Below are 288,358 nucleotides of genomic sequence, written 5' to 3' on the forward strand. Positions count from 1 at the left end.
AATCCAAAAAAAAAAAATTAACAAAGAAACAAGAAAGCATAATAAAATCTATAAAAATAAAACTACATGATTGGTTAATGAATAATGGGTGAGATACTTTAAGAGCGGGGGTCAGAAGAAGTCTCCTTGAGAACATGACATTTAAACTGAGATCTGAAAGGTAAGAAGAACCTATCAGGGAAAGATCTGGGGAAGGCAGAGGGGCTGCAGAATGTGCTCCCAAAAGCAGGGAGAAGGTTGTGGTCGCCGGAGTGTGAGAGAGGTGGGCAGAGGCCAGGTCATGAGGGCCTCAGGGTCATGATAAAGAACTTGGGTTTTCTTCCAAGTGGGATGATGTCACAGGAAAGCAGGGACCTGAAACTCCACACCTCAGTTCTTGTGTTCCGATGAAAGAAGATTTAAGTCAGACACCAAAATTCATGCAAGAGAACTTTGTTAGAAGTGAAAGTGAGGTGAAAAAAAAAATCAAAGAAAAGTGAGGCGTAAGCAAAATGCACTCTCAAGGGAGAGAGTGGTCGTCTCCAAGCAGAGAGCAACACAGGAGACAACGCTGTCCCCAGTTTTATTACTGTTTGATGTTTACCAGCAGAACTGGGGACAACCTTCGGGGGACCACTCTTTGCCAATCAGGTCTTCCATTCCTCCTTCACTCACCTCAGACGGTGGAGCTTTTGACCTTGTTGGTCCTCTCCAGAATTGTCATGGTGGCCCTCCTATTTAGGGGGGGGGCTTCACAGGTCAACTGGGATCCATAACTGATCAGAAGTTACCTTAGTGCACCTATGCTACCCAAGGTACCTTCCTTCCCAGGTAAATGGAGACAGCGTTAGTCATAATCCCTAGCTCCAGCTCCACACCAACCTCAGTGGACCCTGCCAAGAGTTAGTCCCAGGAATCCTTTTCTCTGGACAGGTCTTCCCACTAGCTCCTTGGCTTCTGTTTATTTTCTACAAATTAACTACCACTCTTTGCTCTCTCATCTACTTTGGAAGTAGTTGAAAGAAGGGCCCTAAATAATTTAAAGAATACTCCTGACCTGGCCTGCATCTCACTGTTTATTGCTAGCTACTCCCTAACAATAAGATCCCAGTGGGTGGCTTTAGATAGACAAATACAGGATCTGGTATATTTTAAAATTAGAGAGAGAACAAAACCAACCAACCAACCAACCCAGGCTATTGAGTGGAGAGTGGGGAGCGGGAATCACTATGGAAGCAGGTGGACCAATGAGGAGGTTGTGCAGCTTTCCAGGTGTCAGGTCCAGCCTTTCCAGCTTGGCCCAGGGCAGAGAGGCTGGAGATGGAAGTTACAGGACTGGCTGATGGGCAGTTGTAGAAGTGAATTAAAGAGATGACTCAAACTGGATGAGGTGGCGCATGCTCGTAATCCCAGCAACTTGGGAGACCGAGGCAGGTGGATCGCAGGTTGGAGGCCAGCTTGGGCAGTGTAGCGATACCTGGTCTCAGTATGAAAAATAAAAAGGGCTGGGGGTGTCCTCAGTGATAAAGCACCCCTAGGTTCAATCCCCAGTATCAAAAAAATTAATTATGATTAAAAAAGTGGGGGCTGGGGTTGTAGTTTGATGGTGATGGTGATGCCCTTGCCTAGCACATGTGAGGCCCTGGGTTCAATCCTCAGCACCACATAAAAAGAAATAAATAAAGTAAGGTCATTGTGTCCATCTACAACTAAAAAAAATATTTTAAAAGAATAAATTAAAAAATAAAGGTATTGTGTTCATCTACAACTAAAAAAAAAAAAAAAAAAAAAATTTTTTTTTTTTTAAATGGAAGAGGTGTGCAGAAGAGGCAGTCCAAGAGATTCCAAGCATGAGAAGGGCTCAGCTGCCATTTTGCTGGCTCAAAAATGGAAGGGGCCATGTGGAAAAGTGTGAAAAGGAAGCAACAACTTGGCCGACAACTCTGATCTTGGGAAAGGAGCCTGAGCCTTAGATGAGAAAGTCAGCCCCAGCCAATGCCTTCATTTGAGTCCAGGAAGCCCCTGTCTGCAGGGTGCCAGACTTTGGACCTACAGAAACAGTTAATTTGCAGTTAGTGCAACAGGGAAAGAACACAGTCCTCAGTGGTCTTGTGTTGCCAGCCCTACAGATTCTTTTCAGTTTTCCTTTCATGATCCCTCTCTGGGATGTAGTAATGCCAACACCTTTCACCTTCTTTGTTTTATTTATTTATGGTTTTGAGGGTTGAACTCAGTGAGTGCCTTCCACATACTAGGCGAGGGCTCTACCACTGAGATACATCCCCAGCCACTTATTTCTTCCTTTTTTAAAATATATATATATATATATATATATATATATATACACACACACACATATATATTTTAAACACTTATTTTTTAGGTGTAGATGGACACAACACAATGCCTTTATTTTTATGTGGTGCTGAGGATATAACCCGGGTCCCACCCATGCTAGGGGAACGCTCTGCTGCTGAGCCACAATCCCAGCCACTTTAATATATATTTTTTTTAAGTTGTAGGAGGACACAATATCTTTATTTATTTATTTTTATGTGGTGCTGAGATTCAAACCCAGTGCTTCACACATGCAAGGCAAGTGATCTACCACTGAGCTACCACCCCAGTCCCCTACCTCTTCCCTTCTGTACAATGTTATCCTGACACTCTGATAGTGCCTTCTCTGTATTTGAGACTCAGTTCTGGCCTGCGGAGCCTTTTATGGACGTATCTCCAAGGTGTCCACCTTGACATATATTTACTTTAATGTTTCCTCTCCTTCAAATTCTGGGTCTAACTGTCCACCTGAATGTCCCACTTGTACCTCCAACTCAACATACCCAAAGGTGAGGCTCTGAGCCAGGGGAGTAGTGATAATGAAGACGAAGAGGTGTGGATCAAGTGGAAAAACATACAAGAAGTAAAATTCATAAGAGGTGATGATTGACTGGATATGGAGACAGTGGGATGGGAGAAACTGAGGATGGCTTCCAGGTTTCTGGTTTGGGCAACTGGAAGGATATTGGTTCTACAAAAAGAGAGGATCACTGGGAGAAGAAGCATTTGGGGCTTGAGGAAAGTGACCCCTGAGTCTTGGACCTGGTGAGGTAGAGGTGTTAGGGAACTCTCAGGTGAGGACACACAGAAGGACATTGTACATTTGCATTTGGAGCCTAAAGGAAGGAATGGAGATTTAAACTTGGGTGCCATGAATACACTGTGGTTGATAAAACTGTAATGCTCCAAGAGACACCATTCCAAGAAACAGAAGCCGAGTGTGGAGGCTCCGTCGGTGGAACAGGAATAGGAAGAGGATTTAGCAGTATTGAAGGCATTCTCAGGAGCAAAAGTACAAGAAATCATGTTGTCATGGAAAGAGATAAGAAGTGTTTTTTCCAGAAAGAGGAAATGGTTGGCCTCATCACAAGCCATGAAGAGGCCAAAAGATAAGCCTGAAGAGATTCACTAGGTCTGGCAACATGAGGTCACAGGAACTTTCTAGCGGGTGTTAAACAAATTGTTGGGGAGGAAGCCAAATTGTAGCCGTTCAGGGTGGTGAGGGGAAGGTGGGCACAGGCCATTCCGTCAAGGAGTGTGGATGGGAGAGGAGAAAAGAGAGAGAGCAGCGGCTGGAGGGAGAGTGGGATGGAAGGTGGCAGTGGATTCCTGGCTGAGTCCCTTCTGCTGCGTGTCTTGAGGTGCAAGGACCACCCAGACGACTTCAGACCCCCAAATCTGCTTCACTTACTTTTTGGGACTTGCTTTTAGTTAACTTTACAAATCGCAAATTTTGGAGGTCATGCCACTGAGCGGGCTCTGTAATGTGACACCTCTGACGTGCAGGTCATGATGGAACAGTTACTCAGGTCATTTTAGGGATTTGAAGGCCATTTTTATCAAAACCACCGACTCTTCCCTGGGGACTGCACAGGTGATCAATAAGTGACCTTTGGAGGTCAGAAGGTGAAAACCCGGTCCTCAGACCACGCTGATGCCTGCATTTTTTGAACCATCTTCTCTTGAAGAGGGAAGATAGATTCCACATGTGTGGCCCACGATGACGTGACCTCCGATCACCTTTCCCCACACCTTAAATCACCCTGCTTCTTTATCCCATAAATGTCCCCAAACCCTATCCTTGGGGAGATGGATTTGAGACTGGAGTCTCCTGTCTTAGTTGCCTTGCAGATAAACTCTGTTGTACAACTCATCGTTTCTGTGACTGCAAAATGGCCTGGCGTGGTCGCCCTCTTTGAGCCCTTGACCCCTGTCCCATGACTGATGTGCCATTGGGTAGATGCCCGTTGGCATCTTGATCTGATGCCAGTGGGCAGCTCCACAGGGGGAGTTCAGCAGGACTCTGACGCCCCCCAGCCTGCTCTTCCTTGACTGCACACCTCCCCAGTTGCTTCACTAAAATCCCAGGAGCCATCAGTCCTTCATATTGCTGTGTTTATTTATTTATTTATTTAACGGTTTTTACACCTTTACTTTATTTATTTATTTTTATGTGGTGCTGAGAATCGAACTCAGGGCCTCACACATGCTAAGTGAGCGCTCTACCACTGAGCCACAAACCCCTCTCCAATTTTGATGCATTTATATCACTGTGGATACCTGATTCTTTCAAAGGACATACGGTCATCTTTTTTGCCTTATTTCCCACTTTGAGGATACTTTTGAAGCCAGATTTAAAGTTAGGTAGTCAGTGTAGTTAGGTAAATCTGGTCTAATATCGAGTAAAGCCGAAAATGGAGGCCATGTTCGGGAAAAGCAAAACAACTCTTGGAATGTTAATGTCCCCAAGGCCCAGAGCCCATCCCAAAGAAGTGTTAATGAAACAGCTCCCAGCAAACTTGAAGATGCTGACTCAAAAGTCCTTCCTGCCCAGATTACTTCTTTGGCCCAGCTGTGCCCCACCCCTCGGGCCTTCCCACCTACATTCCATCACTGAAAGAACTATAAAAAGGGGAGACAACCGCACTTCCACGGATTCCATCTCTTGGGTCCCCTTCTTCCTCTGGGAGAAGTCTTTTCTGCTGTCCTTTAAAAAACTTCTACTTTCCACTCTGACCTTGCCTTGGCGTGCTTCTCTGGTGTTATACTTCAACATTGGGAAAGGAAGGACTCGTCACTGGTCAACAACAGTAACGTATTGTAGGTTCCACCGAGATTCTATACCGAGGTAAGCGTCTCTCCACACACCCCATGTCTGTCTGAGGTGCATCTTTCTCTCTCTTTGTTTCTGGAGGGTAAGGTGGGCACCCGACGGCTACTTAAACACAATTAGTGCAGCCGCCACTCTTCAAAACTCGGGTGAGAGGTTTCCCAGCCTAGGCAGCTCTCAATCACCTGTTCAATCCAGAGCAGGCATGTTGGGTTCTGCCAAAGCCGCTTCCAACTTTTCTGTCTGGGCCCAGAGAGCAATTGGCGTGAGTACACAGTGTCCCCAATCCCGATCTGTCTCGGATGCGTGGAGGTGGAGGAAGGAGTTTGGAACAACTGCGGAATTCCCGTCTGGGCTACACTCAGACGTATTCCTAAGTTTCCTTTCTCTTGAGCCCTCTCCCAACAGCCCTAAGGGGTATCTAGGGTGATCGGTAGATGAATGGTACTGAGGGAAAGCCCCAATCACAGTTGCCTCCGTGTGGGCTATGCAACACTCCCAACCTCGCATCCATTCCTCCTGGATGCTCCCCTTCCTTCGCAGGTCAGAAATGTTAACAATTCAGGTTGTAGGACTGAGAGAAAGGCATGGGATAATTAGTAAAAGCTGCCCAGGTTCCCTAAGGTGCATAGGTAACTTTCACTAGTCTGTTCTACCGCTCTGATGTTTAAAATGTGCTGTGTTCTCTTTAAGCTGCTAGAGAGGCAGTTTTAGAATAAACTCTTCCAGTAGTCTCTCCAATAAAAAGCGCTACCTTACAACCAGTAGAAATCCCTTACCCTCAGGAGGTTCCTTTAGTCTACAGAGCAAAGGCAACAAGATGAGTGCGTGATTTTCTTTTGCTGTGGGTATTTAGGGGCAGGGAGGAAATCAGTAAGGCCCTTAAGTCTGACTCCTCCCAGGGTCTCTGGCACAGGGCAAACTGAGACCCCAGCACTTTGCCAAAGGGGACCAGAAACACCCTTGGCAAAGCAAGGTGAGAGACGGGTTTTCTGGACCATTTAGGAAGCTCAAGCTTAGGGAGACGTCCCTAATGAGAACAAGAACAGTTTTCTCTGGTGCAGGTGCCTGAGTCCTGTTTTTTTCTCTTCTCACTCAGATGGGAGCTTCTTTCTCCAAGATACCAGGTGCATCACTAACCTGAATATTGAAAATTTGGGATAGATTTGACCCTCAGACGCTCAAGAAAAAGTGCCTCATTTTCTTCTGCCGCCAGGCCTAGCCTCAGTACAAACTCCCTGATGGAGAAACCTGGCCACCAGAGAAAAATCAATTTTAATACAATTTTACAGATTGATAAATTTTTTCAAAAAGGAAGGGAAATGGTGGTTTTCTTTGCTCTAAGGGAAACCCCTAAATTATGCCAACAATGTAAAGTAGACTTAGCTATGATATCTGCCATGAAGAGAGAAAATCTTGGGGATTCACCTACTGAGGAAAAAGAATCAGGAGGACCCACAAAATCTCCATCTGCTGTTGGTGTGCAACAACAGCCCTCCTGTCCTCCATATCCTGGCCTCTCAGCGTCTGCCCCAACAGGCAGACCAAATATATTACCTCTCCAGGAGATGCCAGGAGGAGAATTTGGGCCAATCAAAGTACATATCCCCTTCTCCCTTCAAGACCTAAAGCAGATAAAAACAGACTTGGGGAGATTTTTGGAGGACCCAGATAAATATATTGAGATATTTCAAAACTTATGCCAGGTATTTGATCTCACCTGGAAAGATATTATGCTATTACTCAACCAGACCTTGACTTTCAATGAGAAGGAAGCAACCCTGAGAGCAGCTGAGGAATTTGGGGATGATCTACATCTTGCTCCTTCCCCAGCAGAACAGACTAGGAGCAAACCTTGTCATCCATCTGGAGCACAGGCAGTTCCCAGAAATGATTCTGAGTGGGACCCAAATGACGAGCAAGATGCTTGGAAAATTAGCCACTTCCAAGTGTTGGTCCTTGAGGCCCTCAGGAGAATCAAGCAAAAGCCCATTAACTATTCTAAGATTTCAGAAATTACTCAGGGACCTCAGGAAAGCCCTGCTATTTTCATGGAGAAACTCAGAAAGGCAATGAGAAAACACACCACCGTGGATCCTGAATCCACAGAGGGCCAGTTACTTTTAAAGGACAAATTTATCACTCAGTCAGCCCCAGACATTCGGAGGAAGTTACAAAAATTGGCAATTGGAGCTGATCAATCTTTAGTTAACATCCTCCGACTTGCTACTTCGGTTTTTTATAATACAGATTATAGAGGGAAAAAAAGGGAGAAAGAGCTCAGAGACAGAAAAAGAACTGAAGCGCTGGTATTTGCTCTTAGAGGAGTAAGCTCCCAGGGTGAAGGAGGAAGACGAAATGCTCCTCAATCCACAAAAGGGACTTGTTTCCATTGCGGAGAGGAAGGATATTTCAAACGGGATTGCCCAAGAGCCAAGCGACCACCTGAAAGGCCCTGCCCTAAATGTCAAGGCAGTCACTGGAAGAGTGACTGTCCTCAGGGACATAGGTCCTTGAAGCCAGACTCCTCCACACAGGCCTGATAGGGCCCGGGCTCGATTCTGGCTCCCGTAACTCCTATCACCACAGTGAGCCCCGGGTATGCTTCTCCGAAGGGAGCCAAGAGGTCAACTTCCTCTTAGATACTGGTGCCTGTTATTCTGTGCTCACCTCTTACCCTGGACCTCTTTCCTCTAATACTGTAACCATACAAGGAGTGTCTGGATGGCCTATTACCAGAAGGTTTACTCCCCCACTGAGTTGTGAGTGGGACGGGGTGATGTTTTCTCATGCATTTCTGATAATCCCAGAATTTCCTACCCTTTTATTGGGAAGGGACTTACTTTCAAAACTTCAGACGTCCATTACAATGAATTTAGGACCGACAGGACCATTATGTTTGCCTTTATTAGAAAGTAATATAAACCCTGAAGTGTGAGCTACTGAAGGCAAAATTGGAAGGGCAAAAAGTGCAGTTCCAATCAAAATAGTCTTAAAAGACCCTTCTGTCTTTCCACATCAGAGACAATATCCCCTACGCCCAGAGGCAAAAAAGGACTTATTGAAGATCGTTCAGAACCTCAAAAGACAGAAACTTTTAGTGCTCTGCAATAGCCCATGTAACACACTCATTTTAGGAATTCAAAAACCCAATGGGGAATGGCGACTAGTTCAGGACCTGAGAATAATTAATGAAGCCGTTGTTCCTCTCCACCCTATGGTTCCTAATCCATAACCCTGTTATCTGAGATTCCAGCAGCCGCTGCTTGGTTTACTGTGTTAGATTTAATGGATGCCTTTTCCTGTATACCCTTAGACTCCCAATCACAATATCTGTTTTGCCTTTGAGGAACCAGATAGTGGATCTCAACTAACTTGGACTGTATTACTCCAAGGTTTTAGAGACAGCCCTCATTTGTTTGGCCAAACCCTAGCTAAGGATTTAACAGAGGGGCTGGGGATGTGGCTCAAGTGGTAGCGCGCTCGCCTGGCATGCGTGCGGCCCGGGTTCGATCCTCAGCACCACATACAAACAAAGATGTTGTATCCGCCGATAACTAAAAAAATAAAATATTAAAATTCTCTCTCTCTCTCTCTCTCTCTCTCTCTATCTATCTATCTATCTTTAAAAAAAAAAAAGGATTTAACAGAGTTCAGAGATAAAACATCTCTGACTGTCCTACAATATGTAGATGACATAATTGTGTGTGCCTCTACTCAAGGAATATCAAGGCTACTAAAGAGCTTTTAAACTTCCTAGAACTTCCTAGCAGATAAGGGTTATAAATCTCCAAATATAAGGCAGCCAGCAAACTTCCCCAATCTCAAACATAGATGGGGACGATCTGTGTTTCCTTGGTATGATCATCTAGCTTCTCTGTTTATCCCACATACCCCCTTCTCCCTTCAAGACCTAAAGCAGATAAAAACAGACTTGGGGAGATTTTCGGAGGACCCAGATAAATATATTGAGAAGATGTAATGTGGCATGTAGAGACTTTAAACAATTATGCTCAAACTGCCCTCCATGATGTTGAGGAAAGTATCTCTCTCCTTAACACTGAAATAACACTTACGAGGAAGGCCATCTTACAAAACCGGATGGCTTTAGAAGTCCTCACTGCAGCTCAAAATGGTACTTGTGCCATTATTAAAACTGAATGTTGTGTTTACATCCCTGACAATTCTGGCAATGTGACAAATATCCTTAAAGATTTACATGCTCAGATAGAAGCCATGTCCTCTCCAACCTTGTCATGGGAACGATTACTTAGCTCCTGGTTCTCTGGTACTTCCTGGTGGAAAATATTTTTAGTCTCTATCTTTGTCATCATACTCATTGGCATATTCCTGTGCTGTGGCATTTATTGCTGCTTCAATCTGGTTCCAGTACTAATGAATTCTTGTTTCTCTTATAGACCACCCATCACTCAAATGGCCCTCCAGCCTATTACTTCTCAATTGGACTTCTATCATGGACCACTCGATAGACCCGTTTTTTTTTTTTTTTTTTTTTAAAGAAAGAGTGAGAGAGAGTGAGAAAGAGGGAGAGAGAGAGAGAGAGAATTTTAATATTTATTTTTTAGTATTTGGCGGACACAACATCTTTGTCTGTATGTGGTGCTGAGGATCGAACCCGGGCCGCACGCATGCCAGGCGAGCGCGGTACCGCTTGAGCCACATCCCCAGCCCCTAGACCCGATTTTTAAAGGGGGACTCTGCCGCAGTCTGGCTGGGCACAATTCATGAGCCACTTATCAAGCAGGAACGAACTTTATTTTTAGAACACACACACACACACACACACACACACACACACACACACACACGGCACCACACAAGCTCTTCAGGAATTCCCTCAGAGCCCAACTGCCACCACCACCTTCCGGCGAGCCTCTCAACCCCCACTCCTCCCGCTCTTAAGGCCGATTGGCTGGGTTGCGTGCATGGAGCCAAAAGAGTCCCCCAATGAGCAGCTCTGTGGTCTGAAAGGGCAGGGAAACAGCCCAATGAGCATCACCGAAGAGGAGCCAATCAGCTGGCAGCTGGAAGTTTGCTGGGGCCACTGTGAGCCAATCAGCTGGAAGTTAGCTGGGGCCCCTTCGGCTGTGGCTCTCAACAGCACTCCAAACTGCTTGTCCAACATCGTCACCTTTCAGCCTGAAGAAGCCAGAACCATCTTTGCCCTCTTTCCTTACAGCAGTAAGGACTTCCCAAAATTAGATGGGGGAATGAAGCCAGATTTAAAGTTAGGTAGTCAGTGTAGTTAGGTAAATCTGGTCTAATATCGAGTAAAGCTGAAAATGGAGGCCATGTTCGGGAAAAGCAGAACAACTCTTGGAATGTTAATGTCCCCAAGGCCCAGAGCCCATCCCAAAGAAGTGTTAATGAAACAGCTCCCAGCAAACTTGAAGATGCTGACTCAAAAGTCCTTCCTGCCCAGATTACTTCTTTGGCCCAGCTGTGCCCCACCCTTTGGGCCTTCCCACCTACATTCCATCACTGAAAGAACTATAAAATGGGGAGACAACTGCACTTACATGGATTCCATCTCTTGGGTCCCCTTCTTCCTCTGGGAGAAGTCTTTTCTGCTGTCCTTTAATAAACTTCTACTTTCCACTCTGACCTTGCCTTGGCGTGCTTCTCTGGTATTATACTTCAACATTGGGGAAGCAAGGACTCCTCACCCAGCAACAACAGTACACTTTTTCTAATAATAGTAAAGACATTCCACCATAGGACAGTCAAAAAGATACACAGATGGCCATCCCAAAGGGCCATTGGGGGAAAAATGGCAATCAGTCAAAATTCCTCAAAATTAAAATTTTTGGCTCCTCTAAAGGCACTGTTAAGACAGGGCTGGGGCTGGGGCTCAGTGGCATGTGCTTGCCTAGCATGTGTGAGGCACTGGGTTTGATCCTCAGCACCACATGAAAATAAAGCAAATAAAATAAAAGCATTCTGTCCATCTACAACTACAAAAAAAAAATAAATAAAAAAAGATAAAAATAATTTAAAAAGATACTGTTAAAACAAGCCTAGCCTGGGAGAAAAATATTTGCAAATTCCAGATCAAACAAAGGATTGGTGAACAGGATATACGAACAATGCTAACAACTCAGCTTGTGGAGCAGGGAATAGTTCTTTAGGAGTGAAAACAAAACAAAAGCAGTCAAAGAAAAGATACATCATACTTCATCAAAATCAACAATTTATCTGGGTGTGGTGGTCACACCCGCTTGCAATCCCAGCAGCTTTGGAGGCTGAGATAGGAGGATCCCAAATTCAAGGCCATCCTGGGCAACTTATCAAGGCCCTGTCTCAAAACATAGAAAGCACTGAGGATGTGGCTCAGTGGCAAAGTGCCCCTGAGTTAAATCCTCAGTACCCCCCTGAAAAGAAGATTAAAATTAAAAATCTAATCAAAAGCTTTTTTGTTGGGGCTGGTGGTACAGTTCAGTGGTTGAGTGCTTTGGGCTCCATTCTAGCATTGTGAAAAACAAACAATAACAACAATTGTCCTTTTGTGTTAAAGGACAATCATCAAGAAAGTTTGGGGAAAGCCAGTAGTTGTATGGTGCACGCTTGTAATTCCAGCAGCTCAGAAGGCTGAGGCTGAAGAATCACAATTTCAAGGCCAGCCCCAGCAATTTACTGAGGCACTGTCTCAAGATAAAAAATAAAAAGGGGGTAGAGAAAAGAAAAGAAGGTGAGAATATTACTCATAGAATGAGAGAAAATTTGTAAAATCATCTATAAGGGGTTAGTACCTAGAATGTATGAAGAACCCTTACAAATCAACAATACAAAGAAAATTAACTCATTAAAAAGTGAAAAAAAGATTTGAATAGATTCTTCTCCAAAAAGAGGTGCATGAAAATACGCTCATTTTCATTAGGTATCAGAGAAGTGCAAATAAAATCACAATGAGCTACCATTTCATGTCTACTAAGGTTGCTATACTAATAAAAACTATGGGAATATGGAAAAATTGGAACCCTCACATATTACTGATGTGAATATAAAATGGTGCAGCCCATGGGCTGGGGTTGTGGCTCAGTGGGTAGAGTGCTTGCCTCACACATGTGAGGCACTGGGTTTGATTCTCAGCACTACATATAAATAAATAAAATAAAGATCCATTAACAAATAAAAATTTTTTAAAAATGGTGGAGCAGATATGCAACACAGTTTGGCAGTTCCTCAAAATATTAAAAATATAGTTACCAAATGACCCAGTGATTCTATTTCTTGGTATCTACTCAAAAGTGAAAACATGTTCACACTAAATCTTTTTTTTTTTTTTTTTTAAAGAGAGAGTGAGAGAGGGAGAGAGAGAGAGAGAATTTTAATATTTATTTTTTAGTTATCGGCGGACACAACATCTTTGTTTGTATGTGGTGCTGAGGATCGAACCCGGGCCGCACGCATGCCAGGCGAGCGCGCTACCGCTTGAGCCACATCCCCAGCCCTCACACTAAATCTTGTACACCAGTGTTCATTGCAGCATTATTCATAATAGCACAAAGTGGAAACAATCTTAGTATTCATTCACTGATGAATGAACACATAAAATATGGTCTATTCACACAATGGAATATTACTTAGCTATTAGAAAAATAAAGCATCAATACACACTCCATCACAGATGAACCTTGAAAATATCACACTAAGTGAAAGAAGCCAGATACAAAAAAAATACTGTATATGATTCCTCTATATAAAATATCTATGTTTTAATAGTCATTCCACTATTTTTAAAAAGGGGTATGTGTGGCTGGGGATGTAGCTTGCTGGTAGACCACTTGTGGATTGAGGCCCAATAACCCCCCAAAAAATTAAAGAGATGACTCAAACTGGATGAGGTGGCGCATGCTCGTAATCCCAGCAACTTGGGAGACCGAGGCAGGTGGATCGCAGGTTGGAGGCCAGCTTGGGCAGTGTAGTGATACCTGGTCTCAGTATGAAAAATAAAAAGGGCTGGAGGTGTCCTCAGTGATAAAGCACCCCTAGGTTCAATCCCCAGTATCAAAAAAATTAATTAAGATTAAAAAAGTGGGGGCTAGGGTTGTGGTTTGATGGTGATGCTCTCGCCTAGCACATGTGAGGCCCTGGGTTCAATCCTCAGCACCACATAAAAAGAAATAAATAAAATAAGGTCATTGTGTCCATCTACAACTAAAAAAAATATTTTAAAAGAATAAATTTAAAAATAAAGGTATTGTGTTCATCTACAACTAAAAAAAAAAAAAAAAAAAAAAAAAAAAATTTTTTTTTTTAAATGGAAGAGGTGGGCAGAAGAGGCAGTCCAAGAGATTCCAAGCATGAGAAGGACTCAGCCACCATTTTGCTGGCTCAAAAATGGAAGGGGCCCTGTGGAAAAGTGTGAAAAGGAAGAAACTACTTTGATCTTGGGAGAGGAGCCTGAGCCTTAGATGAGAAAGTCAGCCCCAGCCAATACCTTCATTTGAGTCCAGGAAGCCCCTGTCTGCAGGGTGCCAGACTTTGGACCTACAGAAACAGTTAATTTGCAGTTAGTGCAACAGGGAAAGAACATAGTCCTCAGTGGTCTTGTGTTGCCAGCCCTACAGATTCTTTTTAGTTTTCCTTTCATGATCCCTCTCTGGGATGTAGTAATGCCAACACCTTTCACCTTCTTTGTTTTATTTATTTATGGTTTTGAGGGTTGAACTCAGTGAGTGCCTTCCACATACTAGGCGAGTTCTCTACCACTGAGATACATCCCCAGCCACTTATTTCTTCTTAAGAACCTACCTCTTCCTTTAAAAAAAAAAAAAAAAATATATATATATATATATATATATATATATAAGTGTTTTTTGGAAACACTTATTTTTTAGGTGTAGATGGACACAACACAATGCCTTTATTTTTATGTGGTGCAGAGGATCTAACCCAGGTCCTGCCTGCTAAGCCACAATCCCAGCCCCTTTAATATATATTTTTTAAGTTGTAGGAGGACACAATATCTTTATTTATTTATTTTTATGTGGTGCTGAGATTTGAACCCAGTGCCTCATGCATGCAAGGCAAGTGATCTACCACTGAACTGGTGATAGACCCAACCTTATCTTTTCTTAAAATTGGGAGCCATCTCACCAAAAAGCCATGAAAAGATAATTTCGCCTTTACTATAAATTACTGCAAATTCTGAACCTGCTTGGAATGCCTGCCCGTGCCTTGAACTCACCTATGCCTGACTCTCTGATCAGATAGCAGTCCTCTCTGAAACTTTACTGACTTTACCTCATAAATATTGGCCTTCCCTGGACAGACAATGACCCTCTCTGAGGCTCTAATGGTCCTCATAAATTCTGATGTTGGGGCCAGCAAAAAATGTAAAATACCATTAGTGTGATGCTTGTCAGAGTTCTGTTATCTGTAACCCCTCTTTGTGTAACTTTCTGGGCTATAAAGCTGGGCTGCAGGAAAGCTGGGGTGGCTGTCTTGTTCCCATGGTTTTGGGAGGGAGAGGCAGCCTGGCTGGTCAAAATAATAAGCTTGCTTTAATTTTATTTTAATTGGAGTCAGTGGTCTTTTCTTGCGTCCTGGTCCAACATTTTGGAGGCCCCAGCAAGATGACCCTGCCAGACCAGATCACAAGACCAGACTGCTGGAAATTCTGAAGCTGGCCTTCGCTCCAGGGCTCCGGGCTGGAGAGCCACTCTAGGGGGTGCGCACCTTGAGACGTTCCAAGGCCTTGGAGTGAGCCTTTGGTCCCGGGAGCACTGCAGTGAACTGCTGCACTGAAACTATTAGCAAGCACCTGGTGGAGGAGGCCTCCATAGGTAAATGGCGCCTTTAAAACATCTGGTATCCGGTTAAGGGAAATCTCTTCTGATGACAGAGAGGTGGCCTCGCGAGGCTCACATATACTCCTTTCCGGAATAGTAAGGAGAAATTGTTCTGTTCTCTGTTCTGTCCCGACCGGCAGGACACATCAGCGTGGGCAGCGAACCTAGATGGGGAGGAATGAAGGGACAAGAGACACAGAGAGATGACAGCAAGACAGTAGTTCTGATCAAGCTGCAAACTTTTATTGTTCACACAGGGGTATTTATGGGCTGGGGATGGGGAAAGCTCTCTTATCGGCAGTTGCTAGAAGTCTTCACAAGGTGAGATAACGCAGGATGCTTCAGGAAGACAGATGGCCATAGGATGTCTTAGGGAGATAGATGGCTGCAGGGGCGTCTCAGGCAAGATGTCTCCCAAGGGGCTGTTTCTTGTAACTGTCAGGCTATTCTTTGAAGGAGAACTCCCTTTTGGTCCCTGGCACTGTTCTGTTCTGTAGGGAATTCCTCTGGAAAGGTAGAGAGGTGCCCTCGGGCACGTAAGCGCTCCTACCCCGAGCTTTAGCAAGACGTCGCATTGCTCCTCTGTTTTTCTGTTGTTTTGTTCTGTGTTCTATATGTTTTTTGTTTGTTTGTTTTTGTGCCTTTTGTTGTGTGATTTCTGTGGTAAAAACTTAAGGATATTGGACATGAAAATGGGTAAAAAAGCAAGTAAGCCTGACACCCCTTTGGACTGTGTTTTAAGGAACTGCGATGAACTTTACCCCCCTTTGTTAAGCAGGAGGAGAGAAGCCCCTAGCTGGCTGCTGGAGCACACCCACTGCAGAGGGCAATGCCTGCTGGGGATCTAAGAACTGAGTATCTCCCAGGTTAACAAGTGAAACTCCTTTAAAACCCCTTGTCCCCCCAGATCAAGAGAGTCACAACCTTTGGGCAGAGTCCCCTGTGTTTCTCCTTTGTTAGCAAAGCAATAAACCTCCCTTTTTCTTTTTCTCAAAACCCTGTCCTCATTATTAAATTGGCATTAATTGGCTTCAAGGTCAGGAACCGAACTTTCAGTTACAAATTTTGATACCACCACCACCACCCCCCGGAACTTTTTGAGAGCTGACCATTGAAATGTTAGGAGATGGAGCATGCCTGGGGTGGAACCGAACCAGAGGAGCTAATCTTGTAAGTTAAAGGAGGGACTGAGGGACTCCCAGCAGCTGCTGAAGCCCTGTTGCTTCGGGGAATTCCCTTCTTCCTTCCCTGCACTGGAAGGATTATGCCACCTCTGTCTTCTTAAAAAAAGAGAAAAAGAAAAAGGGGACGCTAAATGCAGTAAAGTTGCCATGGAGACCCTTGATTTTACATTTCAGGTTGCCCCTCTGTGAAAACATCTGGTCCCCTTGTGGGGACATCTATGGTGCCACTGGTGTAGGAGATTTTTCTCTTATCTGCTCTGTTTTAAACGTTTCTGTCTGTCAGCCATAGTCTGGAGCTCCTTTCTGTCTGTCTGTCCTGTGTCTTTGTTTCTGGCCCTTTAAGACATGTGCAATAGTGTGTTGATATTATATTGTTTCTTGGGAATGATCTTGGCTGAATGTGTGTCTAAAAGATGATGTTTTATTGTAACAATCTGGTATCTGAATAGGTTTTTGAAGCATTGCACAATCTTGCAGTTAAAAGTTGGGTTTAGGCAATTGTTTAGTTTATGATTTCAGGTAATTCATGCCAGAGAACTTAAATACTTAGGATGGAAAACTAAAGAACTCTACTTCCAAGTTGGCAAGTAACTTCCCAATCATTCAGTTTTGTTTTTTGTTTTTTTTTCACCAATTTTGAATTGGGTAGCCTGGGAAAATGTCACTGTGTGTACCAGTGCATTAATTTGGACAAGGATAGTAAATCATAGTATGGTATCTGTTGACAAAACAAGATGTAAAGATATAAAATTTTGTGAATTATATCTTAAACTTGTATCATAATTTTCAACATCCGAACCTGAAAATTATGACTTATGGTTAAAATGCCTTAGGCCTGAGGTGTCTGCTCAGAATAGCAGTTTTTCCCTGCTCCTCCCAGACCTCAGCCAGGACTTATGTTGAAATGCAAATGAAAGAAGCCTGCAAGCTCAGTAGGAGACTGATCTGAGGCCTAAAAAAAAAAAAAAAAAAAAAGGTAAATTGTATTGTATTTACTAATTACTGGCCAGTCATTTTTTCTAGGACTCTTGTTTTTTTCTTAGATTCTGTATGTTTTTGGGCTCATGATTTTGATCCTACAGACCTAGGTTAATGTGTTTCTGATCAGTTCTATCTTTGACCAACTGTGGAGTTTTTGAAACATTGCAATGGAGATTTCACCTGCAAAAAGCTACAAGGCCTTTACTATTGTTATGTGTGCACACTTGTGTTATGTGTTGTATGTCTATATATACATATGTCCGTATATCATATATATGATATACAAATTAACATATATAAGGAGCGCTCATAAAAACAAATTTTAAAAAGTGGATCCAAAGATCTTTAATTCATGTGATTTAAATGGTTCAATTTAAATTGGATAAATAGATAAAAATAAATGTCTTTAAATTTAAGCTTACAAGTTTTTCTAGGTGTTCTAAAAACTCATAAAATATTAATGTCTATAAAATGTCTAATATGCCTTGGTTCTAGAACTTTTCCTTCAAAAAAAAAAAAAGGCTAGCACTGTTCAATACACTTGTCTAATATTTTGATAAAATAAGTAAAGTAAATTTGATATGGGATTACTCATTCATGAGTACTTTTGTTAGATATCTTATTGATTTACTAAGGTCTATATAAGTTTGTTTTTACAATCAGTCATGTGTTAAAGAGACAAAAATTTCTTAAAACATAAGTTTACCCATAACATTGTGTTTATTTAGTTTTATTTTTTTTCCTAGAGCAAGCAACCATAAAAATTAAACAACTGGTTAAATAAGAACTGTTATTTTAGAGCATTATACTGTCATTTTTTAAAAAGCTAAACTTGGTTAATATAAAAACATCAATGTAATTGTGATGCTATTAATGTGCTCATTATCTTCCAGGTATACAAATCTGTAAGGTAGAAACTTTAAAAGAGCATTATATCAAGCTGGTGTTCTGAAGTTGTATGGTAAAAAAATATATTGGGGATTTATTTACCTGTTATCAATAAGATATGTAAAGTTTTATGTTACTTTTTACATTGGGGAACAATTTAAATGTATTTTTAAGTTAATGAGAGCCTAATCTATGTAAAGGTTAAAAACTTTCAGCCTTTCTTTAATTCATGTTTTATTTTTATTTATTTATTTTTTTTTTTAAAGAAAGAGTGAGAGACAGGAGAGAGAGGGAGAGAGAATTTTAATAATTATTTTTTAGTATTTGGCGGACACAACATCTTTGTCTGTATGTGGTCCTGAGGATCGAACCCAGGCTGCACGCATGCCAGGCGAGCGCGCTACCGCTTGAGCCACATCCCCAGCCCTAATTCATGTTTTAAATGTGATAACATATGGTGTTAGCTAATGTTCATGTGACCTCAAACAATTTATGTAAACTTTGTAAAATGATATTTAAAAAGCAAAGATCAGCTTTAGAACTAGAACACTTAAGATTTATAAAGAGCCCTGCCTTACCTGAGATAAGGCTCTGTGTCCTATCTTACTACATGTGAGAATGACTACGAAAGCAGTAGGCCAGATTTTAGTTCATTTAAAGTTATGTTCAAAAGTTGTTTTTTTCTGTCAAGATTACTAGGATCTCAAACAGGGGATATCATGTATAACTCAGCCAAAATTCAGGGTAGCTATTACACGAATTAAATGTTTTTACTCTTGTTAATTTTATTTTCTAATTTCCTTATAAGTGATCTAAAGATTCCCTGTTAGTGTTTTACAGAAGTGTTGCTTTAAGAACACAACATGGGTTAATTTAAGATAATAAGCCATCACCTACAAGACAGATAGGATAATACAAATCCCAATTAATAAAAAGATAAATAATTATAAAATTATAGACATTGAAGCCCAGTACTCTTAATATAAGGCTGTTAAAATTTATTTGCTGGATGTTTAAGATTGAGTTTTAAAATTAAAGTTAAATTAAAAGGGCCAGAAAAACAATATTTGGCTCTTGCCCTCTGAGTCAGTCTGAATCCAGGGAACAGGGGACTTCTCTAAAGAGCTTTGCAACTCTGGGCCACATAATCCCCTGATCAGGGAGATTAATGAGACCACTGGAGAACAGAAAGTGAATCAGTGAATTTGCTATGAAGAGGAGAGTCATCAGAGAAGGGAGACATCCCTGATGCTTCCGAGGGAAGCCACATGGTCAAGCAAGACCTTGACCCATCCTAGTGCAAATGGCACTAGCAGAACTGTGAAGCTGCTCTCAAGTTTCCCCAGGAATGACTCCCATAAAAGCTCAGCTGACTGTTAACAATAGATAGAAACAAAAGTCAGTTTGACTGCTTCATCTTAAACACTTAGCAAAGATAGTTAAAACCAAAATACAGCCATTCCTGGGCATTTTCAGTAATAATGATAATAATAATAATAATTATTAAGGTATACACTTTACTTTAGCCTCCCAAAATAAGTAAGACTGGAGGCTACAAAGAAGGATTCTCAGACAGAAACGCCTAATAACTATAAAAAGAGACTATCAAGAGGAGCTGCCAGAGACAGAAGTTTTTACTTTAAGGCCTACAGATATTCCTAACCTACACAGGTAGGCTTTGGGTTTGCTAATATGATTATCCAGCCTTGAGTAACAGGTCATACTAGTAAAAGGATTTTGCAAGATCAGATGACATTAAATTATTAAACTGTATCTTATGGGGAGGGACAACTGTAACACTAAAAGTTAAATGTTATGCTTACAGTCCTGATAACCGGGGATGTTAAAGCCTAGTGAGGGAACTTCTATACAGTGACATGTTCTAGCTGCTGCAACATTTATTCAGTACTCATGGTTTTTGTTTCTCTCATAGAAGCACCCATCCCCAGATGACTTTACAACCTGTTCTTCCCCAACCAGACTTCAAACCGAACTAAAAGGAAATTCATGTCCCTCACGCCGTGCCCCCTCACGTCACCCTCTCTCAGCTCAGAAGAAGCCAAAATGAGCGATGCCCCTCTTCTTACAACAATGGAGCCAAAAATAAATAGACTATCAATATAAGTAATCAATTAAGTCAGGTAAAATCAGGGAGTCCCGTTTTGGGTGAGTTCTAAAAAGTTGGAGACTGTTGCCTAAGGGATTAAAATTCCCTCAGTGCTCTTCCCCTACCCTATCAAAGATTTAAAAGGGACACATAAGAAAAGGGGGAAATGATAGAACCAACCTGATCTTTTCTTAAAATTGGGAGCCATCTCGCCAAAAAGCCATGAAAAGATAATTTTGGCTTTACTATAAATTACTGCAAATTCTGAACCTGCTTGGAATGCCTGCCCATGCCTTGAACTCACCCATGCCTGGCTCTCTGATAGCAGTCCTCTCTGAAACTTTACTGACGCCTCATAAATATTGGCCTTCCCTGGCCAGACAACGACCCTCTTAGAGGCTCTAATGGTCCTCATAAATTCTGATGTTGGGGCCAGCAAAAAATGTAAACTACCATTAGTGTGATGCTTGTCAGAGTTCTGTTATCTGTAACCCCCCTTTGTGTAACTTTCTGGGCTATAAAGCTGGGCTGCAGGAAAGCTGGGGGGCTGTCTTGTTCCCGCGGTTTTGGGAGTGAGAGGCAGCCCGGCCGGTCGAAATAATAAGCTTGCTTTAATTTGATTTTAATTGGAGTCAGTGATCTTTTCTTGCGTCCTGGTCTAACACTACCACCCCAGTCCCCTACCTCTTCCCTTCTGTACAATGTTATCCTGACACTCTGATAGTGCCTTCTCTGTATTTGAGACTCAGTTCTGGCCTGCGGAGCCTTTTATGGACGTATCTCCAAGGTGTCCACCTTGACATATATTTACTTTAATGTTTCCTCTCCTTCAAATTCTGGGTCTAACTGTCCACCTGAATGTCCCACTTGTACCTCCAACTCAACATACCCAAAGGTGAGGCTCTGAGCCAGGGGAGTAGTGATAATGAAGACGAAGAGGTGTGGATCAAGTGGAAAAACATACAAGAAGTAAAATTCATAAGAGGTGATGATTGACTGGATATGGAGACAGTGGGATGGGAGAAACTGAGGATGGCTTCCAGGTTTCTGGTTTGGGCAACTGGAGGGATATTGGTTCTACAAAAAGAGAGGATCACTGGGAGAAGAAGCATTTGGGGCTTGAGGAAAGTGACCCCTGAGTCTTGGACCTGGTGAGGTAGAGGTGTTAGGGAACTCTCAGGTGAGGACACACAGAAGGACATTGTACATTTGCATTTGGAGCCTAAAGGAAGGAATGGAGATTTAAACTTGGGTGCCATGAATACACTGTGGTTGATAAAACTGTAATGCTCCAAGAGACACCATTCCAAGAAACAGAAGCCGAGTGTGGAGGCTCCGTCAGTGGAACAGGAATAGGAAGAGGATTTAGCAGTATTGAAGGCATTCTCAGGAGCAAAAGTACAAGAAATCATGTTGTCATGGAAAGAGATAAGAAGTGTTTTTTCCAGAAAGAGGAAATGGTTGGCCTCATCACAAGCCATGAAGAGGTCAAAAGATAAGCCTGAAGAGATTCACTAGGTCTGGCAACATGAGGTCACAGGAACTTTCTAGCGGATGTTAAACAAATTGTTGGGGAGGAAGCCAAATTGTAGCCGTTCAGGGTGGTGAGGGGAAGGTGGGCACAGGCCATTCTGTCAAGGAGTGTGGATGGGAGAGGAGAAAAGAGAGAGAGCAGTGGCTGGAGGGAGAGTGGGATGGAAGGTGGCAGTGGATTCCTGGCTGAGTCCCTTCTGCTGCGTGTCTTGAGGTGCAAGGACCACCCAGGCGACTTCAGACCCCCAAATCTCCTTCACTTACTTTTTGGGACTTGCTTTTAGTTAACTTTACAAATCGCAAATTTTGGAGGTCATGCCACTGAGCGGGCTCTGTGATGTGACACCTCTGACGTGCAGGTCATGATGGAACAGTTACTCAGGTCATTTTAGGGATTTGAAGGCCATTATCAAAACCACTGACTCTTCCTGGGGGACTGCACAGGTGATCAATAAGTGACCTTTGGAGGTCAGAAGGTGAAAACCCCGTCCTCAGACCACGCTGATGCCTGCATTTTTTGAACCATCTTCTCTTGAAGAGGGAAGATAGATTCCACATGTGTGGCCCACGATGACGTGACCTCCGATCACCTTTCCCCACACCTTAAATCACCCTGCTTCTTTATCCCATAAATGTCCCCAAACCCTATCCTTGGGGAGATGGATTTGAGACTGGAGTCTCCTGTCTTAGTTGCCTTGCAGATAAACTGTTGTACAACTCATCGTTTCTGTGACTGCAAAATGGCCTGGCGTGGTCGTCCTCTTTGAGCCCTTGACCCCTGTCCCATGACTGATGTGCCATTGGGTAGATGCCCGTTGGCATCTTGATCTGATGCCAGTGGGCAGCTCCACAGGGGGAGTTCAGCAGGACTGTGACGCCCCCAGCCTGCTCTTCCTTGACTGCACACCTCCCCAGTTGCTTCACTAAAATCCCAGGAGCCATCGGTCCTTCATATTGCTGTGTTTATTTATTTATTTATTTAACGGTTTTTACACCTTTACTTTATTTATTTATTTTTATGTGGTGCTGAGGATTGAACTCAGGGCCTCACACATGCTAAGTGAGTGCTCTACCACTGAGCCACAAACCCCTGTCCAATTTTGATGCATTTATATCACTGTGGATACCTGGGTGTTTATTTGATTCTTTCAAAGGACATATGGTCATTTTTTTTTGCCTTATTTCCCACTTTGAGGATACTTTTTATAATAATAGTAAAGACATTCCGCCATAGGACAGTCAAAAAGATACACAGATGGCCATCCCAAAGGGCCATTGGGGGAAAAATGGCAATCAGTCAAAATTCCTCAAAATTAAAATTTTTGGCTCCTCTAAAGGCACTGTTAAGACAGGGCTGGGGCTGGGACTCAGTGGCATGTGCTTGCCTAGCATGTGTGAGGCACTGGGTTCGATCCTCAGCACCACATGAAAATAAAGCAAATAAAATGAAAGCATTCTGTCCATCTACAACTACAAAAATATTTAAATAAAAAAAAAGATAAAAATAATAAAAAAGATACTGATAAAACAAGACTAGCCTGGGAGAAAAATATTTGCAGGAGCTGGGGTTATGGCTCAAGCGGTAGCGCACTCGCCTGGCATGCGTGTGGCCAGGGTTCGATCCTCAGCACCACATACAAACAAAGATGTTGTGTCCGCCGAAAACTAAAAAAATAAATATTTAAAAATTAAAAAATATATATTTGCAAATTCCAGATCAATCAAAGGATTGGTGAACAGGATATATGAACAAGGCTTACACGTCAGCCTTGTCCAGCAGGGAATAGTTCTTTAGGAGTGAAAACATGTTGAGAGCCACAGCGGAGTTGGGATGGCGCCTAGCATTTTGCCAGTACTTTTGAGTTCTCAAGGAGTTCCCGTTGAGTTCGGTTGAGCTCTCTCAGGGATTCCTGGAGAGTTCGTGTTGGTGGGTGAAGTTCCTGGGGGCCGCGTGGGTGGCGTTCTGGAGAGTTCCCAGGGAGCGTGTGGAGAGTGTGCTGGTGGATTTCGGAAATAAATTTGTTCCTGCTTGAGTGGCTCGTGATTTGTGCCCAGACTGGGGCAAAAACAAAACAAAAGCAGTCAAAGAAAAGATACATTATACTTCATCAAAATCAACAATTTATCTGGGTGTGGTGGCCATGCCTGCAATCCCAGCAGCTCTGGAGGCTGAGATAGGAGGATCCCAAATTCAAGGCCATCCTGGGCAATTTATCAAGGCCCTGTCTCAAAACATAGAAAGCACTGAGGATGTGGCTCAGTGGCAAAATGCCCCTGAGTTAAATCCTCAGTACCCCCTGAAAATTAAAATTAAAAATCTAATCAAAAGCTTTTTTGTTGGGGTTGGCGGTAAAGTTCAGTGGTTGAGTGCTTTGGGCTCCATTCTAGCATTGTGAAAAACAAACAATAACAACAATTGTCCTTTTGTGTTAAAGGACAATCATCAAGAAAGTTTGGGGAAAGCCAGTAGTTGTGTGGTGCACACTTGTAATTCCAGCAGCTCAGAAGGCTGAGGCTGAAGAATCACAACTTCAAGGCCAGCCCCAGCAATTTACTGAGGCACTGTCTCAAGATAAAAAATAAAAAGGGGGTAGAGAAAAGAAGAGAAAGTGAGAATATTACTCATAGAATGAGAGAAAATTTGTAAAATCATCTATAAGGGGTTAGTACCTAGAATGTATGAAGAACCCTTACAAATCAACAATACAAAGAAAATTAACTCATTAAAAAGTGAAAAAAGGATTTGAATAGATTCTTCTCCAAAATGAGGTACATGAAAATATGGTCATTTTCATTAGACGTCAGAGAAGTGCAAATAAAATCACAATGAGCTACCATTTCATGTCTACTAAGGTGGCTATCCTAATAAAAACTATGGGAATATGGAAAAATTGGAACCCTCACATATTACTGATGTGAATATAAAATGGTGCAGCCCATGGGCTGGGGTTGTGGCTCAGTGGGTAGAGTGCTTGCCTCACACATGTGAGGCACTGGGTTTGATTCTCAGCACTACATAAATAAATAAAATAAAGATCCATTAACAAATACAAATTTTTAAAAAATGGTGGAGCAGATATGCAACACAGTTTGGCAGTTCCTCAAAATATTAAAAATATTGTTACCAAATGACCCAATGATTCTATTTCTTGGTATCTACTCAAAAGTGAAAACATGTTCACACTAAATCTTGTACACCAGTGTTCATTGCAGCATTATTCATAATAGCACAAAGTGGAAACAACCTAAGTATCCATTCACTGATGAATGAACACATAAAATATGGTCTATTCACACAATGGAATATTACTTAGCTATAAAAAATGAAGCATCAATACACACTCCATCGAAGATGAACCTTGAAAATATCACACTAAGTGAAAGAAACCAGATACAAAAGAACAATACTGTATATGATTCCTCTATATAAAATATCTATGTTTTAATAGTCATTCCACTATTTTTAAAAAGGGGTGTGTGTGGCTGGGGATGTAGCTTGCTGGTAGACCACTTGTGGATTGAAGCCCAATAACCCCCCCAAAATCACAAATTTGTACACTTTAAATGGATGAGTTTTATGGATATAAATCAAGTCTCAACACAGATGCTGCATTTATCAATTACAGAGAATAGTCAAATTCATGAAGATGGAGAGAGCATTCTTGCCGGAGACTGAGCAGATGCGGATATGGGGTTTTAGTGCTTAATGGGCACAGGGTTCCTTTTAGATTGACGGGAAACGTTGAAAATCATAGCGACGGTTACATTACAAAAACTGTAATATCGTGCATATACAAAAGGTGCTCAGAGCCTGTCACGGTGGCACACACCTATTATCCCAGCAACTGAGGCTGAGGCAGGAGGACCACAAGTTCAAGCCCAGCTTCAGTGCGACCAGAACAATCTGAAACAGTCTCGGGTTCCACAGTGACCCCCTGGCTCCGGGGTCAGAGCGACCTACACTGGAACCCCCCCGACTGGAGATGCGTGACCCTGGGCTCTTTCCGCCTTCCCAGATCTGCCAAAGGCCCTTAATAACCCGCCTCTCCGCTCGGAGCCCCTGGGGGAGAGAGAGGACCGGCGGTCGGTCGCGCCCGCAGCCTCCTGGCCCTGCGTTATCCGTTATCACAGGGTGGGGACAAGAACCAGCCTTGACGCAGGAGGTCGGGGCAGTGCCGGGGGCTGGGGGCTGAGCCGGGTGCGGCGCGCGAGGCGCGTCGGGCGTTGCCTAGCAGCGCGGGCGTGCAGGCGTCGGGCGTTGCCTAGCAGCGCGGGCGTGCAGGCGTCCGGCGTTGCCTAGCAGCGCGGGAAGCTGGCGGCTCCCACCCGCCAGCATGGAGCAGCCCCTGGCCAGCGGCAGCGACAGCGACAGCGGCAGCGGCAGCCGCAGCGCCCCGGAGACCCTGAGCGAGGTGGTGCGGGTGCACCTGCGGAAGCTGTGTCTGCACGAGTTTCCCTGCGGCATTGGCAGCTGGGTGCAAAGGGGGGCTGGGAGGGCCTGGGGGACGGCCGGGGGGACGGCCCTGGACACTGGCAGCGCCCACACACAGCAGGTGGCTGATCCAGACGCCCCAGGAGGGGTAGTTCTTAGTGTTCGGGCGGGGAGGGTGGACTAAGGGGACCCTGAAGCTCAAGGTGTGGGCAGAGGAAGCTCCGCCTGGGCCTGAGGGCACTGACCTCAGGGTGCAGACCTGGCATCTTCCCATCCTGAGCACAGCAGGCCAGTCTGCACCATGCAGGTGCTTCTGACTGGGTGAAGTTTCTAGGCTTCGTGGAGCCCCAGAGCCACGTGTGGGAGATGGTTCCACCTGGGCCCTGAGGCTGCAGAGGCATGGGCCTCCCCTTCTGAGGCTTGGCTGGGAAGGCTCTGCCACTTTCTGTTTGTCTAGAAGCTTCCCTCCTAGAGGAGAACCTGAGGGCTCAAAAGGCTAAGCAGTGCATCCTCTGGCCCACCCTTCCCTGCCGAGGAGAGACAGAGAGCAATGCAGTGTTGAGGAGCCTCGAAACAGGGTGAAAGAGGAAAATTTGGTTTGCTGCCCATGAAGGTCCTTTTCTCTCAAGCTTCAATCTGTACATTGACCCTGCAGACAGAAGCCTGTTCAGTGGGGCCACAGGAACTGTTGTCCTCACCTAGGTGGGGTGTCATCACAGGGTGGGGACAAGAGCCAGTGTGCTCAGGAATGTCTTGAGAGTTCTGAATGGGCCAGAGGCTGGGGCCACCCCATCACTCCATGGAAAGGAGCCTAGGAGGGGTTGGGGATGTGGCTCAAGTGGTAGTGCGCTCGCCTGGCATGCGTGCGGCCCAGGTTCGATCCTCAGCATCACATACAAACAAAGATGTTGTGTCCGCCGAAAACTAAAAAAAATAAATATTAAAAAATTAAAAATAAAAAAAAAAAGAAAGGAGCCTAGGAAAGCTGGTGTTCCCTTTTCATAGGAAAACTGAGAGCATTCATTGATTTGCTTAGTCAGATGTTGGTTGAGCACCTACTATTTGCAAGCTTTAGGGTTTCAAAGATGCATCTTGGACTGGGGCTGTAGTTTGGTGGTAGAGTGCTTGCCTAGCATGTAAGACTCTGGGTTTTATGCACAGACTGCACTATCTCTTCTGGAGATAGGGGTGGGAGAGAGTAAATTCTGGGAAAAGCACTCTTTCATCTTCCACTTCCTGAATTTACCTTTTCCTGGGCTTACCTTTCCAGCCTTGCTACTTCCTCTTGGAAAACTTTTCCTTGATTATATCCTTATGTCCCCCGCCATTGCCTGGTGAGCCTCATGAATTTGCATAGATTGTGTCAAATATGTAATTAATCTCCCAGAGAAGGAATTGGACTTTTATCTGTACTCATATCATGGCTAATCATCAGCCAAAATTACTGGTGGCTCATGGAGATTTCTAAATTCTTTATCCTCAGTCATCTAGTCTTACAACTGAGTTTCTTTACAAGGACATGTCAGACTAATGAAATTCTCCACCTCCAACACTGCAGAACAGGTCGCGTTTTCTTCCTCAAACATGGCGAACCTGGAGGGAGCTGACCCCCAGGGAGGAGGAGACGGTGAGCCCAGGGGAGGAGACTGTGGAGGCCCTGCTGGGACTGGTGCGTAGTCCCCACTCACCCTGGGCTCTGGTGGAGGACTCCAGTGCTGAGGACCATTTTCTGAGAGAACTGGCCATCCAGAATCCACTGATGCTCAAAGACACCTTCTTGTACTCCTATTTCCGGTCACTGAGGATGGTGGACAAGCAGGTGTGTGCTGCAAATGAGCACCAGATTGTAGGGGGATCTCCTGTGAGAGCTGATCCCAAGGTCAGCCCTGACTTCTCATTGAGATTACCAGCTTGTACAACAAACAGGCCGGTATTCAGCCATGCTTTGCTGAAAGTCTTCCTCCTTCACCCTTGGAGGGAGTCCATGTGCCTCTTCTACAGCCAATTCTTAGCATGCCCTGTACTCGGCCCTCCTGGGTCCTAGTAAAGACCTTTCAAAGGACCCATATTGCTTTGGTTTGGTTTGGTTCTAGGAATTGAACCCAGAGGCGCTGAGCCACATCCCCAGCCCTTTTTACTTTTTACCTTTAGACAGGGTCTTGCTAACTTGCTTAGGGCCTTGCTAAATTGCTGAGGCTGGCTTTGAACTCCTGATCCTCCTGCCTCAGCCTCCCAAGTTGCTGGGATTACAGGTGTTGTGTGCCACTGTGCCTGGGATATATATATATATATATATATATATATATATATATATTTTTTTTTTTTTTTTACTTTATTTAAACTGTGGGGGACCTGGATGTAGCTCAGTGGCAAAGTGTCTGCCTTGTATTTGCAAAGCCCTGGGTTCAACCTCCAGTTCCAAAAAAGATAAAAAAAAAAAAAAAAAAAAAAAAAAAAGAACCCCACCAAAAATAAATAAATAAATAAAACAAACCCTTTAAACTGTGGGAATCGAGGTGGGGTGGGCCTGGAGAACATTGGCATAGTATTGACTTATTTATTTCTGTTACTAAAAAATCTTTGCTTAGATCAATAACAGTTCAAAAGTTGCATAGAAACTGAGTCTCACCCTTCCTGAGCCTTTGCTTCCTTTTATGGAGAAACTGGGAAGTTACATGTAACCAGAAAATGAATAGGGTGACCAGTTTGCTTGTGACTTTCCCTGTGTTAGTGCTGCAAGTTTTATGTCCTGGAAAGTCCCTCCATCCTAGGCAAATGGACATTTGGTTGCTCTAGGGAAAAGAAGCCTCGCCAGGAAGGACCCCTGATATCCTTGAGATCACTCAGTTCCTTGGGAACTGAGGATTTATGGGTAGGATGCTAAAGTTTCTCCTCTGACCTTACTCCGTACAAGCCAGGGTGATTTCTAAATACTTTAACCAGCTTTGGTGCCAGGCAGGCAGTAGGTTACCATGGCTCTGCCCTCTCAAGAATCTCACAGTCCAGCAAGGGACATAGGACATTGGCCTGGAAATCCCAGAGCTACTGTCAGTGCGGGGAGGAAGTGGCCCTGGAGCCCTGTGAGTGGATACAGTGAGATGGAAAAGGGATGGAGGGGTTGGCAAGACTGGAAGGACTGTGTGTTCCTGTTGGCTTGTGCTGCGATGTCACCTGGCCCTCTGGAGGCCTCACTTCCTTCCCTTCCTTTCAGGTGAGCCTGGTGGATAAGGACCTCCTAAAATTTGTAAACCTTGAGGAGCTGATCCTGAGTGCCAATAAAATCAAGGAAGTCAATGCTGCTAATCTGCCCCCAACACTCAAGGTACAGGAGCCCCGGAGACCCTGTCTCTGATCTTCCCTGTACAGGTTTGGCCAGGGAGGCTCTGCATTAAGGCCCAACCTCAGGTCTTTAACTGTAGGCCATGTTCCTCAAAAAGTGGACCCACAACACCCAAAAGGACAGAGGGCAGGGTCCCTAACAGTTTTCTATTCATCAGTGTTTAGTAGCCAGAAGTAGAAAGAATCCAGGTGTCTACAACCACACACCCGTGGACAAAAGGTGACCTGTCCACGTAGTGGGATATAATTCATCCAAAGAAAGAAATTCTGATATGTCACTGCAGCGTGAGGGACCCTAGAAAACGGCAAGCTGGGCCCCAGCCCTAAGCTGAACACCGAGAGTAGTGACGACGGAGGAAGAGAGCAGGTCTGGCTCTGGCTCTCCAGGACACCAGGCTCGGCCCTGGGTGACACGTATGAGTGAGGAGGACAGTTTGCACATATCCACTTAGAGGGATCCATTCCTCTTCCATCAGGGTCCCTCGGGGCTTTCCCAGGGACACTTTCCCACTGCATGTCTGCAAGAACTTCCTGCACACCTCCATCACCTCCCCTTCCAAGCTTGGAAGTCACCTTCACAGAAGGGAAAGGAAACTTCCCTCTCTGCTGCAGGAAAAAGTTCCTCCTGCATTTTAAAAAATGCAATCCAGTTGGGCACCGGAAGGCAGGCCCCAAGCAGTCCACGATTCCTTTCCTGAGTTTCCCAGGGCAGGGGGCAGCGGGCAGAGGGCAGGCAGGCAGGTAGGCGGAGCCCTCCAGTCTGGGCCTCCTCGGCTGTCACTAGGTGCTGGAGCTGTATGGCAACGAGATCCGCAGCATGGAATGTCTGTGTGCTCACCCACCCCCTGGGCTCCAGCATCTGGGGCTGGGCCACAACAAACTGCTGGGCCCCTTGGAGAGTCTCTATGTCACCAACAACTACTGGTAACTGGGGAGCTGGGAGGGCAGGTGCCGGAGGGAGGCTTGCTTCTATAACTTCTGGGTGGCTGCAAAGTCGGCTCAGGATCTCAGAATGACTCAATAAAAAATCCCACTGACATCCAGGGAAGGGTAGGGGGAGCCCTGCTTCAGAAGAGGATCTCTCAACATGGGCTCCGTTGACACTTGGGCCTGTCACTCTGTCGTGGGACTGTTCTGGGCATTGTAGCATGGGTAGCATCATCCCTGGCCTGAACCCACTCGATTCCCTCCTGGGACAGTCAGACAGTACCTAGGAGGAGGGGCGGACTCAGCCCAGGCTGAGAACACTGTCCTAGAGACAGTCTTCCCTTGTCACTACAACTCCAGCATCCATCAGAGTTTGTGCAGAACAGTCCCCTCTTGGTTGTTGACATTGGATTTTGACTCCTTGGCGGGGGCGGGGGGTGGGTGACAGTGGAAAACTTAAAATCCCAGACCTGAGAAGTGAGAGGGTCACCCACCATCCCTAAAAGATCGCCACGGAGAGCTGGGGCAAAGGGAGCACCCTGCAAAGAGAACTGGGGTCCAGCACCTTAGCTAGCGGTGCTGTGGGTGCAGCTCCCCTGCTTCCTCTGTCACAGCCTGGAAAGGGCTGGAGGTCAGCACAGAAGGTACCTCCTTCCGTCCCCTAGGTAGCCCTGGGACAGGCCTTGTGCTCCAGCCACACCTGCTTGGAAGGCAGGGTGCAGTGGAGAGGAAAGTCCCTCTCTCATGATTTCCTCCTTCCTCCCCCTGCTCTGTGGCCCCTGACCAGGCTCGGCCCTGTCCAACTGGGATTCCTTTCTTCCATTGCCTGTTGCCATCAGGGAGCGTAGTCAGGAAACCATATACTTTGGACTTCCTAGGACAGCAAATTTAGGCTCTTGCTGTTGACAGAGTACCAAGTGTCCCGATTTTGATTTGGAAAACATGCCCAACCTGGTGCTTCGTGCCGAGTGGGGATCATGTAGAAACCTGTACGTGAGCCTCCGTCTTGGGCTGTTTGGGAATCAAAAGGACATCTGTGCTGATGTTGCCTGGTTCTCTTGAAGGTCGGGTCAAGGTTGTGTGCTGATCCCCACGAACTGTTCCTCTTGCATACTTCCCTCTGACTGGCCTGTGACTATCAAGGGCAGGACAGGCCATCAAAAGAGGCGAGGGAGGAGAGGGAGGAGGCTGAGTTCACCGTATGGAAGGTGCTGCTGATGGGTGTTCCCTGCTCTTTTCCTGGCCTCTGTCTCAGAGCTGAAGTCACTTTGCTTTCTAGTTTGTGACAGTGGGAAAAGCTGCCCCACTCCCTCCTGTGCCTGGCTCATCACCCAGGGTCCTGGGATTCGCCTTTGCCCGCCCTTCCTGCCCTTCACAGGCTGGGATGGGAAACGTCTCCTTTCCGCCTGCTGGCACGGTCTTCACTCTTGTCCCCCAAGAGGTGAACCCAGTGGCCATGTGCCAGTCTGGCTTTGAAGAGTGACCTCCAGCTTGAGACCCCTGGACCCTACAGCTTCACCCCCCCCTCCTCCCAGGTCCCTATTCCAATCCCACTCCTCCCCTTCCTGCTCTTCCCCACAGTGACTTCCTGTCTGTCAATAGGGAGAACCTTCTAGATGCACATGAGGCTGGACTTTTGGCTAGAGAGCTCTGTGTGACTGGGACATGGGGGTAGGTTGTGAGGGCTGTCTCTGGGCTCTGAGGATGGCAGTGTTCCAGAGAGGGGAGAAGCAGGCTTGGGCATTACCCTGTGTCCAGGACAGAACAAAGTGTGTGGGCCGAGCTCTGTTCTGGGTGTAGGGCATGTCCCCTGCTCACCAGGGTCCCTAACTCCTGGGTGGCCTGCCCCACCTTCCAGGCCCAACCTTGTCTCCCTGGATCTGGGCTTCAATGACCTGACAGACCTGCAGGGCATGATGGTCAGCCTCAGCACGCTCAGGCACCTGCGGCTGCTGGTGCTGCAGGGGAACCCGCTGGCCCTGGTGCCCTACTACCGAGGCTTCACCATCGACAGCCTGACCCGGCTGTGCGTGCTGGATGACATCACTGTGTCTCCCAACGAGAAGCATCAGTTCCGGGGATTCAGCCTCAGTGGTGGTGGGTACAGCCATGGAGGGAGGGGGCAGGGACCCGGCTCCACACCTTGAACCTTTGTCTGTGGCTCCCCATTTGACCCGGGCCCTCATAAGATGTAATAAACCTTCTGGATCTGGATTTTCTCCAGATCTTGACCCCTGTGACTGGGCCCTGGGGACAGAAGTGGTAGGAGGGCTTCCACAGCTTTTAGCCAGTTTCTTCACTTTTGAGGTGGCTTGAGTTCACCCCCTTGTGGCCCATCATGCAAGGTGCATCAGAGCCTTCCCAAGGTCAGTCAGAAGCCTGAAAGCTTCAGCATTCCAGGCACAAGCTGAGATGGCAAATATTCCTGACCTCTCACTCCCTCAGAAGTGGCTCTGTAAAGCTTCTATTAGAACCTCCATTTGACAACTGGGAGCAGTGGCACAGGCACGGAGGCTGAGGCAGGAGGATTGTTTGTTCAAGGCTAGCCTCAGTAACTCAGCCAAACCCTGTCTCAAAAATAAAAGATAAAAAGGACTGGGATGTAGCTCAGTGGTAGAGCGTCCCTGGGTTCAATCCCTGAATCCCTAGTACCATACAAACCCCAAATAACTCCCATTTGACAGATCAGGAAACCAAGGCTTCAGAGAAGCCAAATGCCGTATCCTAAATCACTCCCATTGAACTTGGTGGAGCTGGGACTTGAACCTCTGCATGGAGGGGAGGACCCAGGGACGAGTGCCTTCCCGTCCTGTCTTGCTGTCGGCCAACTCCCAGCCCTCCATGTTCCTCAGTCTTGTCACTCCTTCTTGCAGACTTCCTGGCACAAGAAGCACAGTTTGTGGTGTCCATTGGAAGCGTCAAGGGCGTTGTGGACACCTCTATCTGGGACCCGGAGCCAGGCCCCGAAGGCCCTTTCATCACCTACAACTACTACGTGACCTACGACTTTGTGGAAGAGGAGCAAGGCGAGGGGAGCCAGTATGGTGGCGTGCTGGCCAAGGTGCCCGGCTGAGTCAGGGAGTAGGGTGGCTCCTCGTCCAGGCCCACGGGGTTTCCTGTGCAGGCAGAACAGCCCCTGGAGGCCTGGGAAAATCCTTAACATGGATTCACAGCCCTTTTCTGCTTAGGGCCCTGGCTCCAGCCCAGCCCCAGCCAGGATGATTGCCAGCAGTGAGCACCTTGTGTCCCTGTGACATCTGAGCCTGACACGGGAGCAGCCTGGAATTTTATACCCAAGCCCAGAGCTTCTGGCCCCACTCTACAGTTTCCATGATGTCTTTCACCCCTCCACATTCCATGGGGTCAGGAGAAACGTGCTGCCTCCAACTTCTCATGAGGAGGTTGTGCTTGATCTTAGGTCTCCCAAGTGTGCTGCTCACACCTTGGGTTCCTGCAAGGCTGAGGTGTGGCTCAGTGGTGGCCTGCTTACCTAGCATGCGGGAAGCGCAGTGTTCCATTCCAGCACTAAAAAAAGAAAATCCTACCGCCCTGATCTCTGTGTCTGTAGACACTCAGGGAACATCAGAGAGTGTGTCCTTTCTCCCCTGGCAGATTGTCAGGCCCTCCAGCACAGAACTTGTAGGCAATGAGCTGCAGAGGGGGTCAGAGGTGCAGCTGTTGGAGGAGCTTCAAGAGGCCAATGAGTCCCAGGAGTCGGGGGTGACGGAGATGGGAGAGTCAGAGTTGTCCTTCATCTCAGGCCGCTCAGCCCTGCCAATGCCCCTCTCCTCCATCAACTCTGCAGAGGAGCTGGCAAAGCTGCGGCCACGGATGGATCCCCGGCTCTTCCCATCCCCTGGGTAAGGATAGGACCCGGCTAGGAGCAAGGACTGGGGTCTCCATCCAGGGTGACAGCAGACTTAGGCTACACCCACTGCCTCCCCTGAGCATCTTGATGGCTGAGTGCTCCAGCCGAGGCCACAGTCTCTTTAGAGCCATAGCGGGTAGGTGTGGGATTGGCAGTCAGCACTCCTTTCCCAGAACCCTAACCTTCCACTCAAGTGCATCTGAACCTCAGGTCCCTGAAGGGCTAAGCTTTCTAGAATGATCGACTTTCTCGTTGCATTTTAGCCCTGGGATTGGAAGCTTTTCATGCAAGTTTTGAGTCCATCTGGAATGTATTCTGGCATACAAAGTGTGGCAAGGACCTTCCAGTCTGTGCGCCAGGTTCTTCCTTGCCCTCAATAACTCCAGTCTCGTCCCCTCCTCAGGTTTCGCACATGCCACCCGTTCTGCCTTCTTTGTTCTGGAAGCTTCTTTGATGATGGAGAATTTTACTGGAATCCAAGTCAGTTCCCACAGTGTAGGAGCTCCATGAATGGAGTTTGTAGAGTCTCAGAATGTTGAGCACATATAGATTTACTTAGGAATTCCTGTCACAGCTCCCTAATGCTTGTCAGTTGTTTTAACTGTGGCTCTTCTGTTGGTGTTGGGGTCTCCAAGACTAGGCCCAGGTTTGGATCCATTAGGACTCTCAGGGCTCAGCATCCAGCCTTTCTCGTGGCTGAGATTTATTGCAAATTTATTACAAGCCCAGAGGAACTCAGGCATGGCTGCCAAGAGTCCTGTCCCAGAGGACATGCTGTGTTTGGGGGAGTTCCTCTTTGATTCTCTTACCCATTTTTGAAAATGGGTCTTTGCCTGTCTTTTTCTTACTGATTCAGAAGATTTCCTTTTGTGTACAAACGTCTTCTGGATATATACTCTTCTTGGTGACAAGCGCAACAAGTCACTTTCCCCTTTGTCTGGTTTGCCTTTTCACTCCCTACATCGTGTCATTTGATGAACAGAAGTTTTCAATGTTAATGCTTTTGTTTAAGGAATCTTTCTATACTCTGCACTGATTTTTAGTTGTTGAGGATTTCCCATTTCTCCACTGTCTTCTCTGTGCCGTGTTCCTTCCTGGTCTCCTGCTCCCCTGGTCCTCTCTGGTAATAGCCAGACCCCCAATCTTGTGCTATTTTGGGGTACGTAGTCTTTTTTGGAAGTCCCCTTAGAGCCTTGTCCCAGGTTCCCAGCCACAGCCCTGGGTGATGGCGCCCATGTCTGCATCTCCCCCTAATCAAGGACCGTCCTCTTCAGCACCAACCACAAGCCCTGGGCTGATGTCATTTCCTACAACTATGAGATGCAGCACACCTTCAAGGACCTGGTGCCACTCAAGGCCTTCCTACTGTCGGGGACCACTGTGACTATTGTGGAGGAGAAGGTGGGCAGAGGCCTGACTCCCTGGTTAGATGCTTCTCAGCCCCTTTCTAGAAAGAGCGAGGGAGAGGTGACTCTGCTTACTTGAGGCCATGTCATGTTCCCCAGATCATCTCCTGGGCTGTGGTGCCAGTTCCTGTTGAAATTCCCTTGCCTGCCAAGAAAGGAAAAGGGGAGAAAGACAAGAAGGAAACTGATGGGAAAAATAAGAAAGGGAAAGCGGAGAAGGAACCCCGCAAGGTACTGGCACACCCAGCCCACAGCAGGGGACTGCGTTTGGAGGGGACAGATGCCTGGCATGGTCCTTTGCCTGGCCCTGTCCCACCCTCCTGGCCTCCCACGACAGGAACAGAAGGCACCCAAGAAAAAGAAAGAAATTCCCAAGGAGCTCCGCCAGGAACCATCTGTGCTGCGGGTGCTGGGTAGCGACTTGGTGGCCCTGGAGCCATTGCTGGCAGGGGAGCTCCAGGTGTCCACTGTGTGCAATTACGGGGTCATCCGCACCCTGGAGTCTGACAAGATGACATTAACTAGGGTACAGTGGGCCGCAACCATGTCCTCTCCTTCCCCCTCTCCAAGAATGCTTCCCCTGCCAGGAGCCTGGGGAGGATGGAGGAGGGACCTTCCCCTGGGAGTGCGGCTGATGCTCCTCCAATGTGGGCCAGCTCAGGCACCTCCTCACCTGGAGCCCCTTACCCTCCTGGACCAGTCAGAGGCCCTGGGATGGGTGGGAGCCCCCAGGCCTCCTTGGGATCTATATCTGCCCCTTCCCCAGCAGCCCCTGACTCCAGTCAGCATCTTATTTGATTATTCTTTCTTTCAGGATTTAAAGAAGACCAAGAAAGGGGCCAAAAAGGGTAAGAGCCAACGCGTGTGGTGGCTGATGGCAAGAGCTGGTTGCTGAGGGGCCAGCCTTGACTGGAAGCCACAGGGTGGGGGACTGAGAACTGTATCTTCCAGCCAGTAGGGAGGCCACATCCACCCTGAGGACTGGACCCCCATCCTCCCTGCATGTCCCAGAGGCAGCAGCCTGCTGTGCTGCGTGATGGGTGGGGAAGGGCATTGTGGTGCCCTGGAGGAAGGACCGAGCTGAGGTGGCTCAGGGTTCTTTTGGCTTCAGGTATAATTGGTCAGATAAGAAGCCTGGATTTATTCTGAGTGGCCAGTGAAGTTTCTGAACTAGGTAAGCTTCAGATTTGTGTTTTTAAAAGATCAGGGAGGGGGGCTGGGGATGTGGCTCAAGTGGTAGCGCGTGCGGCCCGGGTTCGATTCTCAGCACCACGTACAAACAAAGATGTTGTGTCCGCCGATAACTAAAAAAAAATAAATAGATATTAAAAAATTCTCTCTCTCTCTCTCTCTCTCTCTCTCTCTCTCTCTCTCTCTCCTCTCTCACTCTCTCTTTAAAAAAAAAAAAAAAGATCAGGGAGGGAAAGCAAGACTTGAAAGGATCAAACCTAACTGTATCTTAGGACAAATCTCAATAAGAGTACAAAAAAATATCCCTCAGGTAAAATTTACGATGTCTGTCATCCAATAAAAAATTACTAGGCATGAGTCCGGTGCAGTGGCGCATATCTGTAATCCCAGCGGCTCTGGAGGCTAAGGCTGGAGGATCACGAGTTCAAAGGCAGCCTCAGCAAAAGCGAGGCACTAAGCAACTCAGTGAGACCCTGTCTCTAAATAAAATATAAAATAGGGCTGGGGATGTGGCTCAGTGGTTGAATGCCCCTGAGTTTAATTCCTGGTATCCCCTACTCCCCAACCCCGGCAAATTACACAGCATGGAAAAAAACCCACAGCATGGAAAAAAAAAAAAAAAAACCAAGAAATACAATATATAATGAGAAACCAAAATTGACTCAGAAATGACATATAAGATAGAATCAGTAGACAAGAATATTAAAGCAGTTATTATAATTTATTCCATACACTCAAGAAGCTAGAGGAGCTGGGTGCAGTGACACATCTGCAGTTCCAGTGACTTGGGAGACTGAGGCAGGAGAATCACAAGTGTGAGGCCAGTCTCAGCAACTTAGAAAGGTCCTGTTTCAAAATAAAAAATAAAATTCTCTCTCTCTCTCTCTCTCTCTCTCTCTCTATATATATATATATATATATATATATATATATATATATACACACACACACACACACACACACCAATTAAACAAAGAAAAATAAATAAATAAAAAGAAAACCAATAGACTGGAGGAAGGAGATCAGGGCTTAGAGAAGAGGTTGTGAGAAAAATAGGGAGTATTGGGGATTTAAATTCAGAAAAGTATGTTATGTGCATTTATGACTATGTCAAACCCCACTATAATGTATATCTACAATATACTAAGAGATTAAGAAAGATATAAAAATAAAAAAGAACTGGGAATGTAGCTCAGTGGTAAAGTGTCCTTAGATTCAATATCCAGTACCAAAAAAAAAAAAAAAAAAAAAGAATCTTTCTTGAGGAAAGATTGAATCTGTTAAGTAGCAATAATGAATATAAACTTTTAGAGATGAAAACTATAGTGACATAGGAAAAATACATTCAATGGATTATTGGCATATTAGATAATATAAAAGGAAATATTAGTGAATTTGAGCAGTAGAAATTGTCCAAAGTAAAACTAAGGAGAAAAATCAGTAGGAAAAAATGAAAGAGTATCAATAAATTTTGAGACAAATTTCCAAGGGCCTAATATCCATGTGATTGGAGTTTCTCAAAAGGAAAGAGGCTGGGTTTGGGGCTCAGTGGCAGAGCACTTGCCTAGCATACAAGAGACACTGGGTTCAATCCCCAGCACCACATAAAAATAAGCAAATAAAATAAAGGTATTGTGCCCATCTACAACTTAAAAAATATTTTTTAAAAAATGGGAAAAATGGATAGTGAAGGCATCGATAAATTCCTTAAGACATATGAACTACCCAGATTGAGTCAGGAAGATATAAACAACCTAAACAGACCAATATCAAGTGAGGAAATAGAAGAAGCCATCAAAAGACTACCAACCAAGAAAAGCCCAGGACTGGATGGATATACAGCAGAGTTTTACAAGAACTTTAAAGAAGAACTAATACCAATACTCCACAATCTATTTCAGGAGATAGAAAAAGAGGGAGAACTTCCAAATTCATTCTATGAGGCCAATATCACCCTGATTCCCAAACCAGATAAGGACACCTCAAAGAAAGAAAACTACAGACCAATATCCCTAATGAATTTAGATGCAAAAATCCTCAATAAAATTCTGGCAAATCGTATACAAAAACATATCAAAAAGATCGTGCACCACGATCAAGTAGGATTCAACCCTGGGATGCAAGGCTGGTTCAATATACGGAAATCAATAAACATTATTCACCACATCAATAGACTTAAAGATAAGAAGCATATGATCATCTCGATAGACGCAGAAAAAGCATTCGACAAAGTACAGCATCCCTTTATGTTCAAAACATTAGAAAAACTAGGGATAACAGGAACTTACCTCAAAATTGTAAAAGCTATATATGCAAAGCCTCAGGCTAGCATCATTCTAAATGGAAAAAAACTGAAGGCATTCCCTCTAAATTCTGGAACAAGACAGGGATGCCCTCTCTCACCACTTCTATTCAATATAGTTCTCAAAATACTGGCCAGAGCAATTTGACAGACAAAAGAAATTAAAGGCATTAAGATAGGAAAAGAAGAACTTAAATTATCACTATTTGCGGATGATATGATCCTATACCTAGAAGACACAAAAGGGTCTACAAAGAAACTACTAGAGCTAATAAATGAATTCAGCAAAGTGGCAGGATATAAAATCAACACGCATAAATCAAAGGCATTCCTGTATATCAGCGACAAATCTTCTGAACTGGAAATGAGGAAAACCACTCCATTCACAATATCCTCAAAAAAAATAAAATACTTGGGAATCAACCTAACAAAAGAGGTGAAAGATTTATACAATGAAAACTACAGAACCCTAAAGAGAGAAATAGAAGAAGATCTTAGAAGATGGAAAAATATACCCTGTTCATGGATAGGCAGAACTAACATCATCAAAATGGCGATATTACCAAAAGTTCTCTATAGGTTCAATGCAATGCCAATCAAAATCCCAACGGCATTTCTTGTGGAAATAGATAAAGCAATCATGAAATTCATATGGAAAAATAAAAGACCCAGAATAGCAAAAGCAATTCTAAGCAGGAAGTGTGAATCAGGTGGTATAGTGATACCAGATTTCAAACTGTACTACAAAGCAATAGTAACAAAAACAGCGTGGTACTGGTACCAAAACAGGCAGGTGGACCAATGGTATAGAATAGAGGACACAGAAACCCAATCCACAAAATTACAATTATCTTATATTCGATAAAGGGGCTAAAAGCATGCAATGGAGGAAGGATAGCATCTTCAACAAATGGTGCTGGGAAAATTGGAAATCCATATGCAACAAAATGAAACTGAATCCCCTCCTCTTGCCATGCACAAAAGTTAACTCAAAATGGATCAAGGAGCTTGATATCAAATCAGAGACTCTGCGTCTGATAGAAGAAAAAGTTGGCTCCGATCTACATATTGTGGGGTCGGGCTCCAAATTCCTTAATAGGACACCCATAGCACAAGAGTTAAAAACAAGAATCAACAAATGGGACTTACTTAAACTAAAAAGTTTTTTCTCAGCAAGAGAAACAATAAGAGAGGTAAACAGGGAGCCTACATCATGGGAACAAATTTTTACTCCTCACACTTCAGATAGAGCCCTAATATCCAGAGTATACAAAGAACTCAAAAAATTAAACAATAAGAAAACAAATAACCCAATCAACAAATGGGCCAAAGACCTAAACAGACACTTCTCAGAAGAGGACATACAATCAATCAACAAGTACATGAAAAAATGCTCACCATCTCTAGCAGTCAGAGAAATGCAAATCAAAACCACCCTAAGATACCATCTCACTCCAGTAAGATTGGCAGCCATTATGAAGTCAAACAACAACAAGTGCTGGCGAGGATGTGGGGAAAAGGGTACTCTTGTACGTTGCTGGTGGGACTGCAAATTGGTGCGGCCAATATGGAAAGCAGTATGGAGATTCCTGGGAAAGCTGGGAATGGAACCACCATTTGACCCAGCTATTGCCCTTCTCGGACTATTCCCTGAAGACCTTAAAAGAGCATACTATAGGGATACTGCCACATCGATGTTCATAGCAGCACAATTCACAATAGCTAGACTGTGGAACCAACCCCGATGCCCCTCAATAGATGAATGGATAAAAAAATGTGGCATTTATACACAATGGAGTACTACGCAGCACTAAGAAATGACAAAATCATTGAATTTGCAGGGAAATGGATGGCATTAGAGCAGATTATGCTAAGTGAAGCTAGCCAATCCCTAAAAAACAAATGCCAAATGTCTTCTTTGATATAATGAGAGCAACTAAGAACAGAGCAGGGAGGAAGAACAGGAGGAAAAGATTAACATTAAACAGAGTCATGAGGTTGGAAGGAAAGGGAGAGAAAAGGGAAATTGCATGGAAATGGAAGGAGACCCTCATTGTTATACAAAATTACATATAAGAGGTTGTGAGGGGAATGGGAAAAAAATAAGGAGAGAAATGAATTACAGTAGATGGGGTAGAGAGAGAAGATGGGAGGGGAGGGGAGGCGGCATAGTAGAGGATAGGAAATGTAGCAGAATACAACAGTTACTATTATGGCATTATGTAAAAATGTGGATGTGTAACCGATGTGATTCTGCAATCTTTGTAATGTTTTGAATAACCAATAAAAAAAAATGGGGAAAATGCCTGAAGAAATAATTGCTGATATATTTTAAAAACTTGTTTTTGTTTTGGTACTGATGATTGAACTTGGGGGCACTCGACCACTGAGCCACATCTTCAACCCTTTTTTAAAATTTTATTTAGAGACAGGATCTCACTGCACTGCTAAGTGCCTTGACAAATTGCCGAGGTTGCCTTGTACTCAAGATCCTCCTGTCTCAGCCTCCTGAACTGCTTGGATTGTAGGCGTGCACCACTGTGACCAGCACATTTCAAAATCTGAGCTGTGCTTGGTAGTATGTGCCTGTAGTTCCAGCACTGGGGAGGCTGAGGTGAGAGGATCCCTTGAGTCCAGGATTTCAACACCAGCCTGGACAACACTGCAAAATCGTATAAAATGGGGGGTGGGGTGGGGGGAAGATGAAAACTGAAACTGTAAAATCCTGATCCAAGAAATCCCAAATTTTTTAGAAACTAAGCAACACACTTCTAAATAACCTGTGGGTCAAAGAAGAAATAGCATTGAAAAATATGATATAGGAATAAATGTGACAAAAGATGTGGAAGTCCTGTTCACTGGAAACTATAAAACGTTGTGAACAGAAATTAAAGATCTATATCAATGGAGAGGTATACTATAAGCAGGGATTAGAAGATTCAAATATTGTTAAGATGTAGGTTCTTCTCAAATGATCTATAGATTCCACATAATGGAATGATCCTGGGAAGTCTTTGGTTTATAGAAATCAGCAAGCAGATTTTTTTTAAAACTTAAGTATTGCCCCTCACCACCAATATTAGAGATTGAACCAAGGGGCACTTTACCACTGAGCTATATCCCCAGCCCTTGTTATATCTTGTTTTTGAGAAAGGATCTCAATGAACTTGTGGAGATTGACCTTAAACCTGTGATCCTCCTGCCTCAGCCTCCTGAGTTGCTGGAATTACAGACATGTGCCAATACACCCAGCTCAGCAAGCAGATTCTAAAATTCATAGGAAAAGGACTCAAAACAGTTCTGAGAAAGAATGAATTGGGAGGTTCATACTATTGGACTTTCAAGACCATGCATATATGGACACATGATTTTTGGCATTTATCTGTGGAGATAAGATAGTTTAATTTTTTTTCTGCAGTACTGGAGAGTGAACCTGGGGCGCTGTACCTCTGAGCTACATTCCTAGCCCTTTTTATTTTATTTTTACTTTTGAGAGAGGATCCTGCAAAGTATTGTCCTGAAATTTCTAATCCTCCTGCCTTAGTTTCCTGAGTAGCTGGGATTATGGGCAGGCTGCCTGGTGATAGTTAAATTTTTTTTTTTCAGGTTTGTTTTTAAAGATCTTTTAAATGTCGGGATTAACAGGACAGTAGATTCTCATATCTGCTTCTACAGCAAAACTCTTGATATATTGCTGTTGAAGTGTATGAAGAAAATCCAACCTCATACCAACACATAATTAGAAAAGAGGGGAATATTTTAATAGGCTTTCAAAGAATTATGGATATTCTTCCTTGATGTTACAATGAATTTGACAAGCTAGCTTATTACATTTGTTACAAAGTGAAAACTGAATATATATTGATTTTTTCAATCCAATTAGTCATTAAAGTACATTGGTCTATTTTGATACACACACACACACACACACACACACACACACCAGGAATTGAACTCAGGGGCACTGAACCACTGAGCTACATCCCCAGCCCTATTTTATATTTATTTAGAGACAGGGTCCCACTGGGTTGCTTAGTGCCTGGTTTATTGCTGAGGCTGGCTTTGAACCTGATCCTCCTGTCTCAGCCTCCGGAGCATGCGCCTCCATATCCGTTTTATTTTGCATTTTGAATGGATATTTTAACCATGCACTACTGGTAACACGGTTACTTGTAAGATAACAAACATTGACTTAAACATTCCATTAAAAATCCAAAAGTCACATTCGTTTTTTAAAAAAGCATTTTTAGTTGTAGATGGACACAATACCTTTATTTTATTTATTTTTATGTGGGGCTGAGGATTGAAACCAGTGCCTCACACGTTAGGCAAGCGCTCTACAGCCAAGCCACAACCCCAGCCCCAAAAGTCACGTTCTTAAATATCACCACCCACATCATTAGAAAAGACTTGGAGTATTGGGAACCTTGAGTTCATGGTGGCAGTGTTCCAAAATTCTAATTTCTGCCTGAAAGTTCAAATGTTATAAATTTATCAAAATGCTTTCAGTCCCGTGTTTTCCCCAAAGTGCCATACTTACTTCATTTTAAAGAAAATAATTGTCAAATACCCAAGACTGAACATGCATAGTTCGTCAGAGTTCAACTTAAAATGGTCTAAGAAAGAAACAGCTAATTTTTCTTGTAACTCAAACAGCTGTGACTCATTAAATGCTCCAATTAAACGCAATTCTATTCCCTACTCTATTAACAGAGCTGGATCTAATTCAGAGTTGTGCCTCCCTGGACTTGGGTTTTGGGGATGTATTCAGTGCGTGGACACCACTGTCCCCACATTGCTGCGGACTCATTGCTTATGTTTTTTTTTTTTTTTTAATTTTTATTGTTGGTTGTTCAAAACATTACATAGTTCTTGACATATCATATTTCACACTTTGATTCAAGTGGGTTATGAACTCCCATTTTTCCCCATATACAGATTGCAGAATCACATCGGTTACACATCCACTGTTTTACATATTGCTACACTAGTGTCTGTTGTATTCTGCTGCCTTTCCTATCCTCTACTACCCCCATCCCCTCCCCTCCCCTCCCATCTTCTCTCTCTACCCCATCTACTGTGATTCATTTCTCCCCCTTGTTTTTTTTTTTCCCCCTTTCCCCTCACTTCCTCTTGCATGTAATTTTGTATAACCATGAGGGTCTCCTTCCATTTCCATTCATTGCTTATGTTTTAATTTTCTCAGAAAAGTCAAAACCGCAGATGCCGAGCTTCGACAGCGACTACCAGCCGGAGCCGCTGACGGTGGAGGTCCAGATCCAGCTGAATCAGTACCGCACCGCGGAAGAGGCGCTCCGCTTCTAGGCGCCCGAGTAAAGGCTGTTCTGCGCACTCGCGCCTCCGCGTCCGTCTCGCCGCACATCTGGGCCTCCGGGAGCGCCCCGGGCGGGAGAGCTGCCGCAGGGTAGGGGAGAGCGAGGCGGGGCCGGAGCCCTCGGGCTGCGGAGGCCACCTGGGCGGGCGAGCGGCGGCCCGGCCCCCGGAAGCCCCGCCTCCGCCTGCGACTCAGCCGGCGGCCCGAGCCCCGCGAGCTCGGCTCCCTGAAGCGCTTCATTTTCTGGCTCCGCGGTGCGAGCTTCTCTCCTGTGCCCCGACCCGAAGTCACGCTTAGGTACGTCAGGGGGACAGGTCGTGCAGGGCCTGGGACGGCTGCCACTCTTGCGCTGGGAGGAGGCGTGGGCTGCCCGGCGGCTACCGGCGCCGACTCTGGCCACGCACTTCCCGGCTGGTGGGCGACCTCAGGCTGGCGTGGTGCGGGGCCCCAGGGCCGCTAGGCTTTCGCGCCTCTCAGGGCAGAATGGTGCCCGGGCCCACCTGGGCAATCTGCCCCGCCGCCGCGCGCTACCCGCCGCGCTCCGCCGGGGGACAGTGTGTACCCCTAGCAGTGTTGGTCCTTGCTCTGGCGAGGGCAGTCCTTTTCGTCCTCAGGAAACCCTCGTGTTGGAAGAATGAACCTGACGTTGGCCCTTTCTCACCCGGTAGCGTGTTGAGTCAGTGAGGAACCCAGGCAGCTGTCACCCCAGGAACGCACGCAGTCCCTCAGGACTCTGCATCCCTCTCGCGGGGTGTGAGCACCCTCTGAAGCCCACGCCCGGCTTTGGGGTCAGCAGAGCGATGGGGGAAGACATCAGCTAGCAGGAGTTAAATTAGGATGCGCAGGTGTGTGGGACCAAGGCAGGCCCCCTGGCGAGACCCTGGTTCAGGCCGTTGGCAGCGCTTCTCTACTAGTGGAACCTCCCCGCGTCTGGGGTCCTCCTCTACCGCCGCAGATCCCGCATAACTGAGATCGAGGAGCTGCCACAATGCCACAGCCACGCCTTGAATTCTAATTCATTTTCTAGAGGGTCTCCCTGTCTTATTACTTGGTTTTCTTATAGTCCATCAAAGCAGCATCAGCGACAGGCGTGACCTTAAAACAATGAAAATTCTTTTGCTTCTCTGCCACAGCCTCCAGTGGTGCTCCTCAACCCTTCCCTGACCGCCTCGGGCTGCTGCTTTCACTTCACTTTGGCTTTGCTAGTTTTCCTCCTCCTCATTCATAGCAGATCACACTCGAGCCCACTTCCTCAACCCTGGCTACATTAGCTCTACAATGAACTGTGGCCTCTGCCTGGCATTCACTTCCCCACATTTTTATGTGATCTGACCCCTTGCTTCAAAGGTCTTGCTTGAACGTCCCCTTATCAAGGACAGCGTTCTTGGTTCTTAGGTGAAGCAACCTTCCCCAAGCCACTTCATTCTATTAACTTCTTCTCAGTACATCTCTTGGTATGCATTTTGTGTTGTCTTGACTTAGCACTAGAAATGTTAGGGACAAGGATGTTAATGCAGCTAGACACACTGAAGGAGAAAGATTGGGATGATGTGGCAATGAAGATCAAGGAAAGGGGACTGAGAGTGAAAGGAGAAAAGAGGCAGAGGCACATGACAAGAGAAATTGAAATCTGGCTTTTCTCAACCTTCTCTTTGACAAACTTCACGACAGTCAGAACTCAAAACTCAGTAGTTGTAGGAAGGGCTAAGGTGGCAGGGTAGCCTTAGTGCATATTCCCTGATACAGGTTTTCTTCCTGTCATGCTGTGTGATTCTTGTCCGAAACCTTAGTTCAGCTCATTCCACCAAGAAATCCAGAAGGCTGAGAGAAGATAGGTGGGGAGTGTTTTCTTGCTACCCTGCTGCATAGCTTCCAGTCCCTAACCTCAGTACCTGGGGCTCTGTCATCAGAAACACCCAACACAGTGCCTGCCATTTAACTGGTGCAGTAGTTTTGGATCTGAAGAGCTCTGAATGTCATCTCAAGCTTAGAATGAATTTGACGCAAAGCTAAACTAAGTTTGCCCCATTTCACTGAAACTTTGTCAAGTAGTTTCCTGGAAAGGCTGTGAATGTGACACCGTAAACACTGACCCCAGAGCCCTCCCCTCAGCAGAAAGCAGGCAAAAGCAGGTGTACTTAGTTCATCCTTGGGGGTGGGAAGAAAATCAAAGAGCCAAAGGATATGTTGAGAATAAAAGGCAATCCTGAATGAAGGCCAGCAAAGACTAGCTGCAGGGTTACAGGACTCTTTGCTCAGCTCTCAGGGTCAGGGGTGGGGCATAGGAATGGCTCAGGCACTCTCTTCCTGCAGGGCCCACCATGTTGCACAGGCTGGGCTGGCTGCTGTTCTACAGTCTCGTGGTACTGCTCAGCTGTCTGCTCTTTCTGAAGGAGGAGGCCCCCCTGGCAGGGGACCTCAAGACCCACCAACCCTTCTGGGAACCCTCTGGGGCTCACCACAGCCAGTGCCTACCCAATCGCACAGTGGCTAACACTTCCCTATCCCTGCCTGGTCGTCACCGCCTCTTCTTATCACCACTGCAGAAATTTCTCCATCCTGCTGGAGCCTTCAGGCTGTGCCAAGGACACCTTCCTGCTCTTGGCCATCAAATCACAACCTGGTCACGTGGAGTAACGTGCAGCTATCCGCAGCACTTGGGCAGGGCCCACACCCCCAGCTCAGCTGCTGGCCTATGAGAGTGGAGAGTTTGATGATATCCTACAGTGGGACTTTGTGGAGGATTTCTTCAACCTAACCCTTAAGGAGCTGCACTTACAGTGCTGGGTGGCAAGTGCTTGTCCTCATGCCCACTTCATGCTTAAGGGAGATGATGATGTCTTTGTCCATGTCCCCAATGTGCTAGAGTTCCTGGATGGCTGGGACCCAGCCCAGGACCTCCTGGTGGGAGATGTCATCCACCAGGCCCTGCCCAATAGGAACACCAGAGTCAAATACTTCATCCCACCCTCCATGTATAAGGCACGCCACTACCCACCCTATGCTGGGGGTGGAGGCTATGTCATGTCCAGAGCCACAATGAGGCACCTCCAAGCAGCCGTGGAGGGGACTGAGTGAGCTCTTTCCTATTAATGTTTTTGTGGGCATGTGCCTGAAGAAGCTGGGGGTACACCCCACACACCATGCTGGCTTTAAAACATTTGGAATACGGCAAGCTCTGGACCCTTGCCTATATAGAGGGCTCCTGTTGGTACACTGCCTGAATCCTCTGGAAATGTGGACCATGTGGGCACTGGTGACAGACAAGGGGCTCAAGTGTGCAGCTACCCTCAAGCTTCAGCACTGAGGAGTGAGTGGAGTGACAGCCCTAGAGTTGACTCAGGTGATTCTCTATCATGAAGACAAACTGAAAACCTCAAAAACGGATCCTTGAGGGTCTAAAAGAAATGTCGATTTCATTTTTGCAAACCATTCTTATCTTGTTAGCTCTCATTAACCTATCTTGTTAGCTCTCATTAAAAATGCTAAAATTTGGGGCTGGGGCTCCACTCACAGACATTATACACATACATATATACATATACAAATATACATATATATACATATATATCTCCTCAGCACCACATATAAACAAAGATCAACAAAAAATTAAAAAAAAAAAAAAACATGCTAAAACTTGGTGTATCCAGCATTACTGGATGAGAGCCAAAACTTAGCAAACACTGCCAGAAACCCATGGGGGAATCCCTAGGGCCCTTTGGGGGCTCTGCAATGGGCAATGAAGGAAGGTGACTGCATAGGGCCCCAGAAGAGACACAAAAATTAAGTGGAAAAAAATATATATATTCTCCTTTGGCTACAATAGAGAAACTCAAAGAAGGAAACACAAGAAGCATGTGTTAAGTCAAGTCCTGTTGGGAGCACCAGGCGAACACTCTGCATTCATTCCCTTCACAGTTACACTCTTGGCTCCTTGGCCTTACCTGTCCAAGGAGCTGGTGGTAAGGCCATATCAGAGAAGGCATTACATATGCTTAAAGAGCAATCTTAAAAACCTGACAGTCTCCCCTTCCCCACCAAACTCAAATTCCTATGGAGGGAATAAATACTAAATCATATTTGAAAATCTGAGTAAGCTTGAAACTGAGGTTAAACAGCTATTGAACTTAAGTGACTAAAAGACCCCTCTCTGGCCCTGGCCGGTGAAATACTTTGGGTATAAGGTTAAAAATGAGAAAGCAGGTATGCCGAGGGGGGTGCAAGGTTAAACAGGGCACATACAGTGCCCATGGACTAACAACCAGGTCCAGTAAAAGCTGAGACCATAGGGGAAAGGGCCAGGCATTCAGAGCTCACAAAGGCTTCTGGCCTAATAGGCCAGGGTAGGGCCTGCCGCCTCTTCTCTGTGCAGAGAGAATTGTGCTGTGCTGGGTGGATGGCATCCACCTCTGCTTTCCCCACTGAGTGGGTAGAAAGGGCAGCCAGCTTGGGCCCTCAATCTTCACGCAGGTAGGCCTCCTGTTCCTGGTCGGCCCTCTCGTCCCTTCCCTCTTGTGATTTCTGGTGTAGCTCCTGTGTTTGTGCTTCAGCCAGCTTGGTTTCTGCTTTCTGGGAGAGCTGGCGCACCTCCTGCACCTGCGATTTCACCAGCTGAATGTGGTTCCTGGCAGTTATAGAGGCCTGATCTGCTCCTGCCAAAAGATGGGACAACTGCCTGAGCAGGGTAGAAGGCACACATAGACACAAGGAAAGCCTGGGGCCCTGAGGCTGTCATGTGAGTCCCTCTTGGGGTCATGTTCCCTAATTGGTCTTGCTACAAGGGTGGTCAATTGTCCTAATATGCAAATAAAATATTGGTTATTTTGGAAATGGGGAAGATTCCTCAAAGCTAAATAATGGCCATCAATTACATCATCTAATCTAAATCTCTAATCTTACAGCTAGATGAAAAATCAACTGGTACTTCCCTTATAGAAACAAAACAAAAAAACCCTTCAACCTACCAGATTGGTATGCAGCTTCTGCTGCCATCTCTGAAAGACCAACTGCAGTCATCCAGGTGGTTTCAAGCTTCAAGTATTCTTGTTGTTTTGAAGTCATCTGTAAAGTTAGCAAAAAGCTTTAGGCAATGCAAAGAGTTAAATGGATTTATTCAAACTAGCAGATCTAGAATGAATAGTTTATTAGACACTTTAATCCAATAATTTGGACATCACAATGAGGTAGGAACACTAATACAGAAATGCTTGACAATCTTTTGCTTACCTCAACTCTGGCTCCTATAATCACCTGCCATACTTCATCTTCCTCTTGTGAATTCATTTTCCCAAGTAAACTTGTATATTGTCGGTACAGAGAAATTAAGGTATAAACAGCCTACAAATACAGAATAAATAAATCTGTGTAAAATAAGTGAGGTACATTAGAAGGATTAGTGATATTTATACCTCAAAGAGGTGAAGTCCCATTTTAACAAACTGGCTCTCCAGTCCTTGTGCCTCACTGAAATTACACTACTCTTAAGAAATAAAGGCATCATTCCAGAACAGTTATATCTTTACCTAAAACGTGTGTTTTTAAAAATGTGCTAGCAATTCAGATGCAAAGAGAATATAATGTAGAGGAAAAATCAAAAGGTTGAGGGGGAAAAAAGTACTTACAAAATAAACATGTAAATAAGGCATTTACAAAAAAAAAAAAAAAAGTTTTTTTTTTTGAGATCAGGTCCATGTTATTCATTAGTCAGCCTGGCTTCCAATTCCTCCTGCCTCAGTCCCTTTAGTCGGGACTACAGGTAGATATCACAGTACCTGGCTGCTTTTAAATACCCATATACGCTTTTCTTTTAGCTCTAATCAGTGGTTTTAAAACAATCCTCACAGGGTAACCTCTGATGGTAGACTTTGGGCCCTTTTATCCCTTTTTGAACCAGATTATCTTGGAGCATGTTTTATATATAGGGCTACTATATATCCCCACCACCACGCCCCGCCCCCGGAAAAAAAAAAAGGAGGGGAATTCTACAAAAAGCATTAAAAAAAAAAATTAATGAAGACTCAAGCAGCTTTTTTTTTTTTTTTTTGGTAAAAGCTAGACAGTAAATATTTTAGGCTTCAACAGAGGATTAAAACTACTCAAGAACAATGCATAAATAAATGAGCTGGGCTAAGTTCTGATAAAATAAACATCCCACCAGATTAGGTTGTGAGCCATAATTGCAAACAACTGGTTGAGAATATCAAAGACTTAGCAAGAGACCTACCTTAGTATATTCAGTGATTGCTTCAATCAACGCATATGTGGTTTGAGAGAGAAAGGTGGAGGTGCTATCTGTTACCAAAGACACAGCCCTCCTCATTAATGCTTCATTACTAAGAGAATGAGGCTCTGATTTCTGAAAGACACAAACATCATCATTTGACTTCCAATCTATATAAAATAAAGCTCATGCTGAGAACTTCATTAAGGACAGCCAAGAAAAAACAATTCTCATGGTTGTTTATACACTGCAACTGTGCTATACTTATTTGGGCTAATTTTTATTTTAGGCTTTATGATGGCTATTTTAGGCAATACAGAGAAAAAAAAAGAGTGTGCCTTCTATTTTTTTCCCCCATTTTCCATTCCAGAGAGCAAAGTACTGTGTGTGTGTGTGTGTGTGTGTGTGTGTGTGTGAGAGAGAGAGAGAGAGAGAGAGAGAGAGAGAGAGAGAGAGAGAGAGGGGTGGGGGAGTATCTAACCCAGGGGTACTCTACCACTAAGCAACATCTCCAACCCGTTTTTCATTTTTTTACTTTGAGACAGGGTCTAGCTAAATTGCTGACGATGTTTTCAAACTTGAGATCCTCCTGCCTCAGCCTCCTGAGCCGCTGGAATTACAGGCATGTGCCATCACGTGCAGCTGCAGCCCAAGAAATAATTTTTGATACATGAACAAATGAACAAACATTCTTATAGATAAAATAACAATTTTATCTACATCTTTCAATCAAGTAATTACCATGTACATGTATTGGGAAGCTACAAAGGGAAGAATGATATATTGGCTCACAAGAAGCTAATTTCTTTTTAAAACAATTTTTTGTAGTTGTAGATAGAATGCCTTTATTTTATTTATTTTTACATGTGCCAAGGATTGAATCCAGTGCCTCATACATGCTAGGAAAGTGCTCTGCCACTGAGCCCCAGCTCTAAGAAGCTAATTTTGACAAAATATACAGATTAACTTAAGCCTACAGAATATGCTGGGTTTTTTTTTCTTTTTTTGGTACTGGGGATTAAACCTCGGGATGCTTTATCACTGAGCGACATCCTCAACCCTTTTCATTTTTAAAAATTTTTATTTTTTTTAGTTGTGGACAAAATACTTTCATTTTATTTATTTATATGTAGTGCTGAGGATCGAACTCAGTGCTTCACACGTGCTAGGCAAGTGCTCTACCACTGAGCTACAACCCCAGTCCTTTTTATTTTGAGACAAGGTCTTGATAAGTTGTTTAGGGCCTCGTTAAATTTCCTAGGCTGTCCTTAAACTTGGGATCCTCTGGAGTCACTGGTATTATAGGCATGTGCCACTGCACACAGCCACAGTGTGCTAATTTTACAAGGTGTTTTTGCTTGTTCCTCACAACACTGCAGGTATGACTTCTTTTTCTACAAATGATTAAATGGAAGCTCACAGAACTTACGTAACATTTTCAAAGTCACACATGTAGCCCTCAATCCCTTTCCCTTATGGTCTGCAGACAAAGTAGAATGTCATGGAGACTATCATCAGATATCAAAATATACATGTTAAGTGGCCAGAAAGAGGGATGGTTTTTGGCCAGAAACAAAGACAGGTTAGACAGCTAGGATTAGAATGGTCAAGCATCATAGTGCCGCAGTCTGGCTGGGCACAAAATCACGAGTCACTCAAGCAGGAACAAACTTTATTTCCAAAACTCCCGCGAATGCCACGCACGTGGCATTCTCCCAGGACACACCACCCCAACAGCAAATCCCTTCTCCCGCACTTCCCCAACCAATGGGAACTCTGGGGGGGGGGGGGGGGGGAGTCAGAGAGCTCCAAAGTAGCAGGCCAAGGCGACAGCAGGGGTCTAATCTCCAATTGAATGCACATCTTAACATAATCATTATCATCTCAATGGCTTGCTGGCGTCACCTTTCAACCAAAAATGCCATGTGTCATTCCTACTCGGCTATGGCTCTTAGCATCATAGGAAGAAAAAATGAGGGAAAAAAAAAAAAAAAAAATTTGTTACACATGGAAGGGATTGTCCAGTATCTAGGGCTGGTTGGCATAAGAGAAAAGAGACTGGTCCCAGCGCAGTGGTGTATGCCTGAAATCCCAGAAGCTCAGGAGGCTAAGGCAGGAGGAGCAACAGTTCAAAGCCAGTCTCAGCAACTTAAGGAAGTCCTAAGAAACTCAATAAAATATAAAAAAGGGAGAGGGGATGTGCCTCAGTGGCTAAGTGCCCGGAGTTCAATCCTCCATACCAAAAAGAAAAAGACTAGCTAGGCCACTGGAGTACAGAATGAGTTAGATTTACTGATTGATTTGGTGGTGGGGATTGAACTTGGGGCCTCACATCTGGGTGAGCACTTTATCACTAAGTTATATCCTCAGTCCTAATTTTATTTTCAGTTGTCAACGGACCTTTGTTTTATTTAGTTATATGTGGTGCTAAAGATGGAACCCAGTGCCTCACACATGCTAGGCAAGTGCTCCTCCACTGAGCTACAATCCCAGCCCCAAGGTGCCACTTTCATATCAGCTGCCTATTTGACAGTTCTACCTAAATTTCTACTGAACGTCTCAGACTGAGATTTCTAAAGCAGAACTCTTGTTCTCTTTCCACATCCTTCCTCTTCATCTAGTACATGGCAACTCTATTCTTTCAGATGCTTAGGCATTTTCAAAATCTTAGCCAGGTGTGGTGGTGCATGCCTCAAATCTCAGTGATTTGGGAGGCTGAGGCAAGAGGATCAAAAGTTCAAGGTCAACTGCTACAATTTAGAGAGACTCCCTCTCAAAAAAATAAAAAGGGCTGGGGATGTAGCTCAGGGTTTTTAAAGTGCTCCTGTGTTCAGTCCCCAATACTGCAAAATAAAAAATAAAAATACCCTGTGGCTTTTTCAGAAATAAAATTCAAAGCTTTACAATAGTCCACAAAGTACAAAGCACACGATTTGATCCAAACTTAATCCTGTGGCCTTACGTCCTCATTCTATTCCAGATGACATTAGCATCTTTACTGTTCCTCAAAAATACCAGCATAAGCCCGGTGCAGTGACCTATACCTGTAGTCCCAGCGGCTTGGGAGGCTGAGACAGGAGGATCTTGAGTTCAAAGCCAGCCGCAGCAAAAGGGAGGCACTAAGCAACTCAGTGAAACCCTGTTTATAAATAAAATACAAAATAGGGCTGGGGATTTGGCTTAGTGGTGCCCTTGGGTTCAATCCCTGGTACCAAAACAAACACCCAGTATATTACTGCTTCTAGCCCCCTCCCCCTCCCCCTCCACTTTGGTATATTGGGAATTGAACCCTGGAGTGCTGTACCTCCAAGTTAAAACGCCAGACCTTTTAGTTTTATTTTGAGACAGGGTCTTCCTAAGTTGTTGTGGCTGGCCTCAAAAACTTGCAATATTCCCACCTTAGTCTCCAGAGTAGTTAGGATTATACTTTTAGGTCTTTGCACCTAACAATTCCTTCCACCTGGCAGTCTCTTCCCTCCACTGGATAGTATAATATTCCTAATCTTATTTCTAATCGTAATTCAGATTTCTAATACTTAAATTTTAGCTTATCAGAGTAGCTTTTCGTGACCCATCTGTAAATAATAATAAATAATTCCCTCCTAGTATACTCCCCATTTACTATTTGTTTTCTTCAGAGTGCTTATCACCAGCATACATTTTATATTTCTTTTCTTCTATCTTCCCAGAATGTAAATTTTATGACAACAGGAATTTCAGGGTTTGTTTTTGCTCACTTTTAGATTCCCAGTATATGACATACAAAAGTTTTTCATTAATTTTTTCCTGAATTATTATTTTGTTGACATATTATGATATTCTTTTATTTCACTCTACTCATATGCAACTTGAGGTACTGTTCCTATAAAATGAGACAATAAAAAAATGGTAACATCAATGTACCTGTTCAACACGGAAAAGAAAATGCTGGCACAATAAACAGCATCATGTGGGGGACTGGGAAGACTGGCTGTAACTACAGCAGTTTGTCTGATGTTCACTTGAGTCTTCAAAGGGATACCGCTAAGAAACAGTCACATGATAGTACTTCACCTGAGCAATAGGAACTGCACACAAGGTTACACCAAACGCAGCCGCCACCGTTTTGTGCCATGGTCTTATCAATAAGCGTTTCCTAGAATTAACCACAACAGGAACACACTGTCGGAACCTAGAAATAGAAGCCAAACTTAATAAAGTGCGACCATCAATCTGTTAAAAAGCCTCTATGACTTACTTGTAAGGGTTGGAAACGCAAACCGGGCCAAGCAGGACGCGAAAGTAGCCTAAAAGTGACACTAAGTGTGTCAGAACAGTGGGAGGCTTTGGGCCTGGAAAGCCCCTGCCTTGGCCCAAGGGTCGGGAGCTTTCCATCAGATGTGGAAGTCTGAAATGTAGCTTCAAGGCTGCCACAAACTTGATGCCAAAATAAACTCCTGCAAGCAGGATTTAGCTTTGCCCAAGAGCTCCGGCTAGAATCGCCTGGACAAACTGGCGAGACCTTGTCGCAAAACAGAAAATAACAAGGGCTGTGGCTGAGCGGGAGAGCCCCTGGTTTGGTCCCCAGTACGCAAAAGCAAAGCCCCGAGCGGACAGGTCGGGAGGGCAACGCCGACTTTGAGACGTCGTCTCCCGGCGCGCGCCCGCCGCGGAGACGACGTCCTCCACTTTTCTCTCCCTCCCTCCCGAGTCCTTCTCTCAATCCCCTCGGGACGCCGTCCGACTGATGGGACATCGGCCCGGGCTGGAGGAACTCGCTTTCGGGAGCCGGAGTAAACAGAAAAGGGGAAGGCGAAGCTGGACCCAGGCGCGACCGAAGACGGAGGCGGAGCCCGAGCCCTACTGGGCTTCAAAGTGGGGCGGGACGCCGCGTCCAAAGGAAGAGCGCGCACCAAGGCCGGCGCTTCCGACCCGGCACAGTGCTCTCTGCGTCGCCTGTCCTCCTCCATTTCTGCCCCAGTCCACGACCGCAGCCATACCTGAAGAAAGAGGCTACGCTTCTGGAGAGCCAACTTCTCAGAGTCGCCATCCCGCGGCGGGCGGACGCCGGACGCACACGCCGGAAGTGACGCAGCATCGCGAGCTGTGGGCGGGGCACCGCCTCCTTCACCTGAGAGGACCTGGCCCCCATGGCCACGCCCTCACCCAAGGAAGCAGTTAGGATTGGACAGATGGGGAGCGAGGGGGCGGGGCCCGGGGCAACGGCTGTAACGGCCGCGCAACCGTTGTAGATTCCGCGCGGGGCGGGGAACGCCTTGGGCCAGCAGGCGCTGAGCTGAGTCGCGCGTGGTGACGCGAGCGATGGGTCGGGGTTTGGGTTGAGGCCGCCCCTCGAGGGGCAACCTGGGCGCGCGTGTCAGGCGCAGAGCTCTTTGGCTAGCCGGTCCCGCAGGGCTCAGCCGTCCGCCGAGGGGGGCGGAGCAGCGCCGGGTTCGTGCCCGGTGGGGGCGGGGCGCCGGCGCTGTCACTTCAGCACCAGGAAGTAGGTGGTCCAGCCGGCCAGCAGCAGCGCCCCGATGAGCACCGTGTAGCTGAGGAGAACGAAGGCGAGCAGCTCCCGCAGCACCTGCAGCACGTGGATGGTGGACGACGCCGGCATTGCCCTGCGGGAGCCGTGGAAAGACTCTGAGCTCGTAGAGGACAGCTCCCGAGCCAGCCCCGTCCTGGGCAGGGGTTGTGGCGGAAAACAGGTCCTGGCCCTCAAACTGAGACCCCAATAGTGCCAATTCCTTCAAAACACCCTCTGCTTTGCATTTGCAGTGGAGAGCTGCTTCTAAAGCAAAAGTCGCTCTCCTACTCCTGAATTTTTAATGCCGCGGGTGCCACTAATGGGCTTGTGGAGTAAAGCTTGCTTTTCCCATCACTCAAGCTGCAGCCCTGGGAAGGAAGGGAAGGCACAGGCCCTCACTGTAGCCCCTCTGCCATTTCCCTGGCCCCAAGGCTTCTCAATAGCAGACTTTGAGGATCTTTGCTTTGTAGTCCAGCATGCTTGTCTTCTGGCCAGCCAGGATTGCTGGGGTGCCAAACTGATTCCTGGGGCATCAGTTCGACTGGGCTTGTCTCCCTTCCACCGTGTCTTGTGCACCTGTCCCAGCCCTCCTAACTTCACCTCAGACAGAATCCAGTGGTAAGAATCAAAGCAGCTTTTTACCTTCTTTGCTGCCTGCCCAGCAGCTCCCCTCAGTGCCAGCCATTAGCTTCCCTCTTTCCCCATTTCACTCACTTGGCAAAGTTTCCACGACTCCTCCACTGTCGCAGCTTGTGGCTCCTCTCTGTTCTGGTGCTAAAGGTTGGCTTCTGCACACTCCAGTGATCTGAGCAGAGCTGTGAGGTCTTCAGGCAGCAACCGCTCTCAACAACTAGGTGTGGTCTAGCGACCAATTACAACCTCGGTGTGGTCCCAGAGCTCTCAGGAAGCTGCGCAGGCAATCCCCAGGCCAGGCGTGGCACTGGCAACTCTGTCTGTCCTCGCCTGTGTCACCTCCATGGCCCACAGGGCTCCACAGGAGTTTGCAAAATTCCTGGCTCAAATGGGCTCAATAAGCAATACACTAGGGGGTATTTCAAGCCTCTTCTTGTCTTGCTAGTCTAAACACTTTAGGTGGACTATGGTGCCAATAGTTCTAATAAACAAGTCCCATCTACTCAACCTGGAAAGCCATTGCCTTAAAATACGGGCGAGCATGCAGTGCCTGTGAAAACCAAGCTTAGATGACCAAGAGCTCCAGAGTACTAGATTCTAATTTACGAAGAGTTTAGCAGTTTACAGACTCCTTACACAGGCATCTTCCCAGGCATCTGTTTCCAATTTCAAGCCTCCAAATGTGAGGCTAAAGGAGCCAGGTGGGAAAGCAAAGAGCATTTTCCCAGAGGTAACAAGGAAAAGTATAAACTTTATGCTGCTTCTGATTATTTTGCTTATACTAGATTTTACTTAAAGACTTTTTTGACCTTTGAAAAAGCAGGTACTGTGGATATCAACCATTTTATAAACATCATCATTCAGGAGCAAATGGCTCCTTAATTTAATCAGGATCTCTTATTATCAAATCATTGCCTTGGCCACAGCCTAGCTAAAAACAGGAGCAGAACATTATCAAGCTGCTCAGGAAGTAGTAATCACTCCCCCAGAGAATTGGTCATCTGAAGGGCTTCAATGTCTTACCTAGTCAGAGGAAAGAAAGGATGGCTGAGATTTATAACCTTGCCCCATACCAAATAAGATAAAAAAGTCGGGCTGTTCAAAATAGGACCTATATTCTGTGCACTTTTAAGCTCTTATATCCTTCAAATGGCTGTGTCAAGACAGTTACATGATCTAAACTTTGCAGCCTCTACTCACCCCCCAATTTGGGGTATTTATGTATTTTTAAAGAGAGAGAGAGAGAGAGAGGATTTTAATATTTATTTTTTAGTTTTTCGGCAGACACACATCTTTTTTTTTTTTTTGTATGTGGTGCTGAGGATCGCATGCCAGGCCAGCGCACTACCGCTTGAGCCACATCCCCAGCCCCCAATTTGGGGTATTTACAGAAGTGGAGTAATTGAAGCTAAGAAAGGCCACATGACATGAAATCCACATGAATTTGTTTAAAAGTTAGAATCTGAGAAATTTTATATCATTGCCCTTTCCTTCAATTTTCTGACAAAAAAGCATTCTCTATTTTCATAGTATGTGATTAGACCATAAGACTGCTGGGTTAGGCATTGGAGATATAGCTCAGTGGTAGAGTGCTTGCCTCGCATGTGCAAGGCCCGGCGTTTAAACCCCAGCATATGCACACACAGGGAAAAAAACAAAACAAAACAAAACAAAAACCCTGCTGGGTTTGGTGGTGTATGCTTAAAATCCCAGCCACTTGGGAGGCTGAGGCAGTAAGATCTCAAATTTGAGACCAGTCTTAGCAACTTAGCAAAACCCTATCTCAAAAGTAAAAAATCAAAAAGGGCTGGGTGTGTAACTTAGTGCTACAGCATCCCTGGGTTCAATCCCCGCTAGTGCAAAACAAACAAAACACAGGACTGAATACATCAGATACTATCTAGGGTACAGTTCATCATCTACAGATGGTCTGTGAGGCCTGCTTTCCTGTGCCTTGCTATCTTTATCACAGCCTCTCTTCCTGCCTACTTTAGTCACCTAGTATTTTAGTATTTTCTAAAAAAGTATTTTTGCTTGAATTCAGCTGATGAATACAAACACTTCTGTGCTTCTGTTGAGTGATAGGTCTTTTTTTTGGTGTTGGGGCTTGAACCCAGGGCCTTTTGCATGCTAACACACACTCTACCAATGAGCTTCACTCATCCCCAATCCTTGAATGTCTGGTTTTTAATCTTTCCTTTCTTTTTTTTTTTTTTTTTTTTAAAGAAAGAGTGAGAGAGAGTGAGAAAGAGGGAGAGAGAGAGAATTTTTTAATATTTATTCTTTAGTTTCCGGTGGACACAACATCTTTGTTTGTATGTGGTGCTGAGAATCGAACCCGGGCCGCACGCATTCCAGGCGAGCGCGCTACCGCTTGAGCCACATCCCCAGCCCTAATCTTTCCTTTCTTAACTGTTACACTCTTACTCCACAATTCAATCAGTTAAAATACTTATTTCCCTGTTGGATAAAATTCACAACTGTATAAGACACAAAACAGTAAGCCCAATTAGTCTGTAACGTACAATTGAGAATAAGACATAAACCAGCATGTCATGATTAATGAAAATTCATTTCCAGTGGGAGCAGAATGGAACAAAACTCAACAGACCTTTTCAATTCTCTCCAAGAATGAAAATTACATGTTTTTTGTTTTTTTTTTTTTTTTGGTTTGGTTTGGTGGCTCTGGGGATTGAACCTAGGGTCTTGAGCATGGTAGGCAAGTGCTCTACCAACTGAGCTACACTCTCAGCCCCGACATGTCCAGTTTTTAATCTTTTCCTCTCTTAACCATTTCTCTTTTGCTCCACAATTAAAATACTTATTTCTCTGTTGGGTAAAATTCACAATTGTATAAGAATTATACGTAATTATCTACGTAAGCCAGATGTGGTGGCCTATGCCTATAATCCCAGCAGCTTGGAAGGTGGAAGCAGGAAGATTTCATATTCAGGGCAACTTATAAGACCCTGTCTCAATATGAAAAATAAAAAGGGCTGAGGATGTAACTCAGTGGTAAAGTCCAGTGCCCCTGGACTCAATCCTCAGTACCAAAAACAAAACAAAAACAAACAAAAAACCCCCACAAAAAGTGGTTATCCATGTACACTTCTTTATTAAAGGGACACTGTCTACCCAATAGACAAAAATCCAGACCCGATGTAAATAATCTGCCTCTCTGAGAATAAATGTGCCATTCACATATCCTTTCTCAGACAATTTCAAGTATTAAATAAATGTCCATAAACACATATAATATGTAATTATCCACCACTTTTTCTTTGCATACAAATGAAGTAATTGATGTCTCATCAATGTTGAATGCATTTTTAGATGCTAACTTAGCTATGCTCTGAGTAAGCAAATGCAGAGTCACAAGCGAATGCAGACACATGAGATTACAACTGAGTGTCTGTTCACAGAACAGAACCCCCAGCCAAGGAGACTCGACCAGACCTGAATTGAATCCCATGAACCAAAACCACGAGGGACAAGGTAGATTTCATTCTCTAAAGGAGCTGAGGCTTGGACAACTGTTAGGGCTCCAAAGTATAAACTAATCTCCCTGGAATAACAAGGATTTGAAAAAGGATTTTCTAAAACAAGAATGGTTTTCCATTTCCAAATAATGAACGTCAAGGCCAGATTAATTCCATGAGAAACAAATCTTTTAAAAATCACCTCTGACACCCTTCATTATTTTACTAATTTTTTTTTAAATACAGATTTTCTTTTACGCGTTAACATGCACCATACTCATCAGAATCCTACTACTGAAAAAGGGAAAAACCTATGTGATTAATAATTAATGATAGAAACCACACCAGGGATGGAATCCGGCAAAGCTCCCCAGGTTGGTTTTCTCCTGGTTGACCAAGTAATTTTGCTGGAAACTTGGGCAATGGCAGAAAAGCCACCAACTTGGTCCCCTGCATGGTACCCTTAACTCCCCCAGATGCTGGGACGAGCAGAAGAGAAGCAGGGATCACATATGAACTTGGAACTTCTCCACTCACATCCCTACTCTCCAGCACAGCTAACAGTCCTCAGTAGGAATAGTGGCAGCTGAGGTCACCAGATCTCATCAATGAAATCAACCAGGCGCAGCTGAGGTCACCAGATCAAGGACTGCAACCAAACTGGATATTTTCAAGCAAAATGGATGAAAGTGGCCACTGAGAGCTACAGAAGTACACAGAGTAGTTGGTAACAGGGGTGGAGTTTCAGTATGCTGATGAAGCAAAAGTCACCACTGCTCACGGTGGGACCAACTAGATGTTGGGCCCATGAAGGACAGGGAAGAAAACCAAAACCTCAACCATCTATCATTAAAGTGTCTTGGAGTGTCCTGGAGTGGTTAAATTCTCTGGAAACTGTTCCCCAATTATTATATTCTTCAGTGTAGAAATAGAAAGCCCTTGATAAGTATGGAACCTACACAGATGTAACTGATCAGAGAAAATATAAATTTTGTGTTTTGGGGCAAGAAGCTCCCTAAAATCTCTTGATTTTTAAGAAGGAAACAAAACTTGCCTTAGGAATAAGATAGAAATTGAAAACACAATTATAATGTGCCATTCCTCTACAGGAAAAAGAAATCACTAAGGACAACATTAAGCTCTAGCCCTCAAGACATAACCACTATCCTAGGCCTGATGCGTTTCCTAAAAATATAAAACTGTAGACTAGAAGTTGGACTTCCCCTTCTATTTTCATTTTTACCTCCACAATGTCTGTGTTCTTATTTTAAGAGCTGTCCCCATTTGTGTAGCTATATGGATTATCCAGCCCCACCATCTTTACTGCATTTCCAGAGTCCTATAATGAAGATCCTGAACTTAGAAAATTCAAAACCAAAGTCTCTTTTACCCAGGTTAATTTCCTTCTTCTTTCTTCAAGAAATTATGAACACAGAGGAGCAGAAAGGAGAAAAGGAACAGAAAATAGTATAAGAAGCAAAACACAAAGTAACTTCTGTATTCCTGTTTCTTCTGTGGGTTCATTTCTTTTCAGCAACTTGTTCAAAAGGCAGCTTATTCTGTAGTGCACTTTTGAAGTCTCCTTTGAACACCCTAGAAAGGTTTCTCCATTAGAGCCTCTATCCAGCTAGTTCCATTCATTAGTTTAGTAGTGGCAATTACATACTCTGTACCTCCATCTTCCAACTGGGAGAGAAACCTTAGGGCAGCAATTTCAGCAAAGGTTACACCCCCGAGGAAAAATATCAGAGTAACTCGGTTTTCTCCTGGTTGACCTAAAATGTAAACATTTCAGAATTCAGAAGTAATTATTATTGGTGCCTTTCTTCCTGCCTCTTAATAGATTTTTCAAAACTCATAAGAATAAAAAGGTCAAATATGTCTTAGAAAGACAGCTCATTTGAAACTCAGGAACACTGATTTTAATCTTAATGCTTTTTCAAACTCCAGAGCCTCACTGTGGAGACTGAGAGCTGCTCCTCCCAAGAGAATAACATGGCTCAACTAACAATATACATTAGCAAGTAACAGAAGAGGTACACTTGACTCTGATACCTAAGTACTTTACAAATGTCTTTTACAAAGCAGCGGCACAATACATGAAAACCACACTAATGGCACATAATTTATCTGTAGACACTGGACTGAGACTTACGTTTTTTTTGAAGCCCTGTGGGCAGTGGCTGCCGTTCTTCAAAGTGGGGGCCTGGGAGGATGCGAAGAACCTCCTCAATACTCCGCCAGCCAGGCCTGGAAAGCAGCTGAGCCAGTCGCACACTGAGGGGGGCATAACCACTGTACACATAAGATATGTCTGTAGGATTCTGTCAAATAAATAAATAACACCTGGAGATAGAGATTCAGAGCCACTTGTATCTTTAGAGGCGCCCCAAATTACCTGATTTGAAAGCAGAAACACAACTCTCTCACCCATGCCCTGCTCCAATCCACCCCAAATGGACTTTAGTTTCGTCAGCTAGGACTTCATTTTGACTCAAATTTTGAAAATTCACTCAAAAGAAACTCTGGGTATTGAAGATGAATAAGTATCATTTGATTTGCCAAAAAATTTCTTAGATGGTACCATGACACTTCAGCTAAATAATAATGCCTACAAACCTTTGAACCTAGCAATTATATTTTTAGGCATTTATCCTACAGAGGTGCTTTTAGACCATTAGATATAAACCAAAGGAAAAAAACATATTGATTGTAACACAGTAATTGCAAAAGGCTACAAACTACCAAAATTTCTATTTAGGAATCTGTTAAATCACAAAGTAAGGAATATCCTTAAAACCACCCTGTGGGGACTAGGGATGTAGCTCAGTGGTACAGTGTATTCTCAGCAATGTGCAAAGCTCTGGGTTCAATTCCCAGTACCAAACAAATAACAAATCAAAAGCCCACTAAGTAGCAATTAAAAAGAATGACTGGTGTGATTAGGTCTTGCACATCTGTTCTCTGAGGAAACAGTCATGTATTTTCCATTCTTCTCTCCCACCTAAATGCATGCATGGAAGATTCAATGGACACGAACATGAGCCCCTTGAGGACCCAGAACTATCTTTTCAGCTAAAGGCTGACAAAGATTATCACATTAAGGTGGATACTGATGAAAATGAGCACAGTTTCTCTTGGGGGCTTTGATATTACACCACCTGTGGACTTAAATTGGAAGTGTGGTTTGGGTCCTGTGCATATTAGGGGACAGTACTTCCTAGTTCTGTAGAAGATATTAATGCAAAAATGCAAGCAAATATAGAAAAAGGTGGTTCTCTTCCCAAAGTGGAGAAGCCAAGTTCATCAATTACATGAAGAATTGCTTCTAGATGATGGACTGATCAGGACACTATTTAAGATCTCTGGCAGTAGAGGAATTTTCTTTAAGAAAATAGTTTAAATAGTTTGTTAAAATTTTCCATCTTATTTCATTTCTGCAACAGTTGATATCTGGCTATCCTTTTATAATGCAAAGTGAGAACTTTCCCTACTGTTTGATAAATGTTATCCAGGTTCCACTGCCAAGAATGTGTTGTCCAAAATGCCTGTTTGTTTTTTTAAGATGGAACTCCACCCTCTGCTTGGTTTTTAACTAACTGTATATGGAATGTTATGATAGGACATAGTAGTAGTTGTGCTCAGACATGGAAATAGTTGTGAAACAAAAATATATACATGTGAAATAAACTCAGTATTTTATTTTTTAATATTTTTTTTTTTAGTTGTAGATGGGCATAATATCTTTATTTATTTATTTATGTAGTGCTGAGGATTGAACCCAGTGCCTCGCACATACTATGCAAGTGCTCTACCACCGAGCCACAACCCCAGCCCCTAAACTCAGTATTTTGATAAAGTAAAAATAAAAAAGAACGAGAAAGAACAGGAAGGATCACCAAAGCATCTTCAATATCTCTAGTTAAGTGATAGGTGGGTTTGGAGGGAGGAAGATAAGAATGGTAAGGAGAGCTGAACTAATAGATTATGCACACGATGCAACACAAAAATTAAAGGTATCTATTTTCCCACTGGGGAAAAAATAAGCCAATTTTGCTATTGATGGACAAGACTAGTTATAAGCATTTCTTTTTTCTTTTTTCTTTTTAAAGAGAGAGTGAGAGAGAGAGAGAGAGAGAGAGAGAATTTTTTAATATTTATTTTTTAGTTATTGGCGGGCACAACATCTTTGTTTGTATGTGGTGCTGAGAATCGAACCCGGGCCGCACGCATGCCAGGTGAGCGCGCTACCGCTTGAGCCATATCCCCAGCCCTATAAGCATTTCTTAACAAAGGCAGCCCAAAAAAGTCCCCCAGAAAAAAACAAACAAACAAAAGCCTAGAAAACAAAACCAACCAACCAAATAAAAAAGACAATAAGAAAAAAAATTTCGAACTATTACAAAATACAACAAATGGAAGCCAGGCATGGTAGCACATGCCTGCAATCCCAGCTACGTGGGAGGCTGAGGCAGGAGGATCATTAATTAAAGGTCAGCCTTGGCAACTTAGCAAGACCCTGTCTCAAAATAAAAAATAAAAAATAAAAAGGACTGGGGATACAGTTCAGTGGTAGAGCATCCCTGGGTTCAATCACTAGTAAAAAAAAATAATAATAATAAAAATAAAGCTAACAAATGTAAAGCAAAGTATACACGGGCTGGGGATGTAGCCCAGTTGGTAGAGTGCTTGCCTTGCATGCACAAGGCCCTGGGTTCGATCTCCAGTGCGCTCATGTGTGTGTGCGCATACACACATATACTCACACAAATGTATATGCTACTTTGGAGCATAAAAATGTTTGATGTGCACAGAATCTTTCTGGAAGAGTAGATTACAATTGGTTCCAGTGGTTTTACACTGCAGGAACTGGGTAAGCTGTGGAAGGAAACCTCCCCATCACTGCTTGCCTTACTTCCGTGTGGCTAACTAACTGATTCTTGCTGGTCATTTCCCATCAACACCTCCTGAGGTTCCCCAACCTTCTCCACAGAGCTCTGTGCCCTGGAGATGGCCTGGAGGTGCTATGTCAACACTCTCCCACACCCTGTTTGTGCTTGCACAATTACATGGGGAGGGGTGGAGGAGGGCAGCTGGAGAGTGGGCAGCAGCATGAGGTCAAGGCTTGTACCTCCCTGCCTTCTACCTGTGACACTTCTGGGGGCTGGATATGTCTCTCTACAGTTTTCATCTAGCTTTCTAGAATAACTTCTCTGCCCTTCAGGCCTCAGTTGGTGAGGACGCCCCACTGCACTGCCTACTAGTCTCTACTGGTTCACATCTTTATTTTTTTAGGTACCAGGGATTGAACCCAGGGGGCTTAACCACTGAGCCACATCCTCAGTCCTTTTTATTTTTTGAGACAGGGTCTTGCTAAGTTGCTTAGGGCCTCACTACGTTGAAGCTGGCTTTGAACTTGTGATCCTCCTGACTCAGCCTCCTGAGCCTCTGGGATTATAGGTATGTGCCACTGTGCCTGGTGCCCACATCTTTATTAATCCTCAGGCTCCCCAGTTTGATAGCATTATGTTTCCTCCTGAGATTCTGATGGATACAACACACAAATGCATTACTTTTTCAAAAAATATTAGACAGATGTGTAGATTAAGTAGCATATGTTGTCACAATAAACTATGAAACCAGTAACTGCAGTTAAAGTGGAGGAGTGCATCTTACTTGTTCGTTAACATCATCCATCCAGAGGCGTAATGTTTTCCGAATTGTTGGGTAGTTGTTTCTGCCCCCTGTCTGTGGCTTTAGCAGGCCGGCCTTCTCTAGGTTGTACAAGGTCAGTATGTGCTCATAGCCATAGGTCTGCAAGAGAAATCATTTGGCCTTGATGTCAGATCAGGAAAAGGGCTTCTTCAATTTTCAAAATAGAGCACTTTGAACAAATCGATTTGATCTGTACTTCAGACAAAATAACAGGTCCAGCAGTAACTCCTGATGAGCACAGGGGACAGGGCATGCTTCTCCACTGATATTAAGGCAGCTCATTGTTTCAAAGTAGGATTTAAATATCTTTTTTTAAATAATATATATATTTAGTTGTAGGTGGACACATACCTTTATTTTTTATTTATTTTTTTGTGGTGCTGAGGATGGAACCCAGGGCCTCACACATGCTAGGCAAGTGCTTTTCTACTGACCTACAACCCTAGCCCAGGATTTAAAATTTTTAAAGTCAGAATTTATGGGCTCAACCTAAGTAAGCATCAAATAAATTATATGTGGTGTATGATTAGCTCTAAAAAAGGATGAGGCATATCTACACATTCTAATAAGAAGCTGGAGATGGACACATTTATTTACTTTTATGTGGTGCTGAGGATTAAATCCAGTGCCTCACATATGCTAGGCAAGTGCTCTACTAATGAACCACAACCACAGACCATGAATATATTTTTAAGAATAAAAAAGAGTTAATAATAAAATATTATGCATAGTAGGATTTTATTTCTGCCTTTAAAAAAGATATAAATAGTAGCCAAAACCTGCAAAATACTTTCTCTCAGCTGAGCATGGTTCTGGCCTGAGCACTTCATATTCTTTTATGGCTCAGTCATCCTCATAAACCCATAAGGTAGCTGGGCATGATGGTACACACTTATAATTCTGGCGACTCTGAAGACTGTAGCAGGAGGATCACAAGTTCCAAGCCAGCCTCAGTTTAGTGAGGCCCTAAGTAAGTCAGCAAGACCTGTCTCAAACAAAAAAAATCCCCCAAAACCAGGAGGTAGGTATTATCTCCATTTGAGTTACTTATTTGGTATCTGAGACTGAACCTAGAGGTGCTTAACCACTAAGCCACATCCCTAGCCCTTTTTATTTATTAATTTATTTATTTAAGTTTTGAGTCAGGGTCTATAGTCCACGTCCTGAGTGAGCTATGGAAAGGTCATTCGGGTGAATTTGGGCTGACTCATTCAATTCACACAGACACGGAAAATACCTTTGTCTGGGCATTTAGGACGGCTTCTCTATTTCCAGCTGTAAGCTCCCACAAGGTGGGCAAGAGAAAAACACAGGAGGCTGGTGAGAGAGAAGGAGCATGTCCTGAAGCTCAGCTTTTATTGGGGGAAGCTAGTGGATGGAACATTCTATCCAAAAAAGGGCAAGTGGTAGGTTTTCAACAGGTGGGTGTAACTCAACTCCATTGGGTAACACCCAATTCCAGAGCTGCACCTCTCCTGGCCGAGCAGAGGTAAGTCTACATGCATTGCGGTGGGCACAGTGCCAATCTAGTACCTCTTTACTAAAGACTCAAAGATGCCGGGGCTGGGGATGTGGCTCATGCAGTAGCGCACTCGCCTGGCATGTGTGTGACCCGGGTTCGATCCTCAGCACCACATACAAACAAAGATGTTGTGTCCACCGAAAACTAAAAAGTAGATATTAAAAAATTCTCTCTCTCTCTCTCTCTCTCTCTCTCTCTCTCTCTCAAAAAAAAAAAAAAAAAAAAAAGGACTCAAAGATGTGTGCATAACTCTTGTTCAGGGCAGCCCCCAACAAGGGTCTAAGTTGATGAGGCTGGCCTTGAAATTGTGATCCTCCTGCCTTAGTCTCCCAAGTTTCTGGGATTACCAAGCCTGCACCACCATGCCTGGCTTCATTTGAGACTTTTAAAGAACTTGCCCAAGGTCACACAGCCAGTAAAAGCAGAGCTGAGCCAGGATCCAGCCAGTATCACTCTGACATCTATGTACATAAATGCACTTTGTATACATTTGAAAATAGGAGACTGGAAGGATCCACACCAAATGGTTGATATAGGACACATCTGAGGAGGGACATGGGACTGTGTATGGGTCTGAGGGATGTTCATCTTTTGCTCCATGTATTTCTGCATCCTTGGAATCTTAATGTATATGTGTGCTTTATGTATAACTCAAAAAAAGACAAATGCAAAAAAATTAACGAGTCCTTAATTTTAATGATAATAAATTTAAGAATGACAGGTAACAGCAAATAAATACTGCCTGAGACATTTTTGAACAGGGGGATTTTTTAAAATAGCAGAGAAAGCAAAACAAAAACAAAAACAAAAACAAACAAAAAAACAAGCAAAACCAAAAAATAAAAATACATACATAAATAAAACAATAGTGAACTTCTTCCTTATTATAAAATATTAGGCTTGGGCTGGAGTTGTAGTTCAGTGGCAGAGCGCTTGCCTAGCATGTATGAGACTCTGGGTTTGAGCCTCACAAAGATAAATAAATAAAATAAAGGTACTGTGTCCATCTACAAATTTATATTTATTTATTTATTTATTTTAAAAAATAAAGGAACAGTTTATTTCTGATAACAGTTCCTTGCAGGGAACTGTTATCAGAAATTTGCAAAGTTATCTTCCTCCATCATGCAACTGGCTCATTGAGATGAACAATAGGCCTAAATTACCTGGGTTCTGGCACTGGTTTTGACATTTACTAGCTGGTGACCTTGGGCCAGTTATGAAACTAGTATATCCCTTAGGGGTTTCATCCACAAACAGGGGATGATAAACTCATCGGGCTGTTGTGAGACTTAAACAAACGTGTATTCATAAAGCTTTTCAGATAGGCCCTGGCACACAGTAAATGCTCAGTAAATGCTTGCTACTGTTCTTACTATCAGATACAATAAATAACTATAGTTAATCAGAACAATTCCTCTAGGTGTTAAAAAATTTAAGATTGTGGCAGCAATATATCTATTTTGGTATATTGCCATTTTGTCACTTTCTTTTTGCTTTCCCCATTGACCAATAAAAGATTTTAATATATCTTACCTGGAGAATTTCTCTTTTGTAGTAATCCAAGACTTTTTGTTTGAGTCCACTATTGCACACTGACTGGAGGCAGAGCAGCCTTAAGACCTTGGTCAGTGGATGCTTTTGGGCGATGCAATCCTCTATGTAATTGTTGACCTAGAAATAAAGTATATACATAGACTGCTGCTTTTAGATATTTTTTAAATATCAAAATTAAAGAACTTGATGTTTAGAATTATTTTTCTAAGTTAAAGAAAGGAGATGTGCAGGAGAAAGGCTCATTATTTTTTCTCACTTCTCAACCCTGACTGAGGTAGCTGCCTCAGCCCCTGCCACACACACTCCCAGGCACCACACAGACACACCAGTTCTCAGGTCAAATTACAGGAGCACCAGGCAGTGAAGACAGCTGTGGCCAGTCCCAATGCCTGCCCTGACAGGTTTATTTCTGTGGACAAACTCCTGAGAGATTGCCAAGTGTTTGGGACTTGTGGGACCTAGTCTATCTCAAGAAAAGCAGCAATTTAGTATAAAATAACAGAAATATTTTTAGAAGATGGGAATTTTCACAAATGGAATAATTTAGAAAATTAATAAGGCTGAATTTTGGGGGGGATGGTGGTGCTGGGGATTGAACCCGGGGCCTTGTACATGCTAGGCAAGTGCTCTACCATTGAGCTACACACCAAGCCCCTATGGCTGAATATATAAAGTCATGATATAACAAATTCTCTCGAAAAGTAAATATCTTGTTTTTGCTTTTTGCAGACTGAACCCAGGGCTTCATGCATAACTGGCAAGCCCTCTACCACTGAGCTAAATCCACAGTCCCAAAAGCAAATGTCATTTTTTTTAAGTTTTTTCTTTTTAGTTGTAGATGGACACAATACCTTTATTTTGTTTTTATTTTTATGTGTTGTTGGGATCAAACCCAGTGCCTCACACATGGTAGGCAAGTGCTCTGCCACTGAGTCACAGCCCTGGCTCCCCAAAAGCAAATTTCTTAATTTACTTATTATAGTCTTTAAAAATCTTGGATTTCAGGGACCATATCCCATTTCACCATGTATTGCACAAAGTATCTTACACAGAGTAATGCTAAGTATTTTTACCCGACAAAATCCACATTTTCACATTTTGCGTTTGCTCATAAAATTATTTAGGCAAGGCACAGGTATCAAAGCAATTGTTTATTTGACTACAATCTTACATTTGGTAAACTTTCAACTATTTGTTATAACAGTTTTATTGTCTACATACCTTGTCAGTGTCTATTCCAGACATAAACTCTTGTTCCACTGTTAATTTATCAAAGAAGTCTTCGGAAGCTAAAATATAATTACCAAATTTTCAATTCAGAAATTCAATAAATGTGAATTTGTTTAAGTGGTTTGCTTTTATACACAAGGTGTGATTAAGAAACAGGACATGCAAAAAAGAAAGCAAGCACAAGTTCAAATCATCAGCCAATGAGTGTACTGGGAATTAAACCTGGGGCATTTTACCACTGAGCTACATCCCCACTTTTTCTTTTTTTTTAATTTTGAGACAGGATCTCACTAAGTTGCTTAGGATCTTGGTAAGTTGTTGAGGCTGGCCTCAAACTTATGATCCTCCTGCCTCAGCCTCCTGAGTCACTGGGATTACAGTATGTATCATTAATGTATTATGAGTTAATGAAAACTCATTTCCCAAGAGCATTTCACTTTAGTCATCAGATTCAACCAATTTGATTTTCACTTCTGTTAACATAAAATCAAAGGATTGATTTTCTAATACAATGTTTAATATTCAAAGAATACTTCATAATCGAAGGCACTAAATAGGTTGTAAAAGCTGAGTAGGAGTAGGCACTCCTACTCAGCTTTTACAACCTATTTAAAATTTTTTTTTTAGTTGTAGATGGACATAATACCTCTATTTATTTTTATACGGTGTTGAGGATGGAACCCAGGGCCTCACATGTGCTAGGCTAATGCTCTACCACTGAACCACAACCCCAGCCCCAACAACCCTATTTTTTTTTTTTTTAGAGAGAGAGAGAGAGAATTTTTTTAATATTTATTTTTTAGTTTTCAGTGGACAACATGTGGTGCTGAGGATCGAACCTGGGCCGCACGTATGCCAGGCGAGTGTGCTACTGCTTGAGCCACATCCCCAGCCCAACAACCCTATTTTTTAATGAACAAACTCAGATCCAGTTTAGTATAAATATGAGCTTTTTTCAAAATACTCAACACAGGCTTTCTGTACCAATTTTGCAGAATACTCTCAAGAGAAAATTAAAAAAAAAAAACCCAGAAACACCATATTGTCCTAATTAAGTAATCCTTCACAATAGGAAAAAAAAATAGACTAAAAAAATTAACTACCTATTAATATGAGAGCAATATTATGCATAAATTTGGGACAGGAAGCAGGGTAGGGGGATTGAATCCAGGGCGCTTTACCACTAAGCTACTTCCCCAGACCCCTTTTTTTTTTTTTTACTTTGAGATAGGGTCTTGCTAAGTTGCTGGCCTCCTGTGTGAACCTCCTGCTTCAGTCTCCCAAGTTGCTGAGATCACAGGTGTGTGCCACTGCACCTGGATGCATAAATCTTTTCTCTTATCTATATTCTAAATATTTTGTCATCACTAACTGCTAATGTGCACATTTACTTACTACTGAGAAACACAGGATATTAAAACAACTGACTGGGCTGGGTGTGTAGCTCAATGGTAGAGCACAAGCTTTGTATGAACAAGGCCTTGGGTTGCATCCTCAGTGCAGAAGGAGAAAAAAACGCTGACTTTCCCAAGGAAGCCTCAGTGTGTATGGGAGTCAGCTCCAGGTGGAAGATCATGTCAAAGGATACTTACTAGTGACGTCTTTGATCAACTCTGCAATCGAGGTATGATTTGCAAGTGAGCCCCTTGCTGCCTGCATGTGGGGCAACTGGGAAACAAACTGCTTAATTTCCCCCACGGTCTTGGCGTTGTGCCTTTCCTGAAACAGACAAGAGGGCAGCGGCATCAGCAGCAAAGACATTTCAGAGGACCGCTAATTACGTTACTGCGAAAGAGTGGACACGTACTACTCAGGCCAAACCCGTCCAACATCACCCAGAACAGGAAAGGTAAATATATCACTGAAAGAGGCTGGGGATATAGCTCAGTTGGTAGAGTGCTTTGCCTTGCATGCACAGGGCCCTGGGTTTGATCCCGGCACTAAAAAAAAATTGAAAAAAAAAAAAAAAGCCATAAAAATCTAAAATAATTTGGGCTGGGGATGTGGCTCAAGTGGTAGCGCGCTTGCCTGGCATGCATGAGGCTGGGGTTCGATCCTCAGCACCACATACAAACAAAGATGTTGTGTCCGCCGAAAACTAAAAAATAAATATTAAAAAAAAACAAAAAAAACCTCTCTCTAAAAAAAATTTAAAAAAAATATTAAAAAAATATCACTGAAAGAGTTCATGGAGCCTCTTAACCACATTAGCACTTCTTCATTATTATTATTTTTTAGTTATAGATGAACACAATATCTTTATTTTATTTATTTTTATGTGGTGCTGAGAATTGAACCCAGTGCCTCACATGTGCAAGGTGGGCACTCTACCACTGTGCCACAGCCCCAACCCCAGTACTTCTTTTTTTTTTTAATATTTATTTCTTAGTTGCAGTTGGACATAATACCTTTATTTGATTGTATGTAGTACTGAGGATCGAACCCAGGACCCCGCACCTGCCAGACGAGCGCGCTACCACTGAGCCACAACACTAGCCCCCAGCACTTCTTTTTTAACAACAACAAAAAAAGTATTTCTTTTTTAGTTGTAGTTGGACACAACACCTTTATTTCACTTATTTATTTTTATGTGGTGCTGAGGATCGAACCCAGGGCCTCGCACATGCGAGGTGAGTGCTCTACCGCTGAGCCACAACCCCAGCCTATCACTTCTTTTTAAATAAATAATTAATTATTTTTTTAAACTTCGATTAAACTAGAGGCGTTCTACCACTGGAGCTACCCCAGTCCTTTTTAAGTTTTTATTTTGAGTCAGCTAGACAAGCTAAGTTGCTTATGGTCTCACTAAGATCCTGAGGCTGGTCTCCAACTTTCCAATCCTCCTGCCTCAGCCTCTGGAGTTGCTTGTGCCACTGAGCTTTGCACATTAGCACTTTTTTTAATAGAGAAAGTGCCTATAATTCTCTTTTCCTGTGTATCATCTCATACGTTTCAACAGTATTTTGTGGGCATTCAAGTATTAGTGGACAATATTTGGTAAACCACACAAATTTCTGAGTAAAAAACTAAGATGAAAAAAATTAGGTTTTGCGTAGAGGAGGCTATAAACAGTAAACTGTTTCCTCCCTAATAGAAACAAATCCAGTCCTTCTCTGAATGTCAATCTTGAGTATAACAAAATGAACCTGGTTTAGTGATGAGACTGTTTTTCAAGACAAAATTTGGTAATTCAACTAAAAGTATCCTCAGAAATATAAAAATTAATTAATGAATATAATTCCTAAGACAGAAAAAATTTAGAACTACTCAGTGAAAAAATTTTCTAAAACTTTTCTAATTTATATCTTCTAAGTCTAAATATTCAGAGTTTATCAGCTTACTGATTCCCATATTTCAAAAAGGAGTTTTAACAAGAAGAAACCAGTGGATGGGCAAGAGGAGGCAGGAAGTGATAATGAGGCTCTGGGCTGCCAGGGACTTTAGTCTCATTATCACCCACCACACATGCAGGGTTCCCCTGCCACTGTCACAGTGGCTAGACCTGCAGTTTTCATCATGAATTGCAAGTTCTATCACAAAAGAGCTTTTATTTTTAGTACAGCTGGCTTCCTCTTAAGTAGGAAAAAATTTAAAGGAAGTTATTGAAAATGTTTACACAGAAAACTTATAAACTACAAATGTGTGCCCTATGTCCTCTACAAAAAGAAAAAAACCTAACAGGACCTCTTTTGTCATGGGTCCGAGAAAAAGTCTGAAAAGAAAGAAATCCCTGGGTCCTCAGGAACCTGCAATTACTCAGGGTAGGAAAGTGCGGCTAGCTATTTGGGGCTGTGTGGTTGGAGTTCTTATTCTCCTGTAGGTGGGCACCCTAGCAATGGAAGGTAGCAGGATGACAATCAAAGCTCGTCTCACCTCGAAGGCAGCAGAGATGATCTTTGCCTTCTTGCTGAGCACGGAGCCCACCGCATTGAAATTCTTATCTCGGATCTCAGCATAGAGCTCCTCTGCAGAATTCAGCTGCAGCTTCTTTGCTTCTGTGGGGAGGTCCTTCCCACCATCACCCTGCTTCTTAGGTGCAAATTTCTCTGGGGGTAATTTCACATAACCTGAATGACAATGGGAGGAAATGAGCATCTATGTGCAATTACTGGAAGAAGCAACAATCAAGTACCCAGGCATAAAAGGGAATTTCCAGTTCAATAGAGAATGGAAGATAGCTTAACAAGACAGTGACACATAGCTCTGGGTTTTTATATCCCATGATACAAGTACAGGAAAGAGTGACTCTTGATGGGCATGGTGGTGTACACTGGTAATCCCAGAAGCTCAGGAGGCTGAGGCAGGAGAATTTTAAGTTTAAACCCAGCCTCAGAAATAAATAAATAAATAAATAAATAAATTTAAAAAAAAAAAAAAATAAACCCAGCCTCAGCAACTTAGCGAGACCCTATCTCAAAATAAAAAATAAAAAGGGCTGGGTGTGGCTCAGTGGTTAAGCACTCCTGGATTCAATCCCTGGTACTAAAAAAAAAAAAAAAAAAAAAAAGTAATAGTGACTCTTTAGCATTGATACCATGGTTCCATTTTTCTTTGGGGGCACCTATATATAAGCTACCATAGCAATGTCCAGTTCCTAAACTTCTTGAGGAATTAGGTCCCTTTTCCTCTTCTAAGTTAGGTGTGATTCAGTGGTACAGGAATTGCCTAACATGAGTGAGGCCCTAGGTTTGATGCCTAGCACCATAAAAAAAAACTTACAAGGATCTGCCCAATGTCTTCTATGATTTTCAAACTGTAAGTGATGTCCTGTTAGGTGCCATGAAATCAAGCCACTGGGTGGCAAGAAATATTAAAAAGCAGAAGAAAACAAAACAGCAACAAACAAAAGAGGAAATACCAGAGTGTATCACATGAACTAAGGGCAGGTGGGTTTTTATTATTAATAAAACTTCTGCTTTTGTTTTATATATACATATATGCATATGTGATATAAAATATATTTCTTACTGTGGGGTGCAGATCAAAAATAGTTTGAAAGCCACTCCAGAACAAGGGTCAGAAACTATGGCATGAGGGCCAAATTCTGCCCAATTCATTTTTTTTTTTGGTACCAGTGATTGAATTCAGGGGTGCTTAATAATTGTGCTACATCCCTAAGCCTTTTTCAAATTTTGAGACAGGGTCTAAGTTGCTTAGAGCCTCACTAAATTGCTGAGGCTGGCTTTGAACTCGCAATCTTCCTGCCTCAGCCTCCCCAATTGCTGGGATTACAGGCATGTGCCATTGCATACTTTTACTTCCTGTTTTTGAAAATAAAGTTTTATTGGCACATTGCCACACCCATTCCATATGTAGTATGCATAACAACCCCTCCCGGATCTTCCTCCTCCTCTTCTTTTTGCAGTACTAGGTATCAAACCCGGGGCACGTTACCACTGAGCTACATGCATAGCCCCCTCCCTTTTTTTTTCCCCCCTAAATTTTGAAACAGGGTCTCATTAAATTGCCCAGGCTATCCTTGAGCATGTGCCTCAGCCTCTCAAGTAGCTGGGTTTAATAGGTGTGTACCACCATACCTAGCTTTTCTACTATTTTTCCAGTTTCTCTAATCAATGTTTAATTTGTTAAAAAAAAAAAAAAAAAAAAAAAAAACTACAAAGAGGCTGTGAATTAGCTGGATGTGGTGGCACACACCTATCATTCCAGAAATTTGACAGGCTGAAGCAGGAGGACCACAAGTTCAAAGCTAGCCTTAGCAAGTCCCTAAGCAACTTATCGAGACCCTGTTTCAAAATAAAAAAGATACAAAAGGGTTGCAGATGTAGCTCAGGGGTTAACTACTCTTGGGTTCAATCCAAGGTACCAAAAAAACAAAAACAAAAGAAAAAACAAAGAGGTTGTGAGTTTACACGTATGCTTTATTTTCTTGGAAAATCCCTGCTGACCTTTCACCTTGTTTACACAGCCATCTCCTGCAGCCCTTACAGGTCACCCCTTCCCATACCAAACTCTCTGGGGTGGGGAGTGATGCACACCTGTAATCCCAGCTACTTGGGAGGCTGAGGCAGGAGGATTGTTAAATCTGAGGCCAGCTTCAGCAACTTAGCAAAACCCTGTCTGGCACTTTTTTTTTTTTTTTCTTTTTTGGCAGGTGTTGAGGATCAAACCCAAGGCCTTATGCATGCTAGGCAAGCACTCTACTACTGAGCTACATCCCCAGCCCAAGACCCTAAAGCCTCAGAAATAAAAGGAGCTGGGGATATAGTTCAGTGGTAGAGCATCCTGGATTCAATCCCTAGTGCAAAATAATAATAATAATAATAATAATAATAAATTAATTAATTAAAATCTCTCAGATTTTAAATGCTGACAGAAAATAAGAAGTATCACATGGGCCAAAATCAACCAAACAAAACATGTTTGTGACCGACCTCTAACCTAATAACCTGCTATGCCCCAAACCTAGCAGGCCATCCGATCTTCCACCTAGTGACCCTAACCTTCTATATCAGCCCTGTTCCTGAGGATTTCCCCATCTGTGCTCTCTCCTTTTACGAGCTTGCTGTCACACCACGGGCAGCATTCAGCATGCTGCTCATCCCTCCCCAGAGCCTCCGCCTGAACTCTACCCTTCTTTCCAACCCAGCACAGCCACCTCTTCACAAGCTCTCCAGAACTATCGCCAGCCATGAGGCATGGTCTGGTTATTCCTCCTCCAGTTATTTTCTTCTTTTTGGATGCTCTTATTTGGTCATTTTATGTATACTATTTATATATATATATAAACTACATATTATACACACATAAATAAAATTTATAATTGGCTATGTAGTTACACATGTTCCACATTTATTATTTTATAAAGTTCTCAACCATTTGGATTATTCAGAAAATTCTGGAAAAGAAATGGAAATACAAATTTTTTTGGAAACCTCCTTGATCTCTTTTTTTGGAATGACTCCTCAAGGGACATTAAAGCTTTGGATTTTCTTGAGCCAAGAGTAAAAGTCTTATGAGTTGCCAAACTGCCGCAAAAAAGGTTTATGCTAATCTACACTTTGAAATCACCATTCGAAACTGGATCTTTAAGTTCACATAATGCTTAAGTATGCCACATAAGAATGGCAGCCTCCACAAAAAGAGTATTTTTATCATATTACCTATTAATAAAAATAGATGTCACTTACTGTTCTGAATGCCATAGATTTCATCAATGAGTCCTTCATATGTAAGTTGAGTGGCAAGAGGTGTTAATAAATCCACATTTCGATCAAGCAATAAGAGGTTGTCAAAAACAGGAAATATTGAATTTTGGCTTCCTGTAAACTCTCTCTTCATCCTGATCATCATATTGGCAACTTGCTGGAAATAAAATACTGGATCAGGTGGCGCCTTCCAGAACTAGAAAATTTAAAACTTCAGCTAAAAACAGATATCAAAATAGGAAAAAAACTGCAAGAGTGAGACTGATTAAGAAATAAGCGCTCTCTCTGCTTCCTGGTCACCATGATATGAGCTGCTTCCCTCTGCCACACACGCCCCCATGATGTTCAGCCTATCTCAAGCCCCAAGAAATGGAGCCAGACTTCTATAGACTAAGACCTCTGAAAACACATGGCTGTGACCTTCAGCGCTCTAACTTCACGTGTAGAATTTGGGGCTATAACATAGAAGATAAACAGCAAGTGTCCATGGTTCAGAAGAAAGAAAATGATTTCAGCCAAAAAAAAAAAAAAAGAAAGAAAGAAATAAGCAGCTATTGGGCTGGGGCTGAGGTTCAGTGGCAGAGCACCTGCCTTGCATGTGTGAGGCACTGAGTTTGATCCTCAGCACCACATAAAAATAAATAAAGATATTTAAAAAAAAAATAAGCAGATATCAAAAAGCATTTGCTATTGGCCACCATTTAGAGCCAACAGCAGCCACCAATTCCCAGTAAGGCAGAAAATCAGTTACACTGTGCTTGCTATTTGAGGTTCTACAAAGTCACTGAAGCCACTGAATTTGGCTAGCTGACCCTGACCCACAGCTCCTACGGAAATACAATGGGGTACCTGTGAGCCACTGCACAACTGCTGTCAACTGATCAACACAACATGGTTCCACGTGTGTTTCTGTTTAAAGACTCTGACTTTATATTTATGTATCACTCACAGCCACAGCTCTCTCACTGGCCTGAATGAAGCTTCTCTAACACACTGATTTCTCCACAAGGCATATCGCAGGTTTTCTGTGCCCAGGAACACTAGGTAGCACTTTAGCACTATACTTGAGGGCCTACTTCAAACAGCAAAATCATCAAAGAAAACTATAAAGAGCACAAAAACAGGACACTAACAGACTGGAAGAGATACTTGTAGCCCAAGAGTGGAAACAAGAAGGCAGAGCATCATCTTGTTCAACCTCAGCCAGCAGTGTGTTCAGTGCATGACAAATTTCTCACTTCTCTGTGCACGTCCACAAAGTACCATGAGTGCTAACTTGAGGGTCACGCCCAAATTATAGGGAGGAGGAAAAGTCCAAACACAGAATTTGTGAGTTATGGAGCCTGGCTGTACTTGTGAGGAGTCTCCCCTTCCTCCCCAACTTTGGGTGCCAGGGGCCCCCCTTCACCACCAGAAAACAGCTGGTTCTCACCCGAGCACACTCTCCTTTCCCAAAGATCTGGGGGATTGTTCCATACAGAGCTTGCAGGGTCATCAGTCCCTTCGCAGCATGATACAGGCTTGTCTGGTCACCCTCTAGGTAGCACTCCTATGGGGAAGAAAGGCCAGTTACTATGAATCAGTCTTTTCCCAGGGCCAGCCAGGTGCCTGCCTCTGTTCCAGTGTTAGGGTTCAGCAAGGGACAATAAAACCAATTCCAGGGCTGGGGCAGGGGCTCAGCAGTACAGCAGTTTGCCTCACACTTGTGAGGCACTGGGTTCGATCTTCAGGACCTCATAAAAATAAATAAACAAAGTAAAGATATTTGTCTACCTACAACCAAAAAAACAAAACAAAACAAAAAACAAACCCATTTCCATATATTGTATGCTCTTCCAGTGCTCTAGCCAGCATTGCAAAGCTGCCATGTGGCAGTCTTGTCCCTGAGGCCAGCAGCCCTCCGGAAGGGGGCACCTGTGGAGCAGCTTTCTCAGGCACAGGTGCGGCTCCTGGAAGAGAGGTCTGAGCCCTGCCTGCAGCTCTTCTTTGTTGATCAGTTTTCTAATAAGAGACTAATGAGTAAGGATGTGCCTGGGGGACAGGTTCCCTCCCTCACTAGTGAACGTCAACTCCAGTAGGACGTTCTGGGAGGGCTCCACGTTCTATGGGAATCACCCTCAAAATCACACATGAAATGCAAGAGAATTCTATGCTGCTTTTACAAAGGATGGGGCAGATTTTCACATTCATTAACCTCCATATCTTGACATATAAAAAGAGTGAGCTGAAAGACCTTGAGTATGATCTCACAGAAAATGTTTTACTTTATCAAAGACATAAAGTATGCTTTGTAGAGCATGCAAAACATGACATACATGTGTATACATATGAAGTATGCAAAATATATGTACATACTTTCCGTATATATCATTCACGAATAGACATGCATGTACAATATATATTTTGCATTGAGAAAAGTACCCCCTTCCCAAATACACACGAAACCATCTTTGGGAAGTGGGGGAAGTGACCAGTTTCTCAAAAGAAAATAACTGACATCTTTTGCAAATTGTCAGTAAATAAACAGAAAATCCTTTCTTGGCCCAGGTTTTGTCATGCCAGAGCAAATTTTTCCCATTAATTACATGAATGTGATTAATGTAATTAATTCCCATTAATTACATGAATGTGAATGAATTACTACAGGTTAACTATCACAGACATATGCTAAAGCACACACAGCAGAATGCTGTTTCTGGAATCTAAGTGAGGGGCATTCAGTGAACAATTCAACTATTCTGTATATCTAAATTTTTTCCTGTAACACATAGGTTATAGAAACAGCGTCCCATCACTGGATGAGATTCAGTGTTAAGTATACCTAAGGGAACATAGTAAAAAAGAACCCAGAAGCTTTCCTGGTATAAAATTATTCACTGCCCTAAATGAACCCTTTAAGGGTCATAACCACCAGGGCAATATATAGGGGGAAAAAACATTTCAAAGAATTCTATGTACTGCATATATGGTTCTCAAGGGTTCTAAGTTCAAGACCAGCAGAAGTAGCAACAGCAGCAGAAAACCATAAATTGAAGATGGAAATGTGGATAAATGTGATTATATTAAAAATATAGCAAAACCCAGCCTGATACAGGCTTGTCTGGTCACCCTCTAGGTAGCACTCCTGTGGAGAAGAAAGGCCAGTTACTATGGATCAGTCTTTTCCCAGGGGTCAGCCAGGTGCCTGCCTCTGTTCCAGTGTTGGGGTTCAGCAAGGGACAATAAAACCAGTTCCAGGGCTGGGGCTGGGGCTCAGCGGTACAGCAGTTTGCCTCACACTTGTGAGGCATTGGGTTCGATCCTTAGGACCGAATAAAAATAAATAAACAAAGTAAAGATATTTGTCTACCTACAACCAAAAAAACAAAACAAAACAAAACAAAAAACAAACCCATTTTCATATATTACAAGCTCTATAAACAAAGTCGAAAGACAAATAGCAGCCAGGCATGGTGGCTCATGCCTGTAATTCCAGCTATTTAGGAGGCCAAGGCAGGAGGACTGAAAATTTGAAGCCAGCCTGGGTGACTTATCAAGACCCTGTATCAAGGGCTGGGATGTAGCTCAGTGGTAGAGTGCTTGCCTAGCCATGTGTGAGGCACTGGATTTGATCCTCAGCACTACATATAAATAAATAAAACAAAGGTATTAAAAAAATACAACAACAAAAAAATAAGAGACCCAGAATAGCTAAAGCAATCCTTAGCAAGAAGAGTGGAGCAGGTGGCATCACTATACCAGACATTAAACTATACTACAGAGCAACAATAACAAAAATAGCATGGTATTGGCACCAAAATAGACTTATAGTCCAATGGTACAGAATAGAGGACACAGAGACAAACCCACACAAATATAGTTATCTCATTTTAGACAAAGGCACCAAAAATATATATTGGAGAAAGGATAGCCTCTTCAACAAATGGTGCTGGGAAAACTGGAAATCCAAATGCAACAAAATGAAATTAAGCCCATATCTCTCACCATGCTCAAAACTCAACTCAAAATGGGTCGAATTAAACCAGAGACCCTGTGCCTAATAGAAGAAAAAGTAGGCCCAAATCTTCATCATGTCGGATTAGGTCCCAACTTTCTTAATGAGACTCCTAGAGCACAAGAAATAAAATCAAGAATCAATAAATGGAATGGATTCACACTAAAGAGCTTCTTCTCAGCAAAAGAAACAATTAGTGAGGTGAATAGAGAGCCTACAGAATGGGACCAAATTTTTACCACACGTACATCAGATAGAGCACTCATCTCTAGAATATATAAAGAACTCAAAAATCTTAACACCAAAAAAACAAATAACCCAATCAATAAATGGGCCAATGAACTGAACAGACACTTCTCAGAAGATGATATACAATCAATCAACAAATATATAAAAAAATGTTCAACATCTCTAGCAATTAGAGAAATGCAAATCAAAACTACTCTAAGATTTCATCTCACTCCAGTCAGAATAGCAGCTTTTAAGAATACAAACAGGGGCTGGGGTTGATGCTCAGTGGTAGAGCGCTCACCTAGCATGTGAGAGGCCCTGGGTTCGATCCTCAGCACCACATAAAAACAAATAAACAAAATAAAGGTATTGTGTCCAACTACAACTAAAAAATAAATATTAAAAAAAAAAGAATACAAACAACAATAAGTGTTGGCAAGAATGTGAGGAGAAAGGCACACTCATACATTGCTGGTGGGACTGCAAATTGGAAAGCAGTATGGAGATGCCTTGGAAAACTTGGAAAGAAACCACCATTTGACCCAGCTATCCCACTCCTCGGTTTATACTCAAAGGACTTAAAAACAGCATACTATAGTAATGCAACCACATCAATGTTTACAGCAGCTCAATTCATAATAGCTAAATTGTGGAATCAATCTAGATGCCCTTCAGTAGATGAATGGATAAAGAAACTGTCGTATATATACACAATAAAATATTACTCAGCATTAAAAGACAATAAAATCATGGCATTTGCAGATAAATGGATGGAGTTGGAGAATATTATGCTAAGTGAAGTTAGCCAACCCCAAAAAAACAAATGCCGCGTGTTTTCTCTGATTTGAGGATGCAGATCCATAATGGGGATGGTGGGGGAAGCATGGGAGGAATGGAGGAACTTCAGATAGGGCAAAGGGGAGGGAGGGAAAGAGAGGGGATAGGAGAGATGGTGGAATGAGATGGACATCATTACCCCAAGTATGTGTATGAAGACACGTATGTGACTCTATCCACTTTGTGTACAAACAGAGACATGAAAAGTTGTGCTCTATATGTGTACTATGAATTGAAATGCATTCTGCTGTCATATAAAACAAATTCGAATAAATAAATAATTTTTTTAAATGGTTAAAAAAAAGACCCTGTATCAAAATATATTTTTTTTTTAAAAAAAATGGGTGGGGATGTAGCTCAGTGGTAAAGGCCACATCAGGTACAAGGCCCTGGATGGGATCTCCAATACCACAAGGGGAAAAAAAAAAAAGAAAGACAAAATGGCAAGGGCAGAAGACATCCTGATGGCCTACAGAGCAAGGGCTCCCCATGCACAAAGCCACCTAACAGTGTTAGATGCTTCAAAAGAGGACTGGCTCAATAAATCACGGTACATTCAAATAATGGAACACAATACAGCTTCAACTACAAACACAGCAGCACTTTCATAAATGGTAGAAAATGACTCCCAAATGTCTTATTAAAAGCAATATATCAAGGGCTGGGGCTGGTGCTCAGTGATAGTGCACTTGCCTGTCATGTGTGAGGCACTGGGTTTGATTCTCAGCATCACATCTAAATAAATAAAGTAAAGGTCTATCAACAACAAAAAAATATTTAAAAAGCAAGATATCAAAATGTGTGTGTGCATGTGTGTATATACAACCATGTGTTTAAAAATGAGAATACTATACATGCTGTGAGCTGCAGCTGCATAAAGCACCTAGAGAAAAAAAGAGTTAAACACACACCAAAACACATCCCAGTGTGATGGCACATACCCTTAATCTTAATGATTCAGGAGTCCGAGGCAAAGGATTACAACTTCAAGGCCAGCCTTACCAACTCAGCAAGGTGCTAAGCAACTTTGCAAAAACCTGTCCAAAAATAAAAAAGGGCTGGGGATGTGGCTCAGTGGTTAAGTAACCCTGGGTTCAATCCTTGGTACCCTCCCCCCAAAAAAAAGAAAAAGAAAAAAAAAAAAAAAAGAAAATACACACATACATACACACACAAAGAAAGAGTTAGGAATAGGGATTGTTTCTGGAAAGAACTGGGCAGTCTGAGAACTGGGGTGGAGAGTGGCTTACTCTTCACCCTGTGACCTTTCTGACTCAAAGAAATTCTACCATGAGCATGGATTATGTTCACAAAACATTTTCAAATTATTTTTTAAAAGATAAAGTAATATTCTTATGAGAGAATGTGTTTATTAGAAGAAAAGTGGCAAATAAATACATAAAACACACTGGCAAAAAGACTTGCAGAACCAGAGAGAAAAGATATGTATATTTACTGACAAACCTATGCTAGAAAATAATCAGTGGGCACCAGCAGAGCTGGGCCAGTGGCTGTCCACCTGAAAGAAAACACGTCAACACCATCCGCCACACAGCACACACACAAACCAAGTCAGATTCAAGACCTGTAAAGAGGAGAACTCAAAACTTTTAAAAGAAAATGAAAGATTTTCTGTGTTTTCAGAGTAAAGGATTTATTCAGATACAAAAAGAGCAAAGCAAAGCAAAAAAAAAAGTGAGAGATTTAAGTGAAGAACTCATATACTTCCTCATTTCAAACTTACAGCAAAGCCATAGTAATCAAGACTGTGTTGCAGGCAGGAAGACAGACAGATCAGCCAAAGGACCAGAATCGAGAGACCAGAAATAAGCACACCCTTATACTTATGGACAACTGAGTTTTTGCAAAGGTAACAAGACAATTCAAAGAGGAAAACAAAGTCTTTTCAACAAATAGTGTTGGAACAAATGGATATCCCCATGTTAAAAAAAAAAAAAAAGTTAGACTCCTCTCTCTTACATTATACACAAAATTAATTTAAAATGGGTCAAAGACCTACATGTAAAAAGTAAAGCTACAACACACTTAGAAGGAAACACTGGTATGAATCTTTGTGGCTGGGTTAGGCAACAGTTTCATGAATTTGATACCAAAAGCACAAGTAAAAGAAGAAAAAAAGAAATTGGATTTTATCAAAATTAAAAATATTTGTGCATTAAAGGATCCCACTTTCACTAAGAAAGTGAAAAGAAGCCACAAAATGGAGGAAAATATTTGAAAATCCTGTATCTGATAAGAGATTTGTATCTAGAATACAATAAGAATTCTTGCTAGGTGCAATGGCACTTTACTTCCTGTGTCTCAGAAGGTTGAGGCAAGAGGATCATAAGTTCAAGGCCAGTCTCAGTAACTCAGCAAGACCCTGTCTCAAAAAAGTAAAAATGCCTGGGGATTAGGTTCAGTGGTAGAACACCCTTTGTACAGTGGTAGATCCCCGCGCCCCCCCCCCCAAAAAAAAATTCTTATAACTTTGTGTTAAAAACAGATAAATAACACAAAGTGGGCAAGTGACATAAAAAGACATTTCTCCAATAGATGACATATAAGTGTCCAATAAGCATATGAAAAGATAATCAACATCATTTGTCATCACAGAAATGCAAATTAAAACCACAACGAAAAACCACTCATACCCAGTTGGAAAAGACGAACAATGACAGTATCAGTGAGAAGGTGCAGCAACTGCTAGTGGGAATATGAAATGGCAGCACTACTAGGCAAGAGTTTGGAATTTCTCAAAGTGTTAAACACAGCTGCCATATGACCAGAATAGATCATCTTCAGAATAGGCCAATCCATACAGATAAAATAGATAAGTGGTTTCCAGTGGCTGAAGGAAGGAATGATAGAGAATGACTGCTAATGGGTGTGGGATGTCTTTTGCAGATGATTAAAATGTTCCAAAATTAAAGTGTAGTGATAGTTGCAAAACTCTAAATAAGCTGAAAACCACTAAACTGCATCTTTTAAAGGGATGAATTTTATGATATGTAAATTATAATAAGTAAATCTATTAAAATTTTAATTATTTATAATGAGAAATGTTAACTACATCATCATCATTATTATTACTTTGGTACTGGGGATTGAAGCCAGGGGCACTTATTTAACCACTAAGCCACATTCCGAGCCCTTTTTATTTTGAGACAGGGTCTCATTAAGTTGCTTGGGGCCTCACTGCATTACTGAGGCTGGACTTGAACTTGTGTTCCTCCTGTCTCAGCATCTCAAATAAAGTAGCTGGGATTTACAGGAATGACCCACTACACCCAGCAGAAAATGTTTACATTATAAAAAGCATTATAACTAGACTAAAAGACAATCCACAGACTAGGATAATATACTTGCAGCTTTTATAAACCACAATAATGAGTATACAGAATATAAAAAGGACTCCTAAAAAATAAGCAATGAGCCAAGAAAATGAAAAAGCAATTTGCCAAAGAAAAGATCTTGAACATCAATAAACATGCACAAGCCTCAGCTTCACACTGATCATGAAGTACAAATTAAAACTGTCTTGTGGCACTTGCATGCTCATAAATTTGGCAAAAATTCAAGTCTGATGTCAGGGAAAGCCCAAACTTACTTTGAATGCACCCTCTGATTCCATGGACAAGAGATCTCCATCAAATGGAATGAGATCTAAACTGTACTCCTCTCTGTGGATAAAGGATCCCAAAACACCAAGGTCCTTCAACCGCTGTTCACACAGCAAGCTACGGCGGGGCACAAACAAAATGTGGAAATCTCTTACTGGGCCTCGTCTGTCTTCACTGCAAAGGAAGTAACATCTATTAGCTTATGAGCTCTTAGGGTCAGAGACTATATTGCTTATTTTGACTCCTTTGCCTGGCACAACATGGGCAGTAAATAAACACTGGTTAGATAAATGTAAGAACACTAACTCACAGATCCAAATTGTTCAGAGTTCTATGTTTTCTCTTTTTTAACTCCCAAACAGGAAAGCAGCATTGAATCACAGCTATTACTTTGTGGTATATTTTCTAGAATTCTTTTAAATCATTTATGGGGCATCAAAGCTCTCAGGTTTATTAAAACAGGATATCTATACCTTTCTAAAAACAAATGGTTCTTTAACAAAACCAGTGCAACAACAGTCTGATATTAAGATGAGACATCACTCTTGATTCCCACCTTCTATTCTCCTTGACAATGGACTTCCAAAAATAGCACATATGCTTTTAAGATTTTAGGGGCTGCAGCCATCAATTGTTCCACAGAGTGCAGACTATGCAAGATGACTTCCTCTATAGATTGGATCCATGTTAAATTTTAATCAGTTCTTATTTTGCTTATGAAATTCAACCACATTACATTCAGTATATTGGAAAATTTTAACCATTAGACTTCTATGCCTGTTCTAGTTTTCCAAAAGACCACCTTCTAGTGCACTGGCAAGGGTGGGGGTTTGTAATGACAAGGAGCTCAGTACATTAAAACCATTGTAAAGGGCTAGGGTTGTGGCTTAGTGGCAGAGTGCTTGCCTTGCACATGTGAGGCACTGGGTTCAACCCTCAGTACCACATAAAAATAAGCAAAATAAAGATACTGTGTCCATGTATAACTAACTAAAAAAATATTAAAACAAACAAACAATCAAAAACATTGTAAAGGGCTGGGGTTGTGGTTCAGTGGTAGAGAGCTCGCTGAACATGTGAAGCATTGGATTTGATCCTCAGCACCACATTAAAAAAATAAATTAAATAAAGCTATTTTTTAAAAAAGAAAAGTATTTTAAGGACCAAACCTCTTTTGACCAAACAAAAGCTCTGAGATACCTGAGCACATTTTCAGCGATTATATCCATCAATTCTAGCCTGGGTCTGACAAAAAATATAATATTCTTGACATCTGCTGCTGGCAAACGACTTCCTTTAAGTGTAAACATTTTTTCCACTTCATGTTCCTAGGAAAACACATACACAAAAGGTTAACACAATCCCTGAAATTTATCTATCATTTCCAGACTCAGAAATCATATATACTCCTAATATAATGCATGGTAATGATTTACTATCAAAATTTAGGTCCCCCATAGCCAAATACATAAAGGACGAAGTTTCAGTATGAAACTGGCAATATATCAGCATTCAAATGACTAACACAACAAACTATTGAAAACACCAAGTAATGGTTACCTTATATCATGCACAGAGCATTGCACACAAAATGTTAACCATACTAACCAAAATGTTAGTATTAGTGTTTATAGATCCAATTGTTTGCAAGCCAGTCACTCATGAGGAAATAAAAAATCATATGTTATTATTGCTAAAATTCAGAATTATTAATCCAATAACAAAACCCATTAGCTCATTTACCTTCAGTAGTGAATACTGTGCAATCAGGCCAAAGGGTCCTGTTAGGTACTCATCCCAAACTATTGCCTGAAACGGAGAGAAATTGTCTCAACAGATAATCTCAATTTCAACATTATCAACAGAAAATAGCAGTCATATATAGTAGGAATATTTCTTCAAACTTGGGAGTTAAAATTTTTAATTGGATCACCAAATATGGTAGCACATGCCTGTAATCCCATCTACTCTGGAGGCTAAAGCAGGAGGATTGCAAGTTCAAAGCTAGCCTGGGCTAATTTGTGAGAAATTTTCTAAAAATTATTATTATTTTTTCTGGTATCGATGAGTGAACCCAGGAATGCTTAACCACTGAACCCTTTTTAAATTTTGAGATAGGGTCTCACTAAGTTGCTTAGGGCTACTCTAAATTGTTGAGACTGGTTTTGAACTTGTGATCCCCCTGCCTCAGCCTCCCAAGTTGCTAGGATTACAGGCGTGTGCCACTACACCCAGCTAAAAAATTAAAAATTTAAAAAAGGCCAAGAACACAGCTCAATGGTAGAGAACTTGCACAGAATATGGGAGGCCCTGGGTTCAACCCCCAGTACATAAAAAACAAAAAATTTAATTGGTTCTGATCACATTCATAGCCTAACAATCTAAATGAAAATGGCATATGATGCTAGTGTGGGTCACAGAGAAATTAAAGAGCTAATTACTGTCCTCAACAGAAAGAAGGAGCTATAGAACCTTTATATCTAAATTGTGGTTTTATTAAATTGAACTATACAGAAATTCCAATTATACAGACCTAAAACCTATGATATAAGCATTACAAATCTTATTTGGGCAGAAGAGGAAAATTTTAAAAGTTTAGGAGTTTAAGTAACTATCCAAGGCCATAGAAGCAACTTGGACTTTACCTATAGCACAAAGAAGTCAAGACTGCAACCTAGGACTTTTTGACACCATAAGTCATTGTTCTGGGACCCATGTGAGTATTTCTACCACTAAACTCCAGCTTCATTTCTTTCTTTTTTAATTTAAGTATTTATTTACATAATTGTACATTGTCTACTTGTAAGAACTATGACAATCACTGTGCACTTTGCCTGTTTTCCTCTGATAGTAACAAGTAACTTTATGCGAAACTATAGTATAATATTACATTTCAGTATACTGTCATTGACACAATCTACGATCAGATTCAGATTCCAGTATCATCTGCTGAATTTAAACAAGGGCCCTGTGATTCAGCCCGCTTTCTTCTCTCAAGGGCTGCCAGCCAGCACTCTACCTCTTGGAGTTCTATTCTCTCCAACACTGGTTTCTGAGCTTCCTCAGTTCTAAGGAAAGGGTGGTTACTCAAGGAAACGGACAAATGCTAAGGGGAGAACAGGGCGGATCAGGACAATGTTTCTGGTCTACAGTGTCTGACTCCCTTCTGAGGTGAGTGCTCAGAAGGAGAGAGAATCCTATTTTAAGAAAGCAAAGTTAAAATGACATCATCTCTCATGATGGGTGCGAGCAGGTTACAAGACGTCGGTGCTTCAGAGACTTGGGAAGGTACTATCTGAACTGACACTTGCGGTCGCTGAAACGAGTGGACACTGAGCCACTGCACCCCACGCCCAACTTCAAGCGCTCTCCAGGCGCTGGGCTGCCTATCACGGTGGCTTATCCTGCCGTCACGGGATCACGCCATCTCCGGGTTGGGTGGCCAGGCCCTCCCTGCCTCGTCATTGCCGCCTGCACCTGGACGCAGGGAGAGGGCCCAAAGTTCGCCCCTTGGAAGACGCAGGGGACCTCGTACACCTCGAGCTTAGGAGGTCGGGGAGCGGACAAAACCGGGCCGGCCACGGGAGGAGATGGAGGTGTCGCAGCCTCCGGCCCCTCACCTTGCTTCCCGCGCACTTGTCCAGGAACTCGCGCAGCTCGCGACGCACCGCCTCGCGCAGCACGTTCAAGTTCACTCGTCCGTAGGACAGGTGCGCCGCCATCTTGCCCCCTCCCCTTTCCCTCAGCCCCACCGCGTCCACAGTTCTCCACCCCCGGCCCGCGGTCACGTGGCCGTACGTGCACGTGATCAGAGCAGCTGACGCAGGCCAAACCCGGAAGCCGGAGTCGGCCGGATGCGCTCCTCTCCAGTCGGGTCCTAGAGTCCAACTCTTTTCTTCACCTCTCCGCTTCTTCGTACCCTACCTCGGTCCTGGAGTTGTCCGGCCTTGAAAAGAGACGTTGGAAGTTTGGAAATTGATCTTATTTGACTATTTTAAAAATCACCACCAAGAATAATTGCTGTGTAATGGTAATTTGAAGCTAAATTTGTATGGAAATCTTTTTAAAATTATAAAAATCCGAAGGTCTGCCGGGCAAAGTGGACCACGGTTATAATCCCAGCTTGGTCTCACTGGTAGACTAATAAGGCAACATGGTATTTCACAGGAATACTGTCAAAACCCGGCTGGCTTAACAGCAAAATCCCTGAGTTGTGAAGACGAAAGAGGATGTAAATTACAACTTGTAACTTGCGTAAAAGGATGAGCTCGGTGCCTGAAACTTAACTGCTCAATAAATTATTAAGATATGTTCGTTTCCATACTTTCGGGCAGATACAGGTCATTTTGAGGTAGGATGGAAAATAAAAGGTAGTGAGCTGGGGACTTAGCTCAGTGGTAGAGCACTTGCCTAGCATGCATGAAGCCCTAGGTTCAATCCTCAGTAACACACACACACACACACACACAAATAAAAATTTAAAAAGTAGAAAGGAAACAAAGAAAAACAAGTAAGGTCCTAAAGTTCCTCATAAGTTCCTCATGCCATTTCTCCCCAAGCCAGTTTTCTCTTTAACTGAGAATGTCTCATCTTAAGGCCTGTGATAATGTTGGGCTCAGCAGGCCATGTCATGAGCTATTTAAAAATAGCAGTAAAATGCCCAGGCATTCATGAGTGTAACTAACTGAGGAGAACCAGTATGGTAAACTGTCTCCTAAGCAGGATCAGGATGCCAGAAGATTAATAATAGGTACTTTATTTCCCCATACATACTACTTATTGTGTTAAAAGACTGTGTGTATGTATAAATATATACATATATAAGAGTGAGAAGCACAGGGAGAGAGTGCCTTTTAATCACCTCAGGTCAATACCAAAGTTGAGAACTATTATTGTAGATTATTTAGGTAAGAGTAATGCTTTTCCTCAAGTAGTGTTTTGAAAATAGCTATTTGTTGATAACTGTTCATAAACTGGATGTTCAAAAAACTAGCAGTTGCTTCAGTAATCAGTTTTGTAAATACCCAAGCAACGTTTGAGTTTCTTTCTAAAACCCATCATGGATTAATAAAAATGGTACTATATGGTGCTAATGATGCCACTTATATTTTTGGCAGATAATACAATGTGATACAGCAGTGGGTAAAACCACAGATAATTATTTTGCCGAGTCACAAAACACTCAAAGGCATACCAGTTTATTTTTTTTCTTTTTTTTGGTACTGAGGATTAAACTCAGGGGGCTGTACCAAGGAGTGACATCCCCAGCTCTTTTTGTATTTTGAGTCTGAGTTGAGGAGGCTGGCCTTGAATTTGCAATCCTCCTACCTCAATTCCCCTAGTAGATGGAATTATAGGCGCCAGCCACTGTGCCTGGCCCAATTTATTTTTTTAAGGAAAAAAAAAAAAAGTTTGTTTCTCATGTTGTGAGATGAACAGCCTCAGTTGGTGGAGTAGCCATTTCATGAATTCACTCAAGGGTTCAGGATTCCGGCACGTGATTCCACAATCCTTTAGGACATTATCCTTGGTAGAATTGGAGAGAAGTCATTTCAGTTTCCAATCTTTGTACTCTCTCCTCAATTCTTGGAATCCACAATGTAATCTGAAGGCAAAACAATTTTCTGAGCAATACTGGAGAACAGCATTCTATAGATCAAGGCCTACAAATGCCTCATATCTTTCCACTTTTAAAAATCCTCAGATTCAGTTAATATTCACAAGCACTCAGGACTCAGTCTCCAGATACAGTCAACCTCAGAAAGCTGCAGCTGGTATTTTCTTAGCAGCAGCCAACACTGCCCTTGGTGCTTCCAGGGCCACCTGTTCAGGACATACCAATTTCTTAACTGGTGTTTAGCAACAAGACTGTAGTAGAAATTGGTGTTTGGTGGTGGGCGTGTAGGCTGGTGGTAAAGTGCATGTGAAACATGCATAAGGCCCTGGGTTCGATCCTCAGGACAGAGAGGATGGAAGGAAGGAAATCGCTATTAGGATCTATAGGGCTTTTTCATTTGAAGAAAAACCATATGACAAATGTGAGAATAATGTGAAATTACTAAAACTGGCAAAAAAAAAAATTATTAAAGAAGATACAGAACACTTGTATGCTCAAATTTTAATACTGCTTTACATGTTTTCTTTTTGTGAAACAATTCCTATTATATTAACCAAAAATTTCCACTGGTAACATATTTAATATTCGCTTGTCAAACACAATTGATAATCTTAGGGGAAAATACATCAAAGGCATATATACAATTATAGAATTTCTTATTATACATGTAGCATGGAAGATACATTTTATTACATTTTACATATTCTAGAAGACATTCAAATGAAGATAAATAGATTCAGACTGGTTGATAAACTATTCTGGAGGTTGAGATCCTTCACTTTATTATTTTGTGATAAGAAAATTCAAAATTATTAATGTTGAATTTCTCATCGTACATTCATCTAAGAACAGTTAAAAATCTTGTAAAGGAAGACTGTAGATTGGTTAATTTAGGCATTTTACAGTGGCTTGATAATTCACTGCTGGGGATATTTGCTAGAGAAGAAAAAATAATTACAAGAAATTCTTCCATCTATTTAGATCTGGTAAAGAATCAAAATGGAAACAGAAGATAAAATAACTGTGAAGCTGCAAGATGCTATTTTTGGCCTAGTCTGTTACATCCTGATGATTTACAAGTGTTTTATTTTTCATAAAGGTAAAAATCTGAACAGAAAAACATTGTGTTTTTCCCCAAAATATAGATTTTCTTGAAAAATATATACATATGATATATATATATATATATATATAAGCAAAAAATTATGTAAAACCAAGAAAAAAACACCACAATTGAGTAAGTGGATGCAGCATATAGATTATAAAATGTCCCCACAGCAGTTTGGGGGCTTTCCCCTCCTTCTACCTGTTTCATGATTTATAATCACACCCAGTATTGTCCAGCCTACAAAAAAGGCACTACTGACAACAGGTAGTGCAAAGAGCTCAAATATTATAAAATACTTTAAATTTAGAGTAAATGAAAATGCAAAATGGTACATCTTTTGCAACTCATTCCAGTGTCAATGCTTAACCAAAAAAACCCTCCAAAAAACAAAAACCTAAATATACAAATGCAGCCCAGAAATATTTAGTGCAAATATGAAGAGTAACAGCATAATTTAAAGTTTCTTAAATAAGGTAAGGGAAGGACTTGTTCTAGAGGTCTCTGTAGAACAATAAATGTAATGGCATCTGGTGCAGTCTTAAAACTGAAAAATCAGGAAAACAAAATTAGAGGTGAACTCTCACCTACTAATATTTATTATTCTAACTTATAAGGGGAGACTAAAAGATGATTTGTTGAAGACCAAAATATTTTCTTATATTTCTTGACAGGGGTCAAAAATAACATGAGTTCTCCTGAAGTCTGCGCACGCAGTGCTGGTGTTCAGTTGCTGAGATGCGAGTGCCTCTGAGGGCCCGTGCTGCACGCCACCGCATCAGAAGGTCTCATCATCATTGCAGTTGGTCGCCCAGTGCCCAAACATCTCACAGATCTCACAGTAAGGCCGCTCCTCACTCCGACTGCCATGATGTGTGGAATGGGGTGGGTCCTCGGACATCTGTGCCTGGGTGGGACAGTCCTCTGTGTCATGGAGGTCAAAGCAGTCACAGATATCACAGAAGAGGCGGGGCTTTTTCTTGGTCTGTTTCTCCTGGTCATCGCTACAGATGTCAACGTATAAAATCAGAGATTTTATCATAAGAAATTCAAGAGAAAACATCTCATGTAAAGAATTTTAAAAATAAGTAAGAACTAATTATGGCCAACTCTGAGCCTTCAGGGAAAGTAATACATTCCATATTTTTAAAATGCCAGATCAGACCATTTGTAACCTCTCTCTTTGCCGGATTTATGGCAACCCATTTATGGCAAAGTAACTGCAGAGCAACTGTACCTTTCTGGTTGTTTCACAAGCCCCTGAAGAGCTGAACTTTAAAAACACATTTATCCTGATGCCCTGAGGTTCTAGTCAGTATGGCTCACTACGAAATACCTGTCATAGGTGTTCAGGTCGTCCCCATTGCCATTAAGAGCTGCTTCTGACATCATCTCCACCTTCATTTTGAGGTCTTGATTCTTTCTTTGAAGGTCCACTATTACTGAATTTAGGAAGTCAATCTGATTTGTCAAAAAAGAAAAGAAACAGTGAGGTGGGTAACATGTCTGACATGCACAAGCTGCAATACCAAGAAGTATGCAGATGTCACATAAGGGGCCACAATGCCTGTCACTGGACCCATGTTGTTCAAGCCCCCCAGGAACAGAAGTAATGAGATTCTTTGACAAATAGCTGAATTTAAATGAGGCCATATGGCTAGGTGGTAGGGCTAAGGAGGTTTCCTTTTTCCCCTTTCTATCTCTCAACACTCTTTAAATGTTACTGAGTATTTTATATTGAAAAATACTTTAAATCAAGTCTCACTGAATATATCCCACTGTGAATGCATAAGCTTCACTTGTCATTGAGGCAAATAAAATTATACTTAAATAGCTAAATCTGAGGGTTGTGGAATGCTACTGATTGATGGAAAGTTATTTCTTTCCATAGGGGAAAAAATACAAACTTGCATCATTCAAAAGCATAATCTTAGATTTGTAGATAAATGGGCATGAGTTTTAATTTTTCCTTCTACTACACAAATATATATATATATATATATACATACATACACATACATACAGATTTTACAAAACACTAAATTCTAGAACCCATTCGGGATTGTTCTGGAAGACTTATATGGATTTTCTCTTAAGATAGCCTTTAACCATTGATAATGACGGTAGGGAACATGGAGGGCTGTGAAGGGGACAGCAAGGCTCCCTTCCTACTGAGGAGAGATAGGCACATGCTAACACAGCAATGTTTGGGAACCACACACTAGAAGGGGACCTATGCTGAGGGTCCCTGAGCGGCAAAGACAAGATGACCACCAGAAGGAAACTCTCATCCTAACTCTTCTGTTCAAGCCAAGAGCAATTTAAAACCCAAAGGGTTCTTCAAATAGTGAAAGGTATCCTTTCTCTAAATTGAAAAGATCCCAGTTTATAATATTAAAAATATGTACACACACATACACATACACACACATTTTGTGGGTTTTTTTTTTTTTTTTTTTTGTATCAGGGATAGGACCCAGGGACACTTAACCAATGAGCCACATCCCCAGCCCTTTTTATTTTTTGAGACAGAGCCTTGCTAAGTTGCTGAGGCTGACTTTGAACTTGCAATCCTCCTCCTCAGCCTCTGGATTACAGGTTTGTAACACCGCACCCAGCTACTTTGAAGAAATATCTGGTCTTATTCTCCTGCTGGGAGGGTTATGAGCAATCAGCCCGGTCTTTCTCAGCATTTTATTCCAGCTTCAGCAAGGCCACCTTAGAAAGCGGATGTGCTGGTCTATTTTTCATTTCTCAAAGTGCATTTTCTAAGTCATTTCCATTAGGACCTCCATGTCAGGAAGAAGAAAAAGCCACAGACTGGACGTAAGTATAGTGGGAAACCACACATGCACAGGCACACACAAATTAGGAAACAGAAAACAAACCATTTGCTGATGGGAAGAAAAGTGTTGTCAGCAGCAGCAGAAACGAATGGAAGCAGAAAGAAAAGAAGGGGGGGGGGAGGAAAACAGTGTTAATTATGTGCCACTCCTATGACACACACTAAGCAGACAGTGCTAACCCAGGGTGAATTAGTCTAAGTCTGATAGCTGTCCAAGATAATTCCTTATAGCATCATTAATGATAACGGACCTAAAGGGTCGGAGACATCCAAAGGGAACCGACTTAATTATGGCACATCATATAATGATATACTACATAGCTACATAAAAGACAACTACAGAAGGGTTTATGTTGTATGCACTACTCTTATTTTTAAATTTTTAGTTGTTGGACCTTTATTTTATTTGTTTATATGTGGTGCTGAGAGTTGAACCCAGTGCCCTCATACGTGCTAGGCAAGCGCTCTACTACTGAGCCACAACCCTAGTCCTCATTTTTAAATACAAATCGGGGGTTTTGTTTTAGTATTCACTTGTATATGTATTTTGTTGTTGTTGGAGATGGAGTCCGCTATTTTTCTCAGGCTACTCTCAAACTCCTGGGCTTATGCAGTCTCCCACATCAGCCTTCGATTAATTGGGACTACAAGTGCTTGACACTGTGTCCAGCTATACATTTTTATAAAGCTCTGTAAAGGTGAGATACTAGGAATAGTAATCACCTGTTTAGGGATTTGGGAATTGAACAGAAGAGAGGGTTTGGAGGAAGACTTTTTACTATGCACATTTTAGAACTGTTTACTGTTTGGAACACAGGAACACAATACCTATTAAAAAGATTAAATGATTCTGAAAAGGACGAAGACGACAGAGCAGTGAGGAAGAATGTTACCTGACTCTCCTGGGCTCTCTCGTCCTCTTCTGCCTGAGTGTCAGTATTACCTTGTATTGTGAAAAATAAAAAACAAGCAGAGGCTGGTTAAGAAAAACCATTACAATCTTTTCCTTGTTACTTATGTAGTGAAGAGCCAGGGTAGGAGACTCATTTCCACGTGAACTTCCCCATGCACCTCAGAGAACACAGAGCAAGTTTCCAGTCCCTCAAGCACTGACTGGCCCTCCCTCCCACTTCCAGGGTTCTCTCCCAGACTGGCCACTAGTGGGTGGGAATGTATGTCACCTCACTGTCCATTGTCCTCCAAAGGGACCAGCCCTGCCCTTTACTGCCATGTACTTTCAGACCCTGCGGTTGCCCTGTCTTAAGTGTGTGACAGCACTCACAGATTACAGGAAAGCCCAGGAGCAGCAATGCCAGGCATCCTGGTGTGGGGGGGCCAGGTGTGACTGGCTTCCTTCCATTAGAGAAGAAGACCAGGGACAGGCAGCGGGGGCAGCAAGGGAGGAGGAGCACCAGGAAGGTGGTGTGTTACCTGAGGAGCTGCCGAGCTGCCTCTTGTTTTCTTTGAGTTGAAGCTCCAAGTTCTTTACCTTGAGCTCAAGCTTCACCTTATCAGACTCTAGAGTCTGAACAACTGAATGCAGGGACTTGGCAGAAGCGTTTTCTCCCCTGAGCACTGTGACCTGCAACACAGTGATTGAGCTGAGGCTGGGAGGTGGACAGGCGGTGGCAGACGCAGGCGGACCCCCGGGGTGCCCTACCTCATTCCTCAGCTTTTCCAGTTCTGCATCCTTCTCTGTGAGTAAAGCACTAGTAATACTGATGGATTTCTGTAAGGAAGCTTTCTCTTCATCTGTCTCTTTTATGTACTTGGATTCTCTAAAAGACCAAAGGGTTAAAGAAGTTCCAGAAATCAACCAAGAGTCATCAGCATACAGTTTTAGAGCAAGCACGCAAATAACTTTAGTTGATGTAAAAAAAAAAAAATAATATATATAAGGCTATTTATGCTTGCAAAATTTGAAATTTTACTTACTGTGAGGGTAGAAAAAGTTTACCTATGTATAGACATGCCAGAATCTGCATATCATTGTATCCATTTGAACTTAAAAAGACAAATTAATAAATTTGGAAGATGTAGAATTTTTTAAAAAAATTGTTGCACCCCCCACCCCCCAAAATTATACCAAAATAGAACCCCCAAGTTGATTTTTGTTACTTCTGGAATCAATTATTACCAAGCAATGACAATTAAAATACATACATGCAAAGCAGTTATACAGATGTCATGCAGAGCAGTTTTATGCTGGAAGTATCAGTTGGTTCTCACTAATTTCAGTAACTTCTTAGCAAGTTCCAAGAGCGTATTTTTAAGGTCGTGTGGGCCAAAACAGTAGTAAGATTATCACTATTCAAACTGAAAGATCATGACTTTTCAACCACAGAATCTGAAGAGAACACTGAGTTGCTCATAGAAATTAAATTGCACTTAAAGGCTAGAGTAGAAAACACCAGGAGAGTTCTCCAGGGACAGAATGGAGGCGTGGGGATTCTGAAGGGGAGAGTCAGAGCAAGGCAGAGGGCAGGGCAGGCCTTAGTGAGAAGGAAGCATCGACCTGAGGATCCAGGCAGTGGGTGGAGAAAGGGGAAGAGGAAGGGGAAGGTGAGGGCAAGACACAGAGTTGTGCTGAGGGGCCGGTGTGTGAGTGAATCTTCGTTGTAAAAACTGCATGTGTGCAAAAGTGCTAAGGTCGTGAAAGACAGAAAGAGAGTCAGTGAGGGACCATCACTGGATTGGAGAAGCCTGAGGAGACAGGACACCTAAATGCAGTGGGGTTTCCTAGCTTGGAGCCTGAAAAAAAGATTGACAGCCTGGGAGGGTGGGGACTTGGCTCAGTGGAAGTGCACTTGCCTAGCAAGGCCAGACCCTGGCTTCAACCCCCAGCGGTGCAGAGGGGAAAAAAAGGGAAAGCTGAATGGAGAGGCTGGCTAACAGTCCTATACCTTGTTAATTTCTTGGTTTTGATACATGTGTCACAGCTATGTAAAATGTTCACATGTGGCATCTGGGAGAGGGCATGGGGAATTGGCTTCACTACCTTTTTGTAGCTCTTCCATAAACCTAAAATTAGTTCAAAATGAAAAGTTCTATAAAAAATCACATGCAATGTGAAACCGGAGAGAAAGACCTCGTTTTACAAAAGTATTTTAGGGAAAACAAAACTGAGAGATGTCCCAGGCAAGCCCTAGGGCTACACAGCCTGTCATCTGAGAGAGAAAACTTTCACAACAAGACCACAGCTCCCCTCTGTCAGAAGCAGCTGGGTGAGTGCAGAGTGTATGATGGTTCAGTCTGACTCTGAACCAGCTGGAGGAGCAGGGAATAGAGGCCCAGGTTAGAAATGGCAGAATGTATGTCTGGTTAGTGAGACCCAAGATATCCGGCACACGAATCACAGAATTCTCATGGTTTATGTCAAATTGAATTCTACGTAACAATGAAAACATAAGTGTTTTATTTATCTTCTTGTGTGGCTTACACTTACACTTCAGAATGATAAGTAGTAAGAAAAGAATCTGAGACTTACGGAAGTTTCTTGAATTAAAAACAATGGAAAGAGGTCAGTATTGACATACTGTTAGTTACTGAGTAATAACTTGCTAGCAAATGGGTCTTGTTTAGGTTTAGGTTTAAACAAAACAACTTAAATGGAAAGAATGTTCAGGCACCTTTTGCTATGTAAAGTATGTGATGTCACCCAAAGACTATTAAATATGATATCCTTAACCCATTTTTGCCCCATGGTCCCAGATATAGAACTACAAAAATTTAAATATAGTATATAATATATAACTACATAAAAATATATTATACATGTTAATTACATAATTATATTAATGCTAATATAATGTATATAAATTCTCGATTATTATTTTCCACCTATTTTAATATACCTCTGCCAACTTCACTGAGATATTTGCAGAATTGAAAACATGAGAGTTAATGAGCTGAGTTTATGTGAAACTTATTTGGAAGTTTATTCTACTATAAAAATGATTGCCAGAGCTCAATATCGGGATTGGGGATTGCCAAGGACAGACCCTCCTACACTCAGCTCTGATTGGTCAGGATCCCATGGACTCAGCCTTGGAGAGGGATAAATGCCACCAGCTGGCAGAAGAGAAAGGGAGAGGTGTCCTTCTCTGTGTTCACTGTCACGTATACACACAACCTCTCCACAGGCTGTTTTCTACAAGGGCCATAGGAGCATTTCCTGTATAAGCTACCAGAGGATGCACAGCCAAGAAAGCTCTGCCAAGTGACAGCATAAGCAGCCCGTGGCAGCTGGTCTTTGTGCAGCTCTCCATCGCTGGCCTCTAGGCCATAGCTAAGCCCTGTGCCCACCAGGAGCTGAATTAAACCATTTATGCCAAGATTACTTACATCTGAGCTGCAAATTGTATTGTGTTTAAGCCATGTTGGCTAGAATGGCTTGGTATTACTAACGCTACCAAGAAGGGAAGATAAACACAATATAAAATAAGGGCTATAGGGGCCAAAAATTTCTCTCCCCCATCCCCCAAGGGAACACATCACTCAGATTCTTTTCTTACTACTTACATAAGAAATAAATTCCAGTAATGAAGCAAATACCTTAAAGTGTTACTGGGCAAGCTTTAAAAATGCAAGATAACAAGAACCAAATATTAGAAACATGAAGAGAAATGCAATACAGTAAGGAGAAGTAAATTTGCACTGAAGTCCTGTGCTGAATAGAGATATAAAAAAGAAATGTGTGTGTATATAATATGTATACACTGCTGAGTATATTTTACAAAACAAAAGCAAGACACAGAGGGACAAAGGCAGCCAAAGAATATATACAACAATTTGGTTTACTAAAAATATATGAAATTTATTTATTATAACGTGGATAGACTTTCTTTAGTCTTACCATGAAAGACACACAGATATAGCAAAGGAAGCAAGAGTAGGAAAGGGAAAAGAGAGGAGTGAAATGAGCATTGGTAAGTAGCGCAAGCTCGGAGACAGTCAGACAGTTCCAACCCACAGTGAGCTGAATGAGCGGAGGCAGCGCAGAGGGCTGCAGACCTGGGAGCCAGCATCGCCAAGCCAGTTTCCATTCCTGACACACACCTTGCATTCACATCACAGAATGAATTATGGCTTCAAGGGCTGTCAGTGTCTGAGACTCTGGCATCCCTTCTTTGACATTAAAAAGCCTAGAGAAGGGAGGGCAGTGGAGCCAAGTCCCAGTCTGTGCTGGGCTGCAGCACCACAGAGGAACAGACCCGCCCAGTCCTGGCAGTTTGAACAAGTCAAGTTCTACTCTGTGATTGCTTAGATACCTTGGAACGTGTTCTGAAAAAGCTCTACCCAATCTGAAGACTGGCTTTTCAAATGATTACATCTTTAAGCTTAGAGAAAAACCTTGACCACATATTGCTTGCAACTCAATGTTACAGACACCAAAAAACCATAGCAAATACAGAAGGATGCTACTAATTTCTTTGTATGTTTTTGCAGTGCTGGGGATGGAACCCAGGGCCTCACATATGCTAGGCAAGTGCTCTACCACTAAGCTACACCCCTAGCTCTTTTTGAGACAGGATCTTGATAAATTGCCCAGGCTGGTCTTGAACTTATGGTCCTCCTGCCTTATCCCAGTTGGCTGGGATAATAAGCATGCCTAGTGATGCCTGGCCAGTGCTACTACTGATTTCTTTTCTTTCTTTCTTTCTTTTTTTTTTTTTTTGGTGCTGGGGATTGAACCGAGGGCCTTGTGCATGTGAGGGAAACACTCTACCAACAGAGCTATATCCTCAGCCCCGATACTGATTTCTTAACAATAACTTCTCTCATCCTACAGCCAGAAGTAAGTTCTGCATGTCAATATCAAGACCATTTCAGTGAAGTAATTACATATTATCTTGACTAGGTATGTTCAATGATCACTTCTAAATTAAATTGTTGACTAAGCACTTGGTTCTTAGATGAGTGAATACATTTCAAATACCTTTATGACTTACACTCTTGGACAAGACTTTTAAACGTACAAAATATCAAGCTCTTTTAAATACTCTAGTCTTGATAAACTTACTTACCCATTACACACACAGATCCACATACAAATCCTTTACCAAACTGGCATTTATAAGGCATTTGAGGATCTAACTTATTACATTTACATTCAGATTTTGAAAACAGAAATAACTTTCCATTAAAGTTAATTAACAAACCAAAAAAAATAAATTCTAAATAAGAGAAAAAAGGCTCTAAATTTTTTCACTTCCAGAAAAAGATTGTCATCTTTATCTACATTTGCTCACCAAAATGAGCAATCGTGCTGGGCACGTGCACACCTGTAATCCCAGCAGCTCAGGAGGCTGAGGCAGGAGAATCATGAGTTCAAAGCCAGCCTCAGCAAAAGTGAGGCACTAAGCAATTCAGTGAGACCCTGTCTCTAAATAAAATACAAAATGGGGATGTGGCTCAGTGGTTGAGTGCCCTTGAGTTCAATCCCCAGTACCAAAAAAACAAGCAAATATTTTCAAGAGACACTGTCCTAAATACCCAGGACATAAAATGGGAACAGAGATAGTGAAATGAAGAGAGAGAATTTCCTAGTCCCCAAATTTGTCCCTCCTTTTTAAGCCATGAAAAAAGTCACAGGTCTAATCATATTTTGAAAGGTATGTAAATTTAGTTATAGTCACAAAAATTAGCAAGGACTAGTGAAGCACAGCATCTTTTTAAAATATTTTTTTTAGTTGACAATGGGCCTTTATTTCTTATTTATTTTTATATGGTGCTGAGGATCGAATCCAGGGCCACACTTGCTAAGCAAGTGCTCGACCCCTGAGCCACAACTTAGCCCACAGCACAGCATCTTTTAAAATAATAAATAAAAAGGTTTAAGCTACAGGGAGAAGAGAACCCAGGCAAAAAGCTGAAGGTCTGAGTCTTAAGCCTGCCTCTGCCACTCGCCAGCCTTGCGTCCCTCACAAGCTGCCTGCCTGTTGGGGCTTTAGTGTCATCATTTTAAAACGCGAGCCTCACATCTCTTTCCCTGGGTTGGTTGGAGAGGAGATGAATTTGAGAATCATGAAGTGCTACATAAATGAAGGTGACTGTGTCAGTGCTACGCCAGCCCGGTTTTATATGTTCCTCTGTCAGGAGAGTCACAGGAGCAAGCCCTGGTTATTCTTCACATGTCCTTGGTAACTGCTTACTCAAGATCTTTTAAAGAATCAGATTTCTGCAAAATTAAACACCCTGTGGCCCATGGGGACAATGTAGGGTTGACACACAGGCACAGTCACAGAGGCAGAGGCACAGCCAAGTGGCCACTATTCCTTGTTGTCCTGGGGAGCACTAGTCATGGCATACACATGTGTACTCTAGAGAGCAAACACCACCTTAGTGAAATTTGAAGGAATGAATCTAAGTAGTTTTTTGCGGGGGTTACCAGGAATTGAACTCGGGGGTACTTGACCACTGAGCCACATTCCCCAGCCCTATTTTGGATCTTATTTAGAGACAAGGTCTAAATGAGTTGCTTATGCCTCGCAGTTTCTGAGGCTGGCTTTGAACTCGCGATCCTCTGCCTCAGCCTCCCAAGCTGCTGGGATTACAGGAGCGCGCTACCACGCCCAGCTCTTCTGATTTTTTTTTTTTTTTAAATTGTAGACAGACACAAAATACCTCTATTTTATTTGTTTTTATGTGGTGCTGAGGATCGAACCCAGGGCCTCACACATGCAAAGCAAACGCGCTACCAACTAAGCTACAACCCCAGCCCCCTAAGTGGTTTTTGTATGTTTGTTCGTTGGTACTAGAGATTGAACCCAAGGGCACTTCACCAGAGTCATGTCCCCAGTCCTTTTTTAATATTTTATTTTTAAAGACAGGGTCTTGCTAAGTTGTTTAGTAGGGGCTTTCTAAGTTGCTGTGGCTGGCTTTGAACTTGTGATCCTCCTACCTCAGCTTCCCAAGCTGCTGGGATTACAGGTGTGCGGCGCCACACCGGCTCTAAGTGTTTCTTAACTGAAAACAGAAGGAAAGGCCTCTCTGGACCAAGGCCTAATGTCCCATATAGTTTGTGCAAGGCAAATATCTTTGTGGGCTAAGTATTACGTTCTCAATTCCCAAGCATAAGACACACATGTCAGTTGAGAGTGGGATGAGGAAACCCCCTGTCCTGACAAGAAGGAACAAGATACTTCCTAAGAGCATGGAAGAATTCTTGGGCAGGCTACTCTTGAGAAGGTTTGCTTTTATTTTTAGTTTTTAGTTTAGTTTTGTTTTTTTAATAAGCAAAAAATCATGCCACTGTGTAGCCTGCATCTATTCAGTACTCTGCAGCACCCCCCTGGATGGGATGTGGCTCTTGGTGACTGCACACACTACACTCATTTGGCAGAAGGTGAGTAACAGAATCACCCTAGACAAAAATGGCATCTTTAAAAGAATAAAGACCATCAGGATGTATGAGCGTCAGGCTTCTGACTGTTATTTCTGCAGGCCAAGTTCATCCTTACTCAAAAGTACCAGAAAAATTATACTAGGTTCCATTTGAGTATCATTTTAAATATAATGGAAGGAAATTAAATAATAGAGCTAATTTTTATAAAAAATTAAACAAAACATTTAAACTGGTGTTACCCTATAATTGAAAAATCAACATTTTAATATAATTTATATGCAGAGCAATTACTAAATGTAAAATTACAATGTTTTTAGTTACTGAAACTAGGAGGTAACTAGGAGGTAATATGAGACGTTTGATTTTAGAACATTCTGAATAAATATAACTGAACATGGCTTAAAATTTTAATATCTAAAACTTCTGTAAATGAATTTTCACAAATTATCAATTATCAGTACCAAACTATCACAATGCCATTTTCTGAATATAGAAAGGTAAATTTTTTTTCTATTGCAAGTCCACACACACCATGTTCTGAAATTTTCCTTATTAAACACACACGCACGCACACACACACACACACACACACTCACACATCCAATAAACATATAAGTAAAGCCTACCTCTTTTTCATTTCTAATAACTGATTATTGAGCACAGATCGTTCTTCTTCCAGCTGGGGGGGAATAAAAAAAGAGAGAGAGAGAGTTCAGTTCCCACAGGTCCAGAGAGAGGCCTCTTCTTCACTCTACATGCCACATCCCTGGGCTCCAGGGGAAGAGAAACACTTGGCTCTCCTCACAGGACCTGGGGCCCAGCAAGAAGTCACTGCACATGGGATGCAGTTATTAATCTACAAATCACTTATGACCTGGTGATTCCTTCCTCCTGGACTTCAGATTTAAAAATATTAAACAACAGCACCTTGAACATGGACATCTTAGGCTTTCAATAAGTGTGGCAACAGCTTTAATGAGTGACACAGCTCCACTACTAACATCATCATTCTTTCAGTTAACTCAGAGAGGTCCAGTGTTGCTAGCTAGCAGAGGAAAAGGAGCAGGTCCTCTGCTCTCAGTAGGCTTCACCTGACTTGCCTCTCACTTCAACAAACAGTTGGTAAGGGGCTACTTTGTTCTAAGCACTTGACTATACATTTATAAAACAAGGAGGTCCCAGAATCTCCAGCAGTTCTTTCCTTCTTAAATCCTATTATTATTATTATATGAACCATAAAAAACCAAGATTCATATAATCTGTGAAAGAAGAGAACTGTTCTCAGTATGCACCATGCATCACCATTTTGCCAAATATCAATTTCAACTCACATTGTTAATAAAACAAAAGGTGAAAAGGCTCTTCTGAGTTGTTTTTAACCCATTGATACCTAAAGGTCATGTGATAGTTTCCAATAGTCCACAATTTAAGTTATTAATTCCTCATACAGTTATAATCACAATTAATTATGTATCAGGTATGTATGTGCTTTGTTATGAAGTCATCATATTTAAAATATTCTCACACGTACATACACATATGGATTGAATATAACTGTACATTCATCATGAAGTCTAGAGTCAACATCCAGGCTTTTCACTGTTATCTCTACTTTCCCCATCCATTAAGATATATGCTTTTGCTGCATGAGTAATTCACAGAAATGCTTAGAGGAAGCAAAAAGAGTAGGAGGCAAACTTTAAAAATGAAATGAGAAGCATAACATCTGGAGAGTGGGATGTGGATGGGCTTTCACTTTTGCTTTTTATTCAATTTATAGTTCTATGTTAAACATGAAGCCTATTTGAAAAATTATAACAGGAGCTGGAGAGGGAGCACACACGAGAGGTGCTGGGGATGAGTCCCCAGCACCAAAAAAGTAGAAGAAATACAAACTGCTAAATACAGCTAGAAGATAAAACACTGTTTTTCTATAAAGATCAGTACAATGCTGGGCATGGTGGTGCAGGCCTCCTACTGGGGAGGCTGAGGCTGGAGGATCTTAAGTTCAGGGCCAGCCAGGGCAATTTAGAGGGATCCTGTCTCAAAAAGAACTGGGAATATAGTTCAGTTGTACAGTGCCCCTGGGTTTAATCTCCAGTACAAACAAACAAACATATCAGTAAAGGAGTGGAGCTGTAGTACAGTGCTCGTCTCTCATCATAAAGCAGTGGGTTTGATCCCCAGGTCCACAGAAACAAACAAAAAACCAAAACAGTACTAAACTTCTATAGCTTGGAAATCTGGGCACACTAATCTCCAAGGAGGAGGGAGAATCTCTACACACTGTTTTTTCTTTATTTCATTCATTCATTTTTATGATACTGGGGACTGAACCCAACACCCCTTTTTAATTTTATTTTGAGACAGGGCCTCACTATGTTGATGAAGCTGTCCTTGAACTTGCAATCCTGCCTCAGCCTCCCCAGTGATTGGGACTGTAGGTATGCACCACCATGCCTGGCTTGCATGTTGCTTTTTGTGGTACTGGATGATTTTTTCAAATATTCATTAATAATTCAAATTTTTTCTTTTTGAGTTATGTCGTGTCCTTTATTCATTTATACATTCATTATAAGCATTTTCCAACCTTAAATGTGTTGATTGTAAAAATATTTTACAATCAAATATAAAAATAAAAATATAATAAAAATATTTTTAGGGGCTGGGGTCGTGGCTCAGAGGTCAAGCACTTGCCTATCATGTGAGGCACTGGGATCGATTCTCAGCACCACATAGAGGCAGATAAATAAATAAAGGTCCATTAATAACTAAGAAAAATATTTTTTAAAAATATTTTTACTGGGCTGGGGATGTGGCTCAAGCGGTAGCGTGCTCGCCTGGCATGCGTGTGGCCCGGGTTTGATCCTCAGCACCATATAAAAACAAAGATGTTGTGACCACCGAAAACTAAAAAAAAATAAATAAGTATTAAAAATATATATATATTTTTTTTACTTCTTGGAACCAAAGATCAAACCCAGTGCCTTGTGTGTGCGCTCAAGCACTCCTATTATGATTTCTAACTTCACAATACTGTGGTTAGAGAACATACTTTGCAATGTTTCAAATTCACTAAAAACTATTTTATGGCCTAATATGTATTCTATGTTGGAGAACGTTCCATGTGAGGTGTGAAGAATGTGTCCTCTGCTGTTGGGGGACAGAGCGCTCTACAGGTCACTGCTATGTCTAGCAGTGTTCCATTTCCTTGTTGGTCTTCCGTGTGGTTGCTTATCCATCACTGAAATAGAGGGTACTGAAATCTCCAACTGGCATTGGTGAACTGTTTCTCCTTTATGGTTCTATCAGGTTTGCTTCATGTATCTTGAGGCTTTGTTATGCAGAGCAGGTGTTACATCTTCTTGAGGACTGACCTTTTCGATCATTATCAAAAGTCATCTCGTTTCTAGTAACAACTTTGGCTTTCTAGTCTATTTTGACTATTAGTACAGACTCTTCAGGTTGCTTCTAGTTACCGTTTATGTGGTAGATCTTGTTCCGTCCTTTTAGTTTCAACCTCTTTGGATTTCTAAATATAAACTATGTCTTACAAACAGCTACAGTTAAACCATGGTTTTAAAAAATCCATTCTGCCTGCTGATATTGTGATGCACACTGTAATCTCAGCTTTCAGGAGGCTTAGACAAAAGGATCACAAGTTCAAGGCCAGCCTGGGCAACTTAGAGACTCTGTCTTAAAATAAAATTTAAAAGGGCTGAAAACATAACTCTGAGACAGAGAAACTGTTTTTAAAAAAAATCCATTCTGCCAGTCTGGGGCTGTGGCTCAGTGGCAGAGCACTTGCCTAGCACATGTGAGGCCCTGAGTTCAATCCTCATCACCATATAAAAAATAAATGAATCCATTCTGTCAATCCCTACCCTTTAAATAGTACTTAATCCCTTAACATTTACTGTGGTTATGAATAAGGTTACATACTGTTTGATTCCATTTATAACCTACGAGAAAAGTCAAAAACTATGGGGCCAGAAAAGAGATAAGGGATTTGCAAAGATTAGATGGTGACTACTCTATAGGCAGCATGAGAAAACCTCTTGGGGTGAAGGAAATCTTAATTGTAAGGTCAGTTATATGACTATATATATTCATCAAAACTCACCAAACCACATACTTACGAAGGATGAATTTTATGTAAATTTGACCCCAATAAACAAAACTTGGAGGTAAAACAAGTTCAAATAATTTGCACAATATAACTTTTATTAAAAAAAAATAACTATGTAGGGCTGGGGATGTGGCTCAAGCGATAGCGCACTCGCTCAGCACCACATACAAACAAAGATGTTGTGTGCGCCAAAAACTAAAAAATAAATAAATATTTAAAAAAATAACTATGTATATGTATGCATTTGTAAATGCTGCTAAACACACAGCAAATAGTAAGACGCAGGACATAAAATCAACATAAAAAAAATCAATACTTTTCCTATACACCAATAACAAATTTGCTGAAAAAGAAAACAAATATAATTCACAGTAACCTCAAAACAACAACAATAATAAAAACCCAGGAAACCCCAACCAGGGAGGTTAAAGACCTCTATAATGAAAACTATAGACACTGAAGAAAAGAAATTGAAGAAGACCTTAGAAGATGGAAAGACCTCCCAAGTTCTTGGATAGGTAGAATTAATATTGTTAAAATGACTATATTATTAAAAGCAGTGTACAGATTCAAAGCAATCCCCACTGAAATACCAATGACATTCGTCACAGATTTAGAAAAAAACAGTCTTAAAATTTATTTGGAAAAATAAAAGGCCCAAAAGAGCCAAAGCAATTCTAAGCCAAAAAAGCAATGCTGGAGGCATCACAATACCTGACTTCATATTACATTACAAATATATAGTAACGAGCCGCATGGTACTGGCATAAAAACAGACACACGACCAATGGTACAGAACAGAAGACACGGAAACAAACGGCACAGATAAAAGACATCTGATCCCTGACAAAAAAGACAGCCTTTTCAAAAATGGTGCTGGGAAAACTAGTTACCCATATGTAGGAGAATGAAAGTAGACTTTTCTCTTTTTTAAAACCATGGTTTAACTGTAGCTGTTTGTAAGACATAGTTTATATCTCTCACCCTGCACAAAAATTAACTTGAAATGGACTAAAGACCTAGGAATTGGAGCAGATGCAACTCCTAGAAGGAAATGTAGGGTCAACACTCCAACATATAGACACAGGCATATAGCCTTCCTCAATAGGATCCCTAAGCTCAGGAAATAATACCAAATATAACAAATGGGATGGCATCAAACAAGAAGCTTCTGCACAGCAAAGAAAACAATTTACACATGAAGACAGAACCCACAGGATGGGAGAAAATCTTTGCTAGCTACTCTTCTGACAGCAAAATATAGAGAATATACAAAGAACTCAAACTTAACACCAAAAAAACCTAATCAATAAACAGGCAAATAAACCAGACAGACACTTCTGAAAAGAAGTAAAAGGGCCAACAAATAATGAAGACTTGTTTAATATCTTTAGTAATTAGGGAAACGCAGATCAAAACACTGAAATTTCAGTTGAGTAATAGAGTAAACAAGTAATAATAAATGCTGAAGAGGATGTGGAGAAAAAGGAACATGATCACACTGTTGGTAGAACTGTAAATTTGTACAGCATGGAGGCTCCTCAAAAGACTAGGCCTGAAACCACCCACGAGACCCCGCTACACCATTCCTCAGGATTTATCCTTGAATAATTAAAGTTATACTACAGCGACACACGCACACCCATGTTTAGAGCAGCACGATTCACAATAGCCAAACTATGGAACCTAATGTGTCCACCAGTGGATAAAAAGAAAATGTGGTAGATATACACAATGGAATTTTATTCAGCCATGAAGAAAAATAAAATTATATCATTTCTTTTTCTTTTTGAGAGAGAGAATTTTTTAATGTTTATTTATTTTTTTAGTTTTCGGCGGACACATCTTTGTTTGTATGTGGTGCTGAGGATCGAACCCGGGCATGCCAGGCGAGCGCGCTACCGCTTGAGCCACATCCCCAGCCCATCAGTGCCTGAGCACTGAGGAATTATTTATTTTGTTCTCGAGTTTCAATGATAACCAGGATTTGGGGGATTGTTTTTTGTTTTTCTGGTGTCAACTGTTCTGGATTGACTTTTCCAGTGGGTCCCTATAGGATCTCCATTCAAAGCATCCTGTCCTTTCTGTCTGCAATTCACTTCTTCCTTCACTTGGGGAAAATTCCTTACTCATCTCCCAATACAACCATGACGCCCCTGATCATGTTTTGGTGAACAGTGCACCCCACACATGATGTTGGTCCATGAGATTGCCACAGATCTGGAAAGTCCCTGTCTCCTAGAGATGCCTGGGTTATCCAGCTACTCACATTTGTGGGCATGCTGGCGTAAACAAACCTGCTTAGATGTGCACACATAAAATTACCCGTGTGCTATGCACAGTACATACTGTCATTTGTGAGCCGTAGCTGCACAAAAGGCAGATCTCCAGAATTTGGGAATAAGGTTTAATGTACTTTTTCTGTTTTCGTTTTTGAGATGCTGGGGATTGAACCCTGTGCCCTGCACATGCTAGACAGACACTTTACCAATGAACCACGTCCCCAGCCCCAGCCCTACCACTGTGTTATAACCATAGTCAGTACAGGAACCCTCTGTACAGGATTTATAGCTTTGGAGCAATAAGCTGTACCCTATGACCTATGTGAGCAGGAAGCTATACCATCTAGGTTTTGTTGTTTAGTTTTTTTGTTTTTGTTTTAACACTAGGGATTGAACCTAGGCAAGCCTCTCCTCCTGAACTACAGCCCTAGCTCTTTTATTTTATTTTGGGGCTGGTCATAAACCTACAATCCTCCTGCCTCAGCTTCCCAAGGTGCTGAGATTACAGGTGTGGGCCCTGCGCCTGGCCCCCAGAGTCTGTGGAAGTATGCTTGATGTTGCTAAGGCAACTGCCTAAAGACATTTCTCAGAAAGTGTTCCTGTTGTCAAGCAAAGCAGGACTGTCCTTTTTCCTTACATTTATTGAGCTTGTTACTGCACAGATGCTCATCACATCCATTTGGATTATCTTCACACTTCATCATTATTATCTTTCATCCAATTGCTCCAGTATCTTTGTTTTCTTCCACCCATTTATGATGAATAGGCCAAGCCTTTCCTTGATATATTTGGAAACATTCATAAGGTTCCATTTCTGATTCTTTTCTTTTTTGTAATTTTTCTTTTTCCTGTTTCTGATTTACTTGGTAGTTCTAATATGGCATGGTTTTTGACTAAAATTTCTTTTTTTTCTTCCCTTCAAGACAGGATCTGGCTAAGTTGCTGAGGTTGGCCTTGAACTTGAGATCCTCCTGCCTCAGCCTCCCAAGTCTCTGGGATTACAGGTGTGCACCATGCACCAGGCTTCAATTTGTTTCCTTAACTTTTCATTCTTGGTTACAGTTATGTGGTTGGATCACCTCTGTGAGCACTTGGTTTACTCAAATAATTTAAGTTTTTATAAAACATGAAGCACTATTTAGGTAATGGGTAATGTTTGAGTAATGTTTCCTCATGGCCTGAATTTCTCTTTTCTCATTGGACTCCTATGCTCCTTTCTTTTTACCCTTTTACTATAATGTGTATTCAACTGTTCATCTCATCATAGGCAGGTTTACACCTTAATTTGCTAGGTGCATTTCCCCTGAGACCTTCCAACCAGAAGGCCTTTTCTCTCCACCCCCAAGCTAACCTGAGAAGCTGGGCACTGCAGTCTAGAGTTTCAGCAGCCCGAGGACCCTGGGGTAGAGGAAAGATGGCGGGAATAGGGGCAGTGGAATCTGTTAGAGGTCTCTTTTCTTTAGGGTCCTGTACCTCATTCTTCTGTCTGAACAGAGGTGATCCTGTCCCCACAGGATGCCCTCAGGCATCAGTCTTGGGGCAGAAATTACAGGGAAGCACTTTCAGCATCTGCTCTCTCCTCCCTGGAGAAGGAAGCTGGCCTCCTGTGGCTGGAGGCCATGGTGTGATTAATGCTCTCCTGGAGGTCTGAGCTTTTCTTCCTGAATAAGAAGGTGAAGCTGTGAGGAGAGTCCTTGCCTTCCTGGTGGCCTTCCCCTGCTTCCCTCTGGAAGGCACCATCTCTGGAATAGACAAGAGCCAACGCTGAAGATGGAAGCAAAGCAGAGCGGAAAGGAAGGGCTGCTCCGCGAGGCCATTCCTGAGGGGCTCTTCCTGCTGGATGCCTACCTGTGGACTGACTGTCAGGGCCCACCAGTGTTTGCTGGCTGCAGAAACTGGAAAATGACAACTGGCAGTTTTCCCACTTGTGATAAAGTCCTGAGGTAGGAGGAGAGGACTTCTGCACTCACAAATCTCCCCTGGACCTTCCCCCAAGCTGCCTCCTTGCCTTGGCAGTCTAAGGTTTTCCTACTGGATTGAGCTTGAAGATGGGCAGAATTAAAGCAAAAACTTCCAGAATTTTTCTATCCATCTTCCTTGCCACTCACCACTGGAAACACAAGATCAAACAGTCAAACCACAATTGTGTTTCTCCTCTTGCTTACCAACATTAAAGTTTACAAAGTGAAGTTGATTAGCTTTGCTGGTTTTCTGCTTCCAAAAATATATACTTTCGGTACTGAGATGGAACTCAGGCATCCTTTAACCTTGCTTGGGTTAAAACTTTATAAACCTTTTTGTTCTTTATTTTGAGACAGGTCTTGCTAAACTGCCAAGATTATCTCAAACTAGCAATCCTCCTGTCTCAGGATCCAGAGCAGATGGGATTACAGGCGTACGACACTGTGCCCTACTGGAGATATATTTTTTTAAATATTTATTTCTTAGTTGTAGTTGGACATAATATCTTTATTTGATTCATTTATTTATTTTTCTGTGGTGCTGAGGATTGAACCCAGGGCTGCACACGTACTGCTGAGCCACAACCCCAGCCTGAGATTTATTTTTATAGTTAAAAAAAAGTGTTCATATCATTAGGTGTTGAAGGGGGAGAGATTCTGAGATCCAGCTTGAATCAGTCCTATTTGTGCAGAAGTCCCCCGAGCCCAGACTAAAATTATAATAGCTTATGATCAATATTTTTTCCAAATAATATATGACAAGCTAAAAAGAGCTTTCCTTTCTAACCATTCACGCCTGAGAATTCAATTTGGATGATGAGCCCAGTGGTCTGTGCACAGCCTCTGCTGCGGAAACCACTGGTGAGCTACAGCTGTCTACAGCTGTCTACTTATCTACGCCCACCCCCGTCCCATTTCCAAAAGCAAACTGAGCCTCATCCTGCAAATAACCAGGGGGAAATCAGCACTGTTCCCATAGTGACTGCTCAGTGTATTTGCTTTCTTTACAGGCTGGAAATCTGTGAGGCTTGGAAATGATAAATCAGACATCTAAAGGTGACCGCCCAAGGCGACTACTTCTATTGAAGAACTCACACTATTATTTTTAGCATTCCTTAAGAAAGTAACGCTCTGTGTGGTGTCCATTAATCTTGAAGCTACATGACATAACTGAATTCACACTGACTGTGTCCACCATCCCCACACAGTAGATGCTCCACTGATTTGGTGATCAGGCTTTTGGCAACCACAACTGTGTAACAAAGGTATGGAACCAGCAGTGGCTGAAACCAGGTGCAGAAGAGGAGGCAGAGAATCCACCCCTCATGACGCAAAAGAGGACCCAGGGCCCTGGGTAAAACCAGATACTCATCCAGCTCCACATACCCACCCATGCCTGGGTCCCTCCCTTCACACTCTGTGACGCCCACCTACTCTGCACGGAGAGAGGCACTCACGGCAGCGTTCTAAGGAGCAGAGACAGCTACAGAGCAAAGAAGGCGCAGCTTGCCCTGCTGGAGCACAGTCAGTGACATCAAGGATGGGCCTCTGACGATACAGGACCAAAGAAGGGGAGGACAGACAGAAATGCCCACAGGTGAAGGTTGGCAGCCAGGAGTGCAGGGTGAGCAGAGAAGCAGGCACAGGGGTGGAGTCAGCAGGAAAGCTGGGGTACATCGATGGCAAGGCTAAGGGCTCAGAGAGAGCAGAAGGAAGCCACTCAATTTCGCCATTACTAAGTGATGACTTTAGTCAGAGCCATTTCTGGAGTGCACTGGTGGCTAAGAGCAGGCAGCAGGGGATGGGAAATGGGAGGTGAAAAATAAAGGCAAAAACCAGATTCCTCTCTTAAAGAAAAGAGTATAAAATGGTAAGTGTGAACAGTGTGGCAAGATTTAGAACTGCTGTTAAGGAAAGGAGGATTTCCTGTCCTCTATAAGATTCTAGAGGCAGCTGCTGTAGGATGGGCTGCAGGCAACAGGGACTGGTGACAGTCTGAGTGGAGAAAGGAGGCATACAACACTGACCAAGAGGATGAGCAAACTGTGGTACACCATCCAGCAGAACACGATCCCGCCCTGGGAAGGAAGGGAGCACCCACTCCTAAACAAAGTAGGGACTGACACATGCTTCAATCTGGATAAATGCAAAACATGCTCCGTGAGGGAATCCAGTCACGAAGGGCCACACAGCATGTGCTCCTATTTCTGTGAAATGTCCAGAAGAGGCCAGTCCTCAGAAACAAAAAACTGGCTGCCAGAGGCCAGGGAAGCAGAATGAGAAGGGCCTGCCTCATGGTACAGGGTCTTCTTGGGGTGATGAAAATGTGTTGGAACTAGATAGAGGTGGTGGTCACACAACACTAGAAATGCTCAATTAAACGCCACTGAACTATACACCGTAAAACGATTAAAAGCAACTTTTACGTGTATTTTATCACACACACACACACACACACGCATGCACATAAGCACACATGTACACATACACACAAACCAACCTGAGGTGACAAGAAACATGGGCAGCAAACAATCAGGGCAACCTTAATTCAAGCTTCATCACTTTGGAGTCATCAAGAGGGGCTAAGTTATGCCTACTGTTAGGCTGCTGAAGAAAATAATTTCATACAGTTCGATCTAATATATTCTCTCTTAAAAGACAACGCACTCTGTGCAACACTAAAAGACTGCTGTCACTGTTGATACCAGATATATCAAACACTTCTGCTGCTCATAATCCTATCTGATCCTGGCTATTGCCCTTCTCTCCACCTAAAATGAAAAAGCCAACTTGGAAAGGAGACCTAATTTTAGTTGGAGCCAGGAACAGTGGTGCATGCCTGAAATCCTAGCAACTTGGGAGGCCAAGGCAAGAGGATCACAAGTTCAAGGACAGCCTTGGCAATTTAATGAGACTGTGTCTCAAAATAAAATATAAAAAAGGCTTTGGAAGGGCTGGGGCTGTAGCTCAGTGGCAGAGCGCTTGCCTAGCATGGGTGAGGCACTGGGTCTGATCCTTAACACCACATACAAAAAAATAAGCAAATAAAATTAAGGCATGCTGTCCATTTATAACTACAAAAAATTCTTTTTTAAAAAAAGGGCTATGGATGTGGCTTAATGGTTAAGTGCCCCTGGGCTCAATCCCTGGTACAAAAAACAAAACAAAAAACACCCCCTCACAAAAGAAGGTCTGGGGATACATCTCTGTGGGTAGAGAGTCCTGGGGTTCAATACCCAGTACTTCCCCGCCACCCCACCAAAAAAGTTTTAGCTGGAGAGAACTGTCTGATAGAGAAAGCAGGCCACACAGAATGCACACAGGTAGATTGTTTCTGGCTTAGCCAGCTCCTTTCCAGAGGACAATGGATAAGCAGTTGATTCCCCTCCAATTGCAAAAGTACCCGCTTCACGCAGCTCCTCGGCAGTCAGGTCACATGAGGTTTCTAATGCAGAACAACAATGGCTACTATCACTCTCCAACTTTTTGTTTCTTTACTTGTTTTTTGGCATGATACTAGGAATTGAACTCTGGGCTCTGCAGATGCTGGGCATGTAATCCTAGCTACTCAGGCAGGAGGATTGCAAGTTCAAGGACAGCCTGGTCAACTCAGCAAGATCCTGTCTCAAAACAAAATAAAAACTGCTTTGGATGTAGCTCAGTGGTACAGTGCTTGCCTAGCACACATGAGGCTCTGGCTTCAATCCTCAGCAACACACACACACACACACACACACACACATTTTGAAAGTATAATAGAGCCTAATGAATTAATTTTTTATAAACTAAGGGTGCTTCTAAGTTATTTTAAGTGAATGAGTCTCACTTGGAAAGTCAAAGGTCATGTTTTCTCTTCTATGTGGAGGTTAGAGAGAAAATAGGGGGAAAAGGGCAAGGTAACTCTTGAAAATAGAAAGGATACCAAATGAATAGAGGAAGGGGACCAGGAGAGGAAAAGGGGAGGTACTGGGGAATGAACTTGACTAAATTACATTATGTGCACATATGAGTATGTAACAATGGATCTCACTAGGGTCTCCTGAGCTCCTTCTAGCACTAAGCAAGAGACAAGCAATCTGTCAGTCCAGTTAAGCTCAAAACATAAGAGGATGATTTCTGTTCTGATTTATAGAATCTATTCTTTCTAACAAGATATTAAATGAAATGAGAAAAAAAAAAAAGGAGAAGGGAACAGACTCAGCACTTGACTGAAATCCTTCTCTTCCAAGTCTTGGTGGACACACTGGTATTTAAATGTCAAATGTTTTAGATGTTCTAGCTAGTGCCAGGAAAAAAAAGAACCTCTGCTGGTCAAAGGGCTGCTATTTTTCATGAACTCCAATTTCTCACTCGCTGATCAAAAGACATGCACTGACTCTACATAGTCAACACACTTTGATTCTTTTCCAGATCCAAATCAGAAGATGACAAGTATCTCTTGACACTACTTGCTGAATAATATTGAGCAAATGCTTATGTTCCCTGTGGTTCCATTTCCTCTTTCATGAACAGGATAACATTAGTGCCCCCATGCAGAATTGTGGTAATGACTGAGATGATAGCTGTCATCTATTTGTGCCTGCCACACAGTAAGAGCCTGTAAAGCTACTATCACCAGCACGAGCATCACCATCTTGGGCTCTGGAGAGACATGGCACTTCTTTCATGAAATAAGAAAACTGTGGAATGCTATAATGAAGACTTTAAAGGACTTAGTACTGGAAGGAGCTCAGGAGACCCCGTGACTCCTTTAAAGTCTGAAATCGACTTTCCTAAAAATGCTTTCACCACAAACTGCACTGTATCAATGAGCACTCAATACAATGACCCCAAACTCCTCCATCCCAAGTGAAAATTAACGTTTGCAAGACACAATGGGGAAAAATTTCTTTTTCCCTTTGTATTATCAAAGTAAGAATGAATGACTATACAAAAAAAGTCTCCTAAAAAATTTAAAGCTCCTGCTCTGACAGCAGAAGTGACTTAACAATTCAACACTCTGATTCAACTGTTAGCAAGGAATACAAAGCAGAATACAGCGTCCTTTTTTTTTCTTAATACTTTTAATTGTAGATAAACACAATACCCTGGTGCTGAGGATCAAACCCAGTGTCTCCCACATACCATGAACCACAATCTCTGCCCAGAATACAGCATCCTTTATAATCAATTTTATTCCCATGGCTAATCAACTTCTGTCAGGAACCTCTGTAATTTAAATATAGAAGCAAATGGCTATATAGATCCAATATATATATATATATATATATATATATATATATCTCCATCCAACTATATATATATATATGTATATCAAATGCACACTAGTGCACATATATTCAATTTCATTAGGAAATGCTTGAACAATTCTTGAAAAGCAGAGTTCTATTTAAAATCAACTGTCAACTCTCCCACAAAAATCCATATATCTTTTTTTTTTTAAAGAGAGAGAGAGAGAGAGAGAGGAGAGAAAATTTTTCAATATTTATTTTTTTAGTTCTCGGTGGACACAACATCTTTATTTTTTATGTGGTGCTGAGGATCGAACCCAGCGCCCCGTGCATGCCAGGCGAGCGTGCTACCGCTTGAGCCACATCCCCAGCCCCGGACACAATATCTTTATTCATTTATTTTTTATTGTGGTGCTAAGGATCGAACCCAGTGCCTCACACATGTGAGGCAGGCCCTCTACCACTGAACTATAGCCCCAGCCCCAAAATCCATATTCTTAAAGTCTGCTTCCTTAAAACCAATTCTGATGAAAAAAAATCTTGAGAAAAATAATTTTGAAATCCAAGCAATGGTAAGAAGATATTGTCCCCTTCCATTTAAATGCTTTGCTACAATCACCTAATAAGGACCTTTTTTTCCTACTTGCTTGCGAGATCAAGTGTCTTGTGTTCTTTTATTTTATTTTTGTTAGTGGATCTGTCAGTTCACTTCTGACCTGAATTTTACACAGCACACTTGAAAGCAAGGAGACACACAGCACAGGTAGCCGGAAATCCCACTTGAAATGGGCGCGACCACACTGAGGAGACCTGAGCAGCCTCCAGGAGCACTGCAACAGCAGTAGATGTCAGCACAGCAGATCCAGAAACCCCACCAAAGGTCTACTGACCTTTTGATGACTTGTGACTTCGTCCCTGCTTCTCCCCAGCTCCTCGGCAAGTTTGACGTTCTCTTCTTGCAGTGCCGAAAGCTGCTGGGACTTCTGAGCTGCCGCCTGCTTTAGGGTTTCTCTGCAAGGACAGTGAGTGCAGGGTTACCATAGAAACAAGACAGGCAAGGAAACTGTGGGAGACAACCAGCTTCATAAGCACTGAGGAAAATAGACCTGGGTCACGTGCCCCATAAGCTCTATAATAACAGGAGACAGTGTTATCTACACACAGGAGGGGCCTCATGGCTTTAACCTCTAAAAGGAGGGCAGCTGTCCACAATTTACTGTTTTTTAAAACCTAATAAACACTATAGCCATTCTCCCACCAATCACACTTACTCCACATGAAAGGGAATTTTGCAATGAAATAAATGAGAAGGTCAGTATAGTCCTCCCATCTTTAGGAATATGTCCATTAATGTTAATAAAGTGGTTTAATTTGCTGCCAAGGCTTTCTGTTCTACCTGCACAGATCTATAATCTGTTTTTCTCTGTTAGTCATAAAAATCTAATGGTTCCATTTGCCAGTAACTGTCAGAGTCAAGTACTGATGTGAATCTGAACAGACTTTTAGGACGCCTAGAAATGAAATGCCTAAGGAAATGGCTTCCCAATTAAGCATTAGGTATTTTATTTCATGGTACTCTTTTCATTAATGCTAATAATTTTTTTAAAAGCAAATTAAAATATAATATAGCCTGCTAACCCATACCACAAGTATTTTTACCTAGGCAGGTATTTACAGGGAAGGTATGTTTAGTAAATATCTTCTCACTATTAAAATTAAACCAAAATACACATTCTAAATTATTATCCTCAACACATGGATATTTAAAATGTTTTACTTGATTGCTGGGTATTAATTTTGTGCCATGGAAGGTTTTGATGCAATTGTGAATTTTAAATAAGCCTGTGCTGGTGAATCTCCACTCAAAGGCTGTCATATGTGGCTGAATTCTGAATCCAGTCATCTGGGCATGAATCCATCTGCTGATGCATGAACACATCTATTTTTAACTTCATTGTCTAATGGGTGGCAGTGCTTGGCATCTTCAATCTCTGGGTTTTTAATTCTCCACCTACCTATAATATGCATACTGTGAGGACTTCATGAAGATTTGGGGGAAATCAATCTACACAAAAATTCTCTTAGAACACTAAATTAGACCTAGAGATATTTAGCAAATGAAGAAAAAGTGAGAAGGAATTTTAGTTTCAGGTAATTAGTGACTCAAAAGCTAGAAGGCATGATTTTAATTATGGATCTATCTATTGCTGTATCATTCACTCACACAGACATATATAAACATGCCCACACTACACACTGCAGTTGAAGTTCATCTGGCCAAAGTCCAAAAATCCTTGATAAATCGGAAGATTTTACTTCTGATTAAATCATAAGTCAAACATTGCACTTCTCAGGTGGTTACTACCTTCAAGAGGCCTTCTGGTCTCAGCATTTGTGTGCCTGTCACATCACAGTGATATCTGTGCTGCTCCTCTCTTTCTTCCCTCTTAAAAATCCCCCCTGCTTTTTTTTGGGGGGGCGGGTACTGGAAATTGAACCTAAGGCCTTGCACATGTTAGATAAGTGCTCTACCACTGAGCCACAGCTCCAGCTTTTTTCATTTTATTTTGAGACAGAATCTCAGTAAGTTGCCCAGGTGGGCCTCTAACTTGTGATCCCCCTGCCCCAGTTTCCTGAGTAGCTGGGATTACAGGCATGCACCACTGTGCCTAGTGATTTTATCTTTTAAAATTTTTTAAACTCTTGGTTTATATTAAGAGGCTACAGTAAGGAAAATTAAAACAAGGAGTCAAAGAAGTAATCTAAAATACTTGAAGTCAAAATATCCTCAAGTATTGATCTATGAAAATGGAACTTACACTTTTATAATTTAAAAAATGCTTTCATGTACATTTTCTCATTTAACCCTCAACGCACAGGAAGGATAATATATACTTATATTTTAAGATTATAAAACTAAAACTGAGAGAAGATTTGCTCTAAATCATGTCATTAAGTCATAGAACCAAAAGAATTGGAAGCAATTCAAATAAAAGGACACCATTTAGTTCGTCTCTAGTAAAGACATAAATTTCATAGAAGGAACTCCCACATCCCTAACTGTGGAGATACTCAGGCAGGATTCCGAAAACACCCATGAAAACATTTCTAACAATTTTTAAAGAAGCTACTTTTCTGTGGGACAAGATGTCTTGAAACAGAAAGGATTCTACATCTTTACAACCGAGAGGCAGGCATCCAGGGGAGGTGGCGCTCGCCTGTAATCCCAGCAGGCCGAGGCAGGAGGACCTCAATTTCAAAGCCAGTTTCAGCAACTTAGTGAGATCCTGTCTCAAAATAAAAAGGTTGAGGATATGGCTCAGTGGTTAAGCGCCCCTGGGTTCAGTCCCCAGTAACACCAAAAAAACAAAAACACCCAAGAAACAAAATAAACATTGTTAATATTGACTTGTAAACTTTTTTCTCATGAATCCATCATAAATCTATTCATGCTAAATAAATCCTAATTTATTACTAAATAAAAATTATATTGCTTATAGCATTTTTTCTAAGATACAAAGTTACATATCAGTGAGAGACCATTTTATTAACATATTCCCTAGCTAAAATTAAGGGTTTTCCTAAAATCAGTCTAGTAAGTAGCACAGTGGAGAAAATCATTCAATTACCAGTGCTGGTTTCCCATAGGCCAATGTCCTATAGGAGAGTTTCCTGGGAGAACTCCCATCTATACTGGAATCCCCACCTTTTTTCCTTTTGAGACAGGGTCTGGCTGGGGGCCCAGGCTGGTCTCAAAGTTCCTATTCTTCTGCCTCAGTCTCTGAGTCACTGGGATTACAGGTGCATACCCCACAACCAGCTGGCAACCCTTTTTCTCTAGGGAGCTCAGTCCTATCGGGTGAAGAAAGATGCCAGGACAGCTTTGGAAGACATGTCCAACCTCAGGGAAACGGGCAGCTGCTCATTCTCCAGCTTTGAGCACCGAGGAATGCAACTAAGGGGCACAAAACCACCACGCTGCTTTGAGAAGTGCTGCTCACATTACATGGTCTTTTGATAGCAGATGGTCTTGAAGTGTGGCCCAGTCTAGGACAGGGAACAATGAGTACTGGGACAGGGTTTGAGCAGACTCCCTGGGCCTCCCTCCTGAAGCATCTATGGAAAATTGCAATCTGGCCCCAGAAGCACAATCAGATTAGGGTTCACAGGGTGCACAAAAGATGGAGTTTCCTCAAGCTTGGTGGGACAGCCTGGGCTCAGTCTGCACTGGGACCTTCTTCTTCCTCAGGGAGCAGCAATAGGGAGGACAGGCTCCGGTTACTGTGATAACAGCTAGAGCCAAAGTCTTTTACCCCCAATCCTTTGCTTCCACAGGCACGAAGCAAGATTGTCATTAGCAGAACAATACAAAAGGGGCAAAAAGACAAACACAATTTTGCTTTCTTCCTTTTTGAACATAGAGAGGGAACTCAGGGCCTCTTGCATGCTAGGGAAGTGCTCTACCACTGAGCCATACCCAGCCCCAAAATTTATATCTTAATGGGAGAAACCAACCCCACATTGATTGGGGTAGGTAGGTGATATGACAGGGCTTAGGACTCTGACCATTGAAGGGTAATCTCACTGAAAGACTAGACCAACGTAATAACCACTACAATATTTCTAAATACTATTGCAGGAATGTTATCTAAATTCCAAGAGCTCTCTTGGGTAGATCCACTCTGGCCCTGCCCCCTCCATTACCTAGTGTGGCCCAGAGAGCTCAGGAGTGGGACTATGGCAGTGGGAGGTTGGTGAGGGAATCTTCTGCAGCTCACATCCTCCCTCACTAGCTGCCTGTGTGACACAAATGAACTAAAGTCAACTCAGTGTTCCAAAACGCTCAAGGTTAACATAACTACTTGTGTCACAAGGGAAAATCCTAGACTAAATAATCCCATCTTCTTTGAATCCAATTAAATTGCCATACTGTAATGAAGGCTTTTTTCCTGTCACAGTGTCCAATAGTCTATTTGTGTTACTTGGCTTTGGCAATTTAAGACTCCCCCAATGGCCATAATCATAATTATAAACATGTAATAAACTGTGTGGATGGAATTGGTGGGAACTGCTGAAACACAAGGTAAAAGAACACTGTCAACCCTGAGGCTGAAGAGGGGAATCAGTCACCAACAGCTTGAGGTGCATGATCCTGAGGTGAGGAGAATGGATCAAACTATTCCTTGGAGAATCTGAAGAATTCCTAGAAGAACTAGACATGCACTAATTTAATCCAAGCCTCATGAACAAAGAGTATTGAGGAATGGATCTGTTTGTTTTATTAGAACTGGAAATAAGTGATATAAACCCTTAAAGGGCAGGACTCACATCTAATTTATCTGTGTGTCCTTCCTAGCTTTTTGTACCTAGCATGAAGGACACACACACTCACATATTCACCAGATTAACTTTTAGATTTTTAGGTTCATACAGTTGATACAGTATAGTCATCAAATAGAAGACTAAATGAGATCTACACTGTAACCATCACTTAAAATGCCAGGTAAACACCAATCTCTGATAATTACAATAAATCAAACATGAAAAACCAGGACTAGGCTGGTGTTAAAGGAAACATGAATGGTCTGGCAGCCTAAGCCAAGGGGCAGGCTGAGGACACATCCTAAACTGAAGTCCTCTAAAATGCTGGCCATTTAGTGTCCATGCCAAATTTGATACTGAAAGTCTTGCAAGTGACGTGCTACTGTTTATTTTCTATAGAAAAATCTTGCAGGAGTTCTAAATAAAGGATCTGATGTTCAAAACATTAAGACTGGCTGTCACGTAAGCAGACTACTCTAAATGTCTGATTCTACTTGGGTATTTTTTAGCTTTACAAAGTCACATTTGAATCTAAAACATCTTAACTCATCAGGCAGCACATGGTTCCCTATGATCCTTTAATTTAACTGTCATTCTGACTTACCCCTGGTTACTGAGGTGGCCTCTGGGGGTGAAATAGTATTTGGGATACAGAAGGGCATATCTATTTTTGCTTTATGTGCTTTTCAAATATTTTCTAAATAACTGTTTTCACTTTTGCAATTTAAAATAAGTTATGTGATTTCTCTCAAGGAGATTAACTTACATTTCTTTCCTGAATTCTTCCATTTTTTGATTCTCTACAGTCAGAAGTTCTTTTGATTTGTTCAGCTCTTCCACATTTTTCAAGTTGTTTTCTTTAAGCGTGTCCAACTTAAAGACCAAAAGAAAAAGTCTTGTGAAATATTTTCATTTTCCAATGGTATGGTTGGATAGACAAATTATTCATGAAAATGCATATTTTTAAAAATAGATGAAAATAGTCACTTGCAAAAAAAAAAAAAAAGTGTCACAGGGGTAAAGAAATCATAAATGGGACTGGGGTTGTAGCTCAGTGGTTGAGTGCTTGCCACGCACGTGAGGCACTGGATTCGATCCTCAGCACCACATTAAAATAAATAAATAAAACAAAGATATTGTGTCCATATTAAAAAAAAAAAAAAAAAGAAATCACAAATGATGGATGCATCTATTATAAACTGCAATCCTTCTTACAGTGAGTCCGACCATTTTGTGTACACCTGACCAAAATGTCAAACTGATTTGCTACATAAATTAAAACAAAAGTTTTCCTTCATCTTGTGCACAATTCTCAGTAATTATTACTGAGCATACTATTCAAGTATGATTCATTTTTAAAAAACAAGAAAGAAATTGTAAAGCACATCGACATCAGCAAGGGTTATTCCTTATATTGAAATGAAATCCCTTTTCTTCCCCCACAGAATAGTAACATATGATATGACATAGTTTAATATCAGGACCAAATTTACACAGTCCTTGTTACAAAAGCATTTATTTGAACAAAATATATATAGACTGGAAAAAAATTAGTCATCAATCTGAACCTCAACCTGAAAGGGGACCAAGCATACAGGAAGACTGCGGGCACTCTCACCCCTCAGCCCCACCACTGCCCACAGCACTCATAGCCAGGTTAGAGCCTGAGCCCTGGTGGAGAGCCAGATATGCCAGGGAACAGAGGGGATGTGACTGGTCCTGGATCTGGACCCCTGGTGGGAGAACCAGCAGGGATGGGCCATGCTGGCTCTCTCCTTGTGTTCTTGTTTCCCATAGTCAGGGAGAAATGTCAGACTCCTTTTGCCATGTCACCTGCCAAAAATCCAGGAAAGCGTCTTGCTAGTTTTTGTTTTTGCAATGCTGGGGATCAAACCCAGGGCCTTGTGCTGCCAGCCAAGTGCTCTACCACTGGGTAACACTCCCGGCCCTATGTCTTGCCAGTTTTCAAAAACCGTACCTTCCTTTAAATACCTTCTAACATTCTAGATTTCCAGAACAAGGAAAAAAGTCACAAGAAATGGTTCATTCAGTCTTGTAATCTGGCTACCACAGGTATATCCAGGGAGGAGAATCCATGGGAGGACACAATTTTCCCTGAGTCCATCTTCAATGACTAGAAACTTTCCCCCAAATTTTCTCAAATACTCTAGCTTCTAATTCAGATTATCATTTTGTGATTTATTTTATTTTGAGGTGCTGGGGATAGAACCCTGGGCCTGATACATGCTAGGCAAGTGCTATACCACGAAGCAACAGGGTCTAATTGCCAGGCTGCCACAGACTTGTGATCCTCCTGCCTCAGTCTCCCAAGTAGCTTGGATTATATTCATACACCACAACACCAGGCTCATTCCCTTCTCTTGCTTTTTTGGTTTAGTATCTTACCTGCCTGTAACTTTAAGAAGCATCTGGAGTTGTACAGATTTTCACACACTCATTTTAATAAATCAGTCCTCTAGATATTTAGACAACAGCTTTCCAAGGAAAGAATGGGTTGGTATAAGATAGAAGGGTGGGAATAGGGGAATCAAAGAAGAGCCAAGGAGAAATGCTACTTGTGGATAAAAATCAAAATATCTTGACACCACAAATTTGTCTCAGCTTCAGAAATGACTAATTCAAGTTGACACAAAAGCAAATCAGCACTAAACTTGGCCAACAAAAGGCCTACATTAAATCTGGGGCTGCAAAATGGAATTTAGTGACTCCAGGTTGGGAGAGAATTGAGGAGAAAAAAATGCATATGACATAAAGAATCTAGTGGCTGGGGGTATAGCTCAGTTGGTAGAGGGCTTGCCTCACATGCACAAGGCCCTAGGTTCAATCCCCAGCACCATCAAAAAAAAAAAAAAAAAAAAAGAATCTGAGAGTAGGGAATGTCATCAGCCTTCTCTCTCTCCAGTGCTATCCCTAAGTAATTAACCAAAAACCACACTCTCAAGGTTTTCCCCTCAATTTTTAAAGGTTCATCCTACTAAATAAGTAATAAAGTGATACACTTTATCAAACATCCTCATGGCCCTGGTGTACACTCCATCAAACCTCGAGTGTACCTTCCAGGGATCAAACCTCTGGAAGGCCATGCTTCCAAAAAACACCCAATCCTGAGTTAGGATCAGGCGTCCCGTGAGGTCAGTAAGCCATTTAAGTCTGATTACTTCGCTCTGCAGTTTTGCGTTTGTTTGCCTGGTGTCCTCCAGGGAGGCCAGTGTCTCGGACTTCTCCTTGGTCATCTGCTCCATTATCTGCATGGCATCTTCCGCAGTCCGAGCAGCCTGAACACAAGAAGATAACGTGAGGAAGGCTGCACTGGCAGCTGAGTGTTATGTGGCTGAGGAGACACACCGCCTACAGACAGCCCCCACCCAGCATGAAAGCAGAGGGCCTTCACTCCGAAGCAAAGTCAGACCCTTCCCTGCCACTCCTCAGTAAGTTGACATTCACACCATTTCCATGTTTCTGGACTCCTCTCAATCTCCACGTTCCAGGGACAGTTCCTAGTTACACTGACTATCACGCCTTCGTCATTCTGACCTACATTTGAGAGGCTATTTAGTGATATAAAGAATGACAACCCTAGAAAACTGAATTTCTCCTAATTACATTTACTGTTCTAAGTTAAAAACTTTTTTTTGTTGTTGTTTTTTTTGTTACTGAGGATTGACCCAGGAGCACTTTACCAGAGAGTCACATTCCCAGTCCATTTCATTTTGAGACAGTCTCGCTGAGTTGCTTAGGGTCTTGTTAAATTGCTGAGGCTGAACTTGTCATCTTCCTGCCTTAGCCTCCCAAGTCACTGGGATTACAGATGTGTGTGCCATCAAACCCAGCAACCACAACAATAACAAAAAACAAAACCCAAAAAAACAGAAAACACTATTCTTGCTATTTCAAATTTGGAGCTTTTGAAATCACTCAATTTAGGCTGGAAAGCTTCCATACAAGATAAAAATTATTTGGGCATTTATAACATAAAACTGAGGTGTTTCATGAGAAGCATTTAATGGAAAAGTCTATGAGAGAAACTATGGATAATGAATTTATATTATGACTGTGAATAAAAAAAGATGTGTGCAAATTGGAGGTAAATTCTTAGCTGCCTAATATAAAAATAATCATAAAAATAAATTAAAAGCTTTCTAGGCACTTACTTACATTCTCATTTAGTCTAATGAATTTCATGGGCATTCCACGTTATACCTGCCCCATCCTTGGTCATGAGATTTCAGTGAAATCATTCAACTCCAATGGACAGACCCAATCAAACAGTTAAGAGCCAAACAGCAGATACTATAGTTTAATATATGCCCATTCTATCATTGCCTATTTTTTCTCCCCTGGTACTGGGGACTGAATCCACTGAGCTACACATCCCTAGCCTTTTTAATTTTTGATTTGAAATAGGGCCTTGCTAAGTCGCTGAGGCTGGTCTCAAGCTTATGATCCTCCTGCCTCAGGCTCTGGAGTTGATAGGATTACATGTGTGTGCCACTGTGCCCAGTCTATTATTTTCTTAAGACTCTAAAAACCACAGTTAGTTTTTTCACAAAGTTTCCCCTTAAGTTAAAAAATAAATTCTTTTTATTCACAGTTTGCAACTTCTTCCCAAATGGGGTAAGACGTCTGCACTCAGGCATTTAATAAATAAATGCCCTTGCAGATCGTAACGAACAACTGGAAACATAAAAGCAACCCATTTAATGAGGTGGATTTGCATAAATAACAATAAGGAAAAATCAACTAAGCCACTAATGTTAATGCACAGGGTTAGTAAGGAGTCTGAGATCTTGATACTTGAACCTCTCACTTTACCGTAAATGAATGAAGAGTCTCAAGCTCTCTAATTTTAAGGGTAAGCTTGCTCCTGTCTTTCCTCAAAGTACGGTTTTCACTCTGAGATTCTAGGAGGTTGGCTGAAATGTGGCTATTGGTTTGGGCCAGCTGGCTAATCTCCTTCTGGAGAATGAAGTAGCTTTCTTCCAGCTTTTCCTTCTCCTTCAGGATCTCATCCTTTCTAAGCATCAGCTCTCTTTTCTCAGCCAGAAGGTTCTTGTTGTCTTGTATCACTTGGGCTCTCTCAGCCACAGTCACTTCATGGTTCAGCCGGAGGTCACCCAGGATCTTGGAGAGGCAGCTGTGCAGCTCCTGCAGTTCCAACTTGGACTTGGACAAGGTAGCAAAATCGCTTTTCAGGGTCTCTATGTTGGCAGCGAGCTGAGCTGTTTCCACACTCAAGAGTTCCTTTTCTTTAATGATCTCTACCACCTTTTGCTCCGATTTAGTCTTTTCTTGGATTAATGTGAATTTCTCAGACTGGAGCTGTTCAGTACACACTCTTAACTCCTCCACCTCCTGCTGCAGGAGCACCATTCTCCCGTGGAGTTGATTGTTTTCATATAAGGATGACTCGTTTTCCTTCACTCTGGCCTCTTTTTCCAGCATTAAGGACTGCTGCATTTCATGGATCGTCTTGTTCAACTTCTGACATTCTTCTTGCAGGTTCAAGCCATCCCTCAGCAAAATGTTCTTTTCACAGCAACAAGTCTTAAGCTCAGCGTTCAGATTCTCCTTTGCTTGCATCATATTGGTGTGTTCTTTTTCAAGATTCTCTTTGGCATTTTGAGCCTCTTCCAGCATCAAAGAAAGGTCACACTTACTGGTCACCAGTTCCTGGTTTTCCCTTTTTCTCTCTAGAAGTTCTTTTTTCAAAGCATCAACACTGCTGAGTAGTTTCATCTTCTCATGCACAATTATCCTTTTGTTTGCAGCCTCTTGATCATACTTCCTTTTAAGGTCTCCTATGGCTTTGATGGAACTTTCTCTCTCTGCAAGTAAATCTCCATTTCGCATTTCCAGGGCTGATTTTTCTTGCAAGAGACTCTCCTGTTGCTTTTTAAGCTTAGTTATTTTCTGACAAGCCATCTCTTTCTCAGAAGTTAGATATGTGATCTTCTCATTCAGGCTCTTCTCGACATGGGTGGCTTCTTCCGAGCGCTTGCTGAATTTTTCAGCGATATTCCTATTTTCACTTAGAAGTTCCTCCTTCTCGGCCAGGAGTTTCCTTTCAGAGGCTGCCAAAGTCTCTTTCTCGTGGAGAAGCTGGATGCACTCAGAGTCTGTGATCGCTCGACTGGTCTTAATCTCCTCCAGGAGCTTTGTGAGGCTTGTGTTGGTGGCCTGAAGTTGCCTTGTCTCCAGCTCAGCCTTTCTCAGTGCTTTGCTGGCACAGTCCAGCTGCGTGCGCAGCGTCCCAGCCTCTGTGCTGAGCAGCTGCTTGACCTGGAGGGCAGCCTCCAAGTTGGCATTCAGCTTTTCCTGACCCTGACGCAGCACGTCCTTCTCAAATTGTAGGTCTCTGTTTCTCTGGAGGAGGTCATCTCGTTCTGTTTTCAGGACCAGGCATGCATTATCAAGGCTTGACTTCTTCTCTACCACTGACTTCTTCTCTGACGTGAGCTCTTCAATCTCCTGGACCAAAGCTTTCTGATCCTTGACTAGCTCCTCATAAGCGCTCTGAAGCTTCTGAATCATGTCATCCTTATCTTTTACTAAGAGGAGATTTTCTGCAGTAAGCTTCTTGATCTGATCCTCCAAGTGGTTTTTTTCTGTCCTCGCCTTCTCCGACTCAGCTGTCATGGTATCTTTGAGGAACCGGAGCTCATCAATGAGCACCTGCACACCTGCCTTGGAAGCTTGCAAAGAGTCATTCTCCCTATGTATCTTTAAGAGTTCTTCCTGTGCAACATTGATTTCTTTAAGCAATTTCTCTCTCTCGACAGCCAAAGATTCTTTATGGAGATGTTCCTGCTGGTAAAGCTTTTCAACATCTTGTTTTTCTTCTAAGACTTTCTCCTTCTCTAAATTAAGAGTTTCATTCACTGACCACAGTTTCTGCTGGTCTTCCTGAAGCAAAGTCATTTTGGCCTCCACTTCTACAATCTTTGATAAAAGCGAACCTTTTTCTAACTTTAAAGCATTCCCCTCCTGAGCAAGAAGCTGCTTCTCTGATTTCAGACCCCTCAGCTCTTCTGATATTAGTTCAATTTCTTTTTTGGCTGATGTTAACAAATAAGTTAGCGACTACAGAAACAGAAGATGGAAAGAATGGAAACAAAAATGAAATCAAGCAGACAAATGCAAGCCCAAATAACTTAATGTAGCCTACATGGTAAAAGTCTAAAATTTTCTACCATAAACTTAACAGAAACTATGTGAATAAGGGGAAGAAACCAGAGAAACAGCCCATAAAGGGATGATACAAAGCAAAGTCAGCTTTGCAACATGCTTATAAATCTACTCGCTGATTTTCTTTGAAACAACCTGATAACTCCCTAGACTAGAAAATAAAAAGAGTAGCTTGATTTTGGCATCAGGGCATAAGATTCTCTTGCCATTCCTATTATCTAATTATTGCTATTATAGAAAGGATTTATAGAAAAAAATTTAAATATACAAAAAACTACAAAAAATGAGTATATATTAACCAAATACAAGGGAGAGGATGACAGCAAGGGAAAATAAACTGATGCTTTTCAACCTAACTGCATGACTTTGCCAAAATGACAGTCACTGGGCTGAGTGTGGCTTAGCCCCAGTAATTTATTAAATACAGAACAACTTATAGGCTATGGTGATTGAGTAGATTTTTAAAAATATATTGATTTATAAGATAATTTGACCACAATGAATACAACAAAAATTTTAAAAAATATTAAAACAAACAAAAAATGCTGTGGTATGGTCAGACTACCACATGTTAAAGGAAATACTAAAAAACTCGAAGTCGAGTCCAGATCAAGGGAACTGCACAGGGCTGGGGCTATGGCTCAGTGGCAGAGCGCTTGCCTAGCATATGTGAGGCCTGGGTTCGATCCTCAGCACCACATAAAAATAAATAAAATAAAGGCATTGTGTCCATCTACAACTAAAAAAATATTTTAAAAAATATTTAAAATAAAGGAACCACATAAACAAAAGATAGGGAGCCATAACCAGTGCTAAATGGCTCATATAAAACTGGAGAGTTACGGAGAAGAGGGAGCCTTACCGCCAGCATAGGCAGAGGGAAGCTGCTGCCTCTTATGTTTGACACGCACTATGTCATACGACCTTAATCAGCAGGAAGTTTTCGATAGGATTTGTCTCAAGTTATTTTCTAATTTATTTCTACTAAACTCCTACATAAACATTTCTCTAATACTTTAAAAACACAAAAAGATAAGTATTTACTTTTCTTTGAGCAATAAAAAAGTTCAATTGTAGTAGGAAGTTAAGTTACCAGCGTCAAAGAAAATATTGGGGCAGAGAGGCAACCTGAACACCATAAACTGAAATTCAATATATCAAGTTCTACTCTATTCACTAAGAGGATGTTTCCTCACTGCCCTTGAACCCAGCTTCCTTGTTGATAAGCCCTCTTGGAATTCGCCCTTTTTTGGTTAAAAAAAAAATTTTTTTTTTTTTTTTGGATTAATTAAACCTGAATTGAACCCAGGTCTCACAGGTTAGGCAAATGCTCTATTACTTAGCTACATCTCTAGTCCCTTTTTTAAATTTTATTTTGAGACCAAATCTAAGTTGCTAAAGCTGGCTTTGAAATTTTGATCCTCCTGCCTCAGCCTCCCAAGTAGCTGGGATTAGAGGTGTGTGCCCCTGTGCCAGGCATCCAGAGTTCTAATTCTCCTGCGAGAGCTCTGTTTGTCCAAGAAGGCTCTCTCCATTTCTAACTGCTGGCTCGTATGTGGCCTTGCTCTGCCTCCTGCTTTTTGGCAGCTTGCCTCTCCTAACCCCAGTGCAGGGTGGCAGCAGGCTCAGCCAAGAGGAGAGGAAAACACTTTTCCCACACCAGGGAAACTACTACAAGCAGGCAGACAGCTCCAGCAGCATAGGATGCTTTGTGCCAGCTAGAAACAAGCAGCCAAGGGGGTGGTGATGGCTACATAATACATCCAGGGGAAAGACCTGCAGCCATCTCCATGCTGAGAAGGAAGAGTACCTGGTACAAAAAGCTTGAAGTGACCTGAAATGCAATCCACCACCCTGCAGTCCAGAGATAACGGTTAACATTTGTGAAGTTCAGCTCAAGCTTCGTGTCTGCCACTGCTTTCAAAGCAACTGCAGCCTTGGTGCAGAACTCGAGTGAGCTGTAACGCCACAACAGCACACCCCAAGGACCTACTTTGGCTTTGTCAGCCTGTACTTTCAGGTCCTCCATCTCCTGCATCAGGCCTCTGTTCTCCTCCTGGGCAGCCTTCAGCTTCTCCTCCGTGGCCAGCAACACCTTCTGTAGGTTCTGCAGGATTTCTTCATGCTTTGTTTTCATCTCAGAACTGGCCTTTTCATACCTGGATTTCAGATCCTGACACTGGTTGTGGCTCATTTCCACCTTCTTTTCCTGCAGAGACCCCAAGGGAAGGAATGAGTCATCTGGCCCAATCAGGAAAACCCTGCCCTCCATGCCAGCCAACAGTCCCACTTGCTCTCTCCTTACCAGGTCCAACAATTTTTCCTCCAATTCTTTCCTTTCTTCCTTGTGCTTTCTGGCTGCTTCCTGCTGGCTCTGTTCAGCTTTAAGAGTTATTTCCCCAATACTTTTCTGAAGAAAACTCGCATTTTCATTGGCCTTTGAAAGTTTTAGCTGTAATTCTTCCACACATCTGGAAAAAAGTTTTAATACAAGGTGCCAGGTCATAAGAATGTTTTAAATTTAAGAATTACATTAAAAGTATACTATTAATAACAATTGTATAATGATTATAAAATTTATGAGTAATTAATACCTGAACTAGGCAAACTAAAAAAAAAATCACCTGCTTAAATAATTTTAACAACTATGATAGTTCTAAATATTTTATTTAGAGTGACAACTAACACAATGTGAAGATTATTTTATGTTTAGATCATAGTGAAAAATAAACATGTTAAAGAAAATTTATTTTTTCAGCAGACTAGATTACCAAAAACTCATTAAAAATACCTCTTGGGAAGAATGCAAAAACGGCAATAAAAAGCTTGGAATTTCTTGCTTAAAGAGAACTGTGTGGCTGGAAAAGGATGTATGGAAAGCTCGACACTTCCAGGAAGATGGGCTACTGAATGAATCATAGAACACAGGAAGCAACATGTAGGCACCTCTTGATTCTACCTGTATAACACCTGTGCAGCATACCTCCCTCACATCAGGCCTGGTCACCAACCACCACTACCTCTGAAGTGTGTGGGGGTGAATGGATGGTGTACCTGTCATTTTCCAAGTCTTAACACTTTGAGAAGTAGAATTCTAATGGATCAAAAATTCTGTTGAGAAGTTTCTGCTGTATAAAAAACATTTTGAGAGCTGGGGATGTGGCTCAAGCGGTAGCGTGCTCGCCTGGCATGCGTGCGGCCCGGGTTCGATCCTCAGCACCACATACAAAGATATTGTGTCTGTCGAAAAACTAAAACATAAATATTAAAATATTCTCTCTCTCTCTTAAAAAAATTTTTTTTTGAGAGCCTATGTAGGAAAAAAAAATCCAAAGCAATAAGAACCTCATAACAAAGACAAGAACAGACATTAAGCCTCAAGACTGAGAAAGTACCATGTAGCAAGAGCAACAGGGCTCCAGGTAGCCAAATCTGAAACCACAGGCAAGTTACTCAACCCCAGGAAGTCTGGGTTTCTCAGTTTCTTTCTTTAAAATAGGAATAATAAGATAATTAATAACAAGTAGTGTAGGCCTGTAATTCCAGCTATTCGGGAGGCTGAAGCAGGAGGATCACAAGTTCAAGGCCAGTCTGGGCAACCTAGTGAGACCCTGTCTTAAAAAATAAAAAGGGAGATAGCTCAGCTCAGAGGTAGATTACTTGTTAAGCAAGTGTGAGGCCCTGGGTTTCATCCTTAGCACTGAAAGGAAAAAAAAAAAGAATACTATACCCACCTCATCAGGTTACTATGAGAATTAGAAAATGCACTCCATATGAGCTGTCAATATAGTGCATGGCACAAAGTAAACTCTTCACTAAGTGTTACCTATCATTACTTTGAAGTTAAAAATACCTTTAACTGCCTGTAAAAAATGTTATTGTCATTTCTTTGCAAATCACCAAAAAGTCTATAAATAATATTGTATTCCTTAACTCCATCCTCTCTCGACAAGTGATATAGGTAAAACCCATAGCAAAAATTAAAAAAAAAAAACCCAGTTGATTCAGGACAAACTGAGGTTGTAACAGAAAGGAACAAAGGTCTATGGGTGTAGCTCAGTGGGAGAGCACTCACCTAGCATGCGCAAGGCTCTGGGTTCAATGCCCCCCACCCCCAAACACACACAAGGAAGGAAAAAAAGAATAGGACACACAAATCTTAAAACACAGCAATTCTAACCCTGTGGTCCCTCCATGTATAGACCCTGCTGCAAAGTGTAACCTAAAGCGGGCACTCATTCTCTTCATGTTCATACAGACCTTTCTTTCAAACGTAACTCATCATTCATTTTCGTCAGCTGAGAAGAATTATCTCCTGACATCTTCATTATTTCGGCAATGTCATTTTCCAATTTTTCCTTTGCCTTTATCAACTGCTCTTCTTTTTCATCTCGTTCTCTAAATTTCGCCTCCATATCTAAACACATATAGAAAAAAAAAATAGCACTGCTTGTTAACAGCAAGAAAGATATACTGAGTACATCCTTGTTCTGGGGGTGACTGTATACTGCAAGCCCCACCCTCAAGAAAGTCACATTCCAGCAAAAATGACAGTCATTAAACAAGATAAAGAAAATAATAATGTAATAGAGATAAATGCTAAGGGGAAAAACTAAAACCAGAGAATGGAGCTGGGAAGGTTAAAATTCTAGATGAAGCCTCTCTGAGATGGGAACATTTAAGTAAAGACCAAAATGAAGGAAGAAGGAAAGTCAAGTGCAAAAGACTCAGAGGCAGGAACATGTCTGCTGGGTCCAATATCAGCAAAGGCTCAGGTGGCCAGGGTGGAAGGAGCGAGGGGTAGAGGAGTCCAGGGCGAGACCGTGAGGAATGGGCCTGCCTGGGGTAAGGACCACAGCTCTTAGTGAGCGAGATGGGAGCTGCCTGAAGGTCTCGAAGACAGAGGTGATGGGACCTGACTTCGCCCTCAAAGGCTCACTCTCTGGCTGCTGCATTGAGAACCACAAGTTGAGGCAAGGGCAGTAACAAGGAGCAAGTGGTCAGCAGTTAAAGATGTTTGGGCTGGGGTCAAGGCTGGCCATGGGAGTGATGGGAGTGGTGGATCTGGGCTCTTTTGAGGACAGAGCAGAGGACTTGTTTGGGTCACAGATGGCAAACAAGTATCCACCCATTATATCACCACGTGGGAAGAGGTCATGCCTCAACAGCAGATATGTCACTGAGGCACACGATAGCCATCTCGAATCCTTGGAAACCTACTGTATTTACTGCTTAGTAACCAGAGGTTTCTTACCTGATAAATTTTCTCTTAACTTCTCCAATTCAGAAGACAGCAGGTTAAACTCTTCTTCCTTTTGGTGCAATTTATTTACAGTTTCTATTTAGAATAAAGTTAAAAGTTTACTATATTTCATATTTAATAGGCTATCTAGAGCTTGGCTGTCTTACAAGCCAATCAAATCATATGCCTGTGAGATCTGACAGCCCAGGAATGCTGAAATGTCCCCTTAGGTTTTTTGTTTGTTTGTTTGTTTGGAGGGGGTCGGGGTGGGGGAAGGCAGGTACTGGGGATTGAACTCAGTGGCACTCGACCACTGAACCACATTCCCCAGCCCTATTCTGTATTTTATTTAGAGAGGGGGTCTCACTGAGTTGCTTAGCATCTCGCTTTGCTGAGGCTGGCTTTGAATTCGCAACCCTCCTGCCTCAGCCTCCCGAATCACTGGGATTACAGGCTGGGATTACAGGCATGCGCCACCTCCAGGCGTTCCCTCAGAACGCTGCAGAAGAAGCGTGGCTCTCTCCCTCCCGCATGTGTATCTCAGGCAGGCTCCCAAGCCTTTTCCCACATCTCTTTCTTCCTTCCAAATAAAACTCAATTAAGCTATCAATGACTAAACCTCAAACAAGGTAACACTTTTCCCAGGAATACTTACATTGTATTACGGACTAAGCCTTAAGCCAAAAGAAAAAAAGAATTACTTGGGAGTGTGAAACTTGGGGAAGCCAATAGAATCGCGCATTCCTGCGCACTTGGCAATGCCCGGACAATGAGATTAGACTGTGGAAACGGTGTACTGAGTGGCTAGCTCCAGTGGGGCAGTGTGACGTGCCCTAAGGTGACCTGATCATACTGTCATGAGACATACCTTGCATACTTCTCTGGACAGAGGCTGCCTCCTCCGAAGCATCAGCAAATTTTTCTTTCTTAATTAAAAAAAAAAAAAGAACCAGATAATCAGAAGAGAGATTTCAAATGATAAAAGGTATCAGTTACAACCACAACACTGTCTACATTGTGTTGCTGGTTTTGTTTCATTAAAACATACAAGTACCAATTACTGCCAAAGGTGTACCGTGCACAAGTGCATGTATACATACAAGTAAGTGAGGCATGTGTAGCCCGTGCATGCGCAGTGTGTGTGCATCCCTGTACCAAGGGTAGGAACTTATCCACTTATGTAGATGTACACATAGGCATACACATGTGGTGCCTGCGCATGCTCTGTCACATTGCTTACACTCAAATAACAACTTTCTGTTCAGAAGTCTGCTTGAAAAAGTTCTGGATTTCTTTATTTCTGAGAATAACTTGAGAAATTTAACTAGATTCAGGTCTAACATTTTGATTCTAGATCAGTCTCAGAAATTTGTTCAAGGTTTCCTTTTCTACATATGACAACAAGCCATGATAAAACCACTATCCTGGCTGTCCTGAGATTAATTTTGAGCTGATTACCCCAGAGAATGTTTAAATGAATATTTCTAACTAAGATTACTAAAAGATGGACATACAAACCAAAGTCCATCAAAACCCTTAGAATGCTGGTTTGTGTTATTCCCAAAGCCAAACTTGAGGTGGCTTGTATTCTCCAAAGAGCAAATAGAGGGATACTCTGATTTAGGAAAAAACCAAGGCTTCCTGAAAGTGTAGGAAGGGGACAGAGAAATGGGGAACTCAAAACATTTTCTTAAAGGATACCAAATCACAAAAGGGTGATTTCCAAGTCAACTTCTTCACAAAATGTAGCTAAAAAATTATATGCCAGAACTGTCCGACAGAACTTTGTATGATGGTGAAAATGTTCTCAACTGCTCTTTGGCCTTTAGCCACATGCAGCTACTGAGCAATGAAAATGTAGCTGGTGTAAGAGCAGAATTAAATTTCAATTTTATTTTTAATTCATTTAATTTTATGTGCATAGTAGCCACCATTGAAGAGTGTGGCTGTATAATTATCATAAAAAAGTAGAGCCGGGCATGCAGGAACACACATGTGATGCCAGCAGCTCAAGAGGCTGAGGCAGAGGATTGCAAGTTCAAAACCAGCCTCAGCAACCTCGAGGAACTAAGCAACTCAGAGAGACCCTGTCTCTAAATAAAATACAAAAAATGGCTGGGTGTGACTCAGTGGTTGAGTGTCCCTGAGTTCAATCCCTGGTACTCAAAAAAAAAGTAGAAATCTGTAACATTTAGATAAGAAATCATAGCCAGGTGCAGTGGTGCACACCTGTAATCCCAGCAACTCAGGAAGCTGAAGCAGGAGGATTCCAAGTTTGAGTTTAGTCTCAGCAATTTCGCAAGACACTTTCTCAAAATAAAAAGGGCTTGATGTGTCAATGTTAAAATACCCTGAGTTCAATCCATAGTAACCAAAAAAAAGGAAAAAAAAATCAAATCATATACTTTTTTGTTTACCACTGGGTTAGCTGAGAAGTATAGCAAGTGGGGAACAGGAAGGTAGGTTGTGGAAGAGCTGGAACAACAGACTCTGAGTTGCTACCATTTCTCTTGTCTAGTTTCTTCATAGGTTTATGACTTTCCTCTTCCATGACACATGAGTACCACAGCCCCTGTTCACAATTACCAGCTTTGATTAAGATCAGGTTTTTGGTGTAGAAGGCAAAGTGGGAGGGGAAAAAATTGAGAAAAGGTTAAAAAAAATCTGTTTCAAAATCTGGAATTAAGAGGAAATATGAAAAAGACAGTAATTACCTAAGGTTGAATACAGCAAGTTGTAACCAGTGGAGGGTACTGAAGACCAGGATAGCTGGGCTGCTGCTGCCCAGCAAGATCACAAAGCAGGAGGTGAAGGCACAGCACAAGACATAGCCTCACCAGCAAAGAAACATAAAGTGCTGGGTTTGCAACTAGGCAGGGCTCCAGGTTCAGCAAAGCTAAACAGTGAGTAACGTTCCAAAGCAGTGCTTTACCAAAGGCAAGAGAAAAAGAAAAGTATACCTACCGTTACTGCCGGTTTGTTTAATCCAATTCCCCTCAAGATATTTATCAGCCAATAGCCAATACACTCAATTTAAATAGGCATTTTGAAGGAGAAAAGAAATAGCTTAATCTTTCTCTTTATGGAGATTTAAAAAACAACAACAAGATTAGGAAATGGCCAGAAATCCTGAGAATCAGGTTCCCAATAGGTACTTACCAAAATATGAAGTTCTTTTTCCAAAGCCTCTTTCACTCGTCTGACTTCACTCAAATTTTCCTCAAGGTTAGTAAGCTTTAGCTCTTTTCCCTGGAGCTCTCTGGCAATGCTACTAGCCTAACACACAGAGTTACATGGTATAGAAGCAAATGAACAAAAAGGAAACAAAAAGAATGATAAGGAAAAAACAAAACAAATATAAAAAAATTATAAGAAACAAACACAACAAAACAAAACTGAAAGGAATAAAAAGGGGTTTTTTTTAAATTCTAAGACGCCAATGACTTCAAATAATCAGTTCTAGATATGATCATCTGTCTAATGGTTTTTTTTTTTTTTTTTTTTTTTTTTTTATCAAAATACACTATTTTCTCACACCTAAAATTGAGTACCAGCAAAATTCGAACGAAGCACAAAGTGACAATGCTTACTTCCTAAATGAGCTCCTTGACCAATTTACTTCCTGGATGTTAAAAACCTTAATGATGAGAGTGCAGCTCTGCAATACAGCCTAACCTCAGCATACGGGAGGCCCTGGGTCATCCCCATCATTAAAAAAACAAGGAAAAAAACAAAAAACCTTAAAATAGGGATGGTGGGTGCATGTGGTCTGTATTTTTCCATACTTTTATAAATATACATTCAAAACAAATTTGGAAATCCACTAGACAATAGCCACCAGAACTTGGCTTTCATTAAATCTTGACGTAAAAAAAGTGACCCGACCCAACCATTAGTTACTTATTCTCTTCTAATTAATGTTTGTGTTTTGATTGGTGTTTTGGAACCACATGAGGAGATTAGAGAAAATTTCCACAGCTTTGTCATCTTCAACTACAGGTAATAGCAACATCTGCGGTTTGTCTGTCCTCACCTCTCCCCATTTAACCAAGACAACCTTTCCTTCTTTTGTGGGAGCAGCTTCTCCCACAAAAAGCTCAGAGCATTCAGCATCAGTACCACCACCTCAACCATGGTAGGACTGGAAAGATCTCTTCAAGCAGTCCTTAAAAATAAATAAGACATGTAACAAGGCTAGTTAGTAAGAAACGGAGCTGGCTGATAGTTCACAATAGTTTCTATGTCTTGGCCATAAGCATACTTGTCTTCCCTCAAAAAAGCAGGGGACAGTCCAGGAACAGTGGCACATTCCTATAATGAGAGCCTTAGGCAGGAGGATCACAAGTTCAAGGTCAGCCTCAGCAACTTAAGAGAGGCCCTAAGCAACTTAGTGAGACCCTATCTTAAAATAAAAAATAAGGGCTGGGTTGTGGCTCAGTGGTAGAGCGCTTGCCTAGCACATGAGGGGCATTGGGTTCAGTCCTCAGCACCACATAAAAAAAAATAAATAAAATAAAGTCATGCTGTCCATCTACAACTACAAAGGGCCGGCGGGGCTGGGGATGTAGCTCAGTGGTTAAGCGCACTTGGGTTTAATCCCCTTCCCTCACCCCCCAAAAAAGCAAGGGCCAGATTGTTTGCTTATGGCATGGAAGAAAACTTCAATGCAAACTTCAAGTGGCAATGCAAAGGGCTCTGAGCTCTTGACCTTCTGTGAATGTTATTTATCACAAATGTTCATTCACAATAGTCTAGAAGCACTCAGTTCACACTGTTTTCATATATAATCCTACAGACAAGGCAGTGATGTGGGTGGGAAAGGAGGAGACAAACTTATGTTTTTATCTTATCCATCCATTCATCTACCTAACCCCACCATCACAGGGAGTTCTCTATTTAAACAGAGTATAGACTAGAATTAAGCTTACACAGGAGTTCACATCATAGTCTAGAGATGAAGTGGTAGATAAAGTACGCAGATTCAAGGAACCAAAATAAACTAAACCAGTTGGGCAGTTATTTTCTCCAATCTCCTCAACATGAAACCATACTTGAGATCCTAAGAAGACACTATATATTATATTCAATTAGGAGCGCTACACAATTTGTTTTCATTAAATAAGGAATTTGGGGGATGAATGACCTCAACTCAAAAGTAACATACAATGCAAAATAAGAAAAACCAACAGAGAAGGATAAAAATAAAATAAAAAAAAAGATGGAGGACTTCGATACAAACCTTGTCACTTTCAGCATTCTTTTCAATCTCTAAATTTTGAATCTGTTTTCCAGCTGCCTCAAGCTGCTGTCTAAGTTTCTCCATATCCAATTTACCTTCGGAACTGGCTTTCCGAAGTGCATCAAGATCCAAGAGCTTTTCTTCGGCAGCCTTTAGCTGTGATGTAAAATTATCAATGACCTTGGTTTGTTCACTGTATTTGGCTTGCAGTACCTCTAGCTCCTTTACCTTTATTTCAGCTTCCTGCAATTTGTTTAAGGCGTCTTCCATTTCTACTAGGTGCTGGTCTTCTGCTCTGTCCAGTTTGGACTGGATGGTTTCCAGGCTGGTCTCCTTTTCCTTAATGATCTTCATCAGTTTAGACCTTAGGGCTTCCATCTCTTTAGCATGCGCAGACCGCTCAGAGTCTTGTTTGTTCTGTAAATTTTCTATTTCGTGCTGGTAATCTACTCTCAGTTTCTCTATTTGCGTCTTTAATTCAGCAAACTCAGCGGACTCTGTCCCAACCCCTTTGCTAAAGGACACCTTCAGCTCCTCCATCGCCTGCTGATGGGATGCAATGGCAGTCTCCAGTTTGGACTTCCACAAAGCTATCACATCTGAATTCTCCTTGTTGGCATGGTCAAGCTTGCTCCTCAAGGACTCATTCTCTTTGGAAAGTTTCTCTGTGGATGTGTGCAGAGCCTTTATCTCCTTCTGATATGTCTCTTCCTGGACCCCAAAGTGCTCCTTCAGAGAAGTTATTTCCCTTTGATGGTCAGCCTGGGTGACTTCTAACTTTTCTTGCCAAGAGCTTATCTCTTGCAAAAGAGAAAGTGACATATCCACGTCCCCAGCAGGCTTACTGGACTCCAGCCTTCTTCGGAGCTCAGCCACTTCCTGTGCTCTCAGCGCTAGGTCTTTCTCTAATTCCATTATCCGTGACTTTTCTGACACTGTAGCCACCTATTAATAGCATTCCAAAGAAAAAGAGGTAATTTAAATAACAAATCACTGATAATTTTCTTTACTCCAGAAGATGGTAAGAACTACCTTATCTCAGGCAACAGTGAAACCATTACAAATGCCCACAGGTGAATTTATCTCCCACTGTGATAATGGCTTAAAAAGCCCAATTCTGGTAGAACCAATTCAAAATTATAATCTCTGGCAAACTTCCACCTTTTGATACGCTGAAGAAAAATCTAAAATGAATATCAGTTTAAGTCACTCCAAAAATACTTTCTTCCTTTAAAGAAGCATAAATCAGAGAAGTACCCACTAATTAATAATAAGTTAACAGGAACTTTGGAAGTTCTCAGGTATAGGCCCCTGAGGAACAAATGCTCTTAGTTTGCCCAGTTTTTTCCACCCCACTTCATCAAGGCTGTACAAATGTCCTCTGTCCAATGCTGGTGGCTATGGAGTTGTGCCATCCAGGAGGAAGCCACTGGCCATACACAGCACTGAGCCCTGAATGCGGCTCCTTTGGGGTGAGGTGATAAGACACATCAGGATTTGAAGACTCAATGGAAAAAGAATATAAAATATCTTCTTAACAATATGCTAAACTGATTATATAATAAAATTTTGAATATATTGGTTTAAATGTGTTATTAAAATTAATTTCTCCTGTGGCTTACTAAAAAATGAATATGGGTACCACAAAATTCACAAATTCTGTATGTGTGGCTTATATTCCAAGTCTATTAGATAGCACTAGTATAAAAAGTCTGAAATCATCTACTAAATGTTTCAATGAATAACATTATCACCTGAATAGTAAAAGCTTCAACTGCATAATAAAGAATTTACTAACTTTTTTTAAAAGAACAAAGTAAGAATGATTGCTTACCTGTAAGTTAATTATACATTAGGCTCTTAACAGATGGTCCCCTTTCTGGATTTCATAATTCTATCAGCATTTTGACGTACAAATCGGGTTGCCCCAACCCAGTGGTTCCCAACCCATTAATCATCTGGAATGTATGTCAAAAATGCAAGTTCCCAGCTACTCCTACATGTTTGGATTCTATTTAAGTTCTAAAGGTCTTAAAATAAACACCCCAGAGCTAGGAAAAACACTGTCTAAACCTGTGCCCTTTCAGTCATAGAAAATGATTCTCCCTGCTACCTGTTAGACAGGCAGTTTAGGGCATGCACTGTGTGGAAAATAGTAGCTTCATATGTAAAAATTATTTGACTAACCTGGGAAATAGAAGGGAACACAAGTGATTTTAAAATATCAGCGAGTCCCAACTTTCAAGGATCAAAACTCCTCTGAATTTAAGACTCCTCTCCCATACTGCCTTTGTTGGGACAGGGAAAAAAAAAAAGTTCCTTTCATTTCCTCTGGCTACCTATGTGGGCTGTGATACTGATAGTGTGCACAGGAGAAAAGGAAAGGAAAGCATGCAAGTCTAAAAGTGCACAACCAGCCATTAGATATTTCAGAGTTGACTGGAACTGCCGAGCTTCATGGTTACAGATGCTTCAGGTTAAAGGTGTTAATTCATTTTCATACTATTTTCTGGGGAGGGGATAGACTAAGAATTTGGTACCTAAAAATAAGAAATAAAACATGTAATAAGCTCCCTACAAGGTCTATAGCATAAAACCCTTAAATCCAACAGGGCAATTGTTCTTGGTCATAACAAAACAGTCAAATGGAGAGAATATTAAGTAAAGAATAGGTGGAAAAGGAATAAATAAGAGTGTGATTATTTTTTATATGGCATTTTCATTTATGGAACAGCACTACTTCTATTTTTAATTTTATTTCCCAAAGTCTGTTGGAAGTCAAAATTATGTATCTGCCTCTCCCACTAGCTTGAGGCCATAAAAGTCCATATTCTTTCCCCCCTTGGGTGGGGATGGAACCCAGGACTCCACACATGGCAGGCAAGTGCTCTACCCTAGCCTTCATGTCCTATACTTCCCTCATTTTTTCACAGTACCAGGCACACTGTTTGTGAACCAGACTAATTTGTTAAGAGGAATTTAAAGTGCTCCTGAGAAGGAATGGAGGTGATAATAAACTTACATGGGTCGCTGGTTATTCTCACACTTGGCAAGCCAAGAGCAAAGATCAATAACAGAAGATATACCTAGCATGCACAAAGTGCTAGGTTTGGTCTCCAGTATCATCAAAAAAAGAAAACGTAATTGTGGAATCATGTACACTTTAATTTGAAATAACTGGATAAACTATGCTGTAAATGGATGCTTTCTTATCCAAAGCAAAAAAAGAAAGCACTGAAGTTGTTTGCTGCCAATACTGATATATGGGAGAGGAGTTCAGAAATTAAAAATTCCACCCATCCTGACTTCAGCACAATCACATTGAAGGGCCTGGACCTCACTTGGTCCCTGGTATTTCCCAGATCAAGTCTTTGGCTCTCAGTACAAAGAAACAGCGCCAAATTACCACTGTTTTCTCTTTTTTGAAAACCAAATTCACATAAGAAACCTTTAGTTTTGAGGTTGAGAATATTTTCTTTCTTAAAAAATAAAATTTAAGATTAAGAGAAGGAAGATTACTTGGTTACCTGGATTTTTAGGTCAGTGATTTCCCACCAAAAGAAACTCCCATAAATACTAATAATTTGAAAGAAAAAATGAAGATACCAAATTTGATCAGTGTCAGAGTAATTTTTGAATTTTTAAAGTTAAGGCCAATCACAGTCAAATTCATGATTTAAAAGTTACATATAAACACATTTTTATACATAAGTGATTCTGATTAATTCGTAGATCTTTCAGCACAAAACTATTTTCATAATATCCTCTGGTAGTTAAGAGCACAGACTCTGGAGCCAAATGTCTTAGATGAAAATTCTGGCTCCACTATTACCATTAGCAGTGTGACCCTGGGCAAGCTGCTTAATTCCTCTGTGCCTTAGTATCCTCCTCTGTAAAATGGGAATAATAATACTACCCACTTCCTAGGGGCATGGCGAGACTGAATAAAACCTACAAAGCACTTAGAGCAGCATGTGGTGTGATGTGAGCATCCTATAGGTGCTTTAATATGTAAATAAGCTTAAAACATGAGGAATGCCTTGGCTCCAAGGGTCAAACACAGTGGGCTGGGGGACAGTGAGAAGCCATCCTGTTCCCCATTTGCATGTCCCTCCTGTCCCACTTTAACCTCCCGGGTGACGGGAAGGAGGGAGGTGCAGAGAGAGATCAGCTATCAAGAAAAAATAAAAGAGAGAGAGAGAGAGATCACCAGGGTCAAAGACTCTAACTCTCATTAAAAAGAACTAATGTTCCAATTTCCTTCCCCTCCTTGAGGCCAGGGGAAGAGGCAGGGAATAACCAATTATTTCGAAAATCCAGTAACTAAGAATATGAGAACAAGAGGACAACTGACTGCTTGTGGCAAACCAGAGAGGTGAACTCCAAGGTAGTGATACAAAAAACTCAGAGAGGGTGGTGAGTATCCACATACTTCATGAAGTTTCTGATCTTGATCTTGATTTTGGCAGAGTTAAAAAAAGGAAGGGGTCTTCATTCTTTTGAAAAAAGATCTGATATGAGCATCTATACCTAACCACAGCTGTAAGCTCATTAACTCCTGAGCAGGCTGAACCACTGAGTCAGGGCTCAGGCCAACTGCAAGGCCACTCGAGGCGTCCACCACCCACACACAATGGGCTGCTTCATTAGATAGTGAAAGCCATTACCCTAGTGTCTTCTAACTCCCTCTGCAGTTTGTCAGCTTTGGTCTTTTCAAAGAGCAGGCTCTGTTCAAGCTCCTTAATGCGGGCATGCTCCAGTTTGGTCTGCGTCTGTTAGTGAAAAGGAAGAGGAAGAGAACACAACAGTGCCACCTGACATGCCAGCACGAGAGCGCGAGCGGCATGCAGGCTGAGCCATCAGTACCTTCTGCCAAAGGATGGATAAAAAGGGCATGGAGGAAGGAAGAGAATGGAACTGCAATGAGGAGGAAGGTGAGGATGGGTTCTGTGCGCGGAAGAGTAACAATGGGCAGAGGACATGAGCGAGTCTGTTGAGAAAGAAAAAAATGGAAAACACACGAGGCAAGATGAAGTGTCAGATGCATGCAGCCAAAAATAGGTTATATTGATAAGTTTATCAGCATAAATTAGAATAGTTAATAGTTCTCTATAAACTATCATCTTCCCTCCGCCCCATGTTGGCTACTTGATATTAATGTGTATGTTACTGACTGCCTGACTTCAAAAACCAGACTGACTCTCAGCATGATCATCACTAGCACCTCCCTGTGGAGAAGACAAGGTCATGAATCATCAGGTGTTCGGCAAGTCTGCAGAGCAGACCCTTGCACCTGGCTAAGTGCCATGATCAAGGTCAAGAACCAGTCTTTGTAAAGGGCATCCAAGTACTAGAGCTAAGGAAGCTAAGGTGGCAGGCTCTGCTCAGATGGGTGAGAAGGTCTGAGGGAGGCTCCTGGCCATGCTCTCACACAGGACAGGGACAGAGCCACCAAAACAAACCTCCCTCCAACAGGATTTTCCAAAGGCTGTTTGTTTCCAGGGACAGAAAAAAAAGGAATCAGGTTTACAAAGAAAACTCAGTAAAGATTGAGAAAACAATCTTTACAAAGATTACCCTCCAGTCTAAAAAGGCCAACAAAGCAGCTCAGAGCAGGGGATAGTTCAGCTCAGACTATAAAGGAGCTTACTTTTATCCTTGTTTTTACCAGCTAAGCGGTCAGAGAGGTACGAATGGTGACAGCACAAAGGCAGGAGACTGAACTCAGACCAAAGATTGGGGAAGAGCCCAGCATGAGTCAGGAGCTCCACAAACTCATAGTGTTCAGATTACCTAGAGGGACAGAAGATAACCACTGGCCAGTGGGCTCCAGTGCAGCAGAATGTTGCCCAATTTGAAGCAATCCATGTATCAGTCCAAATGTGCCTCTTCCCCCTACCACCTCCCCCACCAGGGACCATCAGATTGATCCTCTGGCCAAGCCCACTGACAAGCTGCTCTTGGCAACTGTTGGTTACTCCGATTAACTTAAATATCTTGTGGTTCTTACTGGCCTGAGTTATAAGTCTTGACAATTAACAGGCAATGAAAAGTGACAAGTCTTAACCAAGTGACACCAGGTAGTCCAGAGTAAGCATAGGAGGTGAATGTGAGGCAAGGCTACAAACACCTTCACTCACTCCCTCGGCACTCCAGGGGCTCTAGGGCATTCCGAGGCTACTTTTTCTTATGAATCAGGCATAAACAAACTATCATGGATATGTAAAAGGTGAGTGAAAAATATTTTAAAATCTCCACCTGCTTCAGCTCTTCATGTTAAAAAAAAAAAAAAATCAGAACCAAATATCCTGGATAGTCCCCACCTTGGTCCAACATGTGCCTCAACCAGAGTCATTCAGCTTATCTACTTTGACAAGAATCTAGCTCTAGAATTGGAATCAGCTTCAGGAACTGAAATCCAAAGGAAAAAGAAAAGGCAACAGCCCCTTTCTCCCCTTGACACTTGCCCAAGTGTCCTCTGGGCAAATCATCACTGCATGCCATTTACTGTGGTATTCCCCCCATGTGGAGATGCCTGGCTGAGTGCCACAGCCCCCTCCCACAGGGCGTGCACACAGATGACCGGGGGCCCATGGCCTTCCATCCCTAGCAGTAGGAAGCCAGTGTTCCACATCCATGTCATGGCCGTGGAAAAATGGGACACAGAGCAGGACAAGCCTCCCTTTAAAATGATGGCTTTTCTCAGCACACAGGAGGGTTTCCTGTGGGGAGAGTCCTGGGACAGGGACCTGAGAAGGAGAGCAAGGCCCGTGAGAAGCCATAGAGGGGCAGGAGGCAGTTCCCATGCACACCAATGTCGGGGGCAGAGCAGCTGAGCCTGTTCTGGAAGCAGAGAGGAGACTCGAGCACTGAAGCAGCTCCGCAGAAAGGACCGCTTCAGAACCAGGCCTTTAAAACACTCCGACTCGAGTGTTCTATTTCAGGGTCATAGGAAGAAAAATAATTCTTTAATTTCACTCTCTTGTGCCAGTAAATCAAAGCAAAATGTTTTGGGGTTCTTTTCAACTGGATTCACAGCTGGCAGGGTACACCAGAAGCAGCACTCTGAATGCCACTTTGGTGAGGTTCTATTGGGTGTTTATCTTTTTTTTTTTTTTGTCTTTTTGTCTTTTTTTGGAACTGAGGGGTCAAACCTAGGGCTTTGAGAAGGCAAGTTAGACACTTTGCCACTAAGCCAACTCCCAGCCATATTGGGTGTTCAATCAGAGGAAGGAAGAAAAAACAGCATGCTCAGTGGCATTGCTACTAGAAAAAGCTCCCTCATAGTAAATTTATTTTGTGTGTATACGGGATGGGTGCTGGGGATCAAACCCCAGGGCCCATATATGCTATGCAAACGTTCTACCACTTAACTGCATCCCCAGTCCAAGTGACAGTATATTTAGAACACAATGTGGTCACTGAAGAATGCTGGCCTCTGGTTTCAGAACTAGGGAATATACTGTAGCTACAAATGGGAGTTTATACTTCTTGTCAATAGCACTAAAGGTGCTGGCCAGCAGGGGGAGCGCAAGTGAAGCATCAGTGCTGGAGCTCACTCACAAGATCAGACAACTTCCAGAGCAAGTCATCTAATGTGTCCTATGCTATCAGCCCTCGCAGAATAATTCTACTAAAATTAGAAGACATAGGGATTAGGTGAAGAAGGCCAGACCTCCAGACAAATTTTTTTCCTTTCATCAAATATTCTTTATAAAGCAAGCACTTGCCTATTAATTAAGCAAGTGAATTTGTGGAGCTTAGTCATTACATACAATTTCTTCAGGACACAAATATAATTGCTTTGAAAGCCACATGCACAGAAATACTAAGGTCAATGTCCCAAGGTCAGCTTATGCAGTTAGTATTTGAGTATATCAATAAGCATTTTAATCTGGAATCAATCTGTGTTAACAAGGGAAATATCCACACAGTGAAGTGCCCTCTTACATTCTCAGGATCTTCAGAAATCTGGCTCTTTTGCTATCAGTAAAAAAAAATAAAAAAAAGTAAACAACAACAAAAAAAGAGATTGAACTAAGTTTTCAACATGTGTTAGAGTTTTCAAGATGACTGATTAATTTCAAGTAAGTTTATCAGACAGACTATGCTAGCCTCGTGCAGATACATAATTTTAACTCAACCCTCCCCAAAATACCAGAGGCTACAATTCATGTGAATTAGATGATGACATGAAACTTCTAATGAGACTGGGGGTGTTTTTAAATGGATGAGAACAACACAAAAGTCAACTGAAGGAATGTGACCGTATATGAAATGGATGAGGAAGACGACTGTACAATTATTAAAAACCACTCTGTTCTGGATCCTGTAAAACTAGAATTCAAAAAGTGTTCCCCTTGCTCTTTGCTGACTGTAAAAATATTTATTTCCAAAGAAACCAGAGCTGCTGTTGGGAAGGGCCCCTGAAACCCAGTGTGGACAGCCAATGGACCCAAGAATCGTGATGGTGGCAAAAATGTTACCTTCTGAGAACCACACTGACCTGTGCAGCTTTCACTAAAACATATTACAGATTAAAAGAATAAAGTATTTGCAAAATTTTTAAAAGTTGATAATTTACATTTGTATTCATATACCTGGCAGTGGTTTGAAAAGCATCAAAAACCAATTAATTCTGGTGTCTAATTCAAAACTAATATGAATAATTGTGAAGAAGAAGCAAGATATCTGACTGTAAAGGAAAATTTGTATGAATTTTAAATATGCCACGAAAGTAAAAGCTAAAATGTAAATTTGCTCTTCTTTTTCGCTCTGGTAACTACTTTCTTTTTTTGTATATGGTGCTGGGAATCAAACCAGGGCCTCCCATGTGCTAGGCAAGTGCTCTACCACTGAATCACATCCCCAGGACTGATTCCTTTAAAATAATAAATAAGTAAATAAATAAATAAACAAACAAATGATTGCAATATAATTTATTTTTATAGAGTTACAAAGATTTGTCCTGCTCAACTGAAAAACAAAGCTGACAAAGGCTTTGTTATGGTCCTTGTTATGGACTATTCTGATGAAATTTAAAATACTCTTTTAAAATGCCATTTCTACCCTAGCACCACAAAAAAAGCATCATTACTTATTTATTTATGTATTTGGAACTTGGGATTAAACCCAGTGACACTCTACCATTGAGCTATATCCCCAGTCCTTTTGATTTTTTTGAAATAGACAGGGTCTTGCTAAGTTGCTGAGCCTGGACTTGAACTTGCAATCCTCCTACCTTAGCCTTCTGAGTTGCTAGAATTACAGGGGTGTCACCTGGCAAAAATGCCTTGCAAAAAAATGTCATTTCTCATAATTAGAGGAACAGGTATAGTCTCACTTAGGATAGTTTTAAATTGAGAACACACTGCCAGGTTATGACTTAATGAAATCCAATTCACATCTTTGAATTCTGAAACATGAGCACAGAAGTGAACATGTCACTCCGATACAAGAACTGGGACACAAGTACTTCAGGCTCCAGAACAGGAACCATCACCTTGGCCACAAAGCCTTGCTCAAAGCCCCACTTGGCAAGAGGCTAGGGTGCTGACCATTCTCTCCTGAACATCTAGCAACAAAGGTCAGCGGGCACAGTATGTCACCTACATTTGTCAATACAGGCACTCTTTTTAATTTTAGGGAGCTGGGAGGGTTTACCTCAAGATCGCCTTTGGTAATTGATTCTTCTTCAACCCGGAACTGAAGGTCCTCAACTTTCCTGTGGAATAAAATAAAAAGAAGCACTTAAGAAAGCAACTAAGGACCATGGCGCTACCTTGTACCCCCACCAAAATCCGTAATCAGTATTCTGGAGAACTCAGATGAAGTGAAAAAGGATACCTTGGAGTCCCAAAAATAAAGAAATGCATCTTTGGGGCTCCAGTTTATAATAGTTATATTCTAATTATTTAGAAAACACCAAAGTTTTATTCAGGTACAAACTCCAGAAGGCATAAGGTTAAGATTTGAGAAAAATGCTGTGCATGGTGGTGCATGCCTATAATCCCAGGGGCTCAGGAGGCTGAGGCAAGAGGACTGTGAGTTCAAGGTCAGCTTCAGCAATTTAGCAAGGTCCTGCAACTTAGCAAGACTCTGTCTCAAAATAAAATATAAAAAGGGCTGGGGATGTGGCTCAGTGGTTAAGTAACCCCGGGTTCAATCCCAAGTACCAAAAAAAAAAAAAAAAAAAAAAGAATTGAGAAAAAGTAACTGGTTTCCTTGGTCATAAACACAGAATGAATCTATCAAGACAAGACTAGCCTAGCCTAGCCAGGTATGGTGGTGAACACCTCTAACCCCAGTAACTGGGGAAGCTAAGGCAGGAGGATTGGAAGTTTGAGGACAGCCTGGACAACTTAGCGAGACTATCTCGAAATTTGGAAAAAAAAAGATCTTGGGATGCAACTTAGTTGTAGAGCACTTGCCTACATATGCAATGTTCTGTGTCTAGTCCCCAGTATTGCACACAGATACACAAGGTATGACCAGCCTAAGAGGAAAATGTCTTTCTCATGGAAACAGGCTTAAGGCTTCAAGCGTTATTCCTAATTTTCAAGAGAGAAGCCAAGGGAGAGTGACGCAGAACACAAATCTCTCTATGTCACCTCATATCAGATGTTTATGTGAGGCTAGCAGGCTTCTCATGCAGAAGAGGCCCCAGTTTTAATGTCTCTAAGGCAATACCTGCACTGCTCCAAGGTTAGGAGAACGGAGTGAAGAATGATTGGGGAGGAAGCCATCAAGAATCCTATTCTTTGACTCTAAAATGCACATTTTCTACTTTCTCACATTGTGAAATCTGACACTGGGCATGGTTTCAATCTATGTAATCACAAAGTCAATTAAATAAAGTGATATTCAGAAGATTTAGAAAAATCTAAGTAATGTCCACACTATTAATCTCCCACCTTTTTTTTTGGTGCTGGGGATTGAACCCAGAAGCATACACGCTAAGCATGCACTCTACCACTGAACTATGTCTCAGCCCCACATTATGCATCTTTCCAAAATTGGGTGCAAACAAAAGGGAAATAGGACTGGGATTGTGACTCAGTGATAGAGTGCTTGCCTAGCACGTGTGAGGCCCTGGGTTCATTTCTCAGCACCACATATAAATAAATTAAATAAAGGTCCATTAACAACTAAAAAAATATTAAAACAAAAGAAATTTTAAAAAAAGAAAAGGGAGACAAAGTTCATATTCTAAGTGCAAAAAAAAACCGAAATTCTTCAAACTTACTGTTACTTCTACCAAAATTAAGAATAAAAAATCCTCTTTAATTAAATGGGAACTCTCATTATGCGTTAAAACACAAGACTATTTGGGAGCTGGGGAACATTTCTGCAGTCAGAGTGATTTAGGGACAGAAGCAAATGGCACTCTCAATCTCTCCTTGCCAGCCAGTTTTTGAATGTTTCTGTCTCCAGTAAGGAAGACAGGCCTTGGCAAAGCCTGTATGGCCCTCACTGTGTACCTGGGACTCTCCTGGGTAGGCAGTAATATTGTTATTACTGAACTAAGGTGCTCTTATCAGAAATGACAGGATGGTAGAGGACAGAGGACAGCTTCCCAGAACCCAGGAATGGTCACACAGTTTCCATACAGACACTTCTCAGAGGTCTTGTTTGTTCGTGGTCTCAAGGAGCCTCCTTGTTTAAGAACCAAATTTCTCTATCTCACATCACTTAGCATTTGATTTCATACTGACTTGAATAATGATCTCTAGTTGCTCCTCATGTGAGAAATTCCTAAGGACTAGGACCTTGCATCAATCACCATGCATAATATAATCTCATAAATAGTAGTGACTTGAACTAGAACAGCCACAGGTGAAAACTGGTTGGAATTACCTCCACATTTCTGACCAAGGACACCCTCAGGAGATATCTCAGCCTGCATAGGGAACTCAATAAATCTGTTAATTAGGTCATGTCTAAATGAATCCAAACTTCTTAAAAAATGTCAAATCAAAGTGCATCTTCAGCTAAGGAAGGAAGATCACAAGTATGAGGCCAGTCTAGGCAATTCAACAAGACTGTATCAAATAAAAAAGGGGGCTGGGACTGTAGATCAGTTGGCAGAGTGCTTGCCTCTGACATACAAGGCCCTGGGTTCAATCCCCAGCACCAAAAAAAGGGGAGGGGATGCTGGGGATGCAATTCAGTGGTAGAGCAAGCACCCCTGAGTTCAATCCCCAGTATTGTCAAAAATAAAAAATACAAAGCACACCCTCTTTATCTGCAGGAAGTGTGTTGGGTTTCTTCTGAACACACTCATCCCTTTGGTTCTGAAGGTGAACAAGAAGGTTGTTGCTGGGAAATTTCTTCCTAAGATCGTTTAAAAGGAAAAGCACACTTGCACTCAAGGACAGATAGGGATCACCTTTTCTCCTCCTCCAGTTGGTTGAGAAGCTCCACCTTCTCTCTGTCGGCTGCTTCCACCATGGTTCGCAGCTGGTCCATCTTGGCTTCCAGCTCCAGGACATGCTGGAGAAGCAAGGAGGAGAATGAGTGGCCACATTCTGACCAAGACACAGGCCCGGGGTCCTCCAAACAGCTACTGGTAAGGGTTACCATGTTGGGTGGGCATTACTCTAAAACCCTGTCATCTCTAAATGCTTTCTACCTTAATAGGCTATTCTCAGCAGCTTTCCGAGAAACTACATGATGAAAAAACCACCATAAAAATCAACAAAGGGCAACAGTTAGCCGACTCTCTTCTTTCCTGAAGCTGAAACGCATGTCAATAATAATCGACAAACGGGAGCTAGGATGGCTGCCAAGGCCCGAGTGAAAAGTGGCTTAACACAACAGGCCCAGAGGCCTGGAAATAAAGACCAAAAGGCTGAGGACGGATCAGAAGAACAAAAAACTGCACCCAGGTCACAGTTTTCAAAGGAGCTCAACCCAAAAGCTGACACACGGTGCTCTCAAGACCAGCTCTTGGCTCCAAGCACCAGGTGCACCACCTCCTCACTCAATTTAGGAACCATCACCATCTCCACAACAAGGTCAGCGCCAGTCTTCACCTGGTCATGCCCGTCCCGGGCCAGGGCTAGCTCCTGCTCTATCTCCCCCACGTGGCTGGTGGCCTTGGCCACCTCGGCCCGCTCCAGGTCCCGCTCAGCCAGCAGCTGCTCAATGTGCTGCTGCTTCTCCTTCAGCGCCTCCTGGAGGGCAGTGGTGCCCGAGATCTTGCGGGCGTAGCGGGAGGAGGTTTCAGTCAACTGCAAAGGAAAGTTAGAGAAGTGAAGGGCCATGGCGCTACCAGGGAGACAAGCAGGGAGCAAGGCATGCATGGCGGGCATCTCCTCAGCAAAGCAAGAGCATGCACGGTTGGCTCGAGGGTCTGCCAAGTGCTAGGCAAGGTTCTCAGCAAGAAAACAAGACAGCATAAACCTTTGCCTGTGATCCTCACATCAGCACAATGAGCCCAGGGAACAATCCAGAAGGCGTTTAGAAGACCACATGGCTCAAATCACAAGCGTTCTGGGCTTGGCTGACTGGGCCTTGTAGGAATCTAGAAAAATCCCACAGGACCCATTTAACAGTTTCTCTAGATTCTATTTCAGCGTGTGCAACAGTTATCTTCTCATGATGATGTTTTGGCCAATCTTTTGATCTTTAGACTTGAGGTTGAGACCTTTTTAAGCTTCTTAATCTTCTAAATACTATTAAGATTTGAAGAAGTCACCCTTGGAGTCACAAGCTTTTCTTCAACTGATTAAATAGTTAGTTTTTTGTCAGAAATCTTCATCCATCTTTCGAAAGGAACGACATGGGAGATCTCAACCAGGAATCCACTTCAGGCCCTGTTCCCCAACCAACATAGAGGGAGATAACGGTACCTGCTTTCATAAGCATATGGCCCTGTGTGACTGAGTGGGGTGTCTGGGTGTGACACACAGACAAGAATGGAAGGGAAAGCAGATGGGGAGAGAGGAAGAGAGAAGTTTATGGACAAAGAAAAATAGGCTAAAGGGAAACACGTGAGAAACAGGAGACCAAAGAAAGAAAACAAGGGAAGATAGACGGACCAGGACCGTCAGCCTGCCATCTGCTAACTTCTGCTATTTTATATCCAATCCTCCACCTTGGGCTAACGTCAGGTAAAATCCCAAAGAAGATGATGCACTGCTAACTGATGGCAGGTGACTGGAAGAACTGAGGGCTCCTCTGCGCTAGGCCCTGTCCAAGGCCTTCAGCAGAGCCGGGCTCCAGGGCTACTTGGCCTTTACCACCTTCTGCAGTCAAAGCTCCGCTGTTGCCAGAGTGCTCTTCAGTCAGTCTGTCGAGCCCTCACTGCAGGATGTGGACTGATGAGATCTTTCACAATTAATAATTCATCGATTTGGTAACTATATAAAGAGTAAGGGATCTGGTCAAATCCAAATTGCCTTTTGCTGTTTCTTTTAGTGCAACTTCCGGAATTAGTTTAAACATATTGCAGGGAGGGAGTTCCTATTCTTTTAACCATTTGACCCTGACTTTCTACTTTCACAATATGGCTACATTATTCAATTATAACTTCTCTTATGTAGCTAACATCTCTTCTTGTATACATGAAATGTAAGGTCCCAAACCAGGTACAGAGATGCCCAGGGGGCTCCTGCAAACACACAGGGTCATGCAGGAAGCTTTCAGATGCCAAGGGAAACAGAACATCTACTGAACACCCTGGAAACAAGTGGACAGAAGCGATTTGGTTTCAATACCGCATTCCAATTCTTTCCAAAGCTCCCCATCTTTGCAAAACTGGGTTTGGGCCACTGCCAAGATAAAAAACAAGTCCTGTCCAAAAATCAGTGCAGCCCAGCAAATGAAGGTGGAGATGGTGAATCTAAAGTTTGACAAGAAGTGCCAGAACAACAGGGCACAGTATGTCACCGTGATTATTAAAAATGAATTTAAAACATTAATTTTTCTTTCAGCTTCTGTTTTCCTGGGACAGAAATGCATCTCTGAGCAATACAGTCAAAAAGACACTTTTAATTATTTTATATTCTTGTCATTTTCATTCATGGTTATTTCTGATTCAGAAACTACAGCCACCCTGAGCTGAGGTGGTGGTAGAGCACTTGACTGGCAGTGCTAAGTCTTACTGGCACTGTAAGACTCTGGGTTCAATCCTTAGCACCACTGGGGGGAAAAAAATGAAAGGAAGGAACTGAAGCTACCTTATACAAACACACAGACAGGCTCTATCACAGGGCAAGGAGACTCATCTCTCACGAATTTTCCTCACTAAATGAGATAAGCTAAGAGAAATCAGAACTTGCCTAAGTAAGAAGAAACACTGGTAGGAGCAGGAGGGGCTGGTATTTCCCAAAGAAATGATGTCCATATTGGAGCTTGCAGACCCTCTCTGAACAAGGCTTTGTCCAAACAAAGGGGTTTTCATCCACCTCCAATTCATTCTGGTCACACTTTCCTCCTAAGAATCCATTTGTAATTTTTCTGTTGAGAATGCAGTCCTTTTTTTCATATGCAAACTGAAATAGTCCCCGTGGTATTTATTTTACCTGAACATAAAAGGGAAAAACTCCAGCTGGCTGGCAGAAGAGTCCAACCCCACCTAAAGAGTCTAGTCCTCTCCTTTCTCCCCGAGAAAATGAGAAAATGAGGTCAAGGGTGTTCACCCTCATGAAGCAGAGACACTGAATTCACTCTGGAACAGAACCTCATGCTGCCATTTTTGATGTCAACGGCATCTGCCTCACCTCAAGTAAATACATTTAAGGGCAGGGGATGAGGCCAAGAGTTACTGCTCTTGGCCCCAACAGAATACCATGTTAACAAGAAGATCAAGGTGTCATTGTGACTCTGATGAACCTATTTTCATTGCCCTGAATGAGAAAAAGGGGAAGGAGATAAGGGTCAAGAGAGGAGAGGAGAGAGCCAGGAGAGGGAGGAGGCACCATGATGTGGCTTTTCCTTGCACTCTCTGGCCATGCCAGGAACATGTTACACACTGACTGCTTTCAGGGAGCCAGACTGTTTTAATATAATATTAAAATCCAAAAAACAAGTTTTTCTCAAAATACTTAGTTCCTAAAAATATTTGAAGAAAAGAGAAAGAGACCACACTTGAGAAAAAAGAACCTCCAAACCTTCCCATCACTTTGGCCCAAAGTAATTTCAGAGAAGAAATTAAGCAGTAGGTGCAACAAGTTCACAAAAACTGGTAGATTTTTAAGTCTAAGAATCCTAGCCAGATGTGGTGGTGCACACTTAGAGCTATTTGGAATCTATGACTTAGAATCTATCCCAGTGGCTCAGGAGGCTGAGGCTGGAGGATTGCAAGTTCAAGACCAGACTCAGCAACTTAGCAAGACCCTAAGCAATTCAGCAAGTCCCTGTCTCAAAAACTAAAAAGTGCTGCAGATGTGGTTCAGTGGATAAGTGACCCTAGGTTCAATCCCTGATACCAAAACAAAAAAGAATCTGAAAAGCACTATTATAAACCCTTCTTCTGTCAAAAGCTGCATTCCTGCTGGAGTTGGCATGTTCAGAGCTTACTTGCACAGACCTTGGCAGCAAGCCATGGCCAGCACTCAGCACAGGGAAAAGCAGAGCAAGGGCGCCCGCAGAGGGCAGCACAGTGCCTGGGAGGCAGAGTTCTAAGAAGAAGGGAGGCTTACTAGTCCTGTCCGACTGGGCTTGCTGCTCACAGAGGAAGCCACGGAGCTCATGGAGCTGAGGGAGGAGGCGGACGGGCTGCGTTTCAGGCTGGCAGACGTGGTGGCCATCACACGCCTCACTGCGGCAGCCTTGGCTTTGGCTGGTGTGGTGGAAGGGAAGCCAATCTTGGTCACTTTGTGGACCGGAGCAAACAAGCCATATTTGGGTTGACACTGAAAATACCTTCAGAGAAGAACAATAAGAACAGCAACAAAAACAATTTAATTACAAAAAGTAACACCTGTAACAGAAAGGCTCTCCAAAGTAAGTGTGCCTGGTGTGCTGGGACTAACACCTGGAAGCTGGGCAGGTGGCTTTCCCACCTGTGTAGGTGAGTGTCAGGCGGTATGCTGGGAACAGCATGGCAGCACGCTGTTCATTGGCAGCTCAGGTTCAACACATAATATTTCTACCACCTGGTAAATGTACAGCAGAGGAGCTCAACAATACAGTGTCCCCACTTAATAAAGCCAGGCCACACAAAGGGGAAAAGCACACAAGTCCTGACTGGCAGATCCACCAAGTCAACATGGAAAAATTCTAGTAATGTCAGCTATTGGACAACCTTAGAGCTCTTCATCCTTGAAAATAATGATGGTCTAACATCAAGAACAGGTGGTTTCAGAACCACTGCTGCACCCACCAAGAGGTTGTTATCCACAAGTCATTATATTTGGCAGATTAAGCCCACATGCATACAATCGACTGTGCGTGCCCTACAGGTAGAATGTTACCCACACACTTCAAAGATCAAGGGAAGCAGTAAATATACTAATACTACTAACAATGATGCATCCCCGGGGTTGGGTGGTGGCTCAGTGGTAGAGCGCTTGCCTAGCATGTGTGAGGCACTGGGTTGGATTCTCAGCACCACATATAAATAGATAAAAATAAATAAATAAAAAATATTAAAGAAAAAAAATGATGCATCCCCTGTCACAGTGCCCAAGGCCTCCAAAACATTTAAAAGTAAGTGAGAGAAATCCCTCTTGCACTCCTTTGTGCTGCTCTTTGACTCCCATCAGGTATTGGAGGCCAGAGGCAGTGGTCCCTGGACCATGGCTCTCTCGCCAAAGGATGGAATTCTCATCAGACAGGAAGACATGTATTACAGTTCTTTGCCTAACAAAGGCAGTCACCTTCTCTTCTCTCCATCCCACCCCCAGATGTCCTAGAACTTGTAGGAACTTCCTATAGTTTGCTATCAAAAGGGAAAGAAATAGCCAGGTGTGATGGCGTACACCTGTAATCCCAGCAGCTCAGGAGGCAGGAGGATAGCGAGTTCAAAGCCAGCCTCAGCAACAGCGAGGCACTAAGCAACTCAGTGAGATCCTGTCTCTAAATAAAAGACAAAATAGGGCTGGGGCTCAATAACTTGAGTTCAATCCCTGGTACCCCAAAAAAAGGGGAAGGATAGCACGATGTTTCCTATTTTAAAAAATAAACTGGGTGAGGTGGTACAGGAGTGCGATCCCAGCTACTAAGGAGGCCAAGGCAAGAGGTTGAAGCTCAACCTGTGCAACTTAAGGAGATCCTATGTCAAAATAAAAAATAAAAACTTAGAAAAATGAGAAATTATACCCCATTTGATTCAAATGTATGGTGTGTCAAGATCATTGTACTGTCATGTTTAATTAATTAAAACAAATTTTAAAAAGATAAAAGATAAAAAATAAAAATAAAAAGGGCCAGGAGTAGTGGCACACACCTATAATCCCATCATCTTAAGAGACTGAGGCAGGAGGACTCCAAGCTCAATGACAGCCTCAGAAATTTAACAAGGCCCTGTTTCAAAATAAAATACAAGATGGGCTGGGGAGGTGGTTCAATGGCAAAGCACCCCTGGGCTCAATCCCCAATACCAATAAATAAATAAATACTAATAAAGGCTGGAGATATATAGCTCAGTGGTAGAGCACCCTGGCTTCAATCCTTAGTACTGGGGAAAAAGAGAGAGAGAAGAAGAAACAACTGCTGCACTGGTTCAGAATCTATCAAGATGTATCAAACTTTACTAAAGAGACAATCAAATTCCAGCAGGGTCTCGGGAAACAAAAGCACAGTTCTTCAGAACACTCGTTCCTATTGCACCACGCACACGGACAGTAGCTTGAGCAGCCTCACACACAAGAGGAAGACACAACCTCAAGAATCCCAACCAACCTCGTTCCAGCGACGGCACCATCGTTCTTCCCAAGAGGTTCGTCCAGCTCCACACCACACCATTCCCCCTTGGCAAAGTCGGTCTCCCCAAGAAACCGGACAACACCAGCCTTGGTGCCACCAACCTGGAAGAAGAAAAGGTTAAAATGATGAGATGGACATGATTCTACAGGTTACTCCATCATTTCAGCAGCAGCAGCTTCTCAGCTCTTTGGGAGCTGTCACAGACTGGCAAAGTTACCTGGGTGACTGACATTGCCAGTCTAATCCCATACCTGGCATACCCCAATAATGAAACAGCTTGTGTAATGTACAGTCACTAACACTGCTCTCCAAAGCAATTGCTCCCTATCTTAGAAAAATACTTTTATTGCTCCAGAGCAATTTTCTTGGTTGAAAATAAATTTTTGCTACAAATAAAACCTCTACATTATTAAAAGGAAGCAGAATTCACCCATAATCCCTACATAACAAGTACTGTTTATTTTCTCACATTTTTTCTTTCACATATTGATCCATGAAGGCAGTGACATGTGCATATCCACACATCCACAAAACACGCTTAGTTTGGGCCTAACTATAAGGAATATGAAAATACACTGTGAAGCTCTGTTTCCTCACAACTATTAAAATCACCGTGTGTGTGTGTGTGTGTGTGTGTGTGTGTGTGTGTGTGTTTCTGGGAATCAAACCCAGGGCCTTACGCATTCAAGGTAAGCTTTCTACCAACTGAGCTATATCCCCAGTCTCTCATGTTTTATTTTATGTGAACTATTCCAAACCATGATTCACTCTTAACTTTGGTCCAAGCCAACCTGGGCAACTTAATGAGATTCTACCTCAAAATAAAAAATAGAAAGAGCCAGGCATGGTGGCACACGCCTGGAATCCCATCAGCTTGGGAGGCTGAGGCTGGAGGATTATAAGCTCAATGCAATTTAACAAGGCCTTGTCTCAAAATAAAATACAAAAAGTTCAATATGTGAATGTTATCTTTAAAATTACCCGACCAGCACTACTAATTACTCTTTCCCTCACATGGACATGAAAGCACATATGTGTTTGAGTCTCTGTGCATGTTCAGAAGTCCCATATTTGAGCCACTGCGCTGGTAGTACAGTTATTGCTACGGTACAGTTGGCATTGCATTTGCTAGCACTTGTCTCCCTTGCTCCTGTATTGCTTCAGAATGTTCCTTGATTTTTTACTTTTTTTCTATTTCTTTTTTCTCAATTTCCATTTCAAAAACTTCCCCAATTTGGGACTGGGGTTGCAGCTCAGTGGCAGAGCAGATGGCTCACATGGGTGAGGCACTGGGTTTGATCCTCAACACCACATAAAAATAAATAAAGGTATTGTGCCCACTTACAACTAAAAATATTTAAAAAAAAAAAACAAAACTTTCCCAATTAGAAGAGAGGTCACTGCAGGAAATTAAGACTATCACCAGCAAAATTATAAATACAATGCATGTACAATCAGAGACAGTTGCTAACGTTTAGATTCATTCTCCTCCAGGTTGCTGTGGTTGAATATGGTTTGTTCCCACCAAAATGCATGCTGAGGCCTGGTTCCCCCAGCAGCAGTTGTTGGGGCCTGGCAGGAGGTACTGAGTGACAGGGACACGGCTCTTATGAATGGATTAATGCCTTCTTGTCTGAGTGAGTTCTAGCTCTAGTTGGGAGTGGATCAATCACGCCACAGTGGCTTGTTATAAAGCGAGTTTTGCTTTTCCTGGCTCTCACTTCTGCACATGCTGCCTGTCCTTCTGCCATGCAGCCCTCATCAGGAACTGAGCAGATGCCTCCACCATGCACTTGGACTTCCCAGCCCCCAGAATCATGAGCCAAAATAAACTTTTCTTTCTAAATTACCCAGTCTTGAGAATTCTGTTACAACAAAAAAATGAACTAAGAGGCTATTTAGTATTTCACAGAACAGATGAGCAGCAATGTGCAATTTACCTACTTTTCTTATGAAATGGTCCTCTATTTTTTTTTTTTTTTTTTTTGGTACTGGGGATTGAACTTAGGGGTACTCCACCACTGAGCCACATCCCCAACCCTATTTTGTATTTTAATTAGAGATAGGGTCTCACTGAGTTGCTTAGCGCCTCACTTTTTGCTGAGGTTGGCTTTGAACTCATGATCCTCCCCTCATCCTCCTGAGCCTCTGGGATTACAGGCATGTGCCACCGTGCCTGAGGGGTCATCTTTTTCTTGTTGATTTCAAAAAACTCTTTCTATTTGATGAATTAAAATACTATATAAGTTAATTCTTGAATAGGCAATATACTCTTAAGGCTTTAAAAAATATAAACCTGTAGAGCAGGTTTACTTACTATACTCTTATATGCCCTTCATATACATTCAAACCACCACAGGTAACCAATATTCCCGATTTTGAGGGTGTCCTTGCTCCTGGTATTTCTTTGGCACATAAAAGCAAATGTTAGGGCAACCCCTATCAAATCCCATCTTGCCCTGCGGGAACTCACTCTCTTTTCTTCTCAGTTGAATAAGTCCTACTCAAAATAAAAGCAGATGTTAACTTATATTTTTCTTCTCTCCTTTTATTTTTACCCAAAAGGCAGTGTTTAATAAAAAAAAAAAAAACAGGTCATCTCACCATATAGATGCATTCATACATTCTAACTTCATTTTTTTTTTCCTGGGTACCAGGAATTGAACTCAGGGGCACTCAACCATTGAGCCACATCCCCAGCCCTATTTTGTATTTTATTTAGAGACAGGGTCTCATTGAGTTGCTTAGTGCCTCGCTTTTGCTGAGGGTGGCTTTGAACTCTCCATCCTCCTGTCTCAGCCTCTCAAGCTGCTGGGATTACAGGCATGTGCCACTGCAACCAACGGAGGATCAGATTTTTTTGAGTTAATAAAAAGAAAGAGTTAGAAACTCTAAGACTCTAAGAGTTGTTTAGCGCCTCACTGAGTTGCTACAGCTAGCTTTGAACTCTCGATACTTCTGTCTCAGCCTCCCCAGCCTCTGGAATTACAGGCGTGTGCCACTACGCCCAGCCGCACTCTAACTTCTTAAATCACCTTCTACAAATGGACATGTAGGTTCAACAAGTTTATTTATTTAAAAAAAATTTATAAAAATCAGCTGGGCGCAATGGCACATAATCCCAGTGACCCTGGAGGCTGAGGTAAGAGGATCAAAAGTTTGAAACTAGCCTAAGCAATTTAAGTAGACCCTGTCTCAAAAGAATAAAAAGTGGGGGTGACTGGGGGCATTGCTCAGTGGTAAAGCACCCCTGGGTTTAATTCCTGATACCAAAAAGAATAAAAAATTTTTTAAAAAAGGCTAGACATGTAATTTAGTGGTAGAGCATGCCTGGGTTCAATTACCAGTACATACATACATACATACATAAGTCATTTTGATTAGTTCTTTAAACAAAAAAAAAAAAAAAAAGAAGAAGAAGAAAGGGGCTGGGGATGTGGCTCAAGCTGGTAGAGAGCTCGCCTGACATGCGTGCGGCCCAGGTTCAATCCTCGGCACCACATACAAAGATGTTGTGTCCGCCGAAAACTGAAAAAAATAAATATTAAAAATTTTTTTTAAAAAGAATTAATATAATTCAAAAAAAAAAAAACAGAACCATGTTAAAGTCAGAAAGCCCGGACTGAGAGCACAACTCTACAGACCAGTGGAAGTGCTTATCTAGCATGCTTAACAGGACACCCATAGCACAAAAGTTAATAACAAGAATCAACAAATGGGACTTACTTAAACTGAAAAGTTTTTTCTCAGCAAGAGAAACAATAAGAGAAGTAAATAGGGAGCCTACATCATGGGAACAAATTTTTACTCCTCACACTTCATAAAGAGCTCTAATATCCAGAGTATACAAAGAACTCAAAAAATTAAACAATAATATAACAAATAACCCAATCAATAAATGGGCCAAGGACCTGAACAGACACTTCTCAGAGGAGGACATACAATCAATCAACAAGTACATGAAAAAATGCTCACCATCTTTAGCAGTCAGAGAAATGCAAATCAAAACCACCCTAAGATACCATCTCACTCCAGTAAGATTGGCAGCCATTATGAAGTCAAACAACAAGTGCTGGCGAGGATGTGAGGAAAAGGGTACTCTGGTACATTGCTGGTGGGACTGCAAACTGGTGCTGCCAATTTGGAAAGCAGTATGGAGATTCCTGGGAAAGCTGGGAATGGAACCACCATTTGACCCAGTCATTGTCCTTCTCGGTCTATTCCCTGAAGACCTTAAAAGAGCATACTACAGAGATACTGCCACATTGATGTTCATAGCAGCACAATTCACAATTGCTAGACTGTGGAACCAACCCAGATGCCCTTCAATAGATGAATGGATAAAAAAAATGTGGCATTTATACACCATGGAGTATTACGCAGCACTAAAAAATGACAAAATCATGGAATTTGCAGGGAAATGGATGGCATTAGAGCAGATTATGCTTAGTGAAGCTAGCCAATCCCTAAAAAACAAATACCAAATGTCTTCTTTGACATAATGAGAGCAACTAAGAACAGAGCAGGGAGGAAGAGCAGGAAGAAAAGATTAACATTAATCAGAGACATGAGGTGGGAGGGAAAGGGAGAGAAAAGGGAAATTGCATGGAAATGGAGGGAGACCCTCAATGTTATACAAAATTACATTTAAGAGGTTGTGAGGGGAAGGGGAAAATAAACAAGGAGGGAAATGAATTACAGTAGATGGGGTAGAGAGAGAAGATGGGAGGGGAGGGGAGGGAGGATAGTAGAGGATAGGAAAGGTAGCAGAATACAACAGTTACTAATAGGGTATTATGTAAAAATGTGGATGTGTAACCGATGTGATTCTGCAATCTGTATTTGGGGTAAAAATGGGAGTTCATAATCCACTTGAATCTAATATATGTAATATGAGATGTCAAGAGCTTTGTAATATTTTGAACAACCAATAAAAAAAAAAAGAATTAATATAATTCAAAAAAAAAAAAAAAGAAACAGAACCGTGTTAAAGTCAGAAAGCCCGGACTGAGAGCACAACTCTACAGACCAGTGGAAGTGCTTATCTAGCATGCTCAAGGCCCTGTTTCCATCCCTAGCACCACAAAATGAACAAATGAATAAAAAAATTAAGAGCACCTTTGGGAGATAATTTATTTTATTGGTCATCACAAGGAATCAGCTTTTCTAAGTTTTTCATTTTTTTGAAGTTCTCTGTTTACTTTTGTCTTAATTATTTTCTTTTTCCTTTTAATGTACTGCTCTTCCTAAGTTTGCAAAATCAACAGTTTAATTCTAGTATCTCTTTTTAATACCTAAGGCATTTGTTTATAATTTTTTTTCTGAATACAACCTTCTGAGTTAGAAGTAAGGCATGCTTCTTTTCAGCTTTATTTAACCCTTTGTCAAAGAGGAAAAATATCAGAGGCTCTGGAAGAAAAACTTTTTGTGCAACTGTTAAGGGGGTCCTCCAAAGGACCATGAATTGAAAGCTTGGTTCTCTGGCTAGTGGCATTACTGAGAGGTGGTGGAAACTTCAGGAGTTGGGGTCTAGTTGGAGGAAGGAGGTCATTGGGGCTGTGCCCCTGCAGGGAATATTGGGATTCTAGCTCCTCTTCCTCTCTCTCTCTCCTCCTGGCTACCTTGAGGTGAGAAGTTTCCTCCACCAACACTTCTGCCAGGATGTACCCTGCTGCCACAGACCCAAAGACAGGGCCAAGTGACCATGGACTGAAACCTCTGCAACCAATTTCCTACTTCTATGTGGTTTATCTCAGGTATTCTGTCACAGAGACGGAAAGATAACACAAACCAGTTTGAGGACCCAAAGGATGATGCTTTCAAGGCAGTATGGGCAGGAAGGGCATGTGAAAGTGACAGTGGCAGGCAGTTCTGGGATATTTCAGAAATGTTCTGATGTCATGCGGACAGCACTGTGCAAAGCTTGGGGGGGTCAGGGAGAAAACTCAGTGAACAGGAGTTGTCCCGTGTTTGGCCATGTCACCTGCAATGCCAGCAGAGTAGGCACGCAGCACAGGTGCTGAATAAATGAAAGATGACCTTCCCAGTTTGTACCCGCGTGGTAAAGGCTACTTTCCCAAATAAATCAAGCAAAAGGAAAATGACAGGGGCTTGGGCTGAATTTGATGTCTCTAAAGCAGCAAAGAAAGGAAGGACTAGTGAAGAACATGGGCCTGAAGCAGGCCAGGACGAATGCCAGCTCCGTCAGATGAAACCATTTCCGAGATTCCTAACCTGCTTCCTTATTAGTAACATGGGGGTAATCACAGGGCTGTGAGGACCATGTGAGATGATCCACATTCGACTGTGAGCACAGTGTGTGACCATGGAGGAGCAGGCGGTCAAATGCAGCAAGTGCACCCCGCTAAGAGCACAAGCTGCTCTGGGCTTCTTGGTGCTCCGGCTGGGATCCAAGGCCCGACCGTCACCTGGGTAAAACTGACCTGCTTTCTCCTTCCTCTACACCAGCCATCACAGCAGCAGTCTAACAAGAACATTCTGAGGGGGACACGATGCAATCCCTTCAGACAAGCTGTCCGCTCTGTGAGGGTGAGTCCAAGTTGCTGCCAACGACAGCTTCCTCCAGGAGGCGTCTAAAGAACTGTGGTCAGAAACTCCCCAGCAATCACAGGCTCATTCCAAGGGTTTCACAGAAAACACTCAGGACAGACCAGCAACTGGTTTCTAAACAATGACCCTGAGAAAGAATGTATTTTACCAGGAAGTGGGAGAATGCACAGCCACCAGGTCCTAGAACGGGGGTTTCCTTACTCCTTTCCTCCCATCAAACCTAGAAATCCTACCTCATAAACGATGCACTTTCCCCTGTGAAAGATCAGCAGTGATCACTCAAAATAGCTCCAAGGGAGATAAGCCATATAAAGTCCTAAAATCTCTTTTCTACTTTGTCATTAACAGTCAAAATTTTATGTATTGGGCTGGGGATGTGGCTCAAGCGGTAGCGCGCTCGCCTGGCATGCGTGCGGCCCGGGTTCAATCCTCAGCACCACGTACAAAGATGTTGTGTCCGCCGAAAACTAAAAAATAAATATTAAAAAAATTCTCTCTCTCTCTCTCCCTCCCTCCCTCTCTCTCACTCTCTCTTCAAAAAAAAAATTTATGTATTTAAACATATCTTTATAAAGTTAACTTCTGCCAGGCACAGTGGTACATACCTGTAATCTCAGTGGCTCAGGAGGATGAGGCAGGAGAATCACAAGTTCAAAGCCATCCTCAGCAAAAGTGAGGTGCTAAGCAACTCAGTGAGACCCTGTCTCTGAATAAAATACAATATAGGGCTGGGGATGTGGCTCAGTGGTCGAGTGCCCCTGAGTTCAATTTGTAGTACCAAAAAAAAAAAAAAAAAAAAGGTTTTTTTTGTTTTTTGTTTTGTTTTTTGGTAGCTTGGATGAGTTCTGGAGATTATAGAACATTCCACTGTGTGCGCCTGCATTAAATTTAAGCTACTGACATGGCTACCTGGCCACCAAGCCATGCAGCCAGCCCACTGGACCCTGCCCAGAAGCAGCAGGGAGGCAGTAAGCATGGGCATCAAGTATGCAGAGCACAACATGAAGGCTTAGGCCCGAGGCAAGCCAAGGCAAGCACACCTGTCACCCCACAGCAGCCAGCCCGCACAAGGTGCAGATGCCCACTGAAGAAGCACACTCCCTCCCCAGCCAATGGAGGCTCACTCCAAGGGTTTCACAGAAATCACTCAGGACCCCTGACCAAGCATGTGCAATTCAGTGACTTCAATCTCCTACTGAAGTAAGGCAAACCTAAATGGGAATCAGGACTAACCAATAGCATTAGTACTTTTCCAAACCCTAATTAATATAAGTTTGGAACCAGAGCACTCAAGACATAGGAGTGTGAGGCAGGAGACTGAAAATCCCAAGCCAGCCTGGGCAACTTAGCAAGGAGTGGGAATGTAGCTTGGCGGTAGAGTGCTTGTATAGCATCAGTAAGGCTCTCAGTTCAAGTCGCATACCATGAGGAGAAAAATAAAGACAGCCAGGCACAGTGACACATGCCTATCATCCAAGCTACCCAGGAGGATGAAGCAGAAGTTCAAGCACAAGTTACAGGACAGCCTCAGTAACTTCACGAGGCCCTTGTCTCAAAAGATAAAAAGTAGCTCAGCGGTGGGACTGGGGTTGTGGCTCAGTGGTAGAGCGCTCACCTAGCATGCATGAGGCACTGGGTTCAATTCTCAACACCACATTAAAAAAAAATAAATAAAATAAAGGTTATGTTCATCTACAACTTAAAAAAAAAAAGGAGCTCAGTGGTAAAGTGTCCCTTGGTCCAATCCCCAGTACAGGAGGGGAAAAAAAGAGAAAGGGAGTGAGTGAGCTATGAAAAGCCAGGGGAGAGTGATGGTGCTGTGCGGATATCTGTGGTTGGTGACCCTCTCCTGTGAGCCTCTGCCTGAGTAACTACCAGCCACCAGTCATGAGAAGACCTAGACAGAACAGTCAGGCAAAATAAACAAATCCTCAAGAAGGAATGAGTCTTGGGTGTTCAAGACACAGCAAGGAGCCCAGAACAGCTGGCATGGAGTGAAGAAGGGGCAGGTAGACAGGAATGAGGTCAGAGGTCACACTGGGCCCTGCGGTCCAAAGAAGGAACTTAAGACTTTATTGCAACACAGTGGGAAGCCCCATTAAAAAATGCTGTGTTTTCTGCATTGGTCATCACCAACTCTCCACCACCTGGAGACATGTCTGACATACACCAGCCAAGCAGTATCCTTACTGAGCGTACTGTGAGGGGTCATGATGCAATCACCATCCTAATTTCTGAGCTAAATAAGCAGTCCCACTTTTGTTTTGGTTTTGGTACTGGTGTTGAACCAAGTGGTGCTGTACCACTTCTCAGTCCTTTATTTTTTTGAGGCAGGGTTTGGCTAAGTTGTCCAAGTTGGCCTTGAACTTGCAATCTTCTTGCCTCAGCCTCCTGAGACTCTGGGATGACAGGGCTGTGCTACTCTGCCCAGCACAGACCCAGTTATTTTAACTATTTTCTTTTGATATCATTTTTCATCTCCCAATTTATAACACACAATATTAAGTAAACCTCCTTAAAAATAAGTATGCTCAATGCAGATGACATTTAACAAATACTCTCTTGTAACTAACTCCCCAGAACAAATAAGCAACAAAAGATGGCCTCATCATGAATAGAAGATGCTTTGGTTTAAAGATGAAAAGTTATGCTTGACTTGCACTTTATCTCTTGCAACTCTTTCATCTTCCTTTCTGAAAAGAATTTGAACTTCCTCAGAATGTAGAATCCCCAAAATACTAAGAAATAGCACAAGAGGGACAGTTAAGCTGGTTACTTCAGGGTGGTATAATACTGCTGCTTTAATAGCAGCTCATAAGCACCAAAAATTTTGTTTTAAGCTATGAGAATGAATTCCTTCAGCAAAAATATAAATTAATTACAACTAAGTACATTAAATAGATAAAATATGATATGTCCACAAAATGAAATATATTTAGCAATAAAAAGGATCAAATATTGATATATACAACAGTAAAACAATCTCTCTCTCTCTCTCTCTCACACACACACACACACACACACACACACACACACACACAATTCAATTCCACTTGTGGGAACTGTCCAGAAAGGGGAGGGCCTTCAGAGATAGCTAGCAGATCAGTGACTGCCTGGGGCTGCAGATGGGATGAAGAATGCTTATAGGCTGGCATAAAGGCACTCCTGGGTGATGGGGACACTATAATACTGAGCCTTGTGATAGCTGCATAGTCCCCACTCACTCCAACCATATTCAAAACATGCTTTGCGAGCTGGGGATATGGCACAATGGCAGAGCACTTGCCTAGCATAAATGAGGCACTGGGTTTGATCCCTAGAAAACAAAGGCTGGGGTTGTAGTTCAGTGGTAGAGTGCTTGTCTTAAATGCGTGAGGTCCTGGGTTCGATCCTCAGCACCACATAAAAATAAATAAAGATAAAGATATTGTGTCCATCAACAACAACAACAAAAAAAAAAAAAAACACACTTTGCCCCAAACTCCTAAAAACACCAATGAAACAAAAAGCCAACAAAACCCAATATATTCTATAGTTATGATTTTTGAAGTAGGCAATTTAGGCAAATATATTTCCGAGGACTCACAAATATTTCAACTTTTAAAATATTTTAATGGTTTAAAATTTTAATAGAAAACCACAAAAAAAATTCCACTCCTTTTATCTCTGGGGTTGATAAAGTATAGAATATCTAATCACCAGAGGCAGTCCTCATGGCACTAAAATAAAAAAGCATGATGCCTGACCAGAATGATATAGCAGAGTTTGCTTTTCTATACAAGATCATAGGTCACAAGATATTTTTATAAATATGCTTTAAAAATCATGGGAGCAATAAAGCTGTTTTATATTGGGAGGCATGACTTAGTAATAGAACTTTCCACACCAGCACTTGGGTTTAGGCCGAGGTTGAACTGTCCTCTGTCTGAATCCCAAAGCACATGGGCTGGCTCCTTGACCCACAAACAAACAATTGCAAGAGATATACCAACTTTGGCACCGTTGGGGCTGAGATATTGGCTTCAGTTTGCAAAAAGAAAGCACTGCCCCATTACTAAGCTCCACAGAAACACTAAACAGCATGAAAACCAAGCCGTTGTTGTGGGCAGGCTGGGCTCTGCACTAAAGGATTTTACGCAGAGGAATCACATCGCTGATCTGTGCTATGGACCTCTCTCTATGTAAAGAACAGAACGCAGGAGAGACACACCAGCCTGGAAGTCCAACTAAATCTAATACAGCCTGACTCAGAGCAGCGAGGCAACAGGTCTGGAGTAAGAAGGGCCAGTGAATCCCATAGGCAGATGGATGAGCTAGCCTCAAAAGAAAAACTGGGGACCCAGACACTCAGGAGCCTGAAACAGAAAGACTGCAAGTTTGAGGCCAGCCTTAGCAACTTAGCAAGATCCTGTCTCAAAATAAAAAACAGCTTCTCATCAGCAGTGTGAGGTTCTAGTTCCCTACTGGGCAATCCCATAAAGCTATGTTGAATAAGATTTAGGACACGTGAAAACTGAAAATGAAAAAAAAAAAAACCAAAACTAAAATCAGAAAAAAATGATTCAAATCTGCAGTAATCATCACTGGAGAGGACATGGGATACTATCTAACCTGCTAGAAAAGATCTCAATGTCAGTCAGGCAGGTTTTTTTTTTAAAAAAATATGAACATATGAGCCCTACAAAGTAATAGACAAGAATGTGGAGAAAAAGGAACACTTTAACACTGTTGGGGGGATTGTAAATTAGTACAGCCACTATGGAAATCAGAAGTTCCCAAAAAAATTAGACATGGACCACCATATGACCAGCTAGCTATACCACTCCTTGGCATTTATCCTAAAGAATTAAAGTAAACATATTATAATGACATATGCATATCCATGTTTGAAGCAGGACAATTCATAATAGTCAAATTATGGAACCAGTCTAGGTGTCCACCAATGGACAAATGTATAAAGAAATGTGGTATATATACACAATGGAGTTGTATTCAGCCATAAAGAAAAATGAAATTATGTCATTTGCAGGAAAGTGGATGAAACTAGAGAACATTAAGTGAAATAAGCCAAACTCAGAAAGTTAAGGGTCACATGTCTTCTCTCATGTGAAAGCTAGCAAGGAAAAAGGAAAAAAAAACGTGACAGGGCAGGGGGATCTCATGAAAACCAAAGAGAGATCAAGACAGAGGAAAAAAGGAACCAGGGAGAGGGAAAGGGGAAATACTAGGGAATGATATTGGCCAAATGATACTGTTATATTGTGTGCATGTTCAAATATGTAACAACAAATCCCACTACTACTCACAACTCTAATGCACCAATTAAAAAAATAACTGATTGGGAAGGAACCTGAAAATCATGATAGGTGTATAGGCACTGCTATGGTTTGGATACCTGTATCCTAGAGATCCACCTATTAAAGGCTTAGTCCCCAGGGTGGCAATACAGGGAGGTGACAAGACCTGCAGGAGGTAGGGCCTTAGGAGAAGTGTTTAGATCACTGAAAGTATGCCCCTGAAGGGGATTTGGAGACTGGAGTCCCAGTCTTACTCAATCTCTCTTTCCTGGTTCTCTAGTAGTAAATTTTTTCTATACGGGCTAAGGATGTGGCTCAAGCTGTAGCGCGCTCGCCTGGCATGAGCGCGGCCTGGGTTCCATCCTCAGCACCACATACAAACAAAGATGTTGTGTCCGCCGATAACTAAATAATAAAAAATTCTCTCTCTCCCTCTCTCACTCTCTTAAAAAAAAAAAAAAAAAAAAAAATTCTGTAAAAAGGAAACTTTAAAGCCTTCTTTTTTTAGAAAAAAAATGTACCTTAAGAAAAAAGTCTTAATATTGTAAAAATGTCAACTTACATAAATTAAACTATAAATTAAAAAAAAAAAAAAAAAAACAGAACTTTCTGCTAACAATTACTGTATCAGCAATCAAGGAAATGGAATTTATGGTACAGAATAGCTTCCCCAGAGCATGAAGCCCCACGCAACCTGAGCACATGAGCTGCCCAGATAGATGAACAAGTGCCCAGTGTAAGGGCAAAGACCCAACCAGACTCACAGCTTGGGGGGCTCTAAGTCACTGGTAAAGAGGCTTGAGAGAAATCACATTTGTACACTAATTCTAGGAACATAGAATAGTAAGGGCTTTGGGGGCTGCAATTTAGTAATACCTATTACATAAATATTAAATATTTATACTCTGCCAGGTACGGTGGCACACACTTATAATCCCAGTTACTCAGGAGGCTGAGGCAGGAGGATTCCAAATCCAAGACCAGCCTGAGAAATTTAATGAGACTCTGTCTCAAAATAAAATAAAAAGGGATGGGTTGTAGCTGGATGGTAGAGCACCCCTGGGTTCAATCCCCGGTACCCAAAAAAAAATACTCTTAATTCAAATGTTATTTCCAGGGGGGAAGAAAGAGAGCCTATAAATGCCTATGATTAAATTAGGTATAATACATACATCCAAACAATATAATATCAAATAGCAGCTTATTTGATTTAAATGAAGAGCTATATTCCTTGCACAGAAATGTCTATTATGAAATGATGTATGTGTAGTGTGACTCCATTTTCCACTTTTAAATTTACATATTGTAGATAAATCTAATATAATGTCAAACAAATGAATAAAGATTCATAAAAAGCTTATGTTGGATGAACTACAGTTATTTGAGGTTCAAATGCAAGCAAAGTAAATCTTGTGAAGAATTTTTTCCCTTTTGCAATATCAAAAGACCTTCATAAAAGTGTTGAGAACAAGCAAAACTTGCTACCAGATTCCTCGTAGAAGAGCTGCTCATAGAAAAATAAAACGTGTCACTTTAAGAACAAAAAGTTGATGAAGCTCCTCATATGGACATAAAGCTCAGAATTCACAGAGGAAAATACAGTCCCCAATGCAGACACAAACTGCTACAAGTTGGTCAAGTTTCTCAAAATACCTGACATTATAACTTTGAAATATCAAAGACACTAAAAAATGCAGAAAGACCCTCTCAAAAACATTCCAAGTAATGAGTTACCCTAGGGACTTCCAGTCTGCAAAGAGGTCTCTTAAGAGTCAAACACAGCAGAGCCTCCACCCCAAGAAGCTCCTCATGCAGAACAGACTAAAGCAACCTCCAGCAGCAAGATCCAGAGAATGTTCACATGGACAAAGGGAAAACCGTAGCCAGAGGCTCAGTACTAGGATGCAGACAGGTCCATGCCAAGCCCCTGCCAGCCCTTCCTCCAGATACTGCCCACATCAGCTCAACTCGCCTCAAGCCCATTCTTTTTTTTTTTCTTTTTTTTTTTAGTTGTTGATAGACCTTTATTTATTTATACATGGTGCTGAGAATCGAACCCAGTGCCTCACACATGCCAGGCAAGTGCGCTACAGCCCCAGCCCCTCGAGCCCATTCTTAACCCACACCATTTTTCAAGAAAGACATTCTCTCATAATCCCTTTCACCCTCACTTCCCACTGGGCAGGAGGGGAAGGCAGAGCTCCGAGCCAACTGCCTTCCTGGAGGGTGCAGCGGGACCTCCTGTTGGGATCCTGTGGAGGCCACAGTAAACCTGATACAGAAACGCCCTTTTCTGCCAGTTCTGGTACCACAGCAAGAGAAGCAGAAGTTACAGGGCTGAGGGGTGTGAAGAAGACAGCCCCTGGCAGGAGCCCCAAGGGCACGGCAGGTGGCACTGGGGAAATTCTGGAGCAATCTGGAACCTCCCACAGCAATGCTGACTGTAGTGCCATTAGTATTCTGGTGATGGATTTTTCTCTTGGAGGGTGGGGGGATGAAACCCAGGGCCTCACACATTCCCACTAAACTACACCCCCAGCCCCCATTTTTTTTAAAATCATGAGAATTTCAAATCAAATATTTCATATTCTAAGTCTACTTTTAATTTTCAAGTCAGAATGTTTTCTGTTTCTGTCTATAATTCAGCTACTCGGCTGAAGCAGGAGGATCACAAGATTGAGACCGAGTATGAGCAACTTAAGGAGGCCTTGTCTCAAAAATAAAAAAAATTAAAAGGGTGGGGATGTAGCTCTGTGGTAGGTCTGCCCCCCTCCCCCCGGGGTTCAATCCCCACTACCATTAAAAATAAAAACTTATTAAAGTGAAAAAAACACAAGAACTAGGAACAAGAGGACACAGGGATGCTGTACACATATGACTCACCAATACTCGGTCTCCAATTTTGAGCTCTCGCTCTCCTTTCTTGACTGAGCCTGCCTCAGAAAGGTTGGAGATTGACTCGCTAGCAGTTTTCGAAAGGTTGCTGATCTGAGGCGTGGCTGGCGGTTCCTTGGCTCTTGGCTGGGAAGACTTATGGGGAATGTTTGAGGGTGTGGCTGAGGAAGACACCATGTTGGCTACAGACGTGGAGAGAGGTGAAGCGGCTCTGGATGCCTGAGCCATCTGCAGGCCATTGGCTTCGTCCTCTGTCTGCACCTTCCTGGTTAACTTTGAAGGTCGGGTAAAGATGCCCTTTAAAGGTTCACACTGGAAATACCGAACTCCTGCCACAGAACCATCGTTCTTGCCAATGGGTTCATCTAAAACAATCCCAGCCCACTGGCCTGGGGCAAATTGAGTCTCTCCAAGAAACTGGATGAATCCAGGCTTATTCCCATTCACCCAAACACGCTCTCCAACTCGAAAGTCATCCACAAACTCCTCTGGGGTCTCGGCGGAGGGAGCACTCGAGGCTCTTTCACTAGATATCGTTTTTTCTACCGGGGCTGCAGCTGGAAACAAATAAAGATCAGAAAAGATTCAGTTTCATATTCAAGCACCAACTATTACCTTAATGGAAAACAAACAGCAAGATCGACAGCCGGGGATGGGGCTGGGGCTCAGTGGCAGAGCGCTTGCCTAGCATGTGTGAGGCACTGGGTTCGATTCTCAGCACCACATACAAATAAAAACAAAGTAAAGGTATGAAGAAAAAAAAAAAAAAACAGCAACAGAGTAGCCTGTGACAGAAGAGTCCTGGCTTGACTTTTCTACTGCAAAAAGGCAGAGGACTGGCCCCATCACTTCACTTTCCAATGCTGTTAACATTCAGTGATGGGATTTTTCATTTGTGATTAAGACTATAAGTCAAAGTAAGAGGAAATTAGTCCCTTGCCAGACCTATACTTACAGGTCTGACCTCATTTTTCACTCCACTTGCCCACCATACACAAATGCCCATACAGATCCATTGAGACAGGCTCTGTTCATACATTTGAGTAGCAATCAAAGCAGACAAAACAGGGACTACTTCACTACATAGATTCACATTTAGGCTTAAAGAAGGACAGGGTTCAGGGCTGCAGCTTATATCATTACTATTGAAAGACTACTACACCCTCTTCCTTTGTTGACAGAGGTGGAAATCACAGCAAAGACAGCACCAGGTCCAACACAATTTGCCTTTGTGCAATCGCTACCCTAAAGATAGCAGTTAAGAGTTCTCCAGAAATGTGATATCTGCAATGGAAACTCAGTCATGCAGCCATCCAACAGGAATCTATTAAATATTTAGTGTGATCTGGCAAAGTGCACGTTCTTAATCACTCTATCAGTTAAGGGGCATATCATCATCTCAGGCTGTGACATGACCTTAGTTTAATTTCCTCAACTGTAAGAGGACAGGAACATCTCTCAAGGGCTTTTAAAATGAGAACTAAATGAAATAATGTGGGCTGGGGCTGTAGCTCAGTGGCAGAGCACTTGTCTAGCATGTGTGAGGCACTGGGTTTGATTCTCAGCACCACATAAAAAAAAAATAAATAAAGGCACATTGTCCATCTTCAACTACAAAAAAGACTTTAAAAAAATGAAATGATGTATTTATTCATTCTGCACATGCTCATCAAATTCCTGCTTCTGTGTGACTAGTGCAAAGTACTGCTCTATGCAGGGGACAAAGCAAAAAGAACATCATTTGTGTCCTTGCAGAGACCAGAGTCTAGAGGTGGGAAGGTGGCAATTCAACATTCAAGGTACTTGCAAGAGATCTAAGCGCTGTGGAGAAGACAGTGCCTTGGAAAGGGAAGTCAGGGAAGGCCTTTTGTAGGAGGTGACATCTGACAGATGCATAAACTACACAAAGTTAGGGGCGTAACAGAACTGTCAGCAATAAATTTCTATTGTTTATAAACCACCCAGCTAATGTACTTTGGATTGGGTCAGTTCATGTATGAGCCGTCTGGGAAGGTTCCCCTTCAATTACAGGTCAATTAGTATGTCATAAAACTTTTGGGCTAGAATATTGTTTTTTTCTCTAATCCCCACAGAGAAAGGCCTAAAGAGTTCAGGAGGACTTATGTGGAAGAATCATAAGAAATACTTCAACATTACAGGGATCAAATAACTCAAGTGTCTTGACACCTATTTTAACACCTTACACTACATCAAATAAATTAAATAAAATGATAAACTACAAAAAGTGACTCTTTATTAAGACTCCTAACTATATAATTTTTTTTTTTTTTTAACCAGGTTTCATTGTTAGTAAGATTAGTCTCCAACTCCTGGGCTCAGACAATTCTACCCGCTCAGTAGCTCTACCACTGAGACAAACCCCAGCCCCTGCTGTTGCTCTTGCTAGTTTGCTGGGACTATGGGCACATGTTATCACATCCAACAACATTCTGTATTTATCTATTTTTATATTTTTTGTGGTGCTAGGGATTCAACTCAGAGCCTTGCACAGGCTAGCAAACACTCTACTAATGAGCTACACCCCGAGCCCAAATTCTGTCTTTTACAATAACTTTTAATAATATGAAAGGAAATTTAATCAGCATAACCACACTTGGAAGACAAGGGGACCCATATTCTTAGCCCTGTCTTCCAGAGACTGGAATGACCCTGAGGTTTTATAGAAAGGGAAGGAGAGCACGGGCTGGGGGCCTACAGGTGGAGAATTTTTACAACGCCAAAGTAGATGATCTTGATCAGGTGTGGTCTGTCCATCATGATCTCAGGTGGGACCTTGTCCCCAGTAAGAAAGTTACTCTTGCCTGGGAGACCAGACCTTATTCCTGGAGAACAAGCAGAGCAAAGGAGACTCCTGCAAAATGGAGGCAAAGATGCCAAGACTGTAATCCTGCTTTTAGCCACCCACTGGACATCTGCAGGCAAAAGTGCAGAGCCTTGAGTCTGTAAGTCCTTGTTTCAATCCTGCCTTTTGTTCACTCCTCAGTGCCGAGGGAACCAGGCTGTCAGCCAATCTGGCTTTGCAGCTTTCCAGGCGCAGTGATATCTAATCTTTGAATAATGGCAAAAGCACGTACGTGAAAAGGGTCAGATGATTAACCCTAAAAGTATAAGTACTATTACAAAGTGCACAAAACAGAGTATGAAGATATCCAACTAAACAAATCATGTATATATAAAACACTCCCTATAAAAAGTTCTGTGCGTATGGACTACTTAAAAACATATTTGGGAAAAAGTCATTTTCTTGTTTCTACTTAAATAGAGGAACCCTTGTCTGAGCCTAGTTCTGCCTTTTTTTGTAGGCATTGGTGGGGTTATGGGTTGGGCAATCCTGACTAAGAGCTCTCTCCACAACTTCCAGCTTGACTGACTTTGGTAGGGTTGACACAAATGCACACCTCAAGTCACACTTAAAAGGTCCACAGTCTTTAATAATGCAGGTATCACTACTCTTTGACTCTTCTGCCCTTGTGTTTATACACTTGTCTTTGGTTACATCTTCCTGCTGGGTATTCAAGGCCAAGTCAGTGATCCCTATGTTGGCCGAAAATTAATGTCTTTCCTTTCTACTAATCAAAACTTTTTCAAATGTTTTCAAGAATATGAAAACTGGTTATACATATATATCCTTATAAACATAGATATATATTTTTTTGGGGGGTACTGAGTATTTAACCCAGGCATGCTTTATCAGAGAGCTACATCCCCAGTCCTTTTTATTTTTTTTTAATATCTAAGTTGCTGAGGCTGGCCTCGAACTTGTGATTCTCTTGCCTCAGCCTCCTGAACTGCTGAAATTACAGGTGTGCACTGGGAAGCCCAACTATAAGGTTATCTCTTCAACATAAAAATGAAAATTAAAGTCTCATACAGGATAATTTATTTGCTATTGAAGAAAACAAAGCGTTACCAGCAGCAGGTGTCTTCAGGGCTGTGCTTCCCGGCTTGAGGATCTTGGTAGGGGCCTTCAGCCCACTTGGCTTCAGCAGACTCATTGTCTTTGTGATTCAGTCTCTCTTTGCCTGTTGCCACTGTCTTTCCCCGACCATTGATAAAAGTGTGGGTGCCTCTATCATACAGTCAGTCTCTAGATTAAACCTGCACAGAGAAACAAAATAAATTCTTAATCTATAGGGGAAAATAAATAGAAACAATGTCTGTTATGAAAGTCACTTCACAGGCTAAGTTTCCCTCACATTCAATAATAAACCATCTCCACAATGAGTCCAGAACTGGTCACTAAAAACATGAAGATGCTGCTGAAATGAATTTAAAGGTAATTTATAGCAATATATTCACTTTGCTTTATATTATCTAGTATCACCAGTTCAGTAAAAGGCCTAAAACCTACAATCTATAAAAGAGAATTCAGAAAAATCTACACCAAACTTAATGAGAGCAGGGGAAGGGAGTTTTTAGTTTTTATTACCACAGGCCTGTATTAACTATTTTTAAGTCCATAGAATCATGCAATTAACAATATAAAATTACTTATATGTTAAAACAGAAGAGGGCCCAAACTCTGAAAGAAACAGCCTCATCTGGGAAGCAATGAAGTAAAATTATCTTTACTCTGCTTAGAGAAAAACACAATATGCTTTTTTCTTGGTATCCTGCCTATCTGGTACATAGAGAGGTACTCTGGCACTGAGGACTAAACCCAAGGGCACTTTACTGCTGAGTTCATAGTGCTCTGCTTTTGAAATTAAAAAGGATTACAGTCTTGGCATCTTTGCCTCCATTTTGCAGGAGTCTCCTTTGCTCTGCTTGTTCTCCAGGAATAAGGTCTGGTCTCCCAGGCAATTTCAAAAGCAATGGGACCGGGCTGGGGATGTGGCTCAAGCGGTAGTGCGCTCGCCTGGCACGCGTGCGGCCCGGGTTCGATCCTCAGTACCACATATAAACGAAGATGTTGTGTCCACCAAGAACTAGAAAATAAATATTGAAAAATTCTCTCTCTCTCTCTCAAAAAAAAAAAAAGAAAAAAGAAAAAAAAAAAAGCAATGGGACCAAATTTTCCTAGTCTTTTCTGAATTTCAGGCCAGTGCAGGGGGAAAAAGAGCCACTTTCACTTAAGAATGTCAAGAAGCACTTAAGAAGGGAAAAAAAAAAAAAAAGATCTTATCAAGAGTCAACCCATGGGGCTGGCTCAGTAGTAGAGCTCTTGCCTCACAAGTATGAGGCACTGGCACTGGGTTCAATCTTCAGCACCACATAAAAAATAAATGAATAAATAAAGATGTTATGTCCATCTACAACTAAAAAAAAAAAAGAGTCAACATGTGGACGCCAGCCTTTTTAGAATTGAGAGGTCCAGCAGGTGCCCTGGCTTCACACTGCTGTGCATTGACCACCTCAGAACAGCACCTGAGCAAGCCTAGCATGAGCTCTCTATTTCTTGAAAGAAGGACTGAGAAACTGGGGTATTCTTGGTGCTGGTGGTGGGAAGATACCTTCTCCATAGTGAACTATGTGCATCTTGCACTTAAGGAAAACAAATGTGTTGACCATGATGACAAGTAAGCTTTACAGACAAACTTAGAATTTTGGAAGACATATTCTTACAGTGAGCTTGACAGTTTCCCAATACTGACAACCTTTGGGATGAGATCAATTCTACTAACAAATGTAAGCTTTTTCTGGCACTGAGGACTAAACCCAAGGGCACTTTACTGCTGAGCTACATCCCCAGGCTCTTTTATTTTTTGTGACAAGGTCTTGCTAAACTGAAGAAGCTGGCCTTGAACTTGTACTCTTATGGCCTCTTTGTACTCTTCCAGTACCTTTTTGGTACTGGAGATTGAATCCAGAGGCGCTGTACCACTGAGGCACATCCCCAGCCCTTTCTTAAGTTTTTATTTTATTTTGAGGCAAGGTATCACTAAGTTGCTGAGGGCCTCGCTAATTTGCCCAGGCTTGTCCCAAACTCTTCCTGCCTCAGCCTCCCAAGTCCCTAGGAGGCTGCACCACTGTGACCAGTGACCAATTCATGTGATTTCTTAATGCTACACAATGAAATGTGCCCATATGTGAAAGATCTCCTGACTCAGGGAATTTTCTCCACCAGCAGTGCATATCCGTAGAAGGCTTTGCTTAGAGAAAGAAAGCACAAAGGAGGCCAATAGATTTTTTTCTGTTAACCATAAGAAAAGTTCATCTTATATCCATTTCAGATTCCACCTTTAAAAAAAACTACAGCCTGGGCTGGGGTTGTGGCTCATTGGTAGAGGGCTCGCTTAGCATGTGCGAGGCCCTGAGTTCGATATTCAGCACCACATAAAAATAAATAAAATAAAGGCATTGTGTCCAACTACAAAAAATATTTTTAAAAAACTATTAATTTTGTAGTAGTATCAAGGAAAAAACTCCATAATTACCTGAAAATCCTCTTAAAAATACTCTTTTCCTTTCCTACACATCTGTGTGGGCCATTTTTCTTCATACACTTGAACCAAAACAAATTATTGCTATAAATAAAATGCAGAAAAGATAAGAGAAGACAACTTGATTCTTTTAAGCAGATCATTAAACAGATTTGCACAAAAGCAATACCATCTCCCCATTAGATTGTTTTAGAAAATAGTTATTCTCCATTTTTAAAATTATGTAACCTACTAGTTTATTGTTTTTTAAAAAATTTTAATACCTTTGTTTTATTTATTTTTATAAGGTGCTGAGGATCGAATCCAGGGCTTCACACATGCTAATTGAGCTCTCTACTGCTGAGTCATAACCCCAGCCCTAGTTTATTATTTTTAATGAATTAATGTTTTAAATATCATTTTTACTCTCTAATATGGTAAATATCAATAGATATGAACTACATAACAGTTCTTTGGATATCTCATTCACTTTCTAGAATGCAGAGGGCCGAGCGATGGTGGTGCATGCCTGTAATTCCAGCAGCTCAGGAGGCTGAGGCAGGAGGATCACGAGTTCAAAACCAATCTCAGCAATGGTGAGGCCCTAAGCAACTCAGTGAGACCCTGTCTCTAAACAAAATAGGGCTGGGATGTGGCTCAGTGGTTGAGTGCCCCTGAGGTACAAAAAAAAAATTGTAAAAAGGTCCTGAAAAAAATGTTTGTTTGGGCTCTGCATTTGGAGTCATAGAGGTTTAAGGTTTAAAATTCATGTTTCCTGGGGCTGGGGATGTGGCTCAAGCGGTAGAGCGCCCGTCTGGCATGCGTGCGGCCCGGGTTCGATCCTCAGCACCACATACAAACAAATATGTTGTGTCCGCCGATAAATAAAAAATAAATAAATAAATATTAAAAAATTCTCTCTCTCTCCCTCCCTCCCTCTCTCTTTTAAAAAAAAAAAAAAAAAAATCCATGTTTTCTTAGGGCTTCCCAAAGTATATGCCCCTAGTTCAGATACTTAAAGAACTGGATACCACATGTGCAAGTTCAGTATCACTACTTTCAATCATTATGGTTATGGCACTGAACTAGGGGCTGAGTAACAAAGGCCTGAATTACAACCTATGGGAAAACCCGACGACATGTCCAGAGCAACAGGAACACCAGGTGCATCAACCCTGGGAATGTCTGTACATACAGAAAACAGGCACTGCTGCAGGTCCCGTCACATGGGTGATACTCTTCACAGGCAGCATCAGTTATCCAGGAGGACTTATCAGGAATGAAAGCCCCACACCACTGAAACAAACCACGGGGTGGGCCCAGCTTCCCGAGTTTTAACAAGCCCTTCTGATGATTTCAGTGCTAGCCTGAGAATCGCTGCTAAATTACTGATGAAGAAGTCACCTGAGCGGCTAGGGCTGTAGCTCTTGGCTGAGCCCTTGAAGTAGCATGCACAAGACCCTAGGTTCGATTCCCAGCACCACAAATAAATAAAAGATGACACTGGATATCCTTCAAGGGATATTACCCAATTTATTAAAAAGAAAGGAAAAAAAGAAGAAATAATCTAAGGTTCGATTCCTCAGTTTCATGGTGTGAATCACCACATGCCTGACTCTGCAGACCCTCTATGGTAGTCTTTCAGCTCCCCATCCTTGGAGCTTTTGTCTCAGGGATCCCCTCCGCCTCCTTGTCCTTTCTAGCTGTGAACCCTCCTCCAGGGCAGACTCGCCTGCTCTGCAAAATCCACACCAATCCTCGCCACTGCTCATCCTCCCATTCCCAGTCCTGAGGGTCGATGTTGTTCATAGCACCTACCTCACTTAGCTGTTGCTGTGGTCTACAGATTCTACCAGACTATCAATCCCTTGGAAGAAACTGTACTTTGACCACCTTTGTATTTCCCACAGTACTTTATAAACAATGCTTACTAAATAAAATGAATAAAAAGACAGTCTTAAGTGTTTAAATGACCCTACAAACCAGCTGAGGTGCACTTAGTATTTCTTTTTAAATTTTACTTATTGATCACTACCGATAGCATTACAATAAATAAATATTTATATATATATGATAGACAAAAGCACAAGGAATTTATGATGGAAACAAATAACTAAAACAACACAACTTATGAGAAATATCAAACTACAAGGCCGGATCTACACGTGGACTGGGACTGAAAGTGCATAGCATTGCACAGGGGATGGCAATTAGGATTTTTAGAAAGGCAGAGGAGCTAGGCAAGGTGGTGTGTGCCTATATACCAAGTGGCTCAGGAGGCTGTGGCAGGAGGATCACAAGTTTGAGCCCAGCCCCAGCAACTTAACAAGAAAAAAGTTTTAAAAAGGGATACAGCCAGTAGAAGAATACCTTCTGGTTCAATTTCCAATTACACGCACACAGAGGAAAGTTTCAGAAAAGGGACACCAGAAGAAAGAGGAAATTCATAAAGCATGTAAATTAATAAGCTCAGTTGCACTAACATCAAGAGATTCCTGTAAGAAACCAAGTTAAAAAGGTAAACTGAAAGGAGACTCTAAAGAGCCTTAAAGATCCATTAAAGAAACTATGATCAATTTTGCTTGCCTTACACTTCAAATGAAAAACCTCCTTTAAGAGGCTACTGGTACCAAATGAGAGCCACCCAGAGTTGCCTTAAGCTCTATCTTACTTCACTACACTTCAGTCATCTCAACCTTCCCTTGTCAACCTGCCCAGATTGAAACTAAAAGTCAGCAGCTGTGGGAAGCCATTCTCACACGTGATTGGGCAACTCCCAGATTGGGTGTGAGGCGCTCTGGCTAAATTGTGTCGGAGCTTTCCCGACCCTCTCCTGGTGCAAGAGCCTGTCCTTGTGGGGGTGTGACTGACCACTGACCCTGAGGCCAATCACTGACCCTGACCTTGGAGTGCTGCCCCCCTTGACCTTCATTGGATGGAATTCTCCCCTGAATTTCTTGTTCCCCAATAAAAGGCCACTCCCTGGCGTGCTCTGCCCCTCCCTCCCTCCCTCCCTCCCTCCCTCCCTCCCTCCCTCTCTCTCTCTCTCTCTCTCTCTCTCTCCTGCTAGCCCTGAGTAATCCTTGCTGTCCTACCAGGTGATTCAAGGTGTGAGCCAGAGAGGTGAGAGCCATCTCGGATCTGGTCATAGAAAAAGGTAATTGAGTCTGTGTATTTATTTTGATCTTGCTAGCTAACTTTTATGCCAAGAACCTCTTTAATGAAACCAGTGCGCTGGTCGCATGGTGGAAAGCAGCCATCTTCCAGTGGCATGCCAAGTGAGGCCCAGGTTCAATCCAACCACAGGCACAGGTAGCAGCTGGGGGCTGCCAGGGCAGGTCTTAAATTTCAGGGAAGAGGGCTAGAGATGTGGCTCAAGCGATGGCGCGCTCACCTGGCATGCGTGCGGCCTGGGTTCAATCCCCAGCACCACATGCAAACAAAGATGTTGTGTTTGCCGAAAAATAAAAAATAAAAAATTTCAGGGAAGAAAAGTCCTGAGCAACAACATGCCATAAAGATTAGAGACCACTGAGCACAGAAGACAAACCTCAGCCTTTTATACCTTCAGAGCACAGCGCAGGGACCAGATATGCTACAACTTACCTTTCCTTGATAACTTCTGTTATCTTTCCATACATAAACTGCTCAGGCCAATCTATCAGCCAGACTAAGACCCCAATATCCTACATCTGCACTGCCCAACAGGGCAGCCACTAGTTACACATGCTGTTTAAACTTTAACATGCAACCAGGTGACACCTCCAATGCCACACACAGGACAATCTCCATCGTGGCAGAAAGTTCTATTTGATAGTACTGTGCCAAAATCACCGGTAAAGTAACCCCAGATGGCAGAGACCAGCTCAATCTCTCACTGCTCTTGACTGGACCTGGCTGAAAAGCACTACAAGCTGTTTCCAAAATCTGAATCAAAATACCTCAAAATATAAGGTTGTGCAACTACCTTGCAAGAATATATTCCAGATTCACAGCCCAATTATGGGAGTTCTAAATTTTAATGACTGTTATTACTATGATAAATGAATAACACCTCTCCATATGAAAAAACTTCTATTTTTAAGTCATCACACTGCTTTATAATCTCAATCTCCAAACAATAATACTGCAACATACACCTATACATCACCCCAATTCACACCACTGATTGATGGCATGATTACAGCTATTTTTTCAAGCCAAGAACTATTTGTAAAATGTTTATCTTTAGAACTTGGATCACTTCTAAACAGTTAGAAATAGCTATTATTCTCTTGTACACTCTCAGAGGGGAGAGGCAGGGAGAAGACCTGCGGAGCACCCATTAGGACCAGGGAGCAGAGCTCAGTTCCTGCCACTCCTCTCCCTTCCCCTCCCATCTCAGTAAAGGGTCACACTTCTACCCCAAAGAAGAAAGCAGAGCTGCCAAACATCAAAACTAAAGGAATGGTTTGTTTTGTTTTTTCCTGCATGACCACAGGTCTATTTTAAGACACAAAGCCAGGCCTGACGTAAGCAAAATTTTAGAACTAGATTAATATCCCAAGCTTGTGATTTAACTCAGATCTGACCTAAATAATAGTGGCAAAGAGACAAGACACTTATCTGAGAGAAGCAAATAACTTTAGAAGGCCTACCCTCTGGGGTAGTTCCAAAAAAGAAGCATACTTTATAAATGCGTCAGCTTTCCATGAAGCTGGGATTCCAGGAAGAGAAGCTACCAATCCACCCAACAAAAAGACAAGTTCCACCCTCTAAGTCGGGTCTGGAGACCCTCCTCCAGGGTCCAGGCAGACTCCACAGCCTGCACACCTACCAGCCTCCGGGATGCCTCAAACAGGGAAGAAATGCCAGTACAGTGAGCAGCCTGAAGGCTAGCCGTGACCATTTCTAAGAACCCAGGCTCAAGCGGTAGCACGCTCACCTGGCATGCGTGCGGCCCGGGTTCGATCCTCAGCACCATGTACAAAACAAAGATGTTGTATCCGCCGATAACTAAAAAATAAATATTAAAATTCTCTTTCTCTCTCCCTCTCTCACTCTCTTTTTTAAAAAAAAAAAAAAAAAAAAGAACCCAGGCTCCTGCTCTCCTCTCTCTGCACATATTTGAATAGGAAATTACATAAAACTCTGTCTTCTGTTCTCAACAAATTTTCAGAGGCTGGATATACAGTTCAAGACCACCATAGTGGGTCTGCTTACTGTATTTGCACTTTTTAATAAGCAATCCCCTATGACCTGTCTCCTGAACTGAAAAGAGGGCTGCAGTGTAGCTCACGGCAGAGGCTTGCCTGGCATGTGGGAGGCCCTGGTTCCATTCCTAGTGTGCAGAAAAAAACATAAACGTAAGAATATTCAAAACATTTCAATAAAGAAAATATTTCTTGTAGCAGAGAAGAATGGGTTAGTAACCTGGACCCTGAAGGAAAAAAGTCAGAAACACAACTCTACTAATGAGTCCCAAAGTTTGGAGGTAAAGCCAATGTCCACCTGACACCTCCTGCAAAGCACAAAGGGTGATCAGCGTTACTGCTGCCCCAGGAAACAACCACTTCTGGGCCCTCTGGGACTGCTCCCCTTGGATCACACTTGCTACCAGTTCTGATCCTCTCAATGCCACCCTTCCACCAGAGACCTCGAAAAGGCTGTGGGAACTCAAAAGTGGAATCATTCTGTTCCCCCCGCTGAGGGCACATGCTGAGGGCTGGAGTGGGGCTGAGTGGCAAAGCGCCAGTCTGGCACGCACAAGGCCCTGGGTTCCATTCCAGTACCACAAAAGAGACTGAAAAACCTAAAAAAAAGGGTATGCCTTAATCCTCAGATACGAGCCTTCTGAGTAGCTTATGAACCAATACCTTTTCTTCCAAGTCCAACTAAAATAGGTACAAACAACAAAGCAAATCAAAATAAAATGCTGGCAACTTTTCAATGTGATGTATCAGAATTTAGGTTTTCGGGTCAAAAATAATTTATACTACTGATAACCAAATCTCTTAATTTCAAATGGTCATTGCCTGGCACTGTCAGATACATTTTCACAGAACTAAAAATGTCATTATTTCAGTGACAAGTGATTGAAAATTACTAAGCAAATACAGTACCAATACCCACAGACTCACTCACATAGTAAAACCACTTTGCTGTTCAACTAAAATTTTCTGCTTTTAAAAATCCTACCTGAGCACAATGATTTTCTTACAATTACACAATCTCTTTCAGTAAAAGACAGACGACCTGGCATCCACATCTACTTTTTATATACAGAAGCTGCAGAAAGACAACACGAGTCTAGCAGTATGAGTCAAAGTGGTACCTCATGGTGTCTGTGGAATTGGACCAGCCTCAGATCATACCCTGGCAGAAGCTGGGCAACGATTTGAACCACCTGGCTGTAACCTCATGCTGATGACCTCACAAACAGGAATTCTGATGATAGTCGGCCTCCAGGCTACTCTTCACTTTAAAGAGGAACCCGAGGATCTGTACCCCTGAACCTGGAGCTGCCGACCCAAGCAATGAACCTTCTTCCAGGACTTTATCCTACCACCATTATCTCCACTGCTGAGCAGGTGAGCAGAGAAAAGCGCAGGCACCTAGGAGTCTGCACAGCACCCAGAACCCCAGCAAGGAGGCTTCGAGTTTGCAAGTTGCTATTTTGGTTCAGCTTCAACACTTTTTCTTTCCCTCTTAGAAAACTAAGCTTATTGAACAATTCTGAAAACTGAGTAAACTATAAACTTAAAATGTTGCCCTGACCCTGCCACTCTAACAGAGCACTAATTCACCACCACCAATAGTTACTCTACTTTTCATGAAAAATGAGGATTAAGATTTGTCAATTGGGCTGGGGTTGAGGCTAGAGTGCTTGGCCTGGCATGTGTAAAGCACTGGGTTCAATTCTCAGAACCACATATAAATAAAGATCCATCAACAGTCTGGGGCTCAGAGGTACAGTGCTTGCCTAGCATGTGTGAGGCACTGGGTTCAATCCTCAGCACCATATAAAATACATTGTGTCCACCTATAACTTAAAAAAAAAAATTTTTTTTAATGTATAAATTGGACACAATGGCACATGCCTATAATCCCAGTGTCTTTGGGGCTGAGGTAGGAGAATCCCAAATTCAAGGCCAGCCTCAGCAACCTAGGAAGATCCTGTTTCAAAAGCCGGCGGGGGGGGGGGGGGGGGGGGTGTGCTGGTGATGTAGCTCAGACTTTAAGCATCCCTGAGTTCATTCAACAGTACCAAAAAAATTTTAAAAAGGACTGTGAATGGTAGTCTATGTGATAGAGCACCCGGGGTTCAATCCCCAGTACCATAAAAATATAAAAAATGAAAAGAGCTAGGGATATTGCTCACTGGTAGAATGCCACTGGGTTCAAGCCCTAGTACAGAATAAAAAAAATCTTCAGTTATAAGGAACTAAAAGTTACTAATAATCAGCTCCAGTTGATGGGACTATTTGTAGTGTTTGTACCTTGGTGTTTTCTTGGGTCTTGAATTTTATTTAATGAACAGATAAAATTAATTTCATAAGGAGGAAAAAAAAATATGATAATTTCTGGGCTACTATACAATGGCTTCCTCAGAGAGGTATGGTAAGGATCTCTCCACCCAAGATGCAAACATATCATGGCAAAGCAGGCACCCAGGCCTGTGGTTCCTTCTGTTCCTGTGGCAGTTCAGACCCACCTCAACAGAATGAGAAACTCACAAGCAGCATGAGCACTATGCCACATCTAGGCCCAGCCCACGCCCACAGGCAAGCCCCCACACCTCTTCCTCCCAGTGGCTTAATGAGACTCTCCCAGCATCCAGCAAGCAAGTGCTGAGGACGGCAGGATCCTAGGATGGGAGGTCTACAGCTCTGAATCATCATCCCCATTTCTCTTGGTCTGTCCCAGAACTAAAAATAAGCTTATCAGTTCAAGTTACTAAAATTAGTGGGGCTATTTGTTATAGCACCTTGCTCATCTTACCTAATACAGTGGTAAAGAGCACTTCGGTTAGAGCTTTCAGATCATCCTAAGTATACGACTCAAAGACATTAATTTTTAGGATAAGCATCCTCAAAATCTTCAGAGATAGAATTGTTTCATACCACAAAAAGCATAATAGTATGAATAATAAATGAAAATACTCAATTTTCCTAAAAGCAAAAAGACATTTTACTGGCAATAGTAAAATACATTTGAAAAACATGGGAGTTTGATTATCATGCACTAAAATATTAAGACAGACTGATGATGGACCAAATACAAGTTGGGGATGGTTTTATTTTCTCTACTTTTGCACGTTTGAAACTTTCCACAATTAAGAGGTTTTTTAATTATAGATGATACATACTTTAGTAAAATCCAAACTCTTACATTCTACTGAACCCATGACACCCTTAGAAAAGACTTAAGAAATTTACAGAAAGAGGAGGCTCCTCAGAACAAGTAGGTCACAAAAACAAGCAAGGAGGACTAAGTTCTGCTCAAAACAAACAGCACTCTTCTTAATTCTTCCCTAATTTTTTTCTTCATTTTTTTTCTTATCTGATTTCTTATCTTTTTTAATCATGGATTTAAAAAAAAGGTTTAAAAAAAAAAAAAAAAGACAGCTAGCCTGGAAAATGAGACATCTGCATTTTGTCCCAGCTGATGATCTCAAATTTATTTAACCCGTTCCCAGACCACAGGGTTCTCATTTACAGCCTGAGGATACCAATCCATCAATATCAGCTCCTAACTTCATCTTGGGTGGTTCTTCTAACCAGAAAGTGAAAGGGAAGGGATCCAAAAGTGAAAGTGACTGTGGCTCTAACTTTGCCAAAGTAAAAGTAACCAGCCACCAATGGAGGAACCCAAATCTGATAAGGGCATCCAGAGCACAGCTAGGGCCCTGCCCTGCCCTGGGCAAATCACACTTCTTCTGCACATCAGCTCAGACCTTTATGGAGGGTTCTACTTCTCAGCAAAATGAAAACACTCCTTTATTTACTAAATCTTGAAATCCTGTGGAAAGCAGAGGAGAGTTGAAGGATTTGCAATAAATTTAACCTGCCAGGAGAGGGAGTTTAACACCATGTTTCCAGAACACTGCACCTGGAAGCCCCAGGTTTCAACTGGACAATCTAAAGGAAACTGAGCACCAGACAGGTTCAGTGACTTACCTAGAAAGAGCTGCACTGAGACCGCGCTTCTTCAACAAGATACGCCATGAACCAGGGAAAGTTCTGAGAGCAATGGGGTCTAGTTTGAGAAAAAGACGATCCTGGTGCTGATTTTCTAGTCAAACTTGAGAGAAAAATTGAAAGGCTGTGTTCTAATATCATCTCACTGGGCTTGGGAGGTTCATTCACAGCTTAATCCTGTCCCCTAAAGTCATGGTTATGTAAGTGTCTGTTGGATGCTGTGTCACTTGCTGTCCCCTGCCCCCAACACAGGAGCTGCAGTGTAATCTGAGCTGCTGTCTCAAGCTACTAAAAACACACCATACTGGGTAGGATTCCAAAGTGACTGGTTTCCACTAAAGGCAAGTTAGTTTTTTCTTCTTTCTGTCGGATTCACAGTCATAGTTCTGTGTATATACAGGAAAGTCAAAACTGACAGACACTCATATTTTCTTCAATTCCTGAACAAAGGAAGGTCAAATATTTCAACTTAACAGCAAACTATCAAAATCTAATCTAATCTAAGGGCTGGGGTTGTGGCTCAGTGGTAGAGTGCTCCCCTAGTGTGAGTGAGGCCCTGGGTTCTATCCTCAGCACTGTAGTCTGCGTGGGGCCGATTTTAAAACATCTCCTCTCCTAGCTGAGTGGACCTAGGGCCAGCAGATAGGAAACGCAGTCGGGCCTATCTTCCACGCGGGTGACCAAGTCCCATCCTCTGCTGCCCCTTGCAGAACATCCCCATGCAAGGTTTTCAGGGGACTCAGGAAATGACTAAAGAATACAAGGAGACACAGCCCACAGCCTCTTCTGACTACCCTTCCTGCCGCTCTCTTCCTTCTCTGGACTGCTCGGCCACTGGGCAGTCTTCTGTTGTTAAGAGATGAATCACAGGCTCTCCTGTTTGCATATCATGCTATGACTAAGTGCCTGTGGCCAGCGATGAGATGTGACTTGTCTTGGCATATAAGACAAGAACCAAAAAGAGTATTTAGACCACGGGAAGAGTTCAAAAAGGTTCTAAACTGATTCAGCGTCTAAATAAGAACTCAAAATGATGCCAAATGTTGCAATTTTCAAGTAAAGGAACCTAACCCACTGAGCACCTGATAAAGACAGCAGCATTACAGGGTTTCCCAAACCTGAAGCCTCTTTTAAAAAGTAGGCCAATGAAACTATAAGCAAACTGTTCAATTACTACCTCCAAAAGAATTGTCAGTCTCAATCAGTCACAGAGGTGCATGCCTGTATTGCCAGACACTCAGGAGGCTAAGCCAGGAGGATTAGAAGCTCAAGACCAATCAAGGAAAAGTAGTGAGAAACTCTCTCACAATAAAATTTAAAAAGGGTTGGGGATGTAGCTTAGTGGTAAAGCACTAGCCTAGCATGCATGAGACCCTGGATTCAATACTCAGTGCCAAAAAAAAAAAAAAAAAAGCTAAGTCTCAGATTCCATGATTACATTTGTTGACATTGCTATACTTTCTAGAGCACTGTCCAATAGAAATATAATGTGAGTCTATAGCCATTCCACCTTGAATGTACTTGATCTCCCCAATCTCAGAAGCAAAGCAGGATTGAGTCTGGTTGGTACTTGGATGGGAGAAGTATAATGTGAGACAAATGAGTAATTTTGAATCTTCTAACAACAATATTTTTAAAAATTAAAAAGAAACAGGTGAGCCAGGCATGGTGACACACGCCTGTAATTCCAGAAGTTCAGGAGGCTAAGAGGAGGATCATGAGTTCAAAAGCCAGCCTCAGCAACGGTGAAGGGGCTAAGCAACTCAGTGAGACGGTCTCTAAATAAAATACAAAAAAGGGCTGGGGAGAGCTGGGGTTGTGGCTTGTAGAGTGCTTGCCTGGCATGCGTGGGGCTCTGGGTTCGATCCTCAGCACCACATAAATATAAGAAATGGAGAGAGATTGAATCCACCTAAAACTAAAAAATAAATATTAAAAAAAAAGAAGGGCTGAGGATGTAGCTCAGTTGAGTGCCCCTGAGTTTAATCCCCAGTACCCAAAAAAAAAGAAACAGGTGAAATTAATTTTAATAATGGTTATTTAACCTAATCTATTAATTCAAATGTAATCAATATAAATTAATAATTTACATTCTTTTTTTTTACTATGTAGGGACTGGTAAAACTACTATGTGGCTCAGTGGTAGAGTACTTGCCTAGCATGTGTGAGGCACTGGGTTCAATTCTCAGCACCATATAAAAAAAATAAATAAAAATAGTATGTCCACCTACAACTAAAGAAGAAAAAAAAATCTACTGTGTATTTCATACTTACAGCACATCTCAATTTGGACTCACCACATTTCAAATACTCAAAAGATTCATGTGGTTTGTGGTCCACCGAATTGTACAACAAAGACCTAGAAAACTGTGTGTGTGTGTGTGTGTGTGTGTGTGTGTGTGTGTGTGTGTCTCCCCAGTACTGGGGATCCAACCCAGGCAGGCACTCTACCGCTAAGCCATACCCAACCTCTAGAATATACATTTAAAGCAGAAAATAAAAGCAGTTCCCCTCTTGGCATCAATAACAGCAATGCCAACCAGTCCAAGTCCCCTTGGGGATGTGACATTTGTCTTTCACACACCATTATACATACACGTGAGGGAAAGGGCAGAGGAATGAAAACTCTCAAATATATAAAACATGAATAATTGTTCTTAGGATTAAAAATGGGGGGAAAGGTACTCATAATAGGAGGAACTCTGATGTCTGTTTGACAGGTGGCACACAATGCATAAGAAGCCCTGCAGACAGCACAAGGCACTGCCCAGTGAAACTGAGAGCTCAGCACTAACAGTCTGAAAACACACCTACACAAAACTCAAGGCAAAACAGAGATCGAGTTATAGATGAAAAATGTAATGCACCAGGGCTAGGGCTGGGGCTCAGTGGTAGAGCACTCACCTAGCATGCGTGAAACAACATTCTGTCCATCTACAACTTTAAAAAAATAAATAATTAATTAATTTAATGCACCAGGAGGCAGCATCTCAAGTACCAGGAGCAGAATGAGCACACTACCACACTGAGGCCAAATCCTGCTTGGCTGTGTCTATCTTTCTGAGTGCAGGAAAGCACTCGAGTGAGAATATGTGGAAAAGACAGGCTTGGGGTCTACAGGGTAAGGTATGAAGGATGTGGCTGCAGAGCCAATTATTTACCTCTTACTAATGTGGTATCCACACCCTGCAAATTTTAGTAAGTTGCCTTTGATTTAGAAATAGTCTACCAGCTATCATTTAAAATGTTAAGATCCAGCCAGGCAGGATGGCGCACACCTGTAATCCCAGAGACTCCGGAGGTTGCAGCAGAAGGATCACAAGTTAGTTAGAGATCAGCCTCAGCAACTTCAGGAGACCTAAGCATCTTAGCAAGACCCATCTCAAAATAAAATAAATAAAAAGACCTGGGAATGGGGCTTAGTGGTTAACTATCCTTGGGTTCAATACCTGGTACCAAATAATAATAATAATTAATAAATAAATAAAATGTAAGATCCAGGGGCCAGGGAGTGTAACTACTTGTTTTGAACTGGAACTGAACCCAGGGCCTCCCCCAAGCCAGGCAAGCACTCTACCACTGAGCTACATCCGCAGCCCTTTGAGACAGGGTCTTGATTAACTGCCCAGGCTGGCCTCAAATTCACAATCCCCCCATGTCAGCCTCCCAAATAGCTGAATTATAGGCTTGTGCCATCAGTATAACTGCTTCATTGTCCCAATTTTTATTTAACATCTGGAAACTTGTTAGTCTTCCAAATGGAGATACAGAACACTCCCCGTGCAGTGAACACGTAAGTAAGAGTAGCCAAATGACACGGTAACACTGTGTGACTGAGCAGAGTGTCTGCCACAACAGTAATTCTGTGAGCCAGAAGGTAAAGGCAGAACTGTAGAGGCGGGAGCACCCACTCTGGAGGATCTGGAGAATGCTTCTGAGTGATCAGCCAGTGAGAACGGATGGCAGGTGACGACATAAAGCCATCTCAGCACGTTTTGCTCTGACCTCTCAGAAGCCTGCCCCTAAAACAAGGGAGATCGTGTGTGATGTCACCAAAGGCAGGTTAGGGCCTGGGGCCACTATAGAACCACTGCTTCTAGTCAGTGTCACAGTGAGTGAGCCCAGCTAGAGAAAAGGCACGACACTGAGCATGGAGGGCTCTGGCTTCAGCAGCATCCAGGAGGCTGCATGAAGGACTGAGGTTGCATCTACCACTGTGGGACAAAGGGATACTGCAAACTGTCCCATTTCTTTATCCCTGCATCTCTAGCAAGAATATCACAAAGGAAAGTTACAGCCCAGTCAGAAACAAGCACACCCAAGGAGGGAAAGAAAACCACGTCCCAAAGTGGAGAGAGCCACCTCCCCAGAGTGGCTCTCCCACAGGAGCATGCCCGACAGGTGAAGCAGCCTCTCCAGGTGGGTCAGGGAACACAGAAAGCTGAACAATTTCAGAGAATCTGGGTACAATGGTGTTGTTAATAAACACCATGAAATACTGAGATAGCAAGGTCTAAAATTTCTAAGTATATAGCCACGGAGCTAAGACTTGAACAAATGAACCAGAACTCCTACACAAAGTGAAAAATGAAATTAAGAAAACCACTGTTGTGTCAACATACCTTATATATAATCAGAGATATGATAAATTATGGTATAATGGTATATTAAGAATTGTAATGCAAAAATAAAAAAAGAAAGAAAACCAGTGTTCACTATTTAACTTTTTATACGAAGTTAAAATAGCAAGTTCTTGGTCTAGTTTGAAGAGGACCACCAAAGACCACCTGGCAAGAGAATGCTATAAGGATGGGAAGTTGCAAGGTTGAACAAGTTATCCTTCAACCACATTTTGTTTTGCTTTTGTTTGGTTGTTTCTTGGGGAGAAGGGTTGAAATCAGGGGCACTCTACCACTGAGCCACATCCTCAGGCCTTTGTTAATTTTTATTCTGAGACAGGGTCATACTAAGTTTCTGAAGCAAACCTCAGTTCCTGGGATTACAGGCATGCATCACTGCATCGGCTCCTTTAGCCAATTTTGATAAATTTACAGTTAACCCACAAGCTGAAGCCAGAGCTGGTAACTATGTTGTATAGTGCTAAATTTATACATATCAGATATTATTCTAAATCATGGCACAAAATAACAGGAGGGAAAAGGAGACATGGAGATGCATAGAAAGTTAAAATGGTAATCTTACCATTTTAGTTAAGTCCCTTAAAAAGAACTGAAATTACTAGGCCTAGTTGTATCTCCAAGAGCACAAGTTGCTTTTCCATGCTGAATATTTAACTCCTCATAAAATTACAAGTTCTTCTAACAACTGTTCATTAAAAATGTGCCCTTCAATAATGGCAAAACACTCCTACTCATATTAACTTTTTTCCCAATGGAAAAAATCTCACCAACTTAACCATGTGTCCCATGCCCATACTTCCACCCGGTTCCAGTAGCTCCCCCTGTATTAACCCTATCTTTACACATTCACTTGGGCCAACTCTGAAGAGCCAGGAGTCAGAGCACTTACAGCTAGCCTCAGGAACACGGCCCTCATTGTCTTGAGGGGGGATATCCTTATTAACTTGTGATCAGCATGCCTTTCACAGGGTAGGTTACTGAAATGTTTACTCAACAGTCTGTCCTTCTGTATTCCACTGTCAAGACTATTCATAGACACTGATACTTCATCAGTCATCTCCAGCCTTTGTGTAACCCCTCAGAGTGTCCTGTCACATGTCATGGATACCTTTGCTGTTATCACCATGGACTCATAAGCAAAGCAGTCACTGAAATAGCAGAGTCAAAAAAAGTTAGTATGAGCTGGCACACACCTATAATCTCAGTGACTCGGGAGGCTGAGACAAGAGGACTGCAGGTTCAAGACCAGCCTTAGCAACTTAGCGAGACTCACTCAAAATTTAGAAATACAAGGAACTAAGGATGTTCCTCAGTGGTTGCTCTGGGTTTAATCCCCAGTAGCAAAAAAAATTAGCATGATCCCAGCAGCCACAGCTCTAGGTGTGTCTGTCCGGTGCTAGGGATTGAAGCAGAGCCTCCACATGCAAGGCAAGCGCTTCACAACTGAGTTACATGCCCAGCCCATTCTGGGTCTTCAGCCTCTGTCACCTTACTGAAGTAGGACCACTAGATCTAGTTTCACAGAGTTGCTTACATAAGTATTTAAGTATATTTCATGCATAACATGAAATTTTGAAAAAGGCTATAGACTCACACAGCTTTAAAATTAATGGGTTAAAAAAGCAAGCTGCTTATCTCTAGCAAGGATAAAAGTACAAAAAAAATGAAAGATAAGTAAACAGTGTACTGTTTGAAAAAAATCAATGTGGAGTCTGTTTAGAACTAAGCGACCAACCAAGCCAGTAAGGGTCAGAACTTTAAGTGAATCCATTCAAAAAATTTGCAAGGGGGTTTTACTTCCAATTTCTAACTGATAGTCTCCTTACAGAGCAACTTAGAAAATCAACCTGTCAACATTAAGTGTTTGTTAATCTGACAATAGACACTGACGATAAACAGTTTTACAACATCCTTCTATCAAAGCCAGAAGTAGGCATAATCCTTTGAAAAATTATGTTCTGCTTGAAAAATTATGTTTTTAGAACTTAAAGTGTGCATGACATAGTATAGGGTACAAGTTGTACCCAGAGTGGTTTAAAAAAGGAGGGGGAGAGAGTTGAAAACCAACCCCAGCAGAGCGCTTAGACATTAGACAATGTTTTTTAAAGATAGAACTCTCTGCTATGATGCAACTGCCTGCAATTATGAATGTCTGTGTACAACTCGGTTCGAGTGAGGATGTATTTCATATTTCCTATGACTTACATATACAAAAATAAGCAGTATTCCAAAGTTTTTCCATCTGCAAAGGAATTTTTTTTAAAAAGAAACAGCTGAATAATTTGAGCTATTTTGCTCATTTACACAACATTCTACAAAAGTCCTGTGACTCTGAAACTCTGATATGCATATCACTAACTTAGAGACAGATCTTAAAAGGGACAGAAATTACCAGGCCTGGTTAGTATCTCCCAGAAGAACTTACTTAATAGGTCAGCAGCAGTCAATTATACTAATGTGCTTAATATAGCATATAAAATGTTGGAATCAAAAGAGAACTTGGCAATCTAGTTCAACTTCCTCATTTTACCACTGAGGAAACTGATTCTGAAAGTGAGATCACTTGGCAAGGTCACAGTTATCTAACAGTCTAGGATTAAACCCCCATCTCCAGAAGAAAGACTCCTTACCCAAAAGCATGCTGGCGAACAGAAGTTTCTCATCTGTTACAAACAGCAGCCAAAGAGTCACTCTCAAAGCACGAAAACTGGCTTCCCTTTCCAATCCCGCAAAGGAATAAAAGAAGGCATATTGGTGCTGCCCCGCCACAGCCAGACATGGCCCATACTTAGAAGTGGAGGCTTTCCAACTATTTGTTCTGAACAAGGAAAGGACACAGACAACTCACAGAAGAACCAGAGACTTCGTTATTGGGGTTTATTCTTTTATAAAAGCTTTCTTGTTCTTACTTTGCAAATGAACAAACTTAATAGCTGCTGTAGGTCTTGACATCCAATGGAAAAAAACAACCACATTTCCACTTTCACAATACCATAGAGCACCTGGCTGTTTCAAGAGATCAATCTATTAAACACTCACTAATCCATGAGATAGTTTCTGAACCACCATCCTAGATGCTGTCAGTAGAAACCAAGAATTGATTTCATCTATTTTGAAACCCACCTTCAATGTTGGTTATTCTCACTTTTTTTTTTTTTTTTTAACTTTTAGTTGTAGATGGATACAAAATACCTTCATTTTGTTTTTATTTAGTTTTATGTGGTACAGGGGATCAAAGCCAGTGCCTCACTCATGCATGAGTGAGGTCATGAGCCACAACCCCAGCCAGCCCTCACCATTCTCCCCCGCCCTCTTTGGCAAGAAGACACGAGGGATGACAGGCAAGAGAGAAAAGTTCTAACATTCACTGAGTTGTATATACATTAATTCAAACTTGAGATCCTCCCGCCTCAGCCTCCCCAGTCATTGCAACTACAGGCATGTGCCACCATGCCGGGCCTATGTAAACTTCCAGACAGACACCTGACATGTTCCATCACACTTTAGAAAGAAAAAACTCACATACTTAAATTGTGGGAAATAAAACTGACAATGCAAAAGGACTTGAAAGTCGGCAAAGCACAAGTTCTGACATGAGGAGCAGGAGCTGCTTTTCCATGCTGAATGTTTGACTCCTAATAAATTACAAGTTCTTTGCTAGCAACTGCTCATTAAAAATATGTCCTTGGGGGGCTGGGGATGTGGCTCAAGGGGTAGCTCGCTTGTCTGGCATGCGTGCAGCCCAGGTTCGATCCTCAGCACCACATACAAACAAAAAAGTTGTGTCCGCCAAAAGCTAAAAAATAAATATTAAAAAATTCTCTCTCATAACCCACTTGAATCTAATGTATGAAATATGATGTCAAGAGCTTTGTAATGTTTTGAACAACCAATAAAAAAAAGAAAGAAAATTTTTTAAAAAATTCTCTCTCTCAAAATAAATAAATAAATAAAATATGTCCTTGAGTTGTGGCTCAGTGGTAGAGTGCTCGCTTAGCATGCATGAGGCACCAGGTTCGACCCTCAGCACCATAAAAATATTTTTAAAATAAAGATATTAAAAATATATATATGTCCTTCAGGGTCTGGGGCTGTAGATCAGTGGTACAGTGCTTGCCTAGCACATACGAGGACCTGGGTTTGATCCTCAGCACCACATAAAAATAAATAAATAAAATAAAAGTATTGTCCATCTACAACTAAAAATAATTTTTTTAAAGTGTCCTTCAGTAATGGTAAGACAATTCACTCATATTAACTTTCCAAAATATGGCAGGAAGAAAGGTTTTAATCTTTCAAATCAGGAAAAGTAATCTTCCCCATTCTGATTTAAATGAAAGAATAGGGATGGGGATGTGGCTCTAGCGGTAGTGCGCTCGCCTGGCATGTGTGCGGCCCGGGTTTGATCCTCAGCACCACATACAAAGATGTTGTGTCCGCCGAGAACTAAAAAATAAATATTAAAAAATTCTCTCTCTCTCTCTCTCTCTCTCTCTCTCCCACTCTCTCTTTAAAAAAAAAGAATAAAACTTAGTAGCTTAACTTCCTTTCCCAACAGGAGATCAAGAAGACACAAGGATGACAGGCAAGAGAGAATAAAAAAGTTCTAATATTCACTGAGTTGTATATACATGAATTCATTAAATCTCCACAACCCAAGGACGCACCCATCAGCTCTAATTTATGGATGAAGAACCTGAGCTCCAAAAGGTTACACAGTTTATACAAAGTCTTCCATATACAGAGCCATATACAGGCTAAATTATTCTTCTTACCCCACCTCTGTTAACAGCTGGTTCCTCGAGAGCAGGGTGGATGCCTGTTTTCAACTTGGTACACTCAAAGTATGAGTAATTGCCTTCTTGTAGAAATTGCTCAATAAATATCTGATGACTATATGAATTAAAAGACAACTGATATTCTTTAGTAATTTTTTAAATCCCAAATGGTAACATATTACTGTCCTACACTTTTATACTTAATACTTTGAAAGCAAAAAAAAAAAAAAAAAAAATGGGGCGGGGGAGCTGGGGTTGTGGCTCAGTGGAAGCGCTTGCCTAGCACGTGTGAAGCACTGGATTCAATCCTCAGCACCACATAAAAATGAATAAAGGCATGGTGTCCATAAAAAAATAAATAAAAATAAATAATAATTGGTATACATTTCCAAAGAAGATAACAAAATGGCCAGGCACAGTGGCGCACGCCTGTAATTCCAGTAGCTCAGGAGGCTGAGACAGAATCTTGAGTTCAAAGTCAGCCTTAGCAACTGCGAGATGCCAAGCAACACAGTGAGACCCCGTCTCTAAATAAAATATAAAATAGGGCTGGGGATGTGGCTCAGTGGCTGAGTACCAAAAAAAAAAAAAGGAGTTCTCAAAATGGCCAATAAGTCATCAGAGTAATCAGAGAAATGCAAATCAAAATCACAACTAGGTATCAAACTTCACACTTACTAGCATGACTATAAACAAAATAAGAATGGGGCTGGGGATGTAGCTGAAGGTAGGGCATGTACTTATCATGCACAAAGCCCTAGGTTCAATCCCCAGCACACACACACACATAAAATCACTGAATTTTATATAGTTTAAATAGATAAACTGAGGCTGGGGTTGTAGCTCAGTAGTTGAGTACTTTTGGAGCACAAGTGAAGCACTGGGTTTGATCCTCAGCACCACATAAAAATAAATAAAATAAAGGTATTATGTCTAAATCTTTTTTAAATTTTTTTAAATAAATAAATGGATAAACTGTATGGTATGTGAATCATATCTCTTTAAAGCTTTTTTTTTTTTTTTTAAATAAAGGTTCAATGGTAGAGTGCTTAACCATCATGCACAAGACCCTATGTTTTTTTTTTAAAAAAAAAGCCAGGCACAGTAGTATGTACCTGTAGTCCCTAGTGTCTCAGGGGGCTGAGACAGGAAGAACTCTTGAGCCCAGGAATTCAAGGCCAGCCTGGACAACAGAGCAACACCCCATCTCAAAAGAAGGCCAGGTACAATGGCACACACCTGTAATCCCAGCTACTCAAGAGGCTGAGGCTCAAAGATCACAAGTTTGAGGCCAGCCTGAGCAACTTAGCAAAACTGTCACAAAATAAAAAGGGCTGGATGTAGCTCAGTGGTAGAACACCCTTGGGTTCAACCCCAGGACCTCCAAAAAAAGAAAACAGAAAAATACATACAGATCCAGAATGAACTATTTTTTTTAAGTATTTTTTTAAGTTGTAGATGGACCCAATACCTTTATTTATTTATTTTTATGTGGTGCTAAGGATCAAACCCAGTGCTCATACTTTTGAGGCAAGTGCTCTGCCACTGAGCCAAAATCCCAGCCTTGTTAATTTTTTTAAATATTTTTTTAGTTGTAGATGAATACAATACCTTTATTTATTTATTTTTATGTGGTGCTGAGGAGCGAACCCAGTGCCTCACATGTGCAAAGCAAGCACTCTACCACTGAGCCAAAAAAGTCTGGAAGAGTATACTTTAAAATATTGAAATTATTTTCTCTAAGCATTAAAAAAAGCAATGGATAATTGCTTTTTCTGTGTTTAGGTACATGTGTATGTTTTATAATTTATGCAAATAACCCATATGGTTTTTTGAGTTTTTTTTAAGTTGTCAGTAGACCTTTAGTTTATTTATTTACTTATTTATATGTGGTGCTAAGAATTGAACCTAGTGCCTTTTGGCTAGGCAAGCACCAAGCCAAAACCCCAGCCCCAGAATCCATATGTTTTAAGAAGAGAACATGTTGGGGCTGGGGTTGTGGTAATAGAGAGCTTGCCTAGTATGTATGAGGCACTGGGTTTGATTCTCAGCACCACATAAAAATAAGTGAATAAGGGAGGGAAGGGGGTAAGGGGGTTAAAAAAAAAAAATGGTGGAATGAGATGAACATCACTACCCTAAGTACATGTATGAAGAAGACATGAATGGTGTGAATATACTTTGTATCCAAGCAGAGATATGAAAAATTGTGCTCTATATATGTAATATGATTGTAATGCATTCTGCTGTCATATATAACAAATTAGAATAAAAACTTTTTAAAAATACATAAATGAATAAAATAAAAACATCCACCAACATTAAAAAATATTTTTAAAAAAGAGAACACGTTATCAAAATATATAAAAACACTGTAAAACTGGTACATATTAACCTGAGAACCTAAAAAAAAGAAAAATTTCACTGGAAAACATCCTCTAAATTCAACTTGTGCTGGTACACCTGTAAAGCCAGCAACTTGAGAGGCTGAGACAGGAGGATCACAAGTTCAAGCCAGCCTCCGCAACTTAGATAAGGGGAAGAAAAAGAAAAATAGATCCTGTCTCAAAAAAATTTTTTTTTAAATCTAGGAATATAGTTCATTAAATAAAGTATCCCTGGGTTCAATTCCCCAAATAACATCCCCACACAAAAAAAGATCTAAACTTTAATACTAAATACTCAGTATAACAACCTAAGCAAGATATACACACCTTACAACAGAAATTAGTGATATGGTTTCATGTGATGAAGACACACTTTTTTCTTGTTACCCATTTATAAAGAAATTTAGTAATAAAAGTTCACTTTCACTTAGGCTATAAAAAAAATAAAATAAAATAAAATAAAAAACTACCCTGATTATACAGTTTATTTATTCTCTAGTCCAGAAGGAAAAGTCTAAATAGGTTCCTTCCTGCCTTGAGGTATTGAGAACAGAGTATCTTCAGTAAGAAGGCTTTACATAGGGTAAATCAGTATAAGAGAGAAGGCAGACAGTCAAAAGACTTGATTAAGAGAGTTTTAGGGGACTGGGGCTGTAGCTCATTGGTAGAGCACCCACCTCTTGCACGTGAGGCACTGGGTTCAAACCTCAACATCACATAAAAATAAATATATTGTATCCAACTACAACTTAAAAAATACTAAAAAAAAGAAAAAAAGATTTTTAGGAAAACATCCCTATCGCTTATTTTCCCTGAGAGGGAAATATGTGCCATGTGCAATGTATATCAGTGCAATTCTTGAGTAAAAGAAAGAATTTGTAGAATGAATGGGGACAGGGTTTGATTAAAACTGCCTTCCCTCAGGGGCGGGGACATAGTTCATCCCCAACACTTAAAAAAAAAAAAAACCCACAAAGAAAGAGAGCAAAAAAGAAAGAACAAAAAGCATCAATGATTTTCACATCCTGAACATCTGGATCTTCAGGTCCTTTAATTTCAAAAAAGATATTGTAAATCCAGGACTTTGTAACTTTAAATGTCAAAACTGGGTAGAGTTAAAATGAAATCTATTCCAAGCTATACTCAGATATATAAGCCAAAGAGCACAAATATCAAATTATTTAATTCAAGTCTTAAGCCTAATAGACTTTATCCTATATAAAACATAAGAGCAGCAAATGTCTATCTTGGTCTCATGGGGATTCTTAAGAAGAGGCAGATGAGAATACATTATTTCCCCAGGGATGGAGACACAGGAAAGGCTTCCCAATAGGGATTCCATAATGGGAATGACTATTTCCTCTTTTCCAAGATTTTACAAAGAATACTTTTAAGATGTTGCTGGTGGACCACAATAAACAATTAAAAAACAGACCCACCCATTGAGTTAGTGCTAGTGGAATCTATCCTTCTCCAAGTGCCAGATGGAGATTTAAAAAAAAAAAAAAAAAAAAGCTCTCAACTAATTGTAGCCAAGATTCCTTGGTATTTGGTGCCAGGGCCAGGATATTAACCCAGATGTCCTCGCCAAATTCAAGGTTGGTTAAGTGCAGTCTGCCAACCTACCAAAAAAAAAAAAAAAAAAAAAACCTCCTTCTGTTCCCAATTAGAATCTGAGCTCATTCTTCCTTGAAATTCTTCTAGAGTACCATCAGTCAGTATGTTTTCCCTTAAAACTGCACTGTAACTCCAATGGTGATTCTTTTGAGTTTCCAACTATAGGGAAACATATACTATGTATATTAAAGATACAGAAGATACTACAGGAGTTTAAAACTTCCCTAAAGAGGTATCTAAAAAAATCAAATCCCGGGTAATACTGACATTGCTTCCCAATTAAGATGGAAAAGACTTACGTAAAGGTTTACCCTAAAACACAGTGTGTACCACGAAATGTTTAAAACTAAAGGAGAGCTGTGCTGCCAGGAGCACAATTCTGGGGAAAATCTATGTATGCAAGTATCATTACATGGCCATCCAGGGGTCACCAAAGACCCTGAACAGATGCACACAAATAGGAATACACTCAATACTAAGCCTGAACATCAAGTACTAAGTTGGCCTGCTGGCCACCCACTTGGTTCTATTGCCAAGGCATTCTGTACCCTGCTTAAAGGCACATCAACTGGGGTGTGATTTCTAACTCTATATTCACTAGCTGTGAACTTTCAGGAAAATTAGCAAAATTCTTGGAACTTCAGTGCCCCCACCTTTAATCTTCCTCAAAATAATTAACACAGCATAAAATTATTTAGTATTTTTAAACACTTAAATAAATATGCATTTTGAGTACTATATATGGCCTGTATAAAGCCTTAAATTATCTTCCCCTCCCAAGCTGCCCTTTCAGGACCCCTGTACTTGCTATTCCTTCTTCCTAGAATGCACTTCCTCTGAAATGACATTCCCTCACTTCCTTTAGATCAAAAGTCACATTCTCGGATCTCTTGACACTCTACCTAAAATTTCCAAAATTCAAACCCTTATCCCCAAAATTTCACATTCCCTCTTCCCCAGCTTATTTTTCCTTACCATTTATCACTTTCTAGCAAAACATACTCTTTATTGTCTGACCTCCTCTAAGTGGAATTCCAAAGAACAGGCATTTCTGTTTTATTCAAGAGACTGTGACTTGCACACAGTCTGAGAATCACACCTGCCACACAGTAGGTAGCTCAATAAATATCTTGTGTGAATATCTAATGAGACCTCATTACAGTCCACAGTTACAGCCCAGCTCCATAACCTGCCTTTGGGGGAATATCACACTTCAAAAATACCACAAAGGAGAAGTATAGGTCTGTCAGCTGATACACACCCGTGTCTACTATTCACATCAAAGAAAAACACACTGGAGCTCCCACTTCATTTGTACAAGGCAAGGAGGAAAGAAGTTGACAGTACTGAGTGGAAAAGTCTTACTTTAGTTAACAATATATAGACAAAGTTTTCTGATACAATTAAAAAAATATTAAACCATTTTCCTGTGTCTTTACCTTCTATTTCTCTCTTTCATTTTGACTCCTATAAAACCAATCTGGGGGGTGTAGCTCAGTGGTAGAAGGTGTGTTTAGTATGCATCCTGGGCTCAATCTCCAGCAACATCAATTAAAAACAAACAAAAACAAAAATCTTGGAATTTATGGACCTCGTATTTTCAATTAACCAAATAATAAATATTTATTGAGCACATGGAACTCTACAGAATGCTGCAGAAGATCCCATAAGATGAAAGACAAGGTACTCTTTTGCCCTTGATATACAGATTCTAGGAAGACCAGAAATCCATCTGTAAATAATAAGGAACAGGGCTGGGGATGTGGCTCAAGCCGTAGCGCGCTCTCCTGGCATGTGCGGGGCGCTGGGTTCAATCCTCAGCACCACATAAAAGTATAATAAAAATATTGTGTCCACTGAAAAAACTAAAAATTAAATTAAATAATAATAGTAATAATAAAGAATAGCAGGCAGCCATTACTTGACAAATTCTAAAGTGCCTACCTCTGTATGGCATATAAAGGGACCAATTCATCTTATATTCCATCCATTGGGCTTAAAATCCTAATAGACAGCACTTTAAAAAGTAAGAGCTAGCTTGGGGTGTAGCTTGGTGGTAGAGTGCTTACCTAGCATGCACCAGACTCTTGATCCCATGGGGGAGCCAAAAGCCAAACATTACTGAGTCATTTCACCCAGGATGTGACAGACTTGATGTTAGACACTGTATAAATATTTTCTTTTCAGATAAATTAAAAAATCAAAGTCTAAATTCATTAAGGACAGAAGCCTGATTGGCTTAAGTTGTGCTCCAGCAAATGACTGGAAAGAACAGGGATGGGCAAAATCCTGATATTCAGGTAGATAACTGTAGGTTCCACCCAGTTTCTGTTTTCACCCCAGAGTAATGGAAAGGCCACTTAACTGCTTTATCTCAACCTCAAAAATTGCGAACAAGGGCTGGAGTACAGCTCAGTAGTACAGCCCAGAGTGGCCCAAGGTTCCATCCCCAGGACCACACACACCCACAACCACATCCACACCAGGCAGAAGCTTTGTTAAAAGCAATCACCCATTTCCTTTGCTTTAATAAAGTCTGGCTTTGCTCTGGGCCCTAGATTCACCATATTAACTTAAAACTAAGCACCTGGAGTCAGAAGAACTGAGTTCAAATCCTTATCCCTCAGATGTGTGGCTCTCAAATTACTTGACCTTCCTATGCCCTCTTTGTAAAATGGGGATGACAACAACACCTCATTGCGTTGGACTGATTACATGAGATAAAAACACAAGACTTGCTCAGAGGCTGACCACAGAAGCCTTCAATAAATGTTCAGTTATTATTTCCAGAGGGGGGAAAAATGCCCCAGGGCTGAGAAGCTACATACCTGAGGATCTTTGCAGAAGGTATCATTAAACCTAAAAGCCAAACACAATGCTCTCCTGCCTCGTGGACACTATCACAGCAGCAATAAAACCCCAGAGTGATAACCATAAAAACAGGCTCCACAGCACGGGTACTTACAAAGCTCCGACCGCCAGGCACTGTCCTAACCTAAAAGAGGAAGAAGGCAAGGCTGCTGAATCACACAAGCAAAAACACATCACGGAATCTCTCCACCCTCCTCCTTAAAAGCAGTCACTGGCGCCCAAGTTTTGCTAAAAACAGGTATCTACACCATTACAGACTTAACGTGTAATTTCGCCATGCCCCAGAGGTGGGGCTGCGCAGGGCGGAGGGTGGTGCTCGGCTGCTGCCAGGTGGAAAGGCCACAGGAAGGGGAGACGGCCGGATCGGGGCTTCACCCCGGAATCAAAAATTCTGCCGCACCGGGACCTCCAAATTCTGGGGGCCGCCAGCCTCTGCTTCCCAAATCACCCCCGACCGGTGTCGCGGTCCCGCACCGGTGCCCGCGCGGCGGCAGGTCCAGGTGGCCGGAAGCGGGACCCCCAGGACGCGGCCCCCTCTCGCCCCGCGCCTCCCCGGGAAGCTCGGCCGCTCGGGAGCTAGACAAAGCCGGCGGGCCGGCGCGCTCCGCACCGGCGCGGGCGCCAAGCCCCGCGGAAGGCTCAGGTGGCGGCGCCCAGGGCAACAGGTCGGGCCGGGCCGAGGCTTCCCGGGCCCGCCGCCCACCGCCCCGGGCGGAGCAGTGCCGGAGGTCGCGAGACAGCGACGCGGGCAGGCCGAACCGGCCGCGTCCCGGGCGGGCGGAGCGAGGCAAGGCCCGGCGCGGCGCCCTCGGGCGGCCACCGCGCGGCCTCCGGGGCGGCCCCAGAGGGCGCCGCGGCGCAGAGGGAACCCGGGAACGTGAAGGGACAGGGCCGCGCGCCGCGCTCACCGCCTTGGACGCCGCTGGTCGCCTCCACCTGCACCGCTGCAGCAGCCGCTGCCGCCGTGGCCGCCGCCTCCCGCCTCCCGCCTCCCGCCTCCCGGCTCCTTGGTCGGGGCGGGGGAAAGCGTGACGCACCGCCTCCGCCGCCGCCGCCGCCGCCGCCAGGAGACGCCGCACGGCCCCTCCCCGCCCCGCCGCCCACGCCCCCGCCGCCCACGCCCCCGCCCCTTTGTCTGCTGCCCCCGCCTGTGCGGCCGGGTCCCCTCCCGGCCCGCGTGCCCCGCCAGGTGCGAGCCAAAGCCGAGAGGCCTGCGCCCAGGGCGCCGCCGGCTTTCGGCCGGTCCTCGGCTTTCTACGAAGCGTCGCCAGAATTTGCAAGTCACCCCCGATAGCTCTATTGCGACCTGACAGCAGCCTGCCGTCTGGGCTGATTCATTGGTTCGCCCTCCCCTTCCCGCCGGACCCGGGTGGGAAATCCTTTGAAACGAGTTGTAAGGAGCTAGCTGCCCGCAGCGGTAAAGCTTAGGAAGAACCATCCCTGCTCTCCCGGGAAACACCCGGGGTTAAGAATCCTTTGAAACAAGCCCGGAGCTGGCTCCGTTAGCTTGAGAAAAGCCTCTTTTATTCGCCCTAGTCGCTTGGACTGAAGCCCAGGTTAAGGTCCCGTCCCCACTCCTCCCCGCAGGGATTGCCTGTAAAAAGCTTTTGAAAGGGACTGGAGCGGACTCTGCAGCAGCCCGCTCAGAGCTGGATACCAGAGGGCGGCCAGCATTTCACTCCCATGGACCATGGCAACCCCAGAAGTTTTGCAGCTCCAGGCAGGACTCAGCAGCTGTCGGGGAAGCCCAGGAGTTTGCAGTGACTGGATGGATAAGGGGCCCAGGCTTCCTCCTCTTTCCCGGTAGAAGAGAATAATCTGGAGGAAGGGTGACCTGCCCTGCTGACCTTTATTCAAAAGCACCGAGCTGCCTGGACCAACAGATATGCACACAGCTGGCGGAGGAAACCACCCTGGAAGTGCAGGAAATTTTGAACGAAATGAATTTATCTGCGGGCCCCTCCCATCCATTCAGGTTCTTAAAAATCACAGAATATTCTTTCACCTTATTCGACATCGCCCTAATTTACAAATTGCAAGGTCAGGTGGTGGCGGTACTCCTGGAATCCAGTATCCATATTCCTGTTCTGAAAAGCACACCTCACCTCCTTCACCTGGAACTCTTTTCAGCTTTTAATAAGCAACCGATGTGGTCATAGATGCCCTGGAATGAATAGAAGACCGCAGTGCTAATGTGGGGTGCAACTGTTAACACTGGTTTTCTCTCTTCTACTCTTTGTGCTGAGCCTATATTTATTTAAAATACGGCTGTTTTGTTACTCGTGGGTTAATTGGCATTAATTCTGATTTTTTTAATTGTAGTTGTAGATGGACAGAATTTTTTTATTTTATTTTTTTATGTGGTGCTAAGGATCCAACCCAATGCTTCACACATGCTAGGCAAGTGCTCTGCCACTGAGTTACAACCCCAGGCCCTAATTCTGATTTAAAAAAAAAAAAAAATATATATATATATATATATATATATATATATATATATATGCCTTACAATATTATTAACCAGGACTATTGACTTTTTAGCGCCCCCTTCAATATTGTGACCAAAGCACTATAGAACTGAGAAAGTTTCCTCAGTCCTACCACAAATGAAGCACTCACATTCTGTTTTTAGATGGATTCATTGGGCTTTTTTAAATGCATGTCTCAAAATATGAGAACAGCTCAACTTTTGAACCAGACTTTTGAAGGTGGAGTTCCAAAATCTTCCTTTCACAAAAGTGGAGAAGTTTGTTTTCTCTGAAACAGAAGAATAAAAGTTTAACTTTATACCCAGAGGTGCTCTTCCATCAGGCAACCCACACACACACCCTCAGTTTTATGGTTCATTTTATATATATATAATGGAAACAACATCCTTATGCCCTTATGTAACTTATTTTTTTATGTGGTGCTGAGGATCAAACTTAGTGCTTCACACATGCTTGGTGAGCGCTCTATCACTGAGCCACAACCCCAGCCCCTCAGCTTGTTTTCAAAAGGTTGGAGGAAGATGGACTTTGTGTTCACCCAGATCCTCTGGAGGCTGAAGGATGGGCTATAGCTTGAGCCCAGGAGTTGGAGACCAGCCTGTGCAACATTGTGAGACCGATCTCAAAAAATAAAAAGACCTAGGCAAGGTCGCCTGTAATCTCAGCTACTTGGTAGGCTGAGTCAGAAGGATCCCAAGCTCAAGGCTAGCCTAGGCAATTTAGCAAAATCTTATCTCAAAAGACAAAAAACACTGAGGATGCAGTTAAGCGGTAGAACAATCCTGGGTTCAATCCCCAGTATCAAAAAAATAAATAAAAGAATGGAGTGTAAGATCTCCCCATAATGAATAACTGGGATTGTTTTTCCCCTGTATTTTATTTCTCTCTCTCTCTCTCTCTCTTTTTTTTTTTTTTTTTTTTTTTAAGAATAGATGGTGGGGGGCTGGGGATGTGGCTCAAGCGGTAGCGCGATCGCCTGGCATGCGTGCGGCCCGGGTTCGATCCTCAGCACTACATACAAAGATGTGTACGCCAAAAACTGAAAAATAAATATTGAAATTCCCTCTCTCTCCCTCTCTCTTTAAAAAAAAAAAATAATAATAATAAAGAGGAAATCCTTTAAAAAAAAAATGAATAGATGGGGCTGAAGTTGTGGCTCAGTAGTAGAGCACATTCCTAGCATGTGTGAGACACTGGGTTCAATTCTCAGCATCGCATATAAATAAATGAATAAAATAAAGGTACATCAACATCTAAAAGAAATATTAAAAAAAGAACAATCTTGGGCTGGGGATGTGGCTCAAGCGGTAGCGCACTCGCCTGGCATGCGTGCGGCCTGGGTTCGATCCTCAGCACCACATACAAACAAAGATGTTGTGTCTGCCAAGAACTAAAAAATAAATATTAAAATTCTCTCTCTCACTGTCACTCTCTTAAAAAAAAAAAAAGAGAGAGAGAGAGAGAGAGCCTTCTCCCTGGGAGGTGGGACACAGTTGTTGGAGGTGCCCACCTTTAAAAAAAAAAAAAAAAAAAAGAACAATCGATGTTCATTACATAAAAGTAAGACAAGCAAAAAGGAAGAAAACGAAACAGTGATAACCCCACATGTCTAGAGAAAATTACTATAAATAATATTTTTAATTAATTGATTATACTATTTAGAAAGTTTTAAATGTCTCCCTAAGGTACTTACAATTCTTATTGCCCTTCAAGGACAACACAATATAAAATAGTGGTTGGCAAATACTTTGTAAACTGATAAAAATATTCAAGGCTGTATAGAATTTTTAAAATAGAAAATGAAAGAAAAACTGTCAACTGTCAAAACAAGAATGCCTCTCTTTCTCACTTTTTTTTTTTTTTTTTTTGGTATTAGAAATTTAACCCCAGAAACTTGACCACTGAGCCACATCCTCAGCCCTTTTTAGTTTTTATTTTGAGAAAGGATCTCCCTGAGTTGCTTAAGGCCTTAAGTTGTTTGCGATTCTCCTACCTCAGCCTCCAGAGCCACTGGGATTACAGGTGTGCGCCATCGCACCCAGCAAATACTTTTTAAATTAAAAGCCAATTTTCTTTTTCCTTCTCCCTCTTTTTGTTTTAAGTTCTGAATCATATCTATAGGTAACAATTCAAAATTTAGCTGGGCCAGGGAATGGAGGCACTCACATGTAATCTCAGCTACTCAGGAGACTGAGGCAGAGGATCACAAAGTTCGAGGTTAGCCTGCACAATTTAGTGAGACCCTGTCTCAAAATAAAATTCAAAAAGGACTGGGGATATAGTTCAGTGGCAGAGCACCTGCCTGGCATATTGTGAAACCCTGGGTTCAATCCCCAGTACCATGAGTACACACGCACCCACACAAAATCATGCCATATGTATACATTGTATACATTTTGTTTGCTTAGAAAATAAAAATTAAAATATATTTAATTCCAAACTTGCTTCATAAAGAGAAATAGAAATTCATTTGTACTGTTATTTTTTACATTTCATCTGCTTCTATTATCATTATTTCAGAAGTCAGAGTCAAATTAATTGCATCTATTCATTCAACAAGTTCTGTTCAGTTCCAAGTACTGTTCCAAGCTCTGAGGGTACAGCAGTGAAGGTCAAGTCACTGTCCTCAAATGCTGGGACTCATGTCTGGCTTACTCAGTCAAGGTGGGGTAATCACTGTTGCATGAAGTTCCCTGGTATAAAGCCAGGATGAGCAGAATATACCAGACCACACCCCTTGTCAATTTCATTTTAGCCCCAGATAAAAAATACAAAGATCTAAGTAACACCCAGTACAAGCAAAATGTTTAAATTAACTGATGTATTAGGAAAGGTAAGAAGCTGGGACTGGTGCATTTAATTAAAAAGTGACTTAAACAAAGCAAGACAGAATCTTAAACTACAACAAAAAGAAGCAAAAACAAAACAAAAAAAAAATTCACAATGACTATTTTGGACCAAAATTAATCTTTTTACAGAAACCAATGAAGACTGATATGTCTATGCAAACAATGCTGATGATAGTGAGGGTTTTTGTTTTTGTTTTTGTTTTCCTTTTGGAACTGGATGTCTAACCTAGGGCTTTGAAAATACAAGGCAGATAGATGCTTTGCTGCTGAGCTACATCCCAGCCCATGATGATAGTGTTTTTTGTTTGTTTGTTTGTTTATTTTTGGTACTGGGGTATGAACTTAGGGCATTCAACCACTGAGCCACATCCCCAGCCCTATTTTGTATTTTATTTAGAGACAGGGTCTCACTGAGTTACTTAGCGCCTCGCTTTTTGCTGAGACTGGCTTTGCAATCCTCCTGCCTCAGCCTCCCAAGCCACTGAGATTACAGGCATGCACCACCATGCTTGACATAATAGTGATTTTAATGAAAACAGAATTTTTATTGTACTGGAGATTGAACTCAGGGTTGCTTTCCACTGAGCCACATCCCCAGCCTTTAAAAAATTTTTTGAGGGCTGGGGATGTGGTTCAAGCGGTAGCGCGCTCACCTGGCATGTGTGCGGCCCGGGTTCGATCCTCAGCACCACATACAAAACAAAGATGTTGTGTCCGCCGATAACAAAAAATAAGTAAATAAATATTAAAATTCTATCTCTCTCTCTTTCTCCTCTCTCACTCTCTCTTTAAAAAAAAAAAAATTTTTTTTTTGAGACAGGGTCTCACTAAATTGCTGAGTCTGGCCTTGAATTTGGGATCCTCCTGCCTCAGCTTCCTGAGTTGCTGGGATTATAATCCTGTGTCACCTAACCCAGGCTTTAAAGGAATTTTTTAAAAAGCAAAATGATGAAAGAAAGTCAAACTACTAAATTTAAATTTATACTATCACTTTTTAAAAAGAAAACAGGCCCCGAGTTAAATTCCCAGCATCCAAAATAATAATAATAATAATAATAATAATAAAAATAATCAAAAAGAACAAAACAAAAGCCTTATTGTACATACTCAATTAACAAAGAACAGTATCAGTAGGGTAACACACATTATGATGTAATCTATATTTAGGGCCTTCTAAATAGACTAGTGCTTTGAGTACATGCAATTTCACAGTGAGGGGGTTGAATAAAATCTCTTAGAAAGTTCCAAACATTTTAAAAATTCTATGTATCCAGTAAAACAAAATATTTGTGAAATCAGTTGTTGGTATAGCAGTTCTACTTCAACAAATCTTTCTTTTTAAAAAAAAAAAAAAAAGAGAGAGGTTTTTTTTTTTAATATTTATTTTTTAGTTCTCGGCGGACACAACATCTTTGTTTGTATGTGGTGCTAAGGATCAAACCCGGGCCGCACGCATGCCAGGCTAGCGTGCTACTGCTTGAGCCACATCCCCAGCCCAACAAATCTTTCCTGAGTTCATGAAAAATTGAACATAGCTTCATCAAAAATCATGCAGATTACCCAGTTGCGATGGTACCTGTCTGTGGTCCCAGTGACACAGGAGACTGAGGCAGGAGGATCACAAATTAAAGGCCAGCCTGGGCAACTTAGGGAGACCCTCTCTCAAAGTTAAAAATAAAAAGGGTTGGGATGAAGCTCAGTGGTAAGTTCTAACCAGGGTTCAATTCCTAGAAACACACACACACACACACACACACACACACACAAATGTATTATGAGTCAATATTTTTTTTTTTGAGGGGGTACTGGGGATTGAACTCAGGGGTGCATCCCCAGTCCTATTTTGTATTTTATTTAGGGTCCCACTGAGTTGCTTTAGCACCTTGCTTTGCTGAGGCTGGCTTTGAACTTGTGTTCCTCCTGCCTCAGCCTCCAGAGTCCCTGGGACTGCAAGCGTTTGCCACCATGCCTGCCTGATTCAATGGTTTTTGTAAATTACTTTATTAATTTTTAAAAATTATGGTAACAGGGGGTTGGGTATATAGCTCACTTGGTAGAGTGCTTGCCTAGCATGCACAAGTCCCTGGGTTCAATCCCCAGCACCACACACATACACAAAAATTGTGGTAACATATATAACATCACATAATTTAACCTGTGTGTGTGTTATGTGAGTGTGTGTGTGAGTATGTGTGTATGTGAGTGTGTGTGGCCAGGGCAATCTTTTTGTTTGTATGTTTTTGTTGTTGCTCTTTTGCAATGCTAGGATGGAACCCAGGGCCTCCTGCATTCTAAGTATGTGCTCTACCACTGAGCTACACCCCCAGCCCTGCAGTTTTCATTTTAAGTACAAAGCCCAGTGGCATTAATTGAATTCACAATGTTGCTGTCTCTAAAATGAAACTTTGGAGAGAAAAAAAAAAATGGTTTGATATCTTATTTGACAAAAATGGCACTGTCAAGTAAGAAATGATTTGTAAAAATGTCTTTAGCTCCCATTTCTCCCCTCGGGGACCTGTAAGACCATGGAGTGTCTGTTACGAGGTATGAAAGAAGGTCCTGTGTGGCTCTAGGCCTGGGTATGAGAGGGAAAAGAGGACATAGAAATGAGAGTGCCCGCCTTACAGGCCCAGCAGTCGGTGGGGGAAAGGAAAAAGAGGAAGGGGTGACAGGGAAGATGCCTGTGCTGATATCTGGGACAGAGAAGGAAGCTTTTGTTTCCTCCATATTTGAGAGTCTAGGAGAAAACCCTTAGGCAAGTGTGACCCCTTGCCAGCGCTGTTAAAAAAATGGGGAAGGTCAGGCAGCAGGAAGAGCTGGATTGTGTTTCTGGGCTTGCACTTGGATACTTGGCATAAATAGCTGCTTAAGAGCTCGTGTGCCTGTGCTGGAACCCTCGGCAGCATCAGGAGAGAGTCCATAGGAGACAGCCCATTGGTACCATGAACGGCAGGGAGGGTGGGATCAGCAGGAGGAGGCCCTGAGTCCTGAGTCCTGACTGGGCCTACACGTGTATCAGGAGCAGACTTGACCAAAAGCTGACTCAAACACTCAGAACAACTGCCCCTCCAAGGACTCAACAGTGGCTGACCATGCTAATTGCCTTCCTCAGACCCATTCTCCTTATGTGTGTGCAGTACTGGGGTCTGACCCCAGGGCCTGTTGCTTTCTGGGCAAGTGCTCCACCACTGAGCAATATTTCTGGCTTCCATTTCCATTCCCCCCACTTTTTTTTTTTTTTTTTTAATATCAGAATCAAACCCATAGGTGCTTCACCACTGAGTGACATCCCAGCCCTATCTATCTATCTATCTATCTATTTTTATTTTGAGATAGGGTCTTGCTATGTTGCTGAGGGCCTCACTAAATTGCTGGGGCTGGTCTTGAACTTGTGATCCTCCTGCCTAAGCCTCCTAAGTTGCTGCAATTATAGACATGTGCCACCCTACCCAGCCCCCAACTTTTTGTTTTGTTTTCCTGGGGATTGAACCAGGGAGAACTCTACCACTGATCTACACCCATAGTCCTTTTTATTTTATTTTGAAATAGAGCCTCACCATGTTACCCCGGTTGGCCTCAGCCTCTAGAGTAACTGGGATTTGAGTTGTGGGGTTCCCCACACCCAAATCCCACTCCCCTTTTTCAACTACAAATGCTGACTCTATTTGGCATATTATTCATCCAACGATTTATGCTCACTTCCTGAAATTTTCCCTAAGAAAGTCAGCTAAAGTTGCCTCTGAGAAAACCTTTTCTTTCCTGATAAACTGTGGCAGACACAGACATGCTATCAAAAGGCTAAAGTCTCAGAGGCAGAAGATTGAAAGAACAGAATCACTGTCCTTGGTAGATCTCTGTTGATCTGGATCAAATACTTTGATAAGAACCAAAATACTTAGATACTTAGAACAACACAATAAATTTTGAATGGCTTAAAGGACTGTTTGAAAAAGAGCCTTGAAAAGAAAATAGAAAATGACCATTTGCGGATTTGTATTGTTTTACTGGGTATTGTGTGTAACTGTCTTCATTTTTTTTTTCCTAGAAAATGTCCATCACTTTTTTTTTTGCTTTGTGGGGATGCCATGTAGTCCTGAGTCCTGCTTCAAGCAAACCTGGGATCAGAGGAGAACAAATCTGCTTATAGGAGTTTCTTCTCAGTGGAGGATCCATAAGTAGAACTTGAATCTTCCATAATATATATTATTGACACAAGCATATGAGCACAACTAGTATTTTTACATAGAAGTCACCTCATTACTCTGGGCCTTATGCCAGATAAAGTGATTTATTATACTTTTATTTAACTTTCTGCATGCAGGGGTGGGGCTCAGGTTAGACACTGATGCCAGGCCAATGACTCATCCACCTTTTCTCCAGCGCCTCCCTATCTATCTTCTATTTATTTGGCTTTTCACCAGCATGTAGGTCTTTGTAAGCTCTTCTATCTTAAAAGCAAAAAAGAAACAAAACCCTCCCTCAGTGAACCTTCACTCTCCTGGGCAAAAAGCCTAAGCAACTTCTCAGTGGCCTATGCCTGCATTTCCCCATTGCAGTCTAGCTTTTTCCCCTAGCTCAGTGGAAATTGCCACAGCCAACATCATGGATTGACAGTGCATCTTTTTTTTTTTTTTTTAATATATATATTTTTTAATTTTTTTAGGTGTAGATGGACACAACACAATGCCCTTATTTTTTTTATTAGCTATTCATGATATTACAATGATCTTGGCAATTCATACATTTGAATCATTGGGGGATAATTTCTCATTTTTCTAATTGTACAGATTGCAGAATCACACTGACAATGCCCTTATTTTTATGTGGTGCTGAGGATCAAACCCGGGTCCTGCCCATGCTAGGGGAGTATTCTACTGCTGAGCTACAATCCCAGCCCCTGACAGTGCATCTTTTAGTGAACCAGCCAACATGACTATAGTTGATGACTATGGCAGTACTAGTTTCACCTGAGTGGTGGAGGCAAGAATTGGCCCTCCTTGTCCTCTCAGTGGCAGTTCCACTTTTGGCTATTCTCTCTGTGCTGTGTTGCAAAAATGGACTGCACAAACAGAGCTACCTAGATAACTTGCAAATGATTGCAAGGTGCATCAGGGAGCTGAGACCAGAAGAACTGTACAAGCCAGGCACAGTGGTGCAAACCTGTAATTCCAGTGACTCTGGAGGCTGAGGTCAGAGGATTGCAAGTTCAAGGCAAACCTTGGTAACTTAGCAACACCCTGTCTCAAAATAAAAAATTAAAACAGAGATGGGGATATATTTAGTGGTATAGCACCCCTGGGTTCAAACCCCAGTATACACATACACACACACCAAAAAAAAAAAAAAAAAAAAAAAGGAGGAGGAGGAAGAGGACTACCACCCAACTGAGAATGGCCTAAATTTCCAACCCACAGAATTACTAGCAAAATGAATTATCGTAGTTTTAATCCACTAAATTTTGGGTGATTTGTTACTCAGCAGAATCTAATTGAAATGTCCTCTTTCTACACCCTCTTCTCATCATTTGTTTTCTATGATATCACACTCTCATTTTTTTCTCTCCTCTCTGGCTGTTCCTTTTAATCTTTTATGGAACACAATTGAGCAATGAATATAATGATATAAAAGAATATGTACAAGTGGTGAGATCTGGGAATCTCTATGGATTGTATCAAATGTCTACTTCTTTTTGTGATAATGTTCTGGGATTGTGTAAAATGTTAATGTTAGGATGAATGGGACTTCCCTGTACATATCTTTACAACTTCCAGTTGAAACTAATTATTTCAAAACAGAAAGTTGAAAGAAACAAAAAGCATCCTCTGGGGCATGGGGGAGGGTACATTATTCTAGATTAAAAGACAATAGAGACATAACCACCAACTGTGTCAACTTTCCCTGGATTCATAATTTTCTTATATATCCTGATGATAATGTTACCATATAGGAGAAGGTACTTATTCTAAGGACATGCACCATGACATTTTACAATTGTCATGTCTGCAGTTGACTATTCAAATGGCTCAGCAATGCACAAGGCGCAGAACAAAACAACATGGCACAATATTAACAGCTGTTGAATTTAAGGGATAATTTGTGAGTATTTGTTATTTCCTTGGTTTCCAAAAAGCAGGAAAATTCACCATGTGCTTATATCTACTCCCTTCCTAAATCTGTCCCAGATGGTAGTAAGGGGATGAAAACCAACCCACAGATAGAAAATGAGAGGCACCAATGATAATATTTTTTCTTTTACAAAAATATATTTTTGGAGGATGAAAGACAGATAAAATAATGAAAGCTAAGAGTACCTTCAGAGGGCTGCTGATGAGAAGCAAGTGGATTCGCCTTGCAAAAACCCTGGGAAGGTCAGGAACGAGGGACGTGGGCATCACCAAAGATAAGAATGAATTTGGGGTCTGATTTTATGTCCCTGGACACCTGCAGCCTCTCTTTTTGATTGTCATCCCTGCCTCGGCTACAGGATAATCATTTTTAGCCATGACTGGGTCTTCATGTTACTTTCTCAAGGTCAAGTCTCCACAGGGTCATCCCAGTGGCCTAGCTGGATCCAGGGCTGTGTGCCAAGGATGCAGCTAGGGGCTCAGACCCTGTCCCAAGTTCCCCAGATTAGAATGGCCTCTGGATTCTGGGCAGCAAGATGTGATTAATGCCGGGGGGGGGGGTGGTGGTGGCGCACACCTGTAATCCCAGCAGCTTGGGAGGCTGAGGCAGGAAGATCTTGAATTCAAAGCCAGCCTCACTGGGGCTGGGGATGTGGCTCAAGCAGTAGCGCGCTCGCCTGGCATGCGTGCGGCCCGGGTTCGATCCTCAGCACCACATACAAACAAAGATGTTGTGTCAGCCAAAAACTAAAAAAAAAATAAATATTAAAAGTTCTCTCTGTCTCTCTCTCTCACCTCTCTCTTTAAAAAAAAAAAAATTAAAAAAAAAAAAAAAAACAAAGCCAGCCTCAGCAACTTAGGGAGGCCCTGAGCAAGTTGGCAAGACCCTGTCTCTAAATAAAATATGAAAAAGGGCTGAGGATGTGATTCAGTGGTTAAGGGCCCCTGGGTTCCATTCCTAGTACCCGCCCCCCAAAAAAAGTGATTAATGTCCACTCACGTTCTAAGAGTAAAGCTTTTCAGTTCTAAGCAACCAGAGGGCAATTGACTGACCATCTCACTGGTCAAAGAGGTCAGAATATTGACAACCCTCCACAAATACTAAAGATGCCAATAGCATCCAAATGTTTCTCAAGTAATAAACCTTAATAAAGGATTCCATAATTCCGTGAGTTTAATGAGATTAAAGTTTTATTTTAAATACTTAAAGTATTATTTTACCAAAAATCATGAACAGGGTGGGCTGGGGTTGTGGCTCAGCAGTAGAGCACTGGCTTAGCACATGTGAGGTGCTGGGTTCCCTCCACAGCACCACATAAAAATAAATAAATAAATAAAGGTATTGTGTCCAACTACAACTAAAAAAAAAAAAAAAAAATCATGAATGGGGGCTGGGGATGTGGCTCAAGTGGTAGCGTGCTTGCCTGGCATCCATGCAGCCCCAGTTCGATCCTCAGCACCACATACAAAACAAAGATGTTGTGTCCACCAAAAACTAAAAAATAAATATTAAAAAATTCTCTCTCTCTCTCTCTCTCTCTCTCTCTCTCTCTCTCTCTCTCTTTCTCTCTCTCTCTCTCTTTAAAAAACAAAATCATGAACAGGTATCACTACCTCCAATTTTCCACTTCACTGCTAGTCTCCCAGGCCCTGAGACCTGTGGCTTTTTTTAGCATCTCGAATGAGTTTTCTCCATGTTGCTCTAAGTGTTTCTTTTCACTTTGTAGCTACAGGAAAAAGTGTAAAAGCAAAAACTGGCACCTTTGGTGAGAAAGTTAATTTTAGTTTAATAAGATTCTTTCTTCATCATGGAGCAAGGCTGCTAAAGTTAATGATCTTTTCTGTTTATTTCAAGAAGCTTAAGTGCAAAAGAAAATTAGTTTATATTTATTTTCCACAATATAATCTTTTTTTTTTTTTTTTAATATTTATTTTCTAGTTTTCGGCGGACACAACATCTTTTATTTTTTTGTATGTGGTGCTGAGGATCGAACCCGGGCCGCACGCATGCCAGGCGAGCGTGCTACCGCTTGAGCCACATCCCCAGCCCCCACCATATAATCTTTATATAGTGTTTCTGATTGGCATTAAAAATATAAACTAAGGAACAACAAGGTATATATATCTTTATATTTTTATATATATGCACCCACACATTCATATATACACATATGTATATATATATATATATATATATACACACACACACACACACACACACACACACACATATATACATATATATGTAAGCATATTTTTTAAAGCTAAGTGCACAAAGTCATTAAATACATTTTATCTGGGCTCGGGATGTGGCTCAAGCAGTAGCATGCTCGCATGGCATGCGTTGAGGCACTGGGTTCGATCCTCAGCACCACATTAAAAAAATGAAATAAAGATATTGTGTCCACCTAAAACTAAAAAAATATATATATTTTTTAAAAAAATTTTATCTGAGTAAATTTATTCACATATGATATCTCCATCAGAAGAGAGAAAATGTAGGTGGTAAAAATAGTATTGCTTAGGGAAAAGAAAAAAATGCAATCTCTTCCTTCCAGAAAAGTTAGCCTTCAAACTGGAGACCCTTAAACCTGTAAAAAGTCTACATTAGAAAACTACCAGACGAGGCATGTTGACACATGTCTGTAATCCCAGCTGCTTGGAGGCTGAGGCAGGAGGATCACAAGTTCAAAACCAGCCTCAGCAATTTAGCAAGGCCCTAAGCAATTTAGTGAGAACCTGTCTCAAAGTAAGAAATAAAAAGGGTTGGGGATGTGGATCAATGGTTAAGCACCCCTGGGTACAATTTTCAGTATAAAAAAAAAAAAAAGTACTTTTTAATAGACATCTAATGTCTATCACAGTCTACCTCATCTAGTACTGAACTATATTGTCTCTACTCCTAAGTGTAGATTTTATTTCTTTTTGCATAAGGGGGTCTCTGGAAAGTGGGTCAAACAGATATCTATTAGTTATCAATCATGTGACACGAACACATACAACATGAGCTTGAACATGGTATTTTGGGCCAGTCATAAGACAAACAAACCCTTGGAAGAGCAATATCTTCTGCAAGTCAAATGGATAAGATTAGAGTGTTTTAAAAATTTAGTGTACTAAAATTAGGTAGGCTTGCTAATATTTCTATTTGACATTCTTATCTTGGCAGTTTCTGATCTCAAATAGTATCTTATTTCACTATCTTTTTTTCTAGCTGAGAGTTATGTGTTTTTAATCTCATGTAGTTCCAAAACAGGTGAGTTTCAAACCCCAATTTTGGGGGGTTTTGCTTTGTTTTTCTTTGTTTAGTTTGTGGTACTGAGGATTAAACCCGGGGGTGCTCTACCACTGAGCTACATCCCCAATCCTTTTTATTTTTTTACTTAGAGACAGAGACTCACTAAATTACTCACTTTGGCTTCAAACTTGCAATCCTCCTGCCTCAGTCTCCCAAGTAGCTGGAATTACAGGCATGCATCCCCACATACCTAGCTCAAAAGTTTTATTTATTTACTTATTTTTTGCAGTACTTTGGACCGAACCTGGGGCCTTGTGCATGCTAGGCAAATGCTCTACCACTGAACTACATCCCCTATCCTGCAAAGACAGTTTTAAAACTTGCTAGACTGAAAGGGCTCAACTGTGATCACATAATGTGAGAATCCTATGTTAAAGACTTTACTTGAGATATACAGCACATGCTGGTTGACTATAAACAATGTAGCCACAGTATTTTGTGGCTCATCTCATCAAAAGGACAAAGTGGCCAGGGATGCTGGTGCTCACCTTTAATCCCAGCAATTTAGGAAGCTGAGGCAGGAAGATTGTGAGTTCAAAGCCAGTCTCAGCAATTTAGCAAGGCCCTAAGCAACTTATTGAGACCTTGTCTCAAAATAAAATATAAAAAGAGGGGCTGGAGATATGGCTCAAGCGGTAGCACGCTCACCTGGCATGCGTGCGTGGGGCCTGGGTTCGATCCTCAGCACCACATACAAATAAAGATGTGTCTGCCAAAAACGAAAAAACAATAAATAAAATATCAAAATTCTCTCTCTCTTTCTCTCTCTTAAAAAAGAAACCCTATAAAAAATAAAATAAAATAAAATATAAAAAGGGTTGGGATATGCTCAGTGGTTAAGCATCCCCAGGTTTTCTGCTTTTGCTTTCTTGGAATGCTTTTGCTATGGGTAAATATACTCAATCTAGACTACTGAATGATATGAAGCCATGTGGAGAGAAAGGATCAGCTGACAACTAGCACCAAGGCCCCAGATATGGCAGTGAGGCATCTTGGACCTTCTAGCCCCAGTTGGAACACCAGCTGAATGCAGCCACTTGAGTGAATTTAGATGATGTGAGCCGAACTTCCCAGCCAACCTACAGAATCATGACAAATAGCACATTGTTGATGCTGTAAGTGTCTTAGTTTGGGGATGACTTGTTACACAGCAATAGGTAACTGACACATGTCTGCACTTTATCATTGTGTTAGCTCTCCATCACTGGGACAAAATATTTCAGATAACCAACTTCTAAGGAGGAAAGATTTATTTTGGTTCATGGTTCTCCAAATTTTCATATGTTTTGGTTTTTTTTGCAGTACTGGGGATTAAGCCCAATGCCTCTCATATGCTAGGCAAGTGCTCTATTACTGAGCTGCATCCCCAGCCCCACAATTTTTTCTTAAGAACACAATAACGGGGCTGGGGATGTGGCTCAAGCGGTAGCGCACTCGCCTGGCATGCGTGCGGCCCGGGTTTGATCCTCAGCACCACATACCAACAAAGATGTTGTGTCCGCCGAGAACTAAAATAAATAAATAAATATTAAAAAAAAAAAAATTCTCTCTCTCCCCTCTCTGTCTCTCTCTCACTCTCTCTTTAAAAAAAAAAAAAAAAAAAAAAAAAAAAAAAGAACACAATAAGGCCTATGATTGCCTCTATATCCTAAATACACCCAGGAATCAATCATTCACACAAACCATGTTAAATGTGTTGGTAATTTTACTCTAAACATTAGAACAGAGAATGAGTTTAAAAAATCAGCCAGGGGGCTGGGGATGTGGCTCAATCTGTAGCGCGCTCGCCTGGCATGCGTGCGGCCCGGGTTCGATCCTCAGCACCACATGCAAACAAAGATGTTGTGTCTGCTGAAAACTAAAAAAAATAAATAAATATTTTAAAAATTCTTCCTCTTCTCTTCTCTCTCTCTTTAAAAAAAAAAAAAAAAAATTAGCCAGGTGTTGTGGCACATGCCTGTAATCCCAGCAGGTATGGAGACCCAGGCAGGAAGATCTCAAGTTTGAGTCTAGCCTCAGCATCTAAGGGAGGCCCTAGGCAAGTTAGTGAGAAAGCTTCTAAAATAATAATAATAATAATAATACAATTAAAAGGGCTGGGAATGGGAATATTGCTCAGTGGTTAAGCACCCCTGGGCTCAATCTCTAGTAACAAAAAAGAAAAAGAAAACTGTATCAGTTCATCAAAAATAAAATGTATTATAAAGTGAAGGAAGCTTAAGTTAGAACCAAATCTAGAATCTAGAGTTGGAAGCTATGGGGCAGGGGTGGTATGGGGACCTTATGAGAATAGAGGGGAGGCTAGTATAATGGAAGAAGGGGATTAAGGGGGAGGGACAGGGCACAGGGAGTACCGAGAATGAAATTACGCTAACTCCATGTGTGATTAACCACAATTGAAGCCTGCCTTTTTGTATAATTATAATATACAATTAAACTATTAATAATAATAATAAAAGGGAGATCAGTACAGGAAATCAAGCAGGTCAGAAGGAAGAAGAAAAAGAAAAGGTGTGGGAAATATGATTGATTAATTTATGTTTTGAGCAGGTATAAATATGGCATAATGAATTCCCCTAACTAAATATAATGCCCCAGAAAGAGAGCGTTCGAAGCCACCTAAGACCTCACAGTATTCAAACTCTTCCCTGTGCATGAATCCTCTTTTCTACCATGATGTCAATTTCTAAAAGGTAACAAGCCTGTAGACTACTTCATCTTTCAAATCTTCACTCATTGGGGGGTGGGGCATGGCCTAGTGATAGAGCACTTGCCTAGCACGTGGGAGGCCCTGATTTCAATCCTTAGCACTGCAAAACAAAAATAAAAACAAACAAAAATACCACATTCCTTCAACAAAACTTTACTAGGGCTGGGGATGTGGCTCAAGCGGTAGCGCGCTCGCCTGGCATGTGTGTGGCCTGAGTTCGATCCTCAGCACCACATGCGAACATGTTGTGTCTGCCGAAAACTAAAAAATAAATATTAAAAAAAAAAAATTCTCTCTCTCTCTCTCTCTCTCTCTCTCTCTCTCTCTCTCTCTCTCACACACACACACACACACACACACTCACTCACTCTCTATCTCTCTCTCTTTAAAAAAAAAAAAAATTATTTTTACTAATGTACCAGGCCCTGGGATGTTCCAGAGGACAGACAGATCCCTGTTCTTGTGGAACTGAGGTTTGCAAGTGAGAATGCAAATAAACAAAAAGCACAGTAGAAATAATATGCTAGTGAAAAATGCTGGAAAAAGGACTCATTAAAAGCCCACTGGGTTTCAGTTAAAAAACCGCCCAAGCAGAAGAAACAGAAGCAATGAACTTCTCTTTTGATTGCTCTAATGCAAGTTTTTCAGTGGACACAACATCTTTATTTTATTTTATGTGGTGCTGAGGATCGAACCCAGCGCCCCCACACATGCCAGGTGAGCGCATTACCGCTTGAGCCACATCCCCAGCCCTAATGCAAGGTTCTTAAATGAGGGTCCATGGACCTTTCCGATAGAATTCAGGGAAACAGCATTTCCTTCAATTATGGCCATAAGTAGTACGTTCTATTTCCACCACACACTCCTCCTGTCCTGATCTTTTAAGTTATGAGAAGATGTCAAGTTTCAGCTACACTGATATCATAATCCTCCAAATGTTCAAACATGAAAGATTTAAAGTTATCTGGACCTGTCCAATGAACAGAACTGTAATTGGTTCAGAGTCTAGCTCAGGACAGGCATTGCAGGCATGTGGAAGGAACAAAAGCAAACTTGTTACCGGCCTGTGAGAAATTCACTCTGAGTCTAGTCCCACAACCTGTCCTAATCGAGTTTCATTTGTCTTTTTCACTGATGACTAATGAACTAGCCTCCATGGCTGAAATCGCGAACTCACTGTGGTATGAGGTCACCCTGCAAGAAGAGCTGGCTCAGCTGTGTGGAATGACAGAGAGCTGGGCAAGCGTTACAGCTCTTGTATTTTCAGTCCTTTCTTGTATGACAAAAATTCCAAATTAACCACATTGTTGATATTGAGTTTTGTTTAAAAAAATGCATGGTGGCACATGCCTATAATTCCAGTGGCTCAGGAGGCTGAGGCAGGAGGATTGCCAAGTTTGAGGCCAACCTCATAAATTTGGGGGATCCTTGGGGCTGGGAATGTGGCCCAAGCGGTAGCGCGCTCGCCTGTCATGCATGCGGCTCCAAAAAAAAAGAAATTTTGGGGATCCTAAGCAAGTTAGCAAGACCCTGTCTCAAAATAAAAAGGGGTGGGGATATGGTTCAGTGGTTAAGTGCCTCTGGGTTCAATCCTTAGTAAAAAAAAAAAAAATCATTTTCAATATCTAGAATTTGTGATATACAGAATTTTCCATTACTATAGCTATAATACAAGGATTAGGATCATAACTTTTTAAAAAAGTTCACACTCTCTGAATCTCCCTCTTTTTTTAATATTTATTTTTTAGTTGTAGTTGAATACAATACCTTCATTTTATTTATTTTTATATGGTGCTGAGGATCGAACCCAGGGCCGCCTTGCATATGCTAGGCGAGCACTCTACCGGTGAGCCACAACCTCAGCCCCAGGATCATAATTTTTAAAATTTATTTTTAGTTGTAGTTGGACATAATACCTTTATTTTATTTTATGTGGTGCTGACAATCGAACCCAGGGCCTCACACATAGTAGGCAAGAGTTCTACCACTAAGCCACAATCCCAGCCCTATAATATTTTTGAAAACATGATCTGCTCCTTCTTGGGTTAGTTATGACTTTTTTTTTTTTTTTTTTTTTTGGCAGGGGGTACCAGGGATTGAACTCAGAGGCAGTCAACCACTGAGCCACATCCCCAGCCCCATTTTTTGAATTTTATTTACAGACGGGATCTCACTGAGTTGCTTAGTGCCTTGCTATTGCTGAGTCTGGCTTTGGTCGTGATCCTCTTGTCTCAGCCTCCTGTGCACCACTGTGCCCAGTTGTTATAATTCTTTACATTTTGTTACATTGTGCCATAGTAATTCTAGATTTTCCCCATTTAGTCCCTATGTTTAAAAAAATCCAATGAAAATGCTGGATGGTTGCTAGCTATCTATGGGCTTCCTGTGGGCCACAATGCATTGAAGCCTACTGAATAGGAGAATCTGGTGTCTGGGAATGACCAGTAGACATTTCCTCTAGTTAACTGCCTTGACTCATTGTGAGAGCTATTCAAGTTCTGCCAAAGGTTCCACACAGCACTGGAGATGAGGTGACATACTGTAGCCACATAGCCCCTCTGAAATGGGGGCAGACCTGCCAAGATGTCAATCAACCTGCTGACTGCAAGACTTCATAAAGCAAAACTACACCTTCAAATCTTATCCTTGCTTTTTTTTTCAAAGATAGAGAGAGAATTTTTTTTAATATTTACTTTTTACTTTTGGTGGACACAACATCTTTGTTTGTATGTGGTGCTGAGGATCAAACCCGGGCCGCACGCATGCCAGGCAAGCGCACTACCGCTTGAGCCACATCCCAAGCCCTTATCCCTGCTTTTAATGTACCCCCTTTAATAAATCACTGGAGTATCTTCTTTTGTCTAGGTCCAGAAAAAAAAAAAAGATGGGTGTGGTGGTGCAGGCCTGTAATCATAATAACTTGGAAGGAGGGGGCAGGAGGATTGCAAGTTTGAGATCAGTTTGGGCAACATAGGGAGCTCCTGTTTCAAAAAACAGAAAGGATTGGGAATTATTGCTCTGTGGTAGAACACCCCTGAGTCCAGTCTGAAACAACAACAACAAAATGATGTGTTAGGTTCACAGTGAACTGATTATCTGCAGTAATTAGTAAAATCATCTACCCAAAAATAAACTTAGAGAATTTTTAAGACTATTGGCTTGGTCAGCTGTGGTGGTGCACACCTATAATATCAGCAGTTTAGGAGGCTGAGGCAGGAGGATCACGAGTTCAAAGCCAACCTCAGCAGAAGCGAGGCGCTAAGCAACTCAGTGAGACCCTGTCTCTACATAAAATACAAAATAGGGCTGGGGGTGTGGCTCAGTGGTCAAGTGTCTCTGAGTTCAATCCTCCCCCACAAAAAAGACTATTGGCTGGGGCTGGGGATGAGGCTCAAGTGGTAATGCGCTCGCCTAGCATGCATGAGGCATTGGGTTTGATTCTCAGCACACATAAAAATAAAATAAAGATACTGTGTCCACCTAAAACTAAAAAATAAATATTAAAAAAAAAGACTATTGGCTTAGTAAAATCACATCACTTAAATACCAGAGAGGAATTAATTTCACAATATCAGTTTCAGTTAATAAACCATGTTGTTGAACATTTGAGGGTGGATTTGTAAAACAAATTCTTTTGAAAAACAACATCTTATCAAAAGCATCAATTCATAATAGAAATGATTCAATGATTTCAAAAGTACTTAGGGCTGGGGGTGTGGCTCAGTTGTACAGAGGTTTCTTAACATGTGCAAGGCCCTGGGTTTGATTCCCAGCATCCCAAGGTGGGAGAAAAAAAAGACCTCAAACTTGGTTACATATATTTTCACAGAAAAAAGACATACAATGAACAATGATTTTTCTCTGAAAGTTGTGATTACAGATGACATTTATTTTATAGTACCATTTTGATTTAATTTATACAACAAACACGTACTTATTATCAGCAACAGAATTAAGAATTTCTATTTTGGGTAAGAGGAAAAAGAAGACTAGATTTAGAAAATGGTCTGGTGGAAAAATAAATTTCTATACTGTATGAAGGGAAATGGCAGTTTATTTTCCTTCAAATTTATGGCTTTATTATTCTTTCTGTATCCAGTTTTAGATGTAATAATTTGATATTTATTTGGTACTAGGGATTGAACCAGGGATGCTTTACCACTGAGTTACATCCCCAGTCCATTAGGTTTTTTGAGATAGGCTCCCCCTACATTTCCCAGGCTGGTCTCGAACTTGTGATCCTCTTGCCTCAGCCTCCCTATAACTGGGATTACAAGAGTGTACCATCATGCCCAGCAGCATATAAGCATTTTTTTAAAAAATATTTTTTAGGGCTGGGGATGTGGCTTAAGTGGTAGCGCACTCATCTGGCATGCGTGCGGCCCAGGTTCGATCCTCAGCACCACATACAAAGATGTTGTGTCTGCTGAAAACTAGAAAATAAATATTGAAAAATTCTCTCTCTCTCTCTCTGTCCCACTCTCTCTTTTAAAAAAAATATTTTTTAGTTATACATGGACATAATATCTTTATTTTGTTTATTTTCATGTGGTGCTGAGAATCGAACCCAGTGCCTCACATGTGAGAGGCAAGCTCTCTGCCACTGAGCCACAACCCAAGCCCATGTAAGCATTTTATATAAAGAAAAATCAAGTGTTGGACTTGGGAGTTTAGCTTAGTGGTAAAGCACTTGCCTAACATGCACAAGGCCCTAGCTTCTATGCTCAACACAGCAAAAAACCAAAACAACAACAATAACAAGCAAATGAAGTATCACATTTTACTCTTTAAATGGCTAAGAAGGAGTATAATTTAATTACAAATGAAAAGGTGCTAGAAGTTGAATCTAATGGATAAATGTATAGGCATTTCTTATCAGCTTTAAGAAATTTGTAATTTAGGAAACTTTCCAGCATTGTCTATTTATCAGATAATGGGGACCAGGTCATCTAAGGATCCCGAGAACCTGACCACGTTAAACCATCTGTGATCACCACACTGATGTCATCCCTACATATTTTCCTATACCTGCCTGCACCAAGTTTTCTTAAAAAAAAAAAAAAAAAAAAAAAAAAAGAGCTAGGAATGGGGTTGCCCCAAAGTATCTCTCTCTCTCATCCTTGAGGGTGGCCCACATTCTCCCTTGAACATGTATCTGCTTTCCTCAAGGAGGCGATTTTCTAAATAATAAAATACACAAATTCAGAATCCAAATGTGGATGATAAAGACGTGTCCTGTGAACAATTATGAATGGGGAGGGAGGTCGTTGAGCATCATTTAATTTTATAGTCTTGTTCCGTCCCCTCTGCCCCCCCAGATGCAGCCATTTCTTTTGGAAAGAGAAAAAAACATCCCTTTATAGTACGGTTGTTACTGTCCCCCTCCCCACTCTAATATAAGTATTCACTCTAGCTACATTGCTGGTGATTTAGCCATGCTCCTAATTTACCAAGACTTTAGAAGTGGCTCTGTAACTACTCATGAACACTTTCCTTTAGCAGAGTAACTTAGTCCTGAATATTTTGAAGTGAACTGATATATTAAATCAAACAAATCCTTTAAGTTGAAAGAAAAGTCATTTTCCTAAATGCTGAAACATAACGCAGACTGTGTGAGGACATAGCAGTTTCTGGAAACCTGAGTCATGCCTTACGAGCAACTTTCCTACTAAAACTCGCCATGAGGCCCTTGTTGATTTTGAGTCCTCCTGATGATCTCTAAATTGCAAGACAGAAAAATCAACCGATTCCAGCAGAGGACTAGAGGAAATCACCTAGGCTCTGACTAGTAGGGGGGGAGACTGTATTTTGGATCACCTGAGGATCAATGCAACTTTTTTGAAAAGTTGTTTTGTATTTTAGTAAGGCAGCGCCTTCTTTCCACTTACCTGCTCCAGGAGATGACAAAGAGCTGGCCTTGTTTTAGCAACCTGTGCTACAATTCACATTCCTTTTAACCCAAGACAAAGATTAGAAACCGATCCCACCCCTGCTCCAAGTCTTTCTTGAAGAACAAGTGTTGGTTGTTACTTCACCTCTCCACACCTGGAGACCTGTCAGGAGGGACAAGCCCAAACAGGGACTCCTCCTCCACCCAACACTCTCCTCTTCACAATACTCAAACAGCAAACAAATGCATTTACAAAAATGGGGCACCTCTTCCAGGTAACTGTGTCCCATTCTGTGCTTCCTGTCTAGATTTGTTCTGGAATTCTGCCCTAGTATTCTTTTTTTTTTTTTTTTTTTTTTTTGGTACTGGGGATTGAACTATGGGGCATTCGACCATTGAGCCACACTCCCAGCCCTATTTTATATTTTTTTAGAGACAGGGTCTCACTGAGTTTCTTAGTGCCTCGCCATTGCTGAGGCTGGCTTTGAACTTGTGATCATCCTGCCTCAGCCTCCACAGCTGCTGGGATTACAGGTGTGCATCACAGTGCCCAGCTCCATAGTATTCTTCTTCTTCTTCTTCTTTTTTTTTTTTTTTTGTGGTGTTGGGGATTGAATCCAGGGCCTTGTGTATGCAAGGCAAGCACCCTACCAACTGAGATATATCCCCAGCCCCACTAGTATTCATCTTAAAAACAACAACAACAAAAAAAACACTTGGACAAGGACCTTTAGCGGATACTTTTTTTGCCTAACAAAATTCAAATCTTACAGAAAAGCAATCCAAAATTCTTAGTGTCAAGTAAGTGAACTTTCAAGTCTTTTTTCCTACTATGATACTTTTTTTTTTAATCCTACATTAGTCTCTCTCTCTCTCTCTCTCTCTCTCTCTCTCTCTCTATATATATATATATATATATATATATTTAAGTAACTTTTATGTTTTTTTTTGTTTGTTTTTAATGTGGGCCTAAAGATCAAACCCCATACCTCACATGTGCTGGATATGTGCTCTATCACTGAGCCACAACCCCAGCCCCTCTACCATAATACATTTCTTGAGTGTGCTGCTTCTCTTACTCACACCATTTCCTGTACATCCCAATGTGCATTTTGTCTGGGGCTAAAGGGTTATCTTCCTGCAAGTCTTCAAATCCAAATGAATGCTTGAATCAGTGGTCTTGGGAACTTGAAAGCAAGCAGGCCTCTCTCGGTGATTCTCCCATTATCCCCAAACAGCCCCACACCTTGGCCCCTTCTCATAAATACTTTTGCTGTCCAGGAACTGACGGAACCACGTGTTTCTCCTACTAAGTGTGTAATCTTCTGAAAGGTAGTTTCTGTTACTTCTTTTATTGCTGAAAAGCACACTGTGTGCCCTCAATAAGTAACTGAAGAAATAAAATAGGAGACACTTTTTGAGAAAGCAATGTTTTTATAGAGCTTTTGACAGGGAGGCAGTACAGTGGTGGAGTCTGGGTATGGGGGTTGCTTACCAGCTGTGTCTTAAGTGCTTCCCTCTAAACAAAATGAAGTTAATAGTAAACATGGGACAATGCACAAAAATACCTTAACACAACACCTGGCATAATAATTGCTAAGCTATGTCTAGATTCACAGAGGACTCTACCAATGCAATATTTAAAGGGACATTTAAACAACTACTTCTATGATTTAGGGTGCAGTCAAATATTTAGTTGAAGGTTGGTCTTTTAAGAACCACATCTTAAAACTCACAAGTCCCTTTAACCTCTCTGTGCCTCCCTATGGTAGTTTTTGCCTGACAGAAATGTTGAGGCTGCTCTATATCAACTACTGTTAAAGGGTTACTTTATTATGTATTTAAACTCAGAGAAAAAAGTCAGAAGTATTTAACATTTTATTTTAGCAAGTTCTATGAGGGCTTTAAAATTAATTTATCCTTTTATATAATTTTCCTTCTCTTTATTGTTATAGAGCAGTAAATATGATAATTCAAGTTCCCAAAAATGAAAAATCCAGAATGGTTCTATTTTGCTCCCTCTGTTGGCCTAGGAGCAGGATAACACTACGTGAGACTAATAATTCAAGACCACTTAAGTTCCTGCACTTGACCAACTATAAACGTAATAGCATTTCACATAAAGAAAAAAATCATACTTTCAGCTCTATCTTCTATATCTGATGTGCAAAAGCAATTAATTTATATCTACTGTTTAATTCTTAATGTTAGGGTTCAAGTCCAAAATATTATTTTTGTACAAAGGTTAGCTGCCCTCTTTTCATTTTTGTAAAATAGCTACTTTAAGAGATTCTGCTCTTTTCTATATTTAAGGTGGAAATTCTCTGAAAGCACCCAAGCTTGCAATTTCTTATTTCCTTTGCTGTCACTAATTTTCGCAACCACATAATTTTCTTCCAGATTTAAAAGGTTAATAATTTAACTGTGAATCACTTTTTTATATTCAAAGTCTTAGGTTATGTATATGAAAACTAATTTATTAAACCTCTGTACACAAAAGGGAACATAACTGTATAGTAAGCTTATATGAAGAATGAAGGTACAAAAAACCAAAATTGTTGTTAAAATTGATACATGTAAATCTTACAAAAATACCCCAAATGGGATAAAGCTGCTCATCCCTGATTTTTCTCATTTGGTTGTCAGAGTTGAAATATGAATTTAAAATGGTTAGAATTTTTTTTTAAAAAGTGATATATTAAACTTATATACAGGATAATTAGCAAAATGTAGAAAGGGAAAACAATGTACAAAAGACAGATAAAAAACATCACTCTTGACAGACACTCACAATCCAAAAATAGTATAAACCTTAACAAACTATCTCTGAACCAGCTCCTATGTACATTCCCTCTGCAGGTTTTGTGGGTGAGAATAAAATACGGCAAATTAGTGAGCCCAGTCTTTCCATTCTTTAAGATAGGCTTGACTTGATACCACGATTCAACCTTGGATAGATTTTTAAACAGGGAGGGATGAATAGGAGAACAATTTTTACCCATCACTTGGTACGCATCAACAGAACAGTTACAGATAATTAAATGGCTCTTGGTGCCACAACAAGCAGTTATTCGGAAGTTTTTTTGTTTTTCTGTTGGTTTCGGGGAGAGTTCTTTAACAAGTTTCTTATCCTGAGGTACATTCCAGTAGATTCTGCCATATTCTCAAATTCAAACGGCGTTATTCCAGTTGCAAACTTGCTCATGTCAGGTATAGGGCTATGAACTTTAGAGGCTGTTGAAGACCTGGTGTCCACTTGAAGGGGCTTCTGGCTGCCTCCATTCCTGACGTTACAGTTTGATACGACATCACCACTGTCGAGCAGAGCGTCTCTGGAGCTCACCTCTGCAGATTCCTCCTCTTCATTCTGACAAAGCAGGGTGGTCTCAGAGGCTGGGCTTGAGGGAGGTTGAACTTCAGCTGTCTTTGCACAAGTGTCTGGTTGCTCAGACTCCTCCAGCGTTGGCTTTTCGGCTGTTTTCCCTTCTGGGATAGGAAGGTCAAGATCATTTGGGCAAGGTGACGAGGCAACGGAGTTTCCAGTTAAAGGTGTGTCCACAGGAATATCAGAGTCACTATTGATGCTCTCGGCCTGCTCAAGAGCTGCCCATATCCGCCTCTGTTGTTCTTCAAGTTCTTCCAGAGTCAGTGCGTCCTCATCAACAGCTGTGCTCCGGGTTTGGGGTGAGTCAATGGGAGTCAGTGGCGGGGTCCCCTTGGGGAGTGGAGGAGTGAAAAGAGGCGGAGGAGTTCCCCGTGGCAGTGGAGGAGGAGTGCCAGGAGGCAATGGCGGTTGAAACTGAAATGCTTCACTGCTCTGAGAACCATGTGGCACCTCCACATCTGAAATGAGAATGTTGAGAGATATTTTACAAGGTGTAACAGCATTTGATTTTGCAAAAATTTATTATTTGAACTTGGAGGTATCTAGAGGTCCAATAGTCAAAAATAACTGGCTTGAGGGGGAAAACTGGACACCATGACCATGACCTAATGTCCTCAATGCACTGGAGAAGACTGTCCGCAGCGAGAGCTGTCAGGATTTCTTGAACCAAACCCCCAGGAGAGCCACTCCATGCCATGTACATGGTTTCAGACAGAAGAGATACAGAGTAGTTCCCAGGGAAGGTGCTGTGGCTGAAGACTGGTTCCTGGCACAGCACAGTAGGAAATCTGACTGAAGTGCAGGTGGGCTACGCAGTGTAGCCAGGCTGGGGGTGGAGTGAGGATGAAGGCAGGAAGACACCTGAGGCATTTCCCATGAACCTCTAATCTGGACTCCTTGCTCACCTGTGGGCATGTGTATCACCTGTGTGTCCCTCAGCTACCACCTGTCTAATAACCAAGTGCCTTTTCCTAAATCTGGACTTTTATCCTATTTACAACTAATGGCACCACCATTGTTATCTGCTTGGAGTATCACAGATGGAAGCTGTTCTTCATTGGAGTCCTCTCTTTTTTTCTCTTCTACCCGCAGGACCTGGGCCTTTGAGGTTCTATTCGCTGCCATAACCACTACCTTATTTCAGGCCCATTATCACTGGCCAGGAACAGTGGCATTGTTGTGGATTCATCCTCCTTGTATCTGTCCTCTGAACTCTAGCTAATCTTTCTAAAACATCATTTGGCCCTATGGACTTTCCCATTTCAACGAGAAACCCTTTAGTGCCTTCCCATCCCTATAGGATGAAGTCTGATCCTTTCCTGTGCTAGTAAGGCCTCTGTGACCCGGAGTTGCCTGACTCTACCCTGCATCTCCTACTGCCCAGCTTAAACACAGAGTTGCGCTGTCAGCCACTGTGCAAGTACCTGTGCTTCTGCATGTGCGTTTCTCTCCAAATGCTGCCCTGCCCCTGCTCATCTCCCTGGAAAATTCACCCCTTGAGATGCAGCTCAAAATCACTCGTTAGGACCTATAACTTCATTCAGTATGGCTCCTCAGTGTTTCCTCTGTGCCACTATTAATTACAGTCTGTAATCAGGTCTGTGGCAGCGAGATGTCATATTATTGTAGACCACCATGCTGGTAGCAAAGTGTTGACACACCTGCAATCACTGGTGACCAGAATGGTAACTAAGAGATCTGTCTTACTCATCTGTTTTTCCTGTCTACAGAGCAATCATAAACACAGTATGGGTTTTAAAAATGTGAAAAACCCAACCAAATCTTGAAACCTATGTAAAACCAGTCTGAATTTTACTGAACAGGCAAAAAGATTTGCAAAAACAACATACTGTTACTTATAGGGCTGGGGATGTGCCTCAGGGGTTGAGTGCCCCTGAGTTCAACCCCTGATCCCCCCACCAAAACAAAAACAAAAACAAAAACAAATGTACAAGCCAGATATAATGGCATCCCAGTTACTGAGGAGTCTGAGGTAGGAGGACTGAAGTTCAAGGCCATCATGGGGAACTTAGCAAGACTCTGTCTTAAAACAAAGAAAGAAAAGGGGCTGAGGATATAATTCAGTGTTTATTTAGCATGTACCAGGCCCTGGGTTCAATTCCCAGTATCACAGGGAATAAATGATGAATAAATAAATAAATAAATTATAAACAGCTTAAAGTCAAGTTTCATTTCAACAAAACATCACAACAAACACAATCAATATAAGAATGTTATAATAAATAAGGACACATTTAGGTAGTTGTATTTTGCAATTCCAAACTGAATCACTATACCCACAGATTTGGGACATAGACCCTTTTCTACTTATACGTTTCTAATAACATTTTTCAACCAGAAAGTAACAATGAGATGTCTCAATGTTTCTCCTTCCTGGGAATGAGCTGTCACAGAGGTCACTCAAGCTACTTCTCTGCAGGGGACTGTGCACTACAAAGCAGGAAGAAACTGGGATGGGGGCAGTCGAGGGATGGACAGGGCCTTGATTGTTAGACCATGAGGCCAGAGTTCAGTCAGCAGGCCCACTTGGCTCCTTCACTAAGCAGCCCTAATAACTGACCTTGACAATCTGATTATCACCTTAGTTGTTCAGACACAGGTGGGGAAGGGGACACTTGGTCTATTAGCTGGGAACACTGAAAATTAACAAGCGGGTTGACAAGGTATGGGGAAACACCTGGAGAAGTTTTTGGTGGGCTCAAGATAATGTGGCTTTGGGCTGTGGGCCTTAGTGTGTACACAGGCTCACAGGGCCTCTTTTCAGTTTGGTTTAGGCAAGAAAGCTTGTGCCAACCAGTCCTTTTTTTTTTTTTTGGTGGTATTGAACCCAAGGTCTTAAACATGCTAGGCAAGTGCTTCACCACTGAGCTACATCCCCTTAACAGGTCTCATTAAGTTGTCTGGACTGGCCTCAAAACTTGCACTCCTCCTGCCTGTCTCTTGAGTCACTGGGTAAAAATTATGGGCATGCGCCTTTGTACCCGAAAACCATCAGTCCTCTTAGGCACCAATGGGTAGATGATCTTTTTTCTGGATGGGTTCTGTGTGCATCACACAGGTTCTAAATAAATCAGTACTCCTTTAACAAGTGCTAAATCTACTGCCCAAATCCCATTCTGCATGAAGCCAAGGAAGTGAGGAAGGTGAAGGCACTCATTGCTTTAGTACCAGGAGTCCCACCGCACTATGGGGCCCAGGCTGGTAGAAGACGGGTAGAGAAAAAGGGTCAGGGAAAGAGCAAAGAAGAGAAGGAAGGAGAGAGAGGGAAAGGGAAGAGGGGTAGAAGGAGTAAGAGAGAAAGAGAGAAAGTTCCCCCGGAAGTACAAGAAATAAAGGAAGAAGTCCCCGGCTATGTGTGTGGACCTGATGACAGGTTGCCATTAAATCCCCAAACTTTTGAGAGATGATAGCTGTGTCTCAAATGATTTAACAAGCACAGGTGGCTTTGTGCCACCATGAGGGTAAGTGGTTTTCTCCCACTATATTATAAATAGCATAAGACCAAAATATTCACTCAAACTGAAAAGTTTCTAGGCAGTGGGGACAGATAACTGGCACTAAGATACTGGAATTCTTGAGACTGAAACCATTTCTACCCTCGATGAGGAAACACTGGATCCTGGTCTTTGATAACACTGAGAAATGCTGGGTTCTGAGGATATACTTTTGTCTGGGTCAACTGTTTTAAAGGTTTGGGAAATTACAAAATTGTCAAAATTTCATGGGTATGGGATGGGGTTCTGGTTCAGCGGTAGAGCACTTGCCTAGCATGTGCAAGGTGCCGGGTTCAATCCTCAGCCCCACATAAAAACAAATAAATAAAATAAAGGTATTGTGGTCAACTATAGCTAAAAAAACAAAAACAAAAACAAAAACATATATATATATTTCATGGGTATGTGGCAAGGGCTATGATAATTCTGTTCCCTATTAACTCTCTGGTCTTGTTAACAATTGAGATTGGGCTAGGTGCAGCGGCACACACCTGTGATCCCAGATGACTAGGAAGGAGGCTGAGGTAGGAGGATAGTGAGGTGAAGGTCAGCCTGGGCAATTGAGTGAAACCCTGACTCAAAATAAAAATAAAAACACAAGAGCTGGGGCTGGGCACAGTGGCACATGCCTGTAATCTCAGCAGCTTGGGAAGCTGAGACAGGAGGATCATGAGTTCAAAGCCAGTCTCAGCAACTTAGCAAGGTCCTAGGCAACTCAGCAAGACCTTGTCTCTAAATAAAATATAAAAATAAGGGCTGGGGATGTGGCTCAGTGGTATAGAGTGCTTGCCTAGCATGGGCGAGCAATGGGTTTAATCCTCAGCACCACATAAAATAAATAATAAAATTTTAAATATATTTATACATACACATATAAAAAAAGGGCTGGGGATGTGAATCAGTGGTAAAATGACCCTAGGTTCAATCAATCCCTGGTACCAAAAAAAACAACAAAAAAAAGTAAGAACCAATGAACATGCATAAGGCCCTGGGTTCAATCTCCAGCACCAAAAAAAAAAAAAAAAAGAAAGAAAGAGCGGGCTGGGAATATAGCTTAGTGGTTCAATTTTAGCAGAATTGTGACACACACACACACACACACACACACACACGCAGGAAGTCCAGGTTGTGAACTCTAACCAGACATCCAGAATCCCTGTGGCTGAGATTATGCAGAATAAAAAAATGGGGAAATAATTTGGCAGCTTTGATTATGGACTTCTGAAGCCACTTATGCAACATAATTCAATTTTGGACTTTAATTCCTTTGAATTTTAAGGGGATTTAGTCTGTAACTTTTAAATTCTCCCTGGGAGTTTGAAAACTAGAGAGGGGTTCACATTCAAGTTTGAAGTAAGGTACATTGCTGGAATCTTATTATTAGAATGCTTTTTAATTTTTTTAATTTAAATACAAGGCTGGGATCAAACCCAGGGCCTTGTACAGGTTAAGTACACACTCTACCTCTGGGCTACATCCCACTCCAATTATTGGAGTAACCTTTTTTAACACAATAACTTTATTTATTTATTTTTACGTGGTGCTGAGAATTGAACCCAGTGCCTCTCACTTGCTAGGCAAGTATTCACTGAGTCGAAACCCCAGCCCTGGAGTTATCTTTATGTATGTCATCTTTTTTTTTTTTTTAGTTGTCAATACACCTTTATTTTACTGATTCATATGCAGTGCTGAGAATCGAACCCAGTGCCTCACACATGCTAGACAAGTGCTCTGCCACTGAGCCACAACTCCAGCCCTGTATGTTATATTAATGTCGCCACTTCACCTCACTTCAAACATCTGACATGTTACACAGGACAAAAGTAGCTAGGTGTTGCTGGGCCCACTGGCACATGCTTGTAATCCCAGTGACTCAGAAGGCTTAGGCAGGAGGATCTCATACCAGAGGCCAGTATGGGCAACTCAGTGAGACGCTATCCCAAAACAAAAAAATAAAAAGGGCTGGGGTAACATAGCTCAGTGACAGAGGGTCCTGGATTTAGTCCCTAGTAAAAAACAAACAAACGAACAAACAAATGTAACTAGGCATAATTTAGAATAAGAGTGATTTTAAGTTTTGGATTGGGAGTGACCTTGCAGTTTATCTAATCCATACAAAGCCTGGATCTACTCCAGAGCTTTCTGGGGGGGAAAATCTAAACTAGTAATCTAAACTAGTAATCAGAAGTCCCAGGGGGAAATATAGAGAAGCAGTGGTTGGTATTGGGGGAAGAGAGGCTCCAAAAGAGGGGAGGTCTGTTCTGAGCTGCCAGTGATTTGCTCAAAAGGACTCTCACAATCCCTGTACCCACAGGTTCCATAGGTAAGTGAAGAGGGTTAAGAGTAATCAGAGGAAAAGGCCAGAGCTGCCAGAAGTGCACATGCTGTCCACTGGTTATCCCAGAGCGCAGCCCTGATCAGAGGGGTGGTCTAGCTGTTGCCCTCTAGGTGTGTTAAGTGTCAAACTCAGGGATTCAGGTAGCTGGCCCACTTGATTCTCACAATAAGTGTGGCTTCTAATTCAGCTTCAGTGATAATGGTGATGCTCTGATCTCTAATAAAGGTTTATCACCCTTTATATGGACTCGGGAGCATGGATTCATCATGCCTACTTACTGAAATCAAAACCAGAGATGAGACCTACCTGAATCGAGCTCCATGTCAGCGGGAGAATCTGCAGAACTACTTTCCTTTCTCTGCTTCTTTGGACTACCAGGGCTGGACTGAGAGGAAGACCGCTTACTGCCAGACTTCATGCTTGGCTAAAGGAGTAACCACACGGACACAAGTGAGATGGGACGAATGGAGTACTAAACACCAACCTGCACTTAACTGACATGTAGAAAACCAGTATGGAGCCAAGTCTAGGTAACTGGTGAATCCCGCTGTTTTTCTTTTGATTCCTCAGATGACAGGGATTTAGATACAAACACGATAATGCAATAAGATACTAATGAGTTACAAAATCTCACAGCTATGCCATAATGTTTATAGACCACACCTTTAAAATCTATTTACCGCTTGGAAGTTAGAAGTAAGGTAACTGGCAAACACATCCTTCTGCTGACATGCCTGCATTGGTATGGAACCAAACATCCTCCATTCCTAATGATGAAAACAGAAGAAAAAAAAAAAGTATGTATTTGGAAAATCCATTTTTTGAAATTTTGCTCCAAGGAAGAAAGTGAAAATTTCAAATTACATTTTTGCTTTTTGTATCCTTTCCTTCACTGGAAATTAAGGGAAAAAAAGTATCAAGTAAAAGGAAGAATAAAATCTGCCTGTAAAATAACCAAGACAAGACTGAAAGACTAAGTGGCCTGAAAAGTTCTATCTACTGCAGGCAGCATCTACAGAACCTGTTCCGAGCCTCCCAGCCCTCGTTTCTCACCCTCCACTCACTGTATCTTCCTCCTAACACACACACAACAAGTTTTCAATCTTCTGTTCTTTCCCTTTCCAAATAGAGTTAGTGTTCTTTAACTCTGTTCATTCTCTCTCATCTCCAATAACACAATCAGCAGTTGTTGTTGTTCTTTTTAAAAATATGTTTAGTTGTAGATGGACACAAGCCTTTATTTTAATGTGCTGCTGAGGACTGAACCCAGTGCCTCACACATGTCAGGCAAGCATTCCACCACTGAGCCACCACCCCAGCTCGTCAGCAGCTTTTCTTCATCAGAATCCCTTTGTGCTCTTGTGAAACTTAAACTGGACGGTCTGAGTCAGTTAAGTCTAAAGGTAGTAATTGCTACTGAGGACCAGGAATTCTGACAGACTGATCTTTGGACCTACTTCCAGAAGCAAAGATGGTTTGCATCATACAATTTAAACCTGTCCTGTGTAAGTTCATCATTTTTATCTATTCATAGACTCTAATTTCAGATCTTTGGCTTCTTCCAAACTGCCTAGTTCCCAAGAACACTAGGAATATAGTTATATTTAAAACAACAACGCAATAGTTCATTGTTGAATCTTGAAACCTAAGATGAAAGTTGAACAAAAGTATGGAAAAACATTCATATACAGAATTGAGAAATTTTGCCATGTGGGGGAAAAAAAAAAAAAGAGAGACAAAAGGTATGGTGGTATACACCTGTGATCCCAACAAGTCCAGAAGCTGAGGCAAGAGGACTGCATGTTCAAGGCTAGCCTGGCTGACTACCGAGACCATCTCAAAATTAAAAAAAAAAAAAAAAAAATTAGGGGGTTGGGAATCTAGTTGAGTTGTAGAGAGCATGTGTCTAGCATGTGTGAGGCCCTTTGTTCAATTCCCAGTAACACCTAAAAAAGAGAGTGCAAGCTAGAGAGATGAAATGAGAGAGAGAAAAGGAAGAAAAAAGTAGCAATAACAAAAAATGACAAGCAGGTTGGGTATGGTGATACATGCCTACAATTCCAGCTACTCAGAAGGCTGAAGTAGGAGGACTGTAATTTAAGGCCAGACTGAGCAACTTAGAGAAACCTTGTCTTAAGCAAAAGAGTTATAAGACATTTAGGTTTACTACCGATAGAAATTTATTTCCCAAAGGGGCTGGGTTGTGGCTCAGTGGTTGAGCACTTGCCTAATGTGTGAGGTACTGTGTTCAATCCTCACCACCATATAAAAACACAATAAATAATTTAAACATATAAGTTACAAATTTACTTTTTCTAATGTAATATAACTGCTACAGTGCATAAAGTTTTTTTTTTAATATTTATTTTTTGGTTGGACATAATACATTCATTTATTTATTTTTATGTGGTGCTGAGGATCGAACCCAGGGCCTCTCATGTGCTAGGCGAGCGAGCGCTCTACCGCTGAGCCACAACCCCAGCCCTAAAGTTTCTTTTTATAATTCGTTATATTTTAGGGCTGGGGATGTGGCTCAAGCGGTAACGCGCTCGCCTGGCATGCGAGGGGCGCTGGGTTTGATCCTCAGCACCACATAAAAATAAAATAAAGATGTTGTGTCCACCAAAAAACTAAAAAAAAAAAAAAAAAAAAAAAAGCTATATTTTGAACAATATTCTCTCTTTTTGGTACCAGGGATTGAACCCCGTGATGCTTAGCCACTGAGCTATATTCCCAGCCCTTTCTATTTTTAATTTTTGAGATAGGGCCTAAGCAACTTAGCTCAGGGCCTTGCTAAGTTGCTGAGGCTAGCCTTAAACTTGTGATCTTCCTGTCTCAGCCTCCTGATCTCCTAGGATCACAGCCATGTGCTACCACACCCAGCCTCTTTTTTTGTGTGTGTGAGAAAGGGCCTTGCTATGTTGTCCAGGCTGGACACGAATGCTCAGTCAGCTGGGATTATAGGTGAGTGCCACCATGCCAGCTAATATTTAATACTGTGGACAATCTGTTACATAATCATGTCACATTCCAAAATAAAAACAATATACTTACATCTGGAATTCCTCTGGGAGTAGATATGTTAAAACCTGGATAGTTTACCAATTTCGACAGATCATAAGTAACACTTTTATTCTGTTGTACTTCTCCAACTTCTGATTCTCCATCAGCATCATCTATTATAGACCAGGAAAAGTGTTAACATTGCAAGGTGCTAATATGTCCCTCCCTATACCAGAACTATACCTAGAAAGTGTTTCACTGCCAAAGAATTAGTCTGGGAATTAACTTTAATTAGAATTTTTTTGAACCACTAAAATAGAATTTTTAAGAAATGTGGACATATTACTTTGATAAAAAGAAATACGTAAATTTTTTTTTTTTTTTTTGGGTGCTGGGGATCGAACACAGGGTCTTGTACATGCAAGACAAGTACTCTATCAACTGAGCTATATCCCTAGCTCCACATAAAAACCTTAAGAAACTTTTTTCTGCAGGTTGCTTAAAATTCCATTTTGCATTGACCTTATGATTTGACTAATGCTCTATTCCAATGTTTCTCATTTGATAAAGATTTACATAGTGTCTATTATGTGCCAGATGATATTTCATTTCCAGATAGTGCTTTTTTTTTTTAATATTTATTTTTTAGTTTTCGGCGGACACAACATCTTTGTTTGTATGTGGTGCTGAGGATCGAACCCAGGCCACACGCATGCCAGGCGAGCGCGCTACCACTTGAGACACATCCCCAGCCCCCAGATAGTGTTTTAAGTGGTTTAAAAATATTAACTCATAGGGCTGGAGTTGTGGCTCAATGGTAGAGCGCTTACCTAGCATGTGTGAGGCCCTGGGTTCGATCCTCAGCACTACATAAAAATAAATAAATAGGGTTGGGGTCGTGGCTCAATGGTAGAGCACTTACCTAGCATGTGTGAGGCACTGGGTTTGATTCTCAGCACCACATATCAATAAATAAAATAAAAATCTATCAACAACTAAAAACAAACAAACAAACAAACAAACAAACAAATAAATAAAAGGCATTGTGTCCAACTACAACCAAAAAATAAATATTAAAATAAAAATTAACTCACTGATTTTTTTTGGGCATTGGGGATTGAATCCAGGAGCACTTTACTACTGAGCAACATCCCTAGTCTTTTTTATTTTTTATGTTGAAACTGAGTCTCCCCAAGCTGGGATGCCTGGAACCTGTGATCCTCTTGACTCAGCCTTCTAAGTCACTGTGATTACAGTTGTGCCCCACTGTGCCTGGCAATTCAGTTAATCTTTTCAAGAATCCTAATATATATATATTACTAAAACCACTTTACAGATAAGAGTCATCTTTGAAGAATATTTGTAAGCCATTTTATTTAATTTTGAAAACTACTAAATAAATCAAGCATTAATTTTACTTTCCTATACTATCCAAATACCCAAGGCTACCAAATAATTTAAAAAGAGAAGCTTTCCTTCACTTTTTGTTATTTTCATTTTATCTCATTTTCATTCTCCAGCCCTTTTACTAGTCCACCTACCCCAGTAATGGGGACTGAGCTCAGGGGTGCTTTACCATTGAGCTATGTCTCCAGCCCACCCCGCCTTTATTTATTTATTTATTTTTTAGTTGTAGTTGGACACAATATCTTTATTTTTATGTGGTGCTGAGGATTGAACCTAGTGCCTCACATGTGCGAGGTGGGTGCTCTACCAATGAGCTACAGGCCCAGTCCTCCAGCCCTTATAAATTTACTTTTGTGACAAAGTTTTGCAAAGTTGCCTAGACTGGCCTGCTGCCTCAGCATACTGGGTAGCTGAAATTTCAGGCATGTGCCACAAAACCTGGCTTTTTTTTTTTTTTAATTAAAGAATCACAAGAAAATGGGATAGCAATGGCTGGTCTATTTAATGTGCACTGAATTATCTAAAAAATATGATGCACCAGGCATGGTGGTACACACCTATAATCCCAGTTATTTGGGAAGTTGAAGAAGAAGGATTACAAGTTGGAGGCCAGCCTGGACCACTTAATGAGATCCTGTCTCAAAATAAAAACATGGTAGCACACGCCTGTAATCCCAGTGGCTCAGGAGGCTGAGGCAGAAGGATTGCTAGTTCAAAGCCAGCTTCAGCAATTTGGTGAGGGCCTAAAGCAATTTACAGAGACCCTGTCTCTAAATAAAATATAAAACTGCACTGAGGATATGGCTCAGTGGTTAAATGCTCCTGGGTTCAATAAAATATAAAATAAAAAGTGCTGGGGATGTAGCTCAGTGGTAGAGCACTTGTTTAGCATGTGCAAGGCCTGGGTTCAATCCTGGTTCAACATACTATACCTTTTCCATCATAGAGTGCAAGCCCTGAATTTTCCAATTCAGCTTCTTTGAGCCACCCTGGTGGGTACCCTAGCTGGCGCATCCGATAGATAAAAGGAGGAAGACTCTTGTCTGTCACACCTAGTGCATCTTGAAGTTCCTCACTAAGTAAAAATAAAAAGGAAAAAATATTGAATTCTTGCTTGCACACAAACAAGGTTCTCTTATTTTAAAACATTCTTATATTACACAGCATGGAGCATGGTGCCTAATAAGCACATAGTTAACATTATATAACTGTTTTTGAATGAATTGATGTATTATTCTGTAGACCTTGCCAGGGCACTTCCATCCTGAAAATTTTCCTGAAGAGGCATAGAATGATCTAAATACTAACGAAGCAAAAAAATGATATCTAAGATAAAATGACATTAGTACCTAATAACTCCTGGCTTGAATCTCCCAAATCTTTCTTCTACTTCTTCTGCATGGTATCGTTGCTGAAAATTCTGACTGTTTGCCTCACCACAAGCATCCATATACTCTTTTCTCTTTTCGTTTATTCGAGCAGCATTTCGGGGCTAAATCATAATGTTTGAAAAGAATGGTATCAAGCAATTTAGAAACATTTCAGAAATTAAATAATTAGGTTTTTTTAAGGTAAAGCAAGCAAATTGTTTTAGTTTCAATGTTTAAATCAAGCCTAAAAGAGGATAAATATTTTTGAAAAGTAAGCAAGAAGAAGTAGTCACTTTAATTTCTTATTTTATGTTATCAGAATATAAAATCAAGTTTATAGAATAAACTATCTAGAAATTAACTGTCATGACATCTCATTTATTCATATCAAACAGAGTACTGTAATAAATTATTGTTTAAAAAATGTAATGTCTTAAACTATAAATACAGATTTGAAAAGATTTCAAGTTAAAGAGCACTTCACACTATGCCATAAATGTGTAAAATACATCAGCAAACTCTGGTTCAACAACATTTCTTACATGAGAGAAATTTACCATTGGGCAATCTTTCATTTGATGTTCTTCAGAACCACAATTGAAACAGTGAGGCTTTGGCCTATTTGGTCAAAAAAACAAAAATTTTCATAAATAAAAACATAAAAGCAAATCATTAAAATTCTACATGACAGTAAAGTGTTATCAGAGACAAAAAAGCAAATGGATGACAGATCACTATAATCTGCAATAACGAGTACACTGGATCTCCTGTACTCAGTGATTTAAACAAACAGCACTGTGCAGTCTTTTAACCAAGAACCTTTCTGTTCCTGACTCATTTACTACCTCTTCCGATTTTTTTCAGTAGTTAATAACAAAAGAATTGAGTCCAACCGATCAACGTGTTTCCTTTAGGCATCATGGAAAGAAGGCAGGTGGTTCTAAGACTGCGATCACATTGACAGCAACAATTACTTCTTTCCACCCGCCCAGGCACATTATGTTCGAACCAATGAATTCCAAGAAATAAACGATCAATTTTAACATTTACTATGTCTACATATCGGAATTCTAGCTGAATCTAGAATTTTCTTTACAGTAAACCAGCAATAAAAAATATTAACTTTTCAAGCTAAAAGAGTTTACGCTTTTGGTATTAAAAAACAAAAAGAATAAAACAAAACAACTCCCCACACAAACCTTTTTGCCTTTACTTGTATTTCTTGCCCTTCTAGAGAAACAATGTGGCTGAAGACTTGCTGGTACCTTTAGTGAATTTTATTAAGGAATAGTTATCATAGTCTGTAAAATTTGGTAAACTTTTTTAAAGGTGAACTTAGTGGCAAGATGCATAAAAGATCTTCATTCACTATGTAGGATACTTGGGTATTTCCCATCCTTCGGTAAGCTGAGGGTTTTCATTTAGTAGCGGTTGCCCCAATTTATCAAGGCAAAAATTAGTAAAATACAGGACACTTCCTACAACCTGCAGAAGACAAGTCAAAAAATATTGCTATTTAAGCAGGAAAAAAAAAAAAAAAGACATTAAATTATGTAAGACTATGATTACCTGTTTTTAACAATTTATTTTTGGATAAAATTATTAGAAATAACAACTCTCTAGTTAAGAGAGCCAGATTTTGATGTGTAAGTAAAAGCTACATCTGAGTTTTTCCTCTGTATTAAATCATTACTATCAACTACACTCTCTCAAATAAAAAATAAAAACCTTGACTCTTATATGTCCCTCCAGTACCCCATTTCTTTGCACCAAGATCCCCAGCCCTACTATTTATTGGTTTCATTTCTCTTGTTCCCAATCTTTTCTTTCCCCTCCAAGATTTTGGAGAAATTTCATTCAGACAAGTTGAAAAAACAGTACCATGAATACTCATGTACCCTTCACTGAAATTCAATAATTGTTAATAATTTGACATTTTTCTGTACATGTCTCTCTTTACACACACACACACAGTTTAGCTCAGCCATCTGAAAGTCAGCTGCACGCATCATGACACTTCATTCAGTACGAGAGCCTTCTAAGAGTAAGAACATTTTCCTACAAAGCCTAATACCTGTCATACCTCAGAAAACTAACTCCCTAGTGTCATCTATATGTAATACTTATAGTTCTCCCCAACTGTCCCCAAAAGTTGATGTTGTATATTTTTTTCTTTTATCTAGTATATATATGTGTGTGTGTGTGTGTGTGTGTGTGTATATATATATATATATCTATATTTTTTTTTTGTAATGACACTGCCACTCTCTCTTAAAACATTTTCAGTAATGTTCTGTTCCTATCACTGCACTATGCTTCTTGACAAATGAGCTTTGTAAGGACCTCCATGCAGTCAAATTCAAGCCATAGTTGTCAGTCTTCACCTCAACCTATTAGCAAGAGTTGGCAGAACTGATAACCTCCTTCCTCTCAGAAATATTTTCCTTCCTTGGTTTCCAGGACACCTACCTTGCTGACCAAGCCTGGGTCTTTGCTAGATTCCTTTCTCCACCTTCTATATACTGGAAATATGTAGAAGCATCTGAGACACAGTAAGCAATACAGTGTTGGCTTCTGCCTGTGGGCTTCCTCTTCCTTCTACTGTCTGATGTACTCTTACTCAAACTGCAGCTTCAGCCCTGCTCCTTCAGCTCATCCAGGTCTTGACTCAGAGAGGCTGTCACCAACTACTCATACAAGCCACCTACCCCATAGTCTCGCACTCTTTGCCATGTTTTATTTTTCTGGAAAGCTTTGCTTTCTTTCACCAGAATTTAAATCAGTGAGAGCCAGGACTTTACCCTTTTTGTCACTGCTGTGTCCAGGGAGTCTAGAATGATTCCTGGCACAAAGCAGCATTCAGTAAACATTTCCTGCTATTTCTTAAAGGACTAAATTAATAAATACGCAAAACTCCCAATTTCTGGGATGTTACTTTAAATCTCAGAACCTTAAAGTCGGAAGGGAAATGAAAAGTTACCTACTTCAGTTCAGAAATCCTTCTTTAGAGTTTTCTGATAACATCCCACTCTTTGACTCCAGTAACATGGGAATTCAATTTTTTAAAAATACAGTGCTTGGGGCTGAGGTTGTGGCTCAGCAGTAGAGCGCTCGCCTAGCATGTGTGAGGTCCTGGGTTCAATCCTCAGCACCACATAAAAATAAATAAAGAGGGGCTGGGGTTGTGGCTCAGCAGTAGAGCGCTCGCCTCCCACGTGCTAGACCCTGGGTTCGATCCTCAGCACCAAATAAAAATAAATAAGTGAAATAAAGGTATTGTTTGCAACTACAACTAAAAAATAAATATAAAAAAATAAAGATATTGAGTCCAACTACAACTATAAAATAAATATTAAAAAAAAAATACAGTGCTTGAGGCTGGGGCTGTGGCTCAGTGGTAGAACGCTCACCTGGCAGGTGTGAGGCCCTGGGTTTGATCCTCAGCACCACATAAAAATAAATAAAAATAAAGGTATTGTGTCTAACCAAAACTAAAAAATAAATATTAAAAAAAAAAATTTCGTGCTGGCCTGGGGATATAGCTCAGTTGGTACAGTGCTTACTTCACACACACAAGGCCCTGGATTCAATCCCCAGCACCACAATAAATAAATAAATAAATAAATAAATAAAATTCAGTGCTGGGGGTCAAACTCAGGGCCTGATACCTATGAAATAGTCTATCACTAAGCTCCAGCACTGGCCTGTCTGTTGAATTCTTTTTTTTTTTTTTTTTTTTTTGGAAACCTTTCTTGGTACTAGGAATTGAACTCAGGGTTGCTCTACAATTGAGCTACATCCTGACCCTTTCACTATTTTTTATTTTGAGACAGGGTATTCCTAAATTGTCCAGGCTGGCCTGAACTCACGCTTCTCCTGCCTCAGCTTCCTGAGCATCTGGGATTGAAGACATGTGGCAGAATTCACTTTTTTTTTTAAAGCACTGGAGATTGGACCCAGGGCCTTATGTAGTGACGAGCAAGCTATACCCCTAGTGAGACTTTCTAAAAGATGAGTTGAACTTAAGCGCCTCTACTCAATTTAATCACTGATTCTAATTCTTTCACTTGGAACTATAAAGGGTGATTGATAACAACCTTCATTCTGTTTGCAGAAATGTGACATTCCTTGTAAATCTTTTCAGTAAAGCTTGGGCTCTTCATCCCCACAGCTGACCCCTATCTTTAATATTGTGGTACATCAAAGGAGGATAATATTCCATAAACACAAAAAACTAGCCTTATTTTAATAGAATCCAGAACTACATTTATATCAACTTTTAAAAACATTACAAGTTGCAAAGTCAGACCATTATACTGTGTCAGCACTACAAAATTTTACATAGATATTGATAGGCCTTTATGTAGGTCACCCCTAATAAGCTTCTATCTTCACCCAACAGTTTAGTCTGTCAACATTTTGAATTTCAAATCTGCCATTTGTTATATTAGCTATTCAGCTCCCTCTGTTTCATTTTTCTATAAATTCAACAATCATGTTTCCTACATCTTAGTCCTTGAAAATATATGGGGAGGTTGGTTAGAACAATAAACAAAGTCCTCTAAAGTCTGTCTATTGTGCCTGCAGGTCATAACACAATAGTTATTAAAAAAACAAATAATAGTATTTTGAGGTTGAATTCTACCCTGTTGTTTGTAACAAAATAATGCTGTGATCATATGAAGACATGATTCTACCTATTTATCATTTCAATGACACCCAGTTAACAAAGGATAGGAAACATATATCTTGCAGATCTAAAAAACTGAAACTTACACTAAATGCTTCCTTGTTGTTTTTAATGGCACAGGATTCTTCAGCTTTATGGTCCTCTTCTAACACAACACTAGATGGCTAGGACAAGCAGAAACATATATTATAAAGCAGTAACCAATTTTTTAACAACTTTAAATGTCAAATACAAGTCAATAAGTTTCATAAAATTTTAAATTCATCATGGTAATAGAGTTTAGAAGGTAAGTGAGGAAGATTTGTCAAAGAAATTTCAGAAGGCAAGGGGGAGAGCTTCTTATGAAACATTTGTGTTAATCAATGTAACTTATGAAATTTTGTATCTGTAAGGTGGCAAGGCAGACTTTATCTTGAAAAACAATAAATCAAGCCAGACATAGTATACAGTTTTACATTACTTGTCAATACTGATAATATATCCCTCAGACTTAAACAATTATATAATTCTTAAGTATTCTTTGAATTAGCACTTGCCTAGTAGGCATAAGGTTTGATCCCCAGCACAAGGGAAAAAAAAAAACAACACATAGTTTAACTGGTAAATGTTACCTTTATAAAAACTATATATGAAGCCAGGCTTAGTGGCACACACCTGTAATCCCAGCGCCTCAGGAAGCTGAGGCAGGAGGATGGCAAGTTGAAAGCCAGCCTTAGCTGTCTCAATATAAAAGAACTGGAGGTGAGGGGGCGCTGGGGATATAGCTCAGTTGGTAGAGTGCTTGCCTAGCATCATGCATTAGGCCCTGGGTTCAATCCCTAGCACCACCACCAAAAAAAAAAAAAAAGGAACTGGGGATGTAGCTCAGTGACAAAGCAGCTTTGGGTTCTAAATAAACAAAACAGGGCTGGGGATGTGGCTCAAGCGGTAGCGCGCTTGCCTGGCATGCATGCGGCCCGGGTTCAATCCTCAGCACCACATACAAAGATGTTGGGTCTAACGAAAACTAAAACATAAATATTAAAAAAATTCTCTCTCTAAGAAAAAAAAAATATAAAGGTAGCAGAATACAACAGTCACTATTATGGTATTATGTAAAAATGTGGATGTGTAACCGATGTGATTCTGCAAGAAAAAAAAAATATTAAAAAAAAAAAACACAAAAAACAACTGTATATGAAACTGGGCGTGGCAGTTCAAGTCCATAATTCTAACAATTTGGGAGAATGAGGCAGCAGGATCTCAAGTTCAAGGCCAGCCTGAGTAATTTAGTAAGACCCTAAGTTATTTTTATTTTTTAAAAAATAAAAAATGCTGGGGATGTAGTTCAGTGGTAAAACACGCCTGGGTTCAATCCCTAGTATCACAAAAACAAAAAACACAGAAACCTGTATGAGCCAGGATAGTGAGGAAACTATAATCCAAGTTACTGGGGAGACTGAGGCAAGAGGATCACAAATTCAAGGCCAGCCTGTGCAATTTAGCCAGATCCTATCTCAAAATAACAAAATTAAAAGGGCTGGGGATATATCTGAGTGGTAGAGTGTCCTAGGTTTAATCCCCAATACCACAATCAATCAATCCATTAATCAAATAAACATTCTATGATATATAAAAACAAAGGATAAAAAAATTTAATCAGAACAATTTATTCTCCAATCCCTGATGATAAACAGCTATATATCCTTATTTGAGTGATTCTATTTTTTTTTAAATTTTTTTTTTAAAGGAACAAATGTTTATTAAGTATCTATTATGTCCAAGGGATTGCTGCTGCTGCTGTAGTTTTTTTTTTTTTTTTAAGAGAGAGTGAGAGACAGAGAGGGAGAGAGAATCTCAATATTTATTTATTTATTTATTTTTTAGTTTTCGGCGGACACAACATCTTTGTTTGTACGTGGTGCTGAGGATCAAACCCGGGCCGCACGCATGCCAGACGAGCGCGCTACCGCTTGAGCCACATCCCCAGCCCTTGAGTGATTCTATATATCTTAAATTTTAATTTATAAAAAGCCCAGAGGCTGAGTGCACCTGTAATCCCAGCAGCATGGAGGCTGAGAGATAGGAGGATCGCAAGTTCAAAGCCAGTCTCGGGGCTGGGGATGTGGCTCAAGCGGTAGCGCGCTCGCCTGGCATGCGTGTGGCCCGGGTTCGATCCTCAGCACCACATACAAACAAAGATGTACCTGCCGAAAAACTAAAAAATAAATATTAAAAAATTCTCTCTCTCTCTCTCTCCAAAAAAAAAAAAAAAAAAAAGCCAGTCTCAGCAAAAAGTGAGGTGCTAAAACAACTCAGTGTAAACCCTCTCTCTAAATAAAATACAAAAAACAGGGCTGGGAATGTGGCTCAGTGACCGTGTGCCCCTGAGTTCAATCCCCAGTTACTCACCCCCAAAAAAAGCCCAGAAATCATAATTCTGATTTTTTTCCCCCTTAGTCTGGGAATCAAACCCAGGGACACTCTACCACTCAGCTACATTTTCAATAGTTGTTCTTCTTGTAGCATTGGGTATCAAATGACCCTGGGCCTTCACCATGCTAGCCAAATGCTCTACCACTCAGCTACATCTCCAGTCTCCTCAGTCCTTGTTCTTTATTATATTTAATCATTTCTATTATTTATTTAGCTTTTGGTACTGGAGATGAAACCTAGGGGTACTTTTACCTCTGAGTTACATCCCCATTCCTTTTTATTTTCAGACAGGGCTCATTAAGTTGTTGAGGATCTCACTAAGATATTGAGGCTGGGCCTTGAACTTGTGATCCTCCTGCTTCAGGCTCCCAGTTACTGAGTTACAGGTATGTGCCACCATGCAGAGCTGCTGAAATTAACTTGCTACTCATGACCATGTATCCAAGTTAGGAAACAAGGGGGAAAAAAAACCAAAAAAACAACCCTTTAGATGTAGTCAAATCTGAATCTGATCCTGAGCAAAGAGGCCACATCCAGAGGAAAACCAGGTGGCTGCCTTGATCAGACTCTGGAGAAGGAAGCTGGTGGAACAAGGGAAGGTGAACAGGCAATCTTAACAGTCACTGTGGTTTGGATTCAAGAGGATCCCCATGGCCTAATAATTGTCAGTGAAAAACAACCTACTCATCTTAAAAAACCTTAAATTTGAAATACCTGGGGCAAAAGATTAAAAGAAGTCTTTTCCACATCATTTTTCTGCTGTTCCTCAAATCTTTTTACTAAATTTGAAACAAATTCCTCTATTTCTTGATGATATTGCCTGTGTAAGAGGACAAGATGGTCAGAACCCAGAGAAAAACATTTAACAGACTGAAATCTTCTTCATTATTTATTATAAGGTGTCATGTCTTAATCTTGTTTTATTTTCAGAGGTTTATCAAATCACCAACTCTTTGTAACACTTAGGAACCTGCTCCCTAGGAAAAATATACATTGTTGCCAAGTTAACCAGATAACCTAATATAGTACTTGGCATAGGAGAGCACTGAACAGTTGTGTTAGAATGAATTTTATTTATAAATTGTATATGCTTAACTTCTGAATAGACCCCCAAAATAAATGCCTCAAAATTCAAAGAAATAAAAGGATTACATAATAAAAAGCTCCCTTGTTGTTTCCTAATCACCTATTTCTGCAACACAAAGATAATATATTCAGTTTTCCATATCCTCCTCCCAGAAATTCTTCGTGCACATATAAGGAACCACCCATTTAAATATGAAACTAGAAAAAAATAATTAAAAACCAAAATATATTGCAGGAAAAATATACTATTTTCTCTATCACTCCAGGTCACTGACTATATTCATCAAATATTCTATAATGCTCCATATAGGAGACGTCAAAGGAACTGATATCTTGTTATGCTTTAACTGAGCCAGGCTCAGGCCAACTGTGCCAAAGGCCAGCTCTGCCCAGCACCTTCCTGAGGCTACTGCATTTACCATCCAGATTCCTTCCCCACCCTCAGAGTCTTGGCTTCCACTTCTACTGAGATGAAGGTGATCCCTTTATCTTCTTTACCATGACCAGCACATAAAAAAGAATTAAGTGACTTGGGAGGGGGAAAACAACTGTCTGAAATGCCTACGACCAAGCTCTGAGGATGGGACAGGGCAAGGCCTCAAACCACTTCAAAACACTCTAGCAAGCACTGTAGGAATGCTCTGAGTTACCCAAACTCCAGCATGCTAGAAGGCTTGCACAGGTCTAGTTTTGCTGTGAAAGAAAAATATAATGTGGGAGGTTTTAAAGATTAGTTACCTGATAGAAAATTCAGTTATCTGATTCTGGGACAGAAATGGCTATTATTATTATTATTCTGATAGTGGTGGTCCTTATTCTTATTAGAAGTAAGCTCTTACAGGTGCTCGTTCAGCTACTTAAGAGGAAACAATATTAGTATATTGTTTTCCCATATAAGAAACTAAGGACACAGAAAGGTTCCATGACCTGCCTAGGTTCACAGATATAGAAAGTAGAAGCCCAGATTCAAATTCAAGTCTATAAAACTCCCATGGCCTTGCTTTTAAATTATTTCAAATATTTTAACTCTAGGAGGATCTTAAGTAAAATAACAAATTTAATATAAATACAAAACCAGCATACTTATAGAAGACATTAATGCATATTTAGGGAAGAGAAAATTACTTACTTTGAAATAGCATTGTTCATAAATAGAATTTGTAATAAAGGTCCATCTAACTTAGTATTGTTCACCAATATTCCACTAAAACAGAAGTTAAAATATATTCTTAGAAGATATCAAAGTAATATGTATATATGTACATATATAAAACAGTTTTAATAATTCTTAATTACTAAAGATAATATATAATATTAATATAATATTAATAATAGAGTATAAATAAGATGAAGAACCACCAAGAATTTCAGTTTTCTCAAGAAAAATGTAGGTTTTCACCAACTATATCTACGTCAATGATTGATTTTACACAGAGGTATCTCTTACTCAACATTTTTTTTTAATATATATATATATATTTTTAGTTATCGGCGGACACAACATCTTTGTTTGTATGTGGTGCTGAGGATCGAACCTGGGCCGCACACGTGCCAGGCGAGTGCGCTACCGCGTGAGCCACATCCCCAGCCCTCTTACTCAACATTAAAAAAAAAAATGTTTCTGCAAAAGATAAGAACCACAGTTAATCTTTCCTGTCTTTTCTTTTGTGCTAGGGATCAAACCCAGGACATCATCCCCAGTATAATCTCTCAATTTTTAACCAAAAAGCTTCCTTTCTTAAGGCTATTTTCTTTAAAAATCACGGGAGGAAGGAAAGGATAAATCAACAGGTTAAAAGAATATATTTCTGGGCTGGGGATGTGGCTCAAGCGGTAGGGCGCTTGCCTGGTGTGCGTGCGGCCCGGGTTCGATCCTCAGCACCACATACAAACAAAGATGCTATGTCTGCCGAAAACTAAAAATACATAAATAAATAAATATTAAAAGAAATTGTTTACTATTTAAAAAAAAAAAAGAATATATTTCTAGGGCTGGAGATACAGCTCAGTTGGTCAAGTGCATGCCCACATGCCCAAGGCCCTGGGTTCAATCCCTAGCACCACCAAAAAAAAAAAAAAAAGAATATATTTCTAGCTGGTGTGGTGGTACACACCTGTAATCCCAATGACTTGAGAGGCTGAGGCATGAAGATCATAAGTTCAAAGGCAGCCTCAGCAACTTAGCAAGGCCTAGTCTCAAAAAAAAAAAAAAGAAATGGGCTGGGGATGTAGCTCAGTGGTACAGCATCCCTAGGTTCTATCCCTAGTGCTGCTTTAACACAAAACCAAAAAAACCTTTTTCTTCTTCTAAAATGTTGTGTCTTGAATAATTTCTATGAACATATTTAAATTATACAAATAAATCTTTGGCTAGAGGAATATTATAATACTTAATTCAAACTTCCCAGAATGTTTTTTGAATAGGAATAGCTGTGTTGATAATTTGCTAACTAACTACTAACTATTAACATTTAGTCAAAAACTTCTGGATTGTGGTTCATAATACTTTCTCTTAGGCAGTTTAAAAGTTTTATGCACTTATGAGAATTTAGATTTTACACCCAGAAGTTAATAAAGAACTAGTATTCTAATTCCTTTAGAGTATGTTTAACAAATGACAATGATAAAATAAATCCTATACCCCTTTTGAAAGAACTTCTGATTATATATTAATATCCAGATAAATAATAAGGGACAACTATGTTGTAATTTCAAGATGTCATACCTTGGTCGAGTTAGAATGTTCAACTTTCTTTTAAGTTCTTGATGTTATTACTTGTTAAGGAATATTAATCCTCATTAAACAGAATCATGCAGATCACAAAATTCAACTTAACTATCAACACTCTCACTTTTGGTATCAGAAAGCTGATGACATTCACTAAGCACCTGCTTGTTTGCAGGCAAGGAGTTTGGCTTTAAAGCCAAAAACATTTACATCCTTTGAATGAATATATATATATATATATACACATTTTTTTTGTGGGGGGGTACTGGGCACTGAACTCTGGGGTGCTCCACCACTGAGTCACATCACCAGCCCTATTTTGTATTTAATTATTTAGAGACAGGGTCTCACTGAGTTGCTTAGGGCCTCACTAAATTGCTGAGGCTGGCTTTGAAGTCTCGATCCTCCTGCCTCAGCCACGATTACAGGTGTGTGCCACCAGGTCCAGACGTATATTCTAAAACACAATCCTGAAGTTAAAAAGTCTAACAGACTAAACCATTATTCAAATAACGGTGTCCATGGCACAAGTTTAAACAGTCAATTAAGAAATTTATTCTAAGTCAAGGCTTCATTATACGAGGAAAGCAAACGCAGAGTAATTAAACAGTTAACAACCGAAGAATCTAGGATGGAATTATAAATGTCCTCCAACTGTCCGTATCGTGAGAAATTTTTCATAATAATAAAAATTAGGGGGCTGTGGATATGGCTCAGTAAGAGTACTTGCCTCGCAGGCACAAGGCTCTAGGTTCAATCAATCCTCAGCACCATTAAAAAAAAAAAAAAAAAAAGTACATGAAAAAAAATCAGACTTCAAAAACCTTAAAAGCTTGACATACCTTCCACACTTAAGGATCCTTGCAAATTTCAAAAGGAAAACTAAACCAAAATTATCTATATATAGTTTTCCAAACTCTAATAATGAAAACACATTAGCAAATCCAGAATGTAATCAGCTAAAGCCAAACGGAAACTCACTTGGCACATTTCCCCCAAAGCAATGAAATGCAACCTAGCTTAAGGTGGAAGAGCTCTAAAAGTAATTCTCAATCCTAATTAAACAAGCAATTAACCATATCTCTTTGCAAGACCCGATTCCTCAAGACCCCCAACTCTGCATCCTAAGACCATCTGCTTTTGCGCCGCCATCCAAGAGCTCAGTATTCGGTATCGCCTACCATACTATATAGTAAGACTGTCTCAACTTGAGCTTGTCTGCACTGAATGAAATTGGATCATGAAGTCAAAGAGAGGGATACACGTGAGAACCCTTCTGCAATCTAACAGCTAAGCAGTCTAAAATCACCCTAAAAACGGAACCCAGTCGGGGCTGCAAGGATGGACTCCTAAGGAGACGGGTTTCCAACACCAAGGTGTGCGCGGAGGCCTCGGGGCAGCTTGCGCAAAGCCCGCACGCGGGGGCGGCAAAAGGCTTGGACTCCTGGCCCCTGTGGAATCTCCGCCGCGTCTGCGCCCCGCACGGACCCGCGCCCGCGATGACAGGGCCCGGACAACCGGAAGGATATTCTCGGCGCGGAGCTGCTCGATGGTCTCCTCGCACTGCCGAAGCCGCTCCCGCAGCTCCGCGTCACCAACCCCGTCCTCGTCCTCCGGGTCGCCGTCGTCGTCCTTGAAACGGGTATGAACCGGCTTGGGAATCGACTCCTCCGGGGGATCGAAAGCCTCGAACAGCTCTAGGTCGCCAAAATCCACCTCCGTCGCCATCTTGGGTTGTGGGAAAGATTCGAGAAGAGGCAGAGCGGGGCACCGCGGCAGGGGACGAAGGTTGTAGCGCGGCTCCGCTCTCCAGGCTCGGGCCGCGCGAGGACAGCGAGTAGGGTGTTCTCCACACGCCGGCCGCCCAAACTGCACCTGGGGCGGGGCCGGCCCGGAGAGACTACAGTTCCCAGAATGCAACGGCGCCGCTCAAGCCCACTTCCGATTTCACCGGGGAGCGTGGCATGCCGGGACGTGTCGTTCCTTAGCGACTGTTAACCCATTGTTTGCATTGCATACTGGGATTGATCTTTTCTGAAACGGAGAAAGCCTGACTGGATCAGAATGCGTTAAAACAATAGGGATTGGCCCTGTTAGGCACTTAAGGCTCAGAAATCGAGAGCATGATGCAAGACTTATTACGCATTCTGGTGTGCGGGCTAAATGGCAACAAGAGAAGAAAGAACTCCAGCTTTAGACAAGCTAGTTTATTGGGATTGTTTCCTTATTTATGTAAAATTAGGTAGATTATTAGACTATTTTTAGATTTTTTTTTCTTTAATGAGGTCTTCTGTGGTTTCTCTCGTTTAATCACACGTACAACACATATTTACCAAACCTCCTCTAGGACTTGAGGACGCAAGAGTGAGCAAAATAAATCCCTACTCTTAGGAAGCCTGCAGTAAAGATGAATCTACAATTCAAAAACCACCTTAGGGGCTGGGAATGTGGCTCAAGCGGTAGAGCGCTCGCCTGGCATGCGTGCGGCCCGGCTTCGATCCTCAGCACCACATACAAACAAAGATGTTGTGTCCGCCGATAACTAAAAAATAAATATTAAAATTCTCTCTCTCTCTCCCCCTCTCTCACTCTCTCTTAGTTACAGATGTGTAAGTGTTCTTAAACGGCGCTCGACCAGTATTCTTCACAATGTGATCAACAATGCCAGGCATGGTAGAGCTTGCCTGTAATCCCAGGGGCTCCTGTGATCCCAAGTTCAAAATCAGTCTCAGCAATTTAGTGAGACTCAAAGCAATTGAGCAGGAACCTGTTTCAAAGTAAAAAATATAAAATGGCTAGGGATGTCGCTCGGTGTGCTTAATCGTTCCTGGGTCAATCCCTGGTACAAAAACAAAACAAAAGGTAAAGTGTAAATCAGTGAAGTGAGGAAATGAGATCTGAACTGAAATGTGTTGAGTTAAAAACACATAGGAGGGCTGGGATTGTGGCTCAATGGTAGAGCCAGGCCCTGGATTCCATCCTCAGACCACATAAAAGTGGGTAAATAAAATGAAGGTGTTGTGTTCATCTACAATGTAAACAAAACAAACAAAAAGTACATAGTAGAAAAAAAAAAAACCCACATAGGAGGGGCTGGGGTTGTGACTCAGCAGTAGAGTGCTTCCTAGCACCTGTGAGGCCCTAGATTTGATCCTCAGCACTACATATAAATAAAACAAAGGTATTGTGTCCAACTACAAAAATAAAACAAAAAACAAACAAACAACGTGTAGGTAGTGAGACCATGGGGAACCTAAGAGCACACAGGGTATTGGGTGCAATAACTAGCACAAGAAAAATGTGACAATAGTAGTGGAATTGGCTAGATTTTTTTTTTTTTTTTTTTTTTTAATACTGGGGATCACACCTAGGGTCACTTAACTGGAGCCACACCCCCAGGCCATTTTAAAATATTTTATTTCATCTTGTTAAATTGCTTAGAGCTTTGCTAAGTTGCTGGAGCTGGCTTTGAACTCACAATCCTCCTGCCTCAGCCTCATGAGCCACTATAATGAGATCTGAACTGAAATGTGTTGAGTTAAAAACACATAGGAGGGCTGGAACACTATATGTGGTGTCCTATTTCTAGGTAGGGAATATATAAAAGATAAAATCAATATAGCTCATTAATAGTCAGGTACAGGAAGTGACAAGCTGCTATGTATATTTACCAGGATTTATACTGGTTGAATAATGAATCATTTGAAATACAGAACGGATATGGAAGTCTTGGGAGCAAATGTTTTGTTTTGGTGATTATTGAGAGCCATGGCTAGGTCAAGATGGTGCTTGGCATTTTGCCAGAAGGGGCAGTTCCTGCTGCCTCAGGTGCCAGCTATTTTTGAGCTCTTGAGGAGTTCCTAGAGAACTCTAGGTTGGTTGAGATTGGGTGGAGTTCCTGGAGGGTCACCTCGGGGGCGTTCCCATGATCAAAATTAAAGTTCGTTCCTGCTTGAATCTACAAGTGGCTTGACCTCCCAATTATTTGTGCCCAGCCAGACTGTAGCATTTCCTGGCCTGCATGGGGAATGCCTGAAGCTTGGGGGTAAGTGAAACTGCTCGCCCCTGAGGGCAGGGCGAGAGAATGGGTGACCATTTCAAAAAACAATGTGTTCTTGTTTTGATTTGTTACACATTTCTGTTTCAAGCTGCCTGCCCCTAGAAATAAATAGGGTGGTAGAAAAGTTGTTCGGCCATAAGGAAGAGATATAGATAGACCAAGTATATACATTTCAAGAAAATAGGAAAATTGATACAATGCATTTTTGTTCCGTTTTTGTTTCATTCTGTTTCGGTTTTGTGTTATCTTGTTGGGTTGCGTTATTTTGTAGCAGAAATATGGGGTCAGAAATTAGCAAAAACAAACCATAAGAGTGTTAAGTAAATTGCTAAAGAAAGGAGGCACCCCAGTAAAACCAAGAACAGTTAGGGCATACGTTGATAAGATACAAAAATGTAGCCTATGGCTTTTTAAGGAGTAGTTGCTGAATATATCACAATGGGACCATCATGGGGAAGACTTAAGGAAGAGGGAAAAGAAAAACCCAAGAACTTTGCCAGTTGGCACATTGCCATTGTGGATGATGATACGATTTTGTTTGCCTAGTCCAAAGCTTTCAGTTCAGATTATGGTAGAAGACATATTAGATCAGGAAAAAGAGGAGGCCTCTCGAGATAGTCAGAAAGGGAGAGAAAAAGTCATTGGGGGAGAAGTTACAACAGGAGGCTGCTACTAACACCGTTCTATCACCAGAGGGCGTAATTCAACCAACAGCTCCACCTATGGAAACAACATATGCTGAGTGGCCCTCAACCCCCGTAGTTGATAGATGGAATCCTGAGACAGGACCTCAGAGATTAGCATGCCCTGTATTTGAGGAGGCAGGAGGGCAGCGAGATCACCATGCTTTAGATTTCAAAACAGTGAAGCAGCTGAAAGAGGCTGTAACAACCTATGGTCCTCAAGCGCCCTTCACTGTAAGTATGGTCGAATCCATTACCAAGTTGAACATGATGCCAGCAGATTGGGCTAATACGTGCAAAGCTGTGCTAAATGGAGGACAATATCTGTTATGGAAGGTTGCCAACCAGGAATTTTGCACGGAGACAGCTAGGCGAAATACAGCAGCTGGTTATCCTCAGAGAAATCTAGATATGTTGTTAGGAAAGGGACCTTATGAGGGTCAGCTGCAACAAATTAGATATGATCCTGCCATATACTCACAAATCGCTTCAGCTACGGTTAGGACATGGAAAACTTTACAGGGGCATAGAGATTTACAAGGTCAATTTTCTAAGGTAATACAAGGAGCTAATGAACCTTACGCTGAATTTGTAGATAGGTTTATACAAACAGCTACCAGAATCTTTGGGGATGTAGAACAAGCAATGCCATTAATAAAACAACTAGCCTACGAACAAGCAAATAGATGGTGCAGGGAGGCCATTAGACCATGGAAACATGGAGATTTAAACACATATATTAAATTATGCAGAGACATTAATGAACAAGGGCAAGTCTTGGCAGCTGCAGTACAACAGGCTTTAGGTGCCAGGCCAAAAACATGCTAAAATTGTGAACAAACAGGACATTTTAAAAGGAGTTGCCCCATAGGAGGAGGGTTCAACAAAACTAGGTATCAAAGGGGTAGAATACTGGGTATTTGCCCACGATGCCATAGAGGGAGACATTGGGCTAATGAATGCCATTCTCAAACCACTATAGAGGGTACTCCAGACAAGAACCAGGTGTTTACCCATGATATCGTGGAAAAAAACATTGGGCTCCATTGCCAAAAACAGGACGGGGGGCCCAATGCTCCGGGGCCCATAACCACAAATATACAGGCATTGGAGGAACCCAGAAACACCATCAGGGTAGTGCCCAGGACACATTATACATTAGATCCCTCATACAAACCAGAGGGAGCACAGGGTTGGACATCTGCGCCTCCGCCAGAGCAGTACTAACTCCAGAGATGGGAGTTCAAATCATTCCCACAGGGGTAAAAGGACCTCTTCCCCAAGGAACAGTAGGCTTATTATTAGGATGCAGTTCTTCTACTTTAAAAGGACTTATAATAAGTCCTGGTGTAATTGATCCCGATTATGAAGGTGAAATAAAAATTATAGCCAGTTATCCAAGGGGTATATCAGTAATTTCACCAGGAGATAGAATAGCACTGCTATTAATAATACCCAGGCTACATGATAAATTTTCCAGTTGTACTATAGAAAGAGGTTCCAGGGGATTAGGCTCCACAGGTGTAGATTGGGCTATGCTTTCTTTAAATTTAGATTCTCACCCCATGCTAAAACTAAATATTCAAGGACATGAGTTTAATGGGCTTCTATATACAGGTGCAGACCTTAGCATTATCTCTCGTCAAGAATGACCAAAACATTGGCCGTTACAACAAGCCACTCAAATGCTTCAAGGCCTAGGAATGGCAACTAATCCCCATAGATGTTCGATGGTATTAGATTGGAAGGATCTGAAGGATGTGAGGGAACTATACAGCCATATGTATTGGATCATCTTCCTATAAATTTATGGGGACGAGATGTCCTAGATCAATTAGGACTAACATTAACAAATAAGATCAATTCAAATGCGCCCACTATTATGGCTAGACAAGGTTTTAGGAAAGGAAAAGCACTAAGAGAAAAAGGACAAAGTATAGTGGCACCAATACAAATAGATCAAGAAATAGATAGACATGGATTGGGTTTTCAGGAGGGGTCACTGAGACAATAAAAATTACTTGGAAATCAGAAAAACCAGTATGGGTTCCTCAGTGGCTTCTGACTAAAGAAAAGATACAAGCAGCCCATGACCTGGTCAAACAACAATTAGCAGACGGACATATACAACCTTCTGTATCTCCCTATAATACTCCCATTTTTGTCATCAAAAAGAAATCTGGTAAATGGAGATTATTGCAAGATTTAAGAGCTATTAATAATGAGATGATTATTATGGGACCTGCTCAATTGGGGATTCCTCAATTTAGCTTTGCTAAAAACCTGGTATGTTTTAGTTATAGATATTAAAGATTTGTTTTTTTTTCAATTCCAATTCATCCTGAGGATAGTTCAGGTTTTGCATTTACTATCCCTGAGCTGAATCATGAAGGTCCTGATCAGAGATATGAATGGAAAGTACTCCCTCAAGGGATGGCTAACAGCCCAACTATGTGTCAAATTTATGTTAACAAAGCAATCCAGCCACTTAGTAATCAAAATCCTGAACTACAAATATTTCACTATATGGACGATGTATTATTAGCACAAAAAGATAAAAACATATTGCTAGAATGTTATGCCACACTTACAAATTTATTAAAAAAATTATAATCTAGAGATAGCAATAGATAAAGTACAATTAAATTTTCCAATTAATTATTTAGGAGTTCTATTATCCTTGACCATGGTCCGTCCACCAAAAATTCAAATACGAGTAGATCAACTCAAATCACTTAACTACTTTCAAAAGTTATTAGGAGACATAAATTGGATACAGCCTTATCTAGGCATAATAATAGGAGAGTTAGGACCTTTATTTGATATCCTAAGAGGTCCATAAGATCCAAATTCACCCCGCATGTTAACGCCTGAAGCAAGAAAGATATTTAAAATCATTGAAACATATATGGAAAATATGCATTTGGATAGAATTGATATAAGTTTGCCTTTATTATTTATTGTACTACCAATAAAAAATATTCCTACAGGAGTATTTTGGCAAGAAGGTCCATTATTATGGATACTTATCTTTTTTTTTTTTTTTTTAAAGATAGAGAGAGAGTCAGAGAGAGAGAACTTTAACATTTATTTTTCAGTTATTGTCGGACACAACATCTTTGTTTGTATGTGGTGCTGAGGATCAAACCCGGGCCTCATGCATGCCAGATGAACGTACTACCGCTTGAGCTACATCCCCAGCCCCTGGATACATTTATCTTATTCTCCTTACACTATTCTTACTAGGTATCCTGAGGCTGTAGGACAATTAATACTCAAAGGAATAAAAGCAGCAGAGGGAGTGTTTGGAATTTCTCCCAATATACTATATACTATGGATCAAATTAATGAGTTAGATAATGAGTTAAATACTTGGACAATAATCATGTGCAAATCTAATGTTTCATTTGATAACCACTTACCATCTAATCCTTTGTTGTCTTTTTGGTCTTCTCATCCTGTAGTTTTCCAAAAATGACAAGAAAAAACACCTATCATGAATGCTCCAAATATATTCACTGATGGGTCAAATAATGGTACAGCAGCAGTAGTTACCCCTGATCAAACTTTTACATTTTTAGTACCCAATCAGCTCAAAAGGTAGAGCTTAATGCAGTATTACAAGCTTTTGTGATGTTTAAAGATTCTGTATTTAATTTATTTTCTGATAGTCAGTATATAGTTAATGCTATAGTATTCCTTGAAGATACTGGTAGGATTTCCCCTTCCTCTACTGTTTTCTCTTTGTTTTCCACCATACAAAGTATAATCTGTGACAGAAAAGATCCATTCTTTATGGGACATATCAGGGCACATACAGGATTGCCTGGAGCCCTTAGTTTGGGCAATGATTTAGCAGATAAAGCTACACATGACATACATATTTTTTCTACGCTAGAAGAAGCTACAAATTTTTATAAATCCTTCCATGTCAATGCAAATACTTTAAAAAAGCATTTTAAAATAACTAAGGAACAAGCTACACAAATAATAAAATAATATCAAAATTGTGTGACCTTTTTACCACAAGTTAATCTTGGAGTCAATCCTAGAGGACTGATACCTAACCATATTTGGCAGATGGACATCACACAGTTGCCAGAATTTGGAAAGTCAAAATATTTGCATGTTACAGTTGATACTTCTTCAGGATTTTTGATGGGCTCCCTTCAGGCCAGAGAAAAAACTAGAGATATTATAGCTCATTGCTTACAAAATTTTGCCACTGTGGGCCTTCTGAAACAATTAAAAACAGATAATGGCCCTGGCTATACTTTTCCCTCTTTTAAGCAATTTTGCTCATCATTTGGCATTACTCATATAACAGGAATCCCATACAATCCACAAGGACAAGGCGTAGTTGAAAGAGCTCATCAAACTATTAAAATGTACTTATTAAAGCAAAAAGAGGGAATTGGGAAGGGGTATATATCCCCCAAAGATAAACTTAAAATAACCCTTTTTACTCTAAACTTTTTAAATTTGGATTCATCAGGGCTTAGTGCTGCGGAAAGGCACATGTGTCCAAAAAATGTACATAAGCCCAAGGTACTTTGGAAGGATATTCTAACAGGACAATGGAAAGGTCCTGACCCAGTGATTGTCTGGAGTTGGGGGTCTGTTTGTGTGTTTCCACAGGGAGAACAGCAGCTGATTTGGATTCCAGAGAGACTAACTAAAGTGATTTCTACAGACCAAAAAGAACCAAAAAGAAGATGATTTGGCTCAAATCCATAACAGCTGATATCCAGAACTCCAGTTTGGCTATCCTTACATCTGCGACAATGGTTCTCCCACACAAGGAGGCTGAAGAATAATGAACAGCATTAAGGCCTATTTCAAATGTAAAAAAACCAGGGGCTTGCTTGTGGGAATACCTTCAGACCCATATGCAAGTTACAGCAAAAAGGATGGGATATCAAAAGAAGAGTCAAACCCAGGTGGTAACCAGGATGCTTTTTTATTTATTTATTTTTATTTTTATTTTTTTAAAGAAAGAGTGAGAGAGTGAAAAATAGGGAGAGAGAGAGAGAATTTTAATATTTATTTTTTACTATTTGGTGGACACAACATCTTTGTCTGTATGTGGTGCTGAGGATCGAACCCGGGCCGCACGCATGCCAGGCGAGCGCACTACCGCTTGAGCCACAACCCCAGCCCCAGGATGCTTTTTTAAATATCTATTTTATTATTGCCCTTTCCCACAGCATTAAGTTTTGTTTTGTTTTTTTGAGCTCATACAGACCTAGGTTAATATTTTTCTGATCAGTTTTATTTTTTGACTGTGGAGTTTTTGAGCCTTGCAATGGGGATTTCACCTGTAAAACGCTACAAGGCCTTTACTATTATGTTATGTGTTGTATGTATTGTGTTTTGTGTTGTATGTCTGTATGTGCGTATGTCCATATATCATATATTCGAGGAGCACCCATGAAAAAATGGATCCAAATATATATTTTTTTATTTTAATATTTAGTTTTTAGTTTTTGGCGGACACAACATCTTTGTTTGTATGTGGTGCTGAGGATTGAACCCGGGCCGCAAGCATGCCAGGCGAGCGCGCTACCGCTTGAGCCACATCCCCAGCCCCTGGATCCAAATATTTTTAAAAATTATTCACGTGATTTAAATGGTTTAATTTAAATTGGGTAAACAGCTGTTGAGGATTGTTTTAAAATGTGAACAAAAAGGAGGTTAACAGATATGTTTACTTTCACCTTTCCCTTTCATTATATCTAATTCTATTCAGGATACTAAATTGTTTAGAAAATTGCTTTTTTTAAGTGTTTGCTGGAATGTTACATAATTTTTTTTTAGCCATCACTGCCAGAATTCCTATCTTCATCCCAGTGCCGGTGAAGATAAAACCAAACTACAGCTTCTGCGATAGCTATCACAACAAACTGTATAAACTGATGCATCAATGAATAATGTAACTCAACAAGTGATACTCAATCAAGGAGTCAATTTACTTTGGGAGGAAATGGACATATTAATGGATTCCTCTGTTTTGAACTGCTTGCAGAAGCTTGCCTGGACTCTGTATCACTTGTATGCATTGTGAACTGTTGGGGCAGTGAACTGTGGTAGTGCCGGGGTATCTTTGCTGATGATGTCATCAGTGGTATAATTTTTCCAAAAGAGGCCGTCAATTGGCTTGGTGTCCTGGTGTTTTGTATCCTCCCCTTTCTGCTTGTAGCAGGTTGTTTATGGTGTTTGTGTAAAAACCACTATCCCCAAGTGTGGCTAAATGCTGGGCTGGTAGTCAATGACGGGGAAGATCCAATTGCAATGGTACCAACCTAAGACAGGAGGCTGAGGCCTTGAGGTCAGCTCATCCGATGATGGGTAAGGACCATATGTGGTATTGGACAACCTAAGACAGGCATGGTCCCTAAGCCACATACTTGTTGTTTAACTAAACAAAGGGGGGAGATGTTGAGAGCCAAGGCCAGGTCAAGATGGTGCCTGGCATTTTGCCGGAAGGGGCGGTTCCTGCTGCCTCAGATGCCCGCTATTTTTGAGCTCTTGCAGAGTTCCTAGAGAGTCCGCGTGGGTTGGTTGAGTTCTGGTTGAGCTCCTACACGGAGTCCCTGGAGGGTTGTGTGGATGGCGTTCGGGTGAGTTCGAGTTGTTCCTGCTTGAATCTACAAGTGGCTCGACACCCCGGTTATTTCTGCCCAGCCAGACTGCAGCAGGTGATGGTTCTTGGAAAAGAACCCTGTGGCATGTTACCACTGGCCTGCATCCTCAGGCCTTGGTGAGACAGGGATTGTCTCAAATACTACCATAGCCCTCTGGTTTGACTCACCTAGCCACTTCTTTGAAATGTCTCCTGTGCAGCAATTTACATCCTTGTTGTACTCAAAATCAAAACCCAACATCAAGGAGCACAAGGCTTTCGAATTGAAAACTACAACAGCCTGGAGACAAGTGTTAAGGTTTAAGGAAATACAAATCCATAAATGGCTCCCACTATGGATGTATTTCTAAACTTTAATAAAACAGTTAGCTACTTTTCTCCAGAGCTCCAATAATGTTTTTTGGTGATGTAATTGTGGAATTTACCACCACCTGTAAGCCACCCTCAACCTGCACTAATGTTAGTACTGGTTACATGTGGTGTTAAGAACTTGAAATGCATCAGGTCCAGTGGTACACATCTTTAATCCCAGTTATTTGGCAGGCTGATAGTAGTACTCCAAGTTCAAGGTTGGCCTGGATAGTTTGTTTTGGAACAAAAGGATATAGCTCAGTAATAAAGTAGTTCTTGGTTCAATTTTACCACAAAAAACAACACTTGAAACGTCTCAATTGAGATGTATAAAGTGCAATATATATTGGTTTTCCAAAGTATGAAAGAATTCTCATTGCTTTTGTTTTGCACGTTATACTAATCATTTCACTGTTTATACATTTGGCTAGCGTAAAAAAAATTTTATTATGTAGTGCTGCCAAAAATGAGGATAGGACAGGTTTCTTTCACCATGGTATAGCCAGTTCCTTAAATACTGTAAGAGGGAATTTTTTTATCTACTTTGCCTTCTATGGCCATGAATACTTAATATTGAAATGAACATTTTTCCCCCTGAAGATCTCCACATAAAACCTGAGGCCTTGCACATTCTAAGCACCACTGAAGTGTGCTCCTAGGGCAATCATGAACTGAAGTAACTGAAAAATATATTGATCACTCCCCAAAGATCTATGGTGTCATTTATTCAGAAAGCTGTTTGGTAATCAAAGCACAAAAAAACTCCATTTCTCCACAGAATTATTATGCTGAGAAGAGTAAGCCTTTACAAAAATACCCAGCAATGTTATAAAATAAAAATATGAAAGTACAGCTCAATGGGGAGCCTGTAGTTAGCATGCTCAAACTCAGGCCAATCCTCAGTGCCAAAAATTTAATTTGTCTTTCTTCCTTGTTGTACTGGACTACTTGATACACTGTGAGGTTTCCCAAAGAATTTTAACTTTCTAAGTATGTCAAAATTTTATTAATTTGTTGTAATGAAAGTGAATTAACTACCAATGTTTCCCCCTCATCCCCAGATTTATGCCCTGTTCAATTGAGCGACAAAGATGTCCTCTACTATTTTAGATCAGTTTATGCTGGAAAAGACTTCAAAGGGCATACAAATGACTTGTTATAAGGCACTTTATTAAAATAAAAGTGCTTACATCCCTTTAATGCATTATTCTATTTCCTGAATAACATGGAATATTTAACAAATACTGTACACCAATTTTGTCCCTTATAGTAGGAAAAAACAGTATTTTAATAAACTTGTTTGTTCCTCTTACCTTTACATTTTTTTTTTTTGCTCACCATGGTATTGCCTATAGCATATAGTTAACTATTGTTGTTTATAAAAAGGAATTTCTAGCCAGTGTTTTCTAATAGGAATCGCAAAATGCTACAGAAACCATAAACTCAAACAAGAATACCAGGTAATTTAAATTAACACCAGTTTTGAGAAAACCATTTTTATTATTATCATCACCACCCAGCTTATTTGCTGGATTATGTACCAAATGGTCAGATCTTCTAAAGAACATCTACATTTCTTTCATGTTTCAAGAGATGAAAATAACTGTACAAGGTTAAGTACAAAAGTACACAAGACAGCGGACACGAAAAAATCTATGTATGAGATTTTATCCCACCTGAAGCTTTAATATATTTTTGAAAAGTAGAATTCATGAACTAAAAAATATTGTCTTTCTATAGTCCTGTCAAGTTTAATGGAAGTGGGTTTAACCTGATTACAACACTAACACCAGTATCACTGATCTGATATTTACAAAAATCGCATTTTTCAATAAATTAAAGTCAATGCAACACCCATGCAAGCTAGAATGCTAGCTGTTCGGTGAACAAGGACCTGACATCAGAACAAGAAGTCTATAAAGTCCCAAACTTTAAAAGTGTGATCTTTTTTTTCAAACTGCATCCATTCCTCGCATTGAAGATGTAAAACCCAAACCCATTCCTCTTTGTGTGTGGGTCTGTGATCTTGCCATTTCATACTGAGCATCTAGATTTCTAAATACTTCTTCCTGTTGCTTCAAAGTCTTGTAACTTTCTTCATCAACAGAGCTACATCCAGCTTCATCTTCACTCTAAATAGCAGACAAAATATTAAAATGTATTTTGATGAAAATAAGAGATGATTCTTTCACTTGATGTGACTGTTAACTTGTATTTTCAAAATACAGTATTTGACCTCATTTGGCTTCCATCCATTCATTAATCACCCATATAATACAAGACAATGTTCTTTCTAAACATACAAACTATCGTGGGATCCAACAAAATTTAAACTGTGGAAAAAGACAAAACAACAACAGAAAACAACACATAAAAGGAGTTGGGTATGGCTCAGTGGTACAGTGGATTTCAGTTCAGTCCCCAGTACCATTAAAAAAAAAAAAGCATCAAAATGATGTTTGACAGTGTATAAATGCTACAGAGAAGTATCAATCAGGGCTATGAGTACTTCAAGAGGTGGTAATGCTTGTTAGTTTTTAAAAGGGTGGAGGGAAAGTATAATAAGGTAATCACCTCAATTTCCTAAAACTTAAGATATAAAACTTTCAGGGCTAGGGTTGTGGCTCAGTGGTAGAACACCTGTCTAGCACATGCAAGGTGTTGGGTTTGATCCTCAGCACCACATAGAATATTTAAAAAAAAAAAACAACACAAAAAACTTTTAGTTAACTAACCCTGAAATCAATTTTATTTTCCTAGAAATTCTTTAATTCCTCTAAAAAATTTCATCCTTATTTACCAAGGGAAGCTTAAAATTCCACATAAGATTTACTTAAGATACAAACTCACTAATAATCAACAAATGTATGTGCTACATGGAACAATTTATATTGTCAAACAGTAAAGACTACTTAAACCTGAAATCTGGAGAACATAAACAGAAAAGCATAATAATATATTCAGGGCTCACATACTGCTGAAATATTTTTAAAAAATATTTTTAGTTATAGATGGGCATAATATATCTATTTTTATGATGCTAAGGATCAAACTCAGTGCTTCACACATGCTAGGCAAGTGCTCTACCAGCGAAGCCAAAATCCCTGCCCCTGCCAAAGTAGGTTTAATGTGAATCTTTTTTTTTTTTTGAGTACCAGGGATTGAACTCAGGGACACTCCACCACTGTGCCAATCCCCAGCCCTATTTTGTATTTTATTTAGAAACAGGGTCTCACTGAATTGCTTAGGGCCTCACCATTGCTGAGGCTGGCTTTGAACTCGAGATCCTTCTGACCCAGCCTCCCAGATTAATGTGAATCTTCATACAAAGTATAACTCACCTTAATACCCATTAATTTCCTAAATTTGACATTTTGGTCCTTGTTTCCAAAGTTCAATTTCTCCCATATTTCAGCAGACTGGGATTTGTCCTGTTAAGAAACACTACATTTTAGAATATGGAAAATATAAATATCTTTTATTAGGATATTAACACTCTCAGCAACATAATTTTAAAAGAGCAGCATTTATGGCTTTCTGTTAATTGATCTATAATGATATTGAGATTTATCTTATGGAGTAATGAAGCAAGCCAGGTGCAGTGACACAGGCAGTGTGTCCCAGTGTCTCGAGAAGCTGAGGCAGGAAGATAGCAAAGCCAAGTGCTATGCAATTCAGTGAGACCCTGTCTTTAAATAAAATACAAATAGGGCTCGGGATATGGCTTAGTGGTTGAGTGTCCCTGAGACCAAAATTATAAACTTTTTAAGACAGGGTCTGGCAAATTCACCAAATTTTTGAAACTACTGCCTCAGACTCCCAAGTAGCCAGAATTATAGTTACAGGCATGTGACACTGTGCTTTGCAGTACTCATATCATTAATGAAATACCTAAACCAAGTAGCATTTTTTTTCCCTTTATAAATGTCATGGTAGTAACGGATACTTTTTGAAAGCTTTTAAGTTCAATCATTCATGTTTTCTGCTTCAAATTAGACTACTGCAAACAGGCTCTCAGAAGACAGAAAAGCTGAAACTTGCATTTTTCAACAGAAATTTGATTCTCAAAACAATTGCTAATTAGGGATAAATAATAAAGAGTTTGGGAGGGCTTACCCCTTCTTTTTTGCCTTGCCAAAGCATCTTCCTTTTTTTCTCCTGTTCAGCAAATTTCATTGGATTCACAGCTGCTGGGTTGTAGTAGCTAGGTACAGCTATTCCAGTCTCAGCCAAGGCTTTAGCCTGCAGGGCTGCCATTTGAGCTGCCATAGCTATCTGAGGAGTTACTTGTGTTCCTGATGCCAACAGGGCAGCAACATTAAGAACAGAACCACCAGTGGCTGCAGCTGCTGAAGAGGATAGAAGTATGAGTTTTCAAAGACAAATCTTATAATTTACATCAGTACATTTACATGAAAAAAAAATCCTCTCATTTATGAAAATGGCAGGGTTATTTCCAACAAATTCACGGAAAAGTTTACCTTATAAATCATTATCATTTCAGCGTGTTCACCAATGCTTCTGTATTTCCCTAATATGCAGTTACACATCAAACATTTCTCAGAGGATAAAAAGAATTATACAAACTGGAGGAAGGTATGATTTCAATGGAAATTAACTATGGCATTCACAATTATAATTAAAATGTATTTAATAATTGTATGGTCATGTTTTCTGAAGTATTTTTTACAGCTATCTCATTTGAAACAAATAACATTAAACAGGTATTAAATATATCTAACCAATACTAAGGACATGTCCTAAAAAAGTTATATACCAAGCCAAGTAATTCCACATGATATGTCTTTTTGGAACAGCAAGACCCTTCTAATCCCTCATTTTTGTCAGTCCAGAGTATAAAGACTTGAAAAGTTCTTAAATTACTAACATTGCAGGAACTCAGTTATGAAAATCTTTTAATTATTTTATTAGAAACAAAATGGCAGTACATAAAATTTTGGAGTATTAAAAAAAGCACCACTCTTTACTAGGAATGTCAAAATAAAACATCTTCTAGACTCAATTTCATAGACAAACAGTAAATTCTGATAAACTTCATTCTAAAGCACCTTTTATGTCAGGTGTAAAATATAATACATATCTACCTTTTTAAATAAGTTGCATTCTCAAACTCATAATAGAAGACATATGTAGGGCTAAGTGAATAAGATTAGTCATTATTCACTTTTCAAATTATCTAAATGGACAAAATGAAAATGTATATGCATAAAGGGACTAGGCATGTAGCTGACTGGTAGAGCTAATGATTAGAGTCAACTAACCTCATAAAGAACTTATTAGGTGGCAAAACACTAAAAATGTTTACAGTGTATTGATGGGTATTTTAGGGAATCACAGTTGATTTTTTTTTCTGTTTCATTAATATTTTTCTTTTTTTTTGATTTTTTTCCTATTAGTTTTAAAAATATATACAAAGGTTAAGCCCATACATGTATAATGAAAAAAAAAAAATTACCTGCAGCTATTTCTTGTTGTTTTTGTTTTTCAACCATTTCCTTTTCTCGTTGTTCTTGTAATTTCTTTGCCCTTTCCAATCTGTCAAAGACAATTAAATTTAAACAGTTAATATAAATTCATTATGTACCTTTATATATGTACAAAGACAAAATACTTGATAAACTGCCCAGGCTTGCCCTGCAACTCGTAGGTCAAACAATCCTCCTTGCCTTAACTTACTGAGTAGGCAGAATTGCTGGCACGTGCTATACAATACTGTTTATGAACACTTTTGAATTGAATGAAGTGTCAAAAACTAGAAATTTAATATGCATTTCACACTAAAGAAATGGTTAAAACTTTAACAATGCTCTTTATTTCCAAATACTTTGTTATAGTCTTTACCTAAATAAAAATTCAAAAAGCTATAAATAAAAGAGAAAAGCAAACCCTGCTAAATTATTTATTATAACCTAATAAAAGGGGGGTGGTAGTGGCTGCATTAGGAAATTACTTTTAGCAGGTGAAGAAATTTGTCATCAGCAAAGGTACAGGCAATATAAATTCATTCAAAAAAATTAATTCCACTTCACACTGAAATTATGAATATGTGCAAATTTATTTCTTATACAGGAAAGGAGTAACATTATCTTCATGATCAGTTCCTGAAAGAAAAACCCTTTTTGTCAGAAGGATTCTTTAATTTACCAATAATAAATTAATGCCACTCTTCCTCTTTAACGTAGCATAAACAGGCATGGATTGGGGAAAAGTTAAAACAATGATAGTCAATTGTTATATTCTTTAACAACTGTTGAAATTTAGAAAAAAGAAAGTTTATGATATATAAGCATTCTCTTTTACTGAGCACATGTGAGAAAAACAGTGGAAGACTTTTTTTGTCCCTGAGAATAATAAGAGCTTCTGCTGTGGCTTAACAAGAAAATGTAGGTCGGTCATAGGTAAGAAAAATATTTCCAAAACAACTTTAAAATTGCCCAAAGAGGATTTAATGTGAATTTGTCATACCTGAAAGACCATTAAGTGGCTAAATCAAAAAGTTTTAAATACTAGTAATAGCTTTACTTCAGTAAATCCAAAAATGAAAAGTGCAACATATTTATGGTATAGATGTAAATTAAATAAGAGTCAAAATTAGGGCTTAGAAAATACTTTGTCAAAGTTAATGAACCAATTATCATAAATTAGTTTAGATTTTAGAGTAAATCATTTCCTAATTATGTTGATTTAAGTTTCAGAAAGAAAATATGAGGAGTATTGGTTCTATCAAAATGATATTGCATGTCTGGAATTAACACCATTCACTGAGGTGAATGGAACGAAGGGGTGAGCTCACACCTTTGCTGCTGCTGTTCAGCTGGAGTTCTGCCAGGCTGGGTTCACAGGGCAGCAGCACATCAGGTTACATTGTGATAACTGTATTTTTATAATGAAAAAAAAAAAAAAAACAAAACAAACTCAATTTCATAAGGAAAAAAAAAACGAAGGGGGAAAAAAAAAACAACAAAACCCCAAATCCAAAGAACTTAATTTTCAGAATTTTTGAAAACCGAAAACGTGTTTGGAGTTTATTTCACTTGCCTCATTTGAGGCAGTTCTTTGGAGCATTTTGCAGATTTCAGTCAGCATTGTTGTGTGTGGTTCCCTCTTCTTTGAAACAGTAGAAAATTTAAGAAATACAATGTTCTCCCTATATTACAAGATAATAAGTTAGCTTATAATGTATATATATTATTTGCTACAACCTTAAGAAAGCTATTGAAAGAATTCTTTGATTTTGTTTTGAGAAAGAAAAACTGCCAAGTAAAGGTAAAACCATATTAGATGTAAAACAGTCCTTGAAGATGACATAAGGCTCAAAAAAAAAAAAAAAAAAAAAAAAAAATCAAATGCAAACAAGTGATTTGACTAGATTTCTTGGGAAAAAAATAACCAGTTAATCATGAAGACAAAAGACAAGAATGGCTTCAGACATCTCAACCCTCCTAGTTGCACAAGCAAGCAAACATCTAAGGTGAGAATTAAAAACTTAATACAAAGGTATCACAAATTATGATTAATTTACCCGAATTATACTGACTTAAAGACTCATTTTGTCCACACAATTTGGCATCTACTTAAACAAATTAAACAAAACATACATACCTCCTAGCTAAAGCTTCTTGTGCATCCATTGCTGTATTTCTGCCTCTGAAGGGAGGTGGACTGGGAGTCCGGCTTAAACTTCTGCTAAATCTTCTTGGTTTTTCAATTCTCTTCTTTCTATCTCTGTAATAAATGCCATTTTACAAGTCTTATAATTAATTTTGTTTAATGGTTTAATGACAGTCAATGATACACAGGGTGTAATGGTGAATGCTTCTAATCCGAGTAATGTGGGAGGCTGAAGCAGGAGGACCTTGAGTTCAAAGCCAGCCTCAATAACCCTAAGCAACTAAGTGAGACCCTGTCTCTTAAGTTTCTTATTTATATGGCCCATTTATTTGTTTAACCTCCATATTTTAGATGGACACACTGGCAACTCATCAGCCATTTCTATTTTTTTTTCCTTCAGCACTAGGGACTGAAACCAGGCCCTTGCACATGCCAGGCAAGCATTTTTACCACTAAGTCACACCCTAGCCTGTTCATTTTTTGAGACAGGGTCTCAAAGTTTCTCAGGCAGGTCCGAAACCTGTGATCCTGTCTCCTGAGTAGCCAGGACTACATGCTGGCATCACAGCACACAGATTATACCAACTAAGGCTGCAAAGACTAACCTTGTAATTATTCACAATATAGGTCAATATGTACACAACTGAAAATGAAAGGCCAAATATTTGCAAATCTTATTTTACTGGGGATTGAACCCAGGAGCATTCTACCTCTGAGCTATTTCTCCAGTCCTGTCCCCACCTTAAAAATTTTTTTATTATGAACCAGGATCCTACTTTCTGAGACTGGCCTCCAAATTAGAACCCTCCTGCCTCAGCCTCCCAAATAGCTGGGACTATTAGATATGTGCCACTGTGCCAGGCTCTAGTATAGTAAACTACAATTAATTTGAGGATGTTTTTAGAAAATCAGTTATCACTAAAAGAATTACTGAAATCCTAAACTGCCCAAAAAGAGATTAAAAGATTGCCTCAGTTACCTTTGACTCATTGTCAGTATTGAAGTTCAAATTAGTATATGACAGACTAAAAACAACCAAGTAAAAACTGACACTGATTTGATAAAAGTTCAAACAAGCAGATAAGCAAAAAATCTAAACATAGGTCTATCTTCACCTACATTTCAATTGTATTTCTTCAATAAATTAAAAGCATTACTATGAATAACTCTTAAGTTAGCATGCATATTATGTTAACTATAGCATTTAAATAAAAATTCTATTAAAAATATAGTTAAAATTTCCTCCTGTCCTACTAACTACACTGCCAACTAATAATCCTTCGCCATTCCTTATAGCCCATGTACTGGGAATTGAACCCAAGGATACTCTACCACTGAGCTATGTCTCATCCCTTTTCATTACTCACTCTAGCACTTAGTATAATTTTGGACTTCTTGGGCAAGTTACTTAACCTCTGTAACCTGAATGAACTCAACTCACGATTTTTTTATACACTGATGTAATGAGACTGAAAATGCTAAGTATTTAGATGTGTGTGTGTATTTTTAAATATTTATTTTGTAGTTGTAGTTGGACACAATACCTTTATTTCATTTATTTACCTTTATGTGGTGCTGAGGATTGAACCCAGGGTCTCATACATGCGAGGTGAGTGCTCTACTGCTGAGCCATAACCCCAGCCCCTTGCATGTACCATATCACTAGGCCCTAGATTTTTTTTTTTATTAGCGAGGTTATGAGTAGAACAATTCTACCCTAATCTGTAAATAAAACTGGTTGACTATTAACATTCTTGGGTTGTCACACACACCCTATGAGGTGTCTACCAGATTTTATTCAGAATGAGTACCTACCGACTTCTACTCCGTGTCCTACTCCTGCTTCTAGTCCTATGCCTGTGTCTTGATCTTGAGCGGGAACGAGATCTGATCCGCCGTTTTCTTTCCCTGCTTCTGGATCGAGACTTCTTCCTCTCTCTGCTTCTGGATCGTGACTTCTTCCGCTCCCTACTCCTGGATCGAGACTTCTTTCGCTCCCTGCTTCTACTACGATGGCGCCTGAAATTCAAGTATGCAACTTAAAGAGTTTTCAATTCCATACATTATGAATGTTATCTGTAATAATGGAATGAAGAAAGGCAATAAAGTTTCATTTATTAAAAAAAAAAAAGGTTACTGAGGTTTTTGAAGGAGTTATAAACTTCATTATTATATGATAAAGTCTCAATGGGAATAGAAAAGCTATAACATGTCAAAATGTTCAACGCATCCTTCCTCAACTCAATTCTATTTTAAGTTTCAAGCCTGAACTTTACCACAGTATATATAAAGCTTAAAGATCATATTTAAATCTGGACTAGTCTGGTATCACCACTTACTACCCACAGAAAAAATTCAAATGTATGTTAAACATTAGCTTCTCAAATCCAAAATGTCCAAATTCCAACCATTACCCAGTTTCTAAAAATTCTTTTTTAGCACTACCACAACAACAATTAAAAAAAAAAAACAAAAAAAAAAACCAAAAACAAACAAACAAAAAACCAAAAACAACTCGAAGAGCGAAGAGTTTGGAACAAACACCTTCTACATCAATGGTGTAAATGGACTCTCTCTTTATTGGCCTAAACTATCTAAGTAACTCAACAATATAACGTTTTCACCACCTAAAAGAAAACTCAGTAAATGGCTGAAGAAAATCTATCCATTAATTGAACATGTTAACCATTTCTCACTCCTTTTATCTTGAACATCACTTGTGAATTTAACATAAAGCAAAGACTGAAATGATCAATTTCCAGGGGCTGGGGTTGTGGCTCAGTGGTAGAACACTTTCCTAGCATGTGTGAAGGACTGGGTTTGATCTTCAGTACCAAATAAAGGAAATAAAGATACTGAACGTTTATCTACAACTAAAATAAATAAATAAATACCGCCCCCCAAGTAACTTAAAGCGAAACATAAAAGTGCTTATGGATAATACCAAAACTACTTACCTTTCACGGGACCTAGATCTTGAGTGACTTCTGCCTCGTGATGATTTTCTTTCTTTGCGTTTGTGTCTGTCCTCACCATTTTCAGAGGAATTTAGTCGCTCTCTTCCTTTATCAGAAGAATGTTCTTTGTCATTATGTTCCTCAGATTTGTGTTTCTTAGAAGATTTATCTTTGGATTCGTGTCTTCTTGCCTGTTTTAAGAAGAAGTTGGTTCTTTCAGGAAAATAGTGCAACAAAAAGAGTTAGTATGGGTATCAGTAGACAAAAATGTTGTGATGCAACATTAGTAACCTTAGGAGTGTGTGGCAAATAAAAATGATCTAGTTTCACATCACCCAAATGTTGCAGATTTAATTACTAATTTTTAAAATAAACACAAAATACAATTCCCCCCCAAGATATATTCATACTACGAGAAAACAATGATTTTTGAAACTGAAATATCAGAAAACCATTATACCAGATATAGAGGAATCCCTAACATTTGTTTTTTTTAAAAAATACAGACAGTATCTATACATCAACCTCAAAATCCAGAAACAATAAGGACAAAAAGAAATGCACTAGAAAATGCATTTCAAATGGAAAGCTAAGTATAATTAATTTTAGTGAACATTAATTTTGTACGATTTCAAATTACAGTTATGTATCCCTTTCATACCTATTTTGCATGTCACATTGTCTCTAAAATTAGTTTTTATATTCTCCCAATATCTTAACTCTGAATGAGCAATTTATCTTGCAAATTCCAATAGGTTTAGAATTCTATTACATCTCGTGTACCTGCAGTACAAAATGCCAACTGTACCTGTTTTAATTTTTAAAAACTCAAACTAAGAGTAAATAGTTAATCCCTATGCCGTCATACAACACATTATCCCCCCGTATTTTGATTAAAATCAAGACTTAAATACATACGCATTCAGAATCAGCTAAAATTAAATGTATTGATCAATTCTCCTATCTTATTGCACAAATACCAAAGTAGGAAGTGCTAAACATTTTCCCACACTAAGATTTATCAAACCCATCTTGTAGTTAAATGTTAAAATCCCAAGCATTCTATTGTCACTAAATTTTAAATCTGAAAAGAAACACATGTCCTAATTTAATCCTTTTACATTATATGTAACTAAACTAATCTCTAAAGTCACAAAGCTAAATAGTAGTTGAATGGGACCTGGAGCCCAGTTCGTCTGATGCCCAGGCCACCACTTCTCCACCAAAATACATTATTTGTTTCCCAAAACAGACCATAGTATATTTCTTTTCACTTGAGATTAATTTTTGTTAAAAATATAAAAAAAAAAAATAAAAAAACTTTGCCAATCATTTTGGAACATGCATGATGATACGTTTGAAAATGATCATAGCGATTTTCTACTTGGCAGAAAAATAAGAGACCTGGAGACATAAGCTTAATATTAGTTTCATTGCCAGTTCTCTGTGATATGACCTTACAAAAGAAAATTTCCTCGATTTTGCCATATAGTGGCAGACTGGAAAAAGTTAAATTTCCAAAAGTTTTAGAGTTTATTTCAAACCAGTTTTTCAAACATAACATTTCTAATTAAAAAAACAAAACAAAGGAGAGAAAAAAAAAAAAAAAAAAAAAACAAACATTAAAACCCTTAACTGATTTAAGATATTTAAGGGAAATAGGAGTTTGAATGACTAATAGTTACCTTATCATGAAGTAGGCTTATTATTTTGCTATCTGAGTCTGCAGCGTCTTCAGTTCAGTCTCTTCGCGCATTAGCACGCTGAGTATGATTTATTATAGAAATGTTATCATGTGAGCTAAACAAAATAGTCATTTTCACAAAAACTCTCCTAAATTAAAAATTTAACAGAGCTTCCATTAGGGGAAGAGGTGAAGTCCCTGCCCATATTTTTAGGAGTCCCTTGCCCAGCCCCCATCAGACTCTTCTCCCTTTCTTGCTGCTACATCTGCTCTTCCTTGTTGGCTCATTCCTTGTCTTCTCAGGTGAGAAGGTTAAAACTCCTTTGAAATATAGCCGCTGCCTTTTGTTTATCCTCAAGTTTTGTTGTCATTGCCACCTTTTCTACTGTCCCTTACTTACCCCTGTACTTCAAAATTCAACACTATCAAGGAAATCCATTAAGTCTTACAAAAGAAAAGAGAACTCTTGTTACCTACCATGAAGAAAAAGTAGCCCACAGATATCTAGGGTATTGCTACTTAAAGATGACTGCTATTTAAAAATCCTGAGCAGCTGTCAGGCTAAGGAGACTCGGGACCTCAGATTAATGGAAGCTCTGTGTGACAGACCTAAAAAAACCAATTATATTCTTCATATGAAATTTTTATTGTGAATATATTCACAATATAATAAAATTAAATTTTTGAAGGCACTTTTCATATAAACAACTATCTTCTTGAAAAAGGATGAATCCAAATCATGCTTATTTTATAACCCAATTAACCTTTTAAATTTCAAGTTTGGGTACTTACCTTAACAATGTAATATAGTCACACAAACATTTCTACCAGATACTTTACAAGTATTTTAATGTACCTATTCACTACAAAGTGTTAATTACCTCTTTGCTTCTGCTCCGGCTCCTGTGTTTTCTTCCTTCATTATCTGTGAACAAAAACAATAATTCAAAATAAACACAAATTTCGATACTGTTATTAAAAATAATTTCCATGGGCTAGGGATGTGGCTCAGTGGTAGAGTGCTTGTCTAGCACATGAGAGTCCCTGGGTTTGATCCTCAGCACCACATACAATAAAAGTTATTGTGTCCAACTACAATTAAAATTATATCTGTTCATCTTCCAATAGCTATACTTTTTATGGCAGGAGAAGAATTATTTATATTAAGAATATCAAACAATGTGAATAAAAAAAAAATTAAGCCAAGAGTACAAACACCGTCTTTTAGTCACAAATACTTTTGTTTTACAGTGTTGGGGATCAAACCCAGGGCCCAGCATATGTTAGGTCAATATTCTACCACTAAGCTACATTCCCAGGCCTTGAAATCAGGTCTTGCTAAGTTGCTGAGACTGGCCTAGAACTTGTATTCTCAGCCTCATCCTCAGCCTTGTGAGCAGTCAGGATTACAGGTGTATACCACCATACTCCCTTTCAGTCACAAATTCTCCAATATTTCAACAAAATGCTGAATAGTTCATCTTGTTTTCTAGTACATAGCAAATTTATGAAGTAAACAATTAGGACAACAAAATCGAAAGAATATAAAAAGAAAATAAACAGGTTGGATTATATTTGGTATGTTACTGAAGAAGTCTAAAGAATGCTATTAACTTAGAAAAATTTCTATTCAAAAATGATTATGCAGAGAAAAGTCATGGGGGAGGGAGGAAGTGGAGGGAAAGGAGAAATACTGGGGAATGACTGGCAAGACTATATCATTATATCGTATGCATGTACAAATATGTGACACCAAATTCCACTATGTATAATTATAATCCACCAGTAAAAAATGTGAGAAAACAGGGCTGGGGTTGTGGCTATAGTGGTATAGCACTTGCCTAGCAAGTGTGAGGCAATGGGTGTGATCCTCAGCACCACATAAATAAATAAATAAATATAAAGATATTGTGTCCATCTACAATTTAAAAATATTTTAAAGAAATGTGGGAAAACAAAATGGTTATAATACCAGTTTCAAAAACACAGAACAAAACAATATTTTATAGACGATTATCTGTGAACAAAAGGGATAAATGATGTAAGATTTGAGCCTTACAATCCCCAGCCCTTCTTTTATTTTTATAAACGTTTTTTAAGCTGTCAACAGACCTTTATTTTATCTATTTATATGTGGTACAGAGAATTGAACCCAGTGCCTCACACATGCTAGCCAAGCACTCTACCACTGATCTACAAACTCAGTCCTCCTCTTTTTCTTAAAGACAGTGTCTTGATAAGTAGCTTAAGTTGGCTTCGAACTTCCAACCCCACTATTGAAATTACAGACATATGCCACCATGCCCAGCTTAGGTGTTAAAAACTTTTTAAAACTCTGAACTATTCTCTCACTTATTAACCTCTTCCTTCAATAGTAATGATACTAATTTCCTTTTCTTTTTTTTTTTTCAAAGTGCTGGCCAGCATTCTATCATTGAATCACATATATTTCAACACTAACTTTTTAAAAATAGCAAAAAAACCCCCACACTTTTCTCATCAGTTTAGTTTTATCTTTTTTTTAAAAAAAATATTTTATTTTTTAGTTATCGGTGGACACAGCCATCTTTGTTTGTATGTGGTGCTGAGGATTGAACTCAGGGTGCACACATGCCAGGCGAGCTCGCTACCGCTTGAGCCACATCCCCAGCCCTAGTTTTATCTTTATAGAAAAATTAATGAATATGGAGTATTTGTAAGCATTAAATACATTGCTTCAAAAGGATTTTAAAACAGCATTAGATGTAGTTCACTGCCTGTCATAGAAAATGCTTTCAGTTCTATTCTTAGCACTGCAAAAACAAATCCAGAAACATTCAAACTCAAATAATATATATTTATTTTGCCAGGTGAAGTGGCAGGAGTCTACAATTCCAGTAGCTCAGGAGGCTGAGGTCCCAAGCAACTTAAGGAGACCAGACCCTATCTTAAAATAAAAAATAAACAATATACTTTCATTATCCATTTTCAACTAAAAGAACATTTATTAATTTTACCAACAAATTTATGTCTTACCTGATTTTCGTTTTCTTTCTCTTGACCTTGATCGTGATCTTGAATAATGATGTTTTGAGGCTCTAGGAGAAACAGATACATCTGACTGCTCTTTTTTCTTATCTCTATCTGGGGTTGTCTTTTCTGGGGCTAGTCCATCTCGTTCTGTATCACTAGCCTAAAAGTAAAAAAGAAGTTACCCTTGAGTATTACAAAAAGTAAATCGGAATAGCTTACTTCCAAGTAGCTAAATACATATAGTATAATAACTTGCCTAAACGACTCAAAACAACTATCCAAAGAGAACCATATACCTGTAATTTAGACTGATGTACCTGTAATTTCTAATCAGAACCACTATCATTATTATTTTTCTGTGCTGGGGATTGAACACAGGGCCTGGCACTGGAAAGGTGAGCACTACTCTAAGACTGAGCTGTATCTTCAGACCATTACTTACTTACAGCATAGTGAATACTTCTAAATAGCATAAAATAAGCAGAATACTAACTCATCTAAGAGAACCCATTCTTAATTTTATTAACCCCATTTAATGAAAATAACCCCTTGGCACAGAGTTGCAGCAAAACATGGCCTGCCTTTAATCATTTGTGCTCTGGGCTTTGGAAACATTGTTTCTGCTTTGAAACACTTTATAAGTATAATTACAGCAATATAAGTTTTACTTCTTTGTTGTGCTGGGGATGGAACCCAGGGCTTCACACATGCTAGGCATGTGCTTTTTCACCAAGCTACATACCCAGACCTTTATATAAACTTTAAAATTAAACCAACCAACCATACACATTATTTTCCAGAACTTGATTTACCTGAAGGAAATTCCTTCACCTATGTATTAGTTTTCTAGTTTATAAGGCAATTATCTGACTTCCTCCTAACAGCACTCAGCACATAAATTAATCCATGTTTGAGGAAGAAATGAATGTTTCCCATTAAAATTGTTTCTGTGGTTCTCAATTGTTTGATCCCAATTATAATTAAAAAGAATGTCATTAAGAAATTAATTCAAATTGGAGAAATAGGAAAAAAATGTCAAAAACACTAAATTCTAAATGTTCTTTAGACAGCTTTTTATATAAAAGGAGTAGAAGCAGATCCAGCTGTATGTGCAAAATGCATAGTGGTTAAACAAGGTAATATGAAAATAATCAATACAGGGAGTTGACTTCGGATAGGGGTTAGCAAACTACTGTCCTATTCCTATATAATCTAAAGCCAAGAATTTTCATTTTTCTAAAAGGGTATAAAAACAAATAAACAATGTGGCACATTGCTCACAAAGCCTAAAGTATTTACCATCTGGCCCTTAAGAAACTTTACCAACTTCTCACTTAGGACATCAGAAGAAATCTGGATTGGGTAAATAGGGAATCACACAACGATGGAACTTCTTCAAAGATGAGACCAGAAAATGAATATAGAATAAAATGAGATGTAAAAAGTTGCATTATTTCAACCTGTATTCACCAAGGGTCAAAACTATCAATACAATGCTACAACCCAGCAATAAAAAGATTGTTTAATTGAAACACAAATTATGTATTAAGCCTCTAAATGATACTGTATCTCTCTTTGCTACCTCTACTATTAATAAATAATGCTGTACCACAACAATTAAGGATAATACTGATCCTCAACACTGAACATTTTATTTCTGTTCTCATCATTATTCACAAGGACTAGTTTTCAAATTAACTTATTACATGATAAGTACCTGTACAGCCTTTACTTGGTAAATTAAATGCACCTCAAACCTAAACTACGAAGTATATAACATTTACTTTTGTAGATAACAAAGTTGAGAACTGAAAACAACATTTTTTTTCTTCTTCCTTGGGTACTAGGGATTGAATCCAGGGGCGCTCTACCACTGAGCTACATCCCCAGTCCTTTTTTATTTTTCATTTTGAGACAAGGTTTCCCTAAGTTGCTAAGAATCTACGTTGCTGGAATTACAGGCATGTACCATCACACACACGAAAACAACTTTTTTTAAGAGAGGAATCTTATATATATATATATATATTTTGGTTTCCGGCAGACACAACATCTTTGTATGTGGTGCTGAGGATCGAATCTGGGCCAAACGCATGCCAGGCAATCGCCTCCCGCTTGAGCCACATCCCCAGCCCGAAAACAACTTTTTATAATAGAAAAGACAGTACCTTAGCCCAATTAGTATAACTTTCCAGCCAAAAGTTAATTTAACTACATACTTAACAGCACAGAAGCCTGACTATAGGAAAACTACCCCGTGATACACAGTAACTTAAATAGCCATTTGCATCTGTAAAAGTACAACAGAAAAGCAAACACTATGCCATCATCAAAAAGATATGATAGGGGACTGGGGTTGTGGCTCAGTGGTAGAGCACTCGCCTAGCTCGTGTGAGGCCCTGGGTTCGATCCTCAGCACCACATATAATTAATTAAAAAACAGGGTATTTAAAAAAAAGGACATGCTGGGTGGCCACGGCATATGCATAAGTTTTATTTGAGGATATTTTATAGAAGCATATTGAAGATATTCAGAAAAACTAAAATCAATTGATTATTAAAATTATTCTGATGATTTCCAAATTTCATTTCAATTCAGAAATCTACACATGAATACTGACTGCAGCCATTTCCCTGGTGCAGGCCTATGATCCCGGTTCCTTGGGAGATTAAGGCAACTTAGGGAAGCCCTGTTTCAAAATAAAAATAAAATGGCATGGGGTTTGTGTAGCTCAGTGGTAGAATCCTTACCAAGGATACATCAGGCCTTGGGTTAACTCCCAATACCACAAAACTACACAACAAAACTGAGTTCTACCTTTATTATTGATTGACTCCATCAGAAACACTTGTTTCCTACAATTTAAGACTTGAAAACCCTAGCAGTACTTGGAAACACGTAAAACAAATCTTTCTCCAGTGCAAAGGCAAACACCGAATTTAATACTAGGCCACTTCGCCAAGGCATTGTCTTTTTAATCCCATGGGGCGCTGCTGAAAGAAATGCTTTAAATGATTAAAAAAAAAAAATCTTTGTTTTATGTATTTATTTTTATGTCGTGCTGAGGATCGAACCCAGGGCCTCACACGTGCTAGGCAAGCGCTCTATCACTGAGCCTCAGCCCCTAAATGATATTTAAAATACCCAATCTTCCCACCACTTGCACCGAACCAACACTACCTTTTAAGTGTACCAAGAGGCCCCAAACAATAACGAACAGAGTATTAAATCAGTTTACAAGTACTAACTTACCAACTCTTCAAATCCATATAAAAAATTGTTAAGCTCAAATATGCCAGGTGGGGGTGAGGAGAAAAGCGCCCGACCCTACTTAACTCTGAATATGCCAATTAATAAGAGTAAACTTTATGCTAAAGAGTACTATTTATTTTCTAAAATAAAAAGATGTAACCTTTTCGTCAGTAAAAAAGAGTGCAAAATGCTTACACTTTCCTTTTAACCGGTTCACCAAAAACGAAGCGATCACATACTCCCTCGGCAGTGGGCATCCTATACCGAAGGGGCAGGCTTAGCGTTCAGAACCGGTGATTTACGATCTGCAGCTCTTACTGGGGTCAACGAAAGGGTCTTAAATTTAGAGAAACACAGCCACTAATACGTTGGGATTGTAATGTACATTTTAAACAGATTTTATCACGATCCCTTCGGATCATGCCAGAATCACAGTTCCGAATCCGAGTCGGTGGCATTTTCGCTCTCTCCCCAAGACCATCCCAGCTCCTGGCTGAGGGCAGACCCGGGCGCCGAAGGGCGAGCACTGAAAGGAACTGTGCAAGGAATACACCATCCCAACCCAACGAACGCACCCCGAGACCAGAGGCGGACTCCTCACACTCCGTCCCCTACACACACCGCCTTTTGGACCCCATACTTTCCAGAGATGACTTCTAATTTCTCTCCCTTCTCCAGCCTCTTCCTGCTCTGCGAATACAAATTTTCAAGCCCTAAGAAAACTCAATGTAAACCCACCAGGGTATCTAAGCTAAGCTGGGGACATTCCCCTGGGCCAAAAGGAACGTCGGACTCGGGAAGAGATAAGGAAAGTTCTGGAAAAAAGGCACTCCCTGCGGCTCCCCACCCCCACCGACGCCGCCCTCCTTCCCCCTCCCGACAGCGGGCAGCCATGATGGCGGGCGCAGAAGAAGGCCGCGGCGCCATTTTGTCCATACACACACGCGCGGGCAACAGCCCTGGAGCCGTTCACGTACTCTTTCGAAACTACAAAACAAAACAAAAAAAGAATCCCTGACTTTAAACTCATGAGTTGGTACCTACCGCCATAGTTCAGAACCCGGCCGCTAAGGCGGCACCTTCACTTGCGGCTTTCAACAGTACCGGCCGCCCCGAAGCTTCGCCACAGACTAAAGCGCTCGCGCGAGAGACCCGGATGGCACAAAGGGGATGAGGCCCCGGCGCGTCGCGCAGCTTTCTGGGAGGAAAAGGGGTGGTGATGAGTATCTATAGCAACGAGGCTTTAGGCGGTGATTGGTTGGTTTTTCGAAGGAGGCGCATAAGGCCAGCGAAGGGGGCGGAGCCAACAATACACCCTAGAATGTGATGTCGGGAGGTAGGAATGAATGTAGTCTAAGGTGGGACGACTTCCTATTTCGATTAAACAACAATCTTGGCCTTCCTCGGCCGCCGTAGAAGGGGTTGGAATTGCTATTCTCCCGCCAATTTAAACCCGTGGGATAGAACCTAAAGTGATTAGGGGCGGTTGTGTGAGTCAGGAAGAGGGGTGGAATACTTGGTGTTCCCTTTTAGTTTCTTCAATTGCAGGTGAGCAGGGTCTTCCGTGCTGCTGTTGGGAACTTGGGGGTGGGACCAGGTGGAAATAGCGGCTTCATCCCATTGCAGGGCGTTTCCCCCGCTAGACGTTGGCGGGAGAGAGGTTGGAAGTAGTTTTTGCTGGCAGAGGTATCCGAGAGGATTTATGTATAGAAACCTAATTAACAGTGTTTATTTTTATATTCTCTAATCTGTTCTCCATCCTGCAGTCAGAGTGCTCGCAAAATGACTATGAAATAATATCACTCTTGTTTAGTATCCTCCTTGCACCGAGGATAATCTCTTCTGGTAGTGGAGATTTCATTTCGGCTCCACCTATCTCTACATCATCTTCCACTCTTGCAGGGACCCCGCAGCTGCTTTAAATTCTCTCCACCCTCTGACCCTTTACGCTTTGTTTTCGGTGCCTAAATCGTTGTTCTCTCCGAGCTTGGCGTATTTGGCTTCCTGTTATTTAGTTCCCAGTTTAGATGGCACCTCTTTCCCTTCCCCAACAGGCTTTTCTTAAGTTACCCTTCCCCCACTTACCTGAGCACTGTTTGTTTCCTTCAAAACATTGAGCACTGATGGTAATTACTTGTACATTTATTTATTTTTGTCAAAAGCCAGTCTAACAATCAAAAAGGACACTTACTGGCTTTACAGCATTTACTTCCTTTAGGTGACCGTGGTCTACTCTTTAACTCCTGACTTCTGTACTTCAACTGTAAAATAAATCAGATTAAATGAATACAGCTTGCAAAACTGCTGGGCATGTGAAGACGCTCCATACATGTTAATTATTTTGTGTTTTATTCTTCCTACAAGAATATAAAATTATTTTCTGTTTCACATATGTAGGAAACCGAGACCTAAAAAAGTATTCATCCCAACCTGTCTCTCCTATGTTAACCTCCTCTTAATTTCCAAATATCAGCCATTACAACAATTCTCTTGCTTGCTGATGTGCTTTATTTTAACTTGTTTACATTCTTAGTAAACCCTTTTCCTATTTTTAAAGTCATATGACCTTAAATTCCCTGACCAAAGGTTACTTGCTTCC

The 288,358-nt window shown here is 41.2% G+C and overlaps 8 protein-coding genes and 1 non-coding gene across 19 annotated transcripts; 2 read left to right on the plus strand and 7 right to left on the minus strand.

The window, feature by feature from the left end:
• Positions 1–25,988: 25,988 nt before the first annotated feature.
• Lrrc43 (leucine rich repeat containing 43) lies at positions 25,989–44,444 on the plus strand. The gene is made up of 12 exons (XM_076855584.2): positions 25,989–26,129; positions 27,645–27,905; positions 29,298–29,408; positions 30,210–30,349; positions 32,211–32,449; positions 33,226–33,413; positions 33,965–34,212; positions 35,480–35,621; positions 35,726–35,857; positions 35,964–36,152; positions 36,441–36,474; positions 44,326–44,444. Exons 1-12 carry the CDS (start codon positions 25,989–25,991, stop codon positions 44,442–44,444), a joined length of 1,944 nt encoding a protein of 647 aa, XP_076711699.2.
• Positions 44,445–46,775: 2,331 nt separating this feature from the next.
• B3gnt4 (UDP-GlcNAc:betaGal beta-1,3-N-acetylglucosaminyltransferase 4) lies at positions 46,776–47,827 on the plus strand. Its single transcript, XM_076846696.2, is given in 3 exon segments — positions 46,776–46,984; positions 46,986–47,523; positions 47,525–47,827. Coding segments are annotated over 3 exon segments (984 nt in total). The 3' UTR covers positions 47,762–47,827.
• A 410-nt stretch (positions 47,828–48,237) lies between these two features.
• Positions 48,238–55,936, minus strand: Diablo (diablo IAP-binding mitochondrial protein). 2 transcript variants are annotated; one of them, XM_076846838.2, is made up of 6 exons: positions 55,654–55,936; positions 54,728–54,845; positions 50,678–50,809; positions 49,681–49,791; positions 49,419–49,515; positions 48,238–49,106 (listed from the first exon to the last, which is right to left on the minus strand). In XM_076846838.2, the coding sequence occupies exons 1-6, from the start codon at positions 55,803–55,805 to the stop codon at positions 48,910–48,912; spliced, it is 807 nt and encodes a 268-aa protein (XP_076702953.2). In that variant the 5' UTR covers positions 55,806–55,936; the 3' UTR covers positions 48,238–48,909. The 2 variants fall into 2 exon arrangements, with proteins under 2 accessions (XP_076702953.2, XP_076703044.1); XM_076846929.1 differs by lacking the exons at positions 54,728–54,845; positions 55,654–55,936 and adding an exon at positions 53,719–53,740.
• A 148-nt stretch (positions 55,937–56,084) lies between these two features.
• Positions 56,085–57,447, minus strand: LOC143392849 (uncharacterized). Its single transcript, XM_076847064.2, has 2 exons — positions 56,898–57,447; positions 56,085–56,277 (listed from the first exon to the last, which is right to left on the minus strand). The coding sequence occupies exon 2, from the start codon at positions 56,271–56,273 to the stop codon at positions 56,139–56,141; it is 135 nt and encodes a 44-aa protein (XP_076703179.1). The 5' UTR covers positions 56,274–56,277; positions 56,898–57,447; the 3' UTR covers positions 56,085–56,138.
• A 1,616-nt stretch (positions 57,448–59,063) lies between these two features.
• Vps33a (VPS33A core subunit of CORVET and HOPS complexes) lies at positions 59,064–89,924 on the minus strand. 2 transcript variants are annotated; one of them, XM_076846563.2, is made up of 13 exons: positions 89,791–89,924; positions 87,914–87,979; positions 87,371–87,498; positions 86,158–86,344; positions 78,918–79,034; positions 77,468–77,642; positions 74,193–74,386; positions 71,912–72,038; positions 70,311–70,378; positions 69,069–69,206; positions 65,972–66,109; positions 62,451–62,619; positions 59,064–62,070 (listed from the first exon to the last, which is right to left on the minus strand). In XM_076846563.2, the coding sequence occupies exons 1-13, from the start codon at positions 89,890–89,892 to the stop codon at positions 61,889–61,891; spliced, it is 1,791 nt and encodes a 596-aa protein (XP_076702678.1). In that variant the 5' UTR covers positions 89,893–89,924; the 3' UTR covers positions 59,064–61,888. The 2 variants fall into 2 exon arrangements, with proteins under 2 accessions (XP_076702678.1, XP_076702582.1); XM_076846467.2 differs by having other exon boundaries at positions 77,468–77,681.
• A 2,349-nt stretch (positions 89,925–92,273) lies between these two features.
• Clip1 (CAP-Gly domain containing linker protein 1) lies at positions 92,274–207,176 on the minus strand. Of its 4 annotated transcripts, XM_076847441.2 has the most exons (27): positions 207,095–207,176; positions 206,281–206,310; positions 178,263–178,450; positions 174,320–174,888; positions 159,546–159,670; positions 157,343–157,565; positions 153,731–153,928; positions 153,085–153,188; positions 150,360–150,420; positions 148,647–148,679; positions 145,364–145,468; positions 140,697–141,641; positions 138,617–138,733; positions 136,326–136,383; positions 135,470–135,553; positions 134,476–134,632; positions 132,521–132,686; positions 132,209–132,424; positions 126,189–126,305; positions 123,776–123,882; positions 118,578–118,698; positions 104,711–104,763; positions 97,398–97,515; positions 97,169–97,319; positions 96,631–96,680; positions 94,229–94,353; positions 92,274–93,896 (listed from the first exon to the last, which is right to left on the minus strand). In XM_076847441.2, exons 3-27 carry the CDS (start codon positions 178,345–178,347, stop codon positions 93,671–93,673), a joined length of 4,314 nt encoding a protein of 1,437 aa, XP_076703556.1. In that variant the 5' UTR covers positions 178,348–178,450; positions 206,281–206,310; positions 207,095–207,176; the 3' UTR covers positions 92,274–93,670. The 4 variants fall into 4 exon arrangements, with proteins under 4 accessions (XP_076703556.1, XP_076703464.1, XP_076703650.1 ...); XM_076847349.2 differs by lacking the exons at positions 145,364–145,468; positions 148,647–148,679 and adding an exon at positions 127,843–130,110; XM_076847535.2 differs by lacking the exon at positions 145,364–145,468.
• Positions 207,177–230,992: 23,816 nt separating this feature from the next.
• On the minus strand, positions 230,993–257,366 carry Zcchc8 (zinc finger CCHC-type containing 8). 3 transcript variants are annotated; one of them, XM_077109037.1, is made up of 14 exons: positions 257,012–257,366; positions 255,482–255,522; positions 253,886–253,960; positions 252,385–252,490; positions 249,342–249,419; positions 245,947–246,050; positions 245,765–245,830; positions 245,123–245,183; positions 244,545–244,687; positions 244,128–244,270; positions 241,840–241,961; positions 239,466–239,552; positions 239,092–239,209; positions 230,993–233,390 (listed from the first exon to the last, which is right to left on the minus strand). In XM_077109037.1, exons 1-14 carry the CDS (start codon positions 257,210–257,212, stop codon positions 232,615–232,617), a joined length of 2,121 nt encoding a protein of 706 aa, XP_076965152.1. In that variant the 5' UTR covers positions 257,213–257,366; the 3' UTR covers positions 230,993–232,614. The 3 variants fall into 3 exon arrangements, with proteins under 3 accessions (XP_076965152.1, XP_076702355.1, XP_076702443.1); XM_076846240.2 differs by lacking the exons at positions 255,482–255,522; positions 257,012–257,366 and adding an exon at positions 254,871–255,247; XM_076846328.2 differs by lacking the exons at positions 245,765–245,830; positions 245,947–246,050; positions 252,385–252,490; ... (1 more) ...; positions 255,482–255,522; positions 257,012–257,366 and having other exon boundaries at positions 249,342–249,411.
• Positions 253,303–253,436, minus strand: LOC143384213 (small nucleolar RNA SNORA9). Its single transcript, XR_013089277.1, has one exon. It is a non-coding gene; the product is annotated as a small nucleolar RNA SNORA9 (small nucleolar RNA).
• An 11,008-nt stretch (positions 257,367–268,374) lies between the features above and the next one.
• Rsrc2 (arginine and serine rich coiled-coil 2) lies at positions 268,375–286,961 on the minus strand. Of its 4 annotated transcripts, none has more exons than XM_076845835.2 (10): positions 286,804–286,961; positions 282,510–282,666; positions 280,376–280,419; positions 277,811–278,001; positions 276,669–276,872; positions 274,845–274,967; positions 272,698–272,777; positions 271,338–271,567; positions 270,563–270,652; positions 268,375–269,353 (listed from the first exon to the last, which is right to left on the minus strand). In XM_076845835.2, exons 1-10 carry the CDS (start codon positions 286,807–286,809, stop codon positions 269,174–269,176), a joined length of 1,305 nt encoding a protein of 434 aa, XP_076701950.1. In that variant the 5' UTR covers positions 286,810–286,961; the 3' UTR covers positions 268,375–269,173. The 4 variants fall into 4 exon arrangements, with proteins under 4 accessions (XP_076701950.1, XP_076701857.1, XP_076702129.1 ...); XM_076845742.2 differs by having other exon boundaries at positions 271,338–271,570; XM_076846014.2 differs by lacking the exon at positions 286,804–286,961 and adding an exon at positions 279,496–279,573 and having other exon boundaries at positions 277,811–278,023; positions 282,510–282,555.
• Between the last annotated feature and the right edge of the window lie 1,397 nt (positions 286,962–288,358).

Source organism: Callospermophilus lateralis, chromosome 1 (genome assembly GCF_048772815.1).
Source record: "Callospermophilus lateralis isolate mCalLat2 chromosome 1, mCalLat2.hap1, whole genome shotgun sequence".
NCBI classification, from domain to species: domain Eukaryota; kingdom Metazoa; phylum Chordata; class Mammalia; order Rodentia; family Sciuridae; genus Callospermophilus; species Callospermophilus lateralis.

Excerpts from the sequence above, each read along its gene's own strand:
- Lrrc43 (XM_076855584.2), top strand. The coding sequence starts at position 25,989 with ATGGAGCAGCCCCTGGCCAGCGGCAGCGACAGCGACAGCGGCAGCGGC. Across the intron at positions 32,450-33,225 it reads GGGATTCAGCCTCAGTGGTG|ACTTCCTGGCACAAGAAGCA; the intron begins GTGGGTACAGCC and ends TCCTTCTTGCAG. Across the intron at positions 36,475-44,325 it reads CAAGAAAGGGGCCAAAAAGG|AAAAGTCAAAACCGCAGATG; the intron begins GTAAGAGCCAAC and ends TAATTTTCTCAG.
- Diablo (XM_076846838.2), bottom strand. The coding sequence starts at position 55,805 with ATGGGGGCCAGGTCCTCTCAGGTGAAGGAGGCGGTGCCCCGCCCACAG. Across the intron at positions 54,846-55,653 it reads AGCGTAGCCTCTTTCTTCAG|GTTCCGACAGTGTGTTCCTG; the intron begins GTATGGCTGCGG and ends TTCTATTTCTAG. Across the intron at positions 49,792-50,677 it reads CAATCACTGAATATACTAAG|GCTGTTTATACCTTAATTTC; the intron begins GTAGGTCTCTTG and ends CTGTATTTGTAG.
- LOC143392849 (XM_076847064.2), bottom strand. The coding sequence starts at position 56,273 with ATGCCGGCGTCGTCCACCATCCACGTGCTGCAGGTGCTGCGGGAGCTG.
- Vps33a (XM_076846467.2), bottom strand. The coding sequence starts at position 89,892 with ATGGCGGCGCACCTGTCCTACGGACGAGTGAACTTGAACGTGCTGCGC. Across the intron at positions 72,039-74,192 it reads TCATCTCTGCTGCCTTCGAG|GAAAGGCACAACGCCAAGAC; the intron begins GTGAGACGAGCT and ends TGTCTGTTTCAG. Across the intron at positions 70,379-71,911 it reads GTTGATCAAAGACGTCACTA|CTTCCGAAGACTTCTTTGAT; the intron begins GTAAGTATCCTT and ends ATTATATTTTAG.
- Clip1 (XM_076847349.2), bottom strand. The coding sequence starts at position 178,347 with ATGAGTCTGCTGAAGCCAAGTGGGCTGAAGGCCCCTACCAAGATCCTC. Across the intron at positions 141,642-150,359 it reads TTACCAAAGGCGATCTTGAG|GTGGCTACAGTGTCAGAAAA; the intron begins GTAAACCCTCCC and ends TGCTATTAATAG. Across the intron at positions 104,764-118,577 it reads AAGTCACAAGTCATCAAAAG|CTGGAAGAAGAACGATCTGT; the intron begins GTCAGTAGACCT and ends ATTCCCCCCCAG.
- Zcchc8 (XM_077109037.1), bottom strand. The coding sequence starts at position 257,212 with ATGGCGACGGAGGTGGATTTTGGCGACCTAGAGCTGTTCGAGGCTTTC. Across the intron at positions 252,491-253,885 it reads ATGAACAATGCTATTTCAAA|GCAATATCATCAAGAAATAG; the intron begins GTAAGTAATTTT and ends CCTCTTACACAG. Across the intron at positions 239,210-239,465 it reads TTACTTCTAACTTCCAAGCG|CCAAGCATGAAGTCTGGCAG; the intron begins GTAAATAGATTT and ends TTACTCCTTTAG.
- Rsrc2 (XM_076845742.2), bottom strand. Across the intron at positions 280,420-282,509 it reads AGAAAGAAAACGAAAATCAG|ATAATGAAGGAAGAAAACAC; the intron begins GTAAGACATAAA and ends TTTTGTTCACAG. Across the intron at positions 269,354-270,562 it reads GGAAATTAATGGGTATTAAG|AGTGAAGATGAAGCTGGATG; the intron begins GTGAGTTATACT and ends TCTGCTATTTAG.